General features: G+C 37.6%; 1 protein-coding gene across 2 annotated transcripts; it reads left to right on the forward strand.

Annotated features, from left to right (window-relative positions):
• The first annotated feature begins 6,887 nt into the window (after positions 1 to 6,887).
• On the forward strand, positions 6,888 to 233,614 carry CDH11 (cadherin 11). Of its 2 annotated transcripts, XM_068411535.1 has the most exons (14): positions 6,888 to 6,972; positions 68,100 to 68,165; positions 194,161 to 194,291; positions 214,730 to 215,124; positions 216,335 to 216,629; positions 217,414 to 217,533; positions 218,007 to 218,174; positions 220,608 to 220,795; positions 222,316 to 222,569; positions 223,547 to 223,683; positions 223,883 to 224,004; positions 224,817 to 224,934; positions 231,003 to 231,254; positions 232,238 to 233,614. In XM_068411535.1, the coding sequence occupies exons 4-14, from the start codon at positions 214,897 to 214,899 to the stop codon at positions 232,732 to 232,734; spliced, it is 2,379 nt and encodes a 792-aa protein (XP_068267636.1). In that variant the 5' UTR covers positions 6,888 to 6,972; positions 68,100 to 68,165; positions 194,161 to 194,291; positions 214,730 to 214,896; the 3' UTR covers positions 232,735 to 233,614. The 2 variants fall into 2 exon arrangements, with proteins under 2 accessions (XP_068267636.1, XP_068267635.1); XM_068411534.1 differs by lacking the exons at positions 6,888 to 6,972; positions 68,100 to 68,165 and adding an exon at positions 153,120 to 153,238.
• The last annotated feature ends 54,744 nt before the right edge of the window (positions 233,615 to 288,358 follow it).

The raw sequence follows: 288,358 nt of genomic DNA on the forward strand, positions 1-288,358 counted from the left end.
TCTGTGTGTTCTTACAGTTCAGCCAAATGGCATAAAGTAGTTTGACTAGTGATATTATTCTCTGTTGAGATTTGTAAGAAACAACAGGAGAGAAGTACTGCTGGCAAAAACCCTTCCGTTTTTCTGAAAGAATATTAAACAACTCTTGTTATTTGTCTGTGAGGAATAGTTTGAAATCAAAAGGAATGAAAACCTGAAAAGGCAGCCTTTTATTTTACTGGGGGGTGGAAAGGGAATATGACCCAAAAGAGCTCACTCATTTCCTTTTTTCTCCCTCTGGTTGCTGTGTTTTTGTATCAAAACGCTCTAAACTGTATATTTTTTAGGATTGTGTAAATGGTTTTGGATAGGCTTCTGCTGACTTAGCTCTGGAAATTTTAGCCTTTCATTAGTTTTAACTGCTGAGTAAGGCAAACAGAACACAAGAGGTTTTGTTCACGAGGTTTGGTTAGAGCACTGTGCCACGTCAAACATGAAACCTGTTTTAGCTCTTGATTCAGTTGCCTAGTGCTGTCCTAACAGACGACAATGGGTTAATCTCCCAAAAAGCCTTTCCCCATATATACAAGACTAAACAAGAAACAGACTTTAAAGGCTTTAAGTATGGCTGTAGTTAACTATAAACAGCTGTTGCAAGATAACAGCATTTCCATTGGAAAAGTGAGCCCCTTTCCCCAGTTTACAATGAAACCATTCTGAAAGTGGTATTTGGAAGGAGTCATTGGCTGTCTGGCAGTAATCAGAATTAAGTGGTGGAGGTTGAGGGGAGAGTTGTCGGATCTTTCCGCTAAAACTGACATTTATATAGCAATTCTATTTCTGCTACTGAAAGCCAAAACATATAAATTCATCTTATCCAGACTATTAAGAAGTAGAGAGTGAGTGATTATTTTTTTCCCTTCCATTCTCTTTTCTTTCATACCTCTGCTCTGCATCAATGTTTATTTTGAATAATGAGGAAAGAATGATATTAGCAAACCTCCATCTATCTTTTAGAGTCTATAACATGGCATTTGAATTAAATCCAAACAATGCCTGGTGTAAGAATACATCTTTAGAAATTATTCTTGCTTGTTAAAGCCATACCATAAAACATTACACGTTTTCTTGTTTTGCTCCTTTCAGTACATTGAAACGTTAGTAGAAGTGTCTTTTTGAGGAGAGATCCAAAAGCCAATTGGTTCTGTTCCAAATCAAAAGCAAGAAGGCCATAAAAATAAAAGATCTAATTTGAACACTTCTTGGCAGTTAGTGATTTGTGAAATAGTTTGCTTTTAATTGCTTTCAAAAGTGAAGGGGAAGGAGAAATCTCTTGTAATTCATGCTTCTAGAGGAAAAAAAAAACAAAACAACAAATGTGGGAAATCAGGCTGTTAATATTAGAAGTTACAATGTGATTCACACAGTGCATAATCTCTGCAATAGTACAAGCAGCAAAAACAGAGACAAAGAAACAGATGTGCAAACTTCCTACTAGTTAAATTCTAGCTATTTAATCAACAGCAGGACTCGTCCTTTGTTTCGTATTTCCTAGCTCAGAAACGTCTCAGTAGGAGGACATGAAAACGTACTGCAAGAAAACTGCTTTTACCATCTGTAATCCAGTGAATACTTTAAACTAATAAAGCAACCTTCACAAAGTTGGCCGCAAGGTTATAAAGAGAAGGGGTAAACCAGGTATAATTCAAAACCAGCAGCCTGGTTAGGAACTCTTATACAGCTGAGCCAGACAGAAATCTGGTTGTCTGACTTCATAATCACTTACTCCAGATCCAAAGAGCTTTCTGAACTACAGGCAATAAAGAAGAGTTATGCTCCTCAGAGCAAAGCCAACTTGTAGGTTATTAACGTAATCAGAGACTGAGATAATTGTTCTGTGACTTCTTTCATACTGGGAGAAGTCCCTCATGTTCTGTGGCAGTATATGTGAAGATGATAACTGGCCTCTGCTAGCAGCTGGGGCTAGAGAAGCAAAACTACATTTCAGTCAAAGTCAGAAACCCCGTAGCTGGGGTAAAAACACAAACTGTCGCTACATACTGCCCTGTTTTCTGGTGTTGCACAGAAATGGGGCAGATAGATTCCCAGACCTGCTCTCTAATCTATAGACCAGATATATCTCCTGCAAACGGAACATGAGGCTGCTGATAAAGTATTGCTTTTTACACATTTCGTGTTATCCTGGACTCTCTGGCTTTTCCCTTTCAAGATTCAGGTGCAGAAGGATGCTGAGTAAAACCGATGCCTCTTCCTTGCTTTCTTGTCAATCTGGGAGCCTGCACTAAGAGCATTTGAATGTTCCTGTGCCTGTGTCTCCTGCTGCACATGCCCCACTGAAGCCTGGAGGGCACAGGTAGTCAAGACTTGCCAAGTTTGGTTTGTCATTCAGCCTACAGACAGGTTGCCAGGTGAAATCACTGTAGAGTCTTGCCTTACATTAGTAACTTGGAAAACTCAAAAAGTTGAAGCTGGCATTGTAGAACTGAGAGCCTGATGGGGTTACCGACCAAGGATGTGTGTCTTCACTCCATCAGAAAACTTGTTAGCAAAATTCAAACACTTGCTGAAAAATTGTTCTTGGATCATTGTTTGCGAGTGTTTTTCTTCATTGCAATTTCCACATTGCAATTATAAATGGACTTTATTTTTAAGCAGAGGAGAATAAATTATCAGGTAATGTCTGAATGGAGAGTAATAATAATTGAGCCTTGAAGTATTTAATAAACAGTGTTCATTATCAAAGTAATAGTTAAACGAAACACCCATATTTAAAGTGCCATCCATTTGTTGCGCCCATTTTATCACTTGTTTGTGGAATTATTATAGGGTTAAAGGAAATTGTGCATGATTTCTGCTGAAACTTGTAACTATTTCTGTTACGTTATAGTATGCGAATCTGCCGATAGACTATAACCCTAGTTGCATGGGTTTAAATTGTACAGTTCTGCTCTTAAGAGCCTAGCCAGTCCCAGGGGTCATTCTGATGCACTCTAGCTTAGAAAAGAGCTTTTGAAAAACAGCCCTGATTTACACTATGGTGCTAAAAGTGTGAACAACTTTCTTACTGATTTAAAACCTGTCCTGAATCACTGTTAGTGATCCGTATCACAGTTCTGTGACCATTAATCATTTAATCATCACAAAACAGCGAGCCTCTTTCATGGAGAACTGTTTCGCCTGCACATGTGCTATATCACTCATTTTTACAGCCAAGGGACTGTGTATTGTTCACTCTTGCTAAGAAACGAACAAGTCATCCACGTCCTTTGAAGCCTGTACATTTTAGGCTAATTTGCTGAGGAAACAAAAATGGATTGTAGTGATATGTTCAAATAGAGATTCATGAAGTTACACAAATTTACACAGGCAAAGCATTTGGTCTTGGTGATTTGGGCATTTTTCCAAGCATATATACATAGTAAACAGCCTGTTGCATTATTTGTAAATACACAGTATAGCATCAAATGGGACAATTGCTACAGTAGCACTTGTCAAACAGTATATTTTTTGTTTAATCATGATTATAGCCATCACATCCTATCAAATTTCTGCACATCCTGAATCTCACAGTAGAACTCATTTGAAGTTGCAGACTTTTATTCTGCAGTAGCTCAACAGGATTTTTGCTACATTCTTCTAAAATAGTGTCACCTGACAGACTTGGACACATATTCTGTTGGGCCTTGTCATAAATGATTTCATCTTTAAAGAAGAAGGTGTATGTTAATGGACTTGTAAGATACAGGTCAAAGTTTTTTAGTCCAGACTGTGCCTATTAATTGTGTACAGGTTGCAAAGCGTTCTGTTTAGTCATTATTAATTGATGAATTTTTATATATATATATATATACACACACACACACTCTCATATACCAACACACAGAGGAAAAAGCACAGAGTTAGAGACTGAAGAATGTAAAAAAAGTGGAGGAAGTTTTCTCTGCCAAATTCAAAAATTGTATTTCATAGTTATGTAGTGCAATTTTGGACTGTTCACTCAATCTTGTATTATTTGCAGCAAATAATGGTCTTTACATCAGACTAAAAGCAATCTTGTAGCCTAAAAATAAAATTGCTAAAAGAATACAAATGTTTCTAGAATTAAATGACATTTTGTGTGCCTTTTTAGTAACTGTTCATTTACCTAAATAATTCATACATTTCACTTTCTGTATTCTCATCTTCAACAATGTAACATTTCTCTATCAACTTTTGTTAATACACTGCCTTTTTCTAGATTACCGTTCTTTCTTCTGCCATTGCTTAAACAATGGCACATACTGAGTATTTGAATCCTTATCAAATATGATTCTTCAGTCTCTCAATAACTGTTGTCCTGAACATAGACTGCTGCCAAGAAAAAAAAGACTATATCCTTTTGAAGTGTCACACAGTGATTTTCCTCTGTGTTGGGATGTGTGTGAACTTTCTAAGGCTTCTCGGGGTTCCTGTACGCAGAAAATGCCTGGACTGAAAGACGGATTTTGCTGTACTGTGTTTCTCTTTCTCTTTTTTTTTTTGTTTTTTTTTGTTTGTTTGTTTGTTTTTTTGAGCAAAGATCCCTTTTGTATGTAAGTCTAAGTGTTCTTGAAAACACTCTATACAGTTCAGAGTGTCTTGTAATATAGACTTCTAGGCTTTTTGGAAGAAATGACAGAAACTTTGGAAGTTCAAGTTATATTCAGTTATTACTCTCATTAGGTAAAGGCTGTTAAGTTATTTCCTGCTGGAGCTTCTAGGTCATATTAGAGAAACAAACAAAGAAGTTAGAAGAGCTCTGCTTCATAACTCCTGGAAGAATTTCTTTGGAAGATTTATTGGCTAAATGACAATAAAGATATTGTAAACAAATAAACAAAACCCCAAATGTGTCAGATTTTATTGTTCTTCCCCCTAGAAGAACTTCAAGCTTATTTTTGCCACCTCTGAATACTGATCCCTTGTTTAATAGTTTGGACAGCCATCTTGCAAATGAACCATTAATTATGTCTTTTGAAATATTTGATTTTTTTTTTAATGTCTTTCTTGCAAACATATATTGTCATATAGCTAACTAATCTGTATAATTAGTAAGTGGTAGTATAAATCTACATGCTCTATAATTCCTTTTGCACACAAAGTATGTAACTGCACAAGTATATGGTCATGCAGTACTCTGGCAGGGATAGTCCACTGCATTAGGAGCAAGAGAATAAAAAGGAATCATCTTTATTGGTAGATCTAGAATAGAAATCTCTTCAAAGGAAATAATTTTCAAAGCCTACAGCCGTAATGATGCCAACCACACTGTGTCTGGCACCGGAATTATCTGGAAAGCTAAGCGCACTACTCAAATTTAATCACTATATTACTCTACAAAGTTTTGCTTCATGTGTTTGTCATTACTCACTTTATTTAGTCTGAAAGACATTTTCTTGTACTCGGCAATTTTTAGAAGGTATTGCACTATTTGGTTGTATTTGGAGACCTGTCTGCTTTAAACACTGAGAAGATGACAATTTTGGCAGTTGAAATAAATGTAAGACGCCACTGTTTTTGGTTTTGGGTTTTTTTGTGTTTTGTTTTTTTTTTTTTTCCTTGTGTTGGATTTGTTTTTTTTTTCCTGTCATGGCCATAGGAGCCAGCTGGTTGAGTCACAGCTCAAACGCAGCTGCTCCAAAGCCTGACTCCAGATCCTGTGGCAGAGCTACAGCATCTCTGCTCAGCTTCCTCCCTAAAGGGTTGAACTTGATGGTACTCCCCCAACAGCCAAAACAACCTTCCCTCCCCACTGAAGAACTGCTGCAGTTACCTGTGTACTCTGTGGGAGTCCAATGTTTTCTTCTTAGTTTTCGTCTTTACATATCCTTCTTTCTTTCAGTCTTCTCATGTGTCATTGCTGTTTAATAATAGTGTTGGATATTTCTGTAATACAGTATTTTATTAATATATAGTTGAAACTAAAAAGGTATTACCTGTTGTAATATCTTAGTTTGTACATTTATTTGATTATTTTGTATGCAAATATTCTGTGCTTCTTTTCATTAGTTACAGTTACTTCTGTTGAAAGTATGAAACTGAAGTTGTATGAAATGTTGGAGGCTATGTTATTTTAGCAGAAACAACATTTTTAGTTGTTGAGCTGGATAAAAAGTACAGGAAATGGAGGAGATACAAGAGAACTTTTCAGGAGATTTTGATCAAACCACCAAGTGTCCAAAAATATTTTCCTCGCTTCATGCTTTTGTAGGAGGGAAGGAGGGGAGAATGTACATCAGCTGTTTTGTGAAAAGATATTTAAGGCTTATTAAATGTTGATTCATGTTTTTCATTTCATGTTACGTATATTATGTGTATATATATCTAATTCACCAAGATTGCTTTCTGGTTTTTATTTATTTATATCATAAATAAGTTTGTGTATGTTCTATGCAGAAAAGTATATTTTTTTCTGTCTGGTGGTTGCTTTATATTATTTACATCTAACTTCCATAACTGAGTAAGCAGGATTATCTCTGACATAATAGGATTGCAGTCTTCCTCAGTAAGAAAAGTGTGCGCGGTTTCAAAAATTTGCTTATTGTTTATCAAACCTTGTTTGTATTGCATTATGATTTGTTAAAAAATTTGAATTAGATCTTGTAATTGTTACTTTCAAACTAATGACAAAGCTAGTTTTGCATTTTAGCAATTACATTTCAAATCAGAATCGTGGTCCTGCCTATGAATGTAAATGCATGTAGTTTGGATTTCAAGGAAACCATCCTGATTTACATAAGCTTTTCCCAGATTTGAGGGAGATCTCTTACCTTTTCTTACATGGAATGTCAGAAAGTATTATCGAGTATAATTTCTCTGAAATCTATTTTCCTGTAAAATTTTCTAGGAACTACATGTGTGCTCTTCATTGCACAGAACCGGAGGTGAAACAGCCTGCTTTGAGGAATTAGAAAGGAAAGTTTTGCCTCGTTTGGAAAACTGGTGATGTTAAAGGTAAGATGTTGAAAAACATATCACTAGATAGAAAGTGTTTTATTGCTTTAGTTAATTTTACAAAGACTTTTGCCTCTTCTTAAATTGAAATTGATGGTTTCTTGAAAAGAGGTACAAATCTAAGAAAGTCTTGATCTGAAACCCTAACTGCTGGATGAAGTCTGTGATGTGCCTGTGGCGCTGATAAAGGCCATTTCACACACTTCAAAAGTACAGTAGACCAAGTGGTGTTCTGCTTTACTCTTTGCTCATGATGGGATAAGAATGTTACTGGAAGTTCCTACAGAAGACAATAAAATATTACTATTCTGGTGGAATAATTCTTGAGACTGTCCTGGGCCAATTTATGAGACAAACTCAGAAGAGCAGCTTCTGGCAAGGCTTTTAATAGTCCACTGAGCCCTGCTTTGCAGCCACTTGGCAAATGATGGGAGCTCTGGGGCTGCTCTAGCTTTGGCTCAAGCTAAAGGAGCACAAAGTGTTATTTATTTTTAATTTTCTGATCTATAGAATTCAGTGGAAAATGCAGTTTAGCTGTACCTGAGCAATGTAGCCACTATGCACATGCCCCATTAATATTAATAAAGTAATTGGGTTGTCAGTGTTTTCTTTTCACATCTGTTTCCTAGCAAGTAAAACCATTCCCTAAGCATGGGGTCTGAACATACAAATAGATTTTTAAAATTAAATCATTACAGAACCAGAAATCTAATCCTTCAGTTAATCACTAGCAATATTTGAGAAGAGAGAAACTATTGTATATCTGCCTTGCCTCACCTCAGCTGAGCGCCAGGAATAATGCACATCAGGAAATGAAATACATGTAAATCACTGAAAATGAGAAGTTAACCAGTTAAATTAGAAGTGTGTAGTTTTTTGGTATTCAGACTAAGAGCATTTTCTTCTCAGGGGTTGGGTGGTGAGAAATCTGTTGAATATTCTTAAGGTGCCACATTTTCATGATGATGTATGTAGGAGAAAGCTCAGGATATGTTTCGTCTGATGAAAGAGCATCTTGCACCTTTCTGCAAAAGCGGGGGAAGGCCAGTGGTCCCATTATAGGAACTGCGATGTAAGAATACTATAGTACTTTATTCTGCAAAACTGAAAGGTAGGCACACAAGAAGTTAGGCTTTACAATGGCAGACACAAGTGGTGTTAATATATTGCACTGGAATCATATGCTTTTGATGCTATTACTGAACTTTTTTTTCCTAATCTTAGAAGATATATAAAAGAGGGTTTAAAGTATATAGTTTAGGAAATTAATATTAAATTTTTTCGTTCTTTGCACACAGGTGTTATAACCTGTATGGACTTGGCTAGTATTTGTGTAACTAGAATTTTGTGCATTAGAAATTGGCTTGGTAAGTTTATGTCTAAAGCTTTCACTTGCACGTCAAGAAAGCAGAACTGAATACCTGAAGTCTGACAGTGCCTGACCTGGCTTTGTTTAATGGCCATTTCATGGCAACCTGCCTGCCTACTGAACACACGTTTGGTTTCGCCTCTTTGAACTTACTCAGTCAAATACTCTTTTAAGAAATTTTGAAAATGCAAAAGGTGTCTGGCCAAGTGTTGCAGCTCTCACTCCTCTGAGCGTCTGACCCTGCTGAAGGCAAGAGAAGGGAAGAATAGAGAATGGGAACTTTGGTGGTGGGATGGGGACAAGGAACAGAGTATCCTTCAAGGCTGTGTTTAGGTGACGAAGGTTCCACTATCTCACCTTGTTTTTAATCTTGGTAGCCTTACTGTGTTGATGTGAAAAATCACATCAGCATAGTGTTAGACAGTAAAAGTTTGGGATAGTGAAGTGCAGCAAAAGTAGCATTGTTATGCCATGAGTTGAATGATGCTGAGAGTAAAATTTTCACTCCTTGAGGCTTGCAGTTACACAAGTAAATCTCAAGAGACATGTTAATATGCAACAGTAATTTGTAATATAACTCAACTAAGCATTGACAAATCCATTTGATACAGGCCGGATAAGATTTTTTTAATACTGAGTGCTTAAATTGTTGTATGCACCAAAACTGATGTGTCAAGATAAATGCATATAAGTTATTTCCTTTTCCTCCTTCCATTTATCATCAATGACTAGAAGAATAAGAGACTGTTATATTTTCCTGGATCCTACAGTTTCACTTTGCTTTATTGTGACATCTGTCACACACAAAGTTTTATCCTCTTAAGCATCTTACAAAGAACTGCTTTTTTCATGATGAGGACTTAATCTTTGATCATGACATATTTTAACCAAGATGTGTCAGTTAGGCACTGTATGTTCTTCAAAACTGAAGAACTGTTGGAGGTGTTTACTACTAAACAGAGCTTTGGGGAAAAGGAATATAATTTTTTGTGTCATGAAGAATATTATGATGCAAGTGGGAGCAATTTCAAAAGCAGAAGAAAAGAGGAGAGGTATAAAACCTCAATAACTAGAGAATGTGCGTGTCTCCGTTTGTTCCATACTGTATTGATTTTTTTTGCCTCACAAAATGGCAACTGTCTCATGTATACAAGCTTCATAAAAAAGAGGCTTACTTGCACTGCTCTGAAAAGAATGTGTGACCAGATTCTGAGCTGAAATATAAGTAACGTACCTCCACTCACGCCAATGAAATTTCACTAACACACAAACAAGGAGACAACTTTATACTTCAGGTTATATGGGTCCCATTTAGTTTGTATTACCATCAGGACTCATAATCATTGGATGCTTCATCATCTTTCTTCTGAATTACATGAAGTTAAAAGCAGAAAAACCCTGGATGAACAATATTTAGAAAAAGATATTAGCAGGAAATTTCAGTGCTTCGACTAATAAATTCAGCCAGAAATGCTTGAATGTGGTCCTGTATTTTCAGTGTTATGTAGGTATACAGTGTTATGTATTTTCAGTGTATGTATGTATGATAAGATGAAAAATGAGAATGAAATGGAAAAGGAAATTGTTCCTCCAGCATTATCTCAGAGCCGCTGGTGGAGGCTCAATTTGGATTTGTTTCTGAAATGGTTGAAGGAATTGCATGAGTCAGTGTAGTGATTCCTCACAATTGTTCAGACGTATTCAGTTCACCTTTATCTGTGTTTTGGAAAGTAAGTCCCCTATCCTAGAAGCACATATAAAATTTCTCAAGATATTTTTTAAATGGTATTGGAATAATGAAGCCTGGACTTCTTGGATCTTGCCCTTAACAGACATAAATGGAAGGCTTTTTTTTTTAACAGATAAAAGTGGTGATAATAGGGAGATTATGCACGATTTCTGCAGTAAAGGGAGACTTACAACTATGGAACACACTTCTTGTATGTTCCTCTCTATCCATCAAATTCTATTTTATGTCACCTAGGTTACTTCATGAGCTGTACATGTAGTATATTATCATAAAGTGCAGGAGAACCCATAACCTTTAGTGAGTTCCTAGTCCAGTTATACATCTCCTCCTAAAATGCTCACTACTTTTTCTTAATGATGGGCACAACTCCTGCTTAGACTGTCTTACTGCTCCTTGTTAACTTTTCCTTTGAAGCAGAGCTAGCTTGTAAAGAAGGGAGTGTCGAGACCTGGGTCAATTTAGATATAGGCTCTTAATTAATCCAGGAGTGTCGAGACCTGAGCCTAAATAGATATAGGCTCTTAATTAATCCAGGAACATAACAATGTAGTCATATAAAGTAAATAGATCTAGTGTAGGGTTGTTTTTTTTTTTTCCTGCATATCAGACGCTAACAAGAGGAAGCAGAGCAGAAATTACAATAGGAGCAGCAACTATGCCCCAAAGCATGTGTGCCCCCCAGTGTGTTGTGACAAGCTCCCGAATTCTACCCTGGCCTGAAACCATTTTCCCATTTTTTTTTTTTTCTGCCTGCTTTTTCTGACCTTACAGCTACAGTCCTCCCATCCCAAACACCACCTACCCCATATCAGCTTCTATTCTGGGCGTGAGCTCATTCACAAAACAGATTGAAGTGAAATGCAGTCATGAAAGCATCTTCCCTTGCAGAAGCTTCTGTTTCTGTTCAGGAGTTAAAATACTTAAATGCAAACTTAAACTATCCAAAATCCTCATGGACAAAACTCTGACAGAAAGAGGTGTTTTTGGGGAAGGTGTGGAGTCAAATGGTCATCCTATGTAAACAGAGCAGCAGATGTGTTTATTAAGTGCATTGGATGAAAAAAGTATGTGATAAATGAAAACTAATTCACAGATTTAAAATATTTTAAAATGGTAATTATTGTACAGCTTTATGAAAAGGAAAGATATGGTAGATTTAAGGGTATTGAAACTTGCTGTGTTTTGTGCCCATTTTTCCCTGTAGATTTGTGTTTGGAGAGCTGTAGATAGAGGTTTTGTCTCAGGTCCTAAGGTTAATATAGATTCTCACTTAGTGTCTGGTTACTGATCTATGCCTCTCTCTGCTTTATCAGATATTTTGATTGTCATCTTGCTCATTCACTGTTAAAGTCACAAAATAAGATTATTCTATAGTTCTATGGCATAGAAGAGTCAAGAATATTCCTTTGCTTCTCCAATTTTTGTCTTAAAGTCATTTCCATTCTGTGATTTTATTTTTTTTTTCATAATCTCTTTAGCCTTTTATTGTTGTGAGTGGGGATTTTGGGGGAGGGCTGTGTGTCTATGTTAAAAGCTCCTCAGCATGGATTTACTGTCAGCACAGCTGACTACAGCTCTTCAGAATTGCAAGTAGAATGAAACATGGATTAAAATAACTAAGCATGTACACAATTTTGAATATGTTCATCGTAGCCGATGGTAGTGTTAGTCATGTAACTGACTTCTCTATATGAAGTGCACTTAGAGAAGGGCATGTTGTAATCTAAAGTTTTTATTACTGGGAAAAGTCATGTTCATTAGAATTAGTTTGACTGGCCTGTGCTTTGTATTACTTTTCATAGGGTGTTTCATTTTTGATGAAATTTTAGGGATTTATAAAGAAATCCATGGCAATGTCTGAGTGAGTGAGCTCAATCTCATGATCAAGCACTGTGAATTTCTTTCTGAACTTTACATCTTATTCTGTCAAGCCTATCCAGATGGCAGGTAATTTTCTGATATTAACAATCAATTTCCTTTCCTGTTTCCAAGGTAAGTTGTTGACATATCTACCTGAAGATCTTTTAAAAAAGGAAAATATCAAATATATACAAAGTATTTTAAAGTAATTAACCCCTCAGGGGAAAAAAGTGAAATCTGCAGGATTGTTGTAGTGTAGAGGTTCAATTGCTGCAAAGTGATGCTGCCTGCAAGCACTTTTGCGTGCTCTTGGATGTTCCCTGAATGCAGCAGACACGGAGAAGAGAGGAGGAAAGGACAGGGAAGGTGAATTCTGTGAGCAGTGTGATACATCGTTTATGCTAATCTTGGCCTTGACAAGAAGAGAAGGAAAGTGCTTCCTTGAAGGCTTTTTTTCTCGCTCTTTGCAGAGTGAAATGGCAAGAACCATATGTGTGAGTGTCTTTCATGGGAACAGCATACAATCAAGACAGTCCTGTTTAAGCACTGAGCTGGAGTTCGAGGAATGTTTCCTGTGGATGCAAGAAGTGTGCAGAGCCTGTCATGTAGGGGGCGGGTTAGTCTGCCATGTAGCACTGACCTTCTTGAAATAATGCATGTTGTCAATTGATTATTTTTATTTGTCTCTGCTCAAATACAGTATTTGGCATTTGTTTCTATTCCAAATAGCAAATGAGACCACTGGACTGTATCAGACCCCAGTGTATGTCTGCCTACAGTGATCAGGAGAGTTGTAGGAAGTAGTGTAAGAGTAAGGCATCGGCACTTCCTCAGCTTTTTTCATCAGCCTGATAGGATCCATGGATTTTCTGAGTCAGAGGTGATGTATTTGTGCTTAACGGTCTTTGATATTTACTATAATACATTTGTTTCTCTAGCCTGAGTGCCTCTGAGAGCCCTTGTGAATTCCAATATATAGAGAAGAAAGTGCACATACTGGTTAAAAGTTATCGATTGCTTAGAGGACCTAGAATGTGACCACTTATTTCATTGTGAATAAGTTGCTAAGTGTTTATCCATATGTATTAATCATTGTTGGAACAAAACAAAATAATTCAAAAATGTATTTTTAGACTCAGCTGAATTAGTGGTGTTCATAACATATATATATATATATGCATTCTTGAGATGCTTGTTCTATTGGATTTAAATTATTAATATTTGCAACAATATTATTAGTGTTTACTCTTGCATTGTATTGGATTTATATGCTAATAATGCTGCTACTTCATGCATGTGAAGATTTTGAATTGCTGTCAACTCTTGTTTTGAGGCTAGTCTCTTCCTGACCTTTCTGTAGGAGCATAGCAGTACAGTGGGAAGAAAAGACCATGCCTAAAGCCACCATGCAGGAGCTTACAGGCAAAAACTGCTCTTAAGCTGTTTTTCTGTGGATGGAGAATGATTTTCTTGGCTCTGTATACTTTGCAACATATGTGAATAACAGAATGTGGCTTAGACTTAGACAATTTCTAGTGCAACTGTTCGGTGACCTCTTCCAGGTAATGCAACAAAACATCCTTCTCCACACAAGGCCATGCCAATATGACACAATCTTGTCCCTGCATTAGTTTCCTTCTCAGTGGAGGGTGGGGAAACAGTGCTTCCATGCTGTGCACTTATTAAAGTAGCGTATGAAGGTATGTTTTTACTTTTTATTTTTCGTGCCTCCAGCCCGGCTGTACTCTTTTGTGTTCCTCTCTCTGGGTCTTGATTTTGTCCCATTTCAAAGCTAACCAAAGTTTTCATGTTAACTTGACCTGAAACAGTGGAAAGCCTTGAGCTGTATTTGAAGTGAAGGTCATAGAGGAAAAAAAAATCTTTTGTTAGATTAACTGAAGTAACATTTTGGGCAATTAGGGGAATTTTCCCACTGATCTGATCAATTAGTTTAATAAAAAAATTGTACCTCTGCACTGAGCTTTCCTTCCCCATATCTCCATGATGGCTACTGCAGCACGACTCCTGCGTGTAAGTCACATTCAATGTTATGCAATAATTTTCAAGCACCCTTGAAAGTGTGTTTGCTCTTGCATCTATATTTGTGTGTATGTGAATTTGTAAGATGATATTGCCACTGAAAAGAGAAGTTAAAATTAACCATTGTTTTTCTGAAGTATAGGCTAGAACAGAGTTGGTAGTAAGCGGTTTTGAAGATAGCTGACACATATTCAAGATGGGATTAGTTCATTACTAGTTCTGTTTTCCTTCTGAACAGAATTAAAACAAACCAAAACAATCCCTATGTTTTCTAGTGTTTCTCTGTCATGTGTTTAGTTTATCTTGTATTGGATGTCATAAGTAGTTGAGGGCTTTTTCCCCGTAACAATATGACTTCCAGACTGTTCCAAAATGTGTGCTTAACCTTACGTTCACTGACTTCCTATTCTATTGTAACAGTTGAACAAGGATTTCTTCTTGAGAAACATTCAAATCAGTTTTTAATGAGCTATTTAATTAAAGGCTAATTGAGGTGAATTCATTAAAGATTTCCAAATTATACTTATCAGAGTAGCTATGTTTTGAGATAAGTTTTAAATGTTTGTTTTATACTGCGTTGTTTGATCATGAAAGCACATCTAAAATTATTTATAAATGCCCAATTAGACTTGCTATGCACTTTTCTTACTTAATAACCCATGTTGAATTTACCATGTGTGAATTTAATATATTGCTAGTGTTGAGCTTACATAAGAAGCAAAAAAGCTGTTAAAGGGTTTTTTTAGAGTCTTGGATACTATAGTATTAAAGAGTGTATTAAGAACCAGTGATATCAATTTTTTTTATCTCAGTCTTATTCTTGGGTGGATTTTAAATATATTTTATGCATATTTTCTTAATCTTGCTGAGTTTCCTCAATAACAGGCTAACTGCAGGGAATATCACTACATGATGATGGTATAAATCTTTTCTTTGTTAGAACAATCAGTCAGTTAATGAATAAGGACATTAATTAATCTGTTAGATTTCTCTTTTTGGGAGTACTTACTATCTTCTTGAATCAAAGTGAGTTTGGAAAATAGGCACTCTAGTTTACTTTAATCTTTTTGTCATTGACAGAAACACCAAAGTAGTGACTAGAAATGTGGGGGAAAGGAGGAGAAAATAGAACAAGAAATTTGAGTCAGACAATTCCCAGAATTAATCTCCATTTCCTGAGCTCCCAAGATTTGCTATCAATAAATGGGTCATCATAATAAAAGCCTCTAAAGAAAAGTGCTGTAGAGACCTCATTGAAGCAAACACTTTTTGTTTCCTTTTTCCATCATGTTTCTTTTCCCTTTTCTGTTCATTCAAATGGCAGAAGTTGACAGCCCAGTCAGCCTTTCCTTGTATTTGATATAGTTGTGATTCAATAGTGCATCATTAGATGTGCAATATTCCCACAGCTGATTGTTTTGGGAGGAGATTATCAGTGCGGCAGTGGCAGCAGGCGCTGAAACTGAGTGAAATATTATTAGTTATAGATCCATCAACTTCATCCCGTGCTGGATTAGTCTTCAAATTGATAGCTCTGCAGTCTAGGCGTCTGGTATATAGCTGTAGCAGATTATTTTATGGTCTTGTACTATTAGTAGGGTTTTCTCATATTAGTGCATAGATGGTCCATTCCTGTACTCTTGATCAGAAAAGGAACAGTCCCACTGCAAGCTGAGAGAATCTTTTTTGGGAGAGTTACCTGTAGGAAGCTTAATGTGGTAACACTAAGTGATGAACTGTATTTTGCCTTAGTGGAGGATGAAGTCATAGTAATGTCAGTAATCAAAGTGTTTGACTGTTTTATTGCTCAAGTATTAGCTAATTTCTACAAATGAAGAGGTTTTTCAGTTTTGCAGACAAACAGAATCACAGAATCAACCAGGTTGGAAGAGACCTCAGGGATCATCGAGTCCAACCGTTGCCCTGACACCACCCTGTCAACTAGACCATGGCACTAAGTGCCATGTCCAGTCTTTTCTTAAACACATCCAGAGATGGTGACTCCACCACCTCCCTGGGCAGCCCATTCCAATGTCTAATAACCCTTTCTGAAAAGAAATTCTTCCTAATGTCCAATCTGAACCTCCCCTGGCGAAGCTTGAGGCTGTGTCCTCTTGTCCTATCGCTAGTTGCCCGGGAGAAGAGGCCGACTCCCACTCCACTACAACCTCCCTTCAGGTAGTTGTAGACTGCAATAAGGTCACCTCGGAGCCTCCTCTTCTCCAGGCTAAACAACCCCAGCTCCCTCAGCCGTTCCTTGTAGGACAGACCCTCCAGACCCTTCACCAGCTTGGTCGCCCTCCTCTGGACTCGCTCCAAAACCTCAACATCTTTCTTGAAGTGTGCGGCCCAGAACTGGACACAGTACTCAAGGTGCGGCCTCACCAGTGCCGAGTAGAGAGGGACCATCACTTCCCTAGACCGGCTGGCTACACTGTTCCTAATAGAGGCCAGGATGCCATTGGCCTTCTTGGCCACCTGGGCACACTGCTGGCTCATGTTTAGCCGGCTGTCGATCAGCACCCCCAGGTCTCTTTCCGCCGGGCCGCTCTCTAACCACTCTTCCCCCAGCCTGTAGCGCTGCATGGGATTGTTGTGGCCGAAGTGTAAGACCCGGCACTTGTTCTTGTTGAACCTCATGCCGTTGGTCTCGGCCCATCTATCTAAAAAATTAGTGAAAATGTATGTTTTCATGTACAGTGACGTGAAATAAGAACATAGGGGTTTTTCATGCCTTTGCAACCCCTTTTTAGTTTTTACAAACTGTTTCATTCAGGTTGCCCCAAAAATCCCATTATATTTAGGGTATTTAATACAAAGATATTTAATTTAAATTTAAAAAAAATGTTTTAGGTTGCATCTCAAACTGCTTGTGGACTTGAAGTCATCTTAAATCTGTTGAAGAAAATTCTGTATCATAGCAGGTTGATGGCACTGTATTTTTTTGGAAAGGTGACATAATTCTGAGCAAAAAATAGTATTTTCTGTGTGTGTAGGACAATCTAAGCTTAAGAGTCATAGAAATCAATCATATCACTATAAGGCTCGCTTACTTTCCCTATCCAACTTTTTATAAGATAAGAGACTTGAGGGCTTGCCATGTGATTAGACGATTACTTGAGGAGACCATAAGTTCTGCTTCGTGGGGTTAACCCTGATGTAGGACAGCATCCCGTCTCCAGTGTGGACAAGGGCAGATGTCAGGACGTGATACATCTGTAGATGTATCTGCAGATTGGGCCTTTTTCATTATATTCTTTCATCTCCAGTAATATATAGAGTAGTTGCTTCTAGTGCTTTGAGGGTGGACATTCCCTCCAGGAATTTATCTAATTCTTTTTGAAAAAATTGATACTCTTGGCAGACGCCGGGGTAATGAGCTGTATGATTTAATTACGAGTTGTGAAGAAAAAGTCCTTCTTGGTTGTTTTGAACGGCTTATTCATAACTTCATTTTATACCACTTATGTCTTGAATAATGGCAAATAATTAAAAATCATTGCCTATTCACTATCTCTATACTACTCATCGTTTTATAGACCTCTATCATATTTCTTCTCAGCCACTTATTTTCCAAAATTACTGCACGTACTTTTCTTTCTATGAAATCCATTACTTTCCTCTGATCAATTCATTGTTCTGCATTCTTCTGTACTCTGCTTTTCTACACTGTAATCTCCCTGAGTGGCGATGGATGAAACTATATGCAGTATTTGAGATGTGGGTACACCATGGTTAGAAGCCTAACGATGCTTTGTGTTTTATTCCCTATTCCTTTCCTAATATAATGTGTGACATCTTGACAGGTACTAAAATTGTCAGTTGATAACTATTGATTCTTTTTTTCCAAAATGTGTTAAGGGTCCATTACTTTTTATGCAAAATTAGAAGCTGGTTCTTCACAAAACAATTAGTCTGTGTTTATTTACATTAATTTTCACCTGCCGTTGTATTATAAAGTCATATTTCTTCTTGTAGCTCTTCAGTGAGGTGACAGTCATAATTTAAAAAAAAACTCATACACAAAAATAAGATTGAAATTTTAACATACAGAGCAGCAGCATTTCTTTCTTTGCAAACTCTTGTCGTATTATTGTATACCCTTTTCATGATTATGTATGAATATGTTGAACAGCAAATACCCTAGTACAGGTTATTCAATATCTTACTAATATCTTCCCTTGATGATAAAATCTAAACAGGTTTATTCCCTTTTTACAAGGCAATGTTGACTTTTCAGTATATCTTTTTAATATGTATTTCTGTTTGTTTGTAGTCTACACTTGGCCATCTTGCATAATCTGCAAAAAAACAGTTTTTTTATTAGCCTTTAATGGTTCTTGGAGGTATTTTTTAAGTTTTGTGCTATCTGACACTGTTTCTTTAATATTGTTGATAGCTTAAACAATAAATTTCATATTGTAGTCAGTAATTCAACTGTCTTATATTAGGATTCATAGGTACATACTAGCTAGGCTCAGTAATTTCTTATTTTATTTACCTCTAATACTGCATTTTAATACTGTTCTTCAAAACCTTTTGTGCTAATCTGGCCTAATTTCAGGTGTAATGTACTTACTGTTATCCTAACATATACATATATGTGTATATATTTTTATTATAAGTTGTTTGTTGGAGAAATACAGGTGTTTTCCTTTCCAGTAATAATATGCAGACAGATTCACTTGAGGTGGGAAGAACTCTGGAAAAAAGTTGGAAAGAACTGAAGTAATTTGCAATTGCTGATGCAGACACCTGGTATTGTAAGGGTGCTACAGCAGTAGTATTGCTGTTGTATTTAAATGACTTGGGTGTTCACTGATTTTTCTGTGTAAAGCAGTCACGTTCAATGTGAATGTTTGGAAAAAAAAAATAGTGGGGTATTATTGAAATAACAGGGCTTTTTTTACTCTATCTGGCCTTTCAGTGAAGTCACCAAAGCAGCATATAGAAGTGGATTTAAGCACATTTCAAACAGAAAGATTATCGAGGTAGAAGAAAGATGTTTGTGATCCAGTGTGAGAGGAGGATCAATACCATAATCTGTGTGTTTCTAAATATGTTTCGCTGCTTGTTATTGGCAGTGATTTGTAAAGGGCTGGGGAAAGAATGAGCTACAAGTCAGTGATTATCTATTACACTGTTTCTTATGACACATTAAAACTTCAAGAATACAGGTGTGGACAGCAGATTAAAAACTTGACTTGGGAATTACTTTCTTTTGGATATCAGTGAGCTAGTCAAAAGTAATTCCCTATGCCTTATTGCATGAGTGCATGAGCTCTCCTACCTTTGTTTTAATGCTAAATTCATCTAGCATAACACCATGAAAATATTACGTGTAAATTAAACTCATCGAGAATCTGGTTTGTTTCCACTGTCTTATGTTCCTTTAGTACTTTGTAGAGTATAAGCAAAACAAAACAAAAAAATCTGGTAAATAGCCTTGTCTTATAATTAAAAAAAAACCTAAAATGCACTTTACTCGGAAACAGTTATAATGATGATGAAAATAAATGGATTGACATTGTTGTTCAATTTGCAGTATTCAACAGTGATTAATAGGCTTGAGCCCTTTTTAACACTGATATTATAAGGTAAGATTAACATATATCATCAATGTTTTATTTATAGAAGTTGAAACATAGTGAATTTTGTTTATTTTGTCTGGTATATCAGAATACTTCTCATTGTAAGGTGCTTTTGAATGTTGTCTTAGGCCAACCTGCTGATTGGAGCAGGGCTAGCCTCAAAGTTTAGACCAGGTTGGTCAGACTTCTGTCCAGAGAAGATCAAGTAGAAGTAACTTTTTAATGGAAATAGATGTCATAGATATGGATATACTGTGTAAAACAACTCTGACACAGATGATAAAGCTAGGTTGCAAAGGAGACTAGGTCACTCTTTGGAGCAATTGTTCTGTTCATGAAATTCTGTTCTCATTGGTTGTTTCTACTATATGTTGTCTTATTCAGAGTCTGTGTTTTGGATATTACCTTCTGAGAAGCTACTGTAGTGTCAAGTTCCGTTATATTCCAGCTGATGAGTATGTGTTAACTGTGTGGTAACTGGCTAGTATGCTTTGTGGCAAAGATTATCCATCAAGCAGTGAGTCTTTCCAAAAGTGTATTTCCATGTGAAATCTCTTGTGAACTCCCCTTCTTTCTGAACAAGTTACACAGGTATGTAACAGAAGGGATAGGATTATTCAATTAGTAATGTTTGAGAAACTAAAATAACTGTATTATTCAAAAAGGATTAGACCAAATGTGCAGGGAGAGTACTGAAGTCTGTGTGCTCCTAAGAAATATTGGAAGCATCAGGAGGCTGAAGATGTATTAATGCAGCACCATGCATAATTAAGAGGGGAGCAAGGAGCACCTGTAGCTCATTTTGGGCTGGTCAGCATAAATTCATGAAGACTGTTCAGGCTCAGTGTTGGCTTGGACAGTTCTTTTATTGAGAGAAGAAACTAATACACAATGATACTAGACAAGGTTATATGGTGATATAATGAAGTTTACAATGTCAAAAGGTAGGATGATTAAATACCACATACTAGGCACACAGCCTTCCTACAGTTCCATCTTACGTTTTCACGTTTCAATGAAAAATAAATTACTTAAAAAAGTAAAAGGGAAGCTTAGCTATAATTCTTATATTGGTATTGGAGGAGAATTGATAAATATGCATGTATTCTAGCCTGCACTTTCTACTCTTTCTTCTAAGAATCACTCGATTTAAAACAGCACCTCTCTCCTGTTGCTGAATTCTGTGGTCTTGTTTATTCTGTCCTTCCTCTCTGATTTCCTCACATAGGTCCTTCTTTCATTCCCTTAGTGTCTTTCTCAATGGATTGAGCTGCTCTACTGATTAGGACTTTACCCCCATATTCTTGTTCTCATTCCTTTGTGTGTAGGTTAATAATTGGATACTAATGTGATAGTGTCTTCTCTGTCTCTTTCATCCCTTATTTCAAGTTTTTCTCCTCTGAGTATTACTTTATTTACTCAGATACTCTCTGCAATTCAGTGGTCCCATCCTTTGTGTCAAATGGATTTAACAAGACCTATGTGTTTTTTGGCTGTCCCTAGCTCTATGTCCCTCCCTTGACTTGTTCAATGCTCTCCTAGATTACAGTCTCTTTTAAAACCTTTGTCCTTAGCTACTACCTAAGACTTATTTCTTCTGCTCAAGTTCCAGTTCATGTGCCACCAGATGCCTTGAAAAAACGTGTTTACGTCCAGGAAAATACAAGTTCACTTGTTTACTTTTCATACTTCTTTTTCTGTGGCAATTCTCAGAAATGAGAGGATAGCTCATAATTAGCAGCACAGTTAGAGAAAATGTCGTCCCTCTTGCTTTTGTGGACATCCAGGAAAAGAAAGTGGGGTCTGTAAACAGTAACCACTCCAGATGAGAAATAGCTGTCCCATAAAAGCTACTCTATGAATCCACAAGGGTATGTGGGCAGAGCTTTGATGGGAACTCTGATAATTCAGCTGAAAAAATTGTGTGGCATTAGAGGACCTTAGCAGGAGAATGAAACATGCTGATGCAATTCCTCTATGACAGAAGGAAATAGAGACACAAATCAAGTTTTGTTTTGTGTGGGGTTTTTTTGTTTGTTTGTTTTTTTTTCCACCCGGGGTGCTGAAGCCATGCAAGACATTGTAGAACACCGTAATCTTGCCTAATGCTGAGAAGTTTTCAAATTCAGCTGCTCTGAAATGATGTGTCAGTCATTTATAAAGCTAACATATAAAGGAATCACACTAAAAACGTGAAGTTTGGTTTTGTAGGGTCTTAGTGTGGTCATTAGCAATAATGAATTATACGTAAGCAGACGACCCACCAGAGATGCCAATATGAAACAATTTCATATACATTCTTTGCCAAATTTGTGACTTGGTAGATAATGTTGCACAGTGAAAGATAGTCACTGTCATGCAGCCATGACAGTCCTGCCAGGATATTCTTTTTTTTCTTTTGTAGAGAAAACCACGTACTCTATTTCTTTAGCTGTGCTGACTTTAGTGTCTGACTGGACACTAAAAAGTAGGAAGAGGTCAATCCTATCTTGAGTAAACCATTCTTTAAAGTTGATTTGCCCAGTGTCTTGATGGTAACGATGCAAGGGTTTCTAATTTGGTTTGTTTGATACAGATTCACAGGTTTCAGAGGAAGAATAAACCTATACAAACTGTGTAGGAGAAATTATTGCCCGTTATTACAAAAAAAGATGAGGGGGAGTTGGATGCAATTATGTGCAAGACATATTCTGTGGTGTTGAAGACTTCAACACGAATAAATGTCTTCATTATATTGTGAAATACAGTGCAAATTACTTTTTCAAAAGCTGTTGTTCCCTAGAATGCCTTCTGTGTCCAGCTACAACACCTTAAATATATTGTACCATATTTTGGCTGAATTACAAGATGAAAGGTCTCTGTGTTTTTCACCTTTGTGGCCTTGACTGTTAGAAATATTCTGTTAAATTTTTTTTACCTCACTTTTTTAAAAAAAGTTAATGAGGAAGGATACTGCAATGAATTATTTTTTATTTAAAAAATAAAAAGAACTTTAGGCCTTAAGGCTATTAGTTGTGGTAAAATTATTTAAGATATCAGTGAAACTCTGGAACTAGAATTACCTACTGAGTGGAAGAATCCTTCCGAAAGAGCTGATGCAGAAGTTTGCTTTCGTGCATACTTCGGTAGCAAGGGTTTTCAGGGCAACTATCAAATTGAGTATAGTAGAACATAATCAGAAAACAGCAAGTGTAGCATCTAATTCAAACCTGTGACCCAAAACCATGAATCTGACTGCAGCAGTTTGCAAAAGTTTAGAACAAATCTTGACTAAAATGAAGTCATATAGTAAAATGTTTGTGATTACCCACAGAGGAATGCATTAGATTAATCGTAATTGAGATAAGGAGAAGCTGAGACCCTGGATTATAGGAAAGTCCAGAGGATATAAAATGTTGGATAGCTCGGGACAAACTATCTGCAAGGCCACTACATCATTCCTGAAAGCCCTGTTATCTTAGACTCAAGTCATGTCAGACTAGCAGATGCTCCTGCTGCCTCTTTGCTGGAATAGGGAAAGACCTGGGTAAACTAAGAGCAAGTGTTAGCACAAGAACAAATGGGACTTGTTATGAATACATTTAGTGCAGGTGTATATGAATTCACTATGAATACATTTAGTACATTAGGCGAAGACTCCATACTGCTGGAGCACTATATATATTATACAGCAATTGCTAGATCAGCTCTTCTGCAAAGGGTCTAAATGTCTCTCCGAATTCTCTCTAGTTCATGACTGAACTGCAATATGTACTGGAGTGACTTAACTTTTGTCTTTTTTTTTTTTAATGACTGAAATGACACGTGTTCCCATTTTCTACCTGCTATGGAAACTTTGCTTTAAACAGGTAGTTTATGTTTAAAGTCTTGAACTCAAAAGACCTATTTTTGCTTTAGCATAGTATGTACAATAAAATGAAAGATGGAAGTGTGGATGAATAAATGTCAGGTTGTTAATGACCATAGGTATATAGCTCTGAAGATGCACATTTCTGCAAATACCCAGGGGTCAGAGATGAGGATGGGCTGGGGCTGAGAATGGTCCAGGCAGCCGGTTACTGAGATAGAGAAGGGGTGAGAATGTGGTGGCAGAAGTGTCCCCATTTTGTGTCTTGTACCAACAGCGTTGTACTCCACTGCTCATACAGGCAGCGTGCCAGGCACAGGGAAAGAAGTGAAGGGGTAGGAGAGAGACAAGTAGCTGTCTGAGAATCACAGAGGTAGCTAGGAAAATGGCTCAGTGTTTGTAATTAAAGGGTTTCAATAACTACGTGCCTTCAGTTTTCCGTGTTACAACACGCTGTGAATTTCCATTTCGAATGTGAAAATCGTGTTGGTAGATGGAACTTCCCTCCCCTATCCCTCCCCAGTATTTATTGCCTTGATGAGTCGTTACTGGATGTAATGATTGGTTTGTCAGGGCAATGGTTGGACTTGATGATCCCAGAGGTCTCTTCCAACCTGATTGATTCTGTGATTCTGTTTAAATAGCCAAAATATAACATACTGGCTTTGGCAATGTGTCACTGTTAATAGTTACTTACCCGAACTCTTCAGTATTGTCAGCAGGATTTTCAAACTTAAAGGCTTGATGGCACAAGGAAAGAAAGGTTTCCAGCTACTTATGCCTCCTGTTTTGTTGCCTAATTATCATTCATTTATCCTGCCATAAAAGTCGTTCTTTACCTGCTCTCTGATTGCTTTATGGCTGCTTTTACAGCCTTTGGGAATAAGTCGAAATATATGTTCTCCATGTGCTATATCCTTAAAATAATTGATCTAGTCAACAATCTGTATTTTATTACCCAAATGATCTAACAACCCCCATATCATAAATGGAAAAATAGTTAAGTTAGAGAGTTCAAGTATGTCATTTATCAGAAAATACTGTTTGCTAAAGTCAGCAAAATATCACTTCTACCTTCATTTTGGCAGATTCCCCTGCAGTTTGAGACATCCATCCTTCTGAAGGCAACTGGGAATTAAGGATGTATTCATAGCTGATTTAAATACAAATGCATAAATATGCAAATGCAAAAAGCCCAATACAAATGCAAAATATTAACAACTGAAATGAATTTGTTATACTGTTGGTCTGATTTTTTTTTTCTTATGGCACTTACAGTAATGCAGCTTTTTTGTTTTCCTACCAGACATAAGTTTTAGATAGCTGTGACTGATGCTGTGGGTTGCCCTTTACTGTGTATCCCCAGCCTGCACTGAGCCTGTGACACTGATCTTTGGTGCATCTGAGCAGTCAGTTGAAGACGTGCTCCAATTTCTAAAGATACAGTAATGCAATAAAAGCTTGAGAACTGAGGGACTTATTGCATGTGCAGCTTAATATAAAACAGGTTGTTTTTTAGATTTGTCGTACAATAGATTCAGTTAATTTTAAAGACAGCTCAAGCCTTAATATTAGTATTTCTGAGAAAGTCTGGGATAAGCTCTTGATTGTACAAAGTTGGAAACAAAATTAGAAAGAATAAGCAGAAAAACAAAAAGGCATGTACTTAAGAGTATTTCTGACTATTTCTTCTGTGCTGTGTAGGATTTCTTGGAGACATACCCTGGTTATAGAGTTGAGAAGTTTGTTCTTTTTTATTCCCAAGACCTCCCAGAATCAACCTTTAAAGTTAACCTGGCATCTGGCTTTACAACCTTGATGGGCCAGGCAGCTTGGCTTTAGGAGCACTCCCTCTGTCCCTTCTCCATCTTTTCTCTCTTTCCTGCCTCAATTTCTTCAAAGTCTGTTCTCCCACAAAATGCAGTCTAAATAGACAGAACTCCTTTAGCATATATAGCTGCTTACTGTCACTTTTTCCCTTCCTTGTTTCTTCCTTCTCCCCATTTAATGTAAGTGAATTTCACTGTATGTGACACTAAGAGCTATTCCTTGCAAAATAAACGTTTGGGACTTACCTAGGAATGTAAGGAAGGCGTTTAATGTTTTGAGACTTATGGTGCTGTATAAATTGTCTTTTATAAAGCATTCTCAATGCTTATGTGCTGTTAGACCCACATTGTAGTTCATTTTCAACTCATTAGACATCACACAGGATTTATTAATAACATTGAATCTGGGTTGTTCCTGAACCCACATTCTGTTTTTAAAGGTGACTGGTGGGCTAGGCAAGAGTTTGCAGAGTCTTTGCTTATTTTGCTTACATAGATGAAATTATTTTAAGACTTCGTAGAGCATGGCCTTACAAATACAAGGTAGTCTAAAGCATCTTTTAGCTCTTTATATAGCTGCTGACACTATTATTTCTTGACATCTTCCTGTTCTAGTGGCATTTTGCCATCTGTTTCTAAGATGACATTATAATGCAAAGTAAGAAATTTTAGTGTATTCTTCTAAAGACTTTGCTTTTCTTGCTGCACCATTCTAATTCTGTACAGTCCCTGTTGATGTATTCCTATTTATCTTGTCTGATAGCTGGTTTATTTTCCTATTATGCTCTCTTATTCAGCTTGCATAGAAACATCAAGACGTCTTCTCAATTTAAACACTTGTCTTTTCTTCATTAATAGCAATGCCTCATGTGCCACCCATTCCTACAATTTTTCTTTTACATTTTAGTTTTATATTTTGGTGAAGCCTGCAAAATCAGGAGAAGATCTATTTACGACCTACTTCATATAATTTTCACTAGGATTGATTGCGTATACAGGAAAGAATGCGTGCAGACTGTCTTCTGTGAAAATAACTGATTTAGCAAGTTAAATGTTTGGTAATGAACCCACCAAAATAACCATGCTGATCTACATTACAGGCTCTTAATGGCTTGAATCAAGGTTTGCATTCTGGCATATAAAGCTGAATTTCAGTTTTTCATTTTATAGTTTGAGCAGTTCTGTGTACTTTTACAGTACATCCTGACATTTAGGAAAAGCCTTTGTAATTTAAACAAATAGGATACAAAGGAATATTCCTGTTACAAATGTATGCAATTCATGGCTAGCCCTCATGCTGATTACTGATTTGCATGAAAGAATCCACAGTTTGTTAGTTTTATCACTGGTCCTAGTATGTAAAAAAAAATCAAATGAATGAATGGAATAATTTTAAAAATACACAGGCTTTTTTTTTTTCCTCACTAAGATACATTTTAATTGATATAATGTGTATGTGTTGTTCCATTTCCACACCAATTCAATAACTGAATGTTTTAAAATCTAGAGTTTTAATCTTGTTTTTCTTCTGTAAAAGACACAAAGAGATGTGTTAGCTTCACTCTTGATTAGATTCTCCATGTATGGTTATATTATTTTTAATCTGATGTTACATTTATCAAAATTTGCCAGAGCAGACAAGCGTTTCCATGCTGTAACAATAACTGTAATAGGATAGTGTCTTGGTGTAGTACCTAGACTGTGATGGCACAAAACTAATAGATGTGGAATATCAGAGCTATCTCCTGAGTTAAATGCCATCTTCTCAAACCTGAGTGTGGCAAAAAGCAAGAGGAAACATAGCCATATGGGAAAATTGTTATCACCATCAATGACATCTGGCTTGGCGTTTTGTTGTCTCCGTATTATTAAACGTTTTGCTGTATTATGCATAGAGTTCATTAGTACAAATTAGGTTCTGTTCCCATTGCAGTAGGTAATCAATTATATTGGATACGAAATGTCTTCTCATAAATCTGAATTACACTTTTCTTGGAGCGTGGTCCAGTGTTTCAGCTGGTACAGACTGTCAAGACTTCAAGAGAGCTGACAGAAGTCTGTACGTTTGCACTAGAGGAGATTTTAGCCTCTGCCTGGGGTCGTGCCAGGTGTTGTATCAGGTGCAAAATTAACTGCAACAGTGCAGCCTTGAGCTTCTGCGGGGTGGGAAATTTGACAACAGTTACCCCAACAACAGCAGGAGTTTAGAAGTGATCCAGTCTGGGGATCTGGCTGGAATCTCCATTTGATTCCAGGTTCTCATTGTCCTGTTGGGTGGTTGCCACTTCACCCTTAACCAGAACAGGTGACACAGGGACAGGGCTGTAACCGGTGCGGAAAAATGTATAGCTCTGTGGTGTGTGCCCGTCCATGTCAGTTGTAGGTAGTCATGAACTTTATTAACTAATAGTTGCATATATCTAGCTAAATGTAATCTGATAAGCAGCTGGTGGTCAAACATTCTATCATACATTTGAGTGAATGAACTTAAAGTTTCTGTGTATTGGTTCCTTCTGGAATGTGTAGTATTTTCTGAATTGAATTGAGTCAGGATGAATTACTTGTGCTATAAGAAGATGAGTGCTGCAATTGAACTGGGTAGTCCTAATTTACCACAATACAATTTTTTACCAAAAATTGTATAAATTAGCAACCTTTTGATACTCTGAGCAAGGAACCTAAGAAATGAATGCATGTTAAGAGTTGAGGTGTCCTTTTATCACCTAAATGAGGAGTATGAGGAAAATTTACCTGAAGCATTTGTCTCCTGAAACACACTTAATTTCTGCTTTTGCACAAAGGGGTTTGGGACTTTTGTCACTGGTAGTCATTTGTGGGTTTCAACGTTCTATTTAATTTTTCTTTACCTGCTCATAATTACTTTTAATTTCCTGGAGCTAATAAATGCTTCTCCAGAATATACCATTTCTAATTAAAAATCCAGCATTAATTTGACTATCATGATATATATATATGATATTCCTGCTATAAATATTTTAAAGCTTCTGTGCATTTTCTACTACAGTCTTTGTGCTTACATTGCATCTAGAGTAAGGAGTGTAATTACTGACCGTGCAGTTCTGGGGAAACAATGCTCATGATAATTTGGTCTCAGTACTGCACATTTTTTTAAAAGCCACTCCACAAACCCTGGTTTCAATGGCCAGCAGTTTATGACAATGCAGCTAATGGCACGCTTCAGGTTATTTGACTCAGCCTTCAAGCTTCATGTACCTGAAGTGTCTAAGGTCTCTCATTACCGTCTGAGAAACATAGCTTCTAAGTTGCAACATTAGTTCTGCCTCCTGCTGATCCTGAAGTTCTGATTCAAGTCTTTTTCTTTTCTGGGATTGATTATTGCAAATCTCTATTTCCTTGCTTACCCAGTTCTGTTAGAAATAGGCTCGAACTGGTGTGGAGATATGCTGCAAAAGTGATTTCCAAACTTGAGTTCGTCAGCCTGTTGCTCCTGCATTTGCAGTGCTGCCATGGCTTTGAGCTAAATGCTGTATTGATCTTAAGGTTTTGTTGCATAAGAAGTTTTTTTTACAGTTGCACATCTGAATAGGTTGGTAAGATTTAGGAAATGGAGGTCATGAGGATTAGTTTATCCTAGTGAATGTGCACCCATTTGTTGACACTAATTATGTGTTATTACAAATCTGGCATGTTTGTTTATAGCATATCTCATTATTATATCTCACTGCTTACTTGTACCTATCCACAATATATTTTGAGGGACAAAAAATAGTAAAAATTTGCTATAATTGAGAAATGTTCACAAGGTACGTTTATCTGTTGGGTAGAATCTACTTTTATCTGTTTCTGAGAATTATCCTCAGTCCTTTATTTTTCCCAAATCTTCAGTGAAACTTTGACATTAGAAGGCAGATATCAATCTTTCTCTTGGGTAAAGCTTTAGCAGGAAGCACAGTTGACTTCCATGTTAGATGGTGTTATTAAAATAGTGTAGGTTTTCATTGTCAGATGCTATCAAGCCAAACCAAGTATGGATGCAAAGGGACAAATGTATTTGTGGAAATGATTAAGGCTGGAAAACACTAGTAATGAGATATTGAACATTTCTTCTGTAATGTCCTGGTTTGAATCCAGACCAGGAGGGCAACAATCAAAAGTCCTTAAAAGTAAATAAAAAGTAGCAGTAAGTATGCTAGAGAAAGTTAAAGTATTTGTCTTATAAGAACTGTCCCTTTAATAAATAAAATAAAACACAATAGCCCTACAATACTGGAGTTACAAGTTTAGAAACAAATCTTCCTTGAGGACTTAATCCCTTTCATTTGAAATAAATATTTCAGGGTTTCTAAGTCTGTTCTATGTATCTTATTTACATTTTTATTAAATGAACTATATTTACATAGCTGTTTCTTCTTATGCCTTCTTAAAAGAAGACAATATATAAGTCACTAGAACCTTGAATTTTTGAAATTACTTTTTAATGTGGTGGTCATAGGCATGAAAAACCTTGGCGAGCTATTTTTAATTCACATGGCATGTGATATTTTGAAAGGCAGCCTGGTCTTGCAGGCCTTCATTTGGAAGCAGTCCAGTGAAGATTAGAAGGGTTTTCCTCTAGAAGGGAAATGTGCACAATTTTGGGATATGGGAACCTAATCCTGCCTCTGAAGTGGAACTGCTAGGGCATCGTGGAGAATGTATCCATCAGTTCACTTAGGTTCTGAAGTCCTAAAAACAGTGAAAAGTAATAGTCGTGCGTGTTCACAAGACTGAAGCCCAGACTCTCATAACGCTGTTTGGAACTCTGACCAGTAGATTATTATTCTTTTTGTAATGTGGTTCTTACTGCTACCTCAAATCTTTAGGCCACAGTAGGGGCTGGTGTGGTTCTCACGTGGGCTAGCTGCAGTAGGGATATGGAGTATTACTTTCATAACTTCTCTGTATCTGTTATCTTGGAGGTACGCTCTTCAATAGTGGTACAATGTTCTGTATGTACTTGTTTCTGAGGAATTTCTGCTGAGGTGTTCATAATTGTCTGCTTTAAGTACATTGTTTTGAGGGACAAATTGAGAAATCCGAAATGTAAATGGCATTGTTACCAATATTGCTAAAACTCGTGCTGCTTGTCTTTGAGTGGCAGTGTAATGTTTCATGAAGTTCTGTAGTTAGAGGTCTGTCTTATGAAACACTTAGGATAGGAATTATTGTACAGTAAAAAGCCATTAAGAAAATCAGAAAAAAAAATTAGAAAGTTCAACTTTTTTCATGCTGTACACTGCATAGAGTCTCAAACTTTCTATAAATGCAGCTATTCACTGTGGTAGCTTATGTGCAAAATGCATGTAGGAGTCTGTTGCGTGCCCTTTGGAGAAGTTCTGAGGCTTGGGAACAAGGTATTTATCTCTCATCAGCTACTGCTCCTTCTGCTTCACAGTTGGGATGAAGAAGGAAACCACCTGGGACTGCAACTTTGACGTTGCAGTTAAATGAGATGTGTATAATCCTAGACATCAGCAGTCCAGAGAGGAAATTCTAGAATTCCAAATGTTATAGTGATTATGGCTTGTACTTCTGTGAAACACTCTGAACTCCTGCACCAGCACCTGGTGTCCTTTTGCTGAACTGTGTCAACTCTGTGTTATCACGTAGGTAGTCTCTGGAGCCGGTTTAAAGATCTTTTAGAAAGGAATTGGCTGGAACCAGCCCTTGTTCATCTATATACAGTAAAACAGTGCTTAGGTTATCACTTTACTTAAGGAATGGAGGCGGGGAGGAGAAAAGAGGAGTGTTTATGCTGCATTAAATATTTTCATTATGCATCAGATGTTGAGAAATTTCTGGTAGGCCTGAAGCGTCTCTGGCATAACTGGTTGGAAAAGAAACAAACAGAAAGCCATGTAGCACATGGCAAGCAGTGTGGTTTGTTTTCAGACTCATAACTATATTTTGAATTGTACATGAGATACAACATAAATTTATCAGAGCTTTGGCACCAATTGATGCTCACAGGCACAACTGAGATTTAGGTAGTAATTGACTTCCAAAGGAAGCATATTCATTCTATTATTTATGCCTTTAAAAGTCTTCTCTTACCTAACTGAATGGTGTGAGCAGACAATGTCAGGCTTGGACAATATGGATGTGTACTGAAGGTTTTTTCTTATTGTTAACCTATTGTGTGTGTTCAGAGTAATCTTGGTGGGGTTTGGGGTGATTTTCTTTCTTTGTGTTTTGTGGGTTTTTTTAATCTTTTTTTTTTTTTTTAAATACAGTCATTTCTAATTAGATGGTTAGCCATTCAACTCAGGGAAACCGATGTAGATTTCCTGTGTGCAAGCATTATGTGCAAAGGAGCTGTGGATGTTAAAAAGAGATACTCTTTCTGACACCCAGCCTAAAGTTTGTCTGTGTAATGCTGAACCATCTTCGTACCATTTATTTGGCTGGTAGTTTGGAAGGTGCCAGCAATCTAAGTGGATTAAATTTTGCTTTCATTATTACATTATTTGATGACTCTGAAACTAACCCAAGAATCTCCAAGTGCTTGGTCTGTATTTATCAGGCTGTCATAGACTCATGCTGAATGCTGTGAAGCTGCAAGGTAAATACTGACAAGTCTATAAACTTTAATTGCTACCTTAATTCTGCAGCATTCGGTTCTTACTCAAGGCTTTCTTCATCAAAGCTTCTTTCAGCTGCAGTGTTCTGATATTACAGGATCAACCCAAACAGCATATTCATGTATCTGATGTTGTGGAATTGAGACTTCAACAAAGCAATTTGATTTCAGTGTACATTTAAAGTTGAGTCATTCCTCTTCTATACAGATGTGCAAGGGGAAGAGAAATCACAGGAGGCATGGCTATGCGTGTGAGCTTGCTGTAAGCTAATTATTAGTGTGAGGCACTCAGGGAAGGCTGGATGGTAGCTGCTGCAGAATAGACTTTGTAAGGGTGGAATGAGGGATAGTCTGTTTATAATCAGAATTGTTCCCATGTCATAGATAAGACTAGTTAAATCTTTGTGATCACTGGTTAGTATTTTCAGATATATGCTAAAATCAGTGCCCTTTTTGGCTTCACTTTTTAAAGGAGATAGCACCACGAGTCACCTGCTGCCAGACTGTAGCATTCACAGTGGGCTATTTGACCCAATGGTGGCTTCTCACAGGGTTCTGAAGCCTTGGAAAGCTATTCTATCTCAGCACTTCTTTACCTAGTAAATTAGAGTAGGAGGAAGACAAATGTTATTGATGTTCAAATGCATTGTCTCCTTGAAGCACTCAACACATGAAAATTATATAAAGAACAATTCTGAATTCTTGCTACTGTCACAAATCTCCAAGCTTCTATAATAAATATTGTTGTCACGTTATATGGGTTAAATGACTAATGATGGAAGCGTATTCTTATTCATGCAAGCAGCTGCGGAAAAGTGTATTGTCCTAAAATATACCTTCCTGTCTGTAGAGCTGACAACCATGAAATGATGGAATCAAGTTCCTGTCCTTCAGTGTTGCTTACAGTGAAAACTGTCACACAGTTTTTAGAAAAGCCTGTCAAAGAAAGAGCCATAGTTCCGGTACAATGTGGACAACACACAGTTTGAAATGTCTTCTACTGTGAACAGTGTTAAATGCTGCACCTTGGTACACTTTTACTTTCCATTTCACTTCCTACCCTTCTTGATTTTTTTTTTTTTTTTTTTAACCTCTTGGCCTTTTGAGGGCAATTTAAAAACAAATAATAATAATAATAAAAAAGGAATGAGTAAGCCCAGATGTTACAGTAATCTACTTACTGTCTTGCCTCTGGAACAAGCCCAAGGGTTAGAAATAATTTTTTTTTCTATTTTCCTTTTGAATAAATTTAAAGTATGGAAACTTTGGGACATCTTTGTTGAGCTTGCCATCAAGTGCACTTTGGCCCTTCAATTTTGTCTGTATTGTTTACATGAAGAGGCTGGAGTGACATAAATTTCTATCCTTGAGTACTAGACCTCAAGAGAAGCATGTGAATGGTGAATGTTGCTAGACTGTAAAACTGAAATCTGGAAATAAAATGACACCTCTTACTGTACTACTGTCTTTATCTATGCAGCTCTTTATTTCTCCTATACAACATGTTTATTTAGGAATTGATCTGAGAAAATATCTCCTAACTCCCTCTTATGCTGATGCACTGCTTTGTCAAATCCATTAAAACTGAGTTGTCCAATGCTATTTAGAAACCATAGTTTTCTGAAAAAAGTGACATTCTGCTGAGAACTGCAAACATAGCTGATGAGATAGTCTCTGTCCTGGTGAGTTTTCAGTCTAGAGCTGACGTAGGTATAATGAGCAAATACCTAATTGGAGGAGCAGATAAAGAAGTTATTTTAGCTGTATTCAGTGTGTTACAAGCACAGAATTTAGTGATGAGAGAAAAAAAAAACAGTAAGAGTTCAATAATTTAATCATGGTGCATTTGAAGTAAGTTAAAATAGCAGTCAGGAACAGCTACCAATGCTTACTAGTAAACAGAAGTTCATGTCTCATTTAGGATAAAGCTTTTTTACATTCCATAAATTACCATCTCAGAATGTGTCTTTATAGCAAGTAAAGAAATGGCAAAGGAATGTTTTCTCTTCCATACTGATGATTTAATGGCACAGAGTAGAAAAGCAGAAATTTCAAAAGTAGCTTTTGCAATCTTTTGCTGTGCTGGGAATGTTCCTTTGTGTAACTTGGAGCTTTCTGGTGGCAAGGAGGAACAGGAGTGGGATCTGAAAAATGGAGTCTTGTTAAAATGCAAAGTACCAGGAGCTCCTGGACACTGAGGATTCCCCTGATAGCAGCAGCCCTGGAAATGTGGCCCCTGTGTCTAATCATTTTGAGGAATATCAGTTCTGTGCTTCAGCAGAGTTAACATGTTTTGAAAGGTGACCTAAAATATGCTCTGAGTTTGCAACTGCACATCCAACATACCAAACTGAACAAAAGAAAGACTTTTTCACTCAATGTGCTCAGAAGTAGGATGTTAGAGCAATTAGCCAAGGTTTGTATTTGTACAGCATGTTGAAAAAGGATAAAACTATAAAACCTTAATCTGGTTGCTTTCAAGTTGGCCCTGTGTCTATAACTAATAAATAACATGCAGTCATTTAAAATGTAATAGATTATTAATTTATCTTAAATGAATATCTGGATATGTATATAATTTGTAAGTCAGATTTATGAAGCTATATTTATTTAGCTTCAGAGATGCTAGAAATTAGATCACTCAATTGGATTACTTAACAAATATTGATTAGCATTTTTTAGTAATTAACATTGTAGACATGTAATATAGCACTATCTTTTAAAATTTTAATTAACTGTTTAAACATTGCTTGGAAGTTTTGAGTTAATTATACTGCATTTCTATAGACTTGAAAAACTGCAAAATGTATCCCCTTAACAATCAATTGGTATTAAATGACTTTCAATTAGTTTTTATTAAAACCAGATTAGAGTCTCATGTCAGACACAGTAAAAGCAGTACAAAATCTCAGAATTCAACCATGATTTTTGCCACACTTATTGATTTCCAGATGTCTAGCTGATCAGTTAGTGGACGTGGTTTTAAAATTAAAATAAACCTGAAAAACACAAAGCTGTTTAGAGTGCTGGTCTTCAAAGACACAATGCCTGATACTGCTTCCATATATATTTGTGCGGGTCTCATTAATTTGTATGATTGGGATAAGGCCTGAGTCTGGGATCCTTTGGTGTAAAGTGTTATAGTCCCATTAATTGCAACAGCTTTCTACCCTGTAATTGTGGATGTTCCTCTAAACCCAAAGGGAACTTTTCTATTTTATAGTGGTACAGTATGGTGGTTGATGAGAATACACACTTGTTTACTCAACAGGAGTCAAAATTAATCTTGTAGGCTCAGGGCTTAGTTAGGGTTTAGATACTTAAAAGCTCTAATATTTGATAATAAACTACATCTAATCTGGCATCAGAAAATATAATACGCTGCTTTCTATAGCATCTCTTTGCAATTTATGACCCTCTTTGTTTATCATGTAATCTTTATATATTTTTATTTTGCTCTCCAGCTCAACATTCTTTATAGTGTGTATACCCTATTTCCTTTTTGGTGTTAGGGTAGAGGTACTTCACATGTTACCGAGTTCTTTAAAACTGTGCATTGAGTTTGATTTAGTCTTGTAGTAAGTTTGCAAAACTTAAACTTGTTTGATCAGGTGATACAAGGGTTTTGTTTAATTTAAATACTAGCAAAAGGAGTCATGACCCCTAGAAAGCCAGGATTTGGTAAAAAATATTTGTGAACTTGAGCAAAGATACTGTTATAGGAGGTGGCAGTAACAGATGATGTGAAGCGTGTATGATCTAGAGAGAATGGCAGACTTTAGGCATGTCAATCAGGATTAATAAAAGCAGCAACTGACGTTGGTAAACGGGGTAAGATAGATGGAGACTGCTAAAACCATCATCAAAGATGGCTTTTGTAGGTGATGTTTTATGTGGGCCCCTGTGTCTGACCAAGAACTAAAATACAGGAGGACACATAGCAAAAAGAGAGGTAACTGGCTGAGAAGGTAGCTTGTGAAATTTGGATGCTGGTAGGTGTTTGTTTCTACCTGTATGTATAATCCTTGTAAGAAGCTAGCTACCGCACCAGTAGACTATTACGTAAATAACCAGCTTCTGCTCTTGCAAATATTGGCAAGTGGCTCAGAACAAAGGACAAGAATAATAACCAAACCAGGAGGCCAGACTCCTCTGTCTCTGTTAAAGTTTCTGAACTTACACATTTAACTGATGTTTGCCAAAGTCCTGAGCAGCCATTGATTTCATGAAAATTTATAGTGAAGGGATTTTCAGTGCTAGTCATCCCAAGATGGACATAGGTACAAGATGGGATTTATTTTGAATGCAGAGGTATTGGGCAGGTACCTGTCTAGATTGGAAATCAATTGGGCTTAATGCCAGCCTCCTTTAAACACTCCCTTATGCCCCCAAGCATATCTCTGCATCCTTTGTCTCTAAAGTGCCTTTGAAAAAGTAAGCATAGTAGCCAGTTAATTTGAAAATCAAACCGTTAGTGTGACGCCTCTGCCTCTCGGTGACCTGGTTCAGAGAGAGAACAAGCCCTGTGAAGAAAGGTGAGAGTTTTGGCTGGACAGTTGATGGAACTGGGGCAGCTCCTTTGGTGACTGCTAGATTGCTCTAATTGTATTGTAAAACCAGATCTTTTGTTAATAACTTGAGGGATAGGTATTTTTCATGCATTGCTTTGAAAGTGTAGAAAAATAACAGTATTTGGCCTTGACTATTTGCTTATACTGAAGTACGTATACACAGAGGCATCCCAGTTGTTTCAGTATTTCCTTGCCTTCAGCACTGACCAAAATGGAAGTTCCTGTCTTCATGCAGTTTATAGTCTGAGTAACTTTTGTTATAGTCCTCCTTTTATATTTGACATGCTCGTTAGCATAGCAATGGACAAATCACATAATCTGTCTTTTACTTGAGTTTTGTGGCAATTACCTGCTTCACAAGTATGTGAAATTTAATTTGCTACTTTTTCTTACGGTCTTTTGTTGCAGGCATCATGATGTGAATTGTTTTACTGCTGCACTAAAACATTTCAGGGAACTAAATGTATATTGTATGAATGGCTGGTGTTATTTGTATTTGAAGGAATCTAACATTCTGCATGTGTCAGAGACTTACACATATTTAAAAATTAAAATCTGGTGACTCTGCAAAGATAACTTCAGTCTACAAGTTGTCTTCAAGAAGCATTAATAATAACAATATTATGTTGTAAAAGAGAGTAAACTAAAATGTCCCTATGGACGCATTTCACTTCAGTCATTAAGAAGAAAATGACTATACTTTTTATTTAGAATAATGAGAGCTGATACTGGTTGTCATTAGAGTATGCTACAATAAAATGTTAATAAGAAGCAGCTTGAGAGTACCACACTAATGCAATGCTTTTTTAATCAAATTTTTGGAATTGATTGCCTGTGGCAAAAGAAGCAAAATCTTTCATATGATATGATGATTTTTATACCATCTCTGGGGAGAGATGTTAGTTCTGTCAACTTCGTAACCTCTTTTTTAGATGCAGAGCACAACATATATTTTGTCACGATCATTAGAAGATTGTATTCTGAACAGATATAGCCACGTGAAAAGTTTATTGATATATATAGTCCATGATATTTTTCAATGTAGAACGTTTGAGTAACTGTATCCTGTCACATTTTAGCCCCTCACCTCGCATGGTAAACACTCGACAGATGTGTACACGCAAGAAAGATGTGTACATGGAATTCTCATGAGGTATGTAATTTTTTTGGGAATGCTCCTGAGATACTGATAAGACACACTCGCATTGTCACCGAGGGAAGTGACCGCGAATGCGGGAGCGATGAGGTCCCTGTGCGAAGCATTGGGCAACTCTTGAGTCTCTGACCAAGGAAATTAGTCGAGGTGGACTCACCGAGTGAAATGACCCTTCCCTCTCTTAATCAAGACGGGGGGAGGGACTGGGTGGGGGGAGATTTAATATAACATGGTCTCCGTCGCCAGGAAATACGGTACAGGACTCGCGTATAATGGTACTCTATGGGTTTTGTGTTTCAGCCAATCAGCGAGCAGTACGAGGTGAGGGACTGTAGTATTACCCCTCACCTCGTACCAGGGGCGTGGTCTCAGGCCAGTCCTGGTACTGCAACTCATTTTTCCATTGAGTTGTATGGTGACTCGCGAGCGCCCCCTATATGCAAGTTGGTACAAGGTCTTTGTACATTACCAAAACCGAAAGAAAACGAGTATTAGTAGCAGGATTAACTTCCTTTTGGAAACCAGCAATATCCCTTAGAAATCCCTGTGACCATATTAGTAATTGTCCTAAGAAATAATTTAATTTAAAGTTTAAATTTAATAAAATTACCTTTTATCACCATTTCATTTTTCTGGTCATTAGAATGGCTCGGGTCATTAAGCCCTGTCATTATGAATAGTCAATAGAGAACACTAATCTGTTACAGAATGCTTGTTATATAAAATCCAGTAAAGTGTTCTATATGAGTATTTATTTATCTAGTGCTGGGAATGTGATTTATGCTGTAAAGAAAACATTTATAAGGAGTGCAGTAGAAGAGGAAATTAATACTATAAACCTGTCATGGGATATTTTAGTCAGAAATGGAACCAAGGCAAAGCTGAGCTCTTTGTGATGGCGAAATGAAGTTTTGGGGAAGTTGTAGTTATGAAACCTCATACCTAACCTTCAACCTCCCAAGGATATAAAAAATTCCAAAACTTTGCTTGCTGTAAATGCATAGTTGATTTTGAGGCTGCAGACTTGTACAGAGAAAAGAATTAGGGGTGGTTTTTTTTTTTTCTTTTGTGATTGTATGAGTGTATCTTTGTAGTCAGTGCCGCAGAAAATACTGACTTTGATGCGCTTGCACTATTGGATAGTTTAATTTGTCCTCAGATACCCTGTGTCCCCATCCATCTACAGGGTAAACAGTCACTTTTCACTGCTTAAACAGCCTGTTTTCTATACACTATATACTATTTTTAGAGCTACACTCTTTTCTAATAAGTCTGTGTTAATCTGTATCCTTCATTGGAGAGTTTGCTCATCCAGCTAATCCAGTATTCTCTGTCTGATTGTACTTGTTTTCAGAGGCATTAGGAAAGGTGTCGGTAAGCCTGTATGTGTTTCAAATACAGAATGATGTGCCTGGAAACATCATGAGAGTCAGCTGTGGGCTATGCTCTATGTGATAATGCAGATTATAAAGAATATACTCAAAATACTACCTGTCTATACATATTATTTTTTTTTTATGCTCACACTATCTAAAGTTTCAAAAATCATACAATTTTCCAATATAGTATTGGTGTGTATTTCAGAAAGAGCAACTAACCAAGCTCCTTGATCGTTCAGTGGGCTCATCCTTTGGGACAAGGTATGACTGAGTTTATGCATGTCTGAAATATACTGAAGGCTTGGAAAGTCACAGTTATGCAAGTATTATGAGCTGTTGCCAAAGGAAAAGAACCAGGCATACTTTTTATTGACTTGTCCTTGTACTTAAAAATATTCTAATACCCCATTAGGATTAAATCCTCAATGTAGTAGATCTATTGCAATTTTTTCTCATAGTGAATAAGAATCCAGAGGAATTGTGTAAATTCTTCTGTTTTGCCATCCTAGAATGAAGTACCAAGATAAAGAAAAAAATAGAAGACTGCCCCCACCCCCCTTTTACAAACCTTACAAACTACCATCTGGAGTCTGTGCTATTTCTTAATACTGAATAAATTAAAAGCTAATTAATTCCTTTATGTCAGGTTTTTCTCATTAGGGTAATAATAACCTTTCAATGTTTGTCATTCACCAGTCAGCAATGTGGCATATGCTTGATGTCACATGATAAAAAGTATTTTCAATTTGCCATGCTATAGAGTGCCTTATTGCTACTTCGCATAATTTTTTCTTCATTGATGTCTCACTGACATATGCCACCAGATACTTTAATTGTTTGCTTAATACATCTTCAGCCACATTATTGCATATTTTTGCCAGCAATATTACTCTCATAAAAATATTTCTTCTTTCATTCTTCACAAGCTCTATTTCCCAGTTGATATTTATGCCTAAATCCCATTGGTGCCTTTAGAAGGAAGGTGTGTTAGGGCCTGGTGGCACTTAGAGGATGTTAATGGAGCTGTGATTGCTTTGTCCAGCCCTGTAGTTATATTCAAGCAGATTCTTAAGAATTATCTTTTCTCAAAATCATGTTTTCTCTGTGTCAAAATGTGTTAATAAGGATCTACATGTGCAAAATTAAATTATAATTTCTCAAACTCTGGTGGCATTTTTTTAAAAAAAAACATTGTGGTCATTCATGTAACAGATTAAAACCTCAGTTTCTGCAATGTGGACAGGACTACAGTAAATATGAATGTAGCTTCATGTTAAACTAAAAAGGACTTGGGAATTCTCCTTCATTCATATCGCATTGAAAAGCAAATGCATAAAGATTTGAAAACTGCAAATCAAAAGCTGAGCTGGTTCAGTTGATATGGAGCTAGTTCAGCTCGTGCACTAACAGCATGTTCATAGAATCCTAGAATGGTTTGGGTTGGAAGGGACCTTAAAGATCATCTAGTTCCAACCCCCCTGCCACAGCCAGGGACACCTTCCACTAGACCAGGTTGCTCAAAGCCTCATCCAACCTGACCTTAAACACTGCCAGGCAGGGGGCATCCACAGCTTCTCTGGGCAACCTGGGCCAGTGTCTCACCACCCTCACAGTAAAGAATTTCTTCCTAATATCTAATCTAAATCTGCCCTTTCAGTTTAAAACCATTCCCCCTCGTCCTATCGCTAAACTCCCTGATAGAGAGTCCCTCCCCATCTTTCCTGTAGGCCCCCTTCAAGTACTAGAAGGCTGCTATAAGGTCAGCCTGGAGCCTTCTCTTCACTGAATCTACTAAAGAAAGTTCACATTAAATACTTTGCTTATGTTATTTTCTGGTATTATGATTAGGATATGTGAAATGAGTGAGATCCTAGAGTGTTATATTTAATTGCTCTGTCTTTATTATCTTTTAACCAGTTCAGCTCTTTATTTCTGTTGTGCCATTCTACATAAGATCATTTAGGCTTAACCAGTTACTACTGTAACAACCATTTTGTGTTTTGATTCCTAATAGTGGAATTGTGAATATATTGTTACAGTTACTGTCTTGTGGCATAAGGTCTCATGATCTTGGGTCACAATTTGGATTGATGTAGAGTAAGTTGTGAGCAGAAGCTGTTGCCTTCATGCTGCTTTCTTTGTTCCTGCTTTGCTGAATGACCGGAGATCAATGCCCTGTAACCTCCTGAGAGGAACCCACAATAGTATATTCATAACCCTGTCCTGCAGAATTAAAACTGGCAGGGACAGGCTGTCATTGACAGTCTTAAAAGACATAGCTCACTTGCTGTAAAAGCAATGCAATAATGGACAGTCAGACTGGAGGGAGGATATCCATATCAAAGCACCTCCTTGTTGGCGGAGTTTCTTGTTATTACTATTATACTTTCAGAAATGACAAAACAAAGTTCTGTCTGGCTATTTCTTACACGCTGCACTGTGTAAGAATTCTCCACAGTGTTACTTAAGTTTCAGTGTACTGAAATGTAGCATTCCCAAGTTAAGAAGTGAGGCTGTTTGCACTATGGTTATTGAGAGGAGATTAAGCTTTTATGGTCCTCCCATTTTTGTTTAATTTTGGTTGTGTAAAGAATCAAACAAATGACAAGAACTTTCATTAAGGTCATTTTTTCAGGTGGTTCAGAACAATTGATATTAACTGCTAAATACTATACAGTGTCTGTCATGCATTTCAGTCATTTGTTTTAAAATTTTTGATCAGAAATCCCCACTAGTGCAGGGAAACAAAGTGTTTCAGAACTGAGGTCAAACTACACGTTAATTTGTAAGAGTCAGAATGATTAACAGCAAAATGTTTGTTTGATGCAAGAATCATCATAAAAAAATACCTGGTTTCCATTCCTAGCTTTGGGGCTAAAGTGTGATCTTGCCAGCTCTCAGCCGTTTAGTCTCTGCCCTGAAGAGTGTTGGACAGGAGAGTAGTCTGTTTCAAGTCTTCATGCATTGAAGTTAATCTGTAGTTGCTGTTGCACTTTTCTCTCGTTCCGCTCCCACCCCCTTTTCCCAGTTTTTTGTAGGCTTTGGTTCTGCAAAAGGAGCTGAAATCCCTTTGGATTGCAGCAGTTCGTGTGTAGCTGCTAAGAAACAAAGGGTGCAGCTCAAGGGAGCTGCTGGAGTGAAAGTTCCCTCTGAAGCCTTATCTGTACCGCAGGCATTTTGTCAAATGTTTCCCGAATGTCATCTTCCCAATGTTTTGTCTTGACATGTGTCCCTACTATACGCAGTATATGCTAGATGCACCTGAAGTAGCTGCATTGACATAGTGATGTATTTTAAAAAAGGAAAAATCATGTGTTTGTCAATAAAAAGGTAAGACTTACTTGTTTAGTGTTTCAGTCTGGAGACTGGGAGGTAGACAGCAGTAATTTTTTTCATAATAAAAGTGAATGGACTTAATTGCTCTGCATATATTTGTCTTCTGACTGCGTGAGTAACTGTACTGTACATGAACTACCTCAGGCCTTAGAAGCAGTTTTGACACAGCGACGTTGTGCTCTGTCTGGGATAAGTTCCTGAGGATCTCAGAGGGAATGCTTAGCTATCGATGAATACCATGTCTTCTCAGACAAGTGCTTGGTGTCTGCTAGTGAGGCTAATGGAGCCAAGTATGAAACACAGCATAATCACGTATGGTCCTGATAGAATTTCCTTACTGACACATGGACACTTTGATTAGGTGTGCAGTGGCCAATTTTAGGTCAATTGGTCATGCATCTCTTGGGTGAGAGGCAAAGGTAGAGGATTTAGGGCAAGAATAAGCTGTCTAGTTGTAAAAGAAAAGCTGTGTACTCTGTTGACAGTTTGGGGGGTGTCATGAATGAAAATCAATTCCCAAGGGTATGGTGATGAAAAAAATTTTAATCAACACCTTCATCAATGACCAAGAGAAAGGGTTGTGTACCATCATTGTGAAATCTTCACCTACAAAATATTAAGCTTTTTCAGGTAGTTAAATGTTATGCTGATGGTGAGGAACTCCAGAAAGATCTTGTAAAACTAACAGTGTCACTGGACAAAAATCTGGCAAAGAAGCTTTAGTGTAGGTTACTATACTCTATGAAAGAATAATCCAAACTGGGATAACATGATGCTGAGTTAGTAACTGACAGTTACAGTTCAGGAAAGGGATCTTGGAGTCATTGGCTGTTTCCTTAAATCCTCAATTCAGTGTGCAGCGGTAGCCAAAAAAAGGCCGACAAAATGTCAAGCATCCTGAGGAAAGGGTACTGCAAGAGCAAGACAGAGGGCATTATTTTTCTAGCATGGTGTGCTCTCATTCTGAGTACTATGTCCAGTTCTGATCCTCCACATCTCCAGAAAGATGTAGTGGAGGCAGAGAAGGATAATGGTCAAGGATAGAAAGCTTTTCCTATACAAAGAGATGCTGGAAAGACTGGGACTTCTCAGTTTTGAGGGAAGAAGGCTGAGGGGGAGAGGATGACTGGACTTTGCAAAGTCACAAAAGCAGAAGCTAAGGTGAACAAAGAGCAGCTTCCACAGTAAGATATCTGGGAGTACTTGATGAAGCCATAGGAGGGAGATGAACAGTAAGATCAGTTTTGGAAAGAGATTAGGCAAATTCATGGACAAGATTCAAAGTAGATACTATCAGGAAGGAGCAGGAATATTCCCCCTGACACCTTCATCCAGAGCTTGTGGGTGCTGGGGCAGTATAAGTGGAACAACCGCAGGTAACGGCCAAGTTTCTGTGCTCTCCCTAAATATCTCCTGTGTCACTGGTGAAGACAGATTACTGTGCTATATCAACTGTTGGTGTGGCACAGTGGGATATTTCTTGTTAGGTACGCAAAGCTGTATAATTACTGAAATGCATGCAAATAGGTTAATTAGAAAAGAAATTAAAAATGCCACATTTAGCTTAGTTCACTGTAGGTTACAGCTAGTAATTTGTGTAGGTAAAAGGCCACAGAGCCAGCTCCTAAAAGCAGGGGAGATGGGAATATTGCTGTGTCTGTGCAAGGCAAGTTGACATGACAAGGTCTGGAAAGGCATTCTGCGCCCCCCCGCCTCTTTTGGAGAAAAGAGTTTATGGGAGGGCTGAAAAGCTAAGCTAAATCCTGTGGTTATTGTCAGTGCAATATGGTGTGAGCCATATATTAGATCTATTTGAAAAACAACGTGGTACATGAACTTAGTGTACTTGGGAGCTTTAATTTCTGTATATACCGTGAAGTTCAAAACCGATGGTATTCAGTTATCTAAACTAGGGACCTTAATGCAGGATTAAGGGTTTAAATGCCCAATTTTATATAATTTTAAACATGCTTGTTCATAGCCGAATATAGGACAATCATCTGGAAAACATTTTGGAATTTTGCAGAAAAATGGATGTTGTGACAAATTCCTAGTCACTCTTGGGTTTAGAAGTGTAGCGCTATGTGGTAGGATTTTCTGGAAGTAGATCCCTCCTTTTTTTTTTACATAGAAAGCACCTTTCAATTGTGTAACATTATTTACACAAAGATAAATAAAGGCACTTCATATAAACAAATAAATATGAACCATAATTGAAAGGAATATCAAATCAGTCTCTTTGACTTTTCTTTGTGTACAGGTAACAAAGCCCAAAAGAGAATTCCGTAGGATGAGTGAAGTTTTGAACCACAGGGCTTAAATGCTAAAAGGGAAGCTGGCAAAATATTTTTAGTTTCTGAGCCAACCTTAATTTTGTTTTCTGCTTTTATTGTTCTTGGTTTGCAGGTTACAATTAGTTGGTGCCATTTTGAGGTATAAATAAATCTAGTTTTCTCACTGGGCGTCTTTAAATTTTCTTGAGTTGAAAATACTTCTAGGTTAAAAGTCCACTGGCTTCCAGGTGGAATAGTTTGGCTGTGCTATGAATAAAGGTTACAACAAGGGATGCTGGGAGGATCCAGCAGTTAAAGGGAATATTCTTAATGCTACTTCCACTTCTCCAGTACTGTTCACATCAAAAATTCATTGTGTTATCTTTTACGGAGCTGGGTACCGTGGGAGCCTCCAGTAATACAGACCTGACAGCAGTCCTGATTAAAGGCCTATTTTGGCCTTGTCTACTCCAGCAGGTTTTTGCTTGGTATTAGCAATGACTGGAGATGCATCGGTGTTAACAATTGCTACAGTCTATGCCAGACGGAAGGATTTCACTGCTGTGTCATCAAACTCCACTTTGAGTGGGGCTTTTAACATGGTGCAGGAAAGTCGTGACTCTGGTTTGTACTGTTGTTCTCATTGTTGCTAACAGCAGTAGAACTGCAGTCGCAGATAATAAGTAATATGAGAATCTGCAAAAAACTTACTGGGCTATGCCATGCTGGCTCTTTTTTTTTTTTTTCCCCGCTGTTGAGAATGAAGGCTCAGCACAAAGGACTAGATTTTCAATTGGTTTAGATCACTGTAGTTCTACTGAAGTCAACCAAGCTAAGCTGATTTACACTAGCAGAGAGTCTGTCCAGAGGCTCTCTCAGCTGATGGCATTTTAAAGCATTTAAAAAATGAATCAGTGCCACTGTGATGGCATTGCTTTCCATCAAGTCAGTAGTACAATGGCTTCTTCTAGAAGGCCAGATTCTGATAAACCTCTTCCTGTTGAATTTTATATTATCTGGTAAATAGTTTTTTTTTTCTAACACAAAGTCAGTTTTTTATCAAGTACTTATACCAGTAGCCATAGATAATAATTAAATAAAAAAAGTTTGACCTTTTATGAGAACTGCTGTAAACTTTTGCAACAAAATATTGATTTTAGTGTATTTGAAGTAAAAGGATTTCAGAATCCTCCCTTAGTGAGAAAGGGAAGGCCAGAAGCTCAGACACAGTCAAAACCTGTGTACTTCAAGTGTTTTGAATTACTGTAGTTTGAAGAAATATTTCTAAATATGGTTTTGAAACAAAAGATCAGCTGAGTGCAACTTAATTAATGTGGGTTTTGAGACATTCCAGAATGCTGAGTTTCTGGATTATAAAATATGAGCAGTCACTGAATAGCCTGGCAGTGGGGAGAACAAAGAAAACTAACCTTGGGCCCGCTGTTGTTGGCAGAAGCACGCGTCTCTTGTTCCCGAGTGTGCTGTTTTTGTAAAAGCTCTGGGAAGAGATGCTGAAGCAGAAGATGAAGCATATCAGATTAGTCCTGAAATCTTTTACACAACTGCAAGTGAAATCCACTGATACCACAAACATACTGGCTTACTGTATGTCCTGACTGTTATTAATAAAACCCAAGTTTTATATTAATAGAAACGTCGTTCTCTGCAGCACAAGACTGAAACTTTACAAAGATATCAGCTGGATATGCTGAGCCTCAAGTAATTTCCTATAAAATAAAGTTTCAGAGCTGTGGCTAAAGATCACTATTGTTTTGCCCCCCCTCGCACCTCCTTTTTAAAAAAAATTTAATTCATGCTAACAAGTCTGCCTAGTACATGTCAGTAGTTTTTCCTGCCTTATAACTTACAAGATTATCTGTGACAGTTTTGCATGGGTGCTTCTGTGTATGTAATCAAATAATTATCTCTTATATCTTCAGTAGATAAGGCAAGGAAAAATTAAATTATGAAACAGTAGCAATTTTTCTAAAGATCAAAGTATAATGACAACTACAAATTTTAACATGCAAAATTATGCAGTGTTGCATAAACAGTATGGCTTTCATGTAGCTTTCCTGTGGTCCAGTGGAGTATTTTGTGTATGTCTTCATCTTGATTTGTTTCCAGTGTAAAATGCCTAAAACTTTGACTAAAGCAAGTGGAGAAATACTAGAAGTATAAGGGCTAATCCAGAGCAGCACTTATGCATATATGTTAGTATTTTGATTCATCAAGATAACACAGTTAACACATGATCTAAAAGGTTTCAATCCACTGATATTTTAATTGCCTAAAATTTATTAGTGCAGTATTGTGACTGATGCTGGGAGAGAGAAGGCTTATACAGTAATCATTGTGGGTGAAAATGGGTGCTCAACAGAAAAAACAAGTATCTTGGGATGCAATCGGTTCTCTCGGCACATGACTGAAAAAAATCACTGCTGTATCAGTTTGAAGTTCAGAGTTTGAAACCAATAGTGTTTATCACAGGATAACGATCCAGTTTGGGTACTGTGCCTGTGTGCGTGTAGTGTTCCTCTGTGCGAGATATCCAGTATTAAAACAAAGATATCTCCAATATATTGAAGTTTCAAGAATTTTTGTCATCTTTACATATTTTTAAACTTCAGTTATGATAAGCATGGCATTTGGCCTCAGTTCCTTTCTTCCAGAGAAAGCCATTCAAACTCAGGTCACATACCAGAGATACAGCAGCTTTGTTATACCAGTCCAAAGTGTCTGTGAACATTATTAAAACTGATAAAGTCTTTGGCTTGCCAAAAATTGAGCCTAACTCAGGTGTGATTAATCATCCGCCCAGCACTGACATCATATGTGGCCAAGTATCATGTAGTATCTCAAAGGCTGATCCTAATGTTCCTCCTACGTCTCACAGATAACTTAATGGTTCTAGAAAGACACATATCTGAAAGATATAAGGAGATTCCTGCTGATCTTTTTGGTGTATGGGAGAAAGACCTTTTTTTTTTTTCTGGACTGCAGTATAGTTTTAAGTCTTGTCAAATGTGTTCTTACAGGAATGTAAACTTGTAGGACTTTGACAGATCTACAAAAGGAAATATGATTGCTATATGAAAGAAGAAAAGGAGGTCTGAGGCACTACGTCTCCAGCCCTTTAGAGGGTCCTTTCCAGAGTGTTTGTTTAAAACAGACTCACTTGAAATTCTGCAGGGAAGGTATTGTTCTCTGCGTTGCCTAGTGATGCTTTTCTGATGAATATGAGAAATTCGAAATAAAGCACGTTTTTCATATCAGAAAATGAGGATCTTGATCAAGATCCTTTTTTTCTGATATATGGATTGCATACAGTAGCAGCCATGACATTGTTACATGCAATTTGTTTGCATTTAGTCTGGGATATAAACACAATAGTAAAGGAGCTGGACAGTTTGTCAGATCATTACAAGACTTGTTGTTGACTTATGCATAGCATCGTATAGGTACTGCATAATTACCGTGGATTTTTTTTCAGAAGTTTAGCCTGAGTGTATAATAAGACATGTTCCTCGCTGTTCAAGAACTACTGGGCATACACTAATTTGCATCTTTAACCTTTTGTTTTGTAACTCTTGAAGGCAGCAGCGTTTGTACAGTAGAGTGGAATACTATTCAATAAAATATTGTGTTAGAAACACATACTCTGAGGCAGTTATTGTGCAAACTGATTTTATCTTAATGCCAGGGCACTTCATCTGGCCTCTTTCTCTTTCTGTGTGAAGGAATTCTCTTTTGTAAAACTAAAGATGAAATTAAGATCCTGATAACCTTTTGGAGGAATGAGAACAAGGTCTCCTTTCTGAAAGATGGTGTCAGAAAAATCTTTAAGGGAGCACTTCTCATTTGATTGAATGAGTAGATTTACAGCTGTCACTGTTTGAGTCCTGTCTGTTGTAAAGTTTTGCCTTTCTAAAAAAAAAAATCTATTATGCATTGTGAATTATCATCAGCAGCTAAATGGTGTATTTTGTAATTCCATATATCTTTGTACTGTACCAAATAAGAGAGTGTGCACAGAGGCAAAAACATGCAGTGGATTTAGCTGAATAAAATGGACTTCTTTGCCTCTTCAGTGCTCTTAAATGTGACCATTGCAAGGTGGTCTGCTACATCAGTATTGTAGCTCAGACCAAAAGTATGATTTTAAAGGAATCAACTGAGAGTCATTATTGAGATACTTTGGTTCATATAGTGGAGTTGTGTAAGTGTCAAAGTTGGATACTTAGCACCAACTGATTTATTTGCTTGAGACATCTGCTCCTTTTGAGTCATACTACATTCTACTGTAGTCATAGGTTTCAGGAGGCTTTCGAGTTGGCTTCAACTGCTCATGCCTTAAAACTGTAGGAAACTGTAAAAGTTGTCTTGCAATCCATTTTCTGATAGCTGTAAATTCATCCAAAGAAATAGTTAGTAGTGTTCAGAGGAGCACAGGTCAGTTCAGAGACAAGCTTTAACTTTTTTCTTACTTATTCAGAGCTTGGAAAATCTTTGACTTTGCTGTCTGTTGCTTGAAGCATTGTGTTCTTTGATCTTTACGTTGTCTCATCTTTATCCTCTCTGTTACAATTTTTCTTGCTTTTATAGCTTCTGTATTTTTCCTTATGTTAAGTTTTGTAGCATTATAAAGTGTTTTCAAGAATTACTTGTTTCAAGCCCTCAAGACATTTGTCTTTATTTCACAATCTGTTATTACCTTCAGTATTAACCTGCCTTCTTTGCTGTCTCTGTTGCAATCTCTGTTGTTGTTTTCTGTATTTCTACTGTGTGGCTCCTCTCTCGCCTACACTGACAAATTCATTTTCAGTCCTTCCCTGTTTATTTTTTCTTATTCATTACTTTCTTGCCTCCTTCATCCTAGTGTTCTCAGGCTAAAATGTGGAAAACCAGAGTCAGCTTCCCTGCAAAGAAATAAAATTGTTCTTCCTACCTCAGATGGACTACTATCAGTAACTGAAACAGCTTTGTTATAATTTTCTCCACTGCCCTACAGAATGCAATATGATCATCTATTAAATGAGATCAAAGTTTTGGCCCTTTTCAAAAGGTTGGACTAGCCGTGAGTGGTTAACATACAAAGCAATTCGACACTGCATTAATGAGCACAAATTGAAACCAACAACAGTGCTTTTGTCAGGGAAATGCTGAGTACAGCTTGTGTGTGTTTTTCACACAGCACCGTACCATGAGTTGTTAAGTAATTCAGATTTTAGCCAAAGTATATTGTGTGTCAAGGTATATTTGGTGATGAAAGAAATAAAGCCAGTCTGTCTGCGTCAGAGGAGTGATAGAAGTGGTGCTGTGTGTCTGTATTTGTATGGAGAGGAGGAGGTTCAGTTTCACAAGACAATTGCAAACAGGCTCTGAAGGAATATTGCTCCACTCAGCCAATAAAGGAATGCAGTGCTGTTTGTGCTGGTACAAATAGTAATCAGTTTTACTTGTTTGTGGATAGCAGATTTGTTTCAAGACCTGTCAGTAATACTCAAAATATTGGTTAACTTACAAGTATGGTGAACTAGAGCCTGGATTTATTCTAGAGATGAATTAATAGACTCCTAGATTTTATGAGTTCAATATATTATTTTTTCCTGCCTATCCCCTTTCAAATGTGTATGACATCAGTATGCTGTGAATACACCAAGTGGATTTAAGTCTTTATTTAGCTAGATCTTCTGGTTTGTTCAGGGGATTCTACAATGAAATATGTCAAACTTTTTCCATTAGTGTTCTGCAGATTGAAACACAGATGCTAGCTGTATACTGTGATCTAAATCTCTATCAGATGGTCTAATCTGGCTCTATACTTCATATAGACTTTCAAAAAACCCTTTAGCACTTATGTTCTGAGAGGGCAGCTTTAAGATTTGTTAAATAGGTTACAAAGCTCATGTACCCGGTTCTTGCGTTTTTCAGATTAAAACAGTAACAGCACTGGTAACCAATGGGGAAAAAAGCCACAGTTGTGTGCTGAAGAGGGAACAAAGAAGAAAAGTTTGAGATGATCATAGCCAATATGCTGGAAAAATCATAGCTATGTCCTTAACTTGGTCATAGAACTAGCTCAACAAATAACACTGCAGTTTTTCTGCACCACTGATATTGCAACTGTTCCTTGACAAATCCCTTTATTCTCTGTGTAGAAAACAGATTCATAAATATGGCTCTTTTATGGGGAATTCAATACATTTCTTATAAGTCACACTAAGTCATTAAAATGCATTTGGGAGGTGTATACCAAGAATATTATTACTGTGGTATAAATCTTCTATACCTTTTGATGAAAATTCTGGTATCTCCTTCAGAAAGGAAAATAAAAATAAATATTCATAGAGCAAACAAACAGTGGAATAGCATTAAGTTTATCATTTATGCTTTTACTCTTTCTGCAGATCTGACAGTGATAATTTTGGATGAGTGTTAAGACTGATAGTCTGAATATACTGTTCATTTATTTTTAGGAACTGATTTGATATATTTTAAAAATAGACGTGGTTAATATTCTGAAATAACAAAGAATATGTAGAGTTCAAAGTATTCTGAACTGCAATTCAAAGAGGATGCATTTCTGAAAATTAGAGAGGATCGATGTGTATGTGTGCTTTGTTATGTTAATGGATGCTTGTTGCAGTACCACAAGTTATTGGATGTCTAGCAGACTCTTGGGATTGCTTTGAGTATTTTCAGTACTCTTCAGTTATTCCTCTCAGTTTCTGAGGGCAGATTTCAATACTGCAAATTAGATATCGTCTTTGAAAGGAATCATGTTTAAAAAGATTAAAAACAAACACAAAAGCTTCTGACCCAGACTTGAGATTAGTTTTCCCTTTCTTTGCGTTCTATCCTTGTCTTTATTCTAACCTGCATCTGAGAATACTGCTACAGTTTTCAGATTGGGGTATTGCTTATTCTCATTCAGATGATGTATCTTTGGATTGTACAGTGCTTTTATCTTTGAGCCACGCATGCTATAGACTCACGTTTACACTAAAAAGCTGAGATTAATTCATCCGGCACAGTAATCGTGGTATTTAAAGGCACTGTGCACCTTGATGATAGGCTGTGATAAACTGTAAGTTTAATTAAATGTTAGCCAGAATTTTGTTCTGTGACGTTGTTTAAACACTTTTTCTATCTGTTGGCATGTTAGTTTAGACGAAGAAGGGAAGAGTGGGAACATAAAATATTCAATGATATGTGGCAGTGGTCTTACCAGCTTTGATTTTGGGCCAAAGATTGGGATGGCACATATTGCTGTCTTGACAGATTGCATTATTAGGTTACCCTGCAGAAAAGTAATTTGACTTGCTAATTAGCTGTGAGATGTTTCAGTGATCCTGGTGTATAGAAGCCTGGAGTCTGCCTCTTAATGTGTCTCCACGTTAGGTATTGCAACTTGAATTACCCCAAAGCAAGGCAGACTTTTTGATGGTTTAAGACATTGTTGTAAAGGATTTACTTGTTTTGTAATTGATCCCTTACTAATGAAGAACAGAACAAGGAGAAGCACAATGGTGCCATCAGTGAGCCCACTAGTACTCCAGCACTTACAGTAATGATTTCCTTGCAGCTACTCTTTTAAGGCACGGCAACATCAAGGTTACAAGGCAAGGCTCCAGGACATTGCTTAAGCCTGTAGAGGCATGGAGCAGTTATTTTAGAGCTTCGCTTGATTAACGGTTATTGTGAAAAGTAATGCAATAGACTGTAGTGACAACAGACCTTTAACTAGTATTCTACAAGAATGTGTTATCTTTCATAGAAGCACCATTGCAGGAAGGTGAACTTCCAGTACAATGCAATGCAATACAAGTAACTGGATAAAGAAGTCTGTGATTGATCTATTTGTAGCTATAAATTAATTGATTTCACATGAATGTAGAGCTAACTACTTCAGTCTTCTCACACAGCCTGTGTTGCCTGGAGAGAGCCATACTGATACTCTATCATGAGTAGCCTTTCAACAGCTAAAGAATTATTTAAGCCAGATATGTACTGAGCGTGTATGCTTTATCCTGGTAAAAACTGTGTAACTGCAGCGCTCTTAAGATCACTCAGGTCTACATCATATCTATTCCAAATGCTCAGCAGTTATGCTCGTTAAAGGGACAGGCTGCTTTCCAAAATGTCTATATGCACGTCTATATATAGCCTGTATTTTATACATAGACTCAAAAGAATACATGCCGGTGTGCTGCTCTTTGCTGAATAGGAATGAAATGTAGAAAAGCGAGATCAATATGAAGAAATGAAGCAATAAGCATAAAATCAGGATAGGCTTAAAACTAAGTTAGGGATTTGGAGAAGTTAAATGGGAATGGAATGAAGCACTGGCAGAACCAGCCTGGGTTTTCAAAAAAGGTCAGCAGTGCCTTTACCTCTCGAGAAAATGAGATTAAAGAGCCCTCTCAGAACCCTGTCTGTATGATAATACTGTACAACAGTGTGGCTTTGGGCAAAAGGGCCCAAGCTCTTGTGAATTCATAATCAAGTAGCAGAATTGTACCATTGCTAGTTTCTGTGAGTCTCTGAAGATGCTTGTTTACACCTGTATATCCTTGATATGCTCTTAAAGAGCAGAGTATCTTAGGGGAATGATGCTAAAATGGGTAAGAACGCACATAGTGTGTCATATAAGAAAGTAGTTCAACCCCTTGAAATAAAGTACTATTTTAGTAGTGCTAAAATGATTTATGCTACTCTTTCTTTTCTCATTCTTAACTTTGGATGATAGTTTATCTTTTTTTAGTTTAATTCTTCAGTTTTATTACCTATTTTGCAGAGTATCATTCTGTTTTGACAAATGATCTTCAGTAAAAGGAAACTCCCGCTTGTCATAAAGAGTCAGTTCCTGCGAAAGATGTGGGAAAAGGCTAAAGTTGATTGGAGTGTTTATTTCTAAAAAGTAAAGCTTGAAGGGGTGCTTTCAATTACTCAGTTAAGATATGGGAAAGATGCTTTTGAACACAAATCGATATGACAAAGGAATTTCTAGAACAATCTTGAGAAAGACATTTAACAGAATGTCTGGACAGTCATTGAACTTTAAAAATATGCTATATGCATAATCTTTTAAGAGGAATATTTGAGAGAGGAAGAAATATAAAAGAGCAAATCTAGCATATGGTTTGATGGTTAACACTTCCTTACTGCAAGACGGTTTTTACTGTAATGTTCCTTACTGCAAGACTCCAAAATCTTGGAGGAGTGAGGACTTTCTTAGAGCATTTGATGGCTATACTCAGCCTTTTTCATACTAAAGAAGTGGAAAGACAGCAAACTTTCTTATTTTCACATAGCAACTAGAACTAATCAGTCTCTGGCAGGAATTCATGCTGAATTTATTGTGCCATTGGCTGTGCCATTCTTCCTTTCTTTGACCTACCTGGACCTGATCCAAACTGTCCTGAGGTCAAGGAGGTACTTGTTCCCAGGCCACTACTTTTCACCTGAGTTTGCCAGAACCTCAGACTCATCCTCTCAGTTGTGGAGGGTCCAGACTTGTTGCTCTGCCTGTGTAGAAACCCTCCCATGGTGCTGCTGAGCATTGGAAACGTGAGGTTTCTATGATGTTAAGTCAGACAGGGATGAATTCTTCCTGCTTTTGATGTTACTTGGGCTCACCTGTGATGCAGAGTGAGATGAAGGTACGGCATTTCTTGGTTCAATAGTGTGACCATATTTCTTTATCTGGCTGAATTGAAGCAATTCAGAATCTCTCTTAGGGGTTGGTTTTGTCCTCTCACCCCGCCCTCAGTTTACATTAACATACTTGAGGATGTAGTTTGTCTTATAGACTAGCAGGTTTTCTTTGCTTCCAAAAAATGCTAAGTAGAGATCATTAGGTACGTTGGGTCTTCCATGGTTGAGAACAATTATGAAAGAAAAAAATGACAGTTTCATGTAGCTGCTTCATTAAAGATAAGGAATCTTGTTGAGTAAGAAACATGAGCAGTAGACACACAGAACATATATGACCTTAGCAGCAGCAAGCATTAAAGTGGTGTCTCATTAAAACAGTATTTGTTAAATCATCTAACCTACCTGTTAACATTTTCTAAGAGTAAGGAATGGACCATAATCCTTCTGTTCTCCTTATTGAAAATATTTCCAAAGGAGATATTCTGGTCTTGCTGTCTTTTAAATTAATTTGTATCCAACTCAAAGCATGCTCCAAAACATGACTATATTGTTGCCATTAAATTTTAGATTAAACTAAGCATGCTTTATTTTAGTTTAGTAGTTAAACTTATCCCTTTTGCAAGTCTCACAGATGTAGTCATATTGTACTGCAAAATCTATTAACAGTTCCTTTTTTTTTTCTCTGAGATATACGCAGGCAATCTCACACATCTCTCTGACTTGCTTTTCTGGCACTCATCAGTCAGTTTAACAGTAAAATTAAAACACTTTACTATTCTGAAAGAATTTTTCATTTGAGAAACAAGTAACAATAAAGATTAGCCCAATTTTCAAAAAAGTAAAATGCCCAAATGCATCTAATGTGTTAAAGTCTTTTAAGTAGGAAGGCTATTTTTCTGTGAAGACAATATGTTTTTCCACTTTTAGAAGTAATTGGTATTTTTAAAGCATTCCTGTACTAAATAGCTCATCTGTATGTTTTTGATGACCTAAACTTAAGCATTCACTTTTGTTCTCAAATAGCTTGGATAAATACTTCATCTGAATACTTTGACCACATCTATTTGTAATCAGATCCCACTGGATCACTTGATGTGCAAATTCTGGTACTATTGCTCTTAGCAATTTCAGTATGGTTTTGATGTATACAAGCTGTGAAGGAGAAGTGTGTGTCCAGCACATCACATTTAAAAGAACAAAATATGTGTGATTAAGAATCTTAGCATTGGTTTCGGAAAGGCATGAGTGTGTATTCCTGTTGTTATGCTTGAATGGTCACTCGGGGAGTTACTACTCTTAAGTATAGGAGTGCTGTCTTTGAAAATTATGTGCCTTAAATCAGACATCTCGTAGTTACAGCTCTTCTAGAGTTTTTGAAAAAACCTACTGCAAAACTTGGGGAAGGGCAGAGATCAAATAGTTCTCCAGGTCTTTGAAAGACTGAGAGCAAAGAAAAACACTAGAAACATGGTTTATTCCATAAGAATACATCTCTTGTTTCACTGTTAAAACACACTCCTGTTTCCAATAGCAAAATATGCTGTCATGTGCCAAAGAAAAAAAAAAAAAGTAGTCTTTCAGGAAGGAGGGAATGACTGTAGAGCACATTTTTGAGATATCTTTGCAACCAAAACCAGCCCTGCTTGGGGATAACAAAAACAGAAAGATACATTTCACTGTGTGAAATAAATACTGTCCTGTATTCCTAAATGTCCTATAACTAGCTTGATATTGCTTGTACTAACCACATTATCATGTCTGTTTGGAAAAGATGAATGTCTGAATGCAATGAATTAAGCCAGTGATAAATTAATTTTGAATTGGGTTTTTTTGTTGTTCTTGTTCCTAATTGAGAGCAGTTCTGCTGTCACCGTTTGTGAGCAGAAGTGATGGTTTTAGTGGGAACAAAAGAAGAGCAGCTTCCAAGTACACACTCCTCTTTTCCCTGTTTATACAGTTCTTAGGTTAGTTTGGTCTGCAGCACAACAGAAAAGGGTGCAGGAATGAGATGAATGCATGGGAGAGCTGCTCACATGGATTTCCCTCCTAAGGAGATAAGTTGTGGGTTCCTCCGTCTTCCTACAGACTTACACGAGGGACCTATTTTGGATTTTGTGTTGGAAAATGTTCCTTTCATTCTCTGTTATTATTTGGTAGGATGTGCGGTATGAAGGAATCTTGTCCATTCTTTTATATTTAACACTTGTGAGTGTGGTTTAAAAATTTTTTAGTATTTCCAAGATTAATTGCTGTGTCTTTGCTGCAGCCAGTTAAGAGACAGTTAGGAGACCTTCACTGCAAGAAGTATTCTTACTTACTCATGGTATCTAATAGATAGGAAATACTCAGGTAAATGATTAAACTTCAAAAAGATAATTATCATTAATCATTATGAAAAGCAGCCTTATTAGGAATTCATAAACTCAGAATAATTCTGTTCTGGTGACAAACTATATTTTTCAATCAAAGGGCTTCTCTGAGTGATAATGAGTTGAATTATTTTCTGAAGAATTAAAAATTTTTTTCACTCCAAATGTTGTATCTGTTTTTGTAACTAGCTTACCAATAAGTTTGCTTACCAAAAGGCTAATCACCCAGCATTATTTTATCAATATGTTATGTTCTATTATAACGAAGGTAAAAATAAATCAAGACAATTTAGTTTGTTTTTATTTAGTTTTAAAAGTGAATACATAAATTAAAATTTCCTTGCAAGAAAGGAATAATAAAACATCCTTGCAACAGGTACTGGTATTGTAGTTTAATTGGAGATGATCTCTGAAATAAGTGAGCTGCTGGTAACTAGTCTCCGACTCACATTGTACATTCTCTGCGTGATTCGCAAAGCCCTGTGAGATCTGTAGCCGCGCTCTGGTAGTTTGCATGCAGGCTGTAATGAACATACCCATGCTGCCAGCCCTTGGCCATTTTATGCAGTAGCCCTTATCTTCAAGGGAGACGGATGATATTTGATGGCGGGTGTGCATGTGTGAGAGAGAATATGAAGCAGACATTGTTGCTGAACAAATCCCAGCTTGCAAGACTGTTTTAAAATATGTATGTCTAATATAGCACTATCACCCAGACACAAGATACTAATTTTAAAGAAGCTGCTAAGATAGCTAGCAATATTTGAGGCTGTTGACTGCAAAACACTGCTGACTTGTCAATGGGATGTGGTATGGATGGACAGTGGCTCTGCTGCTGCCTGTTCAAGGACTGTGTTAGGCAATTGTTCATCTGCTGTGAAGGCTCTTTCTCAGCACATCTCTGCACTCTCTTGCTCTCTTTCTCTGTCAATTTAGGCATCTGTAGCGTGTACGCTGTTGTATGTTTTAATTGACTTCAGATGAGAGGTCGCTACAGGTGATAGTAGGAGATTCTGACTTCTATTGTGATCCATATGCTGATGGACTAAGGCTTTGGACTAAGGAAAAAGATCTAACATTTTTTTTCGATTATTTTAAGTTCCTTCTCTGAAACATATTAGATTAGAACGTTAATGTGCTGTAGCTACTGTTGCTGTCAGAGACTGGATATCATCAGGAACTAAAAGAAAACAGAAACATTTTTCTTGTTTCAATAAGGGAGCTATTTTATTACTGATAATCCAGAAATGATCCAGTTTGAGTGTTTCCAGTTATAATCAAAACCTCACCATGAACTTTGTATGAGTCTCAAAGAGTTTTTGTTTTATACTTAAGAGTGCTGTAAATATTTGTGGCACACACATACTGAATGATTAGCTGGACTTAAAATAACCAAAGATTAGCATATGAGAGCTATAAATTCCAAAGAGTTAAGAATAAAGAAAAACATTTGCAGGAACTACTGCACTGTCTGAACAAGCAGTGGAGAGAGCATGTAGAAGGACTTTCTCTTTGAACACAAAGCTGAACGGTGGTTTCAGTTACTGCTAAATCTAGTGCCCTTTTTACAAGTCTAAAAGCACATCCTGCAGTTAATTTACCCCTCCTCCCAAAAAAACTCCGAAGCTAACAAACAAAAAACCCCAAACCAAACAAACCAGCAAACCTTTGACCATATGTACGTTACGCATATGACAGACATTTTTTTCTTTTACTCTTGGTCCCCTAAATGATGCCTGAGTATGTTCGAACCTTCATGCTGTTGGTATCTTAGCTGTATGTTGTTCAGATCTATAGTCTCACAGTAGAGTTATTTGGGCTGTAAAACTTCTCCAAGACATTTTGAGTTTTCTAATTGTCATACATTTTACAGTGTGAATTTCACAATCTCATTATCTGCTGCTAGCTATATCTATCCAGACATTCAAAATTTGATGTTGTTTTCTCCCTTTTTCCCATTCATAATTTTAGCAAAATTTTTCCTTTCCTAAAATGTATATAAGAAATGTGTATCTACTACTTCCTTGTATCCTTCAGGTTACTGCACTATTCGGGCATTTTTTCAAGTACCTGTGAAATTCCATCATGTTAAAATCCAGGGTTGCATTTTTAAAATACAAACCTGAAACCATAGCTCAAAACCCATTCGAATCCTCACACAACTTTCAGTGCATAATTACTAGTGTAAAGTCTGCATCCAGCTGCAGTCTAATTTGCACACAGTTATTTCAACTGCCCAACAAGAAGTGGGTAACTGCACAAGCAGGTGAACATAATTAGTCGTTTGCATTCGTAATTACCTCATTTGCACATGCAGTCACAGCAGCTCTGCATTCTAATTAGTTTAAAAATCTCTGGTGCAATGCTGTTCCCTCCCTTTGTGTATTCAGACAACACTTTTGTGTATTATAGTGATAAAACAGTTTTGGAGAGCTGATTGGTGTTTAGTGGTGAGGGGATACTGCTCTGCCTGGTCAGGACAATCCAGAGTTGCATGGCGCCAGGTGGAGGAAGGAGGATATCTGCTGAGGAAGACGTTTTCTCCTTGTTGAGCCTCTGAGGTATTTCCAGCCTGCTGTGAGAAGGCTGCACTGCTTATGCTTGTATGATAGAGATGTGTTTGTGCTGAGGAGCAGCTCAGAGGCAGTGCGCTAACAGTGGCGTGGTAATCTGTGTACTGGTTCTTATCACACCTAGAACATGCTCCCCTCTCTAGGCAAGCCAAAGCACCTTCAGAGAATGGGCTTCTTTTTAGCCTGCTGTGGAGACACGTAGTCAGCTTAGCAAGGGTTCATATTTGCTAAATATTGAACGTACAATTGCAGTCCCTGCTCATTTTCATGTGCTTGTCAGGGTCTGAAATTTTATCAGTTTCTGTTAGTGGGAAATAATACAAAATATAGGTCAAGTTTGTTCTCTGTAAGTCTCTCGAGTATTGTTTTTCTACAGGTTGAAATTATATTTGGGCTTTTCTACATTAGTCAAATAGCATGATTAATGGGAATTTAAAATGCAAAATAGCATCTTTACTAAATGTTCTAGGTCTTCCTCTGTGTATCATTGTCTGGAATCCCAAATCCTGCAGATAAAGTACAATATAGTTTCAGAGACAGTAAATCAGCCAAGGGAAGGTGATCATTAAATACATTAAAATGCATGAAAATTACCTAAATGGAAACCATTAGATTAAATGGAGCAACTACAGTATAATATCCTGATGACTCTGGAAACTTTATTTAGATCATAACTGTACTGATGTTGTGCAAATCCCTTGATTAAAGAGAACGTAACATCTCTCTCTGTCTTCTCCCTCTGCCTCCCTTTCTTTAAGAATTTGCAATTTCAATTCCTCTACGGCTTAATAAACAGTTACCTCCATAAAGGCACTTTCTGACGTTCTGTACCAATCTGCATTTTGATGTGGTACAGCATGAAACCTTATCTCAGTGTGGCATGTTTGCAGAAATAACAATGTTTAAATAATGACTGAAATGAAGCATATAAAAATCTTTTGTAACTAAAATGGACATACTGAGAAATCCTAAGCCTCAGCTCCCGTTACTACTTTGGTATTTCTTTTCTGAGGCTGACACTCATACATCATACCATCACAAAGCCATGTTCCCAGACCACATGCATATTTTGAATTAGTTCTCTGTTTTATATTTCTTTATCGTTCCACTGAATGGCAGTTTTTGGTCTTAATGCCAAGCTGTTTCATGAAGTTTCATTAAAAATATATATCATTCTATTTCCGTTGAAACTTCCTAGTGAATTATAATTTTCCTTCTCATCTCAGTGGTATTTGCTGTATAATTTCTGGATTGTGAATGTCATTGTGCTTCTTATGTAGCCTATGTATTGTATGCACAATTTTCTCAGAGAATTAAAAGGTCAAGTTTCCTGCCCAAATTACTTGATCTTTCTTTTTATTTTAATGGATTGTTTCATTTGGGACTTTTCAGTCATGTACATCCTGATATTACTGAAAGAAGAATTTCAGTTCTTGATTTTTTGTATTCTAAGCTGCTGTCCGTAAACATAGGTGCCCATCATTGTTTGTTAATTTAGTATTCCTTCTGACTACTGTGCTGCTCTTTCACATGCCATTGCTCTATCTGCATGCGTACAGACGCTGTATTAGAGCTTTTAGGGAATTAGAATGCAACGATGGCATGCAGTAATAGCTTCCTAATGGAGTAACTAATGGCTATTATTCTGTAACTCGTCAGAATTTGGAAGCCTAATTCAGATTGATATTAAAATAATTAAATAACTGTGACTGGTCTTCTACGAATCCTTTTACCAATATTTGTAATTTATCATTATAATGTCAAAATTTGTAACGGACAAGTGTTTAAAAAAACGAATTTTGCCAATCAGCATATGTAATATGGGTCACGTTACCATATGGGGTTAGTGTGCCCTAAATGCAGAATGCCCTGTGCAATTTGAGAAGGAAAATGGTAAGAGAGGAAGAAGATTAGAGATCAGTGGCCCAAGGGTGCTTTTAGTTGCAGTGGACTAAATTGACTGCAAACTTGCAATTCCAGTTGACGTCAGTGGAAGCTGCCAGTGTCTAAGAAGTTCTCATCAGCTTAGCAGTGTTCATCTGAAGACAAAATTAGAAATGTCTTCCACATAGTGCCACTGTGCAATCTGTGCTTTATTGCGAGAGGAAGTGGATGTGAGAAATTCAGGTAGAGTTCAGAGGAAGATGATGTAAAACTTTTTACAGAAACTTAGAGGATAGCCAAGAGGACTTGGACCTACTGAGGCACAAGAATAAAAAGAGACCAGAGGTTTCTCTGAAAAGAACAGGGTTAGCCAAACTCCGTTCCTATGGCACCACAGAATTAGTGTTGTCTACTCTGATTTTGAATTAATAGATCTTTTATGGAGAAATAAAGCTGAGAATCTTGCCCATATGCTGAGCTACATGAGAGCTCAGAGAATGCCATTAACAAAAGAAAAAAGCTTTAAAATTGTTTTGTTTTTTCCTGCCAGTCTGCAGGCAAAAATTTTCAATCTGTTCAAGTCTGTGGTGGTCTTTTGAAGTCCCAGGTATGCTTTTTTCTACTCTCTGATTTGTTCTACTCTCTGATTTGGGTGAATGCGTGAGGGGCAGTGGTGAGTGTGAGCAGTGCGGCAGAGCTCACACTGTGACTTCCCTTGCTCTGTATTGGGCTTGTTTTGCACAGTGCACCGCTGGGCTGTTACTGAAGTGATCCCAGTACAGAGCTGCTGGGAGGACTGTGATATGATTCTATTATTTTAGTTATTAATGGCATCCTGAGAAGCTTTCATTAAAAGAATAATAACAATAACAATGAAAGTGTATTTCTGATCCTATCTGAATCGCGGTAGTGTGTTCACAGTGGGAACTGATGCAACCTCTCCAGTAGGCAGCCTTTGCTAAGGAGGAGATACACAGTAAACTGGGCTCTTCCAGCAGGACCATATGAAGGATTATGGTGGGGTTCGATACACAACAGATTATTAGAGAGTCTGTTTTAATATCCACACGCTGATTGGACTCCCGATTTAATCCTTTTTCAGGGTCCTCTCCAATGCTGTCTCCTGGTGCTAGTTTTTTTGTGAACAATTATACACAAACTATTAATACACAAAAGCAGCTGATGATGAAGGTTTCTATTTTTATTACTGCTGAACTTCCAACCATGCTTCCACCAGCATATAAAGGCTGTGCAGCAGCACTGTGGATTTGCTTATCCCCTTTCAGCCCCACTTAAACAAAAGTAATTTATACATTGCATATACCTAATAAGTTTTATATTTGCTTATACTTCAGAATCACATCCATTAAACACCACCGATAGAACAATTAAAGTCTGTTGTTAGGAGATGCTGATTTTTAGCATTTTCTTCCTTTGCTGATATGGAGAAAATGCACCGTTGTAGCTGTCAGGGCACTGCGAGTCCTTCTCTGCCCCATGCAGCCACCGGCCCGGGGCACCCCTGGCCCTGCTCCCTGGCCAGCACCTGGAGCTCCCGACCAACCCTGCACCCGACTTGTCACTTCACTTGCACATGACCCACTCAGGCTGCCAGTGGGCCTGTTGTCGTCACGGGGCTGTGGGTACAGGTCTGCCCACGCTCTGTGCTGGGTGCTGCTGGGTAAGTGTGCAAGGGGAGGTGGAAGGATAAGGCTTTGACATTTGGGGTCTGTGGGAGGGCAGAGGCAGGCAAATCAGCTTGTTTCACAGAAATGAAAATATTCCACCATTTCCACAGGTGTTATAAGCATACAGAAGCAAGCAGAAGTTTCCTCAGTAGAAAGAAATGTATAAACCAAAGCAGAAGGCAGAAATTGCTGCTGCATTTATTAAAAGAAACACAGAGATAAGGCAAAGGCAGGTAAACTTTATTGCATAGTCACAAGGTCTGGCCAGTGTTTTGCTGACGGTGCAGGAGCAGGTATATGAGTCTCAGAAGAGCAACTTTTAGGTAACTTTTCAAGGAGGTCAAAACTTGCATAGGCAGCTTCAATTGTGTCTCATCTGATTACTCCAACTAAAATCTGATGAAAAATTTTAGAAGCTCACTGTTTTCTTTCCTGTGGTTGGGAGAAGCAAGTTGGATGCTGGTTGGTGAGGCTGTTACTCTGATACCTAAGGAGCAGGCTCTGCTATGTTAGCTTAATTTCAGTCTTTGGGAAGACAGGGACCGGGAGACAAGGGATAGTTTTCTTTTTGCCTTTTTTTCTTTTTTTCCTGGCAGCGTAAGTTGGAAAACTTGCAGTTATGTGTCAGCAGTAACAGTGACATTAATTTCTTATTGCTCTGTATTTTAGGCTTATACTAGAAGTATGTAAAGCATTGTCACTCTGATTTGATTACTTCTGCAAATGGGCAAAAATGCCGGTACAAGATGAAGGGGCCAGGCTTGGCCTGGGAGCACAGCTGGCACAGAGCCGCCGGCTCTCGGCCCTTTGCAGGGATTAGAATAGATACTCAGCATCCTGCCTTCCCAGGTTGTACAAAGATCCCAAATGACTCTCTTGTTCAGCCTTATCTTACGATGCATAATGCACATTAAAGAGGACATTTGTATATTCTGAAAGGTTTTTAATATAGTTAGTGTTTGGATCCTTACTGAAATGCACTGGCTCCCTTCTTATTTCTGAGTGCAACAAACAGCAGCTACCAGCATATGCGGTAGCTTACAGACTCTGTATTCCCAATGCATTGTTCAGGGATTTTTATTTCATATATCATTTCTTAGTCACAGCTGTATAATCATATATCACGTCTAGAGAGCATAGCATGGCATCGAGGATGTATTCTGAATACACACTAAATATTGAAAAATCAACGCAGAGAAAACTGTATTTTTTACCGCAGTTTGCTGGAGCCGGCTTCTCAATTCTTTAAAAATCAACGTGCTTTTCTAAAAACTGCAGACCATTTGTCAAGCAGGAAGTCTACCCATATAGATTCAGTGTAGATTTGGTTTTCTTAGGCACTGATATAGTATTGGGAGCTAATAAATAAGCAGAAAAAGAGATTTCTGTAAAGTGTACAGAGAAATGTCACTGACACTGTAATGCTCCTTAGTTGGGACAGTTGTATCTAGAACATCTGCTGTCATAGTGAGTAGTTTCCTGCCTACATAAAAACCCCTGTCATAAATCATTAGCGGAAGAACCTTAAGACATGTAGGAACAAAACCATACATCTCAGCTACAACCACCAGAACAAGCAGCACTATTTCTAATATTGGATAGCAGTAATAGTTTTTAGCCTTTCTTTTCATAGGCTTCTAGAGAGAGATGGCATTTAACCAGCCTGTTACAAATGCCCTGGTTTTAGTGACTATGAGGTCTGCAATAATGCTTCTGATCTAATTATCATTTATTTATTCAATAAGTGCCAAAAGAAGCTTCAGACAGCCTTTATGTATTGTTCATTAGAATGGGTTATTATCGCAGGTCAGCAGCCGAAGCTGACATACAGCGCTGCCTTCCTGTTAGTTCTTCACTCAGGAGGAGCTCCCACAATGCTGGACCTGATCACAGCAGCTGTTCCTTAGGCAGCTGCAAGTGGGTTCACTTGTAACAACAGAAAAACCTAGAAAACCTACAGAACAGACACAGGGAAGTCCAGAGGAGGAGCTCTAGACATGACTACTAATTTTCTCTGTAGGATTGCTTGTTGTCTTTGTGCCTGAACGTGAGAATTTTTTATTCCAGGCCATTAGCCACAAAGACAGAGATAAGAGATTTGAAGTAATCTATAAGCAAGTGACACAGGTCAGTAATGTGTTTGGAGTGGGCAGCCTGGACCATCTGTATTATTTATCTCCTTCCTTTTTTTAATCAGCTCTGACTTTTTCGGCATTTGTGTGTATTTTTGAGTTGCAGAGTGTTCCTCAGAAAGACGGGCCAGTCCCTATCCTGAAGAACTAGACGGGAATAAAAAGGTTTCTGTGTTATTGTTCCCACGGGTGGCAGGAGATTACACTTGGTTACTCAGGAAATCCCCTCCAGTCCTGTATTTCTTTCTGTTTTGAAAAAGATAAATAAGGGAAAGCTCATACAGTGTAGCTAAAGGAATGAGAAACATTAAAGCAACAGGAATCGGCCTGATCCTACCAGTCCCAAGAAGCTTGCTCTGCATTTTGCAATATATGTAATAATGAGTTAATTCAAAGACTTATTGACTTCTCTGGAGTTCTTCTAATCATACCACAAACTTTTGAATCTGATTCTTTGAGAACAGACAAGTGCAAATGTTAGTGAAAGATTAACCAGAGCTTAGGTAGTGTTAGTGCTTTCTTTTGCCCATTTGCTTGCTGTGCTTTCGGTAAGATATGATATGCCATAATGATGCATATGCATTGTCATCACTTGGGTATCAAGACTGTGGATTAATGGGCTGCATGATGCAAAGGCAGCCAGCTGGTGCTGCAGGATGTCCAGAAACAGGATAACCACATTGCTATGGTGCTGTGGTATTTGACTCTCCTGGCTGAGGCTGGCACTAGCTGGAGGATCTCTGCTCTGTGCACAGTCAAAAGGACCTTTCCTCTCCTGTTATGCTCAGATGTTCTCATGCTGTGTTCTCTTAAGCTAATATACATCCTAATTTACGTATGTTTTGTATTACCTGTGCTTTTCTTTATCTGGTTATTCCATTCACCTGGCTACTTTGAAATTTTACTGGACAGTACGCAATTCTAATGCCACGCATTAAAAATTACTACATTCCTACTATCGCAAGCTCTTCAATGCTTCTGAGTTCAGTTTTAGAAAAACGGTGTCTCTGTACCACAGTGCATCTTCCTCTCCTCCCCCAGCATACCCAGGAAAGCGCAACCCTGCTCCAGAGACTTGTACAGTACCTCCCATCAAAATAAAATCACAACAGTTTTAAACTTATCAGTCTCAAATAGTGGCAGAAGTCTGTGCAAACTCAAGTCCTTGCTGTCTGACAATGTCAGTGAGGAAACACAGTTCATCCTCATCCAAGATACCAGTTGTCATAGCGAACTGACAGTACACAACGAGCTGCAGTGTACAGTGCCAGCTCTACAGCTGTAGATGTTCCTTAACATACTTTATCCCCACACTCCCTCCTGGGAAAAGGCAACCTTTACTTCAGGATGGTGAGGAAAAACCAGTCCAAAACCTTACTCTGTACAATGAATTCTGTACAAATGAACGAGAACCATGTTTTAAGAGTTATTTTGCCTGAGATCTGGCTTGAACTGTGACCTGGGAAAATCAGCCTGTTCAGTTTTGACCCGGAGTCAAAATAAGCTCTGTAGTTCCATAACACAAAAAGAAAAAAAAAAGGTGTGACTAATGGGCATAGCTTAACTGTAAAGGTTATGAATCATGGGTAAAGTTGTGTTATTTTGAATTAGCCAGTCTTCCATCAGCAGAGCTATGAATGCCTGTATTCTTTAAAAAAAGAGTAATAATGCTTTGTAACTTGGACAAATTTTAGTTTAAAAAATCTTCACATTAGAAGAAAAAGGAAAGCTGCTTGGATTTGTCCTAAAAAAAAAAATAAATCTGAAAATAACAGTAACACAATGTCCAGTTAGGTACTTTAGAGAACAGCAGCTTTACCAAGAGCTTTTGATTTTTTAGTACCTTCTTGTCTGGTATTTTTGAAAATAGGAGATCAGAACACAAGAGCTGGAATGAGACAAGGTGGAGCTGAAAGACGAGAAAGAGGAACAACAGGGAACTGTGGTGACTGAGGAAGGGAGGATAAATGAAACAGCATGGAGATGAGAAAAACAAGAGCCAGGGAGGGGGTGGAGGTATTGGAGTGAGCTGAAGGGAACAGAAGAACAAGAAGAAACTTCAGCCTTTCTGATCTATAAGACTGTCTGTATTTTGCATTTGCTGTTAAATATAGATGGCAACACACATTCTACAAGACGGAAAAATAAAGGAGGCCAGAAAAAACAAATGCTGTGAATAAGTCTTTGGGTTATTCTAAAAAGCATAAAAGACTTTCAAGTTACTGGTCTTTTGATTTATTATGATGTTAGCAGGATTGAGCGATGTCTGTGCCGCTCTACATTTCAGATTTATGAATCTATGCAGTAAACATGATTTCAGTTATCTTTGACGAATGTTTCGATTTTATTCATAGGGAAGCCTGCTTTCATAAGGAGGGCAATGTTTGCCCCGCTGTCCTAGTTAGTCTTAGTGTGACCTACTTACCTGATCCTTGTCCCTCTGGTTGAATTTGTGTCCTCTCCCCTTTATTCTTGTTCATTTGGAAAAGCTGCCCTGTGCCACATCAGAATTGGCTGCATTTGGTTGTCAGACGAAATGTTTCCTGGGTGGAAATTGCTTGCAGGGTGTAGGATCTTTAGTTTAGATACTAATTAAATCTAATATACTAGTGCTACTTTTATTGCTATTAATGTGAGGATTTTTGCCCGGCTCCAATTAATGTTAATGTGAGGAAAAAGGGAGAAAAAGGCATTTTTGTCAAGCTAAAGAAAATTCTGTTCAAATGTCTTTGTGTTTCCTCTACTCATTATGTGTTGATATAAATGTAAATGTCTGAGAAATGTGGAAAGGAAAATGTAAGGCAATACACACTTATTTTGGCTGCGAATAGCAGTACTTATGAGTCAATTTAGGCTTTCTAGCCAAAAAAGACTTGGCAGCTATGGTACTGACAGCATTTACACATGCTTTTATACATTTTCTGTTAGGGGTTGATCCTGCAGAATCCTGTAGTTTCAATTTATGGTAAAGTAAATTTAATGTAAGATTGAATGGAAAACAATAAACTCACAAAAAGCATGCAGCATGACCTGTTGCTTAATAGCTTTCTCACAGATGCAGACACCTGATTCCAATATGTCTCTACTTCTCTACTAGGCTTTCTCTTTTTTTTCCAATCAGTTACACAGGTTGCGGTCAAGAATTAATGAAGAAAAAAAATCTCAACTTCTAGTGGAATTTCTTATTTTCCAATTTCCCTTTTTAAAATTGTCTTTCAGATTGATAATTTCGGCCTATAAGAAGAAGGAAGATCTGTTATTTCAGAGTATGCACCCTCAATGAATGTGAGTAGACTTTGTTCTCATAATTTTCCGAAATGCTTAGTACTGAAAGCTGATATTCCTAAAACAGTGAAGAATGACTGAAACTGAAATGTATGCCCTCTGTTTAAGAAAACAGCCCTAAAGGAAAGCAGCCTAATTAAACTCATCCTTTTTGTCTTTGCCAATGTAACACAGGTGGGGTTATGTGAAATTCACACTTAGGACTTTATGGCATTTTTTGAATAAATAGAAGGTGAACATTTTGATGGCTGAGGTAGATGTCCATGTCGCTGCACATCAGTGGGCCAGAGGAAAATGCATTGTGGTGATGCTGGGGAGAGGGAAGATAAGATTTACTTGAAATAGCCAAGTTAAAAATAACTAACTGCTCTGAGTTAGTACAAGGTTGGGTCATTTACAGCAAAATTAGTGTCTAGTCTTTTTCCTTTCCTCAGGACTGGTCCCTCTGTTCTCAGAGGAGTCAGCCTGCTCTCAGAACACACTGTAGGCTGTATTTTAGCTTGAAGCAGTTCTGAGTTCATGATGGTCCAGTAATCCTTCCTTCCTTCTGTGTCTGGAACTTCCTTTAATTTTCACACCTCTCAACTCAGTACCCTCCAATTCTTGTTGAGAGTGTGGTTCTAGCTAGTGAAAGCGATCACCCTTCAGACTTAGCCCTTACCTTTTTCACTCTTGATTGTTATTAGGAGGGCAACAAAAACCCCCCAATATTGACATTCTAGTCCCTGTAGCCACAGGTAGAGTTTTTGAGTGAACACGCTTTTTTTGCAAACAGTTTGAAGTATGATTCCCCAGGCAGGGCTCCATGTGTGTGTGGCAGCAGGATTTGCTCTTGGGCAGACTTTTTGGTAATTCAGAACCCAACCAGTGGGAAGAAAAAAATTGGTGCTGAGGTTTAAGTGTGTCCTGCCTAGAAAGATACGACTTTGAGGAGCGCTCTACCCAGGGAGGGCTTCCTCAGCACTCCTTGGCACTTGAAGACATCTCGTTTGCTTTTGGGCACGAAGATTGTGGTGAACAGTTTGGTCAAGAACTGTGTACACCCTTGTAAATAAACAGCAGTTCCACAGTGTATGCAGTAATATCTGTTAATCATCAGTTTGTATAGTATCCTGTGTACAGATCTACAGTGCTTCTCAGTCTGATTCCAAGTACTCAGTTCCGGGAGAGTGTTTCTTCTGTGCTGGCTCTTGATAAAGGTCAGATTAATTGAAAAAATGAAATGCTTTCTTTAAGTATTACAAGGTGAATGTATTTCACAGTGGGAATATATTTTCAGTTGCAGAATTGTCTTTTCATTTTTTTTTTCCCTAGAAGAAAACTCACCCAACTGTCATATAACCTCTAGTAGTGAATATTCATCAGCTGTAAAATATAAATTGCTGTTTTCCTGTATCACTGGCAAAATATTCCTTTCTCCTCTCTCTGTTCCCAGTAAAGATTTTGGCTGGCAATATAAATAAAATACAAATGATTCTTGATTTGGAAATGATGTTGTATACTAGCAGAGTGGAATTTAGTCAACTTTTCCCTTTCTGTTGTCAGACTTTGAACCCCATTCATGCATTACCACAGTGCATATAGAGTGGTGAAGCTCCAAGTGAGTGGTCAGCCCATAATCCAAAGATTTAAGTACCTAAATTGTATGGATGATACTGGATGGCTGGTTAAAGTTTTCCTGAGAGCTGAAGGGGCAGTGGAGAACATTCAGACAGCTAAAGCAAGAATGGAAATGGTATAAAACGATTTTTTTTTTTTTTTAAATAACTGGGGGAAGCTGGAGCACACTGCCTGGTGCAATAGCAGCCAAGACTCTGAAATGAAAACAGCAGAAGGCAAATAATAAATGCCAGATCCACCTGCATTGTCTCATTACTCTTCTTTCTCTTACTTTATCTATTTTCTGTTTTTTTTCTGTATCTTTGTCATAGTGACTAAATTTGTAATAGTTTAGTGCTTCTGGGTACAGTGTGATGATTGCCAGTGTTCCAAGATGAGTGATTCCTAGATTTTGTTGTTTTTTTCCCACTATTACTATGTCCAAAGCAAATGCATTACTTTATGATGATCATATTACCTAGAACAGGCAGTTCTTTGAGATGGGCGTTTGAATATTTATAGAGGAAGAAGGGTAGAGAAGAGAAGAAAATAAAGAAATAATTATGGAGGGCAGAGAACTGATATCTTTAAAGGTTTTTTAAAATGTTTTTAAGCTTCCTTTTTTTTTGTCGTGTGTTTTTTTAACTGCTTTAATCTCTTCACTCAGTCCCCCAAAATGTCAGGTCTGCATTAGAAATATGTTAGATGACACAGACTGCACAAAATTAACTCCTGTAGTAGCAGTGCTGCTACGAAATGGTGATGTTTCCAGCAGCAGTTCTCTTGGTTTCCAAAGGTTTATCTGTAGCCCTCACTGTAAATTGTGCTGAGTTACGCCTCACACAGAAGCTGCCAGCCCAAAGGCAATATTTACAAATTAAAATTTTAATCTGTTAGAATTACAGTTTCTGTAGTACTTTGTGGGGTTTTTTCCACACATATTCTTATCTTTATTAAAGAGAAAAATCAGTTCTCTAAAGATTGATAAATGCACAGCTCTGTATTTGTTTGGTTTTGCCTTTCAAAGAGATAAAGGATGGGATGTAAAACTGCCCCAGTGAACTGCCTGAGTTCTAGTTCCTCAGCTGAGGTGGAAGAGATAGTGGGTTACTAGTATAGAGGGTACAATAGAAATGAAAAGCACTGAAAAGGCTATCATAAGTTTGGCAACATTCAGGGTAATGTTGAAGTAATATTGGGAATGGACACAAGGAACTTGGAATTTTGAGATGATACCAATATTTATGGATTGAGCAATATGTTTATGGGCATTATGTTTGCAAAGTGGGTGGTTTTGCTCAGTAACTGGGAAGGTTGCAAATGGGGGCTGGTATTCTGGAAAACCTGAGGGCAGGGCATTAAAGAGGACACTTGTCTCCTAAAAATTGCCTTGTAACTGCAGCAAATAACTGGGCTCACCACAGAAATTCATATTGTTCAGAACATCTTATGATGGTTTTTACTTGTTTCTCTCATAGTCCCTCCCTTTACCCTGATATTGCTGAAAGTGGGAATAGAGAAGGGAGACTATAAAAATACTGTGGCCAGTGACTTTACCATTGAAAGGTGAAATGCAACCAGCTGATACTGAAAGCCTGGGAGAAAATAGATGGGAGAAGTTCAGATTGGTCTTTAAATTGTAGTTAATATGTTATACCCAGGCTAACTACCTCTTGGTTTCAAAAGGTATTGCAGCTTAAATATGGGAGTAATTACTTAAAAAAATAGACATAGCTGACCAGGCTTTATTCACATCACTTTCAGGATTAAGTGAAAAGCCCAGGAAGATTAGAAAGAGACTGTTTTCAACTAGCAAATTAAAGCTATGGGGGGTCAAAAGGCAGCTGGACCTTAGTAACATACTCAGACATCACAAATACAGTATTTCAGTATTATTTAATTCATATGCAGAGTGGTATACAGATTAGCCCAGGTTTTATCCAGGCACCCGTCAATCCAGCATGCCCCAGCATTCTCAGAGATAGTGTACTGAACTACCGGAGACCAACAGGGGTTTTGGCAAGTTGCTATTTTATTTCCCTATTGCTGGAATTGTGTGATTAGTAATATTTTAATTATTGCAGATAGGATCAAATATTGAAAAAAAAAATCCAGCTCCTGATGCCATTTAAAGAATGAAAGGGGGAAAGCTAGCTTCTGTTTGCTTTGAAGTACATTAGGACAAGAGCTGCATACAGAGTTATTGCAGAGTAATGATGTTCTTCAATCTCATACTGTTACTTCATATTAATACCCCTTAGACTTACATCTTACAGAGTGTGAGATGTCTTTTAAAGTCAGCATAGAGAATTCAGTTAGCAGTTTCAGCATTATCATTATGTGAGTATTACTACTGAAAATGATAGTATTCAAGCAGGAGGTTGGTTTTGTGATCACTTCTCTGACGAATACCAAATTCTCTGTGACCAACTTTGATGTTTTGCTAATGCTGTCAAAATTAAATGTATAGCTAATAACTAAGAGGAAAGCAACCAGCTTTATTCAGATGGATTTGGGTATTTTTAAATGGCTGGACTAGTAAGTGGAAAATACTGTTCAGTGTTTAACATAGACAAATGTGAAATAATCGATGTGTATGGAATAAACCAAAGTAAAGAGTGTATATACAACAGAACAACTGTGCAGCATAATGACAAGGAAAGGATTTAAAGGTTATTATAAACAAATCCATGAAGATATTAGCATGGCTATGTGCATGGAAAAAAAAGCCAACATGAAATGGGGCTGCAAAAATGAGCAGAATACAAATGAAAACAAGAAATATTGATACAGTATGAGGCTGTTCTGTTGCGTTATTTTAAATAGTACTGTGAGTTCCATTTTTAAAGTTGAGTATTGTGGTTATAAACGTACTTTGTATCTGAACAGTCATATTGGCATTTGGATTTCTAAAATGGGATTCTCATTTTTAAAACCTGGTGCACAATATTTGCTCTTATAATTTCTATTAACTATCTGTATATTAGAGAGCTTCCTCAGTGTACACATCACAGTAATTGTATGTACAAAAGACCAATTACATATTTAGCTGGCTTCTTGAAGGTACATTTACAGTAAGTGGACCCACACAACTGGAATAATTGTTTATTCAAGTAATGGTTGAACACACTCATGGAAATCTGGGACTTTTTTTCTGAGGCCTGCTGCAGGACTTTGGCATGGGCTTAATGGTTTTCACAGCTTTGCTTTTTTAGTTCAGAATTGTGGTTGAATGTTTACATCATGCATGTAGTACTGACCCATGGGAGCCAGCCTCACAAGTAAATGAAAATGGTGATTAATCCTTTAGGCTGAACTTCTATCACTATCAAATAAAACTTAGTGGTTTCATAGCAGGTTTTTGGCTTATTAAAACGTAACAGGTAGTGGACACTTGTGATATGTTAGTGCATGCACAGAGTGAGTTTCTTATGATGTGACAAATCAACAGCACTTTTCTTTTCTGGTTACTATAATGTCCTCGGAAGTCCTTGATTTGTGTGCAAGGTTCCTTCACTTAGTTCTTCCAATACAGTATCTTACAAAGAGAGAAAGCAACTTTATTTAAACCTGGCATAACTGTACAGTACATTAGGTCATGTATCCACATTAAATCTGAGTATGCCCTATGGGATAGCTGAAGAACTGCATCATTTTAATAGCTGTTGTTTTTTTTTTCTCAGCAGATAAAATTTAAACTTTTATTAGTAGGCAGTCTGTTCCTTTGCATGTTTTCTTTGATACAAAGGTCTTAGAAACACCAGTTTTATTTTCTTAAACTATTTCTTATAATGGCTAAAGTCACAAAAATATCTCTGCCTGTGCAGCATATGCTTAATTTTTTATGTGCCCCATATGCAGTCTGGTTCATGCATTTAAGTGAAGTTTTTTGTTGTTTTTTTTTCTTTTCTTCACCCTCTGCTACAGATGGTATCATAAGATTTGAATAATTTTATAGTACTGCCTTCATATGGCTTTTACAGTGTCCTAGTATCAATATATCTGAACTGTAGCTGATTATGTCAAAATTAATAATGTGTGTTGAATCCAGTAATCTGATTGATACTGTAGCCTTATTTTTATCAAATTCCTGAAGTAACACTGAGATAATCTTCTTTGTGGTAAAAATATTGCTAGTAATCTAAATTTAATTTAACAACCTGGTATAAGATCAGAAAGTCTAAAAAAATTTGTCCGTGTAGTATGCTGTAGGTTGAAGAAACTGTAAGACCAGAAAAGATGGCTGGACTGTCTATTACAGCTTTGCATATGGCAGAAGTCCTGAATTTGAGCTACAGGTCATAATCTGAGACATGCAGGTTTTGATTATTTTTTTTTTTTCCTAGTGATCCACTATGGCTCCTGGTGAATGGAATATATCTGTAACATAAGATACTTTTTTAGTTTTTCCATTATGAAAACTGTAGCTAGCTCTGATATTCAGAATCTCAAAGGCTTTTTAGGCTTGCTTATTTGCCAAGCTCTGCATTAATACATCTAATCTGGAAATCTGCAGAAACCTTAATGATATTTTCAGATATTATCCTCTTATAAACTACAATTTAAGAAAGATTTACTGATAGAATATGTTATTTCTAAATTTCTTCAGTTTATGTGATTCTAATTTTGAAGCTTTAACGTAATGTTTATTAGCTCTGGAAACCTAAAGTCATTATTACTTCTACTATCCTACTACCTGGAGTGAACATAGCAGTTTAGAGATGATCAAATCTTGCAAACTGTTCCCACAGAGATTAAAAGTAAAGGACTAGTTCTATAACCTCAGTCACACCATGCAGAAATTAATAGGGCTATATAGAAAGTGAAGGATTATTCAGTGTCAATAAGCATGGCAAAGTCAAGATCTGTATTCAGGCAGATCTGTGAGGGGTGAGAATTAACAGCAGTTTCTATGGATAGATGGGGGAAGCTACAGTTTGGGCTCAGCTTGGGTTGATGACAAGCCAACCTATTTTTTTAATGTATCCTTTTCTGGGGTGGTTGGGTTTGTTTGGGGTGTTTGTTTGTTTGAGTTGTTTTTCTAGCATATGCAGCTTTAGAGCCAGACAATAGTGTCTGTTGGAAATATGTGCTTTTTTGAGACTGGCTTCAAAACAGGAGGAGATGGAATTTAGAAACAGTAATAAGAAGCTAAGGTAAGAAAGGTTGGGGTGAAGTATAGGAAAATAAATGTCGACGTTTGAGCATGGTTGTGAAATAGCAAGTGAAAAACAGTGTAGAAAATTATGGAAAAATATATGTGATCTCCCAAATGACGGTGCATATGTTATATTTAATGAGGAAGTTGATTAAGAGCTAGTGAAATGAAACTGGACAGACTGAGAGCAATGGGTATAACAGATAAAGTTCTGCTAGAATGGAAGCCTGTGCGGAGATCAGCAAAAATGGAGAGTGCGCTACTCTCTCAAGCAAAAGAAAAAAAAAACCTGATCTCATTTTCATAACTATTATAACAGACAAACAGCTAAACAAGCCACATTATTTCTCTGTAATGAGATTATGCTAACTGGGTTGTAGGTAGGCTTGGTTAGATCCTAATGGAGGAGAGTCCATGTAACGAACTATTGTAATTCTCATTTACTCTTGGGAATATCAACCCAAAATGCTTATGACGCTGATGATTTCTCCATGTCATGTTTATGGTGAATAAGTGGTTAAGTCTTTATGGTACTTACATGGCTAGTGTATCATAAAGGAGGGCAGCTTCTATGCCAGGAAGTGTCCACCCCTTTGTGGATAAGTGAAGGAAGCAGATCATTCTCCAGGGCTGAAAGAAAAATTAATTTGCTATAGTTTTAGTTAGAAAAGATGTATTTTTATCTTTCCAACATCTAAACCTGTGTTATCTATGTATGTTAAATATTGTGTATGCTTGCTTTGTTAATTTTCACACAAGAAAGAAAGATCGAGAACAGTAAATCACCCTGATATCTTTTAGCTGTACATTCAAAGAACCTATGTCCTGAGAAGTTCAATGCAATCTGAGCTTTTGCTCTCTTACATACTGAGATAATTTACATGTGTCTTTAAGATCACAGTTATTTGGGAGATTAACGTTTTTAAGTCCAATTAACGCCAAATGTTACCAAAAACCTTTTGCAAATTGCAATTTGCTATTACAAAGAGCAAGGAAGTAACTCAGCATTTGGCTTCCCATTTGCAGCTATAACAGTGACAAAAAAACGTGGGTATTGTATTTTGCAGGAACTTTATCTCTAAAAACATCTGGGAATGGATAAGCACATGGGATTTGGGTGAACCCACGCTGATTTATAGTAAGCATGGGCTTTCTTTCATTTTAGCTTCTAATTGGTTCTATGTCTTGCGTTCTTCATCAGAGAAAGTGTAGATTCAGGTGTGATCCTGATTCTGCCATCAATTCATTTTTAGTGTTTTTGAGGGTGATTTTCAACCAGATAGGGTGAATTCTATGTCTGACAGGTTACTATTCAGTTGGCCTTGTTCCTACCTGAAAGATAGCCTTTTAATTATTTTGTTTTAAGGGAGTTATTTAAAACATGTTTAGATCATTTTAGGTCAGTGGGGAATTGAAGGAATTTTGCACTAAAAATACTTTCTTGTGTTGTCACCTATTTTGTTGGGGGTTTTTGGTTACAAATGTACCTAGATGTTCCTGAAAACCCCATGCAGAGGAAAATTTTCCAAAATCCAAAACTGATTTAGGAGTGGCCTTGAAACTGTTAACTTGGCCAGTCATAGGCCTTTTTTTGGCTAAGTTGAATAAAGATTTTGGGTCAGGACTTGATGACATCAAATGTTGTACAATGTCCTGGTACTCTCAACAGCAGAGAGTTCATAGCTGCTTTGAAAATGCAAATGGTACCACACAAGATGTAGATTCAAGGGCAGGTGATGGAATGCCAGTAAATGGAGAGATACCAAATAGCATAAGAAAGAGTGATCTCTTGGAGTAATAATCTCTTACCAAAACTGACTAATGCAAAGGAAGGAGTTGCACAAACATGTTGTATTTAAAAGGGAAAAATAGGAGAAAACAAAAAAAAAAAAGTGTAACTCTAGAAATTTAGCAAAGGTGAGAGGGGACTGGGCACAAGATGACAATCAGGAATGTAGATTTCAATACCAGCTCAAAAATACTTAGGACATCTATTGTGCTGAATTATCTGCTGTGAAAGGGGTGTGTATCAAGTCCAAAGGCAAGGATAGTGCTGTAATTTGATATGGGGAAGAGGGGGTAGGGAATGGAGGGAATAACCCTATTTTCTGTTGGTTCTCTAATTGCAGCAAAGGAAAAAAAAAAAAAAAAGAAAAGAAAAGAAAAAAAAAAAAGCATGTCTCTCAAGTTTTGACCAGGACTGAAGTAAATATCATACATTCCAGATATCAGAATTTCAAGAAGGGAGAGAAAAGTGAGGAGGGGGAAGGAAAGAAAAGAAGAGGGCAGACCAGAACAGCTTACAGGAGTTCAGGTCTACCCTACCAGGAATTTTCAGATGATATGTACAGTCTCCTGTCCACTTTAAATCATAATTTGTGATGGTGACAACCATTATCTACTCAGATAAGCAGAAATCAAAAGTAGTATAAAAATTCCTTAAGATGAAACTTTCAAAACAGACATATTTAAATAACCCACTCTTCCAGGCTGTTCTGAATCCATAGGACCTAACTTAGCTTATTTTTCAATCATCTTCCCACCTTTCACTTTAAGGTACCTTTATGCTAGTAAAAAGTAACACCTAAATAGCCGTAATCTCTTGAAAGACACAATTTCATACACTGATTTTTCCACATCAACTACAGTTCAAAATAATTTCCCCATGTGTCAATCTCAAGAGGTTATTTTTAGAGGCTCCTTAGAGAGTGAGGGGAGACTGTTTAAACGTGCTGTGGGACGCTTACCACAAATCAGTCTGCTCATTTTAGTGGGATGAGGTGCTTTGCTCCCAAAAGGGCAGAGTCCCATGAAGGGAGTGTGGAGGAGCCTGTGTTTGAAATGGAGAGAATTTCTCTGCAACTTAGGATCTCACAATGCAAAGATTTGTACTGAGAGAGTACTTCTTGAGAGCAGCGGGATTACTCCTGAGATGGAAGTTTGCTCATGTGTATAAGGGGTTGTGAGAGAAAAATGCGACGTTGATACTTCTGAATAGGCAAGGCATGAACAGTTGAGATGTTAGTCAAGGTGATTAGTCAGAAATTCCTTTCTTGCAAATGTCCTCTGACTATCCTGTCTGCAGGAAGACCACCAAAACAGCTCTTCATTCTTGGATCATTATTTCACTCCGTCCTTCTGTCACCTCTGTGCCTATTTGATGCTCTTAGCTTCCTTATGCTGTAGTATTTCCTGAGTGAATGCAGGCCTGTTGTGGATCTCTCTAAATATACCCATAGAGAGAAGCGTTAGAACCTTGATAATGAATATCTTAATTTGCTGTTTCTCTTCCTTGCCGTGGTTCTCAATTATCTTTTTTAGTATGTTCTAAAAGAAGTATCACATAGTATGTGATGTGAGTTGTGTAGACTCCTATAGCGTATAGTTGTGAACTGAAAGTGTGCAAATTGAGGACCTGTAGGAAGTGATAAAGATTTCCATGTTGTGGATTTTTTTTTTTTTTTCATTTTCTTGCTGTTGCCTCCTCTTTTCATTTCCCTGTGGTCCATTTCTTGCCTACTCTACATAAATCTGGAAGTAACACTATTCTCAAATGCCAGCTCGTGTTTCTCACCACCTTTTAAAACATGCAAAAATAAGGATGCCACTTAATGAAGCTTTCATGCTATATTTACTGATAACCATATTCATTAAATAATTAATTGCTGTGTGTTATGTTTTCTATTAAGAGCTATTTTGATAAGGCTTGAAAATGGGGGAGTACGTCATCCAAAAGAGTAGTTGCTAAGCACCTTGCAGAATCTGACCCCAGGAAATGACAGGAAAAGGGGAAATGGAGTTCTTTGAATATTCAGCAGTTATTTCTGCCATTCTGTCTGCATCATAGGACTTCCCATAATTCCTGTATCTGTGCACCTTTCCAGTAAAAACAAGCAGCAGCCCAGACCCTATTGAATTTTCTTAGTGGCATCTCTCAGTTTTGAGTGCCAATGCTCTGTTTAGATAAATTTTTCTGATTTTATTTCTTTTAAATATTATTCCTCTTGTCAGTTCCTTAATATTTAAACTATATGCATAAAATAAAGATGCATTTAAACTATATGCATAAAATATGAATCTCAGTGTATTTCAAAGCTCAGAGCTGCTTTAAACAGCCATGTTACAATTCTCCTTCTAAAAGAAGTGGCAGTAGATGCCTAATTGTACTCTTGCAGTTATAGTAATGATCGATTTAAACTTATGTCATTAAGTATTCTAAATTTGTTTGTTGGAAGTGTGTCAAGGTCATGCTGTTAGGAGCCAAAAGCAAACCCCATGAGAAAAAAAATGTCAAAGATGATTTTGGTGTGTGCCAGATAACTGGGTGTGTTATAAATGACAACTAGCTTATATCCAAATCACACAGACCAAAGGCAAGGCAAACATGTGCTGGGAGCTCAGGGGAATTCAATGTCACCATCTAGGACATGATAAAGTAACTTGAACATATTAAGTAAACAGCTGCATTATGTCTTTTCTCACTTTGCCTTACAGTTCAACTTAGACTTCAAATATAGATGAGGGAAATCTGGTTCACTTGTCCTAATAGTCCCTGGGGTGCTCAGAAATCAGACCCAGCAGAATCAGAATTTTGAGTGTGCACTAGTGTGCTGGATCACTCCCTAACAGGAGCATAGAGCTGCTTTCCCTGGGATCCAAGGTCTACAGGAAGTTGTAAGGATGATAAGGGAGTGTTATGCCCTTGTCACTACATAATTAGCTAGTAGAAAAAGAAGATACTTAAACTGCAGGTTGGGGCAGAGACTTGCTACGTCCCTAAGGTGCTTAGAACAATGAAGTTCCTCCCTACCATGTTACAATAAATAACAATAAGGCCACATTAACTCTTGGGGCTACCTGTACTAAAATCCACTCTCTACAATGAGCATAAAAGGTGGGGAGATAGTGAATGCGGAGGCATTGCCAGCCCTTGTGTTACGTAGTATTAACCAGTATTACCAGTATTCCATCCAGTGGTGCTAAATGGAAGTCACGGGGAGTCTGAAAGCCTTGGCTAAATTACTGTCATCTGGCTTCCATGTGGTCAACCCCCGATTCCTGTTGAATTCTCCCTAGCGGAAGTTCCTAGGCCTAAAATAACATTCTTTATCTCTCCCATCATATCCAAAATTCATTTTGCTGTAACCACCCCCTCAGCCTGTCCCCAGAGTGATTGATGGAGTGATCTGCCAAAATTTTTCACCCCCATCCTGGCTTCTTTACATAGCATGTTCTACTAAAGGGATGTAGAAATACTGAGTAAAAGTCAGGCTGCAGTAGTTAATTCAGCCCTGTGCTGTCGGCATGTGAGAACTGAAAACAACCTAATGGAGAAATGTAAAATCACCTGAGGTAATGTCTCCTGATATTAGAATAAAAATGCAGTGATAAAATTGCTCTTCATAAAGAATAATAATAATAATAATTTTAAAGACTTCTACATCCAGTTTAAACTTAAATGAGCCCTTTATTGCTCTCCTGCAAAGCACAAGGCAAGGAGCTCGCTCACTTTCAATAAACTCAGTGGTTTTAAAAAAAAAAAAAGAGATCATTTAGTCATGGATCTTTCATTATCATTCCTGCAGTGAAAATATGGAGGTAAACAAATGTGATTTATTTATTTATTTACTTTTATTTAGAACAACATATCTAGATTAAAAATAGCTTTGGAACCATCACCTCCTTCTACTGAAAACCTCATACTCTCAATTATAAAAATACAGTGGAAAGGAGCCTGCTCTGTGTTACAGAATTAGTGTGTATAGAAAAATACAACTGTTTCCTGAGAACTCTGTAACATTCTTTCAACCTTAACTGAGCGTGAGCAGTCTGAGGCGAGGTATTTACTAGTTCTGTCTCCTTTTAAGCATTTGCTTATAGAAGCAGCTCTGGTCTACATCAAAGGGCAGGAACTTCAGTATGTGATAATAAATAAATAAATCAGCCCTAATGAACACTGATGGTGGCTGGCTGGCGTCCCCTTCACTTACCTCAAACTAGTTTATGCAAAGCCATAGCTGTTGGGTTGATCAATAGCTGTTCTGGTGGTAATAGTCAGGAGCAGAAAAGACTGGATCAACCTCACTTTTCTTTTCCTGCTAGGTTTAGAAACCCAGTGTTTAGTTTTCTTCTCATCTCCCTGTTCTTTTCCTAAACTGCCCTTTTTTGTCAGATGATATCAATGTTTTATTTTCATGAAGAACAGTTTTCCTCTTTCTTGTAAAGCTCGTGTTTGGTGATTGTCCTTATATTAAAAGGCAATTTTTAGGAGGTTTTTTTGGTTTGGTTTTTCCTTAAAGAGAATATTTTTTTATTTTGGTTAAACTATTCTTCTCGGAATAATCCAAAGCTGTGTCCATCTGGTGTTTTGTGGGTTGGATTGTTGATTCCTGAGGCAAGAGTCTATCAAACTGCCACATTATTCTGGAGATTTCTTGGTAGACAAGTACCCAACAACCAAACAGCATAAGCTGCTGCTGTGTCTCTGGCATTCCAGAAATTGGATTGGCATGGGATTGTGGCTGTATACTAGGTCAAAAATAAAATACTGACACCATGGATATCAATTAAAAAACTTATGTTAACTTAAAATGAGCCATGATTTCACTTTCTATTGTTACATCCTGGTTACACTGATCTTTTTCCCACCAAGACTGGAAAAAAAAAAAAATCTTCTCAGACATAGCTATGTGGTAAATCTTGGTGAATATTTTTTATGTGCAGCAATGGAATTTGTTACTAACAGTAGTAAAAAATGCTCGGTTTTTCTAAAACTGTTCCGTTTTAAAAGCACTGAAGAATACAGCATCCAGTATGTTTAGCATGATGAACCTCAATTTAAAGGTAGGAAAGCTGAAGAGCAAATTTTGATAAATAACTTACCAAGGAGGCAAGGAAAATTGGTGGCAAGAGAGGGGTTACAGCTTCTCATGTCCAAGTCATGAATGTAGTGTTTGTTCCAGTAGAATACAGGCCCTGTAGCTCTTCCCTGAGCAGAAAAGACATTAAACTGGCCTCTAGTATCTTCCACAGCACTCTGGGAGAAAAAAACAGGGCGAGTGGGGAAAATCACTCTTTAAATAAATGCCTCTAGCTCCGTATTGCTTATATCAATGTTCTAACAAAGAGACTGACAGGTCCAACTTTAAAAAGAAATCGTAAAAAACAAAATCTAACATAATGTCAGTTCACAGTGTTCCGTACAGCATGTCATGTGGGCAGGAAGATTGGTTGCTCTGATATCTAGATGTTTGTACGGTCTTTAATCAAGATGTTCTTCCCATCTCATAATTCAACACCACGGAGTGAAATACAGTAGGTAATTGAAACTGATTGATAAAATATGGATTTCCTCTCCTTAGAAGAAAGTTAAGCATACTTAAGGGGAAAAAACCCAGAGCATTAGTAGTTCGAATGAAAAATATGCTGACATATTTCTTCCAGGAAAAAATAAATAAAGATAAAAGCTACAGGAAAGAGTAGGTGACAATAATTAGTTTGTTGTTTTAAATTAGGAGGTCTCTTGGGCCAGATGTTAGTTGTCAGGGAGTGATGCCCCCTCCTGAGACATGTAATGAAACTGAGATAGCCAGGGGCCTTGGGGAAAAAAAAAAGCTCTGTTTGGAGATGTCATTTTATTACAATGCTCTTGCCTTTTGCCTGAAGCATCTTGTGACTGGGGATAGAAGGAAAAAGGGAGAGAAAGAGAGCAGGCAGGGATTGATAGAAGGGACGTAGGCAGAATTTGTATTCAATCATAGTCTGGTCAGCAGAGCATGCATGCTTCTAATTAGCATAAGGAGGAAGGCAAGGAACCTGTCTCCGCCACGAGAGACAGAGCAGACAGGCACAATCTCAGGGCTGTCCGGAAGAGCTGCCACGAATGTCTGCAGCTCATTGCAATGCAGGTGACAGGATTTAGAGAAAGATATCAGCAGAATTATCCTTATTTTCTCTGCCATTCACTGTCTGCTCTTATTAAGCAGACAGAGTCCAAGGCGCTTTCTGCGTTTTGGAGCACTAAATGTATAAGCTTCAGCCCTGCGACCTGCTCTCGTGGGCCAGCTGCCACCAGGCTTTGCCCCGGCTGGGCAGAACTTTCCGGCTGCAGGCTGACCCAGGCAGGAGAGCTCCGCAGCCAGCGTGCTGCTCGGGGGCAGCGGAGGACGTTTATCTGAGCGTCCAAGGTGGCAAGTTCACCTTTGCAGTGCCTGCACTGGTGCCAGGGGGGGCCTCGGTGGCCCCTTGATGCCCTGTGAAGGTTGAGTGGGCTCCTCCCAGTACAACGTGCTCAACAGGGCCAACCAGTAGAGTGGCTGGGGAGCCAAACTGCCCCCTCTCCATCATTAGCTTGTTTGAAGGACATTCATTATATTCTACGTGTTTTGGATCAATGTTCGACATTAATCCAGGTCAATGAGTACAAACAGTACTACAAAATTTGCTTCAAAGGTGACAGATTACTTCATGCTTTGCTACTTAGCTCCCACAGTACACATGAGCATAACCAAAATAGCCTAGATAAAACCATTTCAATTGCAGTAGATCAAAGCTTTAATTTTTGTCACCAGCCACATTTATACCATTTACATTTCACTTTTATTCATGTCTTTGCATTTTATTTCTGCAATAGAATGAGGACAAATATTAACCTGATTTCATATGAGGAATAATACATTTCCTAGCATTTGCATGTAGTTGTGCTAACCTATTAAAATATTTTTATGCCTTATAAGCTACAAATGTAAAGCAATATAATAGATATAGAAAAATACAGAAGTTTTGCAAAAGCTCTGTCATTCAAAATTATTTTCCCAGACTTAAGTATTTCAGAGCCAATTAACTTTGAAACAGCATTTGCATTTACTTTATCTCAGTGGGGTGAAAGAATGAATTGTTTTTGATTTATTCTTGTTTACCGAATGGCCGAAAGATAAATCTTTTTAAAAATGACTCATTTAAGGTGCCCACATGATGCATCTTTTAGTATCTGCTCTAAAAGGTGTGCCAGCAGCATTCTGCATTTTAAAAGCTTCTAACTGGTTTAATAAAGTGCAGTTTACATTTGTGACTTCCCAGCATGAGCGCTGTATTGTATCAGATGATGCAGCTGCTTACTTTTAATCAAATGACAATTTAAAAGACATATCTCCGTCTCATTCCCTGGTTAGAATTTCAGCACACAGGAGTTGAAGAAGGAATGTTACAGGAGATTATGGCACTTGTAATCTCTCAACTGGCTTCTGATGGTGTTATGAGATCCTTTTCATAAACCCACCTGCTGTCCAAAAGTAATGGGATTTTTCTATTAATTATGTAAGATTACTTCAAATTTACCTAATGGTCCTCTGGGACTCTATCAGGACTACACCCAGAGCAGAAGATACCCGGCACTTTGCAGGTTTAATCCCCGGGTTTGCACGTTTCAAAGAATCGGAGAAGTTAATTAACTATTGCTAGTCCTATTTAGTTGAAGTAATACTAAAATACTAGGAGTCGAAGTGTACATTCCAGATATATTCAATGTAGTCAAACCTCCCAGCTTGCAGTTCATTATGAGTATTTTACAATGTTGATAACTGCTTTAATCTCTCAAACATGCAGCTAATTGAATAAACTAAACCTGGTTTTGTCATTTTGTGGAGATGAGCCTATGGGCATTTTTGGGTTTTATTTAAAATGAAGTTTATTTAGAGAATTTTTATGGAGATAGTGTTAAAGTCAGAGTAGTGTTTTAGGAAGTGCTCACATGATTGAAAAGCCTATATGTCATTCTTAAAATTGACTTTGACACTCCTAGGACTCCTTGAAAATCCAGACAATTTTGAAAGCATTTATATATATATATATATATATATATATGAATTGTATGTGGAAAATAAAAAGCTGTGGAATCCCTTTCAGCTGAAAGTTGTCAAGCAAGATGCAATGCATTAGAACAGATCGAAAAGCACAGTGACAAGCAGGACCAGGTATTTTAAGCATTACTGCATATTTTTCAGCACAGTATGTCACACAGGTTTAAGCAGGAGGTACAGACTCAGACTTGACTATATAGTCCATTATCATCTTCTAATGGTAAGAGTATCACCCTAATTCAGTGGACCAGATTCATTGCCACTGTGTCAGCACTGCAGCAAAACATTGTTACAGGCAGTGATGCCATGACTTTTTTTTTTACTGTTTAATTTACATATAGGAATTAAGAGTTACTTCAGACATTCCACAGTTTTTGGTGGTAGTACTGATAGTGTCTGGAGGCTTTGATCTGCTCGGATACTGTGATAAGATGGGTACGCTCCTTCAGATAAATGAACTGTCTTGTTTTTGTCTTTCTCAACAGGAAATGTGTTAATTCCCCTGAAGACTCTAGTGTGGGAAAACATATAGCTGATAGGAGCAGTGTGAATATTCCCTTATGCAACACTGGGACTTTCCTGGTTAACTTTTCTGTTGCTTACTTTATAAATATATAAAAGGCAATTAGGGTTTTTTACATTTCTTGTACAGGAATGTCTCATCTCAGTCATTGTCTAACTATTCTGTAAAATCTTTTTTCTTTTCTTTTTTTTCCCCCCTACTTCTTCCTTCAGTGTTTATATCCAGACGAAAATCGTGTCTCACTAGTCTGCTGCAATTTGACTTCGTGCCCACAACCACATCCGTCTCTTGTAAGTGCATCAGTTTGCAGGCTGAAGTCAGCCTTCTTTCTCATTTTGATTTCCGTTTTCCTCCTTTTATTTGCTAGTTCTCAAAATGTGTCAGAGCAGAAGACAGATCGGAAGTTCTGTTTTACAGTTAAAAGCAAAAGCACACTGTAAAATGCATGTTTATTCTTGCTTGTTTTGTTTCACTGTTCTGTGTTTCATGAAAGTGCACCCTGTCTGATGAAACTTTTACATTCTTTTCAAGAGTTTTGAATTTTTAATTGAGTCTTCTTCCATTGCTTGTGCCTGTTCACTGAACTGCAGTTGTTCTCAGCTTTTTCTTTTTTTTTCTTTTTGGTGTACTCCAAAACAGACTCTCTTTGGCTTAAACATCGCACCCCACCCACACAGACAGCAGTAGCCTCTGCAAATTCTTGAATGGCTTTCATGTATACTCTGCCTATTCAGTCCTGATCCTAGTTTTGTATACACATTATTTTAAAAGGAGGAACAATGTTTATATTAAGAGGGAGCAGGATCAGCCTTTTCCAAAATCCTGAGTTATCAAAGGACACTGAGTTATGGTTCATTTAGATGCAGTGCTGTAAATAAGCTACTACTACAAGATGTTTTCCTTTACTCAGCTGAAAATGAGGGTCAAAGGTCTTTCAAAAGTGCCTGGATTCCTGATTCTAATTTTCTTTTGGTAGGAGTTAGGTCCTTAGACCCTTTAAAAATCTGTCCCTCTGAGCGCTGTTTCCTTCTTTGCTGTTTCACATCCTTATTTTTGGTAGGAGTTTGCCGATAACTGATCTAAGCATTGTTATGCCATTTCTCATTATGAATTCTCTGTGCTTCTGCTTGTACTGGAAGTGATAGAAGATTTGTCGGATAAAGGAGAAGGACTGTTTATGTGAAAGCAGGAATAAAAATACGGCAAAGAGAGAGAACAGCCTGCTGAGCCCATTTCAGTGGGCCTGTTGGACCTGAACCTCTTCAGAGGTGGCCAGAGACCTGACCAGCTGAGCAGATCTCATACAGCCTCTACCTAAATACCTTCTGTTTGTGGGGTACCATGTGTCTCAGTCCTTTCCCCTTGCTTTTCTCACTGTTCCTCTCAAGTACTTGGTGCAGGGGAACCTCTCTCTGGATGCTGCTTTAGTCCTCATCAGTGTAGTGTCTGTATGAAACTTTTTGACTAGTTATGCCTATATCCAGGCCTGGTAGAAATAATGTTGGTGTCTCAGGGAATAACAAAAATCCTAGCGCCCTTTGAAAATACGGAATGGGCCCACAGATGATATTGCATTGACTGTTTTGTAGCTTTTGGAATTTAGTTACTAATTGTAATTAATAGAAATTTTATGCAAATGGCTAGGAGCCATCATGTTCTTTACAGATGTGGTCACAGTAAAATATAGCTTAATGGAGCTGTAGGCTGTACCACGTGAGGTGAATTTACCTATGCATAAGCTATAAAGATCTAAAGAGACTCAAAACTGGTTTGGTGATGTTCTTCCAAGCAGCTCAGTTTGATGAGCCCATCTCCCTGGTGCTTCACTCAAAAATGGCTTTCGATCTCACTCTTGGTACAGATTTTGCAGGCTATTTCAGGGCTGCTTTCAGGCACTAAGATATACATTGCCTTTCTGCTTTCTGATTGAAACAGGCCTCAGAGTGAGAGTATAATAAAGGGAGAAAGGTTTGGGGCCACCTTGTCCAGCACATGCGTGCTAGCACAGACCAAAGTGCAGGCTCACACCCAGTGTGTTTGTGTTTGACAATTTTTTGAAGGCTGTATTTGAAAAGCATTTGTACAGGCTATCTATTTTGGTGTCTTTGTATCACAGTTCTTGTGTTCCTTTGCCAGGAATATAAAAATGTTAACTAATTTTATTTTTTTTTTAACTTTCCAAAGGAACTTTTTCTTCTCTAGACCTGGTGAGAGACCCATTATTCCACATAGATCTTATCTCCAGATGCAGTCCCCAATTCAGGAAACATACATCCCAGCGCACAGTATATTTTTTTAAAGAGAAGTACCTTATTAAGTCCTTTCCCAAGGAGGGATGCGGTTATGAATGTTTATAATTGCTTTTCTGAACTGGTGCCATAGAGCTTGGCTGGTGTACCACATTCCATAGTAAACCCTCCAATTTCTCAGCATCTTACTGCTTCACCCACCTCGTGTCTCATCAGCTTCTCCTGTTAGGTTTTTGTAACACAGGACTTGGGGTGGGGTGAGGGAGGAAAGGAAGCTTTTTTCATCTGCTGATTTTTGGAGACTGAGGATCCTTGGATCCCTGCAGCTCTTATTTTAGTGTTGACTCAGGAGCAGCACAGGTGGAAAATTGTAGCAAAGTGTAAAAATCTGTATCTGATGCTGAAAGTGCTGCCCCATCTCCTTTCTTTGGTGTATGTTGCAATGGCCATCTTGATTGTTTCTAGGTTATAGAAGTCTAAAGCCTGATTTTTCCCTAGGAGTCAAGCCATGTTCAGTGAGATAGAGGGGTGATGTGACTACAGCCTGATCTGCAGAGAAGCAGAACAGAGTTGAAAAAGCACTAGGACGTGCTTTGCCATGGCAGAGTGGGTACCAAGTTGAGAATTGGGGCCACCATAACTGTTCTCTGCTAGCATTTAAAAGTTAGCAGTAAGGTGATCTTTTAAACAGTAGGAAAGTATTTCCTGCAGCGCAATATAAAAAACAAAACAAAACAAAAACAAACAAAAAAACAACCAACCAAACCTTTCTCCTAAGTAGCTTGCCAAGAATTCAAAGAGGATAAAATTGACAGGTCAGACTGTAAATTTCTTTGTTCACTGAGCAGTCCTATTGAAAATTTCCCTACAGGTGGAGTATGATGCTGTGAAGTATTTTCTTGTTGTTGGAATAACATGTAACTAGATTGAACAAAGCTGTGCAGTCTCTAGATCAGTATGTGCATGTGTTCTGGAGTGGAAGGAAGAAGGTTGTTTTTTTCTCAGTCTTCTCTCTAATTCTGTGATTCAGATTGTCATTCCCTCTTGTGGCAGAATGGGAGACTAGGAAGTGCTTCAATAACCTGAAACATCACTAATTATCATGTGAGATCCTGTGAGAAGTGAAGTGCAGAGAAACACTGCAGATTTTAGAGGAGAGTTTCCTCTTTAGTATGTGCTTGCTTTGATGTTAAAATAATGTTCGCTTTCAGATTGTGATGCCCAGTGTCTATTTAGCACAGATATAATTTTAGGAATGTCAGCCCTCCGTATTCTCTTAATGATAAGATGCTACAGTCGTTCATTCTGAAATTGTGATGCTATTTTCATGTGCTCAGGGACCAAATGCATCTCCCAAATTGCAGGTACCAGGAAGGACACGGAGAAGTGGAAATCCACAAGTGGGACATTCATGTTTGCAACTGGTCAAATTCCAGGACACTGCATTGATGCTGTATCATTGTATCATGAGATAAGAAAAAAAAAAAAATTCTTACTTTTTCAGTGTCCTAAGTGGTAGAGTAGAGGGAAAAAAAATGCTTACATCTCAGAGATAACCGTTAAAACCCAGAGCATAAAGGGCAGATCATGTGTCACTGTGCTCCTCTGTAGGCTACAGGTAGCTCATGCAGCTCACTAGGCTGCAAGCTTTCTCGTACAGCCCAGGTCTCTCTTGCTGTGACACGATGTGCTTTCTGTGTTTGGGAGTGGACTAGGTAACTGATGTTTGACAGTGCAGGTTATGTCCGAGAACTGCATTTGTCCAAATGGAGAACGTTCCAGTAGGTTTTCCTAATGGAGTTAAGTGTACAGAGATCAGGTTTGTTTTACAGTACTCTGGTATTTTGTACTTCTTTTACCACTTGGAGCAAATGAACATGAAACATATAGGAGCAGAGAAGCAAAGTACATTTCAGAGTGGGCTCGTCCTACAGCTTGGGGTGAACATCAGTGGAAATTTGATTTAAAGTAGGGTGAAGTGTACAGGGAAAGATCAAGACAATAGTCAGGAGCAAAATGTTCTGCATCTGTTCATTAGTTCACTCACCATAAATTTTGCCATCTCAAATCCTCACCAGATCCTAATGAATATCACTTTATGGGCTGATTGAAAGCATCTTTAAAAAAGGGGAAGAAATGAGTATGTGACAACAGGGAAGAATTGGTAAAGGGGTATCGCACATCAGAGTTGGGCTGCGCTAGAAATCATCTGCAATATTTATTTCCTAAGTATAATGATTACCTCAGTGAAAATCATTTTCCAGTTTGACAATTTCATTTTAGTGTTACTTGATCTACTCTTTAGACACTTGGGAAATCATTGTAACGTTTTACCTCTCCCCATGCCAAAATGTGAGCTTTTAGATGACTAATTTGCTCTGCATGCTTTCGAAGATGGGTTACGCTTATGGCTTATTTAGAGTAGAATTTCTGCATCACTCTGTGGCCAAATCCTCTTTAATGCAGGTACTGGTATAATGCAAAGGAGATATCTAGTGGAGGATCTCAGTAATAATCTGCAATCTCTTTTATGTTTTCATATCAGTGAGACCTTATTGTACCAAATGAATATCTGTGATTCCATCTTAAACGAAATAGAAAAGTGAACTTATAAAACTTGCTTTCCAAAAATCAATATTCGGAAAGGCTATGACACTGCTTATGACATGACAGATTTTCACCTAAGTAGAATCAAATGTGTTCTACCCTAGGGCAAAGTGGTGTCAGTAAAACTTGCACTGAAAGCACGAAGAGCAGCTAAAACCCCTGCACCTGGAGAATTCTTTTTGTAATGTTCTCCAGGCTCATGACCTGATAAGTGATTAATTAAAGTCTCTAGAGAACATTAAAGGAAGTAAAGTTTTGCAGGTGTGCCTTGAAGGACTGTATGAAAATACTTTTTATGGGATTTCTGGTTTTGGGGTATTCTTTGGGGGGGAAGGGTGGTCCCTAGAGTCCCTATAGTTTACACAGCAGCCTAACTTGCAGCATACAAGGAAGCAGGAAAACCTTGAAAGCCGGAGATTACAATCAAGTTACCAAGGAGTGCGTTTCTAGAGTTGTGATATTTAGGAGTATTCTAGTGCAAAAAGCTGCTTAAGGTTCTGCTGCAGTGATGTGAATGAAGGGTCAAACAGATTTGGTCTGAGGTTGATGTTTCCAAGCTCAATAAATATGTTGGTTGGAGACCTCCTGATTATTGTTAAGCCCTGAAGTGCAGTTTTTTAAAGGGTTTACATTTAAACTGACACCTTAGCATTGATCAGAGCCGATCGACCAGCACTGTGATGGACTTAGAGGAAAATGTAAATAAATAAAGAAAATACATTGCTGTTTCACTCACTAATGGGAGTGCTTGTGTACTTATTGCTAGGCAGTCATTTAAGTAGCTCGCTGGACTTGGAACATGAATCAGGGTGTAAAAGTAATGAGAGACTGGTTGAGGATCACATCTCTAGTGATACACAGAAGCCAATTGAAAGCTAATACAGCAGTAGTTAACAGTCTTGAGCCCAATGATATTTTGTGCCTGTGAGAAGGATATTGCCACAAGCCTGCTCCGTGCGGAAATAAAAAAAAGAGATTTTTAAACAGGGAGTTGGGTTACAGTGAAATAAATAAAAGTTGTGTTTGTGCTGCTTTCATCTTTTGAAGTAGCACAACTATAGCCGATTAAGTGTATTAGATAAACAGGTGGTTTTGCAGATATTTGCACTGATGGCCACTTCTGAAGAAAAGATGAGAAAGCTAACAACTGCAGCTCGGGGCAGTTAGAGGGCTAAAGGCATAGATAATAGTGAGCAAATGCCTGCATCTCTATCAAGAGACTAGACTTTGCTTTACTACCATTGACTGCTGACTGGAATGACTTAATTTGAAGTTGAATAGAACTCTTAATTCTCTCTGAAGTCATAGGAAGTTAAATGCCTGAAATGGTACATCTGCTATTAATTTGGCCTCATTAAGTACTGAGATCTACAATTTCAAACAATGTAGAGTTGTCTGACTTCTGTTCATGCTTTGTTCTTTAAAAAAACCTATGAAAAAATATTCAGGTATTTGTTTGAATTTGTTCATTAGAAACCAAGTAATAAACTCTTTTTACTAGACCTTGATAAGGAAAGTAGAAAATGCAGGTTACTGCAATCAAGAATCTTGTAATAATGTGTAAAGACTGGAATCCAATTTAAAACCCAATTTTTGAAATACATAGATATGTATGAGGCCATATCTATTTCCCCTAAAGTAACTGCCAATGTCAGTTATCAATGAGATAAACATCCAACTTCTGTCATTCTGCTGGCTTATTTCAGCATAGGAGAAACCACATTAATAATCTTTATGTTTACGGAAGAACTTCCTCTTGTCGCTATTGGACATTTTATCAGAGCATTTTCAAGCTTTGTCTCAAGTCCTCCCAGTGCCTGTATTGTTCCAGTCTTGACCTTCCCATATGCGTGCTATAGGCTGCTTGCCCTTTTATCCTGAAACCTTTCTTTCCCTGGAACCAATTTCTTTGAAACGCCTTTTCTCAGTAACCTCTGAACTCCCACTTTTATGTCAATCTTGTTTATCTTTCCTCTGGCAGATAATGTAATTTCTTTGTGGTTTCTCAAAGAATTAATAAAATTATAGCAGTGTAACTCTGTTCAATAGCCAGTACCAACTGCACTGTTACTGCCCTGCTTGCCACTGAGATTTTCCCTGTTTCTAGCTCTGAAGTTAGTAAGATTAGGTTTGTTTCTTAATTAAAATCAGGTCTTATATAAAAGCTCATTCATATATATGTGTTTCACAACCAAATCATTAGTGTTACTGCTTAACAAATACGGGGGAAAAATTAGATTATAAGGTTTACTTTTAGGTGCTTACATAAGGATCGTGCCTGACAATCTAGCCGTGTGAAATACTAGGCTCATTTAGAGGTTTTGTGCTTCTGCTTGTTTTTAAAGTTTAGATTGTCATGAGCTTGTTGGATGATAGAGGGAGGTTAGTAATAAAATTGCAGAGGGAAAAATCAAAACACCATGGAAGCTCTGTGTTCAAAGGTCTCTGGAAACTAATCAAGTATCCTAGATTTAGAGTAGGCTATATTTTGCTGCTGTGCCCATAACCTTTGTACAGGGCTAGTGAAGAACTATACGAAAAGCTAGCATCTTAAGAAAAGCAGTGTCACAGCTAGTTAGGGACCACAGTTCGCTTTTCACCATGTATTCAGTTGACAGGAGAGCAGTGATGATGAGAACAGGGAGGGTTCGTATCACAGATCAAAGGAGTTTTGCCATTCTCTGATCTGAACTCTGAGACCTTCCATAAAAGCATTCAGTTTCTTTTTCATTAAATGTTTTTTTACTACTTCTATTAGGACCTGGAGAACACAGGAAGAGTAATTTAGTAGTAAGTTATGTGGCCTATTTGGAATGCAAATATTACAGAAATCTGCACTTCTGCAAAAGCAGTTCCTCCTCCGCATAGCATTGCTGCAGAGAGCTGCTCTGTTCCCTTCTGCGCCAATTTGATCACAAATAGCAGCAGATCACTGCCGTATGTAAAAAACCTCATTAGATTATCTCACAGACCCACTATCTGAAAATCTCATTGTGTTTTGTACCATTGTTCTCGGAGGCATAAATGGATAGCTAGCAGAGATGGTGTGTACAGTTCTGTACACAGCTGAAATTGCATCAGTTTGTGTTACATTGCTGGAATTCAGAGTCTTCACTACTTGCATTATAGTTTCTGACAAGAAAAATAACCATGATACTGGTTCATATGTCAGCAGAGTCTAGTTCTAATCCCTCCAGTAACTGCAGTTCAGAAGAGTTTGTACTACTGGGTTTTAACGGTTTTCCTCTGGAAACAGTCCACTATCATTCCCCCCAGCTATGGTGGGTGCACTAAAGTCTGTCTTCTTTTCTGACAGGTTTTGGCAGTTTGTGGGAAATTCACTCTATGTGTAATGAGGATTGCACTTGGACCTAGTTCTGACTGTCAAACCAGAAGGCAGGTTATGCCACCCCATTGCAAAGGGAAGGTGTTTTTTTGTTTGTGGGATGAGAATTATTTTGCTCTCAACACCTGAGGAAACTTTATGCTCCTGTTTTCCTTGTAGGTGCATGTTCTTAGGGATGTGCTAGACCTCAAATCAGAATATGGCAGAACTTTTTCAATCTCAGATGTGTAGTCTTCATCATTGACAGCTGAGAGTCTGGTAAATTTTTATTGTACGTCTCCTTCCTACAGTATCCCTGAGAAATTGAAAAGGACATTTACTCCTATTTTATAGCTACATTTTTTAAATGGAGAGGTAGTAAGTTCCATAGCCAAATTCGGTGAGGAAGCCTGTGGAGAAAGGGGTAGAATGAAGGTCTCGTCTCCCAAGTTTTATGCGACTCCCTGACAACCACTACATCACCAATAAGGAATGACAGCAGGACACTGTGCATGACCCTTTTTAAAATACATCAGGTTTCTCTTGAAAGTTGTTGTCAGTCTTGAGTTGACTGGAATTATCTAAGGAAACTCGGATTTTATGTCCTATATGTCAGGGAGAATACATTTCCTTGATGAAAAATTGAAATATGCCAATAAAAACACTTTCTTGGGATGTAAGAAGGTTCCAAATTACTTGTGGCTAAATCTGTTAGAGAAAGAAAGTTTACTCAACTCTGCTTGTACAGTATCCAAACACTGTATTAACCAGAGCTCACTTTCATTATTCCTTGTGGGACCACTGAATAAAAAAGTCCTTGCTCTGTGCTGAATGCATGGAATATTCAGTTAAATCTGGGAAATTTCACTGTCTCTCTATCATCTTCCTGACTTGTCAGAACATGAGGTGTGCCAAGGATAGAGTACTTGGTATTTTACCACTATGTTCTTTCTGTCTCTTTTTTTGCCTTGGAAAACAATGGAAAAAAGGTGAGGTTGAAGGACTGTAAAGCAATTAAGAACGTCATAGGTAAATTTTATGGAGTCATTAGTCAGGTTTCATCCACAGACTCAGACTGTGCCTTCGTGAAAATAGTGAAAAGCTTTGCTCAGAGATCTGACACAGAAACCCTGCACTAGCCCTTTTAAATGCATGGAATGCTGTACCTGTTGCACATGAAGACTATATTACATGGCAGATGCTTGTTTAAAACAAAATTAGGGACAGAAAGTGAAAAAAAAAAAAAGCAAAACCAAACTTCATAATTACTTCCCACTGTTACCCTCCTGTCCTTCCTTTCTTAGCTGAGCATGCCCAACTGCCTTTTTTTCAGTGCTGTTGCAACAGAACACATTTTTCAATTCAAGGTGAATTTTTGTGTTTTGGTGTTTTTGAATACTTACCTGCACAATGGTTAATCCCTACAGTCAAAATAATCCATCTGTCTCTTTCATTTCAAGCAGAAAAACTAAGTAGTTCTCAGAACATATGGCTCCATCAGGCCCTTCCGCCCAGGTGGCATCTCTGTATCCATCACATATGTTAAACTCCTGCTGCACCAACTATTTCCCAACTCTTTGTTCCAGTCCACCCATAAATTACTCTTTTTTCTTTGCAGTCTATGAACAGAAATCTTAGATAAAACCACGTTTCAGTGTCCTGTACGAATTACAGGTCACTGGAGTAGATTTTGGATGCTGGGACACCTTTGGATAATTTATTTTTTAGGGGCCAAACTTGATGAAAATCAGACCTGCCTGATGCTTCCAACTGTAACTGAGGCCTTGACTTTGAGTCAACCATGTTTAGCTGAACATTAGACGGCAAATATAGAGCACTTTAAGCATGTGTTCACATGTAAATGTGATGGATTCACGTAGAGAAAATTGAAGGTAGATACTCTATTTCTGTTGTGACATTTCTAAGAGGTAATTTTGTGCCACAAAGGGAAATGGTACCTGATTTTAGTTATGAAATATGCCATTGTGTATAATCAAACAGTTGCCTTCTCTATTCAGGTCTAATACTAGAAGAAGTTACTTGTGAACATTTGAAAAGAAGCATTGATTTGATCCTCTCCGTTTTCTGCTTTGCACCTTTAGCTACTACAGCTGTTTAATTTTTTTGTTACACAGTTAAAAGAGAGGAAACATCATCACTTTCCTTGTCGTATCTCTTTTTCTTTTTTTGCTGCTTTGTGTAAAACCTTTTTGATTTAAGAACACTTGTCTGTGGACTTTCATGTTATTTCTTTAGAATCACTCCCTGTAGTGTGAATAAATGTTATTTGTGTCAGCAGCTGATCTTACTCTAAAGCTCATATTGTTATTAATATGTTTATTTAATACTGTTTATTCAAGCCCGAGCTTACGTATTTTCAAGTTCTTTATTTATGTGTACCTAGTGTCCATCAATTCTAACCCTCAGTTGGGATTAGAAGGATGAAGGATTACCATGCAAAACATCTGTCACTGTGACTGCTGGAAGAGTTGCATGACTGAGGATGGAGAGGGCCAGAGCTTGGATTAGCAGCTGAACCAAAGATTGCTGGTGGTTCTTACTCTGCTTGATTACGTATCCAGGGCTGCTATACACGTTTTCACCACTTCTTTTTCATGCTGGAACATACCACAAGTGTCTGTGTTCAGCACTGCTGTAGTCAATGATAACCCTTCAGACAGTGCTTCCAGTCATTGTTTAAATAGGTAAAAATGCGTAAAAAGTGATATTAATTTCAGTGTAAATGCTAACGTTTAATGAAAAAGTAACTTTGAATAATTATGTTAATTTATTTCTAATATCATCTAGGTTTAGAAAAGCGTTTAATCCCCAGAGAATCTTTGCTTCATGCCCCAGGGTGCAATTTCATAAAATTTGAATACAGCTGCAAAGAAAACAAGTGGTATTTCAAAGAGCTCAGCAATGAGTTCTGGGCAGCCCCACTGCAGATCTGTAGATTTGGTAGTAGCCACTGAGCCACTTAAAAATCCTGCTTGCTAGTACCATTCATGTTGTGGTAAGGCCTTATAGTTTGTGGGAGAACAGATGGAAATTTTCCTTGTTACAAACCTTCATTCAAACTTCAAGTTAAGAAGCCTAAACCTAAACTTGTGATGTTAGTTCCTCATCAGATCTAAACCTGGATGAGGTGTTTTTTTCCTGATCTTTGTCAGGCAGGCTTGAGACCTTGGAGCGTCAGCTCCTCCCAGAGTGTCAGCTCGTGATGTCAAAATGGACACCATGAGACTGTTTGCAGCATTTACTCCTCCTGTGGTAGAAGGTGGTAGAAACAACTCATCTTCTAGAGATATCTACAATTTACCTAAAAGCTTTTTTAGGAAAGCCTCTGAGAAGCAGTAATGTTGCTTCTAAATCTTATGTGTGTAATCAACACAAACCTGATTTGGAATTAGACATAGACTTTTTCCTGAGCGTAGTATTGATATTATTTTATAAATTTATTTTCTTGGTTTTTGCATTGTCTAGCTGTTATTGAAGTCAAAGCAATTCACATATGTAGCACGTGTCATAATTTAGCTAGTTAAATATTACATAGCACGTGTCAGAATTTGGCCAGTTAAATACTACTTAGCTGCTTTATTTCTAAAGTCACCCACTTCTAATGCTTGAGCTCCACGTGTCTCAAAATGGACACTTGAAGTTAAAGAGTATTTCAAAAGTCTGTTTTGAATATCTGTTTTATGAGTATCATGAAGCCTACTTGAGACAGTAAATAATAGCATATATGTTCTCTAAATAAGAATATAAATTTGACAAAAAATAGATTCTTAGATCTTTTTTTCCTCAGGAGCCTTTAGTCCCTTTCCTGTGCTAAGCCATCCTCATGCTTTTATAGGTTCCTGTGTTACAGGGAAAAAACTTAAACAGTAATTCATAAGTTGGATTTCTTTCCTTTCACTTGCCTCCTAGTTGTCACTGGCAGAGCTGTTCTTTTAAATTTTTTGATTGGTGCATAATTAAGGAAGTATATGGGACAATAGCTTCCTATTTTAAAAAGCTGTAAAGATTTAATGAGAACATGGCTTCAGGGCTTTCCTCAATGAGAAGGGAAAAAAAATAAGAAAAGAAGAGAAAAGAAAAGAGAGGAAGGCACATGTATTCCCAGTTCCTAGAGAACCCTGCTGTAGTACAATGAAGTATTTCCAGACTGCTGTGGAAATGAAATGCTAGCATCTTTTGAAGAGGCAGCTAACAACAGGAAGATAAAAGGACTTAAATGATCAGAAAAATGAGTGTGCTTTGCAAGGAAAATGATTCAGGCAAAGTAAGGCTGATACTAGCCAAGTGCCTTTGCTGATGGGTGAACCTTGACGTGTTAGATCTGCTGCCTTCTTTGTGCGTCACGTCTGGTTGGTCTGGTTTATATCGTCGCACCTTTGTTGTAGAAACAGACCTTTGCTTTCTAGGTCTTTTTGTCTGCCTAATTATTTCTAATTTGTCTGTTACAATAGTATTTCTCTTTTAATTTGCACTCTGGAAATGTTTTCCTTTCTTTGCTTCTTTGTTCCATAAGCACTGTTCTCACATCCCTCCCTCTGTAGCCCTTTTAATCTATCTGAGAGGAAAGTAAACTGATGCATTATCTAAGACTTCTCTCTATGCTCCTCATCAGACTGGCTGTAAGATGAATTCAGAGGAACAGAGGGATTATACCTTCCAAAGGCCAAGTATAAGAGCTTCACAGTGCTAAAGACAAAAGGTTCTAAGTTTGAACAATGCTGTCTTTTTAGATCCACTGGTCAGGGGAATGCAATTCTTAAGATCTATTCTTTAGCTGGCCCTTTGCAGCACAAAGTGCCCTTTGTTTTACGTGATCCTATAATGCAGAAAATTCCTTACAAAGTTCCCTACAGTAGTATTCATCATCATATGGAAATACTGATGTTTTGTTAGGATGATGTGGAAAGAGGAAGCGATATTTATAGAGCAGATGCTAAATTGACTGAATGCACTAACATGAAAGAGAGAACATATTTACAACATTATTTGCTGTTCTTCTATTTATTTATATTTAACCAGTATAAAGTACATCTTGAAAGGTGCTATGAGTTGTCAGTCCATAGTGGTGGTTGACTGACTGACTTTTCAAGGGAAAGCAAGGCTCTTCCCATCCCTGTGTAAGTGACAGCCCAGAGAAAAGATACCAGACAACTATGTGAATCATGATCAGAAGGGAACCAAAACCTCAGAATAAATGTGGAACCTAAACAGAAGCAGATGGTGTCACCTTTTGCCCCAAGGCATGCGGCAGGAAAAAATAAATACAATAGCCTTGCACCTTTCAAACAGGTTATATACAGAAAGAGCGGAGTGGGGCTGTACATTGTGCTCTCTTTCATGCTATTTTTCTGTGTGTTTTCACATACCTAGATGAAACTACCACTGACTTCTAGCTATCCAAATATAGATGCCTGAATCTAGATTAATCTGATGCAAACCCATTTCTGGCCCCTTCGAAAGTTCCGAATTTCTGCAAAGCTAATCCAGAGCTGCTGTAATCAGTGCAACCTTTCCATCCATTATCATTGCTGGTTATGGAACTAGGTTTTAAGATCTCCACTTTGCAGCATAGGAAACAATTAACCTGTACTTTTTCTTCCCAATATTTGTTGTAAAATTATCCTCTATCCCTGCTATCATGTGAACTAGATTACCATATACATTTCCACACATTCTTCTACTAATATTGTTTCCAAGATGGACTAGTGTCCAAAACTTATTCCTATTGGACTATGTATAGCCATATATAAAAAAATACTATGTATTTTTTAGAGCTTTTTACATTTTATGCTGAAGTATATAGAAGTCTATTTTGTTTGATAAATATACAAACAATCTGTATTTTCAGAAGCCTTTCTTGTGCTTCAAAAATTGTCATTTCTTTTGTGTGCCTCTTCAGCAAATTTCCTATTGGTACTCATTGTAGTTAAAATAGTTTGCAGTATGATTTTTACTGTTGTTCTTAAAAGACCCTGACCCTTCTCGTAATAATAGGTAAGCAGCTAAATTGTATTTGGTACCCTGTCCATGTAGATGAACAGATGGATTCACTCACATGCTCACATGGAAGAGACATCCCATTATTTATCCTCGGTTTCCTGCAGCAGATTCTACACTTTAAAGTCATTGTAAAAGCTTTAGTAGTCTTGCAGTGCTTGGTCTCAGCTGTAGGATCATCCTTAGCCTCTAGAAACCCAAACACAATGACTATTTTGACACGTCAAGCTCTAAAGCTCTCTAGGAGTCCGGAAATATTCTGTGACTGAATAAAGGATCTACGGAGGGTTGGAATATAACTTAGAATAAAGCAGAAGTGCTCCAACCTGTCTTGTAAAGAAGTAACAGTTTTTTTAGCCGAAGGAAACTTTGTGCTGAGAGAGAGTCGAATTTGACTTCTCTATTTTATTTCTCTTTTTAAGCATGGATAGAACAGGTTACCTGTGTGAAATGTTAATACCAGTGCTGCAGTTTGAGTACTGAGACTTACATGAGATATTACTACTGTGGTTTGGTTTTTGACTGGGAGGAGATGGGGTGGCTGCCGTTTGCTGTCGGTGTGCTTAGTAACACTAGTACTCTGGGAGTTGCTTTTCTCTCAGTTGCCTTGTTCAGTTTGCACAGAGCATTTTAGTTTGTCTGCCTGAAAAAATAGGAAGACCAAAGGACATTCTTGGATGTTGAGCCCTCCCAGCACAGGCATGCAGAGCTGCTCTGCAGTAAAAGCTGTGTGTTTTTGTAGCATGTGCTGGCACTCTGTGTCCCCTCTCCCCCACCTTCTCTGATCCTGCCTTTTGTTCTTCTCTGTTGCTTTCCTCTATGTGCACAGATACTTTTACGGCAATTTCTGGTTTTCTTTGAAACATAATAGCGTGATCATGGGTTCTTGTAGAATAGATCAGTCTTTAATTTGTCCTAATCTGTGTAGTGTTGAATCAGTGCAAAACTCTAGTAGAAACTGGTTGGCCTTTAAAGTGTATATATTCTTTGAGGTATTGGGGGTCCCTAAGTATGAAAAAGTGCATACGTGTGATTCAAGAGTTCACATTTCAGAAGTTGCCCCAGTAGCACTGTCTGCTGTTCAAGTCAAGCGATGCTTTCCATTAATAATTGTTTTTTGTTGCTTAAGGTTTTGCCCAAAGTTTTAACTGCACAAACTAAAAGTTTCCATGGTGGGTGCTAAATACTGTACTGACAGGCACAGTGGAAGGCTCAAGAATAATTGTCTGCAGAGCAAGGTTTAAACAGGGAGCAATAAATAAGATTTAGGTCATACATTGAGCAGCAATGAGAAAACAAAATATTGAATAGCTGTTCATTAAGTGCTGCCTGTTGCACTGTGGCAATGTGGCAGCAGTCTTGCAGGATAAATATTGTGAAATCGCATAATTGTAAAAAATGTGTTGTGTGTGTGTATAGACACAATGGACCGGTACTCAAGTTAAGTGGTAATCTTAATGGCATTTCCTAACTTTTAAACATTTGGTGTTACAACCTTAATAGTGAGCTCTGTGTGTATGTTATATTTATGTGTGTGCTATTTCATTCTCTGATCAGTTGTAATGAAATTAACTGTCTCATCAAGTCCTGAAAATACATTTGAATTAATACCAGTGTTTCTGAATACCTTTGGAATTAGAATCTTGGTTTCCAATGTGACCCTTTTATGTGACAGTTCTAACAAGAAAAATACGCAAAGCCATTAGAATGAATGGCATGATTGCAAACTGATTATTGCATGAGAGAGGACAGAACTGGTATTTAGCATAATATTGCTTTCCTTTGTTTTGAAAACCTTAGTTCTAGGGAATACAGTAGAACTTAAAATTAAGCCTAATTGTTGGAATGTAGTGTTGTGCTGAAATGTCAATTTTCATTTCATAGCAAAACTGAAACTTTGCAAACACCATGGGATTCCTTGCTAGCTTCAGTGGAGAAACTGCTGAAACCTGCATAAAGTTGCTAAAATATGAAAACCTCTATTTAGCTTAATATACAGATCATGCTCAGAGGCAAAGCATGCGTTATTGCTCAGACTGATCCAGTGCAGCAAGAAAGATCAATGTTTGGGAGGTCTGTTGGTAAAACAGTTAAGGCCAGACACTTCACTGGGAGGCAACTGAAATGACCCAAGCTTCCCTGAAGTAATCATTCTCCAAGTGGATCTGGGAAGCAGAGGACATTCGGGGCAAGCTACAGTATTTTCAGATATGTTGAAAGTTATTGTGATCACTGTTGTTGAGGGCTGCTGCATCAACCATCAAAAAATAAAATGTAGCTAACAAAACAGTTCCATAGGAAAAGATGGGGTTCATGTCAAGAACTTTGTACTGCCAGTCAGTTATATCACTTCTGTGTCATAAAACTGATATTTAATACAATTAACAAAAGTGGCCTTTAAATCCAAATGAAACTACTTCGTGGCAGTCGTAACAAAGAATGCACGGTGACAAATTCCCAGAGCAGTTCACTGCATTGCCACTGTAGTGCTGTCAACACATGGTACTGGCCTCCAGCCAGCTCTCATGATTTTATTATTCTCTTAGATGACTTTTATTGCTTGCAATGTAAGGTGTGTTCTTTCAAACCTCAGGTCCTGGAGATGATGTTTGAAAAAAAGAAAAAAGCCGGTGTCTTAGTGGTACATATACAGAGCAAAGTGTAAAGAACACATGCACCCTAAAAGCTGAAACCCCCAAGACTATATAACAGAATTGTGAGTACAATCCATGGCAAAAGCAAGGGATGAGGCTTTTCTTCTCCCCAAATGTTTCCTGTGTCTGTGGCACAAGTCAAACCCTCCATTAACTTTCCTTAGCACCTACAGCAGCTCATTTTGTGCTCTTCTGCCTTCTTGCTCCCCTCTGGCTCCAGGGCTAACTGAGCCAGCTGAATTTTCTCTGTTCCTCCCTCCAGCTCTTCCTTTGGGAACCACCTACCACCTTCTGGTAGCAGGAGCTTGCATTCATGCCTCTTTGTCTCTGCTTTCTTGTACATGTTTTCTTCTTTTCTCTTTTAACTTCTGCATTTCCAGGTGCTGCTTCCCGAGTGTGCAACATCCTCTGCTTAGTAAAACCCTTCCATCTCAGAACTGCACAGTAGGCACAGGCAGACTTCCACGTAAATCACTGCATGCACAGTCCAGTCCTCATTTCTGTCTCTGTCCTGATTCATAGTTTGGAAGAGAAAAAAGTAACACTCTTAGCTAGAATGGGTCCTGCACTTCATGGCAGCAAAAGAGCTGTGGAGTAGGACTGTTCCTTTCTCTTCCATGCTTCACCTGTGCCATTTTATATGAGGACTGACTCTGACATTAGAAAGATGCAAAAGCTAGGGCAGAGGGTGGTTAAAACATGATTGAAGAGCTGTATGAAATGGGGAAGAGGCAGAAGGGCAGGATGGCGTTGTGGAAGACAGAGGATCTCCTGTGGTCAGGAGCAGTGAGGCTGTGAAAAATCTGTGTGTGCATGGGATGGCACAAACTGGAGAGAACCTTTGTCATTCAAAAAACCAACCAAACAAGCCAAAAAACTAAAGAGGTTTTGGGAGAGAAATGAGCTGTATGTAGCCTGTTGATCAGAAGGGAGTAGGACTATACTTTTTGGCAGACAGGAGAAGAGAGATTAAGATTTGAAAGTGGGAGTAAAAATGGCAAAAGATTATGGGGAGGGAGGGTAGTATGCATCTATTGTTGGAGAAAACAGGGCTAAAGAGACCTAGAGAGAAAGTAGGAAACAGTCCAAAAGTTCATAGTTGACATTGCTGGTTTTTTTCAATATATAATTGGAAGCTTTTTCAGAGGGATGGGAGAGAAATGGAATGGGAAATTGCTGAGGATCATCCCACCTCTTACTCTGATTTTAATTATTCAATAGAGGAGCAAGTCATCTCTGCACTGCTGGGCCTCTGCTCACTCCATAAAGCGGCTTAACCCTAACCTATATGGTGTGCTTGGTAATTATAACCTTTATAGGTTGAAATGTGGCTGGAAATTATCAGCACATTTAGATGCAGAAGGATGTAGATGTTTTAAGAAGCCATTTTTTTTATTCCATTGTCTTCATTCTGAGCCTGAAGACTCCATGTGACTTACAGTGGGAATTAATATCATGGTTAAGATTTTGCTGAAGCTCTGTATATCCAATTTAAAACAAGATCAGTATGAAAATGGGGCCATCATCTTCTTGATTACAAGTGCGAATCAACCTTGTAATGTAAGACTATTCCATCTTCCATTTATGAAAACATGAGTTAAAAATGCAGCTTGGTATAAGGCAGAAAAATAAAACTAACAGGAGTGTTATAATGAACACAATGATTTAAAAAATATAGAAGACTTAAAATATGTGCTATTCAAGTGCCCTTTCTTCATAACCAAACAATACTTCTGGCCCTGCAGGATTTCAGCAATGTTCAAAGATTAGACTTATTTACTAAAATATTGATTGGATTGTCATGTTATGATGTTAGAATGAATATCATGCACTTGAGTGTCTGTGTTCTCTTTGGAAAGATGTTTGATTCTGCAATAAGGAATGAATGTGTTGGGGGAGTTAACATGCCGATGTTCAGCTAACTACTCATAGCGGCACAATACTGAATTTGAAGGCCTGTTATTTTAGTCATGGTGAAAATTCTTTTTTCCAGTGCTCTTAAGGTTTTGTTTTTAAAGAATTATACCCTCTGCTCCTCTGACCATTTCTATATGAAGGTCTCCCCTAGCAGTTGCTTTTAGCTTGATTTCCAATGAATAAAGCAGTCGGCTCTTGCTAATTCTAAACCCACTTTTTGTACGTTTCTTAATTACATGGGTTATTAAATAGGGGGCAGAAATGCAGCAAATTGTATGAAAGGGCTGTACACAATGAAATGAAAATCCTGCTAAAGACTGACCCACATGCACATCATACACCCAGGCTTCTGAAGGTAAGAAGGACCAAACACAGGCTACTGAAGGGGCTTGGTACCTACTTATTAAAATCACTGTCAGATCTCTTAGCAGACTCCCTGCCATAGGAATTACAAGACAGCTATATGCCTAGAGACAGCAGACTTGATATATTGAGACTTGTAGTTCACAAGATCCTGAAGAAAATGTCCCTGATATCTACATATGCACAAAAAAATCCCCCTTCTCCCCAAAGCACAATCCTTTCCCTTTGTATTTAAAAAAACCTCTTTCCTATTTTCTCAGAACAGGAAAAATCCACAAAAAGGAACAACCAGTACCCATATTTATATATTCTGTCTTAATGCTTGGTTAAGATTTTTCTGTTAGGCTTTATTCTTAGTGTTTTGGGGGGTCTGGGAATTGATGAGCACTTAGTCTGTTCTGTTGTGGAATTTCCTGCCATCTCCCCACACTTGGAAAAATACAAACTTCAATAGCAGCATAGTTTTTACTGAAACAGGTTTCTTTCTGCCTGTCCCCAAACACATGTTCTCTCAGCACATGAGCAGACGGCATCAGTATTGTCGCACAGTATCTCCTCCTGGTTGGGCAGTGGATATTCACAGCCTTCATATTTATTAAAGGTGCTTGCAGTGAGGAAAGGAGGAAGCTGCTCTGCTCTTGATTAGGAAAAGAAGCAATAGACATTTATGAATTGCAGCATGGAAGAACTAGATTAGATGTTAGGAAAGACGCCTAAATGCCAAAGAGGGTGAAATACTGGAATGGATTGCCTTGGGTGTGGAGAATCTCCATCGCTAACGGTTTTCAGAGGGAATTAGGCAAATGTCTACTAGGAGTTACATAGGTATTGTTGATCCTGCCTTGGGCAGGAGAATGGGCTAGCTGACCTGTTGAGTTCCTTTCCAGCTGTACTTGTTATGATTTTATGCTGCAGAAAAGAAGCTGTGCTCAGAGTTTCACTGAGTACAGTATCTCTGCCATTTGGGCTTGCAGGGCTGAAAGGACAGCAAAGCTTTAGTCTTAAAAATTCTAATGAGAGTAATCAGGAAATTTCTGTTCTACAGAAATTTGTTTCTTTGTTTTATTATCATATTTTGTTTTAAATGCGTGTGTAAATCTAGTATGGGTTAGCAAGTAAGGCTCTAAGACAAAATTATCCAATAGACCTGTTGTTTAGCTGCTGTGTTTAAATCAAAATTAATGCCTTATTCATAAACTCTAGTACTTGCTTCTTGACTTGATCACTGATTCTCTCTGCTCTTTCCCCAGACCAATGAAATTAATGATTCTTATCTTACAGGACTCTTTTCAGTAAGCAGTTCACAGTTATCTAAACTATTGTTTCCCTGTACTCCTTTCCCTCTAACTTCTTGACACTCCTGACTCTGTGTGGTTTTTGTGTCATTCAGGAGGCCGTATGCAGCCCCTGTAAGGTCAGCTCAGTGTTTTTCTTGCCTGCAGTTCTGTGTTGTATAGCTTAGTAGATGTGATAACAATCTGCAAAAATCTTAAAGACTGTAAACACTGAAGAGAAGCAGGAATGGGTCCAAGGATGTGTGGGAAGAAGTTGACCAAAGCAGCATGTATATTGAATACTATGAAGTATCTTCACAGCTGGATCTATGAGAATGGAATACGCTTTCAAAAGATTTTCAGACCAGTTTAAATAAATAATGAAAACTGTTCTGCAGTGTCAGCTGTTGATGGTGCTGCAGCTCTCTTACCACACTGTCAGAGCATATATGCTCGTTCTTTCCTCCAGAAAACTAGTTAAAGGGCATGAAAAACCTCTACTGAAGCTGCTACATATCATAAGAAAAAATTCATTGGAGTTTTGTTGCTGGTTTGAAAATTCAAAGGCTATTCATGATCTTTAATATAGCTGAATGTCTCTGTAAAAAATTCAGCCCTCCTGCTCCCCCTGTTTGAGATTTCTGTGGGTCTCAGGTAGCAAATTTTGCTCCCTTCCTTGCAGGATCTATTATTATTTCCATTTCCTGGTATTCCAAACCCAGAAGGTTTTAATGAATTCCATGTACTTTTCTGCTCCTTGCAAGCACTGTTAGCTAATGCAATGTGAAAATGCTAATAGCAGTAATAAATCTGGAACATTTGCTGTCTTCTGAAACAAAACCTCACTGGGCTAGGTGATAAGAATGTAACTGTGCATCTTTATAGGTTTGTCTTGCCTGTTGAGCTCTGAGAAGCTGGGCAGATATGGAGCATGACGAGGCATGCAAGGGACAGCCTCCACCGTAATTATAGGACTAAAGTCTTTGAGGCCACATGGATCTGCAATTCATTGAAAGATCTCTTCACCCTCCTTTCCTTCCAGGTGAAACTTCCACAGCCACACTTCTATTGAGATAGGCTCCCTTCTGCAGCTTTCAGGTGTGGTCTTGGAGAGCAGAGTGGTGGTCATCCCTCTGTAGTATTTCCTATGAGACTGTGAGCAGAAAAACTAGTCTTTGTCGTAAGTGATGCTGTGGACAGTGTTTGTTCTACCCTTGTGCACGTATCTACTGCAGATGGAGCCCATGGGAAATGGTGTCTGCTTTGTGTGCATTCCCAGTGACTTTTCTACCAGATACTCTGCTGCTGGCCAGAATCTGGGGGCAAATGTATCACTAAAGTTACAGCAGAGAATCTGGTAAGACTTCCAGTTTTTCCCAGCTCACTTTAAAACACCAGTATTGGTTTTCTGTCACTTGACGTCAGGCCTGATTAATACTATGTAAAACTGAAGATTTCACAGCTATTCTTCAAAAGGATTTAAAGTCCCTTTATTTCCCATAGTGAAGTAAGCAATTGCATTATTTCAATGTGAAGGAGAGAAAATTGAGATCAATATCCCATCGTAAATACAACACTGCAATTCGTAATAACAACGGTGATTTAATTTTTTTGAAAGTCAGGGCACCAAATATGTGACAGTTACTGTATTCTTTCATAGCCACATATTTATGTGGCAGTCGGCAAAGGCAACAGTGGCGGCAGCGGCTGAGGTTGGTGCGGGGAGAGATCGGGCCGTGGCGGGCGGGCGGTTTCCGTGCTCCAGGCCCCCCCGAGCAGCAGCCCGAGACCCGCCTGGACCTGGAAGTTCCCGGCAACGAATCAGGAGAGGAGGGGGCGTAGCCGGAGGCACCGCGGGAGATTTAAACGCGGTGAAACCATAACAAACAGCCAGTTGGGGCAACGGCAACAAACAGCCAGTTGGGGCAACAGCAACAAACAGCCAGTTGGGGCAACGGCAACAAACAGCCAGTTGGCAACGACGGCGGCAGCGGCTGAGGTTGGTGCGGGGAGAGATCGGGCTGTGGTGGGTGGGCGGTTTCTGTGCGGTCTCCGTGCTCCGGGCCCCCCCGAGCAGCAGTCCAAGACCCGCCTGGACCTGGAAGTTCCCGGCAACGAATCAGGAGAGGAGGGGGCGTAGCACCACCGCCTGTGATCAGGTGATAAAGAGCCTCTGGGTGGACAGGGACGCGTCCCTGCCCAGAGGGGAGAGGGGGAGTCAGCAGTGACTGGGTTTGTCCCGGGCTGGGGGAGGGCACAGCCCCAGGGATGTGGCAGTTTGCGCAGCAGTTCTCGCAGGCATGGCGGCGAGCAGGGCAGGCGGGCAGGCAGGTATGTTTTCCACTTGGCGGGGCCCTAAGTCCCTTGCGGGTGCCAGAAAAGACACGGCAACCCAAACGGACCTGCTGCGGAAGCATGCGGAGGTGCCGGTGGCAGGCTGCAGGGAGTGCCAGAGCCTGGCCCTGGCACTCGAGGGTAACGGAGACCTCACCTGTGTGAGGTGCGAACAGGTCGACGACCTGATCTCCTTGGTGGCCCAGCTCAAGGAGGAGGTAGAAAGGTTAAGGAGTGCAAGAGCATCCCAGGAAGTGGATGGCGGGCAGTGCTGTTCCCTGCCTGTCCTGGGGAAAACGGACGGGCCTAATGCTCCCCGGGTAGTGGAGGATCCTCTTCCTCCTCCACAAGGAGCAGGGGATGGGGGGAATGGAGGCAGGTCCCTGCTCGGGGTGGTAGGCGAATCCCATCCCGACCTTCCTCCCCTCCCCACGTCCTCCTCCAGAATAGGTATGAGGCGCTGGAGCCTGAGCATCTTCCTGAGTGTCAGGAAGATACAAATCTAGGTGAAAGATGCTCCACGGGGCTACGTAAACAGAAGCAACCAAGTAAGAGGGTTGCAACCAGCTCCAAAAAGGAGAAAAGTAATTGTTATAGGCGACTCCCTGCTAAGGGGAACGGAGGGCCCCATATGCAGGCCAGACCCGACTCACAGGGAAGTCTGCTGCCTCCCAGGGGCACGGGTAAGGGATGTTGCCAGGAGGATTCCTCAACTGGTGAGGCCCTCTGACTACTACCCACTATTAGTATTCCAGGTGGGTAGGGGTGAGATTGAAGAGAGAAGTCCCAGGGCAATCAAAAGGGACTTCAGGGCCCTGGGGCGTTTGGTGAAGGGGGTAGGTGCGCAGGTGATATACTCTTCAATTCCTTTGGTATTTGGTGAAAATAGGGAAAAGACTATGAAAGTACAACAGATTAATATGTGGCTAAGAGACTGGTGCCGGAGGTGGGATTTTGGGTTTGTTGACCACGGGGCGGCTTTCATGACACCGGGCCTGCTTATGCCGGATGGGGAACAGCTGAATCAGAAGGGGAAGAGGGTTATGGCCCAGAAGTTGGCAGGGCTGATCAAGAGGTCTTTAAACTAGGTTCGATGGGGGAGGGGGATAAGACCAGGGCAGCCACAGATAAACCTAGGGGTGACAGGCCTGCATCGAGGGCAAGGCCGCTAGCCCAGCTGAAGTGCATTTACACCAATGCATGCAGTATGGGCAACAAACAGGAAGAGCTAGAGGCCACTGTACAGCAGGAAGGTTATGATGTGGTTGCCATCACAGAAACGTGGTGGGATGACTGTCATGACTGGAGTGCAACTATGGATGGCTATAAGCTCTTTAAGAGGGACAGGCGAAGCAGGAGAGGCGGGGGGGTAGTGCTATATGTTAGGGAGTGCTTGGACTGTGTTGAAATTGAGGAAGATGGTGAGGATGACAAGGTTGAATGTTTATGGGTGAAGATCAGGGGGAAGGTCGGCAGGGTGGACATTACGGTGGGCATCTGTTATAGACCACCCAACCAGGATGAGCAGGCGGATGAGGCGTTTTACAAGTGGCTGTCAGAAGCCGCCCGGTCGCCGGCCCTTGTACTCGTGGGCGACTTCAACTTGCCGGATGTCTGCTGGAAATACAACATGGCAGAGAGGAAGCAATCTAGGAGGTTCCTCGAATGTGTGGAGGACAATTTCCTCATGCAAGTGGTAAATGAGCCCACTAGAGGAGGGCCCTGCTTGACCTGTTGTTTGTGAACAGAGAAGGACTAGTGGGAGATGTGAGGGTCGGTGGCTAAACCCTAGGAGGTAGGGAGAACTATTAATATGAAGCAGCAAACTCTCCTAGGGAGTTGTGGAAAGTGTAAGATGCAGAGTAACTGTGCTTTCAAAGTAAGAATAGAAACAGAATAGAGTACATTAATTGTCTCATAAAATTAAATATAGAGAGTACCATGTATTAAAACATGGTAACTATTTGTTTTGCTGTTATCCCTATTGACCTTAGTAGGGATTATAAAAACATATGGATGCAGGTTCTGTGCAGCTAGGCAGTATAGATGCAGGTCTTTCTCTGGGTAATATATTCTTATTCCTGTCATTAGCATCCAGAAGGACTTTGGTTTCCAGGATTCCTTATGATGCTGAGAAATTGCTGAAAACTTTTTTTTTGAAGATGAATTGTTCATTTTCTGTTTCCAGAGCCAGATAGGGAGGGTAATAAACTCTTTTGGGAATGGAGGGACTGAGCTGGTGAAGTGTTGCGTAGGAGTTGGAATTAATTTCAGATCCAGAGATGTTTGCACATTGTAGTTCGTGGTAACTCTAAAAGTCTGACTGTTGGACTAGATTTACTTGAAGAGAATCTGTGCTAAGGGAGTGAAAAAAAGGTTAGATGCCTCTCACAGAGAGAGACTAGGGAACTGCAGAATTTATGGATCCGCCCTGTGGCTAAGATTAGATAGCCAGCAACAGTAGCCTGGGGGGAAATGTACTGTAATTTGCATGCAGCTAGGTAATTACAAGTTCCTCCATTAAATCTTCACCTCTGCATATGGATCTATGGTTTAGTTGGGACAAGTCCAATTACCTTCCTGCACTCTACATGGAAATCTACTTGAAGTTCACTTGATGCAAAATAAGGCTGCCAATATGTTTGGTAGTATTAGTTTGATGTGAATATACTATACCAGGAGGAGAACTGTGATGTGTTTCCATTTGCTTCCATGTATAATTCAGGATGTTCATAAAGAGCATGAACATCCCGGATATCTAAGAATAGTTTGTGGTCATCATGGGAGCTCAATTGATTAGTTATCAGGGGAACAGTTGCAGAAAGTTTCACTCCAGCTAGTGAAATAATTTCACACTTCCAGTTTGTATAACGTTCAGTCTGTTTCTGTAGCAGAGAGATGCAGGTACGGGGACCCTGGAGCTTTATTGGAAACTTGTTCCTTTAATACAACTTTGAATAATGATAGCACGGTGTCTTCAGTTCTGTACATGGGTTGTACTCTTCCTCTAGCAAGTATGCTTGAAAGTTAAGCTTCTTCCTGTCTGTTGCTTCCTCTCTGACCTGCTTATCCCTCCAGTCGAGGAAGCTTTTAAACTAAACCATTTCTGCTTATTCTTTCACAAGCTCTTTGTTAAGACAAGGTAAAAACAAGATTAATTTTCTGTCTAACAATTCTTTTAAAGTTCAGTTTTGCCCATACTGTTTTTTTCAGTGGGTCTGGGCCATGTCCTTGTAACCCATGCTCCACTGAGAAGGGACTAATTCATTTTTCATGTTCCTGCAGTTAAGCGATCCTTGGAGGGAAAAGCAATCTGGTGTCATGCTGCTGTCCAGTGAGGGCTGTAATGAAATGACTGACCACATTTCAGTCACTCATTTTGGCTTTTTTTTGACTCTGATATCTGAAAGATTAAGATTTTGCATTAAACTGCAAGATCTTGCTTTCCCTCCATCTCTTCCTCAGTCTCTCTTTGCTGATAAATAATAGATACAGAAGAATGAATAAAGCACTAAACTTGTGCCCCTGGGACTGGCTTTTCCATCTAATCGGTGGTCCAGTCCAGTGTGAAATCTATTTGGTGGTTTAGGCTTGGTCCTTCTGGAACAGTATTTTTCCTGTGAAGATATTAAATGTAAAAAAATGCAGCACAGTGAAGCAATCACAGTGTCTGTCTGAGAAAGGCTAAAGATTAAGTTAACATAGAAGCAGATTTACCTCCCACTCATACAGAAGAGTGTCTACAGGTCAGCCTTTACTGGAATGCTACAAGGGGGGTTTGGTATTGTGCCTTCTCACAGTCTAGCTTCTGTTTAATAGAGAACTCCTGGTTTTCAGTGCTTGGGCTTACAAGTGAAATGATTTATATATATTGCATGTGGGTTTTTGTATATACTCATAATTATATATGTGTGTATATATATACATAAATATATATGCATATTTATGTGTGTATGTGTATAAATACATATCAAAATGTTTAAAATACTCGCCCCACTATTGGATCACATAGGGGAAAACAGCACCTGGCTATGACAGGGAAAGCAAATGTCTAATGTCAGTCTATCATCACTGTAAGAACTTCCTTTTTTTAAAAAGCAAAAAAATCTACAGTGATACCAATGTGCTGTTTGCACATCTTCATATTTCCCATGCATAAAATACACTGTTTTGATTTTTTTAGCTTAATATATCCTTTGTATCTTGAAAATTAAATAGAATTAGACATAAGTACCTCAGAGTTGGACATTTCAGCTCATATTCTATGCCTTTTGGATTCCTATGAAAAGCATGGTTCTATACGATAATTTGTCTTCCTTCAAATGAGTAATGATAATTTTATGTGAATTATTTTCACATGCCAGAATGACCTCAGAGTCCTAGGTAAGGTTCATTGGCAGAAAAATGGTGAAAGTGGGGATGTTTAAGCACCTGTATATGAATGCTGAGACAGTTCAGTGGTTTCTAATGCATTCAAAAGTGACAGTGTCAGAATTTTCTGAATGTAGTAATTGGTGCTGTGGTCTGAAATCACGTGTGTATTTTGCAGTTTGGGCTCGGTCAATGCTGTACTAACTATCAAAAATCCAGTCTGCATAACAATTCTTCAGAAACCTGAAGATATTTGCATGAAACCAATTAAAGTTACTGGTGGGTGAGATAAAGTTTTGCCATAATGCTTTTATTTGTAGATAACAGACTGTGTAAGAGATTACAAGATATGCCAGACTTACGAATTACACCTTAGTCTTCTTTGTGTCTTTAAAAATACTAATAACAAAAAGAGGGTTTTCTAACATTCCCTGTAAAACTTTGTTACGTTGCAGAATAAAAAAAATCAAAGTGTGCTGAGGTCAATGTGAACTTTTTGTTCGCTTCAGTGAATATTGAAGCAGCTGCTAAATGAAATCTCACCGTGAACCCACGTTTATACTTTCTTTTTGTGGGGAGAAGGCAGTAGATGGGAAAGGCAAGATATGTACAAAAGCTATGCATTGTTGTTCACTGTGAAGTAAAGCCTAGTGAACAGCTTTTTGAAGAAAGAAAACAGCAATATTGTCTGATGGAAGAACTTCAAAACAAGCGATGCAACAGTGAGGGTTTCCATCTTCCAGTAGTATCAGTATGTCTCTCTTGACAGAACAGTCTTGCAACAGGCAGTGATGGCAGATAGTGAGAGGTCAGGTCCGTATCTCCAATGCGGAGTCTGATGAAGTAGGGGACGTCAAACCAGTGCCTCTGTCTGAGCAGGACTCCTGAGGGCTTTCAAAGGCAATCTGCTTAAAAAGCAGGTGATATAATTTAGAAACCCAGTTTACCTTCATCCTTGAGAAATTCCTTCAATAACAAACTGGAGTATTAACAAATAGCGACTAAAATTTCTGACCAAAATATTGGATGTGCTAAATAAAGAGCTGTCTTATCGGTTAGCCTGTGTGATAAGTCCAGGACACAAATTTCAGCAAGTTCCCAATCTTCACCATCTCCTCTCTTGAAGGAAATAAATAATATTGACCTTTGGAAATATGTGGCTCAATAGTTTATCTTGGCTTTAGATCTTGCAAAACCGCATGACTATGTCTGAGGGGATCGTTTCAATGTCAATAAGATCTTATGTGAACTAAAATAACCAATTTAAGAGTTCAGGACTCAGTCATCTTGTTGACAAGCTGCCTTCACGCTAGATATATTTTCTATTATTGATGGCATTTTCAGCAGATCCTAGGACAATGCTAGGTGAGTTCTAAAATTAATATCCTTTTTTGTGTTTCATTAGTTTGGCTAGGTCTGGATAATAAATGGAGTTAGAAAAAACAAACAAGCAAACAGAAACGCACATTTCATCTCAGATCCAAATCCAAAATTGAAGGTGGGGGTTTTTTTTAGAAAATTTGAACTTTGATTGAGGAATTCTAAAAATGGCATGCTCATTTTTCTTTTCACTTTAATATGCCTGCCGAGTCCCAATCAGAGTGATAATTAAAATGCTAAAATGCAATGAAATGATCTGTCTGTGAAGTGCTTCTAACCAGAAACCGAGATCTCTTGCAAGATTTGCAGGTCAGTTTTGCAGACCCAGAGGATCTAGCTATTCTGATAAGCCAGATAAGCCCCTGGACTTCTGAATGCTTATCAGACCTGAACTCAGACTCCGAGCCTGGTGAAATTCACTTGTCTCTAGCTTTAATAGTTTTATCAGCTGTCATTGTATAACTTTCCTTCCTTCTCTCCCCTTCAAACCCCCTCAAAATCCTACCTGGCATTTTAAACCCAAATCCCACCTAAATATTGGGTTTATTGTGGGAATATATAAACCCAATATATATATTTATATATATAGTGGGTATATATAATCCCAATATATTGTGGGAATTATTGACTTCAATACAATAGTTATTAGATCAATATTTTTTTAATTGAAATCTACAGACCCTGGTAGAGATTGACAACTGTATTAAGCAGCAAGGGTTTTTAAAACTCTCACAGATTTTTAAATCTTTAGAATTTTGGACCACATAACTTCACCCTTAAATATTTAGTTGCTAAATAATTAGTTCAATGGGAATTAATGTAGGTTTACACATATACTTGCCTTCTTATAAATGCTAACTTCTATTACTGTATTAAACACAATCTTATGTTCTTTTGGTTTCCCCAAGACCTCAAAATATTAGAAGTATTATTGAGTATTTCATAACCTCAATTTCATAGCAGGGTAAACCTGCCTGAATAGTTCTAATTATTTCCCAAACATAGTATCTATGATGTTCTTATTGTAATTAGGAACAATTCATTATAATGGTAGAATTATTTTTTTAAGTGTAATTTATGCTTGCTAGTACGTATTAAAAAATGCTCTTTGCTTTAAATTTAGAATTGTTTAAAGGTAATTATACATCTCTTGAGCTGTAGTGAAGAAACATAGAATTACAAGTTTGCTTAAGGGCTGTGCAACATTTGTGCTTTCTTGTTAAACTCTTCATGCTTCAAGATTTATAAATGTCCAGAACACTGACATTATTTGCCTGACTTTGTTACTTGAGTGATACTTGGTGATACATAAGCATAGGTCAGAAAAACACATTCAGAGGTCTGTAACCAGAGCCTCATCCAGACTCCTGGAGTTCAAGGGAGTGCCCCTTATGCTAGAGATTTTTAGAATATCTGATTGCATACTAGAATTGGCATCTCATTATTAATATTTGGTTCCATAATTACTTGATATTTAACCTTCTTATCCCGCTTGGGGAGGGGTTGAAAAATGATGATTTTCTATGGGTCAAAACTTCCAAATTCCAATCAGTTTGATGTTAAGTTGCTGCATTTTCAGATATGAAATGATTTGGTTTAATTATTCTGTCATTTAAAGTGCCTTTTCACTTCAGTCCAATGGTCATTTCCATTCCCTGTTGAATTCCTGAGTACTTTTAATGTTTGCTCAACACTGGAAAGGAAACTCGCATCAGGAAATGAGAACCTACGGATTTCTACCCAGCAAGGTGCATGTGTAGTCTTTTGCATTCTTAATTCAGCTTAAATACGAACACAAATTTTATGTAAGCAAACATTAAAAGCTGGCCTTTTAAGATGCGACATCAGATGCTGAAGAAAATATAAAAGGAATGGGGTTATATATAATGTTGCAAATTCAAGATTTAGTGTGAAGAAATGTGCCTTGTCTAACCAGTATTAGAAGGATAAGGTCATGCCTATTGCCAAGTACTTCTGTGCACTACAATGGTGACGGTAATGTAGCGCGATTATATGTCCATGATATTCTGTCTCTGTAAGGGAATGTAAGTGAATAACAGTTTTCTTTCATTTGTGGATAAATTTTACAGAAATTGACAACTAACAGCAGTTCTAATAAATACTGTAAGACAAAGATTTATGCTCTGAAAAGTGGCAATGGGAAATTTCTGGTCTGATTTTCATCTTTTGTTTGAAAGTAGAGGTGAATCTACTACGTACACAGACAGCTTGGAGAGCTGTAGCTTTCCCCCTCAAGCTGTGTATTTAAAGGTCCTTAGGAGATTATATAAAAGATGTTGACAGTTTGTGAAACACAGAAATGCTGTAGATTCATCTGCCATGTAGATGAATCTTTATTTCTAACAATTATAAAGTAATTATAGTCAGGCAAGCTTAAAAAGCTGTAGAGTTCTCACTTATTGTGCCTGTTCAGCTGAAATTATTAATTGAAAATTTAAGTTTCTAGAACTCCCATCTCGGAAGACTTGAAGCAGCCGTTCAGACTCCTTGGTGAATGGTGTTGCTTTAAATACAGAATGAAAATATATTATAACGATGATGTTACTGATTCTTTATTGCAGATATTAATATTGTCTTTTAGCAGTAAACAACAAACATCACGGCCAGGGCAATAGGATGTGCTCACCAACAGAATATTAAGTAATTAAATTTGAGCTTTAACTATTGGATGTGGATATCTCATAGGAGGACACTGCTCTTATCACGTCTTTTCTGCAAAATCATACCTGCATTTTAGGGAGGAAGGGTGAACTCCGTTGTGTAGTTACAGATTTTACTCAGCTTCATGGCTTTGGGAGACTGACTCATATTCATGTTCAGTTTCCACTATGGAGAGAATTGGCAAAGAGCAGGATGGAGACCAGAAAGAGAAGGCTTTCTTTCCTGTGTATGGATGTGAAAACAGAAGAGAAGTAAAAGGCAAATATAGGGCAGTAGGATTTCCACAGAACTGCAGCCTCGGATTAGATTCTTATTCATATTTAGGCTGAAAAAAATGTTTGTCCTCATTTTCAAAATTGTTCAGCATTTTTAAATTCACTATGAGTGATTTGAGCTCTGCACTTCTTAAAACCTAGACACTTATTTTACCTTAAATATGGACAAGAGACCAATTATAGCCCTTTTATTTTAAGCTAGGTCCAAGTGTACTATATACCTTCATAGCGTATTCAGTGAATCTCTAGCTAGTGGAAGATATTTTTCCATCCCTTAAGACATTTATAAAACCAATATAAAAACCTCAGCCTGGTAAAATGGTTTGAATTACCCAGAGGCAGAGCTTGCTAAGGCAGCTGAGTTTTGTGGGCCTAAAATAGCCTTTGAAAGGTATGCACATTACCCAGTCGCATGTCGCTTAGCTGCTCCTTGGTTAAGCAGTCATTTGGATGACAAATGGCCTGGTTAGGCAAGGTGTTGAGCCTTTTGGACTCTTGAATTTTAGTGGGATTGAGGGTGTCTTGTCATTTTCTGGCCTGGATACAAACTGCAAAGGTCTGCTGTAATTGAGGACAGGACTCTAATAGAGTGTGTTCAACAGATATCTAATGTGATCTGAAATATGTTAGGTCTAAGACAGAGGCTGGCAAGTTTTTAAGAACTGCAGCTGGAGAGATTGTCTTTATTATAATTGACAGATTAAGGATGTCTTTACCTTTTTGATAGTGCTGTAACTAATGCTTCAGTTAGTGACATGATCACTGATAGAAATGACAGACAATTGGAACTGTCTGCCCATTTTAATGAGGTCTTGTTGCAAAGGCCTTCTCCAAAGCAATCATTGTGTCACTAATCCTGTAGTGCCTATGAAATTAAAGTGGGGTCTTTCTGGAAATGTTCAAATTATTTCTTTTTTTATTTTAGTCTGTTTTCTAGTCAGGAAATTGGGTTTTCAGGATTGATTTCTGCTGAAAACTTGGATTTGGGTCTTTTGGAGCCAGTTTTAATTTATGCTCCATGCTGTCTCATTTCCATGGCGTAAGGTTTTCCTTTCTAGCAGCTGAGCAAGATGGAAGCCTATGACACATCTAGCTAAAGAAATCTGATCTTGTTGATCACTTGAGAACAGAACAATTAGGTATATTAATAAGCTTTCAGTAGCTGCTCTAGAAGTATTCTGGAATCAAATTATTTCTTCATCATCCTGTATCCCAAGAAATCTACATCTTCCAGTGGAAAAAATAGGGGTCTTCAACTGGTTATATTTAAATACAGATCTGTGGTTCCAGTGTGAAAAATTGTATTTCTTTGATGAATACAGTATGACGTGAAAGTTTACTTTTGATAAATTTATTCTGAGAACAGAATAGACGTGTGAGAGAGAAAGGGATGCAATCTGCAGATCATCTGTTTAATGATTAAGACAAAAGCCAGGTCACCCAGAGGACAGTGACAGGGGAAGTAAAAATGTGAGTTTATGACAAAGCCCTAAACAATACCAACACAACAGTCATCTGCATCTTAAAAAACCCTACTTTTATGAAGTTTGGTCAGTTTGTGCTTTCAGAAACATGCCAACATTTTACACCCATTTCTGTGGCTGCTTCTCTGAAGGAAATAAAAGCATGTTAATTTATTTAGAAAAACAGAATGCTTTGTGGAAGAAATTTCTGCATTCCTGTCCAGCTGCCTTTTAATCCCTAAGTCAAGAACTGTTTAACACAATGCCATGCCTGCATGCAATACAAATTAGGAAGGACTGTGTTTTAAGCTTTTTGTACGGACGAAGCATAATAATACTGACTGTGGCAGTAGAATACATAGTTTATTTTGCATGTTACGCAGCATGTTAACGTTCGCTGTCGCTGGTACTGACTAATGCAGTTTGAGCGAATGTACAATTTTCTGGATCAGATTTAGTGATTGTGCAACTCATACCCTAGAGAAATTGTTCATGCTAATAGTGCTGGTAAAATACAAGGGGTCCTCATGGACTGTGATTTTGCCCCAACCCTGTCCCAAACACACTGGCATGAAAGATGATTTCTGGCTTCCATGTGATATTTTCCATAATTACGTATGTTTGCAGGCAGTATTTTGAAGCCTGGCATACGGTAATGTAAAGTACCAGTTAAATTAACAACAGAAGCTTTGCCAATTTATATATTGTTTTTATTCTAGGTTTTTTTTTTTCTCTCCATGCTTTCCCTTTTTAGGCTGAAATGCTATAACATGCATCAGTATGTAGGAGTTCCTCTAAAAACTCCTCTTAATGGAAGGCTTCATTATTAATGTGGAGATTGGGAGCTAAATGCAGGTAACTTGTGCCAAGAATGAGGGCAGAATATGACTATAGCGCACTTCAGCCATTCAGCATGGCAATTCACACCTGTTTTTTTGTCCCGTGTCAGGTAGATGTTCTCAAAACTGACTTGATGTGGTGAATGGGCAGAATGGGGATTCAACCCTTAGCCATACCTGAGTGCTATAAATCTAACTGTAAGTCTAAAAAGGCCCAAGATGTTTAGATTTATTATATTGTTTCCAAAATATAATTTGATTATTTGTGAACAAATATATAGTAGTAGTGAATGGCTTTCAAAATTACCCAAGGTACATATAAGATATTTTAAAAATATATTAGCTGTGGGTGAAACTAGCTAATACTTACATCAGTGTATTTTATCATTTAAGCAAATGGGTTTGAAGTCAAATTAGTAATTTATTTTGCTGTCATCTCTGCTCATTAGTGGGGAAAAAAAAAAAAGAAATAAAATTGTTCTAAAAAGTAATATTTATTTAAGTAAATATGTGCTAGTGTATACTTAAGGCTATGCAAATAAGAACTTTGCTATGTTTGTGCAGAAACATAATCAAAATATTTCCTTCAAATTAATTTATCTTCCTTTAAAAAAATATAATGTGTGAGGTATTAGAGGCCTCATGTTTCCTCATTCTGGTAGCACTAGACCTTGTTTACCTCTTGTGGCTTTTCATGGGTTTGGTTGACCTGAATTTTTTTTTTTACTCTTTTAGGAAACACTGGATTCTTATTTTTCTGAGATGGGATGAGCCTAGTGTAATTGTGCTAAACTTCATGCTCAATTTCAAAATGAGTTGTTATTGCTGTGGCGTAGAAAAAAAAAAAAAGGAGTAGGAACAGGAAATTACTCTATTTTTCAAATAGGCTTTTTACAAGTGCCTTCCAGGAGTGCATTAAGCAACATGACTTACATCTGTCTCATGTGTTTGTTCTCTGATTCTCTCCCTAAGGGAGAATGGCGTGTGCAGTGCAGCATTTTGTTTTGGTAGGGTTTGTCATTTGATTTGCTTTATATACAAACTGTCTCTGTTTATATTGGACAGGAGAGTGCCATGCATTTTGAGCACAGGTCGTGAAATTTGTGATGCCTCTCCAGGCCTGTAGGAGTCATTGGAGGAAACAGCATGATGCTGACCCAGTGACATCACTTTAAAGAGTGTCTTAACAAGACAATTCTTGTTAAACGTTTTGAAAACTCATTTATTCAAAGCATTTTGTGGGGATTTCTCTTGGTTTTGACTTGGGGATTTGTTTTTTCTTAGTTGCTTTAGCAATTCCTACATCTAAGTGGAAAACCTCTGTATCCAGAAGGGACACTGAGCTGTATCATAACCTAAGTCCCACAAAATGAAGGAATTTCAGTTTAGGAAATGTCAGCCAGAGCTCCTCTCCTAAAGATTTGCAATACAAACCAAACCTTTCATTTTCTAACAAAAATATATTTTGATCTTCTCAGTGAAGGGCACAAGAAATAAATGATAGGAATAAAAGCTGATGGGAACAAGTATGCTTTGCTGTTATTAGCATTCTTTATCGGTTTTAGGTAGTGTCCAAAAAAGACCTATTACTATTAGACTCCTCTTGTGTTAGACCCTATATAAACTAGAATAAATTTTACAGCTTTTTCTCAGCTGTGTATCCTTCATAAGTACATTGCATGGTGTAGGCAGACAGGCTGGATACCAAGCAACGCAGACGATGAAAGAAGATGTGCGGCCTCCTTTACAATATACATAACTATGTAATGCAGTATTTGTTTCTGTTGTGTTCACCTCTGTACAGCAGAGAAGTACTTATCTATCTGGGCAGGGATTTTTCTGTGTTGTACATTATCTGCTAGATAGCAACAGCAATTAGACTAAATTTAGAATGTACAGACTGGTGAATTTAAGTTATCAAAACAAACTTATGCTGGAGTTATGCACACAAGAATGCCTTAAATTGAGTATTGAAAGAAGAAAGAAATGGACTAAATCGCTTTTAATTTTCTGGGAAAAAAAGACTGTAAAATATGCTAAAAGATACAAATAGGCAGAAAAATACCATTGTAAGCTGGGATTCAGATCTGATCTCGTTTCTTGTCCAGCTGTAAGACAAGGAAGAATAGAATTTTTATCAGATTGATACAGTCTTGACTGTGTCACTGTGATGCTACCGCTGTAACAATGAGATCAGTTCCTTTAGTCATCCAGCAGATGCAGAAAGGTTGCGTATCCTTCTAAACAGAGTCTAACGTAATTATCTGTAATCTGTGGTGGGAATACAGCATTGCCCGTGCAAGTGGTATGAATATCTGAAGTAAAGAGAGAAGAGCAGTTTGATCGAAAGATGTGTCCTAGAAGGGGTGCTGCTTTTTTGTTGGTTTTTTTTTTTGGTTGGTTGGTTGGTTACCATAAGGGCTCACAATAGATAAAAATGTAGATCACGGAATTTCGTATTGGTACAATTTTGTTCTGTTACAATTTTGCAACTTTATTATATGGCAAATTCAGTCAGACGTTTGAAATGGAACAGAAAATCTGGTTTGCTCCAGCGCTATTTACTATTGGAAAAGTTACGGAGAATAAGGAAAACTCACACTTTTTATTTAAGATGCTTCAACTTATAACTGAATCTGTATGAAAGGCCTATATTCTTACAGAACATGTAACTAAAAAGCTACTCATGGCCAGTGTATCTGTACATAAAAGTCTGTATACATTTTTCTAACGTTTGAAAATAACCTCTATAAATCATGTCATTAAGAAACTGTCTAAAACTAATAAAAATACCTTGCATTCTTAAATCACTGTTAGTTTTGAAATTAGAAGAAGTAATGGTCTCATGTTTCCTGCAGTAGGTAAACTTAAAAAGTAAACAGCGAACAAATGAGTCATGTGGCTTCGGTTGGCGAAGCAATACCAGAAGGGTTGCAGCCTAGTGCCCGGGACTGCCAGATTCATTTTCCCTTGATAGGCAGTTCCTTGCTATTTTCTATGTTGGCAGATATTAAATGTTCTTTATTTTGCTAACTGTACTTATTTGGAAGTCATAAATTGCTTTATCCTAAGTAATTAGGGTAGTTTCAAGTAATAGGGATGTAAAATATCCTTTTATTCTGCCTTTTTTTTTGTTGGAGACAGAGAGGAAGAATATTTTGATTTTAGCTGTTTAGAGAAATAAAACTTACTTTGCTTGGGGAGCTGGGACTGTAAGAAAAACATGCAGTATGTCAAAATTTGCAGTAAAGTAATGAGCTCTCATTAACACTGCATTCCACCCAAAAGTTTCTTACTCTTCGTAATAGTGTTTCACACCAACACAGTTTTCCTGAGTACAATTAGAGACTATGTATAGTATGTAACTTTAAAATGACAAATACATTCAAAGACATGTTGCTGAGAGTTTTACCTACTGATTAGGTAAAATAAATACACATTTCCTCCTAATTTCTATGGCCAGCAAAATAAAGACACACAATTGCATCTTGCTAAAGCGTTAAGTTTTTCAGCTTTTTTTTTGAACTTTAATATAGAGATTCCTCAGAATGTATACTGTATTTAAAGATATAATGCTAACTGAGTTCTTGCTATAGATTTCTGCATTATTTTATCAAAAAAGCAAAATTTGAAAGGGCTTTTAAATAAGAGTGGGGTTTTTATAATTTTTTTTTAGTGGAGTCGCTCTAGTTACTTTGTTCCAGTCCATCACCAAAACCCCACACAAATAGAGGATCTGTGATATGATATTAATCTACAACAAATGATATTAATCTACAACAAATGATATTAATATGCAACAAGACACAGGGACTGGATGTACTCGTAGACAGCAGTGGTCTGTTTATTCAGGTCTTAAAAACTAAGCAAAATTGAGTTTGTAATGGGGTAGGAAGCATGTGTGGGTGGAGGGTGGAATTGGAGTGAAAGAGAAAGTGGGTGATGGCTTGTTGCATTATAAATGTTTCAGCAGGAGGTATTTGGAATGGCTTCCTCACTTCCATGTTGTGAAATCATAAGGGAGTTATGCTGCATCCCAAATGAGTGCTAATGAAACCTTTATACCAAGCACCATCATGTATTCTGCATATGCTACATATGATGTGGGAAAACTCAAATTAAAATTGAGGGAGAGAGAGAATATGTGATGGAGTGGCATAAAGGTTTTATCAGCATGAGGTTGGGAGGGGGTGCCTTACTGACAAAAGCAAAGCTGAATTTATTAGTTCACATTTTTTCTCTCCCTCTGAGCCCTCAGTCTTGGCACTCACTGTAGAACTTGGGCTTATGGGCACAGGCTACAAAAATAGTTTCAATAATCTATTTTAAAACTGCTTTTTATCTTTCAATAAATACTTTTTTGACAGAATATATGAGATGGTTCAGGGTACAAAAGTCTTACCAGCACTTGTTTGGAATGTTCTGCATTTCTCACTCCTAATTTTGCAGTCTGGAAACGTGTGTGTGTGTATTTTGAGTGCTTTTAAATGCCCATATCTGAGCTTCAGACATTAATCTAGCCAACTGAAACAAAAACTTCCTTATAAGAAGCAACATTTCTTCCTTCACCTTCTCTCTTCCTCTTCTCTGCCACAAAATGCTTTTTTCCTTCTCCCTAGGTGTATCATTTGCTCGTCCCTTCCAAACTCTCAGTATCTGGCCACTGTGCAATTTTGGATTAATGAGTTTGATGTTGTATACCAAGTGTGATTAAAAGTTGGAAATGTGGGAGTGTGCTGCACAGGCTCTCCCCAGGTGTTTGATGTCAGTGATGTAATGCTTGATACAGTTATTGGAGATCATTTTGTAAAAATGTTAAAACTACTGCCTTCCTAGCCTTTCCAAGGTCAGTGGAGTTTCGAGTCATGCTGCCTTTACAAATCAATAAACATTTAAAATATCTTTTTTAAAAAAGACTGAGATCTATACTTATGCATCATTTGGCTTGTATTAATGATAGTCATATGTGCAAAATCAAGCTTTTCTGGGAAAGTAACCACTGTGAAGTAGTTGTGCCATTAGGAAGTAGCTTCCTATCTTCACCTTTGGTTTCTGCAATATTATTTTTGTTCTCTCTCTCCCCATGCCATTTTATTTGACCTGTCCGTGACTGTAGTTCTAGGACAACCACTAGTAGTAGAATTTTTTAATATGTTAGCTGACTTCTGATTTTCAAACTAGAAATAGGCAGAAACAGTCGTTAATAAAGATGACCTTTAGTTACACTGCAAGATAAGCAGTGAAAGAGGGAGGGAAAGTATATGACAGCATGAAGAGTTTGTGGTACTTGTTAGTGACAGGAAAAAGTAGTGCAAGTCTTTTATTACTCATTAAGGTCAATTGGTCATTATGTTCTTGCATCTATTGACTTTGAATCATGGAAGAAGAAAATCTTCCAGATTTTACAAGGAGGTAAGGTAGCATGGAGGAGGATTTTTCCTCCCATGTCTTTTCTTTCTGACCTGATGCTTTCTCTTAGCAGGAGAAAATGCTCACCTCACTTTTTTCTGCTTGCCCAAAATAAGTGCTCTAATACCCCCCCTCCCCTCTAAAAAATCATATATTATCTATTAGGAAAAAAAAAAGCAGGTAGTAGGTCCTGCAAGATTTGTTCCTAATTTAACTTTTTTTTTGTACTCCTACTTGAATATATTCTCTCTGATATGTGGATAACAGGGAGAAAAAAAATCAAATTGTGAAGAAAGAAATGGAAACTATTCTTGCCATAAATCTTCCTTTTTCTTTATTTACTGAAATAGAAAAATTGGCTAGGAGTTGAAATGCAGTGTGTACATGCGTGTGTGCATGCTTCTGAGCCTTTCTTACCAATGTAAGAAGTGACATTTTTCCTAATTTCAGTTTATATAAAAAAAGGCTTTGCCTGACTTTGATTTCATAACATGAAGGTCAAACAAATTCATAATAGAAACAATAATATTCTTCAGAAATTGACCCATGAAAATGTATTTAAGTGTGTTCTGGAAAACTGCCCTTCAAAAGCTCCTTCCCAAGTAAACTTGCAATGACGTTTCAAAAACAGAACATGGATGCCCAGTAACTATGGGGAATTTTGGATTGTTTCTGCTAATTTGGTAACCGCACACAAAATACCTGTTACACAAATCAAACTCCAGTAATTTACTATCCAGGTGCCTGATCCTGTAACAGCCAACATGCTGAGAAAAACATTTGAGGATATTCAGCTCGGTTTATATACGTTCTGTATTGCTTTTTCTATTACTTTGATTGTCGATCTAACTTCCCAAGCCTTTAACATTGAGAGAGATAAAGCTGCTACCCTGTGAAGGCACAAAGAATTGAAATATCAGAGTAATTTGATGTCAAATGGGTCATTCAGTTAAGAATTAAAGTTTCATCATGGTTTTATATAATTTTTTGTTCTTTTTCATAAAGAAACAAAATGTGGCGTTGCCTAGCTCGACTCAACGGTTTGGGTAAGATAAATGTACTGACTGCGTAGATATAACACCCCCATGCCTTTAGCAATAACACGGACAGGAAGGATTGTAGAACTGGAAAATCTCAGGTCTGGAGTGTCCAGGGATTGGCATTGTCTTCCTATCTGTGTCAGACTTCATAAATGAAGCTTTACAACAGCTTTCAGAGGTAAGTACAGATCATTCTCCTTTTACAGAGGGAAAATGTACAACAGAGTGATTCTCAGGAACTCAAAGGCAGTGTGCATTTACCTGAAGACACTAGAAGTAGCCTGGCACAGTTGGGAAGCTAGCTCAGAAGCCCTCCTGAGGTTTGGTACAGAAGATTCGTGTGGCCAGTTCATCCTCACTTTTCTTCAAATGTAGAGAGTCAAGTTAGTGAGGCTTTGCTTTGTATCAGAGACATTGCAAAAGGGTGAGAAGAGGGAAGGGGGTTTGGTAGAAAATGTAGAAGGAAGAAGCCTTTATTTAACCTTCTGCGTGTATTCTTTGACCTCTGTCTTGAGCTCTCTCTTTATTGCAGAATATTACCCAATGCTTAAGAAATATATGAAATATAAATAACACTTTACGAAATATGTTAATGTGTTGGAAAACATAGAAGTCACCACAGTGATGAAGATCTGATGAGGAATAAAAACCCCTGTCTCTGATCAACTGTTCATAGGCATGGAGGAGTTCTTATGCTGAGAAAGCTCTGGCTGTGTCCCTTGCCTTGTGCTGAGAGCTCAGTGGTGTGAAACCAAAAAAACCTGAATTCCTACGGGGAATCTTGTTAATGTCAAGGGAGTTTTGCCTTCCTAGGTAGCACAGTACTGTCCTAGTGATTCTTTTTATGCAGTGCCTGAATCCTGGAAAGTAATTACTTGACACCAACTCTCATTCATATTAGTCTTGCTACTATATCTTAGATAAAAGTTGAAGAAGTACTATAGAATATCTGGTGTATTGTTATTTAAAATATATATATCTTCCTAAAGACTCACTGTAGCTGTGGATGAATATATGGGTCCATTGGCCCTATAAAGACATTCCGTGAGAACAAATGTTGAGTTATCCATGTTTCATTTTTATCATTTTGTGAGTGATTACACCATGAATCTCTTCTATTTGTTGCCCTCTGGTTTTAGTTCCTTTAGACAGACCTGACCAAATTTTCTTTTCTCTCTGCATTTTTAAAGCAGGAAAAAGTATTTGCAGAGTGAAAACCTTATGACATGATTTCTGAAGGAAATACCATGTATTGATCTATAGTCATGTGGTCTGTTGTGGTTGGCATTGTTTTATTGCCTAGGTTTAATGGTTTTTATTGGTTAAAGCTTTCAGTCTCAAGTCACAGCAGTTACAAGGGAGCATTGTGAATGTCTTGTGGATGTAAGTAGGGTATTAACCTGTCTTGTTTAACTGCTAGCTCATTCCTCTAGAGGTATCATGTTTGTCAGATCATTTTTCAACTGTGCCACACAGGCCTGCATGTGATATTTATTCTCCCTGTAACAAGTTCTTTAATTAATTTATAGATGGGGCACTTAGGAGCTCCATTGTGTTACCTGGAGCTATTATTATCATTACTTTTAAAGTAAGTTTTGGATAAGTCTTCATTTTGTCAGGGTTGTTTTTTTTCCTGTTAAAGGGGGCATTCTGCACTGAGTAATCTTGTTACGATCATGCAGTAACTGAGAGTTCTATGGTTCTGCTCTGGTTTAAGTATGAGCACAACATGACTAGATGGATGGTAGCAGCCAGTGTAATTTCTTTTCTTGCTACTGAATTTCAGCTTAGCTTCCTGTAGACCTCCAGCCTTTCAAAGGCTTCTCAGAGGGGGCTGGAATCCCAGCATTATCATATGGCTTGTGTGAAGCTAGACTGCAAGGAGATCGCTGTTTGCCCCGAACATTACAAGTTCAGTTAATTTTACAACTACTCTAGAGCTGAAGTCCCTCATTCCTGGCTCTGACCCTTGAAACTATGTACCCATTGCACAGAAGCAAGTGGAAACACAGCTATGTTAGAAAATCTGATGAATGAGCCCTGGCAGAAGCAAAGGGCAGTTTCTGTGTCTGAGGAACATGTCCCTGAGGTGAAGACTAAGGAAGTATTTCTTCATCTTGAAGTAGTTTGCTGCTTCCTTCTAGCTCCTGTCAGTCACCTTTATCTAGTCAGGTATTTATAAGGCACCTATCGCTTCAGGATCTAAATGGCACGGGCCTCCTATGGAAGGCAGTTTAGATAAAATAACTATGGGGACAGACTGCAGAGTCTCTTCAGATGTGAATTCACTTGGGAGAATGAATACATCCCACAACATTTAACTACTGATATATAAATTCAATTGTAAATATTTATACTCTATAATATAACACAGAGTTTTGGCACATTATCCATAAAATGTTGATATCTTGAGACTAGTAGAATTTAATTTTCATATATTTCATGTAACTATATTTTTAATGAGTTTTCCACAGAACTGTATGCTGTACTGCAGCAGAAGTAAAGTTAATAATAATGAAAATACTTTTGACATAATCTTTTAATAATGAAGTTATACTGGGTAATACCAGAGTATTATATATACTTAACTAAATTCTGAAGTAATACTGCAAAATGAGTTTCCAGAGCCTCAATTAGCAGATGACAAATGGAGGAGTGATAGATTTGGGGCAGTATATGTTTTCCTGGAGGTATGAAGGATGATGGGTAGAAGCATTTTGCAGAATGTTACTTGAGTACCACTGAAATGCTACTTTCTGCCACAGTAAAATGCAACATCAGAAATCTATTACTCTTTTACACCAAACTTGAATTACAGGGAGAAGTATTTCAATTTATCTCTAATAAAATATATTATAATAATTTTAGTGGAAAACGGAACTATTCAGAAGATAGAGATTACTTTAGGAGGAATATGGTATGGATCGATGTAAATTAAAGAACTCTTAACGCATTGTAGTCAAAATTCTTAACCATCTAAATGTGTGTGTATTTTAACTAGAGGTTCTGGCTCACAGTCCTTAATTGTACTCAAAACCATTGTTTCCAGTAATGTTGAACACTGGATTGATGTAACTGTAGTGAATATACAATGAAGAAATAGGTGCAATTTATCTAGTTAAATTCTAGAAATCAAGGGAAGGGAAAACAAGTTAGAAATTACCTGCTGTTTTTCTGTTATTAGAAAAGTTGTGGGATTTGGGGGAGGGTTTTTGTTGTTTACGCTGAGTCCATTTCATATGATCAGGTGTTCTGCAGGTAAAAATACTACCAGGTGCTGAGAGCGCTTCAATTTATTCCATCTTCTGGGCTCTAAGTCTGAAAAGGTGACAAAAATGGCTGTTTCAGTGAGTTCTTTCACAATGTCATGCTAGACCTAAACCTCAGAGCATCTATAACACATGCGCCATACTTCGAGCAAGTAGAATACATTTTTGGTTCCTAAATAGTTTAATATTTTTCATCTGGAGTTGGTTTTCTACTGTCAGCAAAAAAAGACCATGGATGCAGTTGTGTATTTATGAGCAAGTTTTATCTCTAAACAGATTTGTAACTAAAAACAGAAATATCTTTTTATGGGCGACAGCTGGTTGGGAGATTAAAGAAACACAGCAAGGGAGGGGAGTTCAAATTAACAAACATTCCTAGACAAGGAATGCCTGGAAGCATTAGCAAGCTTTTAGCTTGCGACCTAAAAACGTATCTAATCTCATCCGTGGGTCTGTACTGATGGGTTTTGCTTTGTTATTTGCTGATAAAGAAATCTTTGAAAAGCCCAGTGTGGAGCTGTAACTCTTGTACGTCTTTAAGTATCAGACAGACCCTATAAATATGCATCTGCCTAAAAATTTCCAGTTATGGCATGAGTTGGGGCTCAAATGGTGTTGAGCAATTAAATCTAACAGACTTTGTGCTGGTAAGGTTTTCATTGGGACAAACTGTTCTGAGTCTTTAGAAGCTTTCCAGGAAGCTTCAAGGTCCTCAAGCAGTCTTGCAGAGACTTTTCACCAGAGCAGACATTTTGTTCTAGGGAAAGCAAAATTTGCTCTCTGAACAGTAAAGTATCTGAAGATGGGCAAACAGGAATCAGCTTGTCCACAGCCCACTCACTGTGTAAGTCAAGTTGCACTAGTACGTTGTATTGGTCATTTAAAACCCTTTCTGTCACAAGAAACTGTGGAAGAAAACTTGCATGATGTTCCTGCTGGTATCAGGGTGGTAGCCCTCAGATGTGAGCTTCTAAGCACGTTTTTCATAACTATACAGAAAGTCAGCTCTTGAAAAAAGAGGCAGTTGTTCTATGCAGTGAGCATTTGAGTAGCTAGACCTTAAGTTATTTGACAAATCTGGTTGAACTTTTCTCATAAAGTATACAGTAATATGTCATTTAAAAACAGTTGGAGTATGCCTGTGCATATTGTATTCTGTCTTTTTTAAATATTATTATTGGGAATGCTGCCAATTTCTAACAGAATGATTGTTTGTTTTTAAGTCAGTATAGTTACATTTGGAATTGTGTTCATCCTTCATACTGTGTTCATTTTTATATGATTTTTCAAGTTTGTCTTATAAGGGCACATCTTCTGCTGGAGTAAGCTAGCTTGGATTTACTGGCTTCCAATTGCACCATAACAGAATCTTATCTATGTTAAGAAAATTTCTGGAAATATTTGGGCCAAGGAGAGAAACAAAGTATCAGCATTCTTTATATCAACTGCTTTGAAGCCAGTTTTATTTTTCTTCTTAAGCTTTACCTCATGCATGATTGTGTATTTGTGCTATATCTCATACGTATCCCCTAAAAAATTGAAGGGTGGAAAATCCTGTCCTCCATGTAGTTGATTAAATCCAAGTTTCCCAATATCCATGTGTTCATCCCATCTGCTTGACTTGTTTAAAACCCCCAAGTTTGCTCTGAAAGAATGAAGGAGAAGAAGGGAGACTATAATTATTTATTTTGATAGCTAATAAATGCACGAAAGAGGGAGAATAATGGCCAGTACGTGACTTTTTTTATGTTGCACATAAGAACTTGAAGAAAAATTTGGAGTAAGTTTGTATGCTAGAAAGCATGTGCTTGCACATCTTTGTGCTCTGACCCCAACTCCCCCAAGAAGCTTCTGAATGCTGATATTAGGCCATAAAATATGACTTAATGAAGGAGATGTAGGTGAATATGAACAGAAATGAGCTGAGATACTTTAGCTCTGTTCCCTGGTTTCTTGTCTTCTGTTTCACTTACGTAACATTATTTCTCGTGCTCCACTCAGGATTCCAGGTACTATGTGGAAGATAACTTATCCCACCTATGTCTGATGTCCATATTTCTCAATAAAGGTTTGTTTGAAAACTTGCAAAATCAAACCTTCCTAGAAAATACCAAAGATTATTTGGATGTTGTACCCAAACAAATACTAAGTCTCTATGCTCTAGGAGGTTTCTCATTACTGGCTTTTAGATAGAAAAAAAAAATACATGGTTGGTGAAAAACATGCAAATTAAATTTTAAAATGAAAGAGTTAAAGGATCCTTAAATTACGTTTCTGTCAAATCTTAGATCCAATGGAGATTTTTTGTGGGTTTGTTTTTTTGGTTTGGTTTTTCTTTTTGTTTTTTTATTGGTTTTTTTTTTCAAAGCAAGATATTAAAAAAATACATTTATCCACTTAGATGTATATTAAGGGTGGGGTTTTTTCCTGCAGGATTGTGACTTAAATATTTTGGGGGGTTAAATATGGAATTTTAGAACTGTTCTATTTACTTTTTCAAGTGGGTTGAATGAAGATGTTTGTAGCAATTTATGCTTTCACCTTTGTAGTTCCAATTATGTACATACATTACAAAATCAGAATCCTGTCTCTGAAAATCTGTTTCTTTCATTGCTTTGTGAGAGTATCATCAGTTTAGATCTTTCTCACACATGTTCATGATTATATCCTAACAAGGAAACATTTTTCAAATTCATAAGTTTAAAAAAGGGGAAACAATGTATCTGATTGTTCAACCCAAGAAAGTAATGTGAGATTTGCTTTATTTTGACTGGAATTCTTTCTTCATTATGTGCAATTCTAATCCAGAACACATTTTTATTTCCCTCAAATTGACATTCTTTCAGCATGTGCTTGGATGGGGATCTACAAAAACACTGAAATACATTGTGAAAGCACAGATTTTTTTTTTTTTACATAAAAATAGTAGTGGTGAATATCTATTCCATATATTTATGCAGGGAATATTGCCCTTTCCTTAAACCTTTCTGTTGGTTTTACAGTCATAAAAATTTGTTTGATGTATTTGTCTGCTATACAAAGATATTCACTAGATATTTCAAAATTAGATTTGATGGTTTAGTGGTGTCTTGTTGGGGTTTTTTTCAAAGTTATATAATTTGTCTCTTCCATTTACATTTATGCCATATTGACTAATCTTGGCAAGTCACATGTTAGGTATTTCTGTAGATGGCACTTAAATTCTAGTTTTATTCATTCTATGAACATATCTTGAATGCATCTTGGTTCATTCTTTTGTTCAGAAGAAACATATTTTGGATTAAAAAAGTAAAAAGGGGGTGTTTTTCATAAACACAAAAAAATATAATCTGAACTTTTCATTTGAGCAACGTTCATTTTTTCAGTGTGAATAGCCTTTGACTGCCTAGTGCATACTGTAGAACATTCACACCCTTTGTTGGTGAGGAATGTTAATGTTGAAAATATCAGCCATAAAGCTGTAAGGGGACTAGTTCTATAACCTGTATTTAAACCACTCCCCCCCGCTAAAAAAAAGAAACAACAAAAAACCACAAAAAGTTAATAGATATCTTTTGCTATCCCGTTTCTTTTCCATTAAAAAAAAAAAATCAATGTGAAGAACAATAGTAACTGCAAGTAAAGGAGCACTATGAAGGAAATTCCTTCTGTAGTACAGGCATTTATGAAGACATGCATGTGTATAGAGCTTAGAGAGCAAGTAATCAAAAAGTGTTTTTAATTTCAGGATTGGATGGAACCATTAGATTATCTCGTTTGACCTTTTATGTGCAATAAATCTTGCCCTTTTACTTTACTGTGCTGGGCCCCATGATGCGAATGAGGCAATAGCATTTTAACAAGAAAAGCATCTAGATGGGAAGAGATGGAGGCACCATCCTTCCTTAATTATTGCTATGTTCAATTATCCATTACAAATACATGCCCAGTTTGGATTTGTCTGACTTCAGCATGTTTTACGTCAGGTATGTTTAGGATTTTCCCAGCTAAGTTTACTGTCTGTTAAGTTCACTGTATTCATCAAAGAATTTAATACTATTCTGTAAAAAATAGTGTTTGGTCTCGCACGTCCTCCATTTGTCACTGAAAGCTCCCATTGTCAGTGTGACATTACTGAGACAAAGTAACAGTTTGTTTGTGCAGCTCAAGCTACAAATCAAACCGTTAAATTCTAGTCTTGCTTGCGTGTTTCAGTGTCTGTGCAGGGAGCCTGGTTAAAATAGTGCTTCCTGAGTCATCTCTTTGTGCTGTCTCATCTTCTGGAGTCCACATCGCTTTCGGCATGCCTGATCAGGTTAAATGAATTTCCTAATAGCATTTCTGTGAGTGAAACTCAAGTATTTCCTTAAAATGAAGAGCCAGCAGAAAGGTTCTAATTTCACAGTTTCATTTATGTGCACTGTTTGTTTTAAACATTAACGTTAATATTTTTAATGCTTTACAACATCTTTGCTAGTACTTTCTTAGTAGCCATAATACTAAGTTATTAGTTCTGTTAAGATGATGTTTATACTTTGCAGAACTGAAATAATAGAAGTCCCTGGTAATAGGTAATATGATAGGACATCCAGAATTACAACAAAACTGAAAAGGAGGTGTATTATTTTTTTCCTTTAAGCTTGTACTTCTTCCACTTATTGGCAGGGCTACATCAGCACCACTATTCTAGTACCTTCCTGTCACCTTATCAGTAAGAATTCCAAGGACTTTTAAGTAATTCTTATTTAAATGTTGAAGGATACAACAGACTGAACAGTTGCTGTCATACAACCAGGTCTAGAGTTCTGCACAAATCCAAAATAAGTCATTGGCAGGAAGATGAAATTAAGCTCTAAGGATCTTAGTTCATGTCACTGAAGCGTTTTTCAAATTTTGGAAAATAGTAAGTACAGTTGCAGTAACAATTGAAAGAACTGTGAATAATAGAAAAAGCATTCTTATCATACTGGAAACATTAAGAAACTGATGTTAAAAAGAAGAAAACCTCCTCACATTGGTGCAAAAAGCAAGAAGCTTATATACCACACTATTGATTTAATACATTTATTACTGCTGTTCAGTGGTTACTTAAATGATTAGCTGAAGGTTACATAAGAGGAGTAGTAGTAAAGTAGAAAGAAAGAAGAAAAAGAAGCAGAGGAAGAGATGGAAGGATAGAGTGGAATTACCTTATCGATAGCCTGGATGAATTATTTTTTTCCCCAGGAGAATTTACGAGATGTCCTATCATCGTCCATAATTATGTCCTGCTACCGCAATAGCTTTTTCTCTCTTCTAGCAGCCAGACAGTTCTGCATCTACAATGTAGAATCCAATTTATTTTTATGTTGTATTCTTCATTCAAGGCATAACAAAATGCTTTTCAAAGAGAGGCAGCGTTACATTTTTTCATAAAATTTCCATTGCTGTTTTCCCCAGTGAATTTTCCCAGATGGAACCACTGTTCACTATAGCAGTAGTCCAAGATGTGTAACACATAGATGGTTTTGGATTGCATTAGCTGATACTGCTACATTGTAGTGCACAAGTCAGTATCAACAGGTCACAGATGGAATTAGACTAACAGGAGATTTTAATAAGAATGTATAAACCAAACATTTCTTCACTGAATGTTTTAGTATGTTCTGGTAGATATTTTAGTCCATATCCTTAGCACTGTCAAAGTTTGAGGATTTCTTTGGCTTCCTCCAGGGAATCTGTAAATGCCTAGACTTTATGGCTACAAACCCTCAAGATGATATAGAAGGTTTTAATCATGACTTCTGGGGCATGTGCTGTTTATTCTCATACTAATAAATGAGTCATTTTATACAAGAAAATTCAAAGGAGGAAATTGGCCATGGTGCAGCTTTTCTGGTTTCATAGATTATTTATAACTCAAGTCCTAGCATGGCCTGTACCAAAAGGATTGAGGAAAAATGAAATTCTGTAACCCTGGATAAGTGACTAAAGCTGGAATAAATATTTCAGCTGAAATGGGGCAGTCGTTTCAAGGTGAAGACAAGTTCCTTCAGTATCGCTGAAACAGGAAGATTTCATGTAGATCAGATCATGAAAGGCAAGACAGTGTCAGGTGTACCCCACCCTATGTGCAATGAAGAGCACAGTAAAGGTTAGAAACAAGAGTAGTAATGGCTGTGTAAGAATTGAGAACAATAACTTTTTATCCCCAAATCTGTGAAACACCAAGAAAAAATGATAGAAGGAGATCAGGTTTTTTTCTACCTTATATACCATATTATTTTTAATCTGCTTAGAGAAAAAAGCATAGATGTGCGATTTAGGGTTTACTAATGTAGATCATTAATTCTACTGTTCTTGATCTTTTGGAATGTTTTTCTTTAAACATTGTCTTAATGGACATCTTACCACATTCAAAGCATCAGTGAAGGAAAACAGAGAAAACACGAAGTGTATGAACATTTTGAAAAAGCATGTCTGGGTGTAGGCACTCCCACTCCATAGTGACGGGACTGCAGTGCAGAGCTGACTAGTTCCCAAAAGGTTCCTCAAGGAGCTACGAAGAATGAACTCTACCTAGTGTTTTCTGAGACTAAGAAGTGATTTCAGCCACTCAATTAAGGTTCTAAGTGTATAGAAAAAGCTCCAAGGCTTCCATATGCTCCATATTTCCTTGATTGCAACTTGTACAGCTGAGAGAATATTTGCCTGCAAATTTCTGTTGACTAAGTGAATGTGATACCTAAAGATCAAGAAAAAAGTGCATTCTGATATCTTTAACAGTAAATACAAGTTATTTAAAAAGAAAAAATTTTCTTTTTTAAAATGATAGTTTAAGAAAAACTATGACAAGTATTATAAAGGAATAAGACCAGAGACTCCTAAAATAATATGTTATGTATCTCCAGATGGTGTGCTAAATGATACAAATAATCACGTTAACCTACTCACTGAGACATCACTGACAAAGGATGGTGTAATGATTAAAGACAGTGTAGTAGATTCTCATGTTTTGTTTTTACAAATCCAATGAGTTTTAGTGCAATTTACTTAGAATATTCTGTTTGGGTTTTTTTTCTTATTTGGCTTTTTTTTTGGCTTTGTGTTTGAAGTGTTCTACCTGAAATGTTATTCTTCCATACTAACGGGAAGAGTGTGGCTAGTTACAGTGCTTTGGAAAATTGCACGCTTTTAAGATGAATGGCAATTAGCACCTTTTTATTTTAGGATTTTTGTAATATCTCTCTTCTTTCACCTTTGTACATTGCCTTGTAGGTATTATCCTCACTGGTTTTTGCTGCATTTGATGTCTTACCTAGGTTTTTTCTGTCTTGTGATTCGAACATCAAGTGTTTATGATTTTTGTAGGTCACTTCAATGTTATTTTCATACTGGATTATTTCAGGCAGTCTGTGCTTTGAACAGAAGCAGCAATACGTAGTTTCCTTCTGTACCTTTCCCTTCACTTTATATTGTTTTATTGGGCTTCCTGGACAGTGTTTCATTGGAGAATCAACACTTTATTTTTTTGTAATCATGTTGTGAACTGGAAAGGGACAAGAATCAACATATAAATAAACAAATAGAATATTTCTCTTTGCCAGTGGCATAAGTGTGAATTAGTTTAGTGGTGACTTGAAGAATAGCAGCAGAAGAAGAAAATTGTGTTCTGAATCAGAGGAATGATCCAAATAAGTAGTTGTGGAGAGCAAATGGCACTTTAAGCAACATTGACTTCCCTGTACACTCTGTGGCCTTTCCATAAAGACGTGGGTGGTCTGTAAGCCAAGAGCCAGTGGACTGCTGGTTCCTGTACACTGCTAAGAAGATGGGAACTACAAGCAGTTGTTGAGTTGGTACCTCAGTCAGAACTTTCTGAAATTTTGGTGGTTTGGTCTGCTCTGACTCCTGAGCTGTAGAATATGTCCTATGTGTTCTGCACTGGTCTTGTAGATGTGGAATAGAGTTTGTATGGCTGCAGGGCATGGAGATTTATCTGTTCCCTTATTTGTGCTGGTATGAGGAAGGGAGAATATAGATTGATTTTACAAGTTTTAAAATTTTTGTATTGTCTTTGGAAATGATGTTTTAGAAAGCATTAGGCAGATACTGTTCTGTAACAAGACACTTTAGTAAGCAAACAGGTTGAGGCCAGATTGTGGTAGACAGATGTATGTCGATGGTGTGGAGACGTGATACTGAACTACCCCAGGAACACAATCCTAGATTTCCTTAGTCTGCAGGATTAGCGCTATGATCACCATTTAGCAGACAGGATTAGTACTATGCTAATCATTCCTCTGACTGATGAGCATGTATGTCCAATTTGTCCTCATGGCTGGTCAGGGTCAGAATGAATAGCAGTGTCATCTGCTCTTCACCCTTTGTACACGGCGTGTGTGTCCTTTAATTACCCCAAATCATTCTGTGCTAAGAGCTGAGAATGCTGATAATTATTTTCCAAGCCATCAGAAAAAGCAAAAGTAAAAGAAACTGCTCCCAAACTAATCTATCTATTATTCTGTTAAAAGTAACAAACATGTTAGTTTCCAGTGCACTCTAATGGCAACTTTTTCTGTGTATCTGATATGATGTTTCCACAAAGAATTACTGTTACCTTGAACATTATCAAGGCAAAATGAATCCATCATTCCTTAGAGGAATTTACATAAAAATGAAGCTATTCCACCCCCATATTGTAAGTAATACAGTAATCTACTCTTTATACTCCCTTGGCTTTTTAAGCCTTTTCTAAAGTGATGTGCAATACAATACGCTTGATTTAAATAAACTGTTTCTTGATAAAAACAAGGAGTCTGGCAGAGCTTTTCTATAATTGTACAGTGTCAGAAATAATGGGCAGAATATTCTGTACATCAAAGCTGGCACAACTCCATTGACTTCAAAACAGTTTTATGAATTAATACCAGCATTTAACAACCATAAATGTAAGTTGTGACAAGCCCAATATGTGAAGACTGGACAGCACTGTTGACGTTAGTAAACTGGTTTAGGTTTAACTGGAGAAAAACAGTGAGAGCTTGATCCTCCCCAAGCAGGAACAAATTACTTCAGCTCTAATCAATAAAAGTTACTTTTATCCAGGAGAGATCCAAAATCTTTAATAAACATACTTTCTGTCTGCCCCGAAACAGTAACAAGCAAATGCAAAACAATTCAGGAGAGAAACAAAGTAGAAAGGAGTAGTTAATTATGATTTATAAATGTATTAACTTGCTGAATATTCTAATGAACCAAAGCAGGAATTTAATTTCAGTGCTGTTCAGCTGAGGAATGTTGCCAAAACCAGCACCTATGGAAATAAAGTATCACTTGTCAGGTCATGGTTTATGATCAATAAAAAATGTAACCTTTTAAACTTTGATGTCATTTGCTTACTTTTAGATAAGTGAGTAAAACTGACAGATTACCAGCAAGGTATAGCTGAACCTTGTAAAGAATCATTAATACTTCATCAGTAGGAAACATCAGTGGCAAAAGTCATAACTCAGCCACAAGCCTGCCTGGCAAAGGGGTTCGTTAGAGCTCCGTCGCTGGTGAGGAGCATCTGCAATGTTTCCCACAAATTCGTCTGCATATGCAGATGCTGACTATAGCAATTCTGCTGCTGTATCACAGTGGATGAGTTGGTGGTGATAGAAGGAACCAGAATCTCTCTTTCAACAGAAGCAGAATAGCCCCATTATTTTAATGACATAGATCTCAAAGTGAGTCTGTGTTGCTACCTGGAATGGCAAAAAAATTCTCAAATTTCATCTAATACTGAAGAAATTTTGGAGGAATTCAATGTATTTGTGAAGTGAAACTACTTGCAGAATGGGGGGGGGGAGGATGTTAAAACACAGAGGAAAAAGGTGATTTTTTAAAAAATATAATTTTCACTTTTTTATGTTATGCATCCGCATATATTTTTACTTTGGTACTCCCTCTGTGCAATATTCTTTAGAACAGCACTTGCATGAAGTTGAAAGAGACATCTGATATGCACAGTGTCCTGGAGGAGAGGTGCTCCTGAGCTGCAGCTGCCGCTCGCCAAGGTAGATGCTGCATTGACAGACATAGACTAAATGTGCCTGCACTGTGCTAAGCTGTAATTCAGGTGCAATTCACTGTATAGCAATTACATCTTGGGGCTGGGAATGCAAGAATATAGTCCTGATAGCTTCAGTCCCTGGATCCAGGTTTGGATCTAATAGTAACAGAAGCTTTATGTTGGAATAAGTGAGCTGTTAAAATCACAAATTAATTCGTGTGTAAAAGTGCCCTTTCCTAAGGCACTTGTTTGATGACAATGATAATACTGCTTTGTATTATGATGATAATACTTTGTATGTCTTTGGCATCTTTCATCTCAGGATTTCAAAGCGCTTTACAAACATAATGAATCATGCCTCACGACACCCTTGTAAAGGAGATGAATGACAAGTCTCATTATAATTGCTTTGTTATGGAGACGGATTTTTAGCATTTATGTTTAATGGAGTTACGGTATTTTGTTTGTTGAGAAGGCAGTATGTGAATTTTTAATATATTGGCAAGTCTGTAGATTCTTTAGATAACGTTTCATTTTAACTTAGTTATTCTTCATTTTTCTTGATGTGGATTGTCTTTCTGTAGATTAGTGTGGTTAGGAATCTGATTAGATTTGCTGTTCTTGTTTTCTTTCCACTTGCCACTGCTAGTATTTAAAAACATTTCCAAAAAGTACATTGGAAACACTTCTTACTTTGAACACAAGGTCTTCATCTTTAGAAAGAAGCCATGTGTAACTCTTCTATGCACTGAGATGAAGTTTCTTCCCAAATCTTAGCCACCATCAGAAGCTCTTCTATTTTTTTTCCCTGATTTGAGCTCGTAGCACAAAACACAGGTCACCAGCATAGTTAATGGCTTTCCTGTCTCTTGCATACCTATTTCTGTAATCGAGGCAAAGGTCTATTTTTGACATATGGATCAAATGTTTGGTTTTTTTTTTTTCTCCTGAGTACACCTTATGAAGACTACAGAACAATACAATGCTTTTGTTTTCTGTGGAAGAACTGTATTATGTAATTATGAGCAACACTTAATACATGTTTTCCTCTTATTTTTATGCATTTCCATAATCTTCTAGTTATATAAGAGTTTATAACAATGGATTATCTAATCTTCTCACTTTGCCATTTAGATAGACAGGCTTTCAAATATGTGCTTTGATTACAGTACAATATTTTGATGGTCAATGAGGCTTACCTGTTAATTCCATCCAGAAAATGCATGATGGTGTGATAACCTCGTTATCTTGAACATCGCACTGCTCTCAGTAGAACTTCACTTAACCATCGATCATCAGCTGTCACGTAATCTGCACCATGAATAAATTGGTATTTGTGCTTGGACTTGATTATATCATTATAAATGTTTGTTTTTACACATTTACACTGATGCCTTTTCACATTTCATTGCCTTTTACATATGTAGTATATATGAAGATGGATAAAAATAGGCTGTTCTTTTTTTCTGAGACTATGTAAATTATAAAAAGATACTTATACTGGATACATTATCATGAGAACCCATCTGTAAGCTCCTGGGGAACAAAGTCATAGAAGTACTTTATTATCAAACCAGTGAACTTCATAATTTGAAAGTTCAGCAAACTATTTCTGTGCACATCGTTATCATATTACTTGATACAAACACTCATATATGTTCTCATAAAATTTATTTAAACTAAGTAGAGAACTGATTTTTCCATTTTGTTAGCTGAATGAAACAATTTAAACATTTTTTTTCTCATAGAAATGAAATTCATAAAATATTTTTACAGTTGAACTAAATGCTATATTCTGCTTAAAGAGGGTATTTGATCTCGATTTTAAACATAGAGATTTGAAAATTTAATTTTAGCTACATTTCATTTTGGTTTACATTTATAAATAATATTTTCAGGCATTTTGTTTAAAATATATGAAGAAAATGTTTTGACTTTTGTAAAATGTTTTACTTCCCCAATTCCTCTCGGTCAAACCTGCACACTGGATTTAACGTCAATTTACCGATAGTTTGTTGTTAAAACTTTAGTTTAATATTTTGACTAATAACAAATAAAACTTCAAGTAAATCTATTATGGAAATGGACTTTCTAAACTGTAGCTGATAAAAAGACATGCAAGTTAAGGCCCAAATTAAACAAGGCACCAATTATTTTGTGCTAAAAAGAAATATTCTTTTTGTTAATTGGGATTTTAATTGGAGTTTTACAAAAGCTGAAGTGCCAAATGCTTTGAAAGGTGAGAAATTGGGTGCCACAAGGGCTATTTGATTTAGGATAGAGAGATGAAGTGCATGGAGGCCATGGATATAACTTCAAGCTACACAGACTGGGAATACTGTGCTGCAGAAATAATTTTATTTAATGGACTACTCAGGAATGTCATGTGGGACATGCTTCAGTACATGGTGTACACTTTTGGGGATTTTTTATTATAATGAATTAAAAATACCAGTTTATATTTCCTAGTGGCAACTTTGTTTCTAGAGAATGAAGTTATACTGAAATTTGAATACTTTCTTTGGTCTTTTATGTCAGGCTTTGCAGCCTTTATGTCTGATTTCAGGCCGTAATTGCTCTGGGCAATAAAACTAAACTAATTTGCTTGTATCCGCATTTCAGTTCAATTTTATTTCAGAAAAAATGCTACGTAGTTGTATGAAATGTGAACTAGAGCATTGTTGCATCATATCATCCAAATAATAAAAAAGTCACTTCTGAATTAGAGAAGATGCTTTCTTTAAGGTTTTTCCTCAGCCAAATTTAAGGGCGGTAGAATTTGGAGACTTCTTCAAATTGGCCCATTATATAATCTTTCATGTTTAATGTATAATGTCTATATGTAGTTTAGATTATTTAAAATTATTCTCTTGGTACCTTTAAAAATCTGTGTACTTCAGTTACTGCAGCACATCCCTGAAGAGGATGATTTACAGTGCTTGATTTTCAGGGTTAAAGGTGCAAAAAAAAAAAGCATATGTCTATCTTGTGGGGTCTTTATTCAATACTTTGGTGTACAGACCATTGTAGTTGTATTCAGAAAGCATACGTATATCTGCTCAACTTCATGACTAGTCATTTTGTGTGTGCGTGCATAAACAAATTGAAAGGACACACAATACTCAAAATTGCACACATGGTTTGGGAATGTGGCATTAATCTTTTCTCAAAATCTCTTGCCTATAGATCAGCACCAAAACAGAATTCACTGTTTGTTAATCAGTTCTTTGGGATTCTCATTTATTCAGGAGAATTTATCAACTGAGCCTATGACTTTCAGAGTATCAGAAGATAGATATTGTGTCCTCTTATGCCAGATGAGAAATTAATTTGAATGAAATGAAAATTGTCCTCTGCCTCAGGAATTACAGATTAAATGGTTACACTCATTTTGCTGATGCTCTTAGAGTATCCTGCAAATAACAGCTACAAAGATCTAGGAGCGCAAGCCTCCAGACAAAAATTAATTTTTCTGTTAAATTCTATAGCTATACTGTTTAATGAATGAAGGCAGGAAAGATGAGGCATCATCATTGGAATCAACATTCAGACATGGAAGTAGTGAATATTAGCCTTGTGCCCAAGAAAAAGCAAAATAACTCAGATCAAGATATCGAAAAGTCTTCTGAATTGATTTCAGTATGAGTCTATCTGAAAAGGAATTAGGTAGCCGAATGCGTAAACCTATCTAATAACTGAAGTCAAACGAATCCAGTAACATACGTATGCTCTCATAAATGCCCTTGGAGTTCCCTTCTGCTTGCTTGCAGCCTTGCTTGTTCTGTTACTCTCATCAATGATGTTCAGTTTCTCTGCCAACTTCAGGTCCTTAAAACAGGTTCTTTTGGCAGCTGCAAATGCTCTTATCAGCAACTGCATTTGAAATTTATCCAACACTCAGACAGTTGTAAAATCTTGCAAATTGAAAATCCTCGGATCTCCTGGGATATCGCTGTTTAAGATCATGTTTAATCTCCTTTTAATATCCTCTCAGCAGTTTGATCCTGATCTTACGGTGATGTAAATTCAGAGTAACTCTCTTGAAGTCAGTGTAAAATCTAAGTAAGCCAATGGTGTTATTTTGGATTTATGGCTTGAGAACAAAATCTGGCATAGCATCCTTATGTTTTATCTCATTGAAATAGCAAGTGTAAAAGTTTCTGAATCATGTACTCTTCCTTCTTCATCTTTACTAGCCAAAAGGTTTGTTTGCTTTATTGAGCTTGATCTGAAGACTAATGACATTAATAATTAATCAGTTATGTTCTCTAGCTTCTTTACCTCATCTGTTTGCCTCTTTATTTTGCAATTCTCCTATAGAGACTTTGTCTGTTAACTTTTCAACAGAACAGATACTGAAATGGTACAAGAACAGTATTAATTTAATTGCCTGAATCACTGCAACAAAAGAAAAAATCTCCCTTTTCATGATCAGGAACTTCAAACCCTTGGGCATATTTTTTAATCTTGGTTTTATTGGACACTTGTAGCCATCACTACTATAAATTTTAGTATTACAGTTAAAAGGCTAAAAGGTCCACGGATCCAGTCTTTTTTTAAATGTGTGAGCGTGTGTAACTCTTGGGGACATAAGGGTGTTATTTATAATAACTGTTCTTAAAATCTCTGTTTCTGGTATTCTTAAATCAAAATTTTCACATACTATGATCTACCACAAGCAGTGCAACCCGATTAAATCACAGAATCACAACTTCAGAGCAATGCCAAACTGCATTATCAAACTGAAATAGAAATTGCCAAGGCCTATAATATAGTACTGTGTACTTTATGTACGGCACCGTATCTTTATGTAAGAGTCAGGTCCATGACTTTGTTTGCAGAAGGCTAGATGAGACATTGAAATAATCAAGTTTTAAAATCTGAGGAATCTATTAACTGGCTCATTTTAATATCTTGTACATATACTCTTGAAATTTTAGACCAGTATCTTGATCCATTCAGGACAGGTCTCCGTGACTGATGTGGAGTACGGAGTAGGCAGCAATAGAAGAGAGTATCTGCTGCTTTCTGAAATGCCGCAGAAGGCAACCCCTTTCCAAGAAGATGCATAGAAAAGCTAAGGAGAGTCAGAGTAATAAATACATCCCTGAAAGCAACTACAGAGAACCTCTTAGAGGTTACCACATGGGAGAGGGGGTTGCAGGTACTGCTTTCCATGGAAATGAGTTAATCTAGATGCTAAACAGTTTAGTGAGGGTTACTTGCACATTCTTAGACTGCAGCAGTGGAAAATGGAGAAAGATGAGGCTTTCTCTGAGTAGGTCTTATGGAAATGAAAGCATTTTCCATGGATTAAGGGCTCTGCAGATCCAGAACACATGTAATTTTCTCCAATACTCCTCGCAAAGAGCCATTCAGATGTGTTAAATTGTATGAAATGCTTGGGTGAAGCATTTCTTTGTGTTGTATAACCTGAATGTAGGCTGAAGAGGCCTAGTCCGTGTGGAAATTTGCACTAGCTTCTTTTTTAAATATCCAGTTTTTCTTCCATTGTTGATTAAATTAATAGGGCTGGTGTATAGGATTTTCAGATGGAATATGTTTTTCTTCTAGTTGTGTTTGACTGTGTGGCAACATAGTTTAGGCATGTTTTCCATGATTTGTTAGTACCCGCAATATTTCACTTGGGAAAAAAAGTGACATTGTTTGATGCATTAAGCATCTGTGTTAAATCTACCTTCGAATTTTGAAAAACGGGAGGCAACAGTAACACATCTCAGCTATTGAATCAATGGAAGATTTGAGGGGGGGTTTTCTCAAAAACTAAAAAACATCACCAAATATACAGAACAAATAACCAAAAGCATCAAAGGACCAAGCAACAGAAATGCATTATAAAAAGCTGTATTTCTCACTGGTGTCATAAAATACAGTGGGGACAGAAATCTTATTTTTTAAATAGAGAAATATCAAAAATTAAACTGACATCCAAAATGTAAGTCACATAAGAATTGTTTACATTAGTTCACATGATTGTTGCTGTGATATTATTCCTCTAACAGTGGTAGTATATTTGTAGTGGCTGTTTGGCTGCATAGATACACAGTGGATCTGTGTGATGAGTTGAGCTGTGCAGTTGAAGACTGACCAGCCAACCCATGTCTTCTCATGAGCACTTACTGGTTGGTCAAAGCATAGGAGGAGCTCATTCAGCCCTTTCCCATGTGTGGATGCTGCAAAGCTATAGGGCCTGATCTAAAGCTCACAGAAGTTAATGCGAAGCCTTCCCCAACTTCTGTAGTCATTGGACATGCCCTGTTGAAACCTCCCATCTCATGTTCCTTCAGACATGGAGCCTTAATGTTTGTACTGATTTATAATAGATGCCTAAAGGACACCATTTTTTTAATAGAAGTTTGTTAGATTATCTATCTAGACATGAATTAAAGATAAATATAGATCTGCGCTTTTAAGCGTGCCTCTTGTTACGTGTCTGAGTGTGATTTATAACCCTTGACCTACTTGTACATGGAACTAAAAATGCTATGCAATACTGGTTTTATGTTATTGGGAAATACAAAAAAAAAATCACCAGACTCTTTAAGTAATTATCTGGACTGAAACACAATGATACCTTGTTATACGTAGAGTTAAAAAAAAAAAAAAAATTTTAGTTAGTGATCCATGAAATTTTAAACCACGTGGCAGATTTATAGTAAAACAACACCATTTCATTTTTCAACAAGTCTAATAACTGAGATTTGTTTGCATGTTTTGTGATTGATTATTGTGTGAATCATCTAATGTTTTTACTTATGACTCATCTGACAAACTCTGAAGTCTGTTATATTTTTATCTTATGCTAAAACAATATTAAAGAATTATAATCTTGTGGACTTTAAATAGTCAAGCAAACCTATATTTCTTTTTATAACTTTTTTACTCCAGCTTATTACAGAAAGTCACTTAGTGTTTTTTTCAGTAGCAGATAGACGTTAGTGCAGTGATAGTGTGTCACGTGATTCAGTATTATGGATGGCTTAAAGTAGAATTTATAGCTAAAGATTTGTAATTTTGTCATTATTTTGCTAGTCTATATAGAACAGCTCAATTTATAATTATTTACCAAACTCTTGCAGTCGTGATAGTGATTGATCTGGATCTGTGCAACATGGTTATTCCTATACTGATGTAAAAATACCTTTGATTATGGCCTTGTATGGATAGATAAGTAGCTACCAACTCGTAGTACCTGGAATAGCATGGGGACATACACGAAAATCACAAATAACAATTTGAAATTCTTGAGGCGCATGCTGGGCAAGATTGACTATCTCAAGCTGCGGGCATTAAATGAAGAAAGATCTTTGTGCTAGATAAGCATGACTGCCTGGTGTTCATCAGTACAGAAGGGTTAGCAGCTGAGATTACAAGAACATCATTCTCCTTTACATCTTCTTGGGCACAGTTTGGGCTATTTGCAAACTGATGTTAGATATACCCAATAAACATGTAAAGAGTATTCGTAGCAGAGCAGAAGTGTATTCTAACAAATCAAATGTGTGTTCTTTAAACAAAACACAGGAAAATGGAAAAAAATGAAAAATTGTGAAGACAATATATTTTTTTCTTAGGTTTTGGAAGAAGCATAATCATTAATTGTACAGCATATCCTGCACAAAATCAGTGACACTCAGAAATGGAATTAAAAGATACAATTATTACCAGCTATTTAGCTATTCTGTATCTTACTATCAAACAATGTGTGTACAAGCTGTTCATGCTCTCTAGTAAGATGCAGTTATTTTTTTCAAACTTGTTTTCTAATAAAATAAATTATATAAGCTGTAAGTTGAATACATTAGAGGAATATATTTGGAGGCCTCATTCTCCTTGACAGCCTGTGCAGACAGTGCCACACACACAGATGTGTGTGCATACACACATATATATAAATGCATTTGTTTTAATGCACAGTGTCAGAAATAAATGAGTCTCAAGTTCCTAACTAAATAATACCTTGTCTAAATGAGAAATTTAATTTTGTGATCTGTATTTCTAAAAACCCATTAGCAGAAGACAGTGATACATTAAAAAGTTTATGAGGTCTGTCTGACTCACCAGTTAGGCCTTTTTTCCCTCCAAATTCTTTTGCGCTGTAATTTTTGGATACTAGGTTGGAACTATAAATAGAGTCTATAGTTGCAAATCTACATTGGTCAGCAGACCCTTTGCATACAGCATTTTTCAACTCATGTCCTTATGAATACTATTCTCTGATAATCTACTTCAGTATTGTAAAAACCGCCCAGCTGAGGCTTGATCCTTGACTGGGTCAAATCTGTAACCCGAGGCAACCAAAAGGCTGTCTTAGTGCCTCTGGAGATTTCCCAGGCTTGAGAGAACCCTTCAGAACATAAAAGCTGACTAGTCCAGTCCTGTCTGGTCTTCATTACATCACAGAGCTGAGGAAATGGGATAATGGCCAGAATGCTGCTGCATCCTTACTTATCACAACAGTTTTTAAAACTGAACAAAATGTTCCCAAAAGATTCTGAGGACTGTATCAGGGTAAGATGGTCTCAAAGCTCAGTGACAGAAATGTCTAATTGTCCATACTCAGTACATGCCAAACCACTTCCTTAGATGTTATAAAACAAGGTAGGCTCTCTTCATCAAAGTCTTAAAAAAACAGACCTGGCTTTAAAAGGTCTCTGAAAACCAGAGAAAAATAGACTTCTATTCTACTGCAGCATAAATGGAATTGGACTCAATCCTGTGTCTTTTATGGGTAGGCAGGTGCTTACTCTGTAGCCTGAGTCTGGCCACTTGGGTTTGACTGAAGATAAGGATTTTTGTTTTCATCATGAAAACGAGTTAAAATGGGATATGCCATGAAGGCCAGACTCCATTGGCAGATTAATGAGAAGAGCTTTGCTTCACTGTGATATGGGAATGAGACCTTTTTCTGTAGTGAACAGGGAAAGGAGGTAACGAAGCCCAAAATATGGGTTCCTGCTTGAAGTACCAGGCGCATCAGTCCTGTATTTGAAAGTATCACCCTGGGCACTGCTTGGAATAGGTGATTCAAGCTGGTGATTTATCATTGTAGCTGGTGCAGTTACAGGAAGCTCCACATGCACATCTGAAATTTAAAAAATGAACCCCCCCTCCCAAACCATGCATAGTACTGTTTATAAGATTGTAGTATTTCTACAGTTTGGTTTGGTTTTTGCTGTAGTCCTCTTCCCAAGTCAAAATTTCCTTTTCTCTCCAGGTTTCAATCCTTCAAGTATAACCCACTGGTATAGCCAAAGAAAGAATTCTGCATTGCTGTCTTTGTGGAGGTAGTTTCTGTATCAGTTGCTTTCTGTAGAATTTTTGTAACCTCAATGGTTTTGCCTTTGTTTTAGCCTTTCTCAAGTAAACACATGTTTTATTATTATATTTCTACAAGGAAGACATTTGTTATTGGAAAAAACAGCTTTAGATACCAGCAGCTTTGAGCTGTCCGTTCTTCATTGTGTGAAAGCCTTGTTTCTGTGCCACAAGATGCACACTTTTGTTAAGTTATATTCTTTTTACGTGTCTTTTCACTGTGCTGGTATTGTGGCTTTGATCAGTTTTCCTTTTTTTGGAGTCATAAAGAACACTTTTTTTCTCTCCTTCAATCCTGCTCACCCTTCATATTTTCACATAGGAAGCAAATTTTTCTTTGTTTCATTAGCAAAATGACACTGAAATTAAAGGGCGTTTTGGACAAAAACTTTGCTCAGACTATGTGAAACATCCTTTATTATAAATCTCTTCTTCTCTTTCACTGTCTCTCTTGCTTCTTTCTAAACTCTCAGCTCCTGTGGATAGCAATATGCTGTTCATGTGCCTTTTAAATCTCTAATACTTTCCAGGTGAGAAGAAAAGTGAAGGAAATTGCAGGTCTGTTAAAGGTAGCTGAGAAGGAAGAGTCTGTTGGAAGTCATGTGGGAAAAGGGCCTGTAGGGCCTGGAGAAAATAGGGTCAAAGGATGGAAAGAAGTTTCTTCTTTCATACTTATCACGTAGATGTGCCCAAGCTATTGAGTAAATGGGACATTGATAAATTCTTTTGAATTGCAAAAGGTGTTTTGGAGTTCAGCTTCCGAAGCTCACAGTTCAAGCTTTTTCATGCACCCTAATACAAATATCCAGGTTAAACTTACAATATACCTGCTTATGCTTATTTCACGAACTCAGCTGCAATGTTTCCGAGAACAATGATTCAATTAGCAGAAGTGCATGTACCCCTTCAGATGCTTAGAAAACAAACCAGCCAGCTCACTTGCAAATGATAAATGGGTTAACTTACCAATCAATGAGCAGAATCTTAACAAACTTCAGATTCTGTAAGCCCACAGTAGATAAAGAAACCTTTTTTAGGTTTTGCAGATTTGTTATCACAGATGTTCATAAGCTAAATATATGGATATGCAAAAACAAATACTGTTTAAAATATGTATAAACTTCCTTTATTTATGTCTGACACTGATTTCATTCTGACACCACGTTTCAAGCAGCTGTAAATGCTAACTCCAGACCTCACTGTACTCCCCTGCTGCTCTGCCATGACTTCCATGACAGCAGGATAGCTAAGGCCTGCTTTTTCGGTTTGCATCTAACATTTTGTGAAGAGAGCTGGTAAGTGTATTTGGGAAGATTTTCCACTAGTTAATCTGATACTGTCCCAATTCAATTTATATTGGCTTCAACATGCCATTCATAAAGTTACCATCTAGCCTAAGTCTTCATAGATGAAGAGTCACCAACCAGTAGAAATAGTCTGCAAAGGAAGAAATTTGCAGTAGCATATTTTCTTTTTCTTGTCTTTGTATATGGTAGGAGTAGCAGGGTCTGACTTGGGCAGGCTATGAACATCTCCCATCTAATGTGCTGTGAATACACACTTGAGCACTGGTTGAAATTCAGTGGAGTAGTTCTGCAGATGTTCTGGGGTACCCTTCCTCCCTGCACACTTCTCTTTTATGTGACCCACTGTCATTTCTTGTGCAAGAACTCTGTGCAATAGTTCTCCTGAAATGATGGCAGGGTAGTTTGGAATGGACGAAATGTAAACTGTAATGACTAAAGGGAATATATCAAATGTCGGCATTTAACAGCATCACACACTGATTTTGGTTTGACCACTTCTTATTTTCTGTATCTAACATAAAAAGCAGGAGTCATCTTATCTGACTTGTAGATGGTTGTAGGTAGGTTTCTAGTCTGAGCAAGTTGTTAAGAACCCTTCAGTATATAGAGAGGCATCTCGAGCTAGTGGCCTGTCCCAGTTAGAGGGACTTCTTTTTATTGACATTAAATGAACTTTTACTATAGATAGCCTGTTAGAGTCTCAATTTTAAAATGGCTTAAGGTAGGTGAAATTAATTCCACAGTGGTTATTAATGAAATCAGACTTGGGACTTAGCCAGAGGTGCAAACACATAGATTTCAGCAGGAGTTTTGCTATAATTTTGTTTGCAGATAAGGACTGTCTATCTATAGATCCTATAGGAAGATGAACAAATGAGAGAAAAATAATAGCAGAATCTGATTAGCTTACACCGAGATTTCAATGCAGACGGGAGGGAGGAAGCAAGCAACTCACCAGGTCAGATGTTACTACACTCATTTGTTAACGTGCCTCCTTGAATGGAATTAATGAAACCTTTCATTATAGATCAATACACTCTATGACTAGAGAATATTATGGGTACCTATTGTACATTCTTAATTAGATTGAAATTGCTTTCACATTTCCTTTATATTCAAAAAAATCTGATCTCAGCAGTTTAAAAAGGGGAATTAAAAAACTCATCCCCTCCACTGTGCTGCTAAAGCCAGCAAGAGAAGGGAAAAAAGGAAAAAATCCTCAGGCACCTGCCCAGCTCTGGGCTTCAGCTTAGTGGCGATTTTGGCAGAGCTGCACCAAGTAGTACTCGCTATAGTGTATCCGTAAAGAAAATAAATGGTAATTCTCATACTATCATCACAGGAGACTGATGGTGACCATTAAAGGCAATAGGTTTGGACAGGGACTATATGGAACTATTTTGAGACATACTTCTATTCCCCTCATATTTTCTGTCCAAAACCAATTTTTTGACAAAACTATTCCAAATAAATGTGCGTCACCCTCCTTCCTCAGCTGCGTCTCTCCAAAAACATTCCCAAGTGATCCTCTACATGTTTTGCTTCTCGATGGCAGTTTATTACTCCTTGAATTTTCTATCAAAAGCTACTCCTAAAACTGGTTTTCTTAGCACCACAGCCCTATTCGTAGCAAAATAAAGCCCTTTGTATTTCAATACCAATTAATTAGCTGTCTTGTTACCTTGTGCTTTCAGCTCAGCCCAGGATGTTTCTGGGTTTATTCACTGTTTTCTTCTTTCTGTCTCAAGCTCTAAGTTTGCCACACCAGGGCTGCTCCCCTCGTTACGCGCCTGCACTGCATTCAACCAGCTGGGACCCAGAGCATGGTCCTGGGTGCTGTGTCAGTGCTTCAGGCCACCTTGCCCTGCATTTGCCTTGGAGCCCTCCTGCCTGTGCCCTTCCACCTCGTGGTACACACAGGCCTTTCTTTCTCTGGTACATTTGTGAATCGAATTATGAACTCTCAACATCTCTCTGAAGCAAATTTTAGACTGAATTCTCCAAGGCCCCCAGCTCTGCAGCCAGAAGGCTCCTGCTCTTTCCCTGGGGCTGACATCAGGCAGGACTTGCTTCTCTGCTGTGCTAAGTTCAGTGTCCCTCGACCTCCTTAGGATGCATTGTTTATCAGCTTTCCTCCTTCCAAATTCTTTGTTTGTACAGTGGCAGCTTTTGTGCCAATATTTTTTTTTTTCTTTGCCTGGAGTTATTGGCAGAGCTAATTAACCACAGAATATAAAAGCCTTGTTCTTCGGGGCCGAGTGGTGTGGTCACAGAGCAGTGTGAGTGCTGCCTTGTGGCGTGGGGGATGAACGGTCGGATGGGTTGCTTGAGGATGGGCAGATTATCTTCACAAAGAGGTACCTAGTTATTTCCAGCAACCCCCTTATTCTTGTGGGGCTGCGCATTGCATCCTTCCTTGCTCTGCTCTGTGCTGCTCCACAGCTACACAGATGGCACCGACTGCTGACAGCCACCTCAGAGTGCACAGGTCTTGGCCACTATGAGGAGAGCTGATGGGTGAGAGGGGACTTGCAGGCTCACGTGTGCCTGTGTGGGCATGCCAGGAGGGGACTGCGTGCTGCCTCTGGGTTTGGATGGGTACATGGACTTGGGGCACTTCTCCCTGGGCTCATGGAGCTCAGCACACACACCACACCCCCCACCGGAAATTGTACCTGGGGTTTTCACTTTTAGGTAACGATTGAGATTGAGAGAGAGGGAGAGCGGCAGCCCCTGGGTCAAGTGTGTTTGAGAAGGAAAGGGTCACCCCTCCACCTCCAGTGGGAGGGCAGCCTGCCTGGGCAGAGAGGCCTGGCCTCAGCCTCTGGCTGTGAGCTACAACAGACCAAGATTTTCCAAATCCAGAAATGCTTGGGGAACTTTTTTCAGTTTTTTTCCTGGACCAAATGTCTGATCATGACAGGAAACATGACTGGATTCAGCATAGAATGCTCCTGCTGTTTGTCCAGCTCAGCCGATTTCCCTGTCTCTGCTACGAGGTAGCGGTAGCCCCCCAAGCAGGAGACCCCCGGCGGCAGTGCCTGTGGCTGGCCGTGCCCGGGCTCCGGCGTGGGTTTCAGCCCACCCGCGGCGACGACGCCGTGGGTGGTCCTGGGCTGCCTGCAGAGGGAGTGGCGACAGGGAAGGCACAGGGCATCCCTCCCCGCAGCCCGCCAGCACAGCAGGATGCGTGTCCCCGTCTCCCTGGCAGACGTGCGTGTGGGTGCCTGTGTTGCTGAGAGGGTGCGGAGCCGAGCCGTGGGGTGGGGACAGCGTACCCTACCCATCCCCGGGGCTGGCTGGGCAGAGGGAGGGAGTGCCCTGGGCTCCTCACCCCCCTCACTGTGCTCTTCCAACCCCAACTTCTCCCCCGCGGGCATCAGAGGGCAGTCGGGACGCGGGGCTCTACGGGAGGGCAGGCTCTGGGGTCTGCTTTCCCCTTGGGGGCGGGGGGAAGGGGGAAGAAAATAGCGAAGAAGCAACAGCCTCCAGCTTTTCCCTTCCTCTAATCTTGCTTCACTCCCCCTTGCTCTCTCTCCCTCCCTCTCCCCTTTCCTCTCGCCTTTCCCCTCCCTCCCTCTTTCTAATTCCTGCCACTAGCTCCGAGCCTCATTCAGCAGCCGCTGCCAGTGGAGTGTAATAGGCTGAAGATGCTGCCGTGTCTGCTCGGTGTCTAGTTGTGAATGGGACGTGCCTCCTCTCCCTCCGCCGGAGGTGGCCAAGGGAAGCAGCCAGCCCTGCTGGACCTGCCTGCCCCAGAGAGCCACGGGGAGCAGCGGGGCACGCCGGCACCGGAGTTGTCTCGGGTGAGCAGGGCGCAGGGCGCGCTGCTGCCGGGCGAGGAGGCGGCTTGGCAAGGGGGGAGAGGGAAGGAGCGGGGTGGCTGGGGAATGGTCGTCTTCTGTAGCTCAGAGCGAGAGGACCGAGGGGGAGGATGCGGGCGTGTGCGCCAGAAACTTGACAGCAGCAGCGGGGCTGTGGCGGGGGCCGGGGGACAGGCAGGTGTGCGGCGGGGAGGGCGCCGGGAGCGGGTGCGGGCAGCGGCGCCGTGGCCGGGCTGCGCCGGGCGAGGAGCGCGGCTCTGCCGCAGCTCGGCGCGGAGGCGGCCGGCGGGCTCCGCGGAGGGGCGAGACAGTCTCCGAAGGGAGAAAGGAAACACTGTGGCAAACGGTATTTTTTTTTTTCCTCATCTCTTGCTCGGGGGGCGGGGAGCGGGGAGGGCGAGCGTTTGTCCGTTCTGAAACGTTCCTCCGGATAAGCAGATACTGAAAGCCCCGGACTGAAAATCTTTTACTTGCACTGTAGCTCCCAGGCATGAAATGGATATGCAGAAATTATGAGTGCATGAAATGAAGGATACCCTATCCAGAATAAGAAAGGGAAAGACTTTGATTTATATCTTTCTTTCTTTTTTTCTTTTTCTTTTTTTTTTTTTTAATTTATTTTGCTTGCTGGCTTTCAAATGTATCAGTATTCACAAGGTACCAAAATGGTATCCATCTCTAATACGGGCTAGTCCAAAAAGCATTAGACTCTTGGGTGATACATGCATAAGCACATCCCTAAGAAAGGTAAAATAGATCAGACTGCAGGTCCCCATAAATACCATTAACTTTCGGGATAAAAGTGCTTCCTGTGCAGTCCTTCGGGAGCACATATAGCAGTCTGACATCATGATACAAATGCCTTTACCTTCTATAGAAGTCCCTCTTTATTGTCTACTCTTTTAAATATTCATTTGGTGAGGAGAGAACCAGTATGTGCTAGGAGATCTTCTTTGTACCATTGCTACAAAGGACAGTGTGGCTGTGTAACACAGTATTTACCTACCAAGATGTCTGTGACAAAGGAACCTCTTTAGCAAATGAGGTCGCTAATTCAGAAATTGGCCTTTTATAGGGAGAATGTTCATTTCTTTTTCACATTCCAATGACTAGTAACTCCCTGGGAAAGACTTTCTTCCTGTTGATTTGTGATGGTGATACAATAAGAATTTCACAGACTCTGCGCACCTCTATTAAGAAATTAAATATTTTTAATTATTTAATAATGAAACTGTTGAATGAGAAAAGCACTAACAGATTCAGAAGCAGGGAAGCACACATTCCGATGTTACTCAATGTCTGTGTCTTTTCCCCTGCCCTTGCCCTTATGCTTGCTTCAATGTTTCCAAAGTCTGTGTGATTCTCTAGGTAAATACTTTGTTCTCCTTTTCTATGCTGGTTTACCTATACCGATAAATAAATCTGCTTTCAGTGTAGAAGTTCTGCAATAATTAATCTGACGTCTGCCTCAGTCAGGTCTGTCCACTGAGATTTGGAACACAAGTAACACAAATCGATGAGTGTACTCAATCCTTGGGATGATATTGTATGGAGAGATATATAGAAGTATATGGAAGTGGGATTGCAGATGTTTGCTTATGAACAGCATTTTCATAGCAGAGCGGCGCAGTTCATGTTGCTGGGGAGATGGGCAGTAAGAACAGTAGGGAGACTGAGAGCAGAAGGTCTGGGTTGAGCTTCATACCTTAACACACAAAACATTTTTCTAGCATATTTCTTTGTCTACTACACTCTAGAAAACAGAAGTTTCTGACTGTACTTCGAAAGCAGTTCTTCTTCTCTTGTAGGAGAACAACAAAATAAAGTTACAGAACTAAGAACAAGATCTTCAATACAAGAATTGAAAATTCTTTAGGAAAATTACATAAAAGACATCTTTCTCCCGAAGGATCTTGTTCTTAGGCCCTAGAATAGGATTTTTTTTTTTTTTCACCTCATCCCTGCACTAGAGCATCAGAGAATGAGCATGGACAGAGAATGCTATTTATAGACTTCTCTACATCAGCTTTAACTTTGCTAAAATTTTAAGTGTTGCCTGTCCAAAAAAATCACTAAGAACTAGATTGCTTCATTACCAGAAATGCTGCTACAATATAGTATGTCAAGAGATGAGATAAGCCATTGCGATTTATCATCAGCAGTTTCAGAAGAAAATATGTATGGAAGTGGTTGATTGAGAGACAGGACAGCCAAATTAATTTTTCTTTTGCATAACAATATGGAGAAAGTACAAAGATTAGAATGATTTATGTGATTTGTCTGATAAAATGCTTTAAAATATATCACGTGAGTTCAGCTTCAATTAATATGCTATTATGACAACATTTAACATATTTAATTTAGTGTAAGAAACATATGTGAAGTTCAGAGTTCTAGTAGACTGAGACTAACATTTTTGTTTTCTGCAAGGGCTGTAACTAAACAAAGCATAACTTAGAGAAACAAACATTTTATTGCTGAGATTTCCTCAATATTCTTAGAAGTTATTTCTAGCTCAGATGTCATAGAAATTTAAAGTAATTTCAAGCTTAAAACTAGTGTCTCCTCTTTTTGGTGAGCCCCCTAAACCAATTTTGAATCCATTTTGTGAGCTGGATGTTTAGCGAAATATCTTCAGTGTGTGAGAAACAGAGGTCTCATCTGGAATCAATTAATTTGAAACAGTTTAGCAACATACTTTCTAGACTTTTTTTGTGTGTCTGAGTTTTTCTACTAGCATTTTAAGCTAAAAATCTGTATAATTTCCTATGCTATACCCTTTTTTTTTTTTAAAAAATGGCACTTCAGTTTTCATTGTCCCTTTGTTGGGGCCAACCCAAAGCTTAGGGAAATAAATGGAAAGATGGCCATTGGTTTAAATGTAGTTTGGATCAGGCACTTTGTATGAATTGAAAGGACTTGCTTTACTTAAGTATTGCCATTTTATGTTATATACATATATTTTACTTTATCAGTTAAGGAACATTGTAATTATATACTTCTAAAACTCTTTTGTAGTGTTTTAGGAGAAAATGTAGTCCTGAGTTTGGGGTTTGATACTGAAGACTAGGATACTCTTAGACCGTGAAATCATTGATTCCTTTAAGTGTAAGACCGCGTATGCCGAATTATTAAACCCATTCATTTTCTTTTCCTGTGTAAGTAAGGACTTTAAAGTCATTTAAATATTTCCAAAGGGTAGCAAATGTGCAGACGATACTCCCAGAGGAGAGATGTTGCTCAAGGAGCCGGGGTTTGCGGAAGCCATTCTCCCGCTGCTGAGAATGTCCCTCGCCGTCGCTCCGCGTTGCTCCGCGGGTCCCTTGGAGGCGGCCCGAGGAACGGCCGCGGAGGCGCAGCGTCAGCCGCGGGACTCCCGCAGCCCGGGGCCGGCCGGCGCGGCGGGGGGCGGCGGCGGGCGGGCGGGCACTAGAGGGCACTGATGCTCTTCGCTGCCTCCCGCCGCCGGCCCCGCCGCTCTTCAGGGCGCCGTGAAAAGCCGTTTTGTTACCGCCGGCAGCACTGGTCCTCTCTGGGGAGACAGGATTCAATCTCGCTGCGGTTCGGGCTGATGCTCAGGCCCTTTGTCAGGATTAACATCTTTCTAGTCGGTGGATCGCGTTACCTTCGGCGTCGTGTTACCACCTTGGCGCTCACTACAAAGTTTTAGAATGGTGTAACTTCAGATTGTCTGAGGAGTGCCACAGCTGGAGTCTGGGTGTAAAATAAACAGCTCAGCCCTCTCAGCGGCAGTGGGTTTAAGGGGTTTGCTATCTCTTTCTTCCTTTTTCACAGACAGTGTCAGTTCTTGCTATGCCAAGAGAAAGAGTTTAAAGACAGGAAAAAATGATACAGTGAGACAAAAACATATTTCTTTCAAAAATATTGTCATGCTTGAGAGATCTTATAAAGACATCCTTGATAGAAAAAGACATATTAGGCTAAATTGGTCTAATTATACCTGTACACATCTAGGTCAGTGGAGCTTACAACTGAAGAAATGAGAAAAGTAGGTTGGTTCCAATTGTTTCCGTATATCCTGTAGCACCTTGGAATATAAAAGAAGTTGTTACAACCCATCATTGCAAGTGCTGACCAAAAAGGACGTATATGACAGTATAGGTTTTAAACTGTTGCAGGCTTGGACGGAGTCTCATTTCTACCTGCTCTGTTCCGATGTTCTTCCCTAGCATCCACTTTGGGGTATTGCTAATAGCAGGATGCTGGGCTGCATGATTTTTGATCCATAGGCCAATCGAATTTCTGTGTATAAGAAATATATACTATAAGTAACAGAGTGCAAAATTTTATAATATTGTGTCATATCTGCTTGGGCAGATATGCAGCCAGAGAAGCCCATGTGTCTAATAGAAATGGTTGTCTACAACTTTGATGCCAAAAACGGGCAACACAATGCTGTAATAGTTGTACAGTTTTCTGTCAATCACCTGATTTAGGATATTAATTAAGAAGTATCTTAGAGTAACATCTCTTGGTGAGAGAGTAATTACTGCACTGGAAAATAAGCACCACTTTGCTGAGGAGCACTGTGTTTCAAAGAGGAGTCCGAGACCCGTTAACTGCCCATCCTTTGTGCTCCAAAGCAGGGAACATCCCTTAAGCTCTTAGATGCACTCAAGGTGGGTAGAAAAGTTAGAGCTGCCAGTCATGTTCAAGGCCCTCCAGAGAACATTACGTGTGGCTGGGAGATGTGCCTTGCAAGCCAGCAGGAATTCAGAGACAAATATCTGGAGCAGCCAGCCCCACTGCTGAGCAGTGCCCTTGGGGAAGGTGACATTATGGTTAATTTTGCCTGACAAAGACATAAGGCCTTCTTCCATAACTGCTTGGGTGGTGCGGTGGCTTTCAGGCGTCCCAGTCCCACCGAGCTCTGCTTGGCTCCATGAGCCATAGTTTAGCTCTTCAATTTTAAAGTGCTGGCTTAAGGAAATTCTAAGGGGTTTTTGTGTTTTTTCTCCAAAGTCTGGCAATGAGTAAGAGCCCTCTCCCTTCTGAATCAGCAAGAGTTCATCAGAATTCTTAATTGTAATTCAATGGCAAGCAGAGTTGGAGTAGTAGAAATCCATGTAAATAGATTAAAAGAAAAGGACCCAGTAACTGGATGTAAAAGAGGAGCCAGGATTTTCCAGAGTGATTGGTGAACAATGCAGCAATAGGTTTCCAAATATACTTAATTATTATAATGATGATTGAATAGTTCATCAACAGATAGATTGTAACCACATTATTCATAAACTGGCATAAAATGTTGTTGTGGATCATGAAATATTATAAAGTAGACAATTGAACAGAACTTTGATATATATATGTAAGCCGTAGGAAGTACCTATCTAGACAGTAATTACACTTAAGCTTTCATTTAATTGTGTTGGTACAGTCTGCCACTGTTCCAGCGAACTCCCAATGATTCTGTGGAGACACAGGCCCACATAGGATAAGACTGGAGTGAAGAGCAGAAGGAATTATATTTTAATAAGCCTTTAAAACACAATTCACAGCATTTCCATGTCTGTGAGCTTCACAGCACCGAGCATTTAGCTCCCTCATCTTTGTACGGTGCAACTAGTGCAAGTTTTCTTGCCCTACCAGCATGCATCAGTACTAGCCCGTAGCTTGAAAACAGCCTGGCTTCACTGGCTGTGCACAGGTTTGTTCCTTGCTTCTATCCTCACGCTAACAAGTGGGATAGAGATTAAATTTATGGTGTACCCTCTTGCAGCCACCATTTCTTTTCAGGTGAGCTCCTAATAACAGAGAGTCTCTGCTAGCTTGGTAAGCTAAAAAGTTCCTGTACTTGGTGTGAATCCCGTTGAAGAGCTGCTGCATCTACACTGCATTTCTTTACTCTTCATTTTACACAGTGCGATCATCAGATACTCCATGTGAAAGTATTACATTTAAGGTTAAACTGGTGCCATAGAAACTCTGGTTCAACGTAATTTTTATCCCAGTGAGGCCGCTGATATATATTTTTAAATAAAATAAAACTTCAGAAACATATTAATTGGTCTCAATGGTTAAGTTAAATAGTTAAATACATGCATACATATCATTCTGCCAAGGATAAGTCATTAGTTCAGCATAAACCAGAAATGATAGCTCTATTTGAATCAGGAGACTAAACCCTATTTCCATTAATGCTAACTGTTTTATTAATACATGCATGTGTCGGCATTAAGTCATAAATTTAAATGGTCTGTCCCTTCTTGATTTAAAGTAATTATCTCAAAGATCTTGGCTGCTGAATGAATAACTGCAAAACTTCTTTCATCTTTTATCACCTAATTTTTTTTTTTTGTATGTAGACGTTGTAAGGCAAACAAAAGAAATCAAGTTCGTGCAAAGTTGGCTAGCATTTGTACCAGAAATAAATGTATTTTCATTACCAGAGCAGAGTACCTGTAACTATACCAGCCCTCAGACGAGGATTCTCAAACCTTTTTTAAAGTCATATCACATTATGTACCTGCCTACATCTTACATACTTTATGCACATTTATGTATATTTTCATTTATATAGTTAAAATTAATTTTTGTGTGTTACTGGAAACTTTTAATTGAAGCGACAGGTAAGAAATGCAACCTTTATATTGTGTGAGAAAACTGACATTCAAAAAGCTTATACCTAATTTTTGGAAATAATAATTTAATTTTATCTGAGAGAAATCCTGAGGTAAATACAGGACTTTGAATAGTGTTTAAAAAATAAAAAACTGGTCTCAGCACTTGAAAACACACTTGAAATTTTAGGATTAAATCTTGTCCTTTTCAGAGCAGTGTTTCTGACAGACAGTCCTCCCTTTCTGCAGACTTGGCCACATATTGATGTAGTTAGATAATTGTAAGTATCACTCAGTTCATTTTAGATCACCATTCAAGACAAAATTTCAGTGCATTTCTTCATTACAGGGTACTTTCTAGTCAGGGCAGAAATGATTGTAAACTTTTTCTGAGGAATGACCAATATTAAAACGATTGAATGATGACACTCAAACATTTATTCAATGTGCACATAACGTCTCCTTCCCATTGTCTTTGAGCATATTATTCTTGCAATTAAAATTACAGTGAAGATCTTCAGTATTTCACATTAGTGAAAGTTACTCTTTGTTCACAGTTTCAAACCAAATTTTTCCAGACATAAGAAGTTCCAAAAGTTAGTTTTGGGCCCCTCACTACAAGAAAGACATTGAGGTGCTGGAGCGAGTCCAAAGAAGGGCAATGAAGCTGGTGAAGGGTCTAGAGCACAAGTCTTACGAGGAGCAGTTGAGGGAGCTGGGGTTGTTCAGCCTGGAGAAAAGGAGGCTGAGGGGAGACCCCATAGCTCTCTACAACTACCTGAAAGGAATTTGTAGCAAGGTGGGGGTTGGTCTCTTCTCCCAAGCAACAAATGATAAGATGAGAGGAAATGGGCTCAAGTTGTGTCAGGGGAGATTTAGATTGGATATAAGGAAAAATTTCTTCACTGAAAGGGTTATCAGACATTGGAACAGGCTGCCCAGGGAAGTGGTGGAGTCGCCATCCCTGGAAGTATTTAAAAAACATGTAGATGTGGTGCTTAGGGACATGGTTTAGTGGTGGACTTGGCAGTGCTGGGTTAACGGTTGGACTTGATGATCTTAAAGGTCCTTTCCAACCAAAACAATTCTATGATTCTATGAATAATAATTTTACTTGGGGCTCTGGTTCATATAGAAAACTTTGTCCACCACTGATTGTTGCTTTTTTTTTTTTGTTGCCGTTCCAGTTATAGCTCATATAGCTCAGAGAATGCAGCTGATCAGTATGCATTTCAAGTCTTTTTAGCACAGTGGCAATTTACATAGCATTTCTTTTGCTAAAGCAAGAGGAAAACATAGCAGGCATTGGCATTTACATACAAACAATTTATCATTTACATACAAAAGGGCTGATTAGGTAGCAATACAAGTGACTGTAGGTCAGACTTAGGATGGTCATTATAGTTCTTTCTGTCCTTAAAATTGTGAATTTTGCAATACTTATTTGAAAAAAAATGTGTTCATACACTATGAATATGTAGTCATGTTTCAAGTACTAAATTTAACAATCCTCTTAGAGATCTTTGGTATGTGGTTTTCTATGGTGCAGTCTTTAGCTATACCCTTGTAGTGAAGTCAGTTTAAGGTGAACCCTTCCTCAGTGATTCCCAGTCCTGTACTGTTCACAGTCCACTAATCTGTACAAACAAAGTTGATTTGGAGACTTCAGAGCTGATTGGGCTACCTGCATGATCGTGTTAAAATAAAACATGTACAATATTTAAGGTTACTGTCTATATGACCTTGGTAAGATTGAGCCTCTGCTCCTAGGTGTAGTTTTTGGTTTCTCAGGTTCCTACATCATCATCTTGAGTTCATTGAACTTGCTTATGTTTGGTGATATTTCTTGTGCCTCTGTTTATTAGCTTCTGCCCCCCCTCTACAGCACAAAATCTAATATTTGGTGAACTTTTCACCTTCAAAATTTCCCACTTTTCAGCGCAAACTTTGCTCTGCCCTCCCATAAGCTCCATTGTGTCAAGTATAGTGGACTCTTCTAGCCTTCCTTTTTATTTTCATATTTCTGCTTTACTCAACCATCGCCAATTATCCTCAAATGCTGAGACGTTCTTCTCTGGTTGGGTCAGGCTTATCTAACACTTGCCTTCTTCTTTGGCTATTACTATTACCTGAATTAAACAAAAGCTTCCCATTCCTGGGCTGCAGTGTAATCATACCCCTCACTGCAATCTTTTAGTTAGTAATGTCCAGTTACCTTCTGCACACATTATTTAGTTTTTTGGATCCATAAGCAGAAGTCTTACTTTCTTTGTATTTGGCTAGGTGTATGTCAAACTACTGGGAGCAATTAGATATGATAAACTGTAACTCTCAGTATGTTCAATGACTTCCTATATATTTACTTCATAACAAAGAAAACTCCACATTTAAATAAGATGTCATTGGTGTGTTCTGAGAAATACTCAAGCAATCTCATGATAAAGGAAACCGAAACCAGCCTTAATGCCTCGCTACACCGTTTATATACAATATGCAGATGTCATATGTAACTAGGACCCACTGAAAAAGGAAACAAAGATTTACTCCATGCTGCACTGATGTGCTGTGATCCTATAGCATCACAAATTAGTAAGTGGCTGCTAGCCTGGCTTTTAAAGGAGCAGTCAAAACACATGATGAAAATCAAAAGTCAAATTATAAAAGTCTAATTTTTTTTGGAATGGCATTGAGTTGACATTGAATGCCACCTTATTGTGACCTTAAATGTATTTGTACATTTAGAAGGCTAGGGAAATGTCCACCTTATTTAATATATGCTTAGAGCTTTGTTGTTGTTAGCAGACTTTTTAAAAAAAGACTTCTATGAGCAGACAAGTTTAAACTGTTTATCTGACGTTTACACTTTACTGGTTAAAATTCTGTCTGGTCAACCTGTTATAAAACAGAGAAACTGTATTGAAGTTCATGGGGTTATTCAATTGACATTGGTATTATTGAACAATATCCTCGATATTGTTCAGTATTGAAATTCAATATGGAAATTTCAATATGGAAATTTAAAGTAGTTTTGATAATTACATTAACTCATGTTTTTAAACAGAGTTTACATGGAGGTGTGCATTTCAGGGCCAAGCCAGTTTTTAGTTCTACTAGCAATGGGAATGCTGTGAATACACTATCATATGTAAGAAATTGCACTAATATTTGTTTAATTATCCAATTGAACAAGAAATGAGTTTGGTTGAAATGATCAAGTCTATAGAGAAAGTGCCAGCTCTGATACTTACCAAGATTTGACAGTTGCTCATTGTCATGACCTTGGCTTTTTTTTTGTGATGAGGTAGAGGTCAGAAAGTATGCTAGCTGTAATTAGTGCCTTCATTAGATCCTGTACGCTGTCCTCTGCAGCAGACTTGAACCAGATTGTCTACACGTATCAGATTACTGACGAACTGGGAGCAAATCTGTATTTTGTTCTCATAGCTGTTAAATCCTGTTTCTGACTATCACCATATACAGTCTGTGGAACAACTTAGCCTTTGTGGTATTTGCCTTCCAAAATGAATGACTAGCAAGTTATTTCTTGAAAGCTGTACATAATGTGAGAGCTACCAAAAATGGGACTTTTAACTTTTATTTATGTGTTGCAAAAAATTTACAGAAGGTCATTGATACTTTATTAAGAAAGTAATGTAAATGAAATTAATAATGTGTGCAAAAGACTTTTCCATTGGTATTAAATCATTTTGCCTACTAGAGGAGAGAAGAATGTTTTTGCCTAGAGGTATACCCCATCTGGAAATTAAATCCATTTTTACTAGAAATGAAATAATTCAGAATAAACTGCAGAAAAGCTTGTGTTTTAACTGTTTCCATGTGCTGAAAAGTAGGCTATATTTAACCCATAAATGCTTTGGGCAGTTTATTACTTTGAGTTAATGAATGCTAATTGCTTCTTGAATTTGAGATCAGCAGCTCCTTTCACGCTTTTCAATAATGTTATGAGGAGTATTTTGGGTCACTCAGATATGACTGTTTCCTGTTTCACATGTTAGTTGTACATGCAGCTCTTGTGACTTAACAGAAAAAAAACATAAAATTGTATACACGTTAACTTCCTTTCTCATCCTTACCAATTGACTATATGCAATTTCCCCTGTGGGGTTTATAAAAGGCCCCAAATTTTATCTTCCAACAAATTAGAAACATATAAACTTTTTAATAACATATCAAGGGTTTTAAATGTAAAGACAGGAACTTCTATCTACCTATTCATGCTCTAAAATAATTTCTCGGTTGTCTATAGCAAGCTAGGCATATTCATTATGCTTTCTTAAGCGTGTATCCTTACAAATTGAGATGTCAGTCTGAATGACATGAATCCTTTCCACAGCTGTGCCTTGAAGGACAAATGCCTTTCTACCACGAATGATACCAGAAAACGTTCTCCTGCAAAACTGTTTTTCTCACTTCTCAGTAGTCTGGTGAGGTCATTTCCATAATCCATGGACCTGTTGCTAAAATTAGGGGTGTATCTATATATGGCTATGCTTTTGAAGCTGTATAGGGAACTGAGTAAGAGATCCCTATACATTAATTATGCCTTCTAATTAAGCCCTTTTAGTAACCTCCTCATGTCTCGAAAGAATCCTAGAATGAAAGAAGAGGAGCATAGTTCCTCATTTATGGAGGGGAATTCTTTCAGTAATCACATTCCAAATTACAAATCAGCTGAGAGAACAGCATCTGCATTGACTTCTAGTTTCTGTTCTGTTTTTCAGACAGCATGACTAGGACTTTGACTTGTTAATGTCAAAGATGACTTCATCCAGGTACTTGCATTTGAGAAGAGGGAAGAATGAAAGGCTTAAATCTATCTATTAATTTTTCCTATTTTAAGAGCATTCTTTCACCTGACTAGATGAGTGTGTGCCCACTCATGTTTCTTTTGGGGGAAACAGTTGGAAAGCATGGAACATGATGAAAACTCTTGTATTGCAAAGTCAAACCCACTTGCTTCTCAGAAGTATTTTTATGTGTCTCAGTGACATGCCGTCTGAAGAGCAGCTTCCAAAGCATAATATTAAGGCAAGTTAACGTGACTGAAAAATAGTTTCAGCTTGTTTAGGAGAGGGAGTTTCTGCCTTCCAATAAACATCCCATCAAGTCTGTGGTATAAGGATCTTATTGGACCTACTATACCTACTATACTCCTATTGGAGCAGCATCTCCAAATGATATTGTGGTGCTCACTTTGAAATGCCAGAACATTGCATAAAATCTGCTACTAGTGGCAAAAGGGTTAAAAACATATGGGCTAGTTATCTGTCTGGAGCTTCAAACAGCCACATTCTACATCAAAAAGGGACTGCAGCAACTCCTTGATCAAAGCTTAGGTAATTTAATTATTTGCCTTCATGAATCAAGGGGTCCTTGAACAAGCTCAGGATGTCTGGATATTAGAATATGGGAAATTTATTGTTTCACTCCTTCTAATATTCCAACATCAAAGAGAGCTTTTTCCTATAAACAAAGGAGTCTGAAGTCAAAGAATTCAAGCAAAAGCTAGTGTGGAGAGATTCAGTTTTCTAGGATCTCTGTGAGCTGGAAATTAAGCTGATTCCTGTGGGGTAAGATATTTACCACTGTGAGTCTTTGTGTTTATTTTATATAACTAAACATCTGTACCAAATCTTGCAAACTGAAATGCTTAGCTCCTACTCCTGTAAGTTCACTTAGTTGACATTGCTTTTCCTGTTTCTCAATTTTACATGATTTTTCATATTTTGTTTTGCAAATCTCTGTTTGCCAAGCTCTAAGTGGCTCTTTGACCATGTCATAATTTGCTATTCTAATTAGCACAGTGTAATGTAGACTGTGCACCCTGTTGCGAAGGAGAGAGTTCATAGCTGATTCCTCCAGCAGCCCCAGCCAAAAGTCAGGGTGGTGAGAGAAGCCCATGGTCAGAAGGAACAGTGCTCAGCCCCAAGCGCCCCCTGTGCTTCTCACCATTGGTGGCAGTCACGTTAGTTTGGGATTAATGAAGCAAAAATTGTTTGGCATTTTTAAAACCTTAAACATAGCAGAGATGTGCATGCTGATACAAGAGTGGCTTCTCAGCCTGCAAAAATAAATGCCACTTTATTTCTAGGAAAGATTAATTCATTTGTATATTTCCCTTTTATTCTTATTTTTGCATTTTCTTCTTTTGGTCTGCCAGATTTCCTTTCACAGCTGGGGTCCAACCCCTCTTTTTTCCATGTTCATGGACCAAACATAATATACTAAAATTTCTTATGGTAAGTGCCAGTCTTAATGTGTGTTGTATGTTTATCTGCTATGTCATTTCTGCATAAATCTCTCTCATTGCCTGTGTTGTCCTGATTTTATATGTGTTATATTCATGACCTGCAACAATCCTGTGTGTCAAACTGCTGCTGAAGTCAGTGAGATGTCTCTGTGCAGATTGCTTCCTTACATCTTAGCAGGAACAGAAATAAATTAGTGGGAGACAAGTCAGTAGAGATAGGAAACAAATGTCACTAAATGTGGTGACAAATGTTTCCGAGTAATATAAAAGTTACATAAATAGAAAGAAATTAAAATGGGTTGGCTCATCCCACCTTCTCGTATTTACCTGTGAAATAATAAATGCCACAAATTTCTAGTACTGCAGATCCTTTTGCAAATGAAAATTTTTCTTTTAAAATGCCATGGAAATTTTTATAGAACAAAAGGACTGCAAAATTATGATAAATAATCTAATTAATTATCTCATGTAACACAGTAAATAATGAAGACGAGATAACAATGCAGTATTCTGCAATTCATTGTCATGCTGGTGAGGAGCTCTACAAAGTATTTTGTTTAAAATGGTGACATGATGCTTGGAGAGACATGCTCCTCTGCCTCCTGTAAAGAAGGTATAATCTGCTTCACATATTGGCTAACTGCAAACCAGCTCTGTCAGCTGTGTGCACTGCAGTTCCTTACAATGAGGTTACAGAATGAAATCAACTATACTCAGTTGTAAAGACATTCCAGATTCCTACCATAATTCCCAGGTAATGCTGTTATTGGAAGAATGCATTGTTTGTGTGAAACTTTTGAAACCACAGAGTCCAATTTTTCAGTTTCTTCAATTTGGACAGAAACCTTTCTTTTAAGCTTGAAAGACCTTGCTTTTCATTTCAGTTAACTAAACATGTTCAAATTATTACCATGTGATAATCTCATTCCATATTTTCCAAGAGGTCAGCTGGTAGAAAGGTGATTATTTCACTCAAAGTGAAGTTACTTGGTTGGTATCACACCAAATCTGCAGTAGCATTCAAGACAGCAGTATTATAGTTAGCCAGGCACATTGCCAAAAAGTTTTACACATGTATGTATATATATACACATGAGAACATGCACCCTTCCTGAAGTTTCGTAGCTTTACTGTGAAATCTCTGATGTTAAAGAGGACCGTATACATGAGTTTATGGAAGCCTTAATTTCGGTCATATAAACTGTGTGGTGGTGTGAGTGGTTACATTTACTAGTGAATGATGTAGTGACAATGCACATGGCTGTGCCATTACCAGAGGAGGAGGAATTGATTAGCAATAACACACTTCATTAACACTGCACTTTCTCAATCATTGTAATTGTGGCTCTTCCCCTAAAACATCAAGTGGAACAGGTTTCATTTCAACCAAATCAATCTAATGTGTTAAAATTTACATAATTTCCTCTCATTGCGTTTATAGAGCAGCAGGAATTTTAATTTGCATTGTCTGTATAGTCTATAATCAAAGTGTTAAGAGCACAAGGTTTGTTCATTATGTATGGCATGTGGTGACAAATTTACATAATAGGCTGCATCTTGCTGAAATATTCCTTCTTTCCCCACCCCCACCTTTGCAGTTTTGGCTATAACTTACTTTCTATAAACCTGTTAATTCAATTATACAAGCCTTTGAGTTCCATAGGAGTTTATTAGGGAGAAGTATCCTTATAAAAATAAATAAGTGGATAAAATGTCGTACTGAAAGATGAGAAGTGCTAAAGGAAAGCATTGAAAACTGGACTGTGTTTCCTGATTTCAGGAGAAAGCTGGTATAAAACCACTGTGGTGTGTGCTATTGCTGTATGCCGAAGGTAAACATTCACAGATTGAATGGAAGGTACCTTTTTGTTTGCTTAGTGGCAATTACTATATGGAGTCTACTCTATGAAAATTTTCAAAACTAAGTTAGGGGCTACAAAGCAATTAAGAAATTAAGATGCTGTAAGTATAAACCTCCATCATTGATTGGTGCCTGTTAAGGCCAGCCTTTGCTTTATGAAAATAAAAGGGCTTAACAAGATATTTTTGAGAGAAGATTATTTTTTCTCTATTTACCAAAATATAATAGAGGATTTTGATAACATTTGTAGCAGCTAAAAATATTATCTAAATGAGGAATGTAATGCATCCTTTGGTTTAGATATGTAGGTCCTCTGCGGAGTGTCACACCATAGCATCAGATTTATCATTTAGATCTTTGAATTACTGAGTTTTATATGTAGCATGCATCAGACAGTTCTCCTCTCCCTTTTACTGCCCAAGTAAGGATATTCAGACTAAAATGTAGGAATATACATTTATTTTTATTATATCATACTATCTTATAATGCAACAATATAAACAAATATATTCCATGTTCTAGCATGTACAGAAATTCAGGTAGTACAAGATTTATCTGCTTTGGATCAAAGAAAATCTTTGTAGAACCTCTTAACAGAAATGCAGAATATATTTGGATGTTGACAGTCATGCCTCTTAGTAAGAGGTTATATGGACAGGTCTTTCAGTCCTCTACTGAAGCATTCATACAAATGATTATATTAATATGTAATTAAATCCCTAATGTGAAGTGTTTAAAAACGTCATAGTGTGTTGTATTTGAATTGTATTTCAGTCCATGCTAAGAAAAGGGTGTGTGGGTGTATTACATGTGTGATGACTTGTATTTTCAGGTTATGTAAATATAGGAGCAGACACAAATCTGACATTTGTGGATATTTCAATCTCTGCATGAAATTGGAATGAAACTTTAGTTTATACTGTAACAGTTAACATCCAACATGTGCCAAAATGCTTCTAAACAATGTTATGTCAATGTAGATGCAACAACTGCATACGTAAAAATGAGAGTGAGCACTATAACTAAGTTCACGTTACTAAAGTTCTAAGATCAATACATAGACAGTCCGATAATGCTGAGTAGGTTTGGAGAGGTGCAAAAGACAAATGTAAAGCCAGTTAACCTTTGAGAGAGACATAGAAAATCCAAGAAAGGGGAGACTCATTTTGCAACTGAACTCACCAATAAAAGGGCCTATTAAAGTGATTAGGAAGCTGTAACACTGGCCACTTTTTTTTTTTTTTTTTCAGCTGTTCACAGAAGTTACTGTATGTGCTGCACAGTCCTTGAAAATGCCATCTCATTCTGCTCTCAAGCTCCTCTGATAAGGACTGTTTTGCCCACCTTCCATCTTGTTTCTTTCTTACCTATTTTCCTACCGTTTCTCCACGTTCATTGAATATTGTTTAAAAATCTGCAAGGAACTATCAAGAGGGGAGGGTTTACAGGTAGAGGCATATAGCAAGGGCAAGTAATGTAATAATGGTTGTCTGTTTGCCCAGTCATATTTTGAGAGATAACCAGCGTATATGTTCAGTATTCATATCCTTATAGTGGACCCATTCCGATTATATGAGCTGTAGAGGAGGGGGCGAGGGAACGTGCTACAGTTTTTAAGTGACTTCCTTTCTATGCACAGTGCGTGACAGCTGTATGAGCCCCAAACTGATTTTGTGAGCTTTGCAGAATATTCTTGTCAAATTGAAATCTCGCTTGAACTGCACCTGGTTTTGGACTCTGATGTTTCCAAGCATCAGCACATCTTGCTGTTGATTAAGCATCAGCTGAAAAAATGCCAGTTGGAAATGTCACCAAAGCTCTTCTTTGTTAAAACTCCTCCTGGCCATCTGGGGAGCCTGTCTGCCTGTCTAGGTGAGAACGGATGTCCCTGAAAGCCCGAGAAGAAAAGGGGAAAGGTGGAAATACATGAAGAGTTAGGTGTAATGCCAGTTCATGCCAACTGAGGATGTGCCCTCTCTGGGGAGTTGCACCTGGAGGTTAATTGAACCTAGTGAAGCTCTGTGTTTGCACCTAACACAGATGAATTAAACTACCGAGTTCGGTTTGGGAAATTTCACTTTATGCAGTAGCAGCTCAGAGTTGGCTTAGTCCTGCTGCTGTGAGCTTTCTAGGAGAATAAGACCTGCTGCAGTCTAAACAGAAGTACACTCAATCTGCTATTGCCATGAGAATAAAATACAATAGTCAAAGCAACATACCCTAACCAGCTCTGCTGATGTGATGTTTGCCAATGCACCTACTATTGAACGTGCTATCATTTATATCCCGCTTCATTCAATTTGATACATAGTTTTTCTTGTCCGTGGCTTCAGCAGCTGTCATGTAGATCAGACCTCAGCTGAAATCTGTGTTTGTGGCACTCTTTGAATAAGAAAAATGTGTTTTACAACTCAATATGAGAGATGAAAGAGAAATCAGAAAAAGTTAAAATGTTTTAGAAGTTTGGCAAGTTGTCTCTTGAAACGGCTGCAGAACTTGGCCAGCCAGTAAAATAAAATACAATATACATTAATCAGTTGAAATAGCAATTAAGGTATTTATTGTAAATACTGTGATGCCACAAATAAACAGGAACACTTTTTTCTGCAAACCAAAATACTTTCACTATCAACTCAGTAATTTAGCTTTGTTTGAAAAGGCTATAGCTAATCCAATTAGAGAAATGCCTAAGATTACGGTAATTAAAAGACCAACAGCACTTCCCTTCTAACCTCCTGAGGGATAGTTTGGCATCCAGGCAGCACAACGAGGGAATGGTTCACCTTTCTCTTAGATGTTGTGGTTTGGGCAGGACTTAGGCAGGCTCAGATCAGACTCACTGCGATTGTTTTTCAATTTGTACTTTTCTTCTTCTGTAACACGGAAAATGACTTTTTTTTATATAGTATCATCTGGGGCTTTTATATAACAAACATATTACTCTTCCAGGATCCTACGCCAGTGGTGAAACCTTTTGATTCCTCAAGCTCTCTTCTTATGGCACATTATATTTTTAGGTTTTTGGTCTTGTATTGCATGTCTTAAGTTTACTATAGCATGCATTGAAACCTGTATGCTGCATACATATGATTGTGCTTTTGAGTGGATGCACCTTTCTAAAGTAGTTCTGCTTTGCCTGCCTGAGGTGGCTCGAGTCAGAGACTAAAAATGTCTGGTGCTTCTCTTTTTTTTTTTATTTAGTGGTATAACACTATATGCATAGAGGTATTTTCTTTGCTTATTTGCATGATAACACAGAAGCGAGAGAAGAAACCTCTTGTTTTGAGCGCTAATATTTACAGTATGCTTTTAAAAAGTTAAAACTATTAGGGTTGACAGCTTTCAAAGGAAATAGATCAGCTGCAAATAGGCGAAATATTCCACTAATTTAGTGGTTCTTTCCCTCCTTGATCCTGTCTCAATTCAGGGACTATACAAAAATTCAGTATTTAATAGTTTTTTGGAAACTTAGTTGTAAATCAGGGAAAGATCAGCAATATGACATTGCCAGCTCTAGAGGAAAAATGAAATGTCATGTAACTGAAATAAGTGCTACAACTCATTGTGAGGCAATTTCTGTATTCTTTTCCTGCATGATTAGATTTTATAAATATCCTACTGTGTACAGGTATGTTCTCATCTCGCCATCTACCAGTGCAGGCTGATGGGCTGTCCTCCACGCTCAGATGACAAGCAGCCAGCAGCAGTTAACCGACAGCATTGGAGTTTTTGGCACCTTTTTTACACTGCACTGACTCTATGCTCACAGGATAATTATCTCTCAGCTTTGCTTTATGTCACTGAATACAGGACATGCATCACTGCTCCTTCGAGAAATTTCCAAAGAATTTATCTGTGAAACTGTGGTTTCTAAGTGTTCGTGGGGAAAGGGACCCTTGACTCCAAATATGACTAATGCAGGGGTATTAATGACATCTGTTTCTTAATTTCTCTTTTCAGAGGTGCAATCAGTGAATTTTGGGCAGGGTATAGCATTGTGATAAGGGGTGGTAAGCAACTTTATATATTCTTGCATATCAAGGGAACCTTAGCACATATTTATGTGGAAGGTGTCAGTACTTTTGAGGATGGGTTAGTATGCTTAAATATAGGCAAAGGAAAGATCATGGAGGTGTTGTACTTAAAATGTCTGTTTCCTGTTAAGTTTTATTCTGCAGCAAGCTATGTTTATGGGCTCCGTCTTGAGAGCTGAAATAAAAGAGCAAGCAGTGCCAGAGCTGGGAAGAACATGGATGTGCTTTGTTCTGTTTGCACTCTGTCAAATAAAATTTCTTTCTATTCATTTTGCATTAAATAAGACAGAGATAAAATGAATTCTTGACTTTTCACCCCCATATGGCTTAGTCTTTCATCTTTTCAGTGCCTGGATCCTTCTTTTAACCTATGTCTCTATTGCCCAATTTTAAGTATACTAATACCATGGATTCCCTTTCCACATTCTTGCACTCCTTGAACTCAGTGAGATTTTTATTGCTGAACTTTAATGGGTCAGGTCTAAGTGTTCAGAGTGCCGCATACAGTGGATTCCTAAACTCAGTTCAAGTTTTCCAGCACACTTACTACAGGGATCCCCTTTTTTTTTTTCCCTTTTGTGTGTTTTTTTTTTTGTGTGTGTGTGTTGTTTTTTTTTTAAAAAAATCCTGTGATTCTAATTATTTCAAGCATAATTATGTACTTCAAAATCTTAGGAGTACTAAATGATTAGCAAAACACTAAAACGGGCAGATCATAGGCGTCTTATCCTCAGAAGCAAATAGTATTAGAAGTCTTTTGAAGAGGCCATAGATTGCTGCGAGAAAGCTGAGTGAAGAGGGTTGAATTACCTATGCCAGAATATTTAATTGGCACTGAGCCTAAATGGTTGTCAGAAGAGTTTCTCCTGTTGAATGACCAAGATAAAGCTGCTACAGTCCTTCCAACTCACTCAGCTGTACAAGCTTTAATTACCTAAACCTGGACTGAACCCACTAAATCAGTCTGGTTCTTCTGAACTGCGGTCATTAAATAGCTTACCCCCAGTAACATCCTGGTGTGAGTTGTTGCTTCTAAAGTCAGTTGGAAGGAACACTATTGGAATAGGGATCTTTGAGCAAGGGAATGCCAACACTTTTCTTAAAAGATTCTGGTAGTAAGAAAATAAAGAGTGAAATTTGTTTGTTGCAATTACCCTTTTCAGATTTATTTGACATTTTTCAGCTGAGAGATTACCTCTATTTTCAGTGTTTTTTTCTGTATAAAATAACTCTTGTGATCTTTCAAATTAACTATTACATTTTTTTTGTATTCTCACAGTGCCTGAGAAAACCAAGGGACATATATTTGATTAATTGACCTCTATTGAAATGCATAATCTTGTCCTTACCATTGAAAAATAAATTTTGTGAAAATTCTTTACAGTATATCAGAACACAAGATGTTCCCTGTATTTCATTTGCTCTTTTCCAATTCTTTTTTTTCCAAGAAGTTCAGTACTACTATTTCAGTTCTGATTATTTTTTCCTTAGATTTAAAATGGAGGAAATATAAATATTTTATATCTGCAGTGCGCTGTTCCTCAAGGAGGTGATGAGGATACCACAGAATGAGACAAAATTCAGATAAATCTGGCTATAATAGTCTCCCAAGGAACTGTTAAGGTTTTCAAAAGAAAGAGCATTAAATCAATAGAGCTTAATATTTTCTTTCAAGTATTTTCTCCAGATATTGTTGTATAGAATTTCAATAGATTTTTTCCTTATTCTTGAACTGTTGTTATTTTCTCCAGCTTCTTTTAGACTAATGTTACCAAGTGTCTGTTTCACTCAAAGACCAAATAGTTGCAATTCTTTAGGTAGAAAAGAAAGGGCATTTAGTACCTTGAAGTTATTGTTTCTCAGATGCTAAAATAGGCAAAAATCATAAAGCAACAGACTTGCTATGATTTTTTAGGTACTTCTTTCCTGGAATAAAAAAAAATCTAGAATTGTTATTTCAGAGGAAAATTATTTCCATCCCTTAGTATTCTTAGCAAATGACTCATGTAAGAGTTTTCAAAGTCATTAGCAAATCTTATTTTGATAAGATGGGAGATTGAACTTAAGAGGAATTGCTAGCTCCCACATCATGTCAGTTGGATCAACTGAAACTAGTTTCCAAATTTATTTCTTTGTCTGCCTCTTGTTTCTGTATAGGACAGAATATATGGATATATTGGAAGTCATATGGATACATGGAAATGTATACATAGTTAGTGGGAGAGTCTTCTGTTTTGTAGTAGCTGTTTCTGTTTAGCATGATGAGAACAGGGAGAATCCACTAGATTAGATTTACAGAGCTACAGAATATAGAGGTGGCCTTTATAGATAAGATGTCTGACATTACTTCTTTTTTCATATTAATATTTGTAATTGGTTTTAGGTTAGGACAGTAGCAGAAAAAAAAAATTGCTTCAAAAGTAAAAGATGTTACCTTTTAAAGAAATTAACTCTCTTCAAACCTTCTGCTCCAAGTTTGAAGTTTTTTGTCGTTCAAATTTTAAAAAATAGAACATTTCTAGTGAAGAAGGTACTGTTTTGGTCTTATTCTGCAGTAGAAAATGTTTGCTAATATAGTTATGCCAGGATATCTATATCAGTAACAATCCTTGTTTTAAGCACAGCATGTGTTGGCAAAGGAATGCTTTTATCAGTTCATGAATAAAACTCATAGCAGAAACAGCTCATCTTTGCCAGCTGAAATACTTCTGTTCTCAGGTTTTTGTCTTACACTGTTGTCAGTGAGGAGGGGCTGAAACCATGCATCCCTGACTGATGTTGGCTGGACCCGTATTTTCAGGGTGCCAGAGAAAGCGAGACATTGATAATTTAGACATCTCTAAAGTTTCTGCTTTTTTTAAAAAAAAAATTCTAAAATATCAAAAAAGATTGATAGGTAGAGTATATGCGTTAATGTCACATTTTCTAATCTAGAGGGATCGTAGTAAAAAATGTGGGTTCTTCTCCTACCATTGTGGATTCTTTTAATGACTTGTTTTATGGCCTTTATCCAGGTCATTCGTCTCTTTACACCTTTCCAGATGGCTGTGCCCGTCTCTTACAATACGTTTGCACATAGTTTTAGAAATCAAGAGCCTTTAGGGAAATAGGTCCTACTGTCAAACCAGGAATAATTTCCAATCTAACTAATCCAAAATGTCTGAAGAGTTTTCTTACATAAAAGCCTTGTACAGGAGACTCAAAACCTGTGGATGTAGCGTAGCCTGAGTACAACTGAATGTGGCCAACAGTGGCCTTCAGTTCAGAACCTGTAACAGGAATTATAAACTGTACACGTCAACATTAAATTAGTAAAATCAAGCACTTCTTAGCTTGGAAAAGTCACTAATAAATTGCTGGTGGAACACATGTGTCATTCATATGGAGTATGATACAATCCTTAGTGCTTATGGTTAAGCATAATTTTCCATTCTTCAGTGTATAAGCTTTTAAGTGCAAAACATGTTTACTCCACACCTGGGGTGTTTTTCCGTGATTGAAGGTATGATTGTTTAAGGAGAGGTAGGGCAAAAAAAATAAGTAAAAAATGCTCTCACACCCCTTTGTTACAGGTCAGTCTTTGGATACCTCAGTAGCAGTTACATGAGAACAAACTGCTAAATCGGTCCAGCTCTTTTGCTTCTTGCCCACCAAGAAAGCTAATATTACTGTAGCCCACGTGGCTCTCTAGTATTTTTCTGCTGTGCAAAAAGCACTTCGTTATTGCTGATAACTGAGAAACTATCGATGCCAAGTTGTTGTTCTTTCAAAATCAGCTGGCTAGTGTTTCTTTAGGTCAGAGTTGTCCTGGGTTACGGTTGTTTTAGGTTAAGATGTGCTAGAGCTGCTAAGCAGAAATGAGACGCTGAGGAAGATGTTCAAGTAGAGAAAAGATGCAAGTGATGCGAGATACAAATATTAGGAGCATTCCTTTCTATGGAAGCCTTTGAGGTTTTATTTCCTGCTCCCCATTATTGGTTTATATGCAATGCATCTGTGAGTTTATTCTATGGGGAATTTAGTACAAATCAAAATGAAATACAGAGAGTGAGAATCAGCTGACACTAGATCTTTTCTTTGCTGGTAGGTTGAGAAAAAAGTGCTTGACAAACATTCTTTTTGGTAGTATTGTCCTTTAGCATGGATTCCTGTGTTTTGTTTTGTTTTTTGTTCTTCTTTCTTCAAAAATTAGATTTAATGAAAATGGGGTACAGATTTGGTTTCTTCTCTGTGTATATGTGAGAGTGAGTTCTGACTGAATTTTATATGTTCCATATTTTTGTTACTGCTCTGTATTTAATAGACTGCTTTGAATTTTATTATTTTTGTCATCTTTCCTACGTACAAATATCCCATGAATTAAGAAAAGCATGTTCTTTGCTTTTGGGATTTAGTAATAAGAATGTGAGTTAGCCCAAAACAGGAAAAGAGTGACCAATGCAGATGCTAGAAAGATACTTGAGGTGGTGAAAATGACAAATTAAAAGAATATGTAAATTTTGAAGCACATAAAACTAGCTCAGCTTGGAATGAAAGGAGGGTGACTTATTGGCACAGCGGCTGTACTGAGAAGATCCTAGCAATGGCATTTTGGTCATCCAGAAAAAGTTGTGCTCTTCTTAAAGTTGTTTAATCCTAAGGTCGTGTTAAACAGATAGCAGTTACAAGATGTTTTATCTCCAGCCAAAAACTAGCTGAGAAAAATCTGAACTGAAACTGTTCCTGAAAACATACTCGTATTTAATGCAAGACAGTAAAAAGGTTAGTATCAATTCATTGAACTGGAGTTCTTTCTTATGAAGAGCAGGGAGAATTTACTTTTGAATGGTATGCAATTTATTTGCAATTGTACTAAATGGTAATGAAGGAGGATGATGTGCTTGCTAAATATTGCAGAGATGCTCCTAATAAGAATACAGGCATCAAACAGAGCTTCTGCTAGTATCTTGCCAGGCTTACAGAGTAGTACTGGCGATACATCAGGATGGCTTGATCTCTCAAAAACTCTAGTAGTGAGCTGAACTTGTGCTTGGCTTATCTACTTTTTCCTAATTTTGTGGGACTGAATTTTGAGTATAAATCAGATGTCGTCTGGATAGCTCTCATCATGTCTGTTGTTTCAGTGCAGCAAAGCCATTTATATTGTTGGATAATAAAAATAGTAGTTGCTTGAGCTGATATATTTTATTAGGCTTCATATCAATGGAAATTATCTTGACCAAATCTGTATTTCAGCCCAAGTGATGGGAATTACAAAACCTCACTTATGATGTTTTTGATTGAGGCAACCATCAAGTTTGCTAATTGTAGCTAATTATTGCTGAACATTGGGCTGCAGTTTGTTTAGATTTGGTAACAGAAGTGTTGGGCATTCAACTGGACATAGATAATGAGAAATTCTAACTATTTATTACAGTTTATCTTAACAGGTGCTTCTAACTTGCCATAAAATTATGGTTGTGTACTCTCCTTTCCTCAGAATTTATCATTCAAGATTAAACAAATGGATGTAACACTTAATCTCACATGTGATGGAGCTTTACATTTTTTTTTTTTATTATGGCATTTCTCAATAGCTATTTATCTTCACAGTATCTGGCTCACAACATATATCAGCCATGGTATGAAAGGTTAAACCAGAAGTTAGCACATATTGTGCCACCGAGAGTCTGTCTTAAAAAAATCTTGGAATGTTTATTGCAAATGGTTGAAATGAAAACAGACAGATAAGGAAGCTTTACAACAATCTACTATTAGCTAGGCCGTTTTGTGTTTCATAACCCTTCATATAAATGCAAGATATGACTAGATACAGGACAAGTCTTTATGAGATTTTGGATTCGTCATGGTTATGTTAACGATGATGGAGTATGGAAACATGTTCAGCTGAACAGGTTTTATTAAGAAAACAAAGCAATAAGAGCAACCGCTGCCTCAGAGGTAGCTTTACTGGGTGAGAGTCTCTACAAGTAGCTGAAGCACTGCCTGACAGCGAGCAGGCAAAGGAAAACAAATATTGACCAAAGAATAATGTAGAAGTGTAGGAGTTGAAGATGTGTTGTAATTATGAACTTGATAGTCAATTTTTTTCATTTACATGTTTGTGCAGAAGACAGTATACATTTGGTGACTTTCAGAAACTGTTGCAGTGTTTTAAAAGTGAAAAAAAATCATTAATAAAATATTGATTTCATCAAAAGAATGGCTAATATGTTAAGGCACCAACAAGTAGCTGCCAAGAGCATTTATTTAAGTGGCTTGCATTGATTTCATCTGAAGGTCTACAAAGAACAATGTTAAACCACATCAACTTAATTTTCAGTTGTTTATTCTAGAATTGTATCTTTTAATAAAACATTATTAATCCATTTAATATAGAAATGTTTTGTGTATATATCATTGTGATTTTTAAGTATTTTTTTATAGGACGGTAGTTAATTTGTAACAAAGAATTAATTAAATTAGGGTTATCTTGCTTTTCCATTTGCAGTATGTTCATGCAATAGTTTCATACCAATATATTCATTGAAAATTAGTTAATTTCAGCAAAATATTCAGCAAATACTTGTGTATGTCATCAGCTTTCCTCATCTCAGTAGACTGCTTTGCACAAGGTCACTAACGTGTATCATTAGCATAATCGTATTTTATTCTGGTGAGTTTTTGTGAGCTGTTTGATGCATTTTGAGCTATGTTGATGGGATGTACAAGTAATGTGATAACCATCAGTTTCCTAAATGGATAAGTGTAGTTCTTTGAGTTAGGCTTCTGGCATGAATATTAGCAATTACAAGTTGAAAGTCTGCTGTGAATTGTTACTTAAAATATGCTGTTTCAGAAAACTTGCTTGATAATCTGAATTCAGGGAAATATTTGCAGAAATACCATTTGAAAGTGTGTGAAACTAATAAAAAAGATTTAATATGAAATTAATATTTATAGGTACGTTGACAATATTTGCATAGCTTTTTTAATTCTCATGGGTGTTTCAGAGTATCTTCAATGTCTTATCACGTGAAAGAGGAATGAGTTAGGGGTAAGTAGCTAAATACAGAAACAAACTCTTCTCTGTTTTCCGATAATTGGAATTAGGTTCTCCTCAATACAACTGATATCTAAATTGTATCCAAGAGTCCAAAGCACAACTGCTCATCTTTGTAGGACAAACCCATGATAAATAGCACTGGTTCTGCAGTATAGCACGAGGCGGAGTGTTGTGCCGGTGCAGAGCAGTGTCCCGGGCTCCCTGAGGCAGCCTGCCCACTGGGGCATTGCACTGCACACTGCTCTGAACCCAAACGTTTGAGAAAACCCTTCGCATACCACAGGCACCCTACAAGAGATTGTCACACCTGTAGGATCCCCCCACTCTAATACAGCCTTGCTGTTCCATACTGCACACTGTTACTTTTACATTTGTTTATATTCTTTCCAGATCCAGAACCGAATCCATCTTTTTTTTTTGTGAAAAATGTCATTGATTTGTAGACTCAAGAATCTAACATGCCTTTTTTCTCTCACTGGGTAACTTAAAATACTTCCATCATTTGCCTTACTCAAAGATAAAAATGGATTTGTATGTCTTGCCTTCTATCATAATGTTGGCAAGAATGTGAATTTAATGCCAAGTACGTGTATAAAAATTTCATTATAAAAATTTCTTTAGAATTCCCAGCTTTAATTGCTTTGCAGCCTTGCCATTGAAGGCAATTAAATGTTTGCAGTTAAGTCTTCCTGCCACTCTTTGAATACATAAAACTTATTTTTAACCTTTTACTTTTTGTAACAAGCTGACGGCTTCAGTTTTCTGATGCCATTTTCTTACTGACATCTGAGTGAGTCATACAGTCCCTTTTATTCATTGTTTTGTTATTTTCCCGTGCTGCTGATATATCTTTTGATCTGTCTGGCTCACATATTCTTAAGCTTTGAATTCAGCTGCAAGGTTGGGCACTACTGTGTTAGACTATTTGTTTCAACTACTAATTTTTATTTACTGCATCAAATGTCCATTTGACTAAAATCTTTGCAGCTGATTTCCACCGAGGATACTAATTTCCTCATACCATGCAACTTGTCTTCCATACAGTCAGGACCTTCCATCATGGCCAAATTCAAATTCCTAAGTCATCGGGATTTGTTATGTGGTGACTAACAATCAAGTTTGATTCACTGTTTCCTCTGACGTTACCGATTCTTACTTATAGTAATCTTTGTTTGCCTGGTTGTGATCATTGCTGATAACTGGATTCTGGAATTCAGTTTTTACCTTCCCTTAATATCAGAATGCCTCATGCAGTTTATTACTGAACAATTTAGAATAAAAAGTAATTTTGGACAAAGGTTAAATATAGGTGGGTAACTTTCAGGAAATGTTAATTTTGGCAAAATTATAAAAACGTTTTTTTTGCAAAGCTTTGAGATGTAACGTGCTCTGTTTCTTAAGGACCGCAAAGCCTGCAACATTTTGGATAGTTCTCTCTCTAACCAAATTTGGATGAGAGTTTTGTTGAGAGTGTGAAAGTTAGATAAAAGTAACTTGACGTTGAAATTTTATTCACATCATTTATATGTCCACACAATTTGTAATGACAAAATTTTATCCTTTGACTCATTTTAAATTTCAGAATGTTTGATACTTTTCTAGTCTATAATTGGGTTAAAATAACACATATAAGCAACTTTCATTCATCTGACTAACAACACAGATAATGCACCTAACCCTGCCTGCTGCCAGCTAAAAGTCCCAAGGAAGTGCATACAAAAAGCATACTACCTACAGCTTTTAAACTTCCTCATCCAGATTTTTTATTTATTTGTGCAATATACTTGTTAAAAATAGATAACCTTGCTTTTCCCTTATAATTTCTATAAAATTTCTTTATCCATCTCAGTCATTCATAAATGGATTTCTTACAATTGTTTTCACAAAAATAATCTTGGATTCCTTTTTAGGCTTCAAAATGCTGTTCAAAACCAAAGGGATTTGCTAAACAGGAGCACTGTTTCAACATTCTGCAGCACGCTTGTTTGCACAGAAATCCCACCAAAATCCATGGGCTCCTCGATCTTTATGGTAGCTTTGAATGAGGTATCTGCTGGGGCAACGCTTTGCCACCGCAGAGTCAGCTGTGGTGCCCCCAGCCAGCCCTCCCTGCTCTCCTGTCACTGCCTGGCGAAGGGCATGGCTCTGCCTCGTCCACGCAGGGAAGGACGGGGACAAGGACACACATGAGTACTCCTAATGCCTGTGACTGCTTGCAAGAATGAGTAGCTTGTTTGACAACGTCTGGTTCATATTAGTTAATGTGTTAGATTAGACATTAGTTAACATTTTAGGAAAAGCATAATTTCTGGATCAAGTCTGCCTTTTAAAAGCCACGTCTGCTGTAGAGTTTGGAAAAAATAATATTTTTTTTAAGAGAGAATGGCCCTTGCATCCTTGTTTTCCATGCAAGGCCTTCCATTTAAACTGCTTAAATTACTAATTTTAAATGCTGTGCTATACAATTAATAGGCAAGATTGCGGCCTAGTCGTGCAAGTGAAAACAGTGGCAGGAGCTCCTTCGTTAGTGTGCTGTAATATTGAAGGAAATAAGCATTGAAGAAAAAACAGTCTGCATTGGGCTTTTACCTTTGCTTGTGAGGTAGATTGCTATAGTCTGCACCTGATGCTGCATCTTGGTCAATATAGCTGTATCAGGTGTGTTCCCAGTGTGTTTTTGAGTAAGTTTAACATTGTGCTGTGCTTTATTCATGGCTTGAGACAAACCCCAGCTCAGATCTCCATGTGCAATGTATTTTTTTTAATAGCAAGATATAAAGAATGCCAGCAAGTGAGCTAGTGTGTGTTTAGTAGCAACTGACTTAGAACAAAGTCATCTGAATAACAAGATAAAGCCTTGGAGATCCCGTTTTTCTGCTTTGTAAATGCATACGTACTGCTACTGAAATGTGTTGAGAACCCAATTCAAGTAATCTAGTGGTTCAAAATGGCAACGATTCTGTGTCCTTTGACAAGTTTGAGAAATAACCTTCATTTCAGTAGTCAACTGGTCTCTGCTTTTTTTCCCCTTTTCAAATCTAAACACATCAATTCTGTTTGATCTGGAACCCCAGATCAAGGTAGTATTTGTGTGGAAGACAGTAGAAAATATTGTGAAATAATACCAGCTCAACTGATAAGCTGCTGTCACTTTAAAAATATAATGTGAAAAATATAATGAGAAAAGTTTGGATTTGGGCCAAAAAATTTAAAACCTTTATGGTGGATGAAGCTGTTTTGCAACTAAATAACTGCTTTTCTCTGAAACAGCCCATTCCCTCATGCAACTAAATACTGCCATATGTTTAAATACTTGCAGGCCTCCTAAGGCTGACCCAGAAGAAATGTCAACAAATGTTTGTGAGTCCTTGTGGCCTTGTAACATTTTCTTTAAAAAGTGAAGAAGGGAACAGCAGGAGCTGTAACACTCCCACAGAACAGACATATGAAGGCATATGGCTAACATGGGAGCCTGCTGGCTCTTCAAAGCTTGCTGGCTTCATTCTTAAGGTTCCTTTTTTTTTTTTTCCCCCTCAAGACAGCTAAACTTGTCTTTCTATTTCACAAGTTGCTCTGTTCTACTCAGAGCTGAGTTTAGCAAGCCTGGGGTCGTGTACAGCCCCCGACCTGCCATGGGAGAGCAGGCACGTCTGTTCCTAGAGGTGGCAGGTTGGTAAATGCAGGTACGGTGCAATGTGATGTCCCTTGAGACGGCTCCCGAGTTTGGCATATCCCCAAAGCATCTTTAGACAGTCATTCACCCTGTACATACAAGAGCTCAAATAGCAACCTCCTCCCTACCTGGATAGTTTCTCGGAAAGTATACTCTTTAGACCATAAACCTAATGCTGGCTCTGATTTGGGAAATTAAAATAAATGACATTTGCTGAAAGGTACTGAACAGTTGCACTGAAGTTTCATTGCACATGTGCATTTATTACATTTAACTATGAGGCTGGAGTTTGCTGTTAGGGGGGGAAGATCTTCAAATGAACAGGATCACCAGTTTTTTCAAAGTCAGTGTGATTTATTCCTATAAGAACTCAAAAATTTCAGTAGAATTTATGCTCCGAAATCTCTTTGATGCTTTGGATTATTTTTTTCTTCTCTGTAAGTATTCTTTCCTGCAATTATTGTTTTTAATTAATTGAAATATTTCTGTGCTGGAATGAGGCAACTTTAGTACTGGAAACTCAGTGCACAAAGAAATCTATGGGGAAAAAGTGCAGCTCAACAAGTCCACTTCCAGCTGTCTGTGTTTCATATTTCTGATAATATGCAATTTTACTTCCTGTTTCTAAGGCATTTATTAACATCTGTGTAGCATAAAGTACAGCTTTGCAGGTTTATGTGTTTCCAGAGGCTGTAAAGGCTTGCACCATGCAAGCTTGGGTAAATGAATGGATTATCATATACCAAGAGGAGAGGAGAGCAGCGTGTGACTGCGCCTTGACTCAGTTACACAGTGCTCCGGTACGAGCGTGTGTGGGGGAACCTTACGGTGCATTTTGAAGGGGTGTTTTGCCCTGATGCTGTGCAGATGTGTGAGCTTCCCTGCTGTCATCTAAATTTATCTGTTTGATGCAGCACAGGATTTTGCTCTGAAACTTGCAGCTTTTGGTCATTTTTGTTTCAGTCTATTGTACCATATTTGTGGATGTGCAGTGTTTTAAACCATGAAATCTTGACCTTTGAGGTACGGCATTGTGTATTTCTCAATATCACAAGATATTTCTTCACAAAGTATTTTGGAAGATAAATTATGTAACCACTCATAAAATTATACTGTCTTGATGTGGGGGATTGTTGAGGTTTGTTTTCTCAAATGTGGTTGAAGAAGTTCTTGTGCCCTGAAAAATAAAAGCATAAAACCAGCACATGAATAAAATATAAAAGGAAAAATCCAACATTTAGTGGAGTTTCTGTGGTTTATTCCTTATCTTCTCTCTTTCTCTGTGCACTACAGTTACAGTAATAAGTAAACAATAATGTAAAAACAATGAACATTTTGCATGAGATTGACAGAATGAATAATTAGATTTCTTTTTGAAAAGGGAGTGGGGAAGCTTATTATTGTCATTTGAAACTTCTCAAATGAATTTTCTGAAGCGTTCAGCCATAATTTAGCATGCAGAATGCTGTCTCTTAAGAAGGACTACATTATAATTACAATTGCTGTGAACACTGACTGGAGAATCAGCAAGGTGTTGAAGCAAAGTTGTCCACGCTCTTAGGTAAACTTATTAGGTGACTTGTTTCCATATAGCTCATGTTGACACTTTCTGAAAACAAATAACAGATTTGTTTAGATATATTGAGTTATCAAATACTCAAAAGTCTCGTGAACCTGAAGATAATACCGAAGATGTGAGTATCTATTTATGTTATCCCAAAGAAGGGCTTACCAACTTGAACATTAAGTATGCATATAGCTTTATTTTGGCTCAGTTCCATAGCATACATATGGAAAAAAGTTTACTCCCTTAAGTAATAACTACACGGCTATATGATTGTAGTTTTAGAGCATCTTAACATTCACTGTGAGAGTAAATTAACTTACCTTCGCAATATCATTTTCAGATACAGGCGTTAATTATTACCTCCAGTTTAGTGATTGAGCTGAGGAGCAGAGGGCATGTCGACAAAGTCTATTGTTGGCAGATGGAATTTCAGCCCACCGAAGCTACACAAACATGTTTATCACAGTGCCAAACCTGAATTAGCAGGTCTGATCACAAGCTCATATGCCTCGGCTCACGGTAGGACTTGGTGGGTTGGGCACAGTGTGCTGTGCTAACCACATTTATTCAGCTTCCACTCAGCTTGGAGCTTGGGCGGAAAAAGCGCACATCTGCCAACAATATACTGTGTACATACTCCCAGCAAATCTGTTCAAGGCCACCCAGGAGACTTAAGTTATGGCCTGGAATATTCTTCCATCCCTGTCCAATTCAGTTGAAAAGGAAAAAAGTTACTGCTGTATGAAAATTATTCCACTTACATGTTTTTAGATAAGCTATTGGCAAAAAGACCTTTCCATCCTTTTGCTGGAGAGTCACATTTCTGCAAAGTTGGCAAAGCAACTCCTTTTGTTATTATAAAGTTATCTTTGATTTTTATTAGGCATTATTTCTATATGCAGTCTGTCTTTTTGTCCAGATGTGTTAACATTGGGCACTCCTGACTGAGTCCCAAAAGAAAGCAAGTGAAACTTAGCCAGTAGCTATGTTTCAGAAATAATTTAAAATAGTGGAGATAGGTTCTCAGCTTTCAACCAGTTAGGGTTTTTTGTTTGTTTGTTTGGGTTGTTGCTTTTTTTTTTACTTTTTTATCATCCTTATTATTTCATAAATGTATCTTGGTTGGTCGAATATGAGTTTACTAGATGATTGCTAGTGGTATAGTACTCTGGAGCTCATTTGTTGTTTAAAGCAAATGCCTTTATAGCACCTCCATCAGGCAAAACTCCCATCAATATCAGTAGGAATTCTTTCCTAATTATGCAGTTTCTCCTGAATATGTAGAACACTTGCTCTGTTATTATTTGGTTATGCATATTTCTATTTCACAATCATTGTTTTGAAGAAACCTCATAATGCACTTGCTCATAGCTTATAATAATTACACTACAGAAAATTAAAGTCTCGGTGGTATTTGGGAGGCATAATGAATAGCAGACAAATATTAAATATTAATATTGTCGAATACTCTGGTTAATTTTGGCTGTGAACTTCAGTGTTACGAGCACTTCGTTACATGATGCAGCTGAAATACAGATCTGTGTTTATGTTTCAACTCTCAAGAACAGATAGGTAGGCGTGTTACCAAATAACAAAATAACTCCATAAAAAATATGGAGTAATAAAGTATGTTGTAATTTCTAGAGTGGAATATCTTGAAATGATAGGTGGTGGAAAATCATATCATCCTTGCTATAAACATTGCTGAAATTCTAGAAAGCTGTATTAGTTGTGAGTAGAAACTGCACACCAGGCATCATTAAATGCTTTTAGTGCTTGCACTGAGTTCTTCTTAGTCATTTATATTTTGCTGTATCTTTAATTACCATTTCTTAAAAATTGTATAATATTGAAAGTAGTATCAAAACATAAGTTGGTCAGTATTGTTCAGTCCTGAAAACTGAAACGTATCATTTAAAGAGCCTTGGTTTTGGAATCAGTAATGTTTAGCTTGTCTGTCTTCATTTTTTAAGCTTTCTTTTGTCAACACTTAAAGACCGTTTCATGGACAAATTAATGTGTTTGACATTGCCTTGTTCTTGATTGAGAAGCCAACCGTGTAACGTCCTTTGAGAAAACACAAAAGGAAATGAGGAAAAGACGACTAGGAAAGACAGAGACATAATGTGTTTTGGTTGACCTAAAATGAGTTTACGATCCATTTTCCCTTCCTTCCACCCTCCCTAGATCTAGACGAGCTATGACCTGTTAGAGTTTGGGAGGAGGATGGGGGGAATAGGGAAAGAGGTGTATTTGGTCCAAATATAAGGCTGAATTAAACTTTTAAAAAAAGCTTTACAAATGTTTGAAGAGTTATTGCTGGGTTTGCAATAGGCTTCCCAGAATGAATCTTGTATCTTCCTGGGAAGACAGAGATATTCAGGGAGTTGAATAAGACACACAGAAATTCAGAAATGTCAGATCTCTGTGGTGACTTTGAACAACTCCTCTTTTCTTTATTTATTAATAAAAGGGAAAAGGTAGGAAAAAATGTCCCTAAGACCAAAGTACTCTCTCTCTCTTGAGCCTCTTGGACGAATTCTGAGCTATTCTCCTTTATGGTATCTCTGATGTCCCAGAATTATTCTTTCTTGGGCGTCTCCAGTGGACCTGGAACCAGCAGGATGATTTTGTAGAACATTTATATAAAGATTTTTTGAAAGGTTAGTTGAATTTTTTTTCTGTGCTGAGTGTCCCCTACAGCTTGACTAATGGGGGCATTCAGCATATACTTCAGTGGCTCTCAATTTTTAGGTTTTCTTTTCAGGTCACTAAAAGAGATTGATAAAAGAAATCAGAAGAAAGCCAGAGGAAAGAAATAGAGACAGCCTACTGAAATTAGCAACAGTAAAAGATAAGACAAACAGAGTGCCGAATGCTAGTGAAGACAGTCTTTGCTATAGCTTTGCTCTAGAGGAAAGATCTGGCCATTTGTGTTTAGTGGAAGAAAAGCACTGAAGAATAGGAATATGAGAATGGCAAGGGGAAGAAACAAACAAGAAAAAGAAATATGCAGGGAAAATTTGCCATAAAAATATTTCAATGATGACAAGATCCCACTCTTGTAGTCTCTGACATCTGCTGCTGGTGGAAGCTGAGTTACAGGATGACTTAGAAGGCTTTAGAGCAATTCTGTGTGCGTCTTGCAATGGTAGTAACTGATTTTGTGTGCTTTGTATGTATAATATATTTATCCAAGAGAGAATATATATGAGCATTTTGCTGGTGGTTGTTCAACAACGTACATTTAAGTTAATCTGTTAGCAAATATAAAAAGTCAAGCTTTTAGACAACAAATAAAGACTTTTTCCAAATGCAGAGAATTCAAGTTATATACAGTGTGGTACACAGAAATATTTGTTTATGCATGGAAAAGTTTTATAAAATATTTTTATTAAGATTTATTTACATATATATCTCTCTACATAAGCATGTATGTATAAAAAGTATGTATCTACTTGCTGTGGATCCTCTTCTTCCAAATTTAGTTTTTAGAAGAAACTCAAGAGAAGTTGGAAACATTGAAATGGAGGGCTTGATTTATGATATTTAAAATGACAGAACATATCTGCCTTCAGGCCTCCCAATCCACTTGTATTCTTAGTACCTGGATAGGATAGGATTGGAGCAGCATGAAGCTAATTAATACAGACTTTATCCTCAAGGGCCTATCGTGTACCTTCAGGCACTTATGACCCAAAAGCAAGAAAAACCTGATGAAGTCATATTGTATTGGGTGAGCACAGGGCCTGGGCACTCATGTGATCTGTAAAGAGCTTTTTTGAGGGAGGCTAATTTGTTCCTTGTGAGCCCACATGAGCCTTTTCTCTTACTGCTGTTTAATTTGGCCTTGGACAAATGAGATTTTGGCTTTAGTCTGTAGTCTGTTACTACATATGGTTTTGTCTCTCGTGAGAGCATACAGCTATTCTGCTTTTTAATTTGTTGATTTCTGCCATTGTTCATGGCCTTCATGTCTAACAGCTTAGTATTCAGGATGGTTGACTACTTTTCATTGCACAGTATTTGGAAGTAGTCACTGATTCCCTGCTTGTGGCATTGCAACCTGCTGAACGTTAGTCAGAACTTAACAGCATGGTGAAGGGATGGGAACATCAAGGGAAAATATTTTGGTAGAGAGTATAACGTAAAAGCAAAATAGTTCATAAGAAAGAGAAACAGGCTGTTCACCTGCTTTGAACAGAACCTTGTTTGTGTGAAACCTTCTCTGCAGCTCTTGGATTTTGTCCTTTTCTTGCGTGTCCTGCTTCTCTCACATGTCCTGCCTTCCACTAGGCACACCCCTGGGTGGCAAGGCCCTTCTTTCCTTCTAGAGGAAGGTACAGGGTGGTATAACTGTTTGGTTCAAAATCTGTTTTCAAGCCTCATTTTATGACAGGCTGCTTATGCAAATCATGGGTTGAAAACTTAGCTCCTCTAGGGCTGAACTCTGTGCTGTAGAATACGGATATTAACATTTTCCTACCTCAGAACCAGGAGGTAATAAAAACAATCTAAAGTGTTGTGGTGGTGGAAGCCAATAACAGAGGAAATGTGTGCTCCTCCATCACTGCTGCTCAACAGGGGGTACACCTTAGGGCTGCTGCAAGTGCTCTGAGTGCTCAGGAGCACACACAGAGCGGTGCAGATGTCCCCCAGGCCCTGAAATGTGGTCAGTCATCAAAGTCGTTGGCCCTGACCTGCCAACAGACCCTGTAATTGCATGCATGTGCATTTATAAGGCAGATTATACAACATTGCCTTTTTACTCTTTCTGTTTCAATTCTTGCTCTTTGTTTTATTCTATTACTTTTCATGTTACTGTCTTTCAGCATAAGGTGGTAAGCCCTTAAAGCGTTCATGTCCACACAGAGAGACCCTGGTCATGCTGCCAATTTCAACTATTAACATTAATGAAGTGACAACCTTAATAACCTAAAGTAACTTTGAAATTGGTGCTGGTTTCAGTGGTGGAGTTGGACCAGATGACCTCCGGAGGTCCCTTCCCACCTAAATTATTCTAGGATGCTATATTGGCTGTTGCATGTGGGGATTCACATTACTTGACTTAGCTGCCTGTAGTAAGTGGAAAAAGATAGATACTCCTGGAAGGTGATTCCGAACATAAGCTTATTTAGATGCTAAGATAATAGCTTGCAGGAACAATTTATATATAGCCAAGGACACTACCCTCCTAGTCAAGGCACCCAGATATGTATTCTATAGCAGGGTTAAATGCCCGTTTTGCACTGAGAGACTTAAACTTCAGTGCAGATCCGTTTTTTATACCTAAACAGAGACTGCTGACTGTATAAAAATACGATGTGGTTGTGTGTCATGTAGTAGGAACTAGAATAAAACTATGAGAGCTGGCAGGAAGCAGATTTTGTTGAAGACGTATTCCTGAATTGTGAATTGCCTAAATGATCAGAATAACTTTATGCAAATTATATTTATACAGATGATACAGCTTCAAGAGGGAGGGGAGTTTGGGCGACGCATAGCATAGAATAGCAATCATCAAAAAATGACATATGAGAAGTCAAGTTTAAACTTTATGTTAAATCAGAACTTATACCTCTATCTTTAGAACAGTTAATTATTCACTGAGGAGGGAAGGTGAGAGAAAAAATGGTGAAGCTCTGCACCCAAACAGTAGAGATACTCAGCTGGCATGTGGGAGGTCTGAATTCAGGCCTTTTCCCTCTGATATTTGTACCGATGAGTACATTTTTCGTAGGTGAAATGTTTTATAGTATGCCTTTGTTCACTTTTAGAAATGGCTCCAAGGTTAACTGGTGTGTGGCGGGGTCAATCTGCAAATTCGTGGTAGAACCGTGGAAAGCTCACATATTCCTAAATCTTGGATTCTGTCTTGTGATTGTGAGCTTAAACCTGTGTTATTTTTATTTTAAATGTTGTTAGACTCTTTTTTTTTTTTATTTTAACAGTGTTGTTGTTTATTGTGTACATTCTGAATATTTAATTTTCCCACTTGAATATCTGTTTAACATGCAAGTTAGAAATACCTGTTATGTTTTGTAGGCTTGTAATAATTAGACATGGGGAAAAAAAGCTATTCAGCCACTGAGCCTATTTGCCTGGACTGTGTAAAAACATTGTTTTCATATTGGTTTTGAATTAGTAGTTTATGATTGATAATTCAGTCAAGAAGTTTCAACTTCTTCAGATTTTAATTCAGCTGTACAGATTACTCTGGCACTTTTTATATGGTCTATACTGTTTGCTTGAGCAACGCTTTGGTAGGGTTTTTCCTTAATTCTGTATGGTGTAAATTGTCTTTCCATAAGTACTTTTCTAATAAATTGTAATCAAATAACTGTCTATGGGGAAACCGGATACAATGGAATCCTGACTATGTTAGAAATGCTTTTTGAAGCTGCAGATATGTGTCTTTGGAATATTTTAGTCTCTTTCACTTATTTCTGTGATAGCTGTCAGAATTTTCATTGGGCTTGAAAAAAGTTGTAGTAATCTGGTGACCATTTCATTTCAGAAACTGATACCTAATGCCTTGTATCTCTCAGTAACAAGAACCTAAACATATGTAGTTATAAATCCACAGTTTAAATCCTTTTATGATTGTAAGTATTTTGTCTCTCTTTCATTAAACACTCAGATATGTTCCCAAGTTTATTTCTGTAATTGCTCTTCTGGAAATTTTTAACTTTAAAAGCACATTGGATGCAATTTTGCTCCAGTCTGAGATCTTTGCAGATTTCTAACATTTTTAATCTCTTTTAATGAGTGTAGTGTACCTAGGTCTTTTTTATAGAGACAAATGTGTATTCAGTGTAGTTGCCTGCGATCAGGAAAAGGGAAAATGAAGAGAGGAAAAAAAAATAGATGTTTGGGCTTGTTTTGGGTTTCCTTGATTTAAATCTCATATTTTGCATGCTCCTTGATTGTATTAGTTTATTCATTTTGCCAAACAGACCACAAAGCTGTGAATATTTATTTAGTTCTGTTCCTAATAGTTTTTCTAATAGGGAATTATTTTGGTACAATGAAAGACATTTGTAAATGAAGCAGATAAGCCCTTTGGCAGACAAGGAGTGTTTTGTTCAACACAAGAATTCTATTGTCCACTGCTTTAGTTGTCAAGTGCCTGGGGAGCCCAGGATTTATGATGATGTTACAATGGCCCTTTCAGAGCAAAGTCTAAGAAGCTGTGAGATTCTGTTCCTCTGCTTTTCAGATTTTCAAATCTTTTTATCATGCAAGGACAATGCAGGATTCAGCTGCTTCTTAGGCCACAGCACTGCCCATTTAACATCAGGCATTGTGAAATAATTACCATAGTGACAATGGGTTTGGGGTTTTTTTTCCCCTCTAACTAGCAACATTTCAAAATTGTTCAAGTTGTCACTTTGTATAAACAGACTCTGAAGCCACGGCTTATTTTACCAAAAAAAAAAAAAAAAATCTTGTTAGGGGGTCTGATTTAAAGTGCCACTGTGTCAAATCTGTTTGGAGCATTGGAACGGTTTAATGGATGTTTTTTTTGAGTTTTCTTGTAATTATAATTGGGCTTTGAAATAGCCTTCTGGAAATACAGAAGTTGTTTTTCTTTTGTCTTTTCTTTCTTTTGTAAAGGTTGTAGAGTTAGTAGAACCTGCAACAGATTCAACTGCAGCGGAAAATAAAAACACAATATGCAGTAAAAGTAATATCTGATACCGATGTATCAATTAATCAGCTAAACTAATTCTTGTGCTATAGCAATGATGGAAATAATTCAGCGGTCTTAAATCATGTTTTTAATGAAAATTGATATCTGGAGGAGTTTCCTTCCTTAATGTTAATATGAAGATTTATTTGCTTCAAATAATGATTAGTGCTGCAAAAAGTATTGCTTTGTAACCTCTGATGTCTTTAAATGCAGTGTAACTGGAAAATGGAGCCTTTACTTGACAGTTAAATTATGATGTATGTGGGGACTTCACTGTCTAGTGGTCAGATATATGTACAGAAAAAAGCTTAATAGTGTAGCAGGTCAGGCTGAGGACTCATGGTATCTATTATTAACTATTTGCTGCTTTTAAAAGCAAAAGCAGATCTTGAAAAAAATAGACCATAGGAATATGTAAGAGGATATTTTGAGAAATACTTATCTAAGCAAGTTCAAGTATCTTGGGCAAAAAGGAATTTTTGAGCTGCAGAGTCATCTGTAAAGATGTCATCTGTAAAGATATTGAACAAATTATCAAAATGAGGTTTATTCAGTTTTAGTCTGACTTTTCATTCATTCATATGAATTGTGAATTAGTTCAAAAGGGTTCTCTGTGAAAAAAAAGTTTATTTGCTTGCAAAATGATCATATTTTAAAATGCCATATGTATTTCATAGCAAATGGCATAAATATGTTGCATGTGTAGAGTACTTTTATAAACCAAGTGCTTTATATATCAGTGGCTCGGTCGTCACACAAAACATACCTTACTTCATAGAGCTTACCTTAGCAAAGTTCACTTTCTAGGAATGTGTTTTTTATTGAAAGTGTATCGCAAATTTTTAAAACAGTGGGTCAACATATCTGCAGTCACAACTGGCAGTAGAAGCCACATGATTTTATTTCTTCTTTTGAAGGAATAAGTGTGAAATATGTTTGTGTAATATTGCAATATTAAATATGTAATACTCAGTCAATGCCTATTCATTTATCCTCAACACTTTTGTTAGAAACTTTGAAATTTGGCCCATGCTGCTGAACTATTTTTTGCCAGTAAAACTTGATTGCTTTAACGGGGATGAAAAGTGGGTATAAAATGGAGGATTGATATAGATGAGACAGCTTTAACAGTTAAATACTGCAGAAAATTACCGATTTGGATGTATCAACACAAATTGCAGAGGCTATTTTGCAATAATTCCTCCTAGAAATTCTCAATTAATAAATTTGAAAGTACTGGGTAATCTAGCCTGATTTCCTTGGCTAGAATGAATCCTAGTCCTAGGATTCATTTAGTACCCACTTCAGAGTCTATCAAGATATCAAATGAGCATCAGAAATACAGTGTCTACGTCAGTACAGAACAATAGATCACACTGAGTATTTCTTTTGCATTCAGTCATATTAACTAAAGTTTTTACTTGTGTGGGAACATGTCAGAAACACACAGGATGATGAGGGGCTGCTCTGTGAAACTGTGAGCATTCTTAACTTACTAATATAAATCCAAGAAAAGACTTACCTCACCTCATAAGAAATGATTCAGCTGGTTGCTTTTTGTTTCTGCACCCCTTATACAGACTGTCTCAACTCACTATCCCATTTATGAAAGAATTTTAACCATCAAAACGGCTTCTTACAGCCAGAGGCAGCTCTTACTCATTTTCTCCCTTTGAATGTCTTATCCTAGATATCTTTTCCCTACTGTAGGGGTAGTTCTACTTACTAAAATAATCTACTCCCTTCTCCATCATAATGGTAAAAATACTAATTTTCTAATATGCCCTTAGACCACTTAGAAATGTTCAAAGCACATCTTGTTGGCTAATGGTATCTGCAGCTGTTATTTTTTTCCCTACAATGTGTCTTGTATTGGATAATGTTCCCAGAACAGATTTTTCCATAGAACTCTGTTTTTTCAGGAGATAATGAAAAAGATGTGAAGGAATTTTGATATGGCCTCCAGCATTTTAGTTATGGGAACATTCTTGCAATAGTAAGTCTGTTAAGGTAAAAGCTATTTATTAATTTTCTCCTTGGAATTATAAGTATTATTTAGTGTCTAGTCTTTAAACTCTCTTCAGGCTACTGTGATAGTTTATAGGCTAGGCTTTAGTTTTCTTTTATTATAGTACCAAAATTGCATTGAATTTCAAATGAACTTTTTCATTCTTTGCAGCCAGAGCTGAAGTACTGGATAAGTGGCAGCAGAAAACTTACATCTGCGTTGTCATCATAGTCTCATTAAGTGGTGTTTCAAATGCGTGGAATATGCTACATAAATTGACAACAAATTTCCAGTGGGTGAAGGTAAGTAGTACATCCAAACATATGATCTTCTGAGTGATGTAGATATGCATAGCTAGTCTCTTGTTTCTATAGTGTCTGCAATATTTGTACAATATAGGGAACATTTCTTTGATGACTAATCCCTCGTTTGATGTGTGCTGTCAGCCTGTTTTTTCATGCATCATAGATTTTATCCATTGGTCTTGATTGTCACTCAGGAGAGCTGATGCTGTAGGACACTGACCATCCTTCTGTGTCTGTAAAAGCACAGTTTGATAAGGTGCATTTTTTGGATCACACTTGTTTAATTTCTTGTTTAAAACATCATTGAACCGGTTGAAAACTCACAGCAATGTAGCACTGAAGAATAGAAATGTAAGAAATTTTCTAATTTTTAGGCTTCCAATTTGATTTTATCAATCGAAAGATTCATACTTGTCTTTCTAGGCCTATATGAGTGATAAATTCTGAATTTGGTTTATTTCTCTGATATTTTGTGCAATTCCACTAAGCTTAATATAACTGCTCAGACTTGGGTTAGAAAAAGAATTTAGTGGTGACATGTAGGCTTCAGAGAAGGCGACTGTGGAAAGTGTGGAAATAGAGCAGTACAGAAAACCCTAGACCTAAAAATAGTTGTATCTGCCTCTCTGATGCCTTTAATTTTTCACATCCTCTGTGACTTTCAGTTGTGATATTACGGAAACCAGTGATTCCACAGAGGTGAGAATTGTCCACTTACAGGAGTATGCACGCTTTTTTAAAATTAACACAGAAACAGATTAAATGTAATAGATAATAAATATGTAAATACTATCATTTTTACATAATCAAAGGCACTATCCCATCTGAATTGTCTAGGATAAAGAGTACAAAGCCAGGATATTAAAGCTCTTTGTCTAGCTGACTCATTCACAGTTTTTACATTCAATACACTCAAGTCCTGCTTGACAGATGCTTCATTTCTGTGGAAATGTCCTTGAATGATGATAATCTTATTTCTGGCAGCCAAATGGGCCGTATACTTAAACATCCTTGTGAGCAGCTATGTAGGATATGTGTTTATGGTATCCACTGATTCGTTAAGGTAGACTGCAGCAATTAGTATCAGGCTGAAACAGAGTGTATTTGACAGTGATACCAAGAGCATTCAATTTAATTTAGGTGGGAAATGTGTAAGCTACTTTGCTTCTTAGGAAGAGCTGTAGCTCAGTATGTGAGATTCTTATCCTGTAATTTACTAAACACAAGGGCCAAATTTTGCAAACAATACTCAGTTCTTGTTCAGATACAGCTTTTCAACAGAATGAAGTTAGAGTGTTTGGTTTGAAGACTTCCTGACTAGGTTTCAAATTCATGTATGGGTATCAAGAAGACACAGAAAAAGTGTCTTAAATTAGTTATGTGTTCAGTTTCTCTGAGTCTCCCCACCATGCAAAGTGATGTGGATTTTCTCACCACTGTTTCAGTTCGCCTCTTCTGGCATTTTCTTGTATCTCACTTCAAGGTTTAGTTCAGGCCTCTTTCTGCTCTTCTTGTTCTTGACTTCAGAGCTATACTTCCAAGTAGATTTAATTTTTACAAATTAAAGAACTGTGAGGAATAACCTTAAAGGAAAACTTGAAGGCCCATCACTCTCACTAGTATATGAGATAAGTGCATTTAACAAACTGGGTCCCTTCTCGAGTTTTTTTCATGTCTTATCTGAGAAACTGTTGTGTCTGTTTTCATAGACTTTTTTACATTTCAGAGTTCAAGCAAATAATTTCTGAAAGAAAACTTCCTGCAGTGTGACTGTGGGATGCTCCTGCTGGTTGGAGTGTGAAGTGCCTTCCTGCAAAAGAGGAGGAATAAGCGCTGCTTTTGTTGATTATCATGTAAACCTGGGCATCCATATGCTTCTTAAATTATCTTCTCTTCTTTTGAAGGATCTTTCTTTCTTAAATTGTTTCCAGCTGTGCCTGTTTAGGAATGCAAATTTCCTGTTATAGTGTCTAGATAATCAAACAGTTGAGAAGGTAAATATTCATGTTTAACTGTTGTTAATGGAACAAAGAACAACAGGGCAGACACAAAAGCACTACTGAACTCATTCGGAGCTGTAAGGTAGGCTTCGCTGCTCAGTCACACTGGAAGATGGCCAGTAGCTTCATTAAGTGGGAATATCCTGGCTAGAGATTTCCTTCCTACACTGCTTGGATTTTCTATACTGAAGTTCTAGAGGGAATGAGAGTAGGCACAACAGATAAATTTCTTCTCAATTATATTACTCTGAAAAGCATTATATATGAATAAAGGGTCCGTGGAACCCCCCAAAAAGAATATTGCCGTATTTTAAAATCCCTCTCATATCTCTCCTGAGAAACTTAGGCTTGCTTACTGTATATATAAATCAGTGTTGTATACTTCGCCTCTTTCATATATAACATCCTTTTTATTATTTGTTTTTAATTCTCACATAGTAAGCCTAGACTATAATGGGAAAAACTTGGTGCTCCTGACACACAAAGTAGATCTTGGAAGGAAATTGCTGTATAGTTTTGTTTCTGCACAAATGCCATGTGGAAGAGGATTAATATTCAGTTACTTAGAATCACCCTGTCTTATTACAGTGCTAGCATGTTTAATGAGGCCTACATATCTGAACAGAAAGTGTTACATCTCCAGTTGCCTGCTTTAACCTGTATTACACGTCTCACTTCACTTCTATACAAGTAGTTATTTGTATAGGTCTTAAGACCTGAATTTTTTTGAATTCTCAACTTCAACCCACAGAACTACAACAGAGAACAAACACCTAGTATATCTGCAGGATTAGTTTATTGCATATATTTCTGGTGGATATGAGGTAGTCTAAATGAATAGACTCATATATGAAGGCAAAAGCTTTGATTTTAGTAGGATGATGCTCCAAAGTATATAGAATCCGTAGGTTCTTCTTAAAGTAAGGCCTGAGAGTGAAATGTTAAGAAGAGCAATCTGCTTGTGTCAGTCTTATTTCACATAGTCTGTGTAGCAAGATGGAGTCTGAATTTGTTACCTCTGCTTTGTTGGTGCTCTTCAAGACTTGCTTGAGATAAAACACCTTTGGATATATTGTTAGAATAATTATAAGACATAGATCCTGGTCAAACGGATAACCAAGAAGGATGATTATTTCGTTATAAATTACAGGCTTCGAAAAGACACCAAATGGGGAAATATGTACACACTGTCCTATCTCTTATAGTCTCAATACCTTGTAATATAGACAGTCTAGATTTTCCTAGCTGCTTTTTAATAGCAAATTATTTCTGTGAAGTACTGTTGCCTTGAAAGAATATTGACTTTGTTGAAATGTGTAGTTTGTTGTTGGAAACAACTAAATTGTACCTGAACTGAAATTCTGGTCTCAGTGGCAAAAAAGTTTGTTTCAGCTCAAATGCTGAAACAACTGAGTCATCAGACACTCATCTCTGCATTTTCCCAGTCTCCTGGGAAATCCCAGCCCTGTTTGGGCTGCAGTGTGCTCTGCCTTGTGGGCTGGAGCATCCTGGCTGGGCTGTCACAGGAAACTCCTGAGGTTCCCCCCCAAGGTGTGAGATTTACCTAAGCAAAAGAGAGACTGCACTGCACAGACTGCAGAGACTGCACATAAGAGGAGAAAGGGGCATTAAAAGATTGGTACATTGACTAAAAAACTCACCAAAAATACAATCGCTTGTGAGTCAAAATAGCTTCAAGTATTTTGCGTTTAGTTGTGAAATATGTGTTCTGATAAAATTTATTTCTGAAAAATTTCTGGTTATTTTAAAGGTGAGAAGTGTGAACCAAAAGCTAAATTGAAGTTTTTCAGAAACAATTTTGATGTGAATTTATTGAGAAAACTGATGACAGCTTTAACTATAAGCGCTCTCTATAGTTGCTCTCTTTGGGCTTTAATAATAATAATAATAATAATGATAATAGCATATATTAAAACATACACCATTGTGCCTCCAAGAACAAACACCCACATCCAGGGCTAAAAAAAACAAACATAAGAGAAAACTAAATTGTGTGTCTTGCACATATATGTTATATATAAAAAGGTTATTGTGTACTCAGCCATTTGAGGTTTCATATGCAACAAAAACTGTCTTGAATTCTACTCAGAAGCTAGTTTGCTGTCTCAAACACGGACTTATTCTGTATGCTATGAAATAAAACAAAATTCAGTGTATTTAATCCTTTTGAGGTATTTAACCAAACCAATTACTGCATTGTTAGTCACAGTTGAAGAAAAACTTCTTAAAAATGGCTTCAGTATCTTTCAGGAATACTTGCTAATATAACCATGCAAACGTATGCAATCTATGTGGCTTTACTAATCTCTATAAACACTAATAAAGTCACACAAGATGTGATGGGTAAAATCTAGTGTAATGCAAAGGATTTTCCCACTTTATTCCTGACAACCTGCATTTGCAACCATTCAGTTACTTTATTTTAAAATGGCTTTTCAATTACATTCTACTGCTGTAGGGGAAAGCCTTTTGACAAAGGCATGACATAAACCATTTATATTGCAGCTCCATCATAGTTCCCTTAGCTAAACTAGACTGGACAGTTCATTAAAAAGAAAAATTAATAGTACAAGGTTGCAGGGAAACAATAACAGATTATGACTGGCCTGTGGCAGCCCACTGAATTCATGTAGTGGAATAAATATTATTCCCTTGTCTCATAAATGAAGGTTTGTTCCAAGGTTTTAGGCAAAGTCTATACTTCTGTTTCTTTACAGGAAAAAGCTATACAGTTTCTTGACTATAAAAGCAATAAGTTGTAATTCCTGCAGAAGATTAATATGTTCTCTGTTGGGATGGAAAGCACATATTTAATAAACTTTGAATGCATAATAACAAGCATAATATAAAAGAGAAGAGAAGAGAACATACTAAATGGCTACATCAAAGCAAAAAAAATAACTTTCTCAGAGCTGGGCAGAGTCATGGAGGGACAAAGTGAGGGTGGAGCCAGGACTCAATCCCATCTTTTCTTATCTAAGGTAGTAACTGTTCTAGACCAGTCTAAAATTGCTATACTTCAGTGTGCCAAAACCGAAGTATTAGTGATTCAATGGCATTTCTTTTAGGTCCATTGCTGCTATCTGTGTAACATCATATGTGATTTCTGTCTAGCTTAAGGTTTTTCTTAAAGGTGTAACCAAGTCCTATTGGCCTCTGTCTAGATGTTACTGTGTATTTTCCTAATTTCCTCAGGGTTTCATGGTTCAAATTTTCTGTAGAATTCTGGTATGCGTGGCAAGTACAGAGACTTATACTTTAATGTTGAAACCTGGGGTTTATTATAGCAATGCTATAAATTCCTGTCTCAGAAGATATTTCAAAGAATATGGGCTCTGCAATGCATTAACCATTTCTTTTGGCTGGTAGCCACAGCCTGCTAATGAATTCAATGGGATAATGGGAGAGGCCAGAAGAGGGGAAGTCTGAGCCAATATAATGTTTGGAATCAAATACAGGACTGACCCTCCAGGGTATTCTCTGGTTCTGTTTATGAACATGATATTCTTTTAAAAACAACAGCTTAAAATACTGAAAAGTCATTGTTCTGTGATCTGATCACAGAATCATAGAATGGTTTCGGTTGGAAGGGACCTTGAAGATCATCTAGTTCCAACCCTCCTGCCATGGGCAGGGACACCTTCCACTAGACCAGGGTGCTCAATGCCCCCTGTACTTTTACAGGTTTATACCTGCTTTTACAAGAGAACCTGGGTACTTGGCCTCCCATTCTCCCTTCTCTCCCCCCAAAATAGACAAACAGATTATGTAACCTCAAAAGTCTGGTCACTCGGAGGGGCCTCCTGGCTATGTTGCTTAGTTTTGTGCTATAAGCTATGTTTTGTGAACTGAGGCTGCGCTGAAGCAAAAATAACCAACCAGCCAAAAGACTGCCCCTCGACCTCCTCAGCTGTTTTCATACTTTCACTGCAGGCAACATGTATGAGTTGCAGCATGTTGGAGAGAAGAATATTTCTCTTAATTTTTAAAGGGAAGGTGTTTGCACAAACATTTAACACTCACTAATGAGCTGTTCATTTCAAGATTGGGTACTAACTGAAAACTCCACTGCTATGTTCTTCTGTTTACATGTCCAAAGGTACTGCTTCCATCTTCTCTCCCTCTCTGCCCTGCATAAGACACAGGGGAGAACAGCCCCATCACAGGGAACAGTTTTTCAGTGAGTCACAATAACTGACTCCAGGGAAAGCTCAGCAAAGACTGTGTTGTGCTGTTTCACAGTAAAGCTAGTGACCCAGTGATTGCTGCTACTTTACTACTTGCAGGATAAACAGAATAATACAATAGTTGTGTATTCAAGAAACCTCACATCAAATGGAATGACCTTTTTTCTCCTTGTAGATCTGAAGTGATCCGATTTGCTTAAAAAGTGCTTTCATTTAAAAAAATATAAAGATCAATTAAATGTTTCAGTGAGAAAACTTCCCAGCAAAGAATAGAATGGTAATGGCTTTTTTAACAACTGTCAAAACCAACTTTCCTAAGCAGAGGTTGGTGCTCTGTTGGCACAGTCATTATCCAGGTTACTTCTGCTCCCCACGTGCTGTTACCTCCTTTCAGGACAGACTCCGTTTCCTTTAACATGAGCTCACACGTGGTTGACAACATTGTCTTTTGTTTGACTGAACTACTTTGCCTGTGAGCAGTTACCAGTGTGTTGCATCCAGGTTTCAGGCTAGATTGCTTGAAGTCTCCATCAGTTTGTTATGCTACAGCATGTGGAGCTCATTTAGGCCAAAGAAACAAAACTTACATGTAAAGCCAAGAATGTACTGTTAACCTAAAGTCTAACCAAAGAGCTCTTATACAAGTTATGTACAGTTAAAAGTGATACACACAAGCTTTCTAGTATCTACCCTTTCTCTGGTGTCACTCTTGCCATCAGCTGCGTCTCAGGCAGGTGTCTTCAGGCGGGGATGGGGATGGAGGGCCCTTGCATCCCAGAGCAATACAATGATGGTTCCTCCTTCCTCCTCATTCTAGAATCCACCTGGAGTAATTTTTATGTTTGCTAACATACTCCACATCTCCAGACCTTGCACTTTCTTCAATGGTCTGTAGTTCCACATTACATCCAGTTTTACTGTGAATGGTGTGTTTTACGAATATTGAATATTGTCCTTTATTCTCTGTGTTATCTCTAAAACTGGTTTTGTGCAGCTTCCAAGGTTGCATTCATTCAATGGCCAGTAGCTGACCCCTGGTGACCAGTTTACTGCTTTGAGACCTCCACTATCATCTTCTACCTGGACTTTCAAATCTCCTCATATCATCCCATGCCTGCCTCTATGCTGCATTTTATTCAGGGATCATAGAGAGTTTGTTCTACATGGAATAGTGAATTGTTATTGTTATCTGTTCATTACAAATATATACATAAACCAACTGTATTACAACACACAGTCATCCAAAGCTAAGCAAAAAGCCAAAACAAATTAGGCAGTAGTCACCTGGTCCTTAGATAACCTGTTACAGCCAAATAAATTAACCAAAACCAAGCCCCAGGCAGGCCAAAACAAGTCCTGATGAAGCCAAACAAGTCCTAGTGGGTCTTGAAGCTGTGTGCTGTCAGCTTCACACACAGCCTTTGGCATGTTCCAAGCAACGGTAACACCGTTTTACTGGCTTACAAAGCTCTGAAATTTTAACAAGTTCATGTTACACACGGAAAATCATTTTTTGCACTATTTAATTAAACCCCATTATTAAATAAGCATTTAGTAAACATTTGTATTAGCAATCTTATTCTTACATAATCATTCGTGTCACGTATTATAGTTGGGGTTAGTTATAGCTATGTTTACAAATAGCATAGCATAATGTTAGTGCCTGCATATGACCTTCATAATGAGTTCTTCCTGCTTATAATATATATTTATCATTCTTTGAGTCTGATTCTAAGTTCACTTACTGAAGCTTAAGCCAGAAGGGGTCCACAAAATTTATGCAAAGAGTTTAAAAAAAAAAAAACATGTTAAGTTTTTTGAGGCAATGTTTACCCTGACAGCCATTACATTTGAACAAGAAATATGTCTGTCTGTTCAGAAAGATGTTCCCAGTTCTTGGATGAATCCCCAGATCCAGTTTCTGCAGCTGGTGCCTGTCTGGTGGTTTGTTCTCTCTGACCACTGGATTTCCAGGAAGCTATTTTTGATTGTAGGTGAAGTACAAATGGTACCAAGTAATTTCTTTTCCTTTTGCTCACTCTTGTGTGGTTTTTAGTTGAAAACACTATCTTTTTGGTTTTTGAAGTGTCAAGAAAATATGGGGTTAGCATTGTAGAACAGCACTATATCACTATCCTTAGATGTGATATTGTGAAGATACTATAAAGAAATTCAAATACCAGCACATATGGGTTAGTCTTATGCAAGCTTATATTATTTACCAAAGAGATTTAAAGGAAAAAGAAGGATGGGAGCGTTCAGCATTATACACAAAGGAAAACATATCCACTGAAGTTTTGCATAGGATTTTAAATTAAAAACTCCAGATTCTTTGTAATGTGAACAAAACCAGCAAGCATCAGCATTTCATTTGAATTCTGTGAAGTCTGATACCAGACTAGACCAGAGGACAAGGTAGAGGGCTATGTCAGCTTGTTCTGATGGTTAAATCAGTGGATGCTACTGGTTGCTTAGCAGGTATATGCCAAATTTCCACAAATAATGGGGGATCGTTAGCAACATTTAAAAGAAGTAATCTGAGAAAAAACATTAACAAAACTCATGGTACACTCAACACACTGCAACTAACAATTTTAGCCTGACATGTAAGGAAGAGGAAAAGTACAGATGAAACATAAAGTTGCATATTTGGAAATTATTTGGAACTGTAAAAGCCTCGTTTCTTTCTATCAAATATGATAAAATTCGCAGGGATGAGAGGTATTTGATCTGATGAGTTGTCAAACACAGAACCTTCTTAATAGAGCTATAGTAACCTGGTCTCCAAAGGCTTATGCTCTTGCAAACATGGTATATTTGTGCTCGCATGGAGAATGCCATTTTATACAATACACTTGCTCGTTAGTCTTGGGCTTTCACCTTCATCTTGTCCACCAGCTACTTGCTTCTAACATGGTAATTTGGACTTCTAGTTCACACTAGCTGTCTCAGGCTTAACACATATGGTCTTTAAAAGCTTTCTATTGACACAGCTTCCATTTTCTTTCTCCATGCACTCCCAGGACTGTCAGCAGTCATTTTAGTTTGTTTCTTATTTCAACTGTCAATTCGACATTTCCTTTGCAAAAACTAAAAAGGTTGAAAGTTGCTAAGTATTCCATCCTTCTTCCAATAAATGCAACAAGTACCAGTGTATTTGGAAAGATTATGTTTGGTGACAGATTCTCTCATCTCTCTTTACCCTAATAGTTCCTTTTCCAGAAAAACCATTACTCCAAGAGCAGTTTGTTTAATTACCATTATGGGAGACTTCAAAGGAAATTGGTTGGATTGAAATAGTGATATCACCCTGGCAACTTTTTGAAAAGAACATTTTGGTAGAAAATATGCTGAATGTAAAGGTATATTTAATGTGAAAAAAAAAGTGCCTAATCCTATTCTTTTGACTGAAGATTTCAGTCTTTCTTTTTTTGTTGTTATTGGCTTCTATTTTTCTTCTATGACTATAAATTCTTTTCCCTGTACTTACCTCATATTAGAGTCATTCCATCCAAAAATTATACTGTTCTTAATTCAGCAGTTCTACCAAGTGTCAGGTTGCTTTCCTCATTCTTTTTCACAAGCTCATTTTTAAGGAACGCTTCGCTGGGCTTCATTAGGGAGAAAACTATCTGTTACTGATATGGAAGCTAAAGCTTTACCTGACTGGACACGTGTTCATTCACACTCAACTACTTTTATACTGTCCCATTGGTTAAAAAAGACATTGGTAATCTAAGATGCAGAACTCTAAGACTGGTGACCTAAGATGCAGATATATGCCACAAGTCCTGATTAAGTCCTCTTACGGTCAAGACTTGCCCTTGACATCAGAGAAATGGTGGCAAAAGGTAGAATATTTATATCTCCAAAGCATATAATGCACTTCTAGAATATATCTAATTATAGCTGATTCATAGCTTCATCTATGAATAACACTAATCTAATTAAACAAATGCCCATTTATGACAATTTCCCATGACCAACTTTCTGTGGAACATCAGTTTCTGAAGCTAGGGCTTTTATGCAAGACCAGCTATACGTTATAGGTATTTAAATTTTGCCTCTTCTGCATGATATCATGGCACCAAACATCGTTCCAACTGTAGCAAGGCACTGCCTTAAAACTATTGTCGTTAATGGTTTCTAGCAGAATAGAAGTGTTTTGTCACAATCATCTGTAATTACAGGTCAGAAATAGTGCCAATCCATAATCTCTGGGATGTATTAATATTTCATGTGATCAGTTAGAAATATGTAATGAACAGGTTTAACTCAAAATGAATTATGTTCATGCAAAATATACTGCATCATTTGCCCTTTTTTGCAAATGTATCATTTGCGTGAAAAAGAAATTTTAATTGCAACCTGACAAGTCTGTCTTTTTTTGTGCTATTTGTATGCTTAGCATCTAATTGCATCACCTTAGCACCTCTTGTTGCATTTTTGGTTTTGTATCATAATATTGGGAATTATGTCTTAGTCCTTATAGCTTTGGAACACTGAAAATACAGATAGCATCTTTGATTTGTGCTCAGAGCAGGTCAGCCTGCACAGGAAGCCAAAGGGAAGGTTGTATCTAATGAAGGTGGTGTTTTCTTTGTGTTTGTTTGTGTGTTTGTTTTTTAAGTTAAATGGAAGTATTCTGTGGTGACTACTTACAACAAGACATCTCAGAAGATACTTATGCAAATGTTGTTTGAATTATAATCTCGTGGCTTCATGGTTTGTAAATAGTAATTTAAATTTGTGGGTTTGGTCCTTTCAGCTGTAGCCTCCCGTTAGGTACTTAAACAGCGATGGTCTCCTTTATTAGAGCTATTGATGCTGTATTAGGAATGTGTTTGAATATTCTGATGTTATTATCTAAAGCTATTGAGCCAAAATAGGTCTCTTCACAGACAATCTCTGCCTATGAAAAAATTAATTATTGATTCAGTTTTTCATTGAAAAAATCTCAAAGTGGCTTTTATGATCCTTATGGAAGAAATTTGCACTAAACTAGAACACTTAAGCAAACTGTCAAAAAGAACCTTACATGTGCATGTCTGAAGGATCTGAACTCTTCCCTCTGCAGCTTCAAGCAAGCTGAGAAAAGGAGAAGGCTCTTTGATTAGAAATTTAGCTCTCACCTTTCTTTCTCTAGCAAATGTATTTGAAAAAGACAGAGACTCTTAGTAATTCACTAACTTGTCAAGTTTTATAAAGATAAGTGTTAGAGAGAATCTAATTATGTGAACCTCTCTAGATGAGAGTCACAATGGTTGCAAGACTTAAACAAACTGCTGTCAGGGTGGATTGCATGTGCTTCCAAAGTGGCAATCTTTTATCCGAAACTTTCCTACCTGAGGGAGACCAAATTGAAGGGGACCGCGGGATCGAGTAGGCTAGTAGAATTATATTCAAAGTGGTAAAATGTTTTGTAGAGGGAAACATTGGTCATATAAAGACCACACAAGATGCTATAATAGTTTGGCATTTCAGCAGCACTGCTGAAGCTGCCTCTAGAAATGAAGCTGTAAGTACAATACCACAGATTCAGTTTAGATTTCTGATTGCGTTGAGGCTGTCAGCCCTTCAGCAAGAGATTATAGATCAGAACAGAAATGGATTGCTTGTTGGAATTCCTTCTGGTTTGGTCTGGTAGCTGAACAGGCCTGCCTGTAGTCATTAGTTTTTAATAGGTTTTCAGTTATCACTCTTTCATCTTGACTTTCTGTTTCATTTTTGGCACAAACCAAAAAAGAGCATCAGTCACAGTACAAGTGTTATTTAGCCATTCTTAAGTATAAATTCTTAGAGGAAAAAAAATATTCAGGGTTGGCTTAGCATGTAAGTACAGCATTAGTAGTTGGAAGTAAGTTGACTTTAGTTGTCATTTGTTTCCTCCTCAGGGTGTCATTTATAGCCACTTACATAATAGTAAACTGTATTGAAACTAGCATGGACATAGGCTGCAGCTATATTGACCTTCGAGTATACAGGAAATTATGAGAATTGCAGTTTGTCCAAGATACACAAGAACACAATTACTGTTTAAAATAAACTCTACCAAGAGCTTAGTCATTACTTCAAATGACTCTATCAATCACCATGTTCTTTAATAAGACTACCTTTCTTATGCTAGTTGTTTTCCTGTAGAGTTTATGCTTAAAAACAGACAGCCTCTGTCACATTTATCTTAAGTGGATCTCCCCAGGGCAGCAAGTAAATGTAAAACTCTGTTTACAGCCATTTTTCATTTCCCAAGTCTTTTAATATCACTCTCTCAGGCTTATTTCTATGTCGTTCACTTCATAACGTACTAAGTTGTCTTCCTTCTTTCTACTGCTTTGTATGAGGTACAGCAAGTGGCAATTTCACTCTTCTTGAATGAGTATATATTAAATCAAAGCCTGGTGAAAATACTTTCCTTTCATGATGATTTCAGAGGTGGATACTGAAGGATATGTCACATCATATTAGTCGGGAGGTTATTTTTCTTCCTCTTTCCTGCAAAATGACTTCTATTTTTGAAGAGCCGTCATTTTATGGTTTTGTCTATGGTTTCCTAATACTGAGTCTCAAAGCTGCTACAGGAAAATATGGCTACATTTCAAAGACTATTCTTTGGAGCAGCTGGGGATTACTGGCTTTAAACATCTCAGTAATCCAATACAGTGCTATAAAACATAATTTAAAAATGCAAAGGATTAAGACTTCCTTGCATAGGATTCTACAGAACTTGGAATAGGATTCTACAAAACTTACTTAGCATTTTTAAGGTAACTTCTACTGCTAAAGATGAAAATCACCAGTTCTGTAAAGATTTTATTTATGTATTTAGTACATACAAATCTTGCCGTGACCTAGAATCCCTCTGTAGTAGGGTACCCCTAGAACCTTGGCTGTTTGCACACCATATATAAAATTATGTATATACTTAGCTCTGCAGAACTGCAGCCTCAGATTATAATCCTTTAGAATTGCATCGTGCTCCCATGCAAACCAGCAGAATATGAATTGGGGGAGTGTGAGATTCTTGTTATTCAGTGGAATAGCTAAGAGAATTTTTTTCCCAAGTATCTTTAAATATGAAAAATTTCCTTTTCTGGACTAAATACTTTTGTCTCGTAACACTAATTACGTTTTGTGAGTGACACAAAAGGCTTTATATCAATTTGCATTCAGATGAAGGTTATTTGCTGTTCGCTCCAGTGAGACCTGAAATATGCTTCAACAAGAAGAGAGATTCAGTGTTTCAGAAGGGCTCACAGGGAGTTAGTCGCTGGCGGTCTGTTTTAGAATTACACATTGGGAAATATGAGATTTACCAGTTACATATACAGCATGAAAATCTTTTCCTGTATCAGAGATCAGAGCTCTTGTCATTTAAACAAAATGTTTTACATTAGACTACTGCATATTGGCCTTTAATGCTTGATTTCCAGTAGATAAGTATATATATGACTAGTCTCATGGTGTTAGTCACATTCATAAAATCAATTTGCTGGGTATGGAGTCCCTTAGTTTTTAATTTTCTTACTTTGTATGTGATGAGTAAGGGTCGTGGTCCTGGCACTTAGAGAGGGGACTCTGCTGTTGTATGAATAGAGCTCTATGGCCCTGTGCTGCCCTGCGAGAAGGGGTTCATTTGAGGAAGCAAAAATCCATCTCCTAATGGGCTGATTTCTTGACTGGAAAGACATGCATAAAGCCCTTAACTTCTGGGGTGCACCTGAAAGTTAAAAAAGCTGATATTGTCTCATCCTCCAGTTTAGCTCATTCCATTTAAAGTAGACCTTGCAAATGATGACACACCAGTGTTGCACCTTTCTCAATTCTGCATATCGTATAAGTAGCTCCGTCAAGGAAAAATCAGCCATACTCTAGTTCTAGTGGAAAAATGCAATAATCCTAATTCTAGTCTTGTCCAGATTTAGGGTATCTAGAATCTCACAGAAAGTTTGGCTTTTTTGGGGACTAAAGGATTTTTTTTTAAGAACTGGCTTTGCTCTGTGTGTCATGCAAACTAGATATGCTGTATAGCAGATCTTGATATGTTGCATAACATTATTTCATCTAAATAAAATGAGATGCATTCTTTTCCATAAGTGTGTTGTACAGTGAGTCTAAGCTAAAAACTATTCAAAGATTGATCTGATAATGCAAAACACTTTAAAATCAAAGAGTAATTGAGAGAATTAAGTTAAATGTAGAAGGTACTGATTCTCAGTATTTTATCTTGTTTCATAAACAAAAGGGCCCATGCTATTTGTTTACCTTTATGTACCATTTTCTTGAAATGAATCAAGGAAGAGAACAAAGTTTTGTTAAAAAGGAAAAAATTAAATTAAAACCAAATGTTAGGTTATCAAGATATGTGAAACTTACTCGTTAGGACTGAATAGCTTTCTGCAGCAAGAACTAGTATCCTTCATATTAATTTATGTAAATTTCTTGAAAATACTTAGGCATCAGGTATTTGAATACAGCAGTCTACAAGAGGATAAAAATACATGCCAGACTGAATTCCTGCATTCACCCTGCATTCACACTGCTATACATACATTCACCAATGCTCATGAGTAATGAAGTAGTTGTGCACAGAACTATTCCGCATCCCTCAATTCATCTGTTTTATTAAAAACTTCCGAAGTACTTAAATTCGTGATATGCCCTAAAGATTAACCGGTATGGGCTCAATGGGACTCGACTGATTATTTGATCTGGAAATCTTTTTCTTACCTTCTTTCCATATGAACTGCTCATTTTTCATGACCCTGATTACAATATTCAAGGAAGAAAGTCTCTTAGCTAACCATTTAAGTTAAACCATGGAGTATGAGCCCTGAGGCGGCTCAGGACAGCCCTATCCCAAAAGCAGAAAAATGCCTAGGTTCTTGTTAGCTTTGCTATGCCTGATTACACGGAGGAGAGGCCCCCGCAGAGCTGGGTGAGTTGCCTGGCCACAGCTGGTCCCTCCCTGCCTCCATGGGTGGTGGAGGGCTCAGCCAGCTCAGCCCGCCACTCCTTCCTTATGCCCAAAACTCAGGCACTCTAAACTCCAGAACTAATATGATCCAATATTTATTCTGTCATTAAAAAACTATTCATTTCCTTGTCTGATGATAAAATTATTGTAAAATAAATCATCTTTTCAGCTAATTCTAATTACAGCTAAAATCTCACTTGGACTGGGAGTTTGCTATATTTACTTTGTACTTTTGCAAAACATTTCAGAACATAATCATCCATTATTATATTGCTACACTGTGCTCTTGACTACTTTCTGCCAAGTGTATTCTTGAAAACAATTGCTATTTTAGTGTATCATCCAGAAGTTACGGCCTAGACAAATCAGAAAAATTGTTTAGTCTATTATAATTTGGCATATGGTCATTTAATAGCACACAGGAAGTCAGCATGAATGTTTGGGATTATTTTTGCTATAAATATAATGAAAGAAATTTAACATCGGCTAGACTTCACTTCCGCAACTGGTCTTGTCATTAAAATAATCTTTGCTGGCTCTTTATTTTTGTCTGTTAGTCACCTATAAACAGTCATTCAAATTTGTGTGCAATTTTGCATAGCAGACTGACTTTAGAGTAGGGATAACTCCGTAACACCACCTCTCTACTGGGCTGTGCTGCATTTTGCGGTCTCTTGGTGCAAGGGTGCGCAAGATGCACTGTGGAGCAGTCAAGACCCTGGCTCTACTCCATGCCGTAGTCTGTGGACATGGTTCTATCATTTTTCAGGTTTATGATAGATGTGTTCGTAATTAGTTGAATAGCACATTTCCATTAGGAATATTGATGGATTTTATTTTCTAACAGTGGAAGAACTGACTTTTCTTATGTTAAAATTGAAGCTTACTAGCTTTGCATTTCCAGAACTAAGTAGCAACTACAAGTACAAAACATAGACATATTATCTGTGTAGCTAGAAGTGCCCTGAAGACATGTTCTCACAATTATTTAGGGAGATCTTCTATTTCCATGCAAATATTTTGTGTATGCACCTCACAGTGTATGTTGTTTTTCAGAGTGTGGACTAGATACTGTTTTAACATTTCTCAGTCCTGAACCGCAACTGATGAACTTACGTGGGCAGCATTTGGGAATCTCATTGCGTTCATGTGCCTCTCTGAGGTGATTTGATCTTGTGTGGTGGCTGGTTAACTCTTGTTTTCTCTTTATCCCTGATAGAGCTATTATTCAGTACCAAAATTGTCAACATTTGTATGCAGTTAAAATATGTTAATGGAAGTCTTCCTTTTGAGAAAAAGTCCCTTTTAGTTCAAACCTGGCATCCACTATGTTTAAGGAAGTGGGAAGCAGAGTTTTTTACAGATTTCTTAGGAAAACACAGGATTTCAAATTATATGTTGTGCAATTCTAAACAACAATGGAAAAAAATCAGGATGTTGCAGCTGGTCAGTTGCTCACTGAGGTTTGCTTTGCTGTAGTTGAGGAGTACAATCTATGTGCAGAAATAACAATAACGTTGAGGATATCTCTAAGACTGTGATTTTTTTTAAAAAGACTAGAAACATTCACAGCAAGTGATTCTGATAGTTCACTGTCTGTGTAGTGTTGTGCAGTGTTTGAATGAAAGCGCTGCACACAGAGAATTTGCAGACACTCACCAGAGCAGCAGTCCAGTCAGCTGTGGCGTTTGCCATCCTCAGATTTGTATTCCATGCTTACAGGATTATGAGGTATTTTTCCACAAGAGAAAAGAAATTGCTTTATAAATTCTTTAGCTGCTTTTCCATATTTTCTGCTTGAAGAAGTAGGAAACTGTAGGCTTACAGCAGCTGAGTTAACATTAAAACATGTGAAAGGTTTAAAGTAGATTGTTTTGAAAAAAAAAAAAGAGGAAAAAAATACTTCTTTCTTGTTAATAATGCTGCTTCGTTTTTTAATGAAGTTTATTTTAGCTTTGAGAGCATCGTGTGTACCTTGCATTTTAAGAAGAAAGTAGTTTATAAAAAGCCAAACTGTAGCTCTTTTGAATTTAAGTAATTTCATAGACTTCAGTGGAACTCTGTTTATTTATTCTATTAGCTTTTCTTATGCCAATAGGAGTCAGAGGGCTTATCACTGTGACAGCCGGTATGTAACTGAACAGAGAGTGTGAACTTCAGGAAGGGAGAAAGTGAGAGGGGCACGAGGAGGCTGGAGAGACCTTGTTGTCTACAACTCTAACTTTAATTGCAGCCTATCTAGCAGTAGGTCACTTAATAAAGACCCAACTTGGTATTACTAGCATGGAGTCCTTTCACATTATAACTCAAAACAGAAGCAATTACCATAAACAGCCTTAGTGATTTTTTTTGAGCCCAAGTAGTGGATGAGAGATAATGGTTTTCTTTATCTTGAAGATATGTAGCCTTATTTCTTCCTCTCTATCCTCTATATGCAGAGGATAAAACAAAAGGTAGCAAACAATTTTTGCCTTAAATTCTTATTAGTAAATTAAGCATGGATGTGTGACTAATATTTTGTTTCCAGCACTTCACACTTGAATAGCTGATCATAAGCAGCGTATGTATCAGCTTGGCTCTTCCATTATTGTTAAGTATCTTTATAAAGTATTTACTGATTTACATAACAGTTTTGAGAAGTTTGGGAATAATGTTCATATTTGTCTACTTATTTTCATTGTTGAAATCATTATGTGATTTAATGAAGAATAATTATCAGTGAGTTTAATTTTCAAACACATCCAAAATCTATTAATGTAAGCAGTTTACTTGAATTTTTTTTTCACAGCAGGTTTAAAAATGCACAGCTGTCTAGGCATACCTTCCTATTTCATTTCAGTTTGGAGCATGAAGGCCCCATTTAACAGTCCCAGGGCCCAAGTACCTCTAACTGCTGCACATGAGTAACATGCTATAGATCCCTATAGCAAGTGTATTTGAGCAGCATAATTAGCTATATTTGGCATGACATTGAAGACTATTTGGCTCAAAGGACACTCTATAGCAAACTACATCTGAAACAGCAGTATCATTGATTAACTGGATGCAGTTATGTAGCAGACTGAACTGGCCTGAATTTGTAGAATTTGGTTACATCAATAAATTTCTGTAGACAAAGCAGCCAAAAGAGGTAACCTCAGAGCCTGATTGCTGTGGGCTTAAATTTACACCTGCCACAAGGAGGTAAAACCAGAGGTGTTTACTAAACAGGACAGAAGAACTCATTTTACGTCTGTGGGATGAGTGGAGAATTTGATGGCTTGTATTTAAAAAGACTTACTATGGTTTAATAAAGTTTAATGATAGGGAAGCTTGGTAAGTAAATACTGCATACTCTAGGGGCTTCAATTTTATTTTTTCTATGTGAAACTGAGGGGGGGGAAGTGTCCTTTCCTTTTAGAATTAACTATTATCATAGACAGCCACTATAATAAGTTGTGTTGAAAGGCTTTGCATATTTAATCCACTTCCAAAGTTTTCAGGCCTTTAAGTCCTCCCTTATTTTCACACATCAACAAAATGGAGATATGAAATAAGCTCTAAAACCACAGACCTAATGCTCCACATACACATATTGTATCAAAATAAAAGCGTTTTTCTGACCAAATTAATAGAGATTGTTTTCTTTTTCAAGTCTTCCATGCTGGTATGGGTCATCTGTAATGTGACATCATATAACAATAGTAAAAAATTAAATTAATAGACCAAATGTTGTACTTAATCTGACTCTCCTAAGCATATTTATTATGTTGGCATCTATATGTGTGACTTTCATTTAATTCATTACACTGGAGCCATTGTGGCATTGTAGTTGAGATTGTTTCAGTTTTCAATAAAATAAAAATTAAAAAATAGCTTTTTTTAAGAAATAAAAACAAATATTTAATTCCTTATTTATGAATCACTTATTTATAAACCCTTGTCTGTCAGTGTTGGGTGTCTGTTTTCATGTAACTGTGCAAAGGGACAAGGATGGGAGGACATGATTGTTCAGGATTTGAGAAAAACATCCCAAGATGAGTGAACTTGGTACTACTGAGATGTTTATCTGTTGCTGGAGTTATAGCATGTGATGTAGGTTCAAGCTCTTCCCTATATTCACATTTTGTCTGCTACAAATACTATGTGTAAGATCTCCTTATTTCTCATTAAAAAATCATTCTTTTTTAAAGAAGATGGTAGCATATATTTATACATATGCCTGTATGAATATAACATTGCATGTTTTTGGTATCTTGCAGAAGAGTAAAGTGAATTACATTGAAAGCTGAAACAAACATCACAGAGGCTTTGTAAAAATTGACTGTTCTGTAAAGATTGAAGGAGAATATATTGGAAACCTCAGGGATAAGTCAAATTGGCCTTTATGATGGATTGTTAGCTGCTGAAGGTATAGGCCTTAGTTCAGATTTCACTGTATTACGCAATGTCTTCTTCAAATATTAATTCAGACCTAGTGTTTTAAGAATTATTAGAAAGTAGGAAATCAATACAATTCTGATAACTTAAATCACAGGGAAAGTAGGAATAAATAGCCAAATCAATTGTTATATTATCAAAAGTATCTGAATATGTTTTTATTGGTTTATGGTATTTATCATCACCAGCACAAAGACAGCAGAATTGGCAATCAATGCTGCTTCTCTGCTTCGATGACTAGATCCTCAGGGGGAGGTAGAAGGGCTACTTCAAGGGTCTAAATCGAAAATGTAGGTCCTTGGAGTTCTGTCAGCCACTGCTCCTGCCTAGAAAAACATGGGTAGTTATTTTCAGCAGGAAAATCTGTTGGTCATGAAAAGGCCTTTTTCCAGGCATGTGTAGAAACATTCCATTCTTGATAAGCCAGTATCTTGGTATCTATCTTATAGCTAAACCTATGGCTTAACAGCTTATATCTAAGGCTTATAGCTAAGCTCCAAAGAGGACTTAGGTATAAATTAGGTATTTCTACACTTACCTTGCAGCTTGGGCTAGATTCATTTCGAAGGATCATGACAGAATATGATTCTTTTGCTTTGAACTTCCAAATGAGTGCCCTAACCAGCAAGTCAGGAGATTTTACAAGGTGGCACTTACATGTAACAAAACACCAAATATGCTCATTACTCAATATTTCATAATTATTAATATATTTTAATCTTCCTATTATCCTGAAATTTTCCAAGGTAGACCTACTTTTATTTTGCTTAATAAAAAAATTATTGCATATTAAAGACATAAAAGAACTGACAATCTTCTCCATTTTACTTTCAGGAATTAAGCTGTGAAGCTGCAGAGCATTAAAGTGATGTGTTTAATGTGTGGAGGCATCCTATGTGCAGAACATTTTATCTGAATCTTTTCAGTAGTCACAAACCTTTTGCTTCCAAGGTGAAAGGGGTAGATTCTTGGATACTCCTGTGCCTACAAAGTAACCAAAAATGAAGGAGGACAATTGTTTACATGCCGCTCTTCTCTGCCTGGGCATGCTGTATTACAGCCATGCCATAACTACAGAAAAACTGAATCATGCGAGGCCGTCACTTCATGGTCACCATGAAAAAGGAAAAGAAGGACAAGTTCTGCATCGTTCAAAAAGAGGCTGGGTGTGGAATCAGTTCTTTGTTATAGAAGAGTATACAGGACCAGATCCTGTACTAGTGGGAAGGGTAAGAAAGAATTTCTTTTTCATTCATCGATTAATAATTATTAATTTGTATTATTATTTTGTGAGCTGCTTTTTTTCTTGCCATTACTTTTCTGTTGTATTAGCTGCTTCTTCGTCTACTTATTCACTTACAATTAATCGTTTTATTGTAACTCAATTAAGGTGCTAAGCAAAATACTGCCTAAGTGGATACAAATTTTTGCATTAACCTCGGCAGTCTTTGAATGAAGGTGTACAAGCTGTTATTTAACAAAACAGCAAGAACCACAGCAACCACTTCAGCAGCAATATGTCTCAAGAATATCTGGTATCATTCTTAGGTCTTTAAAAATATTAAATAAAAATGTAATGTCTAACCTAGCAGCTCAGTAAAAGTGTACTGCTCAATAGGTATCTCTTAGTCCTTTAATTTTCAAGTTATCAGTAAAATTAAATATATGAGGGGTATGTATAGAGGGAGATATATATCTGTGTGCACATGTGTGTGTACACACATCCTGGACTGATTTGTTATTCTGTTAATGTCTAACACTAACAGAATATAAATACATAAATAAAACAGTGTATTTGCCAGTTTATAAATGGTCAGCAGAACTGTGTTGACTTAACCCTGGCACAAAAGAGTGGAGAAGAGGATCAATGACAGCAAATACCATTCTGGGTATTCTGGTTTAAAAGATGGTTGGGTATGTGCAATTTGTAGATGTCAATATAAAATCAATAAATCTGTAATTTGGCTCAATGTTTCCCTCATTCATCAAACTGAAGTGTGCATTGGTTGTGAAAGTAAGAATGTTTAGTAAGCATTGTTGCTTCTTTTATATTGAAGAGGTTGTAATGAAAAGCTAGTTGGCAATCACTGATTGGCTCATTTGTTACATCCAATCTGTCACTTAACAGCTTTTTGTATACAACCTAGTTATAACTATAACCTGTTATAACTATCTTCTCATGTATTCTCTTCCTTAAATCTTAACGCTTGGGTCTCAGTAGCACCCTACGTGTGGTGGCAGGCAAGTCTGCAGGCAGATTCTCTAAATGCAGGGCAGATGTGCTTACAGCGTGTACCAAAGTATGGATTATTGCCTGATGTAAGACAAGATTTTTGAAAACTATGAAATTGTATTAATTTCGAGAACTTTTTTGTTTCATAAACACATACATGAAATGTATACCATCTTGTTAAGGTATGTTTGTTTCTCATTTTGTAGCTTCATTCAGATATTGATTCTGGAGATGGAAACATTAAATACATTCTCTCAGGTGAAGGAGCAGGAATCATTTTTGTCATTGATGACAAATCAGGGAACATCCATGCAACAAAGACACTGGACCGGGAGGAGAGAGCTCAGTACACTCTCACGGCACAAGCTGTAGACAGGAACACTAACAGACCTTTGGAACCACCTTCTGAATTCATTGTTAAAGTTCAAGATATAAATGACAACCCACCTGAGTTTCTTCATGAAAACTACCATGCTAATGTGCCAGAGAGATCAAATGTAGGTAAGTACTCATAAACCCACTTCAGTTCCTGGCCTTATGGAAGATGTTGCATTGTCAGTATGTATTTGCTTTATCTAATTCTTACCATCTAGAATTTTGGGAAGTAAAATTTTCTTCATGCGCAGCCAGTCACTCAGTCAATTTATCTAATTTGCTGACCGAATCAAACCCTGCACAGCTACTAACTGTCATGGTCGAAGTGTCTCTAGATGGTTCCTAGAACAGGACTGTTTCCTCCTAGGAGGAATGTGAGGGTCCCCTGGCATTTATGAAGTGTGAATCCTCTAGTTTAAACATCAAGATCCTTCCTTTGGCAGAGCTGTGTAATAAAGCTAAGGAGTCACTGCCACATTATCTATTCCATTTTCATCTCCTGTTTGAGCTTGTGTCTATCTCGGAGATTTCTACAGGAATGATTTCTCTGAAACTTACTAAGGAAAACGCAAAAAGAAAACTCTATTGTTTGGTTGTCTAATGACAAAAGCAATATAACGCTTAAACTACTAAGGAAAAAAACCTGTAATGGTACAGAGTGACTGCTGACATTTATATCTTCACTGTTTAGAATATTAACCCACATCACAGCTGGTGACAAATCTTTTTGGATTGTATGAGTCTATTTTGTCATATATAAATTGACAAGTATATTTTTTCATTTACCAAACCTGGAAATTAAAAAAGTTGAGAAATAGTTATGCTGTATGACTGAAAGCATATCTGCACGGTTCTTACAGACATGTTTGCTTCTGACTGTATTCCTTCTGTGTTTGCTTTCCATTTTTAGGTACATCAGTTATTCAGGTAACAGCTTCAGATGCTGATGATCCTACCTATGGGAACAGTGCCAAATTGGTTTACAGTATTCTTGAAGGTCAGCCGTACTTCTCGGTGGAAGCTCAAACAGGTATTATTGAGCAGTTTATTTGAATAGGGCCTCATAACTGCAATACATTAAAATGAAGAACTAAATATATTGACTGAGGCAGTACAGTTGGGTATATCTACTGATGTGTTTGAGCAAAGCTTCCTTCATTCTCTCTTACTTCTAGCTAAGCACTTTCATGATCCCCTGGTATTTGGTAGAGCTTCTGGGTACACACTAGAAAGATAATACTACTACTTTTGTGGTGTGATATGGTATGATAGAAATGGTTCAGTGCTGAACTGTAATTCTCTAGGGTGGTTCTGTCTTCAACTCTGTTGAATATTTGGGCTACTTTCCTTGCATAGCATGATGCACAGTGTAGGGAAGACAGAATCTGCACCATCACTGCAAATATTGCTGTATTTTAATGCAAACTAAAAATACAGTATCCAATTTTTCATTATGTGAATCTGTGAAAGTTTGTATGTGCCATATTTTCTTTGTATTTATAGGAATTATCCGAACTGCTCTCCCAAATATGGACAGAGAAGCTAAGGAAGAGTATCACGTTGTAATACAGGCAAAAGATATGGGAGGACACATGGGAGGCCTCACAGGGACAACCAAAGTGACAATTACACTTACAGATGTCAATGACAACCCACCAAAGTTCCCACAGAGTAAGTATAGTGTGGATGTAAGAGACACTAAAAAAGCAAGCCACAAGAACTTTAAGAATTCATTGCGGGGAAATAGGAGGAGGTTAAAACGTTCTCGTGTATTGCGTAGGAACAGATTCTTCTGTGTTGGGAAGAGTTGCAGTATGCAGTAGGCACATTGCGCATATGCAGCAGAAAGTTCTGATTCACAGTGTTTGAAAGAAGTCTCCAAGTGGCCTAATGTCATGCCTTCCAGTACTCCAAGTTCATAGCTATTTGCAAGCATAGTTATGACAGTAATTTTCAATTAACAGTTCCACTTTGTTTTTTGCTGAAGACGGACAAAGGAAAGGCTTTAAGAACTTTATGTTCTTATAGCTGTATTTCTGAGACTTGAAGTCTCTTGCTTTCTTGGCCCTTGATGAAAGTGTTGCACAATCTATTAACAGCTCCTGATTATGCCCTTTCACGTCTTTGACAGACCTTCAAGTGAGCGAGCATCATTTTTTATTTCTCATAGGCTTTCATTTTAAGCATTGATATTTCATCTGTTACTTCTATAAACACTCTCAGTGAATGGTGAATGTCTATAACAATAAAAGTTAAGACTGGGTACTCCTCCAGTCTTACATTTACCATGGCAATACAAACCAAATTTAGTACAATTGCACTTTTAAATTGGTGTTTGAAGTGTATTGCTGGTGGTCAAAAAAAGTCAATTTTATACCTGTGCTATTTATTTTTCACATATAAAATTAATCAAGGCTGACATTAACAGATTCAGTCTTCACAGCTGGGTGGAAGTACATTAATGGACCCACACATCTGTTCTGCATCTCATCTCTGCATGGGTTTTTTTTTTGGAGTGCAGTGTATGCACCATCACAGCCCACTCTGTTTCTCCTCTGAGCAACCATTATGACACTGATACATCCTGGACATGACCATCTCTCTAACAGCTCTTCTTCCAATATCACAGCTTCCTGGACCCTCATGCAAGAGCTTAAATGACATAGCCAGTCCCTGAATGTAAAAATCTATGTCAGCATTTTCTACCATTCTAATAGGAAGATATTAAATCCTAAAAATGTCAGGTTTTACATACCTCACAAACATACCTTTTTACTCCAAAACGTAACCTGGGACCCCAGTACATGCTATTTTGTTGATAACTTCATCAAATGATGAATTTTTTCCTATGAATTCAAGCCATTTTACTCAGTGTTTTGGGAGAATATTTAATATTGTCAGAAATGCTAAATAGCTGTTACTCTACTTAATCATTCACCCCCAACTTAAAACCTTAATTTGGAATGCTTTGTAACTCAAAACCAGGATTTGACCTGTTTATATAAACATCCAAGTGATTGATTATTTAGTCTTCTTTTCCTTTTTTTTTTTTTTTTGTTCATTGCTCAAACCTTTAATGAGTAATGTGCTTAAATTCTGGGTTCTTTCTGACTGGAGTTAATGACCTGTTTTGGTGACATGTGCCAGTTGTTTTTATGGTAATGAGCCAAGTCCCTGCCTGGTGTAAGCCTCCTGATGTTCCTAGGTTGCTCGTGTAGCAACAAAGAGCAATTATGGAGGAGGGGATAATTAGATTATTTTATTTTCTCATGCTTTTTTTCCCCCAATTTATTAATGCTGATGAAGTGGCAGAAAATACTGACATAGGTTTGTACATTTAGGATTAGATTAGGTTATGTTACCTGAACTTTGGAGTGGGTTGGGAGGGTCCTGGAATCCCTGTGTCCCTGATTAAGCAAGGAAAAACCTGTATGGCAACACATTTGTGGGACGTTTGGGGATGGTTTTCCCATTGGAGTTTGATGAGGGAAAGCCATTTTTTGTTTGATAGGGAATCCCATACAAATTGTTATGTATTCTCTGTTGTGTTAAATTTTGATAATCATTATTACTATACGTTCACACTCCAAATTAAAGCCATAGAAAACAGCAGATTAATTCTTTAGCCAGCACAGCAGAGAGGTCTTATGCAATTCGTTGTATGTAATTTGTGGCTCCTCAATGAATTGAGCAGAAACACTTCTGGATTCTACGGAGTTGAAGGTCATACCATGAGTCATATGAAAGAGAATTTTCCTTCCATTTTTTTAATAACATTTCTGATATGAATTATAACCTTGATGTCACAACAGTTTCTGCATTCTGAATGATTGGCTGCATTTTTAACCCCACCCTGAACAGAGAGATACACAGATATTGTGTAAAAGATCAGTGAGGAGGTAATTTTATATAGATTAGCAATGTGTTTTAAGATTTCACAGATGACTTGCTTCTCAGAGCTCTTTATAACATAACATTCCCTCAGGGGATTTGAAAATGTAAAAAATTACTGTGCTTATTTGGAACTTACAAGTTAAATGAGTGACTATACAACTGGAGAGCAGACTGCATGCGTAACGCAAATGCCTTTTTTTCTTTCACCAGGTGTGTACCAGATGTCAGTGTCGGAAGCAGCTGTCCCAGGAGAGGAAGTAGGAAGAGTGAAGGCCAAAGATCCAGACATTGGGGAAAATGGCTTAGTAGCTTACAGCATCATTGATGGAGATGGCATGGATATGTTTGAAATTACAACAGATTATGAGACTCAGGAGGGTGTTGTAAAGCTTAAGAAGGTAACACCTACTAATGTGTAGTATTCTTTGTTGCTGACAGAATATTTGATAATAATGGATTACCACCTAAGCTAAAATATCAGTAAATGCAATTTCACTTAATTTGTTTCTAAAGCTGTGATTAACTCTTAATATTCCATTTCCCCATTAGCTGAATTGGAATGGAAGAAAATAACCAAGAAGAGTTACATAAATACTGTACAGTGGATTAATTACACAAACTAAATGAATTCATAATAAAAAGTCACGGTAAAATACAATGCCATCAGCTTCATTGTTAATGAAGTTTTGCCTAGCGCTGATAAGTAGCAGACATTCACTGTTGCTTTATGTTCGGTCTGAACAGCCTCATGCCCTATAGTTTGAATTCTTCAGCTGTGCATTGTCCACAATATTGTTCTGAAGGAGTCACAGGCTATGCGAAAAGCAGCAAAAATACTGAGATGATTTCATACACAATCCATCAGTGTGATCTTTAAAAGTGTTATTAAATGAATTTTAAATTACAAATTATAAATCATATTCATTATTTAAGCATTATTATTTTGTTCTTTGTATCTTTATAGCTATTTATGTCTCTTGGAGATAATAAAAACTTGAAGGAGAAGGCCAGGGCGACTTAACTCCAAAGTTAGCCGTGCCCTGCACACCAGGGCAGTCTCTCAGGAAGAGACCCATAGGTCTCCTCTGGTCAAAACTATGCTGTGGTTCAATTACTGTATCTTTTCTAGAGGAGGGGAGTGTATTTTTTGTGTAGTTTAAAACGTGGGCGAACTGCCACACCATTCACTCTATGTTGTTCGCGTACTTTGTGAATTGTGGTTGGCACCTGCTTCTCAGATATTTAGAGGCATGATCATTGTGAAGTTACTAGTACTGCAACACTGCAGCCATTTCATGTCAATGGCAATGCAGATATGCTGTGAGTTTAATCAGGCTCCCAAAAGGACTGATGGGGCATTATTTCACCTCTTCTGTGTAAAGTGCTATGAGATGCATGGATGGAAAGAACTACAGAAATGAAAGCACTGCAAACCATCTTCATGTTTCCCCTACTACTTAAATAATTCAACTTCTCTTCGTCCTATCTCTTGATGCACCCAGTAGCAAGTCGAGCCACATCCATATCTCTAAAGGAATGCCTGCCAGGTTGGGATAGGCCAAGCCTGGCATTTTGTGGGAACTCCTTTCCTATCCATTGCTTTTTTATGCTACCTGGAATGCTGCATGAAGAAAAGGTTAATCTTCCCAGTAAAGATTATTTCCTGAGTGATACAGCAAGCAAAGAGCAAGACAAGGACTCTGTCATGATATTTTGAGTGCCTTCCTATGCTGCTCCATACATAGAATGTAGCTCCTTCCATTTGAGTCTTTATGTTTTTAAATACACACATTTCAGTCCAAGCTTGTTGACAGATGCTCACATTTGTTCTATGTCATTGAATACTAGGGTACTGCTTACTGCTTTTACACTCTAGTTTTTCTAACTGTGGAATGCATTGTCATGTTGTTTCTTGCAGCTCTTAGATTTTGAAACCAAAAAGTCCTACAGTCTGAAGGTAGAGGCAGCCAATGTACATATTGATCCCAAGTTCATCAGCAATGGGCCGTTCAAGGACACAGTAACAGTGAAGATATCAGTGGAAGATGCTGATGAGCCACCTGTATTTTTAAAGCCAAGTTATATTTTTGAAGTACAAGAGAACGCAGCATCTGGTACTGTGGTTGGAAAAGTACATGCCAAAGACCCTGATGCTGCAAACAGTGCTATAAGGTATGCTTCATTAGAGCAGGCTGTTTCTTTCTAAGCATTAACTTTTAAAATTGTTATGCAAGTTATTAAGATGGTGTGATAGATCTAGCATAGTACTATTGTAAATTAACCCAGAATATTAATAGCTTTAACCATACAACGTTGTTTTTATATCTTGTTCCGTAAACTACTAGTTTCTCAAAACCTGTGTCCCTAAGAAAGCATACCATAGCTATGTCTACATGAAATATATTTAAGGACATCTGTGTTAGACTCCATTCTAAATTATATTTTCTAGAAAATATCCTATGCTGTTGTCACAGCATGTTTTTTCTCAAAAGATAGAAGTCTATGCAGTGGGTTAGAGATTATATTGGGTAATTGTTAAGTATTAATTGCTAATGACAAGCACATACATACACCTACTTTCTGCAGTTACATTGGGTAGCCTTCTATTAGTTTATTTTTGTTTGTCATGTTCTCAGTGTAAATTAAATTATGAAACTCTGTTTTGTGGGTATATTCAAAGACTTGTGAGGTAAAGATATGAAAACCAGAGCTGTATAAAGCTGTACAAATGTGTAGATAATGGATAATATTTAATAATCTGGTATGATCAATTAACATTCTGAGTAATCCAAAGATCAGAAGACTTAAAAGATCTTCATTATTAATATGAAAGAAGAAACCATAAATATCCCAGTAGATATTTTTATCATGTTTTATAAGAGAAAAAAATAAAGACTATTTTGGGGCTTTAATATCAAAGAACTTCAAAGAACAATAATTTTCACTTACTACAAACATTCTGACATAATATTTTTTCTAAATGTAGAAACCAACCAGGTGAATCTCCTTTTAAAAGAACTATATATCATCCCTCTAACAATGAAATTAAGGGCAACAATAAGTGTACCGCTTATGATTATTTAAAAATAATAATGATATAGAGCAAATACTAAGTCCTTCTTTAACTACTGACTTTTAATCTTCTTTAGATATTCAATTGATCGCCACACTGACCTTGAAAGATATTTTATTATTAATGCAGAAGATGGCAATATCAAGACAATAAAAGCTTTGGACAGGGAAGAAATTGCTTGGCATAATATCTCTGTCTTTGCAGTTGAAGTCTGTAAGTATTTCACTGAGATATTTTATAATCAATGGTATAAATTCTGTAGTCTTCTAATTGTCTCAGTTTGATAAACTGCAATAAATCCTAATAGAAATACTTTAGCCTATTTCATTTTTACCTCGATACAGCTGGGATTTTGTTTGTTTTGAGGGCATTTCCTGCTTCTGTTTCATTATGTTTTTGCTTACTCCCATAGACAAACAGCACCAGGAAGCCAAAGTTCCAGTTGCAATTAAAGTTGTTGATGTCAATGACAATGCTCCAAAATTTGCAGCAGCCTATGAAGCGTTTGTCTGTGAGAATGCTCGAAGCAATCAGGTACGCCTGTGCCCACCGCCTTCCCTGCGCATGAATTTCTTTCTTCAGGGTGTTAGCCCAGTTTTGTGTTGGCAGCTCAGATAAGTTGTAGTAAACGAATGTTTGTTTTGAAGTTTTGACCAGAATGCCTAGAGCACTCAGAAGGGAACTTTCCTGTGTTTTTATTTTGAGTTGCTATCCACAGTTATAAATACAGTGCTTCATGCACTGAATATGACTGGTGTTGACTGTGAGTATCCACCATCACATGGGCACCGAAGCTGTTTGGGAGCAGCTTTCCCAGTTGTGAACCTGTTTTGGATATTAGAGAAATACTCAGCGTCTTATGGGAAGAACCATAGTACGGTGCTTGGAGGGTTTAGCCTACAGATTTATCCCTGAACTATCTGTGAGGAAGAGGGGTTAGTATCATATAGAAATACTGCTCTACACATTATATGCACTTTTGGAGTTAGTATGGCATTTTGGAAAGGACATTGTGCTAACTCCCTCTGAGCTGCTGAATTTTCTGCATAGTTTTATTTAGTCTGATAAGTTATCATTAGCACATATTTGTATATAAGAGTGTATATTTAAGTGTATACTTTTTCAGATTTAATTCTGTGTTGGTTAAATGTAATAGCAAATAAAGATTGCCTGTTCTAGTTTTGAGTCTGCTCTGTGTTTATAATTGCATACATTTGTTGAGGTATTTGGGGGGTGGTTCTGCTAGTTCGAAATTCTTTGTATTCAAGGGATTTCTCAGAATTCTGTCTATATGTGATATAACCAGAGAAGGAGCTGTTTGTTTATAGAGTACTTTTCTTTTACAGCAATTTATTACAATTAGTGCTGATGACAAGGATGACTCGGCCAATGGACCAAGATTTATCTTCAGTTTACCACCTGAAATTATTCATAATCCAAATTTTACACTCAGAGACAACAGAGGTTTGTGTGAAGATTCCCTATATACTAGTGTCCAAAGAAATGACAAGGAAAACTCGTGGCCAACATGTCGTGCAACAGCATTTTCATTAACTTTGACAGTGTCTGTTTGCCAGAGATTCAGGGGAGGAAAGCAGAAAAAAATATAGCTGAAAGACAGGGATGTTCTTGGCATGATGTAATGTTTGTTAACTCACTTTAATTTTCTCGAATACTTATTTTAAATTACATAATAATATCCTTCATGAAAAATCCACTACCATTTTATCTCCTAGGAAGAGGGTAAAAAACTTTGACAAAAACATTCACTAAACGTAATTGGCGGATCTCCTTGATTTAGAGAAAACTACTTGCTAAGCTAAAATTAGCTGAGGCAGAAAAATTGTTAGGTTGCTTGTATTTGTTCACCTTTCTCTGCTTGCTAGTTTTTTAAATTATGGGTCACAAGAGACATGGACTAGATTCCTAATGGAATAAAATCACTGCCACGCTAACCTTTTGTAGGAAATACAAATGTGGATTTCTGTTGTGAAACATACCCAGATTGAGTGTAGCTCGGGGTACGGGTATCCTGATCCCTTTGCCAGTTTTCTGTTCATGAAATACAGTGTAGCCTTGCATTCAGATTGATGTTAAGATGCAAGAAATTTGTAGGCAAAAAAACCCCAGGCATAGCTGAATGTCAAAATGTCATCAGTGAACCTAACTTGACAGAGTTTGAGGAAGCCAGAGGATGGTAAACAGAAAAAAGACAGATTCAGCTATTATAAATATTTATTCTATTTATTTAATGATAATCAATATGATATTCTCATTCAATGTTCATTTGTTATTTTCTTGTACAGGGAAAATATTACTTCAGCTTCTAAGATATTGGTTTTAATTAGAAAGCTTTAATGTTTGAAGGAAACTTGACTGTTTTCTGAAATGTAGAACTCTCTTGAACTGATTTAAATAATGAATCCAAAGGATTTCTTCTAGATTGCCAGAAGTACAAAAGGCAACATAATCCAGATATGATTTCAATAACAACTTCTTTCTCTCAAGTGTTATGTTGTGGCATACTTTATATCTCTATCACATCTGAAGTGAGGGTAATTATCATAAGAGCTCCCAAACAAAATTTCTGTTATTCTTGAAGGATCAAAGTAATACTGTTGTCTGGTGCTTGGCACTTGTACATACATAAGCAATCCATAAAGGATTCAGTGGAGGGGGATGTATTTATTCTCTTTAAAGTAGTAAAACACAATTTTTGAAAAATTGATGAATGTGTTTTTAGAGAAAAGTAAATAAAAAGGTATTCTTTGTGTGAGACCCTGAGGCCACGTTTCTCTTTAAAAGATATTTTATGGTCACCATATCAAACTGAAAATGGATTAGATTTTATAATCTAAAAGAGGAAGCATGGGTCAGAATTGAGATGCTCTGATACAGCTGCAGGCAAATGGTATTATGGTTCCTGACTCCAGCCAATTCCATTAATCCTTCATTTCCATATGCAGCAAATTCATTCTTTTTTTTAATGACAAATTTAACCCAGATAAAAATGTTTTGTAAAGGAAACGATGTCAGTTGAATGCAGTGACTGTACCTGACAGTACTGCAAAAGCTTATTTCAACAAGACATTATTTAAGGATTGAATCTTCCTGTATAATTTCATGTTTGGGAAATGAATAGTGTAATGAAATCCATCCATTTCCATTCTGGTTTTCCCTCATTTTTGTACAATCTTCAGTGCAGTGATGTTAATTTAACTATTTCTGTGTTTGTTTTTAAAATAAGTTATGATAGACAACAAAGTAAAAAAGTTAAAATTCTATGTACTTCCGTATAAAAAAACTTCTCTGAGTGTGTTACCATTTGCAAGTCAAATAATTTACATGATCATTTAAAGTTTCTTTTTTCAGTTATAAATCTGAGTAGTCCATACCACCACTTTCAGAGGGAATTGCTAGTTTTTTAAAAAAATTACTTTATAAACTGTGGAGAACAGTTAATCAAAACTCCAATGTTTGGGTCTATTACAGAACTTTAAAGTGAATGCAGTCCTATAATTATCATTTAATAGAGTTTCTTTCTACCAACTCCTAAAAGTAATCACATATTGCAGTAATCCAAAAAACGTAATCACATTCAACATTCTATTAATAGCCTACTGTGTTACCAAGTTTTTCAGCTGAGACTATCTTCCATAGAAAACATGAGATAATGGCTTATCACACGCTGTGATAGAACACTGAATTACTTTTGCGCTATTTACTGGCATTATACCACATAAATAAACAGCACTGTGTTTGCCCAGGCTCTGTTCAGTTTTGCTCCCACTGAAGTCAGAGCTTCTGAAGCGCAATTAGAGGCTCATGACACTTCACAGCAGAGAGACGGATTTTTAGCAAATGGAATTCCTGCTTTTAATCCTGCTCTGTCCTAAGATGAACTGCCCTTTACTGGGGCTCGCTGACCTTGTGGGGAGGCCTGGCACATAGCCAATGTTGCTGGAAGGGTTGCAACCACCTTGCTTTACCGTGCTGCACAAGGATGAATTACACCGCAATGGCAAAAGTTGAGGTGTACTAATGTTCTCAAATACACTATATAGTGCTTTACAACGACTGAAATTAAATTTGTAAGTCCACTAAAATCAGTGACTAAAACTCACTTTTTTAATAGAAGCATGTCCTCTGGCTCTCAATTTCAGACCTTTTAATCAAGACATTTTGAAATATATGAACAATAAAGTTACAGGATTTTGCCATGGATTATCCACGCAATTGCCATTGCCTGGTAATGATTTTAGACAGTTGGACCCCTGAAATTGTTTAGATTTCTTGCTGAATCAGCACTCACATTTTGATATAGGTGATAATGTTCACACTGCAGTCAGCTGCTTTAATCTAGAAGACTCCTTACACAGTATATATGTTAACAAGCCCCCAGAAGCTAAGCTACATTTGGCTGTATGTAGAGGAAAAATTGGAAAACCATCAATAAGAACCCCGGAGAAAAATACGAAAATCAAAGGTCAGGAAGATCACTATAAAGATCACTATAAAGTAATGTAATTTTAACTTCTAATTGTGAATATTTCATGGAGAGTATAGGTAATCTTCGCTTACAACACTTTTGGATATCCCAGACAATAATAGCTGGAAAAATGAGAGCATGTGTATTTTTCTGGATGGTTTGAGATGGATATTTTCTTCCTTCTGTCTTGTGTTAACCCCCATTGTGTTCGTTAAGGCTGTCAGTCAAGTAGGTCCCATATGTGTTAAGTAATAGTTTTAAGCTGGTATTGACATTTAACTTCTATTTCTTGGCTTAAAAAATGCCATTATACCTGGATTATAGTTATGCTTCTGGGACTTGAAAATAATGAAAAAGCAAGTATGAGAATATTAGGTAGGATTATGCGTTATCTTTTATCTGGGTAAAAGAGGTTTTTTCCTCTTATTGATATAATGTTTCTTCTAAATGTGGGAAGTGAACATAAACAGAAAAAAAGTTAAAAAAATGACCTTTGGGGTTGATATACAGTAGTCTTTTTTAAACTTTAGCCAGGCACGTTGATTGGATTTTTGTTTTTAAAAAACTATATTAATCTAGAAATCACTTCAAGTTAAACCAGATAAATCAACTATTGGATCAAATTCAGCCTTAGTGTAATGTAATTCACTGCAGTGGAATTGGCTTGGCTGTATAATAACTGAATAATTTGCCATTATTTTCTTATTTCTAGTTAGGAATACTATTTAAGCTGCCAAAATTCAAGAAAAATATAATATAATCTAACTTAATAGAAAATGGGCAGCCAACAGACGAAGTATACTAATATATGATATTGCCTGCGTTTCCTTCCATATTGCCTTTGCAGCCTCTAGGCAGTTGTAGCTCAGCCCGCTATTAATGTTCATATTTTTTGCTACAAGAATAATCTGTCCTATTGTGATCTTTCATTTACTAGAGCAGATCTTTGTTCTCATATTGAGGAAATGAATTATTAAATGCATTTTAGAGAACCCTGTGGAATAGTTTTATTCTATATCAATATATAGTTGATAGGTTAATAGATATTAGGTGTTACATTTCTATTTATACCCATTTGTTGCGAGCCCATTAGTTTAAAGTCCTAAAATAAGACTCCTATCACACAGACACTGATATCACTAAGGTCCTTCAAAAAAATAATGCTACAAAGCGTAGCTGGACAAATATTGCATGTAAACATTTAGGAGGTTAGAAAGACTCTGAAAAGAGATGAAGAGCACCTTCAAAAACCACAAGTAATAAATAATCAGATCTTTATCAGCTTCTGTCCTTAGCAAATATGACCATCATGTAAAGGAGAAGTTAACAAGCTGTTTTCTATCCAGACATTATTTTTGTGAGACTTCAGTATCAGAAAGACTGCAGTTCTGTCATGCCGAGGTAACCACACTGGGCATCGGGTGTGGTGGACCTGGCAGGAGAGGTGTAGACACGGGGAGATGAATTAATTTGGCATGTAACAAACATATCCTATCTAGGACAGTCCTAAAAAAATTTCGTCATTTCTGGTGTGATCTGCAGAAGTTACTAGTGGGAGAGTCAGATAAGCAAGGCCCTAGTGCAAACATCCTTCTCATCCAATAAATTGACCTGTGTCCACTGAATTGGGGACAGTTTCAGACCTTGTCCGACATCAGGGGTACTGCCTGCAAGAGCAGTTAATATAGGGCAACAATACTTCTCTTTTGGTGTAATTTATTCACAAACTTTCATGGAAATAGCAGCGATTAGATCATTAAAAGAGGTTTTATGATTTGCATTATTAAATTCTGGAATTTATGCTGACTCTTCAACAGGAAAATGATTAATCTTCTGCAGTAGCCTGAGGCAATAGTAAAATGGGTACCATTGGAGGTGAACAGCCCTCCCTTAGTAGATAAAAGAACCGTTCTTTTCTTTTTTTTTTCCTTCCATTATATAGTGAAAAATAAAGAACATAGCAAAACAGAAAAGGTTGTATGAAGTAAATGCTCATCCTAAACTAGTTTTTGAAGGTCTGAAAACCAAACATATGATTGTTTAATTTTATTTACTTCAGGATGTTTACAATTTTATAAACTTTCGTTCAGTCTGAGAACTGAGAAACAGGAGCACAATAAAGAAATGCTGTTTGTATTTCCTAGCCTTTGTCTGGTGTGGCTGGGAGCAGGAAGCACTGGCCGTCTCATCCCAGCATTTCATGTCACACGCTTCCCTTTCAAATGCTTTTTCCCCAGGAAGCGTGAAGGACTATGCAAAATGACCTTCTGTGCTGAGGTGGTTTCCATTCCCTGCACCAGGAGGCCCATGGCAGGCGACCGCTCAGTGAGAACTGGAAGTAGAGTTAGAGCAATACTTTTCACTCTTCCTTATAGCCATGTAATTCAAAATGTGCCCAGACATACTGTGTATTCATGATCAAGCTTTCTGAATTCTGGCTTTAGAAGTTTGGGTGAAAAACAGGTTCTGATAAAATACTTTATTATTTCTTACTGAAACAGGTCAACACTGAGCCCCAAATCTGCTAATACACAGCAAATGTTGGCCTTTCATTTTGTTGGGAGTCTCATTGGCACAGGCCATTTTGGTACAGATTTCTGTCTTCGGACTCCAAGAACAATAAATCAGGGGGATTTGGTTTTTTCCCCTCCACTGAAGGCTTTAATTCTGGAAAAGGACTAGAACCACCTCCAACAGCAATGCCGAGGCCCAGTCATTCTGGTAGTTGAAGTATTGTGAATTTCCTGGAAGGTTAATGGGGGTGCTAAAAGGAGGTACTAACAGAGATTTTTTTGTGTTCCTCATGTTATCCTCATTACCCTGTAATAATTAAAATTGAGTGTGCTACTGTATGAATGAAACACAATACTGTAATTGCTCTTGGGTCATTAGGAAGGCGATACATTGTACTGGTTTATTGTACAAATAATGCTAAAGCATCTGAAAATTCAGAGCCATTGTAGCAAGATACATTTTTTCAATATTTACTGAGAGGATGGCTTTGTGAAAAAAATAATGATGACTATCTCTCTTCTGTAAACAGATAACACAGCAAGTGTTCTTGTTAGACGTGAAGGATTTAGTCGCCAAAAGCAGGATTTATACCTTCTTCCTATTGTAATAAGTGATGGTGGACTCCCCCCTCAGAGCAGCACCAACACCCTCACCATTCGTGTCTGCGGCTGTGACAGCAATGGCTCCTTGCTCTCCTGTAATGCCGAAGCCTACATCCTCAATGCTGGATTAAGCACTGGAGCTTTAATTGCCATTCTTGCTTGCATTGTGATTTTGTTAGGTAAAAAAGTTTTTTACTTATTACTCTTCTACACTTGTTTGTGTTAAAAAAAATTAACCTTGCCTTCAGCTCCAAGACGGATAAATGAATCTTAATTTCTTAGCTTTTATTTTTATGGAAGGTACTAATCTGCCTGGCTGAAATGCAGTATATGATAACTGCAATATCAAACACCAATGAATTTGTCTAGGTGTGCTCAGAGAATGTCCTTTTGCAGCCTAATATCAGTTAATCAGGGACACTGTTTAAAGGAGGTCATGACATACAGTTTTAAGTTTTGTGATCTTCCCTGGATGACAGGTTCCTTATTGAGGTTAGCCAGGATTAATGGCTCCTGCCAGCTGTTTCCCTCTAACTCCTCTTGTGTTGAAGACAAATGAATGGCTTGCAAGACCTGCTTTTAAGAAAGCGCTGTAAAGCATTTCCTGATGATTTGAAAATATTTATATAAAATGGGGTTTTTTGCCCATAGTAATTTATAGTCTTTCTTTTCTTATGTATTTTAAAGTTATTTTATAGAAATTTGAAGTGAGAAGGAACACAACAACAATGGCATGTGTTTTGAGGTGTTGCTTAAGAAAAATTCCAAATGAAACATGGAATTAGAGTTTAGCTTTGGGCATACATACAAACATATACCTGTTTTGTTGCAGGTATACATGTGATTGCTCAAAGGCAGTGCCACAGTGTTCATGCAGCACTGGGGGCCCACAAATGCTTTTCTTGAATTAGTCTTGCAGTAATGAGCAATTAGGAAGAGCAATGGCATTCAGCCCAAACAGAAAACCTCAAATCAGTATGTTCAATTCTGTGTACAGACATCAGTGCTATTACCTAGCTAGGTATGCTAAAAATGCAGATGTTAGCACAAATACATGATGAAATGCAGCAAAAAAGCTGAGGTTTCAGTGAATGCCATGATCTATTTATAAAGCAGCTACTGTTTGAGAGTGCAGTCTAACTTTTTTTCTTTTTCTGTGTAGTCATTGTAGTGTTGTTTGTAACACTGAAAAGACAGAAAAAAGAACCTCTGATTGTTTTTGAAGAAGAAGATGTCCGAGAGAACATTATTACTTACGATGATGAAGGCGGAGGAGAGGAAGATACTGAAGCTTTTGACATAGCTACTTTGCAGAACCCCGATGGCATCAACGGATTTATTCCTCGTAAAGACATAAAACCTGAGTATCAGTATATCCCAAGACCAGGGCTTCGGCCAGCTCCTAATAGCGTTGATGTTGATGATTTCATCAACACAAGAATACAAGAGGCTGATAATGATCCAGCTGCTCCTCCTTATGACTCTATTCAGATCTATGGCTATGAAGGAAGAGGCTCAGTGGCTGGTTCACTTAGCTCATTAGAGTCAGCGACAACAGATTCTGATTTGGACTACGACTATCTACAAAATTGGGGACCTCGATTTAAGAAACTTGCAGACTTGTATGGCTCCAAAGACACTTTCAATGACGATTCTTAACAATAAAGTTTAAGATTTGGCCTTAAGAACTGTGTCCGAAGTTCTGAAGAATCCAGAAGAAATGTAAGCAGGTATTTTTTTAAAACTCAAGAAAAATCTCATTTAAACATATAAGTTTGACAGAGAGGATTCCTTTGATAAAAGAGGACGTAAAAGTGGTAAATACTGTGAAGTAACTTTTCCTACAAAAGGCAATTATAGAAGTTGGCTGCCAACTTCACTAAAGGAAAAACCCACTTAAGAAATACAAAATATTTAAATGAAGGAAAATGCTAAAAGCGAACCTACAAATAAGGAAAATCTTTTATGTGTTATGAACATCTAAAACTTTTATGTCAAAGAAGCTTCCACAAATTAGAAAAGATAACAGTTCTGAGCTGTAATTTCGCCTTAAACTATGGACACTCTATATGGTAGTGCATTTTTAAACTTGAAATATATAATATTCAGCCAGCTTAAACCCATATGATGTATGTACAGTACAATGTACAATTATTATGTCTCTTGAGCATCAATCTTGTTACTGCTGATTCTTGTAAATCTTTTTGCTTATACTTTCATCTTGAACTAATATGTGCCAGATATAAAAACTCTGTCTTGTTGCAGTGGGAGGCGCCCTATTTCTATGTCATTTTTAATGTATCTATTTGTACAATTTTAAAATTCTTATTTTAGTATGCATACAAATATCAGTATTCTGACATGTAAGAAATGTTACAGCATCACACTTATATTTTATGAACATTGTACTGTTGCTTTAATATGTGCTTCAATATAAGAAGCAGACTTTGAAATAAACAGATTCTTTTTTAATTCTTGTTCTGGTTATTAAGCATATAAGGAAAAACATAGTGTTTCTAATGTCCCATTTATAGTTCTGACTAATTTACTACAATTGTGACCTTTTAATAGCCTTATTTATTATGTGTTTGTAGTTGGTTTGTTGCCTTGTTAAGTGATTATTTAAAAAACAAGTACATTTTACAAATGTTTTTTAGATGAAAAAAAAATGTAATGTCTGGTGAACATTTTGTACCCTCTCTATCTACAGCTTGTGGCTGCTCCCAGAACACAGTAATAATCTTCATATAATACTACTGTGTTTTCTGGATTAAATTAAGTGGAATACTTTTCAGTATTTCCCATGTAATATGCATTCATCTTCTATCTTAGAAAGTCCAGAGGTTTCAGAAATGACTTTGTAAGTGGACGGGAGTACTCTGTACTTACAATTTACTCCAGGCTTGTGAATTTCCGTATCTGTGCTAAGCTTCTGCGGGTTCTAGAGACTTAAATCTGACCCAGTTTAGCTATAAGTTCCCTAAAGACTGTTCTACCTGACAATTACCTTACCTGAGTAGTAATTAAGATTCTGGCACTTACTTTTTTTTTATTTTGATTTTTTTTTTCATTTACTGCAGTAGAGTAGCATCGTCTACTGATAGGAAGACATTTTAATCTGTAATGACAGAAATTATCAGAGTCCTTTCAGCGTTGTTCTTTGTAATGTATATTTTTAATCGAAAAATGATCTATAACTTTTTTTTATATTAGTTCAGAATGAGCAAGGGATTGGAATATGTTCCGTGCATCAACATTTTCAGCATCTGTGTACAGCTATACTTCTGCTAAATTTAATATAGTTTGCTGTTTAGGGTCAGAGATCAGCAGCTGCAATATGGGAAGAGGCAATAAATAGAAATTATATACATTTTTCTACCGTTCATTTTACAGATCCTGTCCTTCATTTGCAGTCAGGTACCAAACTGGTTGATCTGAGAGGAAATCTGATTTGTTGGTGTATTGCTTTTCTGAAGACCCCCGTATATGTAGTTAGATTAAAATTTATCTCGTTAAAAGTATGAATGATGTTTCAGCTCTATATACATAACATATTCACTTGTCCCATTATATCCTATGTTTTATAAGGCAGAGTTTGCTAAATCAGCGGATTTGCTCTACAATGTTTATTGTAATATTTCACTTTATTATAGCTGTGTGCATTCTATATAATTCTATAGTTTATTATTAACTCGGTTCAAATTTCTTTGGTTGTTGATTTTTCTCTGTTTATAATCCAAAGAATATTTTGCTAGATTTGCACTTTTCTCCATTATAAATTTAAATAAACATTAAAAAATGAAATTAGTATCAATTTACAAATTAACAAATGGAAATAAATTAAGAAAAGGTAATTTGTAGAACTCCATCCTTATTGATGCTATCTGGGTTTATTTCACTATTGAGCAAGTTTTAGAATTAGTAACTGCATTTTCTACATTTTTATGTTTAATTTTTAAGGAGGACATTGTCAACTACATTTTTAAATAGTTTTAAATGCTTTGAGTTTTAGTCTCTATTGTTTGTAGCACTCTCATAGATGCTTGGAAATAAATTTTCTTTCCCTGATGGTTTTGTCCTTTTTCATTTGATTATTTTTCCCCTTCCCAGCGAATATGCAATTATCATAGTGCTTTATTAAGTTAGTCTTGCTAATCTCAGCCAACACTACCTCTGAAATGCTGGGAATTACACTCATTACAAATCATCTGCAGCACCCTCAATGAACAGCATGTTTTGGCACAGCAGCGGGACATTTATTTGTGTTAGACTTCACAGCAGTGGTCACTGGAGTCTCGGGTTTATAATCTGAGAGTGTAAAAACCAGCCCAGCGCAGCAGTACTGGGTTAGTCCCCGACACAAATTAGAGGAGACTGTGGGCTGGGGTTGTAGTTTGTCACAGTGCTCCCGAGGATCTGAGCAACCTGGGAAGGGATTTACTTGCACGAGTTACTTCAGCGTAGTCTCTCTCTCTTCCTGACTGAGCTCAGGGAAGGACTGAGCCTCACATCCAGGGAAGGCAACTGAAAGATTAATTACAACTTCAGTGGGTTTGAAGACAAACCCTAATTAAAAGGAGGATCACCACAACTGAGCCAGGTAAGGTATGAGACGGTAGCAAGTGCAGATGATGTTTTAACTTCTATTTTCCCTCTCCTAAGTCCTGCCTGATTTGAGTCCATCATTTGAGGGCGGACACAACAAAAACCCTCCAAATACCCTCACTAACAGGCAGTGTGACATCAGCCAGGAGCGATGTTTATTTTGTGAGCTGAGTACATGTATATGCTCCTGTTGGCAAAAGCATGCAGCTCATTGTCTAGCTGCTTATCACCAGGAGAACTTGCGTCTGAGCAAGGTTGACATGCCTCCCATCTCACGTGTATCCACAGTGCATTTGTACACGATTTCGCTCAACGCCAGCAAGAAGCAATTAGATATGCAAGTTCAGTGCTGGTTGCTAAGGGAACTCTCAAAACTTACACTAATATGGAAGGGGAGGGTTTGTTTGGGATTTTTTAGATTGCCTCTGTCATGTTCTTGCCATTATGTCAAGCAGTTTTTGATACCGTGTCAAGAGGTACAAGCTTACAAGCTTGCCACCAACATTTATGTCATCTTGTGCAACATCATGCCTCAGAAACCGGTACAACCACAGATGAGAAAAGCTTTTAAATAATTTGCATGTTTTCTTGGCTCTGTATTGTTGACTGACAAAAAAACATGCTGAATTTTACCATGTTGGTGCTGATAAGCTTACAGAAAAAGTGAAGAATAGGAATTTAAATCAGGTGCACAAAGAGGCAACTTTAGGTTTCTGGGACCCAAAAGCCTGGAATTCTTTTATGTCATCCCCATCCAGCAGAGTTCTCAGAATTATGTGTTTTTATTGAAAGGCTCAGTCAACAAAAATCTAGGTAGACCCTGTGCAGGTTTCCACTTTGGTGACTGGTCAAAATAGTAAGCAACTGTAACCAAAGCTGAACAATCAGCACCAGAATCACATCCTGTATTTAAAAAAAAAAAAAAAAGAAGAAAAAAGGAATGGCTTGTGAAAGGGAATGAGTGAACTTGTTAGAATTAGATTTATTTGTTACTGCCTCCCTTAGTAACTACAAACTCTGCTTCCAAAATATTAGGTCTTCTGCCTTCTCACAGCAAGGGAAGTGCAGAAGCTATGACCTCATGCACAGATAGCGGCTTTGCCATGTATGACCCAGTAACTTAATGTGTGCATATGCACAATGGGCTTTGCTGATGTCCAAGACCTCCAGTCTCCCAGACAGAGGGGGTGGGTTGTACATGCCAGGGGCAAGTGCTTACCCATGTGGGTGTTTCTGCAGAGCACATGGAGCATTTCAGGTTTCTCCATGGAAAGAAAGAGAACACACATGCCCAAAGAGGGAGAGACTTGCTTGGACTGCGTGTGACTCTAAGACTTCTTTCCAAGTCAGAGAAGTGTCCTTTTCAAGAGTCTTTCACACTTTCCATTGAAGCCAATTTGTGTTCTATAAATAATTAAATATTAACTAGGGCAGGGAATGGAACCTGAGATTATCGAAGTCCTTGTGAGTTCTCTAACTGCCAAACTCAAAACCTGATTTTTTTTTATTTTCTTCTTAGTACTTGTTCAGTCCATTTGCAGAAGCTTATAACTGCATCAAGAATAGCAACAGCCAACACACCAGCCAGGCTAGTGGGCAAAGTACTCCATGGCTGGCGGGGGGGAAAGTCTAGAAGAAGACTTTTGGTTTATCTTGAGTCCTTTTGGCTAGGGCTGTTTGTTAGACTCTTGATTACAGGAGTGCTCTTTTAAAATAAATCAAAATAAAAGCTTAATAGTTTGACCTTTAACAGGTTTAAAAACTAGAAAGAGAAAAATAAACCTTACTCTGTAGTTTTTTTAAAGCTATCCCCCAAATTTTAAGACATGCCTAGCATTTTTGGTGGTTGGTGAAAGAGACTTGGACTTTGTGACTGCTTTGGACTGAGGTTACTGATTGCCTTATTTTTTTATTAAACAAGTGAAAAACATGTTTATTTTAATTGACCAAATCCATATGCTGTTCTCCAGGCCTTTCTGTGAGTGAAGGTTTTATTTTGTTGCTGTTGTCTTCTTTTTCAAGCTAAATCATTCCATGAGTCCATGACTCACTACTTTGGCTGCCAAGGCAAATTTCCTCCAGCTCTATCACCACCAGGCATTGCAGACATACCACTTCTCTCACAGAAGTGCTTTATAAATATGAAGCACTTCTGTATTGTTCTTTGTGATATATGGAGGTCCTAACGTGGCCAGGGGGGTGGATTTTTTTTCTGTTGTTGTTTTAGAGCTATGATGCTTTCACTTCCACAACTACAAAACCGACTTTCCATGTTCACATGCTGTGCTCAGTGCCCTATCTGTGGGTGGTAAGGAGCAATTTTTCAGGGAGTAATAAACTCCCTCGTACTTGGCAGGGTGTCTTTAGAAAGCCCCATTGTTCCCCTGCTGCCAAAGATGGTCTTCCTTCCAGGACACCATTCTCCCTGCTGTAGCCCGAGCTCGTATTTTCCTTCTTCTTATTAGCATACTGAAGAAAGTCATCATTAATCAAATGCAAGCACATTTAGCAAAGTTCAACGTGTATGAAAAATTTATGTCAACCTTTAGGCTCTATGGCAGCCCCAAGGCTTCACTTAATAAGTTCTATAATGACTTACTGTTAATGGCCGATTCACATTATCTCTTTGAGGTCTATTGGGCCTTTCAGTAACATTTTCTATTATTGATTATGGAGCTGTTGTATGTTACCCAGACATATAAGCAAAACTGTTGTTTATGTTCTTTGCTTTCTAAAATGGAAAGTTGGATGCATTAAACTATAAAAACTCTCACAAAGTAATTTTCTCTTGTGTTAATTTATGGGGCTCTAGTATAGTGCAGTAGTGAATGAAAGACTAGCTATTTGTGGGGGGCTGGCAGAAGCTCTTGAAAATTACTAAATGTTACATATCTTGTCCATTGATATAGCAGAAATCTACACTTCAAAAATGATCGTGCAACTATCTGTCACCCTTGCTAACAGTATCAGAAGAGGTCAAAGACAGAATGGCTGACTGCCCTAGGTTCTGCAGGCTTGGTTGCTAATGAATCATATTTAATCTCAGACATTTAATTTCTTTCAGAATTTTACCTGGGAAAAAAAAGATCAAAAGGAAAGGTTTCTGACAACTGATCACTGTCTATTTCTGTGCCTTTACACAATGATCCAGCAGATGCTTTTCACTAAACACAATCTCTCAAGATTGTTCAGTACTCATAATTGTGGTATTATTTTCTAAAGCCTAGCTCCTGTATACACTTACTACTTAGCACAATGTTTACTACTGTGAATAAATGGTAGCACTCATAATAGTAAATATAATGAGGTAACAGTACTGTAAACTAAGTGCTCCCACACTACTGGAAGCTAATATCTCGCACTGTGTTGAAACATCATTAAATGAAAGAATATGAACACTTTATGTGCCCACACATACTGCCACTGCACTGCAGACTACTCTGAAGTGGCTGGTGCCATGTAAAATTCCTTTCACGGAGAAACGTTCCTCCAATAACACCTAAGCATCTCACTAAGAACTGCTAAAATTGCATGGTTTTTTTGTCATGGCCATCCAAAGAGAACTGATTGTGTGTTTCATTCCTGTAAGTAACAATATGCAACTGTACTAAAGGGGAAAAAAAAAAAAAGAGGAAAATAAATAAAGCCATGGGATGGGCTTTAAAACATTTTGAAATAGCAAGAAGAAAGCAGCAGGAATTCGTTGTATTGAGAGAGACTGTAAATCACCAGTGAGGGCAGCACCTACTATCGAGCTACTATAACACGTAGATCAAAATAGAAGTCGACTGTCTTCTTGCTGGCCCCTCCTTCCTTTTCCCATCACACTTGCAAAACTAAACTTGCTCCAGTTGCAGAGATGTAAGGTCAGAAGCCATCTTGCTGAACCCACAAACACACCAGCACTTCTTAGACCATAGATACGAGGCATTTTTTTAATGTGCCTGATAGTGCATTGTAAAGCCACCTAATACTAACTGAATTGATCTGTAAATACATGGCATGACTTTTGCATTACCAGCTTCATGTTTCTGATGCTGGACCAGAGGCTTGGTGGTGGAAGAACTGGACAAGCACATTCAGAAATCTGCTGGCTGCTTTTCAAGTGAGATCACAGTATAAACAAGCTATTTAGCACCAAACCCTTTAAAGAATTAAAAGCTGTGCATAACCCTGAATATTCCAAGAAGACTATTGCTGGTAAACTGCTCTCAGCCATAGTGGGTAATCAGAAACTTTAGCAAGCAAGCTTTGCTATTAGCTCTGCTTCAAAATAAAAAGGGCATCTGTACTTGACTGTAATAAAAAACTAGTGCAAAATGTCTGCATGATAATAACAGAGACCACAGTTTTAATGAGACTTGGGAAAAAAAAGAAAGGCTAGAATTTCTGAATGTTTATTTGCCCTTGGCGGATTATGAGATAATATGAAAGTCCCTGCTTTTTTTTTTTTAGCTCGGAGGTCAGTATGGAGTTGTGCTAATAAAAGAGCATTAGACTCCCACTGCACCTATAAAATTCAGAACCTAAACTAACCCTTCCAGTGCAGTTGTGTGAAGCCCCATGCCAGCGATTCATTGCAGGAGTGGCCCCTTCCTATCACACGTACAAAGAGGTGAGCCGAATTTCAGTAACTGTCAACTGTTCTGTTTATTTGGCACTATGGATGTTACTGCAATAACCTGTCTCTGCGAGCCCCGACTATGTACTTTCTTGTGACCTCCCTCGTAAGCCTCAGGCATTATCATTCCTCGCTACGAATTTGTGTTGGCTGCAGAGTTTAAGAGCAAAATTTATGAGATATTCATGGGAGTCAGAAGCTGGAATAGTCACTGACGGACGAGAGATTCAGGGCTCCCTGCCTGGCATGGGGAGGGGCACCCAGGCTGTCTTGGGAGCAGAGTAGGTGTGCCAACTGCAGAGCTGCATCTGCAAAGAGAACAATGGGTTGTGACCAAACCACCAAAAAAACCCACTACCCCTCCAATCAGAAAAAAACTTTTCAGTATGGGGAGTCAGGAAACCGATGAAGAGAAGCATTTCTAGGAAGGCCATCTGCATATAAAGACCAGGCAACAGAAGAGGTGCTGAAGCAAAGGCAGCAGAGGAAGGCGGGGAAGCTCGCCTTAAACCAGCCTAGTCTCCCTGCGCTTACTTTACCTTTTGTCTTGAAAGCTGTCTCAGGGAAGAGTGAGAGGATAAAGGCTTCAAACAAACTATTTTGTGGCTGATTGGTGCAATGTCATACAGGGAGATAAATGGAAGTCTACAAGACAAGCAAGATAATCTGAGTGTGTATGAAGGTGTAACAGGGCCTTGGTTCTCAATGCTTGCTTGCGCCAGCCCCCATTCTCCCGCCACCACTTTGGTTGCGTTGTCGTGACAGAGACCCAACACCAAAGCACAGACACGGGAGACAAATAAACATGGGGAAAAGGTTTGCTTCTATGCTAGAAGAAAGAGGGCTGCTCTGAGGCCTGGCAGATGGGAACAGCTCCATTCAGGAGGCACTGAAGATCTCTTGAGGGTGGGACACTTTAAAGACTCAAGATCACTGCTAGATGATGTAACCTTGCAGCTCTTAAAAAATCCCTTTCTCTCGTAACACCATTGATCTTTAAGAACAGTGATAGACCCCCCCCTAGAAAAATTTCATCTGTTCTCTGCTGGGCTCCTTTCCAATCATGTCGTGCTTCGGGACTCCCCTGTTGGTTTAGTACATCTCTGCTGTCATAGCAGTGGGGGACTCAGGTCAGAGCATTACTATAAAGCATGATATATATCCTTTAAGAAGTGCTTCACTCATGAAAGCTTCCTTGGTCACAGCTGAATGGCAGTGAAGTGGTGTGTCCAGCAGGTAAAGGACTGTTGCACTTAATGGACCAAATTATTTATCTGCCAAAGAGTTTCCATCTCTCTCTTTCTCATCAACTTCAGAATTAGTCATTGTCTGTCATTTTCAAATCCCATCATCATTTAAACTCAGACGACTTCATTGTTTATGTTGCTTTATTAGACCTGGTTTCTGATACACAAACTCCTCCTCTCTTTGAGGTTCTTCAAGCAGAGTTCAGCATGGTTTGGTGTTTTGGTTTTTTTTTTTGTGTTTGTGTGGGTGTTTTGGGGTTTTTTTTGGTTTATTTTTTTTTTTTTTAACTCTATTTTGTTACTCACAGAAAAGGTTACATACTTGATTTGGTCTCCATTTTGTTGTTGTTTTCCCTGAAAGATGGTATTTTCTTTCTTGATCTCTTTTAGATTATATTTCAAACGTGTTCTGCTTGCCACCCATTAATATCATTGCCACAAGCAGCCAGAACTCAGTGTATTACTCTCCTTTAAGAAAATTTATGGTATGGGTTTAATTTGTTTCAGTTAAAGATCAGTGTTGTCATGGAGGAGCAAAATATCACTCACTAGTTTAATGAATAAATAGGGTAAATACTAAATCATTGCTCACTTCTGCAGGTCCTTCTGGTTCACTTGCAGAAGCTGTAAGGAGCATAGAGACTGCCTAAGAAATGAGGGCAATGTTTGTAAAGTTTAGGGCCCATATTCATCAGAAATAAGGTCAGAGGAATCACTAAAATTACGCTAGGGAGAAAGGTGGCCATATGTAAATTTAATGCATAGTAGTCTCACCCTGCCAAAGAAAAGAGAAAGAAAAACACAGAGGGTTTTAGGGGCTGCCAGTGCATATAATTCAACTTTCATTAACTCTCCTAAGAACAAGCCAGAGAAGTGAATTTGGATTCTTGCTGCAATGCTAAACTGCAGTCCATCTGTTTTCCATCCCTAACAATGGATAGGCCAAAATTTGTACAAAAAATTTTTGCTCTAGGAGTTGAAGGTTTAAATAGCAGTTACGTCAAAATCTGGTGCATTTCCCCTCTTTCAGAGATGCATTTTAGAAGGTTTTTTTTTTTTTGTTCAGGCTTGTTATGACTGTGTTTGAACACTGCTTGAAATGATTCAGGAGTTCTGCTTGACAAACGGTTGCTGTGATCCAAGGCCCATATGGCTTGTTTTGGAGTGTGTAAAGGTCATTGCTTCTGTTAATACAACTAGTACAAATACTTCCCTGCCATCTGACGATGTTCCTCCTTATTCAGATTGGCAGCCATTTCCCCCGCCCCTCCCCACAATCTGGAATTTCCTTTCAACGTGGGTTGTTGAAGTGGAGATGATAACAGTTTTAAAACCAAAGGTTGAATGCTTCTGTTGAGTTATACTTGGAACCGGCCATGTTCTGTACAGTGAGAACATCCCATATGGAAAGGACATATGTGTTGGATACAATAATACATAAATAGTGGATGCAATTTTATATAACCCTTATATTCTTATAGCTGTTATATATACTTCTGAGACAGGTGAAGTAGATGACTTCGGTTCTGATATTTAAGTCCATATGTTGAAAGCTTACACAATAAATAGGGAGTTTTAAAGACAGATTTAGTTGTTGTTCACTATTTTTCAAACATTTGCATTGACATAAGACATCCTTGAAAACCCTGTTGAAATGTCCTTACACAGTAACACCATAGACAGCACTGTAACTTCACATTATGAGATCTGCCCTGGACAGACATGCATGCATGCACACACACAAACATACACATTCATAAATTGTCAAATATAAACTATTTAGACTCAATTTTTCCTGGATTAGTTTAAAAAAAAAGTTAAGTTTTTATCGGAACAGAGTAGGTGAAAAGTTTCAGTGAAAATGTTAGACCTAAGATTAAAAGAATCCTGACAACTGGTTTTGTTATGAAATTTCAGCATTGTTAAGATTTGGAGCCGGGATGTGGAAACTGGCAGGAAGATAACCATGTCATCACTGATTTACTCTTAGCGCTCCCTAAGAAAACTCATCCAAATGTAGAAAACATACAAGCTTCAGAGCGGGGGGGAGGGGATTAAAAAAAAAAAAAAAAAATCTCACTTTGCAGATGGTCAGTGAAGACTTGTTAGTACTTGGCAGCTAAATTCTCTAAAGCTTCTGGGCAGAAAATTGTCGATCCTCTCCTTGCCCTTGCCAGGCTCAGCATCAGCCCCCACAGAGCATTGAGCTGCCTATAATGATGGTTAAAACAGGATGTGGGAGGGGGTCAACATAATGACATTTCTGTTTATTTTAAAGGAGTTTCAACAAGTTTTCTTTTGTTAAGAAATTACAGTCGTTTTATGAACCTACATTACTCAGTTTCAAAAATCAGGGAACAGCGATGATACATTTCATGCTCACAGTAAGTTAGTTACGATCATTTTTTCCTCATGACTTTTTTACTGTATTACTTTGCAGAACTACCCAGAAATTGCGGGAATATTTGTTCTCCCTCTAGTGACCAAAACACTAGAACTAGTTTTGCTGGAATACTTTTTTTAAACCTTATTCTTCTAATTTTTCTCTCTTTTTTGGTCATTTTTCTGTCAGTAGACACAAAGCATTGACACCATTGCTTTGTGAGAGCCTTTTGGGGAGGAGGTCTGGGGAAATATGTTATTCTCTTAACGTGTTCCCTGGAAATTAATCACCTATCAGATGAAGAACCTAATGGTTTGTGGCCATGCAGTTATTACAGTCACATTAAGTAATGAAATGTAGCTGCCTTTTTTCAATGGTACTCCGATAGCCAACAAGGCTTATAAAAGAAATCCACATGTTTATTCTATACCTTTTCATATATCTGATTAAAAATATTAGCTGACTGTTTTAACTGAGCTCTGTGCCAATTGTATATAAAAGAAGCATTTAAAGGACTTCAAAGCTCTGTTAGTGCCTAATGCAGGCTTCAAAAGAACCCTGAATCTGAAGTGTCCTTTTTTTTCAAAGCATTTCCTGAGATCCTCCCTGTAAAAGGATCTGTGCTCCATGAACCTATTTGAAAGTTTTCATTTTCTTGTGGAAGTAAGCAATTTTTTTTTTTGTTTGCTTGCTTGTTTGTTTTCTATCTAAATAATTAAAAATGCTGTGAATCAAACTGTGTGGAAAAAAAATCCTACAGTGAATTTCAATGGGCAGTGCCAGGATATTAAAGAATAGATTAACATTGCAGAATGGGAATATTTTAACCACCATGACCACTGCAAACTGAAACCTAGCTTGCTGCACGCTACCCAGGAATGACAGTGCTGCTTCTCACCCAACAAGTGATTCCTTAATCAACAACTTTACAGCTTTACAGCCCTAAGGAACAAAAAGCCTGACTACTTCATAAGCATTTACAAGCCGAGTTACACAGAAAAGACTTCATTTAGGGTTTTTTATAACATCATTATTATAACTGTTATTGACACAGTTAGGCCTTTACTCTAGGTTAGTGGGGATTTTCACACCCACCAAAAATTAAAGAGCAAATTTCCATAGGTTCCCTGTACAAACCATTAAGAAAGTTTTTGGGGGAGCTGCAAAGAGTCTTCTTGCACTCTCCTGCTGCCTCCCCCACACTCTCCATTTACCATCTCTGGTGCTCATCCAACCTTCTGTGCCATTTAACTAGCAGATTTTTTTTTTTTTTTTTTAATGGAGTTAAATTCTGGCTGGTTTAATCAGCTGAAATGATAAAGCAATAAGAAACCTAACTAAATAACAAATTTCCTAGAAGCCACCCAAATTGGCTGCAACGTTTTACTTACTGTGGTGACGACTCTTCATTCTTACCAAGTCTTCTGATCACTGCAGGGAGGTGCTATCACTTACTGAAGCAAAAAATTCCTGTAGCCCTTTGAAAACTGCATGGCTGATTCTGCAAGTCATTCAATATGTATTATCTTTTATGTCTTTCCCTTTAAAAATATTCAGAGATACTGTGAAGCTTGTGCCACAAGTTATCTCCAAGTAAAAAAATGTGTTTCTACATTTTTTTTTTAAACCTACATATCATTCATTGACTCACACTGACACATGTGCATATAACTTCAGATTTCCAACAGATTACTGTATATTTTGGCAACCTTCAGTTATATGCTATTAAATTACTTGTGGTTTTATAGGACTCATTAATTGTATTGATAGCCCTTAAACATTGCTCCTATAGCAACTGCTGAATTTTGAGGCACTTAGAGAAACCAGAAATTTAAGCAGCAACACTGAGACTTAGCCCATTATTAAAAAAGTAATAACTAGTATAGTTAAAAAAAAGAAAGCAAGAAAAGGAAGAAAGGATAGATGGACTTACCAAAATGCCCCACACCTAAAGCTTCGCTTGTCACGACTCTGCCATAACAGTTTCTTCAAATATCAATTTCTTCAGCCTGTTGCAGCCCCCTTGGATGGGCACTACACCCATCTGCTGTACCAGCTGTTCCTCCCAGTTTTATGTCACCTGCAAACTTTCTGAGGGTGCAATCAGTCCCATCACCAAGGTCATTAATGATGGTGTTAACCACAGTAGAGCTGCCAAAATTAAAAGCAGTGTAAGGGGTTAGAGACAAGCTCCCGTATTGGTGCAGAGCTGGCTCCTGCATCACTGGGCAGCACACTATGTAGCTACTGGCTTCACTTCTGGTCCATGCATTGTTCTTGACTAATTTCGTCTTCAAAAATTTGGTTGTCTGCCCACCTGAGGTACTGGTAATGCAGCCAGGCTGAGCTCATATCCTCACCCACTGCAACCCAGTAATAACACTACCAGCCTAAGCTTGGTCTTCCCAGCTCCCACACTCTGAAGCAGCTGCATGACTTCTGGCTCTGACATCTCTTGTACACCACTAGACTGAACATCTCTATGCCTTCAGCCTGCTTTCTTTTTCTTTCTTTCTTTCCTTCTTTCTTTCTATATTCCTTGAAGCTTTAGAAGACTGGAAATCTGACTCTAAAAGCTCAAAAGATCTCAAAAAAAGACCCTACATCTATTAGTTTTTAAACCTCAGGGTTTTCAGCTCATCCATTTAGTAGGCCTGACTCACTGCTTTTGATCACTTGGTGTTGGCAGCTCGGGAAGCAGACTTCATTACAATAAAAGAACAGGTACCATTCATATTCTTAACTTTTTTTTTTTTAATATCACTGCATAATATACATTTATCTTACTGCTACAACACAAAACAGAAGCCCTGAGCACTATATACCAATTATTCCACAGCATTTTTTCTTAAGAGCAGGACTGTTCCCCTGTTCTGGTCAAACTGTAATTAACAGAGCGATAGCATCACTGTAAAATTGTGCAATTCCTATTTTAAATAATGTTTAGTGTGTACTGCTGCCCTTTTCTGTCAAAGTATTACTGTGTGTTTTGGCACAAAGATATCTGCATTTCTATATCTTCTACCAATTTTACAAAGGTTTTATAAGGCTTAATGAATGGAAAATGCTTTGAAAAGCTGTAGATAAAAGGCAATTTTGAAGCCAGTCATTAGTAGTAAATACCCTCATCAAAATTTCTCTTGCTAATCCTTTATGCTCTAGCTGTGCAGGCTGTGCTGACAGCACAAAACTACCATTCCTCCAAGGTTATTCTAATGCTAACTTACAGATGACAACTATAAGAGTCACATATATTTATAACTTTGCTGGCGTGAATGTCACCCTCTTACCAACTTTGATCAGTTTAAAGTGTGCCACCTTAACACTACAGAACAATAGCAAAAAAGAAATTCATAAACTTTCTAATAGTCTCACCATTAAAACTAATATTGTATAGCTGGAAATCAACTGCTTCAATTAATGGGAATATATGGCTTCATTTTGTAGGCACAACCTTTACATTTGAAAGTTCGGTGACATATGGGTTCCCACTGGTGCTATAATTACACCATGGCTAAAAGTCATCATTAGTTTAAAATGTGGAGGTACTATTTTTTTATAATGAACAATCTTGTGCTGGTTAAGAGTGCGTGAGTCTTTTCTTTTAGCACCAGTTTCAATGGAACTCATTCATTTAGTTCACAGCTCCTCCAGTGGCTGCTACATACCCCTTGGCGTCAGCGTGGGATTTCCAGCCTGACGGCCATACCTGTCAATTGCAGACTTACAATGGTCCTCTTTAAAATGGTCTGTAATTGTAAGACAATGGTGTATTGTTTTTCACTGGGTTAAGGGTAATGTCCTTTCCAGCGCAGTTATTAAAACTCTGCACCCAAATAGTCCTCTCCTGCAAGAAGGCAACAGGAACACGAATGTTTAACACAGGTGGGAAGCAAAATGAGGTTAATTGAGGCAGGTCCTAAATGACTTTAAAAAATGTATGGGTGAGACACTGATGGTAACCTGGGGAGAGTAACCATTAGAGAAGCAAGAGATAAAAAGGCCCTCCGAGTGCCTAACTGCAGTTGTTGATTACCGAAATTTGCAATGTGAAGGTCACATTTAACAGTCATTCTTCTGTTCGATGCCCATATAAAATTGTGGTGCTGTGAGTGTCTGGCTGTGTTTGATCAGGATGCTGCCCATGTTGCCTCCAAATTAAGTGGTTGGCTGATTTTTTTGGTTTTAATTGAAAAAAATGTTAGATTTGTCAGAACAATGTTTTTAAAGTTTGGGCAGGACAGGAATGGATTAGAAGCTTACTGGAGAATGAAAGCATTTACTTTGATCTGTAATGAACACTTCATTTTGGATTTCAGTATTTTAAGAACACCTTTGTATGGTTCAGAGGGAAAGTTTACATAAACTTGAAATAAACTTCCAAATGAAAAACTTATGCAAATGGAAACAGGGAGATGTGTTTAAAGTCGGTCAAAATGAAATGTTTTGATTTTTGTAAAGTTTTGTGCATTTTGGGGGAAGGGAGGCATGAATATTTCAATATGAAAGCAATATGTGATTTGAAAATGCACATCAATATCAACATTTTTCACGCAGTTCTAGTAATAATCTGTCTTTTCATTGTGCATCTTGATAGCTGTGGGTCTTGTAGATACTCTAACCATTTTGTTACCTCAGACAATCACTTTAACTCTGAATAAAAAAAACGCCATACCCAGTCACATTTCCAAAAATGCAGTAGAGAGGCATCAATATTACTCAGATCAGAGAAATGCAGTTGGGTGTTTATTGCCCTTGCCGTACCACTGAATATCTATGAAAGACCTGGAGGCCTTCATAAAAGCATTTGCGCCTGAGGTCAGTGGAGACGGAAAAGCATTTTTTTTTTTTTTAATTGAGCTACATCTGATATTAAAAACTGGGCAACACTAATCAGCCTCCACTATCTGCCTGTCAGTCTCTCTATGGAGAAATTGTCTTGTCTTCTATTTTATACTAAATTATTTGTACCAGTCATTTTTATGTTGTCTCTGTCCTCATCAGGCAACTACCTTTTGGTCAAAAAAGCACTTGAGCTAGTGTTTCCCCATAGTACAAATGAGGACTACTGGTGTGACACTGCTTGTGAAGGCCAAGGGTTGGATGTAGCCTGAAATTTTGAAGACAGACCCAGATGGAAAGCTGCATGAAGGCCACGTCAGGATTTTTGCTCACACTAGGCATCTTTCAGTGTGTGTCCTCTTCCTAAGTGGGTTTGAAGTAACTCAGTCTCTGGTTCTTTTCTATCCTCTTTGCCGTTAATTATTTCTTGAGTCCACTTGGCTATTAATCAGCTTCCTTTAATATGTGTCATAGAGAAGATTTTAAAGCAACCAGGCTGAAGGCAGAAAGTGTTTCTACAGTGAGACAAGGGCAGGTAGGAAAATGCTGTGCTGTAGGAGAATGTCATGCAGTCAGGCACAATTGCTAGCACAGACTCAATGTGGGATCCCACAGGATCTTGACTGAGCTCATCCTGCAAGAAGCTATAGGAAGGGAAATGTTCATGACTCATTGTCACTGTGTGAAATATTTACGTCCACAGCCTGTGCATCTCTGGTTAACTCTGTAAGAAGTTCCCCCTAGGTATTTGAGCCACATGAATGCTCTTTCTCTATTTCCAATAGATTCCTTTCCAATTAAGAAATGCTGCAGCTTGCTTTGATGCACAGATCTCTAACTAATTATAAGCTTCACCCAGCTCCCTCATTGCTAGCTCAGGAGTGTTTCCCCAGCCCACACATACTTTCCTCCCGAGAGTGCTCACGTTAACCCAGTCTGCTCAGCCTTCCAGCACACTAACCTACATTTCCCTGACGCTCCCCAACGCGCACACTGTGCGCTGCACCTGTAGCACTCCCAGCCTCCCACGCACGTCCCTGCTCACACGTCTGCTTTAGTCAGGAGCTGTAAATGCTCTAACACCAGAAGAGAGAATAGATATCCACTTTTACCAGATTTCACCTCGTATATCCAAGCAAAATCCCTGAGGACAGTCATTAGGCAATGTTAATTATGGCAATCAGCGTACCCAGTCTGACCTAATTACAAATAATTAGCTTATCCCTTTACTTCCAAACCTCTCTCCCTAGTGAGACTGTACTTTTAAGATTTTTTTTAAACTAGCTAAACTCCCCTCATAGATTTGCTTTTCAGTTGTAGCAACCTTGACATTAAAGGCCTAAGTCCATAAGAAAGGCAAGGACAACATCTTACAGACCTGGGGAAGAAGAAGGGGCCCTTCAAAACTTAAGGAACTACAACCGTTATTTCTTAAGCTGTTTCATTGGTGTAGGGTATTTAGTGGGATTCTTTTAAATAGTTATAGGCAATAAAATTCCACTAGATGCCTATTTGCCTAAAAAAAAAAATTTTCTTACACGCCTCTTTGAAAATCTTGTGCTTTTGGATTATATTGGCCTCTCAGAGCCATTGTAGCAAAGAAAGCAAGCATGGCACAAACTGTCATTGTTTGCAGTTACACCCAGGTGTGCCATGCAATGCCCAGCTTGCGCAGCAGCAAAGATTTGTCTCTGTAAAATGACATTTACTAATCCTCGGCTGTTATTGAAAGACCACCTCCATACGAAACTACATTGTTTTCTAAGTGTATGTTTTGTTGCTCTCCTATTGCGTTTTGAAAATGAGCACCACGTGTGTGGGTTGTGCGTGATCTCTTAAGTAATGCACTTGATGTAACTGAAAAATATATCCTTGCAGTCTCAAAACATCTCTCCAAATGACTCTTCCGATAAAAGCTCTTTGAGGACCTTTCTAAATCCTACTTCTTGGCCCAAAGAAACACTTTTTTCTTGAGTTCCTGTAGATGATTTTTACTTATGTACATACCTCCATGCCAAGCAATGGATGTCTGACATTTCGCCTTTTTCACCTGCAGCTGTCTCTCCAAGGCCACCAGTTAATAGAGTTTAATGTGTAACAGAGCACCCCTGGGATTAGGAGCTTCTAATAACTGTTTCTAGGCTTTGCCCACCCACATCTGAGAGACACTGTAGATGTTTGTCCTTTTCAGACTCCCTGCCAAGCACGAGTTTATATTGTCATGCACTGATGGACCTTTCCCCCTTACCTTTCCCACTGAAAAGGACATAGTTAAACCCAGTCAGTGATGTCAGTCTACAATAATTTTGAAATAATTCCCATTCCAAGGATTTGTAAATGCAAATTACTCCCAAATGCATCAAAATTTCCTACTTTGTATACTAAGTCAAAGCTTATTAAAGCCAAATTATATTTTCCCTGCAATGATTCCCAGGTTCTCTGAATCAAACCCTGTTTACAGAATTCTCCCAAGGCTGTCTTGTGCCCTTCTTTGCAAACGACATTTGCAAAGTTTAAAGCCACCTTTATTTCTATGCACGGCATTTACTAATAGTTAGATCTGTAAATAACAAAGCTCTCTGCTTGGTCAGAAATGCAACCTGTGTGATGACATTTTACTGGAGAAAAATATTCCAATGACTTCTCATGGAAACTGATTACAAGAAGACTAGTGGCTTTGTACAAGTACAGTCTGGGGAAAAGATAAAGTTAACTTAAAATACAGTTTTTCCATTTTCTTGTGAAGCATGTGATTCTGGACATTTCCAAAGGCACGATGCTGGGATAAATGGATGACTGAGCATTGCAAATTCCTGCATTCCATTTTATTTTACATGGAAGAAATGCTAGCAGTGGTTTTGGGTCATGGAAACTGCCTTGGTACAATAGATGTTTTGTGCCAGTTATCACAAATAACACACATTTGCGGACCAAACTACTCTAGCCAATCTATCTAAATTTTCCTTTCACCACTATAATGTAAGCGTTATTTTAACTGAATAAGGACTGTACTGTTAGGTGTACTGGTGATACTCCTTCCACAATGGAGACGTGCACTTTGTTTAGTATGGCAAATTATGATATAAAAGAAAGAATAAACAAAACCCTCATGACAAAAGCCCTCTCTTATAGATGATTAATTAAACTATAATTAAAAAAAAACAAACTTGACATACTTTAAGCTTCATTTGTCTGTGTATTCTTATGCTTGCTTTTATTCTAACCCTTTAACATCATCTATCTTGTCTTTTGTTTTTGCTTAAGTACTACAGAACGATCCTTCACTCTATTACTCCCCTTTGCAGACCATTATCCTGTCCCAGAGGAAGCTGCGTAGCTCATGATTCTTGCAGGAATGCCTCATGCTGCTAACCTTTGCCTCTCTTGTAAAAAGCACTGCTCTCTGGCAGACTCCAGTTGTCTCTTATCTCTCTGATCCAGGCAGAGGTGTCAGTGTCCCAGGGAGCCATTAATCAATGGCCCCCCTCTGCCATCAGCTCCTTAGAAGCTCTCCCTGAACCTGGAGTGCTTTTGGAGTTCTAGAGCAAACTGTGCAAGAACATTTTACCACCAATATCTTTCATAGATCATCTAACCTGATTGATGATAATACTGAGAATTAAATATTTATGGTTTAGAAGCATGGGAAAGTTTTGAAATACATATTTAAATTTATATGAGAGGAGTAATGTCAACACATGCAAGATGCTTTACACAGTGCATTGGAAAAAGGGTTCTGTCCTGCTATAAATGCCATCTTCATTCTTTTGTCATATTATTTCATATAAAGTGCACATTTGTGAATTTAAAAAAAAAAAGAAAAAAAAACACAAAAAGGTGAAATAGAAGAAAGAAGTTTTCTCAAGCTTTTTGTCTATTTACCATTAGAAACAAAGAAACAACCTGTCATGTTCCATGTTGCTGAAATACCACTTAATGCAGATGCTATATATACATTACAATAATGAATAATCTACTATGACCATATAATCCAGGGCTATGATCTCACTCTCTCCTCCTCTTCCCACAAGACATGTAAGTACCCACCATGTCTGATAGCTTGTGGCTGGAATACCCATAGATACAGAGGCAGAAGAAATGGAGAAACTTCTATTAGGAAATCAATCCTGCCCTTTTCCATCAAAGGCATCCTCTACTCACGCAAATGTCGAACATGCTGGAGGAAGCTTTAGCCTCATACCTTTTAAAAATCCCATGAGCTCTTCATAGGATTTGGGATGCTAATACACTGAGGGCTTTTTAACCAAGTAGGCCAGTTTCAATTTTATGAACTGTATTTTGGTAGAGATACTGCCTTCCAACCTAAAAAGGCCAAATACTACTATTAGTATTCATTCTATTTACCTTAGAGAATCACAGAATCACAGAATGTTAGGGATTGGAAGGGACCTCGAAAGATCATCTAGTCCATTTACCTTAATGAAAGTAAAGCAGTATTTATGCAAGGTTGAAGTACATTTCGTTACCCTAGAAGAGTAGTGACATTACTATAATCTCAAATGTGAAGTCCTACGTGTCCTAGATATGAAACCTGACAGCATAATCTTTTATTTCAATTCTAAGCAACAATTTGCATGAGTGAGCGTTCTCAGGATTAGTTGCATAGTTCAAAAATGTCCAGGGCTTGTTTAGGATTAGCAGACTGAAAAAACAAGACATTTTTAAATTAAACTGCTGGGTTTTAAGGAATGTTTCCTTAATGGGTCATCACAACCTATTTTCCTGACTGGATGGATTTTTCTAAACCACATTGTACTGAGAAAGTCTTTTCATGTCAGCTAAAAGTACAAAGTATTTGGCTACATGATCTACATAAACCAAACAAAGAAACACTATTAAACATAAGAATTTTCTTCTGTGCAGACCAGCATAAAGTCTATGCCCTACATAAATGTTCTGGGCAGCTGTTCAGAAAGGCTGATTTCACCTAGAATTATGCATTTAGACACAAAATACCAAGTGTATGAATTAATTGCTTCCATAGGTACCATTAACATTCTTGCTCATCCCTTTCTTTATCTGTCATTAAACTTCAAAAAGTGAACCCAGGAAACAAAACACCAGAGTCTGAACTGAGGTCTGACAACATCCCATAGCTTTCTGGGATCTCTGAAAACAAGATGTATAACAAAGCCATAAACTAAGGCACCCTCAGTTGAGAGCGTCACTGCTTTGAACATAGTGCACTCCCTTCTATTTTGGTTCTAACAGCATTTCCCTCCACAAGAAATTTGAACAGGATTTCTGCATAACCAAGAAATAATTTTACAGTTCTGAGTGAGTTTCCAGCTCCAATGGCCCTGCAGAGCCTGCTGGGTCTCATTCCCAGCCAATGTGGAGCTCTCCATTTCCAACATTCCAGACATTATTTTGACAGAAGGCTTCCAGCACCCACTTATCTACAGAGAAAGATCTGCCCATCTGGCATCAACAACAGCTCATTGTGAGATCCATATCTTTTAAGGAATGGCAAATGGTAGGATCAGCTTAGATTGTGACAAATAAAAGAGAGTATTTTCTGTGTTCTTCCTGACTTTGGTGAGCTCGTTTTTTTACTTCAACATTCTACCAGGGAAACCTATTTTTAATGTAGACAGCTAGACAGCATAATAAAATTAACAATGTTCTAACAAGGAGAGCAGGCCCAGTTTTATCTCCATGGGAATATAAATTCCATATTTAGTCTTTCAGCAAAGCATTTAACTGGAATTTGAGTAAGCATCACGTCTAACTTTTATGGGCCTGGGTCTTGGGCAACTAGAGAATGCTGAGCCACCATCCCCCTTGGAAACCAAACACAGAGAGTCGGACAACTCTCTTTGTGTGTGGTTGAGGGATCAATCAGTCAACAAAGGAACTGATTTTCAGAGCTGGTAAGACCAGAGTAGAATGGAGACAAGCAGGAATGCAGGACTTTGGCTGGCTTAGGAATACTGAGGTCCAAAGAGATGTGCACAAGATCACATATTACCAGGTGACAAGGACAGGACAAAAAACTTGGTCTCCTACATCCTACTATTCTAGCTCTGTACATAAGTTCTATTACAGTATTCATTCAGATTGTGTATATTTATAATGTTGCTGCCTGTCAAGTCATGTTAGTATCTGTGTTAAAGTCTATAGATCTCAGTAGTTTTAAATCAGTATTTCAAAATGGTCAGCATGTGCCCACCTAATGCATATAGGTCTTTCAAAGGTTTTATTGTTGCAGTTTAATGCAACTGCAAAGAGGTGGAAAAGCAGGGTGGAAGCAAATAATATGGAAAAATCTTGTTTAGTCTGTTTATCAGGAATTTCTGACAAGGTCATGTGTGGAATGACAATGGAACAAGATATTCTCTAGGAAACATCTGACACAAGGCACTGATACAAAGAAGCCAGAATACTGACAAATCTCTGTTAAGACTGCAAGCACTGTAGAAACAGATTAAAAATAATGAGAAAAAAATGCTAAAAGTTCCTCTCCAGGCACAAGATTTTTTTTTTTGCTATTTCCTATCAATTTTTCCTCTCTCCTCACCAATTATTTTTGAGTTGGTGTGAAAGCACTTTTTGCCTTGAAAGTATTACCTTAAACCAACAGATAATGTAAAGCCTTTATTCCTAGTGACAATTACAGAAAAGAGTACATGTGATCTCAGTATGATTCTCCCTGCCCCTGCTATGGAGAAGTCTTTGTGCAAAACCAAGGCTGAAACAAATGTATGAACACAAATCAGGGATTTTCTGATTTGTGGTGATCAGATGTTCATACCGAAATCTAATTAGGTTTTACAAATAATGGAATACACTGCTAACTAAGCAATTTCTTGAATCAGAAATGTTGATTAATCTGCTTATCATCTAGTGCAACTAAAGGTTTGAACAGGACATCTGATGTTACATTAATTTAGAAAAAAAATCTCATCTAAAACTTTGCCACAGGTTAAAATATGCAAATCAAATACTTAATTCTCACACAATGTTATCACTGTCAAAATACTTATATATTTATGACAGTATTAATAAATTCAGATAGGTGCCTTCAGTTATGTCTATTAGAAAATTCTGGTTTTCTATATACTTAGGGTTTCCTATAAAATCTGATTGGAGATTAGATTAAGGGTATTTCAATAACCTCTGCTGCTTTTTAAGCCCTGTTTTGAACCAGTCAGTGTCAGGATTTTAGCCAGAAACAGTGACTCTCATCACTGACTAGTGACTTGACTCAAGTCAAGTAGGTTTAAATCAGTGAGAATTAAGATGTTCTGGATTTAGGCCCACATGTTTACTAAGAATATCAAGCTGTATACCAAGCTTTTAGTTGAGAGTTTTGATCCTCACTGTTCATCGTAAATCAGAAACTGGGTGGTTCAGTCCAGAGAGGCAAGTGATGTGGTCCCATCATGGTATCCAGAGCAAGGCTGAGCTTAGATCACTGAATGATCAAAGTCATCAGGACTTCCAACTCTGAAAGAAGACAGGGAGATGAAATGCAGCCTTAACTCTCTGCTATCAGATTTGACTTCCAATCTAATTATAGATAACTTGGGGCTAATAATCAGATCTATTTCTAAACAGATTTTCCTCAGTTCATTTTTATATTACAGTTCTGTAACATTTGTTACATGAAGCCTATGGAGTTGGAGTTATAATTGTATAGAGAGTAATGAGTTATCTTCCATCCTATATCACATTGTAACTAAAACCAGACTGTGCATGCACACAAACCTTACTGAATTCTACAAAGTTTGGAATAGAATCCTACGATTTTGGCCAACATAGTCAGAAATTATCATTGCTTCATAGTTGTTGCTAATATAAAAACCTATAGTAATAATATATATTATTACTTTTTTAGGTTCAGAGAATGTGAGAATACTTTCTTGTAAAAGAACAAGTTGCACTTTTTTTCCCATAAATATATAGCCTGTCTCTTCTGCTTACTGAAAAATCCAAGAGGAAAAGTACAGTAACACTGTGGCTGTAATGTTTGCTATGACTTAATGTTAACTTCGTTGAGTTTGTAGATCTGCTTTTAAAATTACACAGATTGTTTGCATGTACTGTAACATTATTTGGATTTCTATTGATTGGAGAGGAGTGCCTAAGCAATCCTCAATAGATGTACAAAGCTGATAAACATTTTCCACAAATTACATTCCCTCAGCATTCCCCTTTCTTTTAATTGCACTATTTCTTTTTATTGCACTGATATTCTCCATTAGTTTTTAAATGGAGCAGATGTTTTTCCATCAGTTTGGGATGTATATAATGCTTATGGCTGGTAAAACTTTATGAAATAGCTATTTCTTCCTCATGGCACTGATATTCTTCCAGCCTGATGCCATGTTTCATTCCCAGAAAAATCTGTCACTGTAGAATTCCAAAGTAATTTGATAGTTAAAGAAAGTACAAGCTGGTTTTCTTTCAAAAAATGTGTGATTTTTGTGTTTTAGATCTCAAGTGATATAAATCAGAATAGCTTGACTGATTTCAAGAAATAGATGTTAACACTTGCTAAGGATTTACCTTCAGTTTTTTCTTGAAAATCCTTTTGTTGTAAGCAGCAGGAGATGAATATTCATGATACTGACATTTAAAATTGGTTAAAAACATCTTATATAAAGTCTTTTCATGGACAAATATCAGAGATTCATCCCACAAATGTTTGTCTTTATCTCCCTAAAATCCAACCCCAAACCAAACCTCAGCTTTTTCTAACACTGTTCTCCATTTATTTAGGGGAACTGTACTAGACATATCCTTCATCAGCCATTGATAGCTAAAAAAAAAAAAATTCTGATAAATTACTCCATGATAAATTATTCTTTTGCTTGAATCAGACAGAGTCAAGCCTTAAATTTACAATAGAAAAGTAGAAACTGTAGTTTACTTCCTTAAGAACAATCAGACTCATTTAAATTTGAGCACCCATTCTCTTTTCAAAGGATTTCTTTCAAAAGGACCATTCTGAATCTACTACTTGTTGCTTTGAGGACTTATTTTTCCTTTAAAATTCACAAGTAATTTAAAAATAAAAATATTAAAAATACACCATTAAAAATGTATCTACATAATAAAAGTAAGACTATTAGAAGAGAGCAGGACTAGAATGAAATTATTAGTGTTCTCTATGAAAGATAATGAAAAGATGATTTTGTAAATGTTCTCAGCTTTCCCACAAATCACTGCATTATTGATGGCTTGTATGCTGGATAGAGACACTTGAAACTTTAGAGGCTTGAAATACTTTATTTTCTTTCTTGAGTCTTTAACATTCTTATTACATGCCTCTACGTTATGTTAATCAGAACTGCTTTTACACATTATAATTCTCAATTACGCTTCAATTTTCTAAATGCATAAATTGTTATGGTATAATGTAAAACTCCAAAGCTGTGTGAAAATGCTGGATCAGAAAATTGTATCATAATTAATTGTTTTATAAAATACCTTCTTTTTCATTATCTAAATACTTGAGGTGAACAGTAGGTCAGGTCATGAAAAACTGCTGAAAACAGTCTTTTTAAAAGTCAATGCATTCTGATAAGTGACGATAAGAATATGAGAGTATTCCAAGCTGCTATTCACAGTTTGTTAAACCAGAGAGATCAAGTTCCTATGTTTTATCTAATGTAGTCAATGATTTATTAGCCATACGAAGGAAAAAAAATCAAAGGCAGAGATGGGAAGAGGTACAGCAGTTTACTTAAGATTTTTAATGTCCTAAATATATTATTAACAGGAACAAAATGAACAGTATTTACATGTTCTTTGATTTTTATGTACTAAATTTTAAATAATTTTCCACATTAAACACACACACACATATGGTGTTTTTGAGTGAAAAGCTAATTTATTAGGGCAAAAGTTATCAATGTGAACTCTATAGAGTTGTTAATTAAAAATATTTTGTTTATGAATATTCAGAAGGTTCTAATAATTTAATTAGAATAGATGGATATCTTGAGCTCTCATCAATAAATCCTGATGGAGACTGAGGCCTGTAAGAGCACCTTGTTGTTTAAATTGAGAGGGAAGGAAAGAAAGGAGAAACTTGGCAAGGAAAGCAGAAAAGAGGTGTTTAACAGCCAATCTGGATGGATCATCAGCCAAGATAATCTTCTTAGTATTCAAATGTTATAAAACAGCCAGATGTTTGGGCAGAAAAAGAAGTTGAAGACTCTAGATGCCGACAGATTTACAGTTTGTGTTTTTTTTTTTCTCCCAGTACTATAAGGACTTAACAATGTGTATAGTTAATATTTTCTTGCATTCTCAATAGTTAAACCTCAGTCTAAACTGTGTCATTTCAGGAAGCGGTGGAGTTTAAGTCTTACCGAAGACACGGTTTCTTCAAAAAACGAGCATCCATATAATGGATTATGTTGCCAAAAGCATATCCATATTAGCAGTAATTTCTAAGTACACCAGGCATATTCAGTCCCAACAAAGCTTAGTACAGGACTAACAAGTGATTGATTTGATTTCCTAGGATGATAAGCTGATTCATTCCTTAAATTTTGATGATAATAATCAGACAAACATATCTGATCCCTGTAATGTGAGAATGCATGCAATGAAATCCCAACCTTAACAGAACTTGCTGTGCCAGTTGGACACCCACAAGGCTATTGGCCCGGATGGGATTCACCCCAGAGTAATGAAGGAACTGGCAAACAAACTTGCCAAACCACTCTCTATTATCTACCGGCAGTCCTGGTTAACTGGAGAAGTTCCAGCTGACTGGAAATTAGCAAATGTAGCGCCCATCTACAAGAGGTGTCAGAAGGATGATCCAGGGAACTATAGGCCTGTCAGTCTGACCTCGGTGCCAGGCAAGGTGATGGAACAGATCATCCTGAGTGCCATTACATGGCACATGCAGGACAATCGGGGCATCGGGGCCAGCCAACATGGATTCATGAAAGGCAGGTCCTGCTCGACCAACCTGGTCTCCTTCTATGACAAAGTGACCCGCTTAGTAGATGAGGGCAGGGCTGTGGATGTAGTCTATCTCTAGATAGAATGCCTTCAGTAAGGCATTCGACACTGTCTCCCACAGCATCCTCCTAGACAAACTGGCTGCCCGGGGCTTGGATGGGTGGACTCTTAAATAGGTTAAAAACTGGCTGGATGGCCGAGACCAGAGAGTGGTGGTGAATGGGGCAAAGTCCAACTGGCGGCCGGTCACTAGCGGTGTTCCCCAGGGCTCAGTTTTGGGGCTGGTGCTGTTCAATATCTTTATAGATGATCTAGACGTAGGGATTGAGTGCACCCTCAGCAAATCTGCAGATGACACCAAGCTGGGTGGGAGTGTCAATCTGCTGGAGGGTAGGAAGGTCCTACAGAGGGATTTGGACAGGTTAGATAGATGGGCCGAGACCAACGGCATGAGGTTCAACAAGAACAAGTGCCGAGTCTTACGCTTCGGCAACAACAAACCCATGCAGCGCTACAGGCTGGGGGAAGAGTGGTTAGAAAGCGGCCCGGTGGAAAGACACCTGGGGGTGCTGATCGACAGCCGGCTAAACATGAGCCAGCAGTGTGCCCAGGTGGCCAAGAAGGCCAATGGCATCCTGGCCTCTATTAGGAATAGTGTAGCCAGCCAGTCTGGGGAAGTGATCGTCCCTCTGTACTCGGCACTGGTGAGGCCGCATCTTGAGTACTGTGTCCAGTTCTGGGCCCCGCACTTCAAGAAAGATGTTGAGGTGTTGGAGCGAGTCCAGAGGAGGGCGAGCAAGCTGGTGAAGGGTCTGGAGGGTCTGTCCTACGAGGAACGGCTGAGGGAGCTGGGGTTGTTTAGCCTGGAGAAGAGGAGGCTCAGAGGTGACCTTATTGCTGTCTACAACTACCTGAAGGGAGGTTGTAGTGGAGTGGGAGTCAGCCTCTTCTCCCGGGCAGCTAGCGATAGGACAAGAGGACACAGCCTCAAGCTTCGCCAGGGGAGGTTCAGGTTGGACATTAGGAAGAATTTCTTTACAGAAGGGGTTATTAGACATTGGAATGGGCTGCCCAGGGAGGTGGTGGAGTCACGATCTCTGGATGTGTTTAAGAAAAGACTGGACATGGCATTTAGTGCCATGGTCTAGTTGACAGGGTGGTGTCAGGGCAACGGTTGGACTCGATGATCCCTGAGGTCTCTTCCAACCTGGTTGATTCTGTGATTCTGTGATTCTGTGAACTTAGGTATTTTTCCTTGATACTTTCTCCTTAAAATCTCTTCCTTAGACATCCAGAGCCAAAGGATTCGCTGGACTCCAGTACTTGTGTTCTGCATATAAACTTCTGTAACAAATCTCTTGAGCTGAAAACTGTCCCCAAGACTCTTAAGACTGTCTATGCACTAATACTTGCCACACTTGCATTTCTTTCAAGATGAGTCTCAAAGTGAATAAAGCCTTGGAATTATGTGAGCAGCTCTATCTGAGAGAGAAGATACGAGAAGAGTCTTGAACAGGAAGTGGTTTTCAGTCCAAATTTCTCCTAGGCACCCTACACTTGATATAGATATATATTGTTTATCATAGTTACATTATTGATACATTCATCTTCCTTTTCTCTTGCCAATATTATGTTACCATATTGATTTAAATGAATACTATATCTCATTGATTAGTCTGTGCACGTAGATAAAGCAATAAACCTCCCATTTGCAAAACTTAATAAGATGGTGGGAAGAAATAATGTTAGCTGATGTCTTTTGACTAATAAGTTTTTATCATTATGTGTTGCCACAAAAATCTCCATCTTTGAGCAAACAATCTTGATCCATATTGGGTAAGACTTTCTACCAACTATATGTAGGCCAACCAATTTTATGTATATAGGACAACCAAGGGGAAGGTTGGTTGTAGACACTTAATTTGAAGGGTATTATTTTTAGTCCCACTAAGGACTGGTGGCATGAAAACAATTAGGATCTTTTGTCAAGTTAATTAAATTTTACTAAGTGTAGTAATCTCAGTGGGTTTAGTACACCAGAGGAAATGCTAATTAAAACTTAAATTCTTCCTGGTATAATAAGGAGCTCTAACTCTAGTAGCAAATGAATGTTTTGCATACTGATAGATATTCAAACACTGATTTTTAACTAGATGAGGGTGAACCCTTAAATGATTCAGATCTGCTGAAGGCTCACTTGAGAACATCAATAAGTGTGTTACATCTTGGAGCAATCCACCCAAGGAACATTAAACAATCTGGAAAACTTGCCTCTTTCTTAATAGAAATGGTGTCAAGTTTGCAACAGGGTCCAAACGTTACGCAATTAAAATGCAAAAGAAATTTAAGTGTTTAAAAATATGGGGCAAAAGAAAGAAAAGACTTTTACCAACTATCTTTTCCTGATTACTTTTTCTGGTGACTTGCTAAGGAACAGAGATCTAATGAGATATGTACAGGTACAAGAAGACTGACTGAATATTTTTTTGTCTGTGCTATTTGATTTTCAATGTTCAGCCAATCACTATTTGACTTTTTTTACACCATCTTCTTCATCATTGTTTTCTTGAAAGAAGACATCTCCAATAGCCTAAGGGTTAAAAAGACATAACATCATGCAATAGTAAAGCTTTTGTCTTAGTTTTATGCTTCTCTTTTACCTTTTATTTTATTGAGCAAATTCAGATGTGCAAAAAACATTCCTTCAAAATGACAGTCACCAACCTGGACCAACCTAGAAAATCCTTTGCCTTGAAATTTTATCTCCATTCAAAACGGTCATCAAACAGCATTATGGTCTTTCCACCTCCCATAGAGAATGATATTTAACAACTGTTTACACCCTTACCAAGGTTAGGCTGTATATCAGCATGTACATCCTTACCCTGAGACAGAAAGCATGGCTGATGTGAAGAGTCCTCTCTTCTAAAAGTGTGTGTGTGTGCTCATCTTTGCCAGAATAAGATCAGTATCACATTGCATATCATCTGCTCTGTTGCACACTGAGTACTGTGAATATTGACGAAAATCTCTTTGTCGGATGGCTGACTGCTTAAATTCATCTGATGTTCTTAGCTTGTAGTCATTTGGGCAATTAATGTTCATCCTGCAACCATTCAAAGAAAGGGTCAAACCTAGGACAGAGGGATCTATAAATTACAAGAGATCTGCCTGACCAGGACACAGAGCTGCTCCCTGGGGAAAAGAGCGGCTGTGAGAAAGACCACGAACATTGCTCTGCCCTCACCACCATGATCTATGGGCTGATGCTGCCTCTTTCAGATCTTGTGTCTCTTACCCTTATGCCCCTGGGACAAGGGAAATAATAAAGGTTGGTTGTTTTTCAGTGAGGAACCACTGCACATCCCAGTTGTGGATTACCTGTGAGCCTTGTCAAGTAAAAGCAGACTACTTAGTTTTGGGGAGGGGAAAAAGAAAAAGAGAGAGCTTGCAGAATGTGTTGTTTGTCTGCTTGATGATAAAACAGAATGGTTTCCACAGCATGGAAATACATGGAGCACACTTGAAGTTGAGATGACCTTCGTAGCTGTTTATGCAGCTAACGCTCAGTAGCCACTGTAAGCTCCTTCTGCTAAACCGTTACTGGGTCAAGTGCATAAGTCAGAATGTGATCTTTTGATCCCTCTACTTTTTCCTTCCTTACCTAATGCTGCATCTTAGTCAGATGTGAGTAAGGAGGAGATATACCAAAAATGTACCGTGTCCCCCATGACACTCTGGTTTCCTGTAGTCTTCACTAGTGAGGATGGCAACATCTACTGAGATTGTCATTAGAATGATTTCCTTCTCCTGTAATAATGTAAGGGAAAATAACAGTTAAAATCAATTCTTATTGACTTAAAAGCAGAAATAGGTATCCTGGGTATAGGACTGGGCACTGCAGAAATGCGATTAGAGTTGTGGTAATTCCCAGCTGTGCAGTTCCTTTGGATCAGACATCAATAGACATCTGGGAGCAGGAATTTAATTCATGTGCTCTTTATTCCTTGAAAATAATGCCTAAAAACACATCTTCTGAAATTTCTCCCCTCATTCTTTTCACAGCTGTCCAGACTGAACTGCTGATTTTGCAGTATTGTGTGCTCTACCTATGGATTTGACAGACATATCAATCACCTTTGACTCACAGAAGATAATTTCTGTGTACAGAAGAACTGCAACACATCCCCCTTGAAATTTCCTTAAAAAGTGTTTTCGCTGGAATTCACTCAAAAAAGATGCAGAGCTCAAAAGGAACCCACAGAGAACTTTTTCTGGAAGCATTCTCCAATGTCAGACAGATTAAAGTGCAGGGAGAACACTCACTGCAACAGATTCACTTTTGTCTGTTCCCAGGTGCTTCCAGCCAGCAGGAGAACAACAGCGGAGTCTATTGTAGCCGTTGAAAAACAGCGAACATTTTAGTCTATTAGTGTGCTATTCAGCATAAGGTAACACTGACAAATTCACAATTTCTAAAGATCTTTGGACCTTGAAAGTTTGAAGCAGCTTTCCTTCAGAAATGGAAATACCTTTTAAATCTCTTTGGCAAACTGGTGGTGGATTAGCAAATGCAATTCATACATAAGGAAAATACACAACAGCATATATATCCATCTTCTGTTCTGACAAGTGAAGTTTAAATTATTGATAACAGGCTTGTAAACATACTCTTGTGTCTTGCAAATCCGACTTACTTTTTGTGGTTTTCTCATGACTCTGTTATTGGGTCTTTTCTTATCAGAAGCTGAAAGAAGGCAATGTATATTTTTGCAATATCAGTTAGGTTTATCTGTGATGAACAATAAATACGGAAGGAAAAGGTTTTATAAAACTGGAATTCTGTTCCTGACACACGGTACACAGTCTTTTCTGCTTCATAGCCAACAACTCCTGTCCATACTCTAAAACAATAATTAAATCAATAAAAGAAATACACTTGCTATTGAACTTCATTTTAAAAAGCAAAATCAACAGCAAACCTGAAGTATTAAATTAATCAAAAGTAAACCACGGTGCAAATAATGAATTAAAAAATATGTCACCTTGTACTTTTTAGAAAGTCATCTAACAGGAGTACCATAGATATCCATCCTAGAATATAAACATTTTTCAAACACATTAAAAGAGACAGAGAGTTATCTCATTTTTTTCCTGCATGACAGGTTATGGCAGGACACCACTTTAATTCCTAACACGAGGTAATTACATCACATCTCTGACAAGGAATTACCAACACCAAAGCTTAATGTTCATTTGTGGAAAACGATTTAGTTTTGGTTCTGCTTCTACATGGTTATGTATTTTATGAATAAGGATGGGATTATTTGTGTGGTTAATTTGCCGATTTGGCATCTCAGGCACGCTGTATGTGTTGTGATAATTGTGCTGCTTTAGCAACCTTGAATGCAGCCCAGTCAATTCCTGTGACACTGTAAAAATGTGCTGTGGAAGAACAGAAAACTTTTCTTTCTGTGCCCCTAGCCTGTACTTAACCCCTGAGAAAACACGGAAAAGAATAACGATCTGAACAAAGAGTACATTCATTTAAACCATACATGTGCTATATGTTATGATGCAGCCATGATTCAGCTTTCAGCTCTGAGTTCAGAACAGGCTGACAGGAATGCGTCATTAAGAGAGCTCATCGCAGTTTACACAGTTAGTGCTTTCCAATATACTCTATTTTCAGGCAAGCGATACAGATAATATGGCACTGGCCAGTGTAAATAAGATTTTGATACAAACAGTTCCTTGGTTGGCCACTGTCTGTACTTGTTTCATCTCTAATTTATATTTTCTGAAAGATGGAGTCTTGTTTCTTTCTTAGAATTGTAATTCCAGAATATAAATCTGAAGGGGTTGTCTACATGCTGAATGGCATTTTCTTAATTTCTCTGTTGATTCCAAGGTATCTGCAATACTATACTATTCTTCATGTTAAGTATTCTTTTCAGACTCCAAGTTGAATTTTATGCCCTTCAGATGTCTCCGCCCCCATTCGTAATTTTCCAATTCATTATAATGTTATTTTAAGCATTTATGATTGCTGTGCTGTTCCTCAGATAAATGTAGACTAAGGTCTGTCCTTCAGCTGATAAAAATGAAGCCATGGAGAAAATAAAGTAACCCTGATGACTCAATCTTTTCTTATGTTGTAGAGCATATACAACTTTATTGCAATGAATAGTATGAACCTTGAAATTTCAGCAACAAACTAAAAGTTTCCAGTCTACTCTCCTGCCTTTTGAAAAGTTCAGTAAGTATAAAACCTATTTCAGTGGCATCAGATCAGTTCAAACTACAGCTTCTGAAGTTTCTGAAGACGTGTGTTATTATTATAACATTTTGTTGGTTTCTCTTTGCTGATTTCTGGGATTTCTTATTTGGAAACCAAGTAACAGTAGCAGAGTTTAATGAACAACATGGGAAGGCACAGGAACTGGCACGTTTCTAGGAAGTTTCTCTATTGTCTTTTGGTACCAGACACTTGCATGGAACGGAGTTACAACACCTATGGAAACATACCAGGTGATTTTACTCTTTCAAGGTAGGATACATCCTGCTGTCTTACCATTTGATCGTGAACAAGATTTTCATTCTTCCTGAAAGGTACAGAAAAATATTTTTTTGTGTGCAGCTGGCAGTTATGTAATTTTCAAACTGGAGATTCCTTATTTTCCTACTATTTTTCACAGGTATCTATCTCACACTCTTAAATTCACAAAGGTCACATTAACGCCTCATTATTCCACGTTATTGCAGTAACCACCAATTCAGTGAAGAAATCAAGCAATAGGTGTCTTGGCATAACTGCACTGACAATTCATTTTTTTTTAACTCTCCCTACCTAGATAGAAATCAAGAACTCATTTTCTTATAAAAGTAATTCATAATAGCAGCAAGACGAAGAGAAATGTGCTGATGACTGATCATCTTAATATATTGTTTGCAAGGATACTGAGCTGTCTAATGTACTTAGTTATAATCAGATGATAACTACTGCATTTAAGTACTTTAATTTACGTTGGGCTACATTTCATGTGTCATTCTAGCTCCATGATACCATTCCTTTTACAAAAAGAAATTTCAATAATAAATCAACAGGAGCATATCTATAAATTCAACAGAACAGAGAGATTAGGGAACCTTGGTATCAGTTCAATTTTCCAGTCATATTCAACTAAATGTTTTCTATGAGGAATTGTGGAAGGGATATAGAGAATAGTTTCATTAACAATCTGTGTTTATGTATTTAAATAGTTCAGTTTTTCTGAAGCTATGGTCCAACAGTGGAATCTAGCCAGTAATCATTTGTTAAAGCTGTTCAAGGGTTTGAGAGCAGCAATCATTTATCTGAGTGAAGACTGCAAAATGCATTTTTATACTTCTTCAGGCTCCTAATGGTGTGGAAATTCAAATTTTCATTTTTGCTCCAGCAAATGTATATAATATATTTAATGATCACCTTCTTTGCCTTGTTACCTCTGCTTCTACCAGTGCTCAACTAACACCTCCTGGAAAAGAACCAGCAATTCCAGTTCAAAGTCCATTTACTAAGAAGTTTTCACTATCAGGCTCACATGGAAGGCATATTTCAGCTCCATTTATAAAATATTCAAAAGCAAAACCACAATATCTGCATCTGCTAAAGTCTTAGAAAGATAGTGCATGGAAATATTTGCATGATAACACCAAGAAAAGGTTCATGACTGAGAGGATGCTTGCAGGGGTAGATGCTGCCAGATGTAAATGAACTGTATGTTAAAGGAATGTGATTCCCCAGCTGATAAAACCAGTTGTGTTATAAAGTGTCAGAGCATGGTTGAAATCATCAAACCTGAAGTTTGTTAAAGAAATAAGCTTGGAAAGCAAAAATAAAAAAGATTTTTAAACTAGTACGGGCTCTTCTTTAAGACAAATTTTTATATTCTTAAAGTCTAAAACACATACATCCTCTATATACACATGGATAAAACTTTTATCTATATTTATCTGTTGGTTGTGCAAGTAACTTCTCATAAATTAGGCAGCCAAGCAATCATGCTATTAGGTACCTTAGGCATTTTGAAAAATTAACTAAATACATATTTTTAGTGATTTGAATTAAAAACAATGTTGCATGACATTTCCATGAGAAGGGGTAGATCAAGTTGTGGTGTCTCAAAGATAACAGCTATTGATCTACGCTAACTTCTTAGCAACGTAGATATGTGGCACCTTGGGCCAAAAATGAAAAACTCCGCTTCCATGGTTAGATTTTTATATGCAACTAACACATTCCTGCAGGAGCTAAAATTCGGCTTTATCATACGTCATAATTCCTACATCTGTGGTATCTCATCTATTTTTGTAAAGACTTAATTGAGTGCATTTAAAGGTCAAGGAATTTTCACCTCTAAGTGAGATATGGACTCTTGTGTGGTAAATGAGAAAAACAGTCTAATGAGAAAAAAAACTGGCTAAGTGAGCTAAAATAAAAACCTCATTCTCTTCTGAACTAGATTAAATGATGAGATTATATTTGCAAAGGTAAGTACTGAGGCTAGGACCTGTTCTTTAACCTTCTAGATTAATCTAGATTAATCTTCTCAAGCCCTTCCCACTGGTGCTCAGCCCTGTCTGTGCTCAGCATTGCAAGCAGGCTGGTAGTGCACATGGTGGTGCAGTACAGAGTCATCTGAGCTGGCTCAAATTGGAAGCATAGCTGCTGTATCACAGGGCCAAACATCTGCAAAGCCATCCCACAGTGAACAACCCAAGCAGATTAGCTTTAATTCATTTTCCATCTAAAATTACTTCTAGGATATGAACTACCCCATTCACACACCTTCCAGGGCTTCTGTGGTACAGTGTCTTGGGCAGTGGAGGTATGAACTGAATTTTTGACTGCACCATTCCCACAGTGCTTCTGCTCAACAGTGGGTGCCTTGCGTCAGCTCTCATTTTTAGGAAGATCTCAGAGAGGCTTTTCTGAAAAGGGCTGGAGTGGAGTCAAAATGAGTAATAGCTTGTGTAGCCTCAGAGTACTGCTGGAGCCACTAAGTACTAACAAACAGAATTAACATTTACAGGTTAAAGATCTGTTTGGTTGGTGGTTATTTTTCAGCATTAAATATAATTTACAGCTGGCTGATTTATGGGCATGGAGTCATTTAAGATATTAAACAGTACCTAGTAGCTTCTTCATAGCTGCTGAGCAGGTTCAAGTCTTCCACTTGGCTCCCTGTGTCATCCCTCTTAAACAAAGGGACCATTAATAAACTGCTCTGCGCAGAACAAGAAAGGACTGAGTACTGCAGCCTCATTTCAGAGGTAATAGACTTAATAATGAACAAATGACACTGGAATAGTTTTAGGCTATTATTTTTAGTAATGTATGTGCCTTGCTATAGCTCTGTATGTGGTAAGCCTAGCTCAAGAAAAACATTCCATGGCTATTCACATCACAGTCTATTTTGTGATACTTTACAGAAAAGAGATCCAGACAAAAGCTTCCAAAGGACTACGTGCCAAGGTCAGAAGCAGTTATTACTTAAGAAAATACTGTTGAAATCGATGAGAACTGGTGTAGGAGTGGGAGGAGGAACTGGGGCATTAGCCTCTCAGGGTTTCACTCCACATCTGTCTTTAAAAGAAAGATACAAGTCACACTCACTCTTAGCTCTTTGTGTATTGCTTGAGTGGGATGATTTGGAGAAGGGGGAGTGGTGTCACAGAGAGACATGCTTATATCAGGTTTTCTTATAAACCTAAAAATTTGGCAACAGTATAGAAAACTTCAAAATTACCAAATATTTCAAGGGAACTTGGGGTAGAGTACTGAGTGAACTTTAAAGCACCTCCTGGGATCTGCCTAAGGATTTATTGTAGCTATTTGAAACCAAACTAAATATAGAGCTTTTGCATAGTTCCAACCCCAAGTCAGACTATGCTGGCAGTTCAAGCTGGGTTCTTCTTTGAGCTTTCAATTTCGTTTGAATCTGAAAGTTTAAGCAAAACTCAGGAGATGCAAACATATGCAGACAGTTTCCCCCTGAAGTGCTAACTGACTTATGAACCAAAACGCAACTGAACTCCGGTCTATCTAAAACCCGGCAGGCAAACACAGCTCAGAACAATTGTTTATTCACTTACGTATATAAAAGGAAGATAAAATGGTAGTACAACATTCAACCACACAAAAGTATCTTTAGAGAACAATAAGGAAATCTCTGTGCTCCATACAACACACTTCGATAGAGGGTGCCACATGATCTCCTTGAACATCTCTACAAGCTGTGATTTCATCCGTGGGCTGCCTCTGAAAACCAGAACATGCCCAGAATCACCGCAATGTCCACCTCAATACCTTGTACTTCTCTAAGATGACTTAGTTTTAAAGAAATCTTGGGTAAGGGGCATAATGACCATCTTCCTCCTGCTCTTGGCTGCCAGACCCATGACTTCCATGGTGATACCTCAGCTATAAGAGCAGCCAAAAATGCTGTAATGCTGCCAAAGCGCTCCTTAGAAAACAAAAATAGTGTTTATAATGAAAGCCTTTCACAGAAAACTGGAAGGAGGTGACTTGAAACTAGAATGGTTTCATTGTGTCTTGCCAGTTATACATAGCCTGATAAGCCGAGGATGCGCTAGCCACATGCATGCAGAAGCTAATGAGAGTTAACACATAGGCAGCACAGTACTAAAACTATACAAGACAGTAGTCCCATTGGGAAGAGGGGGAGGAACATTAGTCAAGAGCCTGTGTCTCACACCGAAGAGGACATCTGGCCAGTGACTGTTTAGTCCAGGCTAATTAACAGGTGGGTGTGCGAATCACCAGTGTGATTAACTGCTTACAGATTGGGTTTTGTTGTATCTGTATAGAATATTCACTTACTAGCAATGATTCCTGGTGCCCTTTGCTCTGTACCCCACGGTCCTCCTGATCCCATGAAGCAGCAGCTCTTGTAAAAAGACTGCACATCACCCAAAATTACTCAGATGTGTTAAACAGCTAAAAAAAGTTCATTTTGTGATGTAAACAGCTGCAGCTATAGAAACAGCTCACGAACACCCACAAAGTGAGGAAAGGCCAGAGGAAAGAGTGAAGATAACAGCGCTCTCTGCAAGACATATGCCAAAGCCTGAGCTGGGATGAACTTACTGAAGAAAAATGAATACTGGGTATCCAGAGGGAAGCAGCAGTACAATGACCATGTCAAGAGACAGAACAGAGATGCCCAGTGTGGAACTTCTGAAAAATGAGCTCAGCCTTAATGTTACTATATTCCTGTCACTGCTTAGCAATCAGTGTAACCAAGAGCATCACACTACAGAAACCACCTTGTCCTCCACTACCAGTTCTCAGATGGAATCTGTCTTCAGGGCTATGGTTTGAACTACACTTCTGATGAAGGGTCTGCAACCTTAAGAACTGTTACAAAGCAAAATTCATTACCGTCATAATTACCATTCCTATGTTAACAGATGGGCAGTTGAGATTATGAGTGTTATTTGCTCAAGGTCACACAGGAAATCTATGGCAGAACCATGGTTCAAACACAACTCTCCAGAGCCCAAATGAAAGGCTTTAACCGCAAAGCTATTCTTTTTTCCTCGAATAGCCCAGCTGGCACTTCGCTTGCTGAGTGCAGCAGGTAGGGGCTGACATTCCAAGTCCTTTCAATTGATAGTATTAGCATATAGCAACAAAGACATGTGCAGTGCAGTACTGGCAGCCAAAGGGATAAGTGATGATTGTAAGATAAAGTGTTTGCGTTTCTAGCCATCTGTTTGCAAATAATCCAAATTATTATTTTTAGGCGTGCTGATTCTGTCATAGCTATATTTCTGGTGTAGGGTAGTTCTCTTCTAGTAGTGGATGGCTGAGAAAAAGCATTTGCTTCTGGTAGAAAACAGAAACATAAAACTTTATATACTTCTAATGCATCCTGATGATAAAATATAAGAGCTTTACATTCACAAGTTTCTTATTAAACATAACCACAAAATCTGGATAACAAAAAATAACATAGTGCATTCAGAGAGCAAAGGCGCAGATGACATATACAGGATCTTAGTATGCAGAAGCTTTTGCTTTCTCAGTTTTAAATATCTCCTACTGGAATTACTGCAAAAGAAGAATAGCTTTCATAAGCAGTATCCCTTTCCCACCATGTGCAAGGTACCTTGCACTGCCTTGTTTTCTCTAACACTCACACAAACCACAGTTTAATTCCTACCAAAACAAAGTGCTTGAGTGTCCAAGCAGCGTAACAGATACTAGTCATGTCTCCTCATGTGCTACGGGAAAATAACAACAGCTGCAAGAGAGCACCAGACTACAGCAAGGAGGGACTGGCTGCTCAAAAAAAGTACAAGGCATGGTGCTGAAGTCTCAATTTTCAGGCAGACAGAGTGTCTTTCTCACTTGCAGAAAAAAAGGCAAAGCAGAAGGCAGTTCCTCTCCCCGCAAAGGAGCAGGTCAGTGAATGAGGATAGCCTGTGGCTGAGGACCAAAGCAGGAGGAAGAAGGGACGTCCCCAGCCACTGAGTTTTGTTAGGAACTTTTTGTAAAACAAAACTCAAAGACTAACTTTTTCTTTGAACATCATAGGTGTCCTCTGTGGAAGTTAGCTTAGCATTCCCTTGCAGTAACATAAACTCTGTGCGACTCTTTCATTCTATTAGACTAAGATACCCTCTACATGTTATAAATCTGACGAGTTAGTGGCAAAACAAGTTATACATTCTGATTTATTGTCTGCTTTGGCTCAAACCAACAGGACTATACATTAAGGGGAAAAAAACCCGTGCTGTCTCTATATTTATAAGCTTGTCATTTAAACATTTGGCAGCCTTTCAGCTGCTCCATATGTTCACTGTATTAAGCTTTACCATAAAAGGAACCAAGAAGAAAAGTCGAAAGAAAGCTGATATTGTATGGTTTAAAAGTCTGGCAGTAAAAATAATAATCAAGGAAAATTTTCAATAACAGCCATTTGTAGTACCTCTGCTACTTCAGAGGCCTTGTAGTGAAACACAGTCATCCTTAAACATTGCTGGCAGACTGTCTTCGTAGAAGATGACTTAGAATGTACACAACAACGCTACTGTTAACCCTGTGCTTAACATAAATAGAAAAACTTTTTTCAAAAGGTGAGATTGGAAGGAGACAAAATTAGAATTTATAAACTGGGAAAATTCTACAACATTTGAGGGGTAGTATGAAACAGCAAAGAAATAAACACTTTTAGAAGAAAGTTTGGAAATGGATAGGAATGGGTCTTCCACAATGCTAATGTGATAACTTACACTTATTGGAGTATTATAATGCATCTAGAGACAAACTAAATTTAACAAATTCACGTCATAAATACACTGTTGTGTATACCTCCATATACATTTGTCTAATTGACATATCAGCACCTGTCTGCCAATGGGATACTTCTCCCAAAAATTACTTATTTAGGCAGAATTCATAGCAAATGCCCTGTTAAGACAAATAACAAGAAAAAAACTACTCAGACTGAAGTTTAATCTCCCGTTCTTCAGATTTGTATCAGCTTTGCAGGATTAGAAGTTTGTAGTTGTTTGAACTCAGTATTTTTTCCTCACTGTGAACTCCCCAAAAAGTTTCCCATTATTTTCTATTATTACCTATAGTGTAAGTGAAGAATAGAAATATTGTGTTGATCTACCATTCTGGACAAGAGCTATTCAAAGTTTTATATTTAATATCCAATCACTTCCCATTTAATCACCCTCTTGCTTGTGCCACTTGATATGCCTTTCCTCTGCACAGATTGTCCCACGTTGCCAAAGCATATAGGGTAACTGAGCAAGTTTCCCAAATAAGACTTGCTATAGTAATATCTAGACAATATCACCATGAAACAGAGGGAATAAACCACCCCTCACTGTCAGAAGAAAATTCATATTTTACATTAATAATAATAAATACCTGAAGTTTAATACCTATAACAGTGGATGGTGAATCAATAAAATTTCTGGCATATTGCAAAACTGCAACGTAAAGACATCCAGAAATGGCTATCCAGCTCTATTGATTTAAACAAATTCCAGTTGCCTTGCCATCTACTGGCTTATTCTATGCTTTTCAAAATTAATTTTCTTGTGTGAAATGTCTAATTATCCTTCAGTATAATCTGTGCTGTTCTTTTGGCTCATTCAGCAGCTTGTTAAGTGATCTTGTGTGAGAAAGTTCTGAATTATTGTCTTAAGTGACTTATATGCAAAAAAGAAAAAAAAAGCCTCATTTTCAACTGTTCCCAGTGGATTTCATCTGGTTTCTATTAATCAAAGCATTTATAATTTTGTTGACATTTACACATATTTTTTCAGTGTGATTATGGGATAGTACTTAATGAACAAACTGTATTTGATTAGAAAATCATCACCATCATCTCCGGATAATGAAATACGTCAGGCAGAAGTATGGCATGGGAAAACAGTGCTGACTTAGGACCTACGTTAAAACTGCATAGCACATTTGCAGTCTTTTCTGTTAATGGATCTGAAAAATAAAATCTACCATTCTCTATAAAGGTAACATTAGGTATATATCACTGCAAGACTTTATTAGGTGATGTATTATAGAATCATAGAATAGTTTGGGTTGGAAGGGACCTCCAAAGATCACCTAGTCTAACCCCCCTGCAATGAGCAGGGACACCTTCAACTAGATCAGGTTGCTCAGTGTATCACCTTTGATCACAGCATGTGAATAGGTATTGGTACATGTGGATGTGATTCATTACTTCAAAGGAAATACTTAAAAATTAAACCAAATCCAATCTATCCCAACTTAAATCACTGAAGCAGCAGCTAAAGCAGAACTAACAGATCAGATACATTATTAATGCTTATGCACAATTCATTTTTCTTTGGCATGCCAAAACACTTTGGAGTAAATTGTTGTTTTAAATACTTGTAAATTCTGAAATTGAAAATAACTTGTCAATGAAACATGAAATTTGTCAGTACTCTCATTACCTGTATGCTCAAAAAATTCATAAATAGATAAATACACCTCCTCGATGTTAAACTTTTATCAGTCTTGCTTTTTTTTTTTGAGAGAGAATGATTTGACAGTACATCAATAATGAAAGGTGGAAAAATAATCAGAATCTAAGTAAAAATGCTTAATTCATGAGACAAATACACAAAACAGTTTTAGTAGTTGATAGAAATTGACTGCCGTATCATATTATTGCTGTGAGTCACTGTCTGTCTCAGCTGGATCCAGGAAATATTTAAAAGAGATAACACACAAAATAATACGTGAGTTTGTACTTTTTATGAAGGCATAATGTGGCTACGCTTTCAAACTGTCTGCCATTTGTTTTGTGTAAATAATTTGAATACTTTCCAAAAGCTCCTGGTTTTTAAACCAATGCCCTATTGTTCATTTAAAAAAAATAATACTAAGCTGCATTGGGGACAACTTGTATATACATCCCTTTGTTTAGCTTCTATGTGGACACATTTGTATTTAATTTATAAAACAAGTAAAACCTCAAAATGTATCCAGCTGCTGTCTAAATTTTATTAGAGGACCTTTTGTGTGTGGACAATTGCTGGTTGATGTATTTGACAAAACTGAAGAGGAATTCAACTGTTACTGTGAAAGAATAAACTACATAGCACTGAGAAGCTTTCATAGTGCTCTTTGCACTAAACTTACTGCTATAAAATCAATTTAAAGGGCACAATTTTTGCCATGGAGGAACTCTAAATGAGACACAAAATTTATTATTGAAGTAAGATGCCAAGATTTCCTATCCCAAATGCCATCTTAAAATATCAGAGAAGTGGCATCTACATACAAGTATCCATATCTCCAAAATATCAGAAGTAATCTTTAAAATAACATAACAAATTGTACCAGCCAGGTTAAGTTCTACACTCAGAAAAACACAAAACCTTACTACTTCTGCTCATGTGAATTATTGTTTTGGGGTGGGAGAACTCAAGTAATTAAATACACTGATTATGACCACAAAGATGGCATTACTGGCATAAAATCTCCCTTTTAACATGCTTAGTAGTCAAAAAGAGTGGTACCATATAATAACATGCATATATGAGTAGTGGCATATGCATACGAATATGACATATCTGGCGAGTTTCAGATCACTTGTGTGTGCCCATAGATGGCCTGCACACATACCACGTTCACATACTGCTCTTTCCATTCAGGAAATCCCGTATTTCATCCCCACGCAGGTTTGTTTGGCTTTTTAACAACTTCCAAACAGTAATGCCTAATACATCAGTACTGTAGTTGTGAAATACCGTGAGGTTATAAAACAGAAAGACTGTGAGACTTTGCTTTTAAAAATTGTAATGATACAGACTATGTTTGATTCTTAATGGAAATAAACACTGAAAAATGCATACCTTCATTAAAAGACAATTAGAATCTTAAGATGCTGTATACATCTATTTAGAAACAGTAGATCTCTCTGTATTGACAGAACAGCAGAAGATTTTAGATGACTCTCTGCAAATAGAAGTAAGTGTTAAAAGTGCATAAGACTTTCCCACTATGTAATCTGGACAAAACTAGCTTTTCCCTTGAGTTACATACTTACTATCATGGAATTGCAAATAGAGATTGTTAGAATGAGGAGGCAATATTCCACCACTGTTTTAACAGCACAGCTTTGTCTTCTGTAAACAAAGATCCAGGGCCTTCCTACTCAGTTATGCTGTACAATATTTGCTAAACATTGCAAACTTTATACAAAGAAATGCATACATTTGAAACTGATAAAGTTAAATGAGTAACACAAAATCTGATGAGTGCAGATCATTATTGTACATCAACTCCAGAAAGACAAATTTCTATTACCATAAATAAAACACAAAATAATGATAAATTGCCTAAAAGACTTTGAAAAAGAATTTGATAGAGTGGTGTGCATATTCTGTTTTTTTCCTGCAGTACTTGAAGCAAGAATATTATTCATTCAGATGTCAAAACCTGAGGACCACACTCTGATTTGAATTTGGGTGGTAAAATGGACAAATGCTGGGTAGTCACACTGCTGTAACTGACACCACAGGCAGAGCAGATGGTAGGCAACCGTTGGCTTCATGATGCCTCCACCAGTGCTTACAAGAAGTTTCTACAAAACGGATAAATCTGTTCTAACTATCTCCCCTTCCTCGAACGGCCAAGTATCTACTTTCAAATGAACCTTATTTCTTATTTCTTGTACAGTTGCTTGAAGATAATTTAAATTGCCTCTTATCCACAGGCTCTTAAATGTAATCAATATCTACTAACACCATGGACTATTAATCAAAGAGGAGTAACATATTCTTATTTGACCTTTATGAGCAAACCCTCTTAGTGATGACACTTTACTGTTTAACATCACCATTTTGTTCCAACATTATTCGTCTTTGGAGGAACTACAAGCCCATGGAAATCAATGGCATAAAGGACAGAATTTCACCCTTGAAATATGGATTCAAGATTATGTAATACAAGGCTGCAACACCTGCAGGTTTATAAGCAGTGGAAGTACATTTATGTTTTAACCCAACAAATGCATTAACATCTGAGCAGCTATTTCTGATCATTCATTTTTGACTGACCCTTATGCCTCTCTCCCATAGCCAACTTGTTTCTTGCAAAATAGAATAAACTACTCTTACTGAACAGAGAGCCCAAATGACTTCAGTGTATTTCCTAGAGGCTCTCATGACATTTATATACTTTCCACACTATTTTCACCCATAGAAAGTAAAAATGTATAGATCCAAGAGCAGAATTTGACCACGTTTTATAGTCTTTACATGTGAAAAAATTGTCTGTGCCTTTTATAAACACAAGAACAAAATTGCAAAGTGTCTAATTCTACAATTGAAGTAGAAGAATTCCTTTAAGGAAACAACATTTGTCTAACTTAAAAAATTATATAACTTCAACATGTAATTGTCTTGTAGATTTAGCACCCAATTATTTCTGAAACTGCATTTGAGCAGTTGGGGCACATTGCTCTGAAAAGATACAGAATAAATGTTTTCTTCCCCATGTATAAAAGACATAATAGCTAGTCTTTTGCTTTACTTGATGATTAAAGTAGAACTTATACAAGCTGTTAAGCCAATATACACCGGTTGACAGAGCTCCTTTGTTTTATTTGTTATGATACAAAAAGTCTAAAAACCCTCTAACAGCTAAAGATACATTACCTTGAATTATACTTAACAACTTAGTATAACACAAGACATTATATCTTACCCTATATTACGGACAATGATTATATTCCATTAAAGTCTGTTCTTTAATTTTCGTAGTATTACAAGGTATTAGCTTCTGAACTGCAGTACTTCTGCTCTTTGCTGCTCTTGAAGCAGACAGGAATATGCCAATGCAGGGTAAACATTTTTTTTACCTGAAGTGCATGAATGAAATCTGAACATCAGATTACCACTCGGCTATGTTCTGCTGGGGATTTATGAACAACAAAAAAAATAAAATAAGCAAATTCATGAAAGAATCATATATACTGTTTACAATGAATATTATCTAAATCATGCAATTCCACAACCAGACTATAGCAAATTTTGCAATAATTCATACACTATGCAGGCTTGCTAGGGTACAAATTTAATATATTTCACTTGCAGAGTATAGTTGGAATCACTCTTTCTGTGTATCAGTTTGACTCAAACATATTTCATAACTTCTCAGTTCTTTGAGAAATTCTGAGCTCTTTGGGAGCTTTTCTGCTTACAAAGAGTCAATTCCACCCACTTAATGTCTTCAATGGAAGAGCAAAAAAAGTCATTAGTGCTGTAGTTGTACCACAACAGAGCAATTAATATTCTTGCGATAATGACATCCCGTGTTGTTTACACAAAGCCTTTTGCAAAGTGTGCAACACCCGACAAATTTTAGCAGTAAACACTATCTGCATTGCTACAGATGGCAGAGAAAAGGTTAAGCTGAGGAAATTCAAATCTCCATTGATTCCTTGCAGACATCTGCAGGAGTGCTGTGGCAAGGAGGGAAGAGGGGTCTGCTGCATCTGCGCCAGGTCCAGTTCGCTCTGCTTAGGGATACATTTGCAGCAGTTATTAATTTGTTACTACACTGTGGACTGAGTGGCAGACTGCATCAAACACATTGGTGCACCGCTCAAATACTCACCATTTGGCCAAGATTCAATTTATTAAAACATGTCAATTAAATTACCTGATGGCCAATATGATGTGAATTTTACAACAGTATCTCATATTATTCTATGAGTTCTCTTTATTTCCACATTGAAAATCTCAAGGTAATCACAGGAAGAAAAATAACCAACCATATAAACAAATATTATCTTTTATAACTGCAAATAGATTGCATCCCTAAAGCTGAATTACTGCACATCTTATTCTGGATTATTTTGTGCAATTACTTCTTTGATTACCAGTGTGATAATGTTGAGATGAGTTTTCAACCTTTCAAAATTAGACCTTTATACACAAATATGTTTTGGAGAATGGTAAATGATTTAATAGTCCATACATAATAGTAGCAGTAAAATTTGTAGCAGTCCTATAATTGAGCTAATGGAGAATCTGATGGAAAGACAAGATAACAAAGGAGAAATGATGCAGGAAAAATTGCTTCACTTTTGAGTCCAAATGGTAAAAGTAGCTTGAGAAGCCTACGATTTCATGTGCGGTTAGTTTCGAAAATGAAAGATTCGAATATAATAAAAAGACATTATGTAACACATGGCTAAAAAGAAATGAAAAAAGACAGGAATATTCCACCTATACTGTCATTCTTTAAAATTACTGCTATCAGGAGGCTTTCACAGTTTCGGAAAACTTGCTTGAGAAGTTGTTCTTCTTCACATAAGAAAAGTGTCTTAAAGGGCATGACATTCTTCATCTAGTGAGAGCAATTTGAAAGGTTATTGAGCATGCAAAAATATAAAATAAAGATGCCTGATTAGAGATGACAAATTGGATGCTGGATAGCAGTAATGAAAGTTACTGTAGACAATATTCAGAAGAATAAAAAGTCTCCTGTATGATTTTCATATTAAAATGTGAAAACTCCTCCTTTCATAAGTTCTCTTAAAATTTCCAATTTTCTTTATCACTTTATGTTTTTTATACAGTGGATCAAAGTTTTATGGCACCGGGGGTCAAATCTTTCTCTCTTTTCATAAAAAATACCATTATTTTGAAGAGACATTGAAAAATATACCACGGCTTAGCCAATACATTGGCTGCTTTTGGATATTGCTTCATTGTACTTCTGCTGAACAGTCTGAAGTCAGATTTTGCTATCACTAACCCTTTCAGAGGTTTGACTTCAATTTGCAAACCATATAATTGTTGCTGAAAAAATAATCATCTGTGTGCCTGCTTTGAGGGGCAAAGGACAATGTAGGGAATGAGAGGCATTTGCCAGAGATGGTGTCAATATTAGTGGTTTGTAGTCGAACCATTCGTCTACATCCTCAATAACATTAGTTTCCCCTAAATAAAAGGAATGAAATTTTGTGCACATACGAAATGATGCTTGTATTTGAGCTACAGTTTTCTGTACCACTTCCTGAGCATACAGATTAGATGCTGTTCTGATCCCACTGCTGTAAGAGGACTGCAGCAATACTCTCTCCACAGGCAACCACGGACTACTTAGCTATGCATTTGCTGCCATAGTAACTCTGGCTGGGACCTCTGTAATTAAATATGTTGTTCCTCACACTCTTTCAAGATGCACATGCCCTGTTCACTGGACACCTTCACACAGAGATGCTCTGCTCTTTCTGATTTAGACAGGTAGCATAGGCTGCAATTGCCCTAGTATATGTCCCCAGTTCCAAGAACAATGTGCAGTTATTACTATGCATAATGACAGCAAAAAGTGCTTTTGGGTAATACCCTTCTAACCTTATATAACAAGAATTAACGTACGGTGCAAGTTGTTCCATGGACTTCAGGTCTCATATGGCATGAAAATGTCAGAAACCACTTCCTCTGCAGCAAAAGTTATGCAATAATCTTACTCTGTCACCTGCTTCAACTGGGAAAACGTGCTGTGTTTTTTCAGAACTGCTCTCTGTACTCACCTACAGGCAGCAGACATCACCCTTTGCGCAATTTCACATGCGGTTAGAAATGCAACGTGGGGTTCCTTTCAGTACAGCACGGCTGTCATGTTCCAGTGGGTGACTTGTCACTGAATGCAACAAATAACAGAGTGTGAATACAATACCATCTGATGTGACTTCAGCTTTGAAGAAATGGATCATTTTGATAACAGCAGGTAGAAGTAAGAAATTACCCATAAAACACTGCTATTTGCCGCTGCCTGAAGGTTGAAGTACTGTGTGCAATGGGTATGGGTTTGCCAGAAGCAGCCCTAGTTAAACACCACAGAAATTATTGGACTAGTTTTGAAACCACACTGAGGATCTAAACAAGTGAAAACGTTTCAAAAAAAACTTCCACCTACATATATCAATTCAAATGTTTAACTTTTCTTCAGATATTTATTTAAACAGGCATGAAAAGGAAAAATACACAACTCCACTCTAACAGCACTCAAAATAAATGCATTGTCTGAATTTTAACGGTAAAGAACTGATTGTGCCTTTAAGTTAATCCTGTTGAATAGCTATGCTCTTTAGCTAATACATCAGGGTGCATCACACTGAACAGTCAGTTTATGGACATTCATTATCACTGAGGTGAAATTTTGCCAACCAAAGAAGCCAAGATTATAACGTTGGGTATTTTTCATGAATGAATTCAAGCAGAGACTTGCACACACAAACTTCACATGCTGGTGCATGTTATAACTGTGCTAGGTCATGTACAAGATAACTTTATTCTGCTGTTCATGGACCAAAACTATTACTGAAGTGCTGGGTGGAATGACACTGTTCATTATCTCATCCAATTTTAGTAGAATGGGAGCAAAATAATGAAAAGCAAGTAGATAAAAATTATGCAACATGTAAAGAAAAAGAAAACAGATATTTTATTCTCTTTTCCTTTACTGCAACCCTCCTCTAATAAAATCATTGACATATGGTACACTGTGCACAACAAGGAGCACTTCAGTCCATCTTGACCACAGCTGTGGAGATCTGGCACATAGGTGTTTGTATCTGCTGCATAAGCAGTCACATATTTTATGTAGAGATTATCCTCAGCTGCTTCATGGTGAAGTATTTTCATGCCCACTGGCACAAATGACCAAAATAAATCCTCTTCCAAAGAGGATCACTGACAGCAGCAGAGGCAACACTGGCATGTCCATCCCCCAAACGAAGCAATACGAAAGTTTGGGTTCCCTATAGGAATCAGAGGCAGCTGACTGGAGCAGCATGAGCAACAGAAACACAGTATCTGCTAATACAGCAAGTGATTCCCAGGGCTCTTGGTGCAGAGGAGAGGCTTAGGAGAGAAAGGCTTCTTAAAATTCTTTGTCACAATTGCTCTCTTCACCAAATCATGTCAAACTGTACCAAAATACTGCTTTCATTCAGATATATTATATGACAAGATGTTCATTAGAAATGAAGTACTTACTACTTGGACAATTTTGAAAATTGCAGTATAAAACTGCCTAGAGTTGCAGTGATCACAGTAGCCATTTCTGCTTGCATTGTTCAAGCGTTTTTAGAGATACAGGGCATCCCATGAAGCAGTTAAGGATTTAGGGATGTCCTTTACTGAGTTACAGGTAACACTTAAGCATCTGAAAAGCACCTTGATCCCACCACAAGTGTTTCAAAGTCCTGCTACCAAGGATGGACAGGGAAACAACACTAATACTGCTAACAGGATATCATTACATTTGCAGGTTGTTTGCTAAACCATATCAAGCAAATAAACCTGGGTAAAAGTCTATTTAGTCTATAATATTACTCTATGGTTTTTATATACAATTTTTATAATAAGATTCAAAATGCATAAACAAAATGGATGGCATTTCGCATGTTAGCGCCATATAGGTATATAGTATAAAGTACTTTTTTGTCTTTTTTGTTTTCTTATGCAGAATTCAAAAAAACTTTTAATGCCCTACAGTCTTACTTTGATTTAATACCTTGAAACAAGGGAACTAGCCAATAGCATTCAATAAGTTAAATGGCTGTGAGTCACCAAGGGATATCAGTTGGAGATTTCAAAGAAAAAAACCCCAACAAATCAGTTAGGTGTTTTGTTTGTTTGTTTTTTTTTTTTTCCCAGCTGAATTAAATACCTCTAAAATTCAGATTTTGCTCAGGTTAGTTCGTGGATTTTTTTTTTCTTTTTTTCTATATAGCCAGATAACAAATAGAATGTCCAGGAATAATATGTTGAGTTTCTAACTTTTCATGAAAAAGATAGCTAATCACTATGAACACCATTCAGTAGTCAAAGAAGTTTGACAGCTGAATCCATGAGAGTTTTTTGTGATTAACCTTTCAGTGTACAGACAATTTACACTGGTTGCCTAAATATGGATCTGCCCACAGAAGTCAGCGACACACCTGAAGTTTTGAAACGATACCTATGTTTTCTCTGAACTGGAAACCCACCCTGAAAATACTGGCATCATACTGTGAAGCCATTTATAAACACTATTTCAACAGCTGCAAAATACTGAGCTTAATTTTACTAACATTGTAACCAGCAGAAAACATGCAAAGGGCATCCTGAACACTACAAGCAATTAAAGCAGCTAGTTTTGCATAATATCATGATGGTTATTAAAATAGACTTTTAAAATACTGATAGGGAAGAGCTCATGAATTTGTTCATTATTCTAGCTTGAAATAAAAAGAAAATTGTTTTACAAACGAAAATTTCCTTTAAAAATTTAAAAACATATTTATTAATAATTACTCATAATTAATCTGCAGAAAGATAAGCTAAAATTTTTCAGCAAAAGAATAAGTAGTTAAACAAAGCAAGCATTTATTCTATATGTTACTGCCATAGAGGATAAACTTACAAACTTTACTTCAGCTTCAATGCTGGTAGTATTTCAAATCCAGTTAATTCAGGTAAACAACACTGTCTACTTTGGTTTATGTTTTTGTCATCTGTCTTCTCCTTCAGAAATAAATATTACATAACCACAAAAATCAAGTTTGTTTTTACTGTTAGTATGTTCTCCTGTGGGATACTGTAGTATAAAACTCTGTTTATCATTTCACGTTCACCTGAATTACTGAGACTTGCTGTTTTTCAATAAAAATTGTTTGAACGTCCATGGTACCATGATGATACATCCACAATTTCTCATGAAGATGTCAGAAGGACAAGTTTCCACTAGAAATGAAAGAGCCTGCAGGGAAATAAAAGGGAATAGAACTGAATTTTACACTAAGCCGTTCTTGCTTTATCTGGTTTTCTCCTTCATATTCAGAGATGACCGCACAACCTTGCCATTAGATTGATCTCTGTCGTATGTTGTATGTTTAAAATCTTTAGAATTCTGATACAGAATTATTGCACAGATGCTGGGCTCTGATGGAGGTCAATAAAAAAAGAAAACACTGCCTGGAAACAGATGCTTGGATTTTGAAGCACAAATATAGCTGACACTCTGCAGATAAGCCCAGATTTCACCAAGTCTATGGGATAAGAGACAGACATTACTCCTTTAATCTGATTTGGTTTACTCACTAGTATTCAGATAAGATAAAAGCATAAAAGATCAAGGTCCTACCTTTTGAATAATTAGTCAGTGGCTTTTTATTTTCTTCTACAACACTTGGAGCATCTGTGTATCCAACACAAGACAAATCTCATATATAATAGGGATTCTAGCTAAAAGCAAAAAAGCAATTACCAGCAATTATGGAATATGCAAGTGAACATCTTATGATGTCAATACTAACAAGTTTTCAAGATCATCAACACTGACCTTAAAAATAAGTAAAGAGAAATTATAATAACATCCACAATTCACACAACTCCGTCCAAAGGAAATGAGATTTGGGCAATGTACTGGAAAACCAGCTTACTGAAGGGGCATAAACAATGGTTTACACATGGTGTGCAGGATGATTGAAACAAAAGTGGGTTTCAAAAATACTCATAATGTGAGTACATTAAACTAGGTTTCAGCTAATGAGGGAGGAGGAGTTGATTTCTCTCTTGCTCACTTTCACAGATTTATTTTTATTTTTCAACAATTGTTATATAATTTGTAAAATTATTACACAGAAAACTACATGACATGAAATTCATAATTTGTGCCATTGATAAATACAAAGATTATTAGTTAGATGTCTATGTGCTAAGTGAATGCTTAGGAATTGTATTTTTACACTTACAGCAAAGTGCAAATGTTAAGAGGACACTGAAGTAAGCAGAAGTGGGATCATCTGCTGCATTACCAGTGTTATTATGCAGTTTGTTCTTATTTCCTTGTTTTTTTTGTAGTAAGGATAATGAATCATTCAAGGTAGTATATGAATGTGACACCAATACCACCATTGCATGCATAGGTACATATTATAGAATAACTACTGTAAGACTGAACATTCTTCAAACTCCAGAGATCGTAACAGACCGATAAAGGAGAATACCGCAGTATTTTCAGTATTCTCTATACTACGTTGGTGTTTTATGGAAAGTAAATAGCAGGATTTTATGGGTGGTCAATGTAACTGTTTCTTATTGATACATTCCATAAGTTACATGAAAAATATGGAAGCTCAGAAGTTCAGTCAAGAGTGAATTTGGCCAGTTTATTCCAACAATTACAATTACAGTTCCCCAGCCTTTGTGCCACCTGTGCCTACTACACAGGAAAACTAATAAAGTGGCTGCTGGATTGGAGGTTGTGATGTTTTTCAGCTGGTGGGGATCACCTCCCAGTGAGAGCTACTGGGCAGGTGCAGCATTTGCTTTTCCTCAGGTTGTGGTGCCGACTTCCTTCTTGTGAGAGCCTGTAGAAAGACACACAGTGAAATCATAATATATATTGCTAAATAAATGAGAAACAAATCCACTGACATGGGTATGGAGCAGATAACAGTCAACCACAACTCTACAGTGAATAACTGCAGTGTTTTTGAATGGACCAATCCTCTGATCTGCATGAAATTAAATTTATTTTGAATGAAAATTTAACCAAAATCTTTCATCAAGGATCTCATACATTGAATCATTTAACTGTCTTTTCTCTAGCTTTCCCAGCATACTTGCATTTATATTTGTCTCATAGAAAAAACATGGTTGCTAAAGTGCACATTATCTGACTGTGTCACCCCAGATGATGGATATTTTCTTCCTACCTTATCAAAGTCAAAATCACAGTTCTTTCCTCAGCAATTTTCATAAATTTGCACCTTACTACTTATATTTTCTGACTCTTCTAATTTCAAAATCAGATCTGCTCCCAGCTTCAGTTCCTCTCATTTATTTTTTCCTTTGTGTAACTTCTTGGTACAGTGAGTCAGCTGCAGGAAATTGCTTAATGTCTGTTCCTTTAAGTTTCTCTGCAATACAGTCAATATAAAAACTTTGAAATATAGGTGACACTTTATTCTGCTCCTTTTATTTCTAGACTGCAAACATCAGGATTTATTGGATGTTGCTAAACACATTTTAGGTGCTACTGTAAAATGAAATGATTAATTGATTCAGCAGACACTTACAGCAAAATGACTTTTCATAGTATTTTCAAATAGCTGCCTCTCCATCAGGGTGAACACATACTAGGAAAAGCATTGAAAACCCACCCAAAATACAGTATATTGTATGTGCACATGTATACACACAGATATTTCATACTTAGGAAAGCAAAGATATTTTGAATAGCCTCATATGACAGGCTGCTGAGGAACGCTGCTGTATGACATTATAGGACAACAGTATCTGATTCATATTTCTCTCACATAGGAACCAGCAGGCCATTTAGAGCATTTTCAGGGAGATGCATTCCCAGCTCAACAGGACTGCTGGTGATGAAGCAATATCGTGATGTAGATAGAATTGATTTACCTATTAATAACTGAGCTAGCCGACATTTCTTTGTAGTGATCAGCTTTAATGTATGAAAATACATGGACTGTGGAAGCAAAATATGAAGCAGAGAGCTTAATGACTTGTGTTTTAGATTCTAGCCTCTTGTTTCTTCAGCAGTGTTTGATACACAGTTTGTGTTCATATTAACTTCACTTACGTTAGCTAATAAATGACTTTGATTATTGCCATTGCCATCCAATGCTACACAGTGTAAAACAGGACTTGTGGCAAGAGGACATGACAGAGGCAGTGACGAAGGTGAGGCTGCAAGTCAAAGGCCATACTTCCAGAACACAGGAAAAGCTTTTGTGTGCTCAAGTGCAGTGATGTCCGATCATTTAATCTTAAGGCTAAATAGTTACTAATATTTGCTAAACTATTACCCTTTCCTCACACAGTGTCCCAAACCCCTGGATGAGGTTACCAATCCTGTAACAGAGCTGCAAACCAGAATTTGTCAGACACTTAGCTTGCTGAATTTGTCAATCCACTTTCCCTGCAATATCCAGCATCTGAATTTCTATTTTTGCTGAAGCTGGGTTCAGCCTCCTTCACAGTGAAGGAGCAGAGCCCTGTGAGCCAGCCTGCAGCCAGCTCAGTGCAGGAGCAGTGCAGGATGAGCCCTGGAGCCACCTGGGCATGGAGCTGGGAGCCACTGCTGCTCCATGCCTGCCAACAAGCAAAGCAGGTTAGGCTTGGCCCGATTTCCTGAAAGTCATTCATTTTCGGTGAAACAGACTCCAACACCATGGAAATATTTAAACCACACAGGGAGTCTTATTTTGTGCTGCAAAGACTGTAATAAATGATAAACTGACTATTTTCAAGACTTTCAGAGGAGACTGAGTGGGCTTAGGGTGAAAACACCTTGACTCCCAAACCTGGTTTACATGTGCAGGAATGTAAACTACATTAAAATGCCTGACTCGAAGCTCATTCTTTCATAATTCAACTGCACAGCCATAGAGCTGCTAATAAGCAGTTTATTGGTCATAAAAAAGGGCTATTAATATTGCAGTAATAGATGCTATTAAAGTAATAAATATTCCTCTTACAATGCTTATGTCTCACCAAAGTTTAAGACTGTTTCAAAGATCAGATGTTTCATTCTTCAGTCCGCTGTTACAGCGCAAAGGGATTTTGGTGGAAAGTTCTGTTTCTTCTCTGAGAAGAAACTTTGTTGTTTTTGGAGTTTGATACAGTGATGAAGGAAAACAGATCACAGATGCTGACTGCAAAACTACAACTGAAGGTAAAGAGCTTTCACTTCTTTCTCTTTGGGAAGTTGTTATTCTGTTGTCCAGTTCTGGGACTCCCTGAAAGGAAAATTAAAAAAGAAGAACACACAAGTTTCAGCTGTACATTGAGTGAAATTTCACCTTCCCAAATCTATCATGGACTTCAGAAACACAGGGCAACCATAAGCATAACAATATTTTTCCAGCTATGAACACAAGCCACTGCTATCCTTTCATACGCGTTAGAGGACCCAGGATGTGTGAGACTTGGATTCAGCTCCTTCTCAAGAGGACTGAAACTCACGTGTGTTGCAACACACACATACACACATGTACAAAAAAGCCTTTGAAAATAAACTTAAATTCATAATTAGAAGGTGAGTATTAA

Source organism: Nyctibius grandis, chromosome 12 (assembly GCF_013368605.1).
Source record: "Nyctibius grandis isolate bNycGra1 chromosome 12, bNycGra1.pri, whole genome shotgun sequence".
Lineage (NCBI taxonomy): Eukaryota > Metazoa > Chordata > Aves > Nyctibiiformes > Nyctibiidae > Nyctibius > Nyctibius grandis.

What these genes read in the sequence shown, in the direction of transcription:
- CDH11 (XM_068411535.1), top strand. Translation starts at nt 214,897, where the DNA reads ATGAAGGAGGACAATTGTTTACATGCCGCTCTTCTCTGCCTGGGCATG. An exon ending in CTCGGTGGAAGCTCAAACAG is followed by an intron (nt 217,534 to 218,006) that starts GTATTATTGAGC and finishes TTGTATTTATAG; the next exon opens with GAATTATCCGAACTGCTCTC. An exon ending in GCTGCAAACAGTGCTATAAG is followed by an intron (nt 222,570 to 223,546) that starts GTATGCTTCATT and finishes AATCTTCTTTAG; the next exon opens with ATATTCAATTGATCGCCACA.